The 288,358-nt window shown below is 38.5% G+C and overlaps 2 protein-coding genes across 7 annotated transcripts; both read right to left on the reverse strand.

Moving 5' to 3' along the window:
- Window positions 1-234: 234 nt before the first annotated feature.
- FAR2 (fatty acyl-CoA reductase 2) lies at window positions 235-186,830 on the reverse strand. 6 transcript variants are annotated; one of them, XM_001141623.8, is made up of 12 exons: window positions 186,480-186,830; window positions 64,960-65,186; window positions 42,106-42,281; window positions 38,684-38,863; window positions 28,002-28,179; window positions 26,633-26,677; window positions 24,717-24,835; window positions 23,917-23,984; window positions 18,869-19,040; window positions 13,965-14,094; window positions 3,121-3,248; window positions 235-2,220 (listed from the first exon to the last, which is right to left on the reverse strand). In XM_001141623.8, exons 2-12 carry the CDS (start codon window positions 65,146-65,148, stop codon window positions 2,058-2,060), a joined length of 1,548 nt encoding a protein of 515 aa, XP_001141623.1. In that variant the 5' UTR covers window positions 65,149-65,186; window positions 186,480-186,830; the 3' UTR covers window positions 235-2,057. The 6 variants fall into 6 exon arrangements, with proteins under 6 accessions (XP_001141623.1, XP_009423959.1, XP_063642897.1 ...); XM_009425684.5 differs by having other exon boundaries at window positions 27,972-28,179; window positions 186,480-186,612; XM_063786825.1 differs by lacking the exon at window positions 235-2,220 and adding an exon at window positions 2,941-3,006 and having other exon boundaries at window positions 186,480-186,612.
- Window positions 163,492-223,231, reverse strand: LOC134807533 (collagen alpha-1(II) chain-like). Its single transcript, XM_063786185.1, has 5 exons — window positions 223,150-223,231; window positions 220,889-220,998; window positions 197,241-197,643; window positions 167,350-186,716; window positions 163,492-164,569 (listed from the first exon to the last, which is right to left on the reverse strand). Exons 1-4 carry the CDS (start codon window positions 223,229-223,231, stop codon window positions 185,710-185,712), a joined length of 1,602 nt encoding a protein of 533 aa, XP_063642255.1. The 3' UTR covers window positions 163,492-164,569; window positions 167,350-185,709.
- Window positions 223,232-288,358: the final 65,127 nt, after the last annotated feature.

A 288,358-nucleotide genomic window follows, 5' to 3' on the forward strand; every position in this document is an offset into this window, starting at 1 on the left:
AGACTACTCATGTCAAAATAGCCGTATTAATGGTGTTAGAAAAAGTGAAGCATTATGTAGCTAAAGGTTAATTTATATTCATCTGATAGTTATTCCTGTGATGTGATTTGGTGGAAAGAGTTCTTTGGAAGTTATTTCCTTTTTCTGGGGGTTTGGGGGTGGGGTGCAGGGGGTGTAAAGGAGGGAGAAGTGCTGCGGTAGTCAACGGTTAAAGACAACACTAGAAGAGGGGAATAATTTTAATTCAAATTTTTATTTAATCAAAAGTCAAAATGTGAATACTTGATTAGTGGAGTTATTGAATTGGTAAAACATACAATCAAAAGTGAATTCTTAGAACTATTATTATGTCTTAATCCAATCCCACTGAGCTATATCTTGATTTCATATTTTTATCATGTCTATAGCTTGTATCTTAATTGATATAACTCAAAAGTACCATATAGACATCTCAAACTAAAGATCACCAGGTGCTTAGTTTCAGAGCTGGGTTGTCTGCTATGGAAAATATTTCCCAGAATTTAGATGAGATTGGGAAAGATACTGCCCAGAAGAGTTCCTCCAAAATGCCCTTTATATAGAGCTCAGGAGAATCTGGAATAATACTGGGCTAGATACTGCCCTAAGGCCTTGTACACTTAAACTACCACGATGTGCCTTTCTGAATATTACCCAATTACTCCAGGAAGTGAGCATAAATATAACTGCCATTCTTTATTAACATTTTATGCCTATGCCGTTTTCAACTAGTTATGCGGTGACTAATTTTAGTTGTTTAGGCCCCAAGTACTATATTTGAATAATATTCCATGTTTTTAACATGAAGAAATGCTGCAATCCAACATGTACTCATCTCTCAAATATGAGGAAAGTTGGTGTAACAGTTACATTATTATTACTATAGGAATTGGAGAATAGGTATAGTTTTCATTAGTTTGTATTATACACAAAATTTTTTAAGAAAACAAAACCTATTTTCTAAACTTAGAATCCCTTAGTGAAGTCTATTCACTTTTCTGCTGTATGTTGTACAGTTAACATTGTGCAATTGGAATGACCAAGATACTAGTAAATCCTTTGGTGATCACATAAGTATAATCTTCCCCACTTTATACCAGAAGACTAAAGCTACAGTTTAAAAGTTCATTTGAAGTTTTGTTTTGCTCAGTGGCAAAGATCAAATGGGACCATCCCTCTCCCTGTTGACCACTCTAATTGAGTCCTGAGTGGAAAAAGCTTAAATATAAAGGGTTTGGCAACTTTTAGAAGAAGGAGACTCTTGAAAGAAGGTTACCAGGAAAATGGAGGATTAAAAAGATTTAGAAATAATAGCTATCAAATTCAAATTTGAGAATATTAATTTTGACTTAAAAGCATAATACACAAGTCCCCAATGCAAATATGCTTAATCCCTCACTCTATACATACTTATTTACACTTCTTGTTCCTTTTTAAGAAGTGAATGTAGTTAAGAAAAATGTTAAATGTAAACCTACTTTTCTGATTCCCCCACCCCTCAATCAGGACTCCAGGGTATAACATGGAAAGAAAGAGAGACATTTTCAGTGGGGAATTACTTCTCTTACTGCATTTTTGAGGATATTGAGACCATTCTCCTTTTACTCATCTTGATTTTAAATTTTTCTTTTGGGTACCCAGAATGGTTCCAAGGTTAGTACTGCTTGAGCTCATTTCAGCTTCTGCCATGCATCTTTCCATATTTACTGAGTTTAAATGAATCATCTCAGAGAGAAAAGAAAAACTAAATATAGAAAAGTGGGAGTACTTTCACGTTTAATACGCAAGGGCATAAAATAGAATGTTAGGAAACAATTTGGATTTTTTTTCCCTAAAATATAGGTGACTATGGGCTAGTTTACAACTTTCCTTCTCTCACTGAAATAAAAATACATAGTTAAGGAATAGGGACGAATACATAACAGGTGACATTTGACAGTTTGGGCATATTCCTTGTTACTTTCTAATCTTGAGAATCACAGTTTGCTGTTTTAGAGGTATCTGAGAGGTTCCAGATAAAAAGCGATGGCTAAATGCTCTTAAACTTTGAGCGTGCTGGATGCTCTAAAGTAGGAGAGGAATTTATAACAGAAGCTTACAATGAAGAACCAGACATTCCGAGCCATCTGAGATCTTGCAATGAGAAGGCGCCAGGCGATAAGGAAGAGGGCAGTATTAAAGAGGTAGTGAATATTTCGGAGCCTAGGGAACAGACAGACATAACCAAAGTTAAAACTACCAGATACCCAACCACATTATCTGAAGATAAATATGTGTTTTCCTGGATATGACTGGCAAGTATTTATGAAGTGCTCAGAGTATTTGATATAACTTGGCCAATTGGTTTCTGCATCTTTCATTTCCACGGCATTCTTGCTGAATAGTCAGATTTCTACCATATTTCCCTAATTTCTCTTATACCTCTCTCCACTTGAAACTATTTACAAGCATGACTAGCATAATCTTGTAAATATACTTTGGTCATGTTACCACATCATAAATCTTCACTGGTTCTTGTTCATTAGAAGGTACATTCTAAAGTTCTTGGCTTGCTATTCAATGTTCCTCCTTCCTGTTTTGCAAGCTACTTTTTTATCCTTATCATCTCTGCACTACAGATCCTCTGCTTCTACCAGGATTATACCAGAGTGCTAGAATTCCTTGTCCCTCAGGGATTACGACTGAAAGAAATTTAAGGAAGTTAAAAAATTGAGAAGTGACTTTTTTCTAGGTTAAATAGCATAATCAGGTCTCCTGCCTGTTGGGTATTTATATCCCATTATGACAGAGTGTGGTAGAAGAAACAAATTTGGGTTCAAATCTGGCTCTTAGACTTACTGTGCAATTACCATGGGCAAGTTATTTGCTGTGTTTAAATCTAGATATCTGCCTCATAAAAATGGGGTAACAAAAGTAATACTTGCCTCATAGAGGTGTGCTGAAGTCTAAATGAAACTGTGTTACAGGGTAGAGTATGGAGTGCAGGACCTGTAATGTAAATGCTCAAGAAATGTTCGTTCTCCTCTGCACAAATGTTATGTCTGGTATAAAGCCGATGCACAGTAGGTGCTCAATAAATATTAACTGACTGATTATACTTACCTTTTTAAGCGTTGCTTTGCTTCTGGGATCCCAGCCATATCCTCTTTCAATAAGTATTTTTTAACTCCCAAAACATAATTTTCAATGTATTCCAACCAGTTCAACTGGCGCACGTCAAAGTTGAATACCTGAGAGGCAAGAGAGATTATAGATTGCCAGAATTGCAGTGCTGGACAGTCACTTTGTCCACTTGAGGTTTCTTCTACATAGATGAGTGACCTTCAATTTGGGAGACATAGGTTGGACCCTCTCCAAAGGAGAGATTATTTGAGTCATTATTTCAAAGGTACTGATAATATGGATTACTATTTACATAGGAATATTTAAACATGGATCAAACACAAACACTTCACATTTCTTGTGAGGGAGATTTAAAGGAAATAGTATTACATAGTCTGGTGAAAACTTATGGTTGGCTTGGTATATATTTCAGCTAACCGAGGAGTAATTATTTTTAAAAGTGATAGAATAATATGTTAGTGACCAAAACATAAATGATGCAACTTTCCCTTTCCTCTTAAATTTTGGTGTTATCCCTTTGTTCTACCATTCTTTCCTACAGCATTACCACTTCATTATGCAGATTAAACTTTGGGAAGCAAAGCCTTAAGGAATAAGTTACCAGAATTTATATTTAAGAAGAGAGTGATTGGTAGTGAAAGAAAAAAGGAGTGATCACAACATGGTGGAGGAGTAGGGAAGAAGGAGAAGGAAGAGATTGATCTGTTTAGGGAGAGAAATTGTGCCACATAGAAGACAGATACAGAGAGTGACAATAAAGAAAAATGATTTAAAAAATTTTAAGGTATCTTTGAGGAAGAGAAAAGAAAAACACTTGCATAACCAAAAATGTATTCTTTTTTTGGTTTGTTATGGAAAAGCTGGAGTAAAGATTTGAATTGCATTCCATAGATTTTATTTTTTGCGTACTTTGAAAATGATGCTGAGCTGACACAGGATCATGAGGTGGCCCAGATTTATATGGATTACAAATGGAGATAGGATGAGTTAGGAAGAGAAACCTGATAGGTCATTCTTGAGCCATCCAGGGATCTTTTCAAAATCTCCATATAAAGGGCCTAATTGGAGAAAGAAAGGGAGGGAAATGATCTTCAAATATATTAGAAAAAATAGTTTTGATTGAATATAAAGAACTTAGGGCACTAAAACTTGTTAGTAGAAAGAGTGTCAAGAAGATTCTGGTATCATCTCTGGAAATATTTCAAGTATTAGGTATTCTTGGAGAGTTTGGTATGACCCTGTTATCAAATAAAAGATTGCATCAGTGAGTGGATTTGGTTCAATAGAGTTTTATTTCATGTATTTGGAGAGAATGGCCTGGAAAATGGACTTGTGCTAGCATTTAAAAAGTCTAATATTTATAAATCTTAGCAAGTGGAGGGTTTGTTTAAGGTGCTTTTGTCCTTCCAATTGGGCACTCTTCTCTCTGCTTGGACATACAGCACTCTCAGATCACTTTTTGTCTATTAATCCCTGGACATTAAAAAAAAAAAAAAGCCTATCTTTAGTGGAGAGTTTCACGTACAGTGAAAGAGAGTTGCTTGTTACTCTTAACTTACTGAACTTCTGGTGAGGCCTCACTAGGAAGGACTTTAATAGCTAAAACGGCTTAATTCAAATAAATGATATTCCTAGAACAACAAGAATGATGTTCCTTTGAATGGCACAAAGTAGACATTCAATAAATACTTGCTGAATACATTAATGAATTATAGAATTTTGGTCAAATTAATTTAAATATTAATTTTGAACACCAAAAGTGTTTCTTTTTTGTTACACAACAATTTATTCTATTTAGTCTGTATATAAGCTTTACATGAATATGACCAAAGTAAACTCTTAGTTTCCTTTTTTCAGACAATTAGTCTTTGATCGAGGCTTAGATGGTACCAAATAAAAGGCATATATTATCAAAACCAAAAAGCCAATCACCACTAAAGATCAAGTTTGTTAACTTTAAAATGGCTACACGATTTTCTGAGAATCTCTTGGGTTTAATTCATAAATTGCATCTTTCCTCCAGAGTCTATATTTAGCTCTGTTTCTCTTCAGGAAATATTACACTTCTAAAGAATGTAATTGAATTTGACATCTTAAAGATTTAGTAGTTCTCTAGGGCTACTCGATTCTTTCTCCTTTATATGCAAATTAAATGTTATATCTTAATCACAGAAAACCATCTTAGAACTCGGAGGAAAGTAACTAAGTATTATTATCCCTATTTAACATTCTGGGCATTCAGTAGACATTTAATAATGAGCCCTTTGCTGATTCATTGTGCATATTGCTTTTGGTTTATCCTCTCAACTTGCATGGAGAAACATGACAAGAAATAACTTTTTAAAAATCATAAATGGGCCGGGCGTGGTGGCTCATGCCTGTAATCTCAACACTTTGGGAGGTCGAGGCAGGCAGATTACCTGAGGTCAGGAGTTCAAGACCCGCCTGACCAATATCGTGATACCCCGTCTGTACTAAAAATACAAAAATTAGCCAGGCGTCGTGGCATGCGCCTGTAGTCGCAGCTACTCGGGAGGTTGAGACAGGAGACGCGCTTGAACCCGGGAGGCGGAGGTTGCAGTGAGCCGAGATCTTGCCACTGCACTCCAGCCTGGGCAACAGAGCAAGACATGGTCTCAAAAAAAAAAAAAAAAAAAGTCATAAATGTATTTGCTTTAGATAACTTTTTCTAATTCATTCTTCCTTTTGAACAATGAGTCCTATGAAACTATATTTTCCTTTTCACTTTACTACCAGAAAGCTCAAGAACAAATTCACTGCTTAAATTAACTACAGCAACTTAGTAGGATCTTGTAGATTATGTATGGGCATTCTCTTTTTAAATTTTTAGCTGTGACTTCATATTCTGATTCATATTTTCCTTGGTTTTGCATTTTATTTTATTTCTATTTTGTTCTTTCATTATATGTATTTTTTGCAAGATACCTCAAACCTTTGTGAGATTTGGAGTATTAATAAAGAGAGCAGATGCGATTGTTCCAGAGAGTTTCAAAGACTTGTCCAAAAGCTGAATTGCTTTTTGAAAGAAATTCCATTATCACTTTGATTGGATATGGTTTTCATAGTATCATTAATACTGCTTAGTCATTCATATAAGCAGAGGCTTTTATTTTTATAGTGTTTAACATTTCTAAGTTTGATTTCAAAGTGGCCCTCTTCAGAATCCTGGTTCCATATGGCAATTCAAACTGAATTTTGAGCCACACCAGAATTTGGTAATTACATTTAGTACTATTACTTTTGCTAAGATATTTTTGAGAGCATATGTTAAATCCACTGAAGCTTTGATTCTTTTTCATAAAATTTTGAAAGGTTAAAATAGTAAAATGTCAGAAATGAAACTAAGCTCATTACCTTTTGAGTTATTTAGGCAGGAAAATTCCATGGAGAAAATACATAAGGATAAGCCTACATAGAGTTTAAAGCTAAATTTTAAAAGAACTTACAATAGCTTGAATTTGTTTATTTGTTTTTGATTTATAAACTGGCTTAATCATCATTCATTTCAAACACTAGTTTGAAGAATTTTGTCTATATGTGGTATGTAAACATTTCTGAATAACTATTTCATGTCACTTTGAGAGGGAGCAATGATTTCAGATAAAATATCCCTCTAAATCTTGCCTTTTGTGCCTAATATAATATTTATTGTATTTGACATGGATAATGCTTAGGAAATAATTCTAGGGCTTTGATTTGAATCACACTCAGTAAGTTTGGTATGTAGAAGTGAAACCCTTAGCTGGCAAGCGAGGTCAGTTAGCCATCTGATGTATTGTTTTTTTTCTTTTTTTTAATTATTATATTTTAAGTTTTAGGATACGTGTGCATAACGTGCAGGCTTGTTACATATGTATACATGTGCCATGTTGGTGTGCTGCACCCATTAACTCGTCATTTAGCATTACGTATATCTCCTAATGCTATCCCTCCCCCCTCCCCCCACCCCACAACAGGCCCCGGTGTGTGATGTTCCCCTTCCCGTGTCCATGTGTTCTCATTGTTCAGTTCCCACCTATGAGTGAGAACATGCGGTTTTTGGTTTTTTGTCCTTGCGATAGTTTGCTGAGAATGATGGTTTCCAGCTTCATCCATGTCCCTACAAAGGACATGAACTCATCATTTTTTATGGCTGCATAGTATTCCATGGTGTATATGTGCCACATTTTCTTAATCCAGTCCATCATTGTTGGACATTTGGGTTGGTTCCAAGTCTTTGCTATTGTGAATAGTGCCGCAATAAACATATGTGTGCATGTGTCTTTATAGCAGCATGATTTATAATCCTCTGGGTATATACCCAGTAATGGGATGGCTGGGTCAAATGGTATTTCTAGCTCTAGATCCCTGAGGAATCGCCACACCAACTTCCACAATGGTTGAACTAGTTTACAGTCCCACCAACAGTGTAAAAGTGTTCCTATTTCTCCACATCCTCTCCAGCACCTGTTCTTCCCTGACTTTTTAATGATTGCCATTCTAACTGGTGTGAGATGGTATCTCATTGTGGTTTTGATTTGCATTTCTCTGATGGCCAGTGATGATGAGCATTTTTTCATGTGTTTTTTGGCTGCATAAATGTCTTCTTTTGAGAAGTGTCTGTTCATATCCTTCACCCACTTTTTGATGGGGTTGTTTGTTTTTTTCTTGTAAATTAGTTTGAGTTCATTGTAGATTCTGGATATTACCCCTTTGTCAGATGAGTAGGTTGCAAAAATTTTCTCCCATTTTGTAGGTTGCCTGTTCACTCTGATGGTGGTTTATTTTGCTATGCAGAAGCTCTTTAGTTGAATTAGATCCCATTTGTCAATTTTGGCTTTTGTTGCCATTGCTTTTGGTGTTTTAGACATGAAGTCCTTGCCCATGCCTATGTCCTGAATGGTATTGCCTAGGTTTTCTTCTAGGGTTTTTATGGTTTTAGGTCTAACGTGTAAGTCTTTAATCCATCTTGAATTAATTTTTGTAGAAGGTGTAAGGAAGGATCCAGTTTCAGCTTTCTACATATGGCTAGCCAGTTTTCCCAGCACCATTTATTAAATAGGGAATCCTTTCCCCATTGCTTGTTTTTGTCAGGTTTGTCAAAGATCAGATAGTTGTAGATATGCAGCATTGTTTCTGAAGGCTCTGTTCTGTTCCATTGGTCTCTATCTCTGTTTTGGTGACAGTACCATGCTGTTTTGGTTACTGTAGCATTGTAGTATAGTTTGAAGTCAGGTAGCCTGATGCCTCCAGCTTTGTTGTTTTGGTTTAGGATTGACATGGCAATGCGGGCTCTTTTTTGGTTCCATATGAACTTTAAAGTAGTTTTTTCCAATTCTGTGAAGAAAGTCATTGGTAGCTTGATGGGGATGGCATTGAATCTATAAATTACCTTGGGCAGTATGGCCGTTTTCACGATATTGATTCTTCCTACCCATGAGCATGGAATGTTCTTCCATTTGTTTGTATCCTCTTTTATTTCATTGAGCAGTGGTTTGTAGTTCTCCTTGAAGAGGTCCTTCATATCCCTTGTAAGTTGGATTCCTAGGTATTTTATTCTCTTTGTAGCAATTATGAATGGGTGTTTACTCATGATTTGGCTCTCAGTTTGTCTGTCATTGGTGTATAGGTATACTTGTGATTTTTGCACATTGAGTTTTTATCCTGAGACTTTGCTGAAGTTGCTTATCAGCTTAAGGAGATTTTGGGCTGAGACGATGGGGTTTTCTAGATATACAATCATGTCATCTGCAAACAGGGACAATTTCACTTCCTCTTTTCCTAATTGAATGCCCTTTATTTCCTTCTCCTGCCTGATTGCCCTGGCCAGAACTTCCAACACTATGTTGAATAGGAGTGGTGAGAGAGGGCATCCCTGTCTTGTGCCAGTTTTCAAAGGGAATGCTTCCAGTTTTTGTCCATTCCGTATGATATTGGCTGTGGGTTTGTCCTAGATAGCTCTTATTATTTTGAGATATGTCCCATCAATACCTAATTTATTGAGAGTTTTTAGCATGAAGGATTGTTGAATTTTGTCAAAAGCCTTTTCTCCGTCTATTGAGCTAATCATGTGGTTTATGTCTTTGGTTCAGTTTATATGCAGGATTACGTTTATTGATTTTCGTATGTTGAACCAGCCTTGCATCCCAGGGATGAAGCCCACTTGATCATGGTGGATAAGCTTTTTGATGTGTTGCTGGATTTGGTTTGCCAGTATTTTATTGAGGATTTTTGCATCAATGTTCATCAAGGATATTGGTCTAAAATTCTCTTTTTTGGTTGTGTCTCTGCCAGGCTTTGGTATCAGGATGATGCTGGCCTCATAAAATGAGTTAGGGAGGATTCCCTCTTTTTCTATTGATTGGAATAGTTTCAGAATGAGTGGTACCAGCTCCTCCTCGTAACTCTGGTAGAATTCGGCTGTGAATCCATCTGGTCCTGGACTTTTTTTGGTTGGTAAGCTATTAATTATTGCCTCAATTTCAGAGCCTGTTATTGGTCTATTCAGAGATTCAGCTTCTTCCTGGTTTAGTCTTGGGAGGGTGTATGTGTCGAGGAATTTATCCATTTCTTCTAGATTTTCTAGTTTATTTGCACAGAGGTATTTATAGTATTCTCTGATGGTAGTTTGTATTTCTGTGGGATCGGTGGTTATATCCCCTTTGTCATTTTTTATTGCATCTATTTGATTCTTCTCTCTTTTCTTCTTTATTAGTCTTGCTAGCAGTGTATCAATTTTGTTGATCTTTTCAAAAAACCAGCTCCTGGATTCACTGATTTTTTGAAGGGTTTTTTTGGGTCTCTATTTCCTTCAGTTCTGCTCTACTCTTGGTTATTTCTTGCCTTCTGCTAGCTTTTGAATGTGTTTGCTCTTGCTTCTCTAGTTCTTTTAATTGTGATGTTAGGGTGTCAATTTTAGATCTTTCTTGCTTTCTCTTGTGGGCATTTAGTGCTATAAATTTCCCTCTACACACTGCTTTGAATGTGTCCCAGAGATTCTGGTATGTTGTGTCTTTGTTCTCGTTGGTTTCAAAGAACATCTTTATTTCTGCCTTCATTTTGTTATGTACCCAGTAGTCACTGAGGAGCAGGTTGTTCAGTTTCCATGTAGTTGAGCGGTTTTGAGTGAGTTTCCTAATCCTGAGTTCTAGTTTGATTGCACTGTGGTCTGAGAGACAGTTCATTATAATTTCTGTTCTTTTACATTTGCTGAGGAGTGTTTTACTTCCAACTATGTGGTCAATTTTGGAATAGGTGTGGTGTGGTGCTGGAAAGAATGTATATTCTGTTGATTTGGGGTGGAGAGTTCTGTAGATGTCTATTAGGTCCGCTTGGTGCAGAGCTGAGTTGAATTCCTGGATATCCTTGTTAACTTTCTGTCTCGTCGATCTGTCTAATGTTGACAGTGGGGTGTTAAAGTCCCCCATTATTATTGTATGGGAGTCTAAGTCTCTTTGTAGGTCACTAAGGGCTTGCTTTATGAATCTGGGTGCTCCCATATTGGGTGCATATATATTTAGGATAGTTAGTTCTTCTTGTTGAATTGATCCCTTTACCATTATGTAATGGCCTTCTTTGTCTCTTTTGATCTTTGTTGGTTTAAAGTCTGTTTTATCAGAGACTAGGATTGCAACCTCTGCCTTTTTTTGTTTTCCATTTGCTTGGTAGATCTTCCTCCATCCCTTTATTTTGAGCCTATGTGTGTCTCTGCACATGAGATCGGTTTCCTGAATACAGCACACTGATGGGTCTTGACTCTTTATCCAATTTTCCAGTCTGTGCCTTTTAATTGGAGCATTTAGCCCATTTACATTTAAGGTTAGTATTGTTATGTGTGAATTTGATTCTGTCATCATGATGTTAGCTGGTTATTTTGCTCGTCAGTTGATGCAGTTTCTTCCTAGCCTTGATGATCTTTACAATTTGGCATGTTTTTGCAGTGGCTGGTACCGGTTGTTCCTTTCCATGTTTAGTGCTTCCTTCAGGAGCTCTTTTAGGGCAGGCCTGGTGGTGACAAAATCTCTCAGCATTTGCTTGTCTGTAAAGTATCTTATTTCTCCTTCACTTATGAAGCTTAGTTTGGCTTGATATGAAATTCTGGGTTGAAAATTCTTTTCTTTAAGAATGTTGAATATTGGCCCCCACTCTCTTCTGGCTTGTAGAGTTTCTGCCGAGAGATCATCTGTTAGTCTGATGGGCTTCCCTTTTTGGGTAACCCGACCTTTCTCTCTGGCTGCTCTTAACATTTTTTTTCCTTCATTTCAACTTTGGTGAATCTGACAATTATGTGTCTTGGAGTTGCTCTTCTCGAGGAGTATCTTTGTGGCATTCTCTGTATTTCCTGAATTTGAATGTTGGCCTGCCTGGCTAGACTGGGGAAGTTCTCCTGGATAATATCCTGCAGAGTGTTTCCCATCTTGATTCCATTCTCCCCGTCACTTTCAGGTACACCAATCAGACCTAGATTTGGTCTTTTCACATAGTCCCATATTTCTTGGAGGCTTTGTTCATTTCTTTTTATTCTTTTTTCTCTAAACTTCTCTTCACGCTTCATTTCATTCATTTCGTCTTCCATCGCTGACACCCTTTCTTCCAGTTGATCGCATTGGTTACTGAGGCTTGTGCATTTGTCACGTAGTTCTCGAGCCTTGGCTTTCAGCTCCATCAGCTCCTTTAAGGACTTGTCTGCATTGGTTATTCTAGTTATCCATTCGTCTAATTTTTTTTTCAAAGTTTTTAACTTCTTTGCCATTGGTTCGAACTTCCTCCTTTAGCTCGGAGTAGTTTGATCTTCTGAAGCCTTCCTCTCTCAACTCGTCAAAGTCATTCTCTGTCCAGCTTTGTTCTGTTGCCGGTGAGGAGCTGCGTTCCTTTGGAGGAAGAGAGGCACTCTGATTTTTAGAGTTTCTGGTTTTTCTACTCTGTGTTTTCCCCATCTTTGTGGTTTTATCTACCTTTGGTCTTTGATGATGGTGACATACAGATGGGTTTTTGGTGTGGATGTCCTTTCTGTTTGTTAGTTTTCCTTCTAACAGTCAGGACCCTCAGCTGCAGGTCTGTTGGAGTTTACTGGAGGTCCACTCCAGACCCTGTTTGCCTGGGTATCAGCAGCGGTGGCTGCAGAACAGCGGATATTGGTGAACTGTAAATTCTGCTGCCTGATCATTCCTCTGGAAGTTTTGTCTCAGAGGAGTACCTGGCCGTGTGATGTGTCAGTCCGCCCCTACTTGGGGGTGCCTCCCAGTTAGGCTACTTGGGGGTCAGGACCCACTTGAGGAGGCAGTCTGCCCATTCTCAGATCTCAAGCTGTGTGCTGGAAGAACTACTACTCTCTTCAAAGCTGTCAGACAGGGACATTTAAGACTGCAGAGGTTATTGCTGTCTTTTGTTTGTCTGTGCCCTGCCCCCAGAGGTGGAGCCTACAGAGGCAGGCAGGCCTCCTTGATCTGTGGTGGGCTCCACCGAGTTTGAGCTTCCGGGCCGCTTTGTTTACCTATTCAGGCCTGAGCAGTGGCGGGCGCACCTCCCCCAGCCTCGCTGCTGCCTTGCAGTTTGATCTCAGACTGCTGTGCTAGCAATGAGTGAGGCTCCATGGGCATAGGACCCTCCAAGCCAGGAGCGGGATATAATCTCCTGGTGTGCCATTTGTTAAGCCCGTTGGAAGAGTGAATAGGAACAGCTCCAGTCTACAGCTACCAGCGTGAGCGACGCAGAAGACGGGTGATTTCTGCATTTCCAACTGAGGTACCGGGTTCATCTCACTGGGGAGTGCCGGACAGTGGGTGCAGGACAGTGGGTGAAGTGCACCGTGCGTGAGCCGAAGCAGGGCAAGGCGTCGCCTCACCCAGGAAATGCAAGGGGTCAGGGAATTCCCTTTCCTAGTCAAAGAAAGGGGTGACAGACGACACCTGGAAAATAGAGCCATCTGATATTTACTCCCCAGTGTGACTTGGTTTCTTCTACATGCTGTCAGGTACAAAATAAATCAAAAGACACATTTTAGAAAATTGTTTCTTAGTGGGAAATGTCAATCAATATGGAGTGAAAACCTTAAAATTTAGTTAAAAACTTTACCAATTGCATGCTCGGGATACATGACTGAGAAAAAGGCTAGGAACATGTATAGTATACAAAAGAATTTCAGAATATGCAAAGATTTTAGGACTTATCCTTTGTGACTGCCAAGAAGTTAAAGAAATAAGTGGTGCTGGTGCTAAGGAATTAAACTGAAGACCTGTCTTGAGAAATGAAAGTCTGAACTGTTGTAGAGAAATCCTATAGAGAGGGAGATCGACGATGCAGCACTGACGGAGGGAGGTCTGAGGTGAGGCAGAGTGCATAGGTGTAGGGATTAGCTTTAACAAGGTAAGGAAGGAACTGTAGCTGGGAGAGGCAGAACAATTTTGATTGGACAATAATAGTGGATGATTGAGTTTATAAGCAATAAAATCATTATTTTTCATTGAAGTCATATGCTGTGGCAGATAAGGGAAGAACACAGCCACCCAGAGGTACTGAGGGTTTGTAGAAATGATAACTATCAAGGAGTGACAAAACGATTGAAGTGCAGTAGATAAAACATGTTGGCAGATCAGCAGTTAAAGATTTAACCAAAGTCCAAGAACCTACATTTCTCACTTACATTAAACTTGTTTCCTACGGTGGTGTTGATAGCATTGACTGATTTTCTTAGAAAAACAAAGCAAAACAAAATCTGTGTCTATAACCAAACGTCTTATTCATTCATCAGCTTTCCAAATCAAATAATTCTAAATTCCAAGTGAGTAGCATTTTCCTGGTGCTTAAGTCAGTGCTATACTTACTCTCTGGTCTTCAGGACTCAGCTCAGACATCAGCATTTCTGTATTGTATGTGCTCCATTCCCAACTCCGGTTGATGAAATACTCCAACATGGAAACAGTTCTTAAAAGCCGATTCATGAGCTTTGTCATCCTGAGATAACCATCAGATAGGAGTAAATATCAGCGCACCACTTCCCTGTCACTCTACAGGGATGTATGAGAAATTATTTTTAAGAAAATACAAAAATTATCCCTGTCTACCATTCCTCATTAAAATTCTTCTTCTTTTTTCTCCTTCCACATTAACTCTCTATTCATTCAACAGAAAAAGAAAAGGGCTGGATCTAAAGGAGCTTGTTCTGTTAGGCATTTAATACCAGACTCCTTTTCTAACACCTATTTCTCAAGAATAGCAAACCTATTTTAAAAGTGAGCCAAGTATTCAGCTTGAATTACATACTGTTCATTTTTTGAATTCTGATGTAGACAATTAGAAAACTTTCTCATCTTTCTTTTTGAGACAGGGTCTTACTCTGTCACCCAGGCTGGAGCGCAGTGGGGCCCAGCTAATTTTTTGTATATTTTGTAGATAGGGTTTTGCCATGTTGCTCAGGCTGGTCTTGAACTCCTGGGCTCAAGGGAGCCAGCTGCCTTCGCCTCCCAAAGTGTTGGGATTGCAGGCATGAGCCACTGCACCTGGCCTTATTTCTCATTTTTATTGTACTTTCTTGTATTTTAAAAAGTTGATAGGATCTGAGGTCTTAGTATCTAACTTTTGGGCAGAAGTGTTGACTGTATTAGTGTTTGGTGAATCAAAAGCAGTTGTCAATCATAGTGGAGATTAAAAAAAAAAAACTTCTTGTTGATAACCTATTCTGTGTTAGGCACAGTCCTGATACTTTCACAAAGTATTCTCTCTGCTAATTTTGATATCATCTTTGTTAGGTAAGTCTGCAGTTTTACAAATGAGTAACATAAGCTTAAGATAAAAAGTGTCAAAGTCAAATTCCAACGCAGTTTTAACTGACCTCAAAAAACCTGCACTGTGTAATCTCACTACCCTGTGTCCCATTACACAAGATGAACCACACTGTCCATTCTTGTGGTCAGGACTTGGACCAGATCTTCTTTGTGCACCTCCCAACTTTATAACAATTTACAAAAAACTTTCATATACAATCTTACTTGATCCTAACAATATGGCTGTAAGATAGTCAGGATGTATATTATGTATCTCCATATTGCAGAGAGATTATGCTCAAGGTCCCATAGCTAATCCCCAACCTAGGTCTTTTAGCTACAAATCACTTTTGGCCTGTAAAGCACTTGATTTGTAGTTAACCAGTCTTGGCAGTAGTGATTACTATAGTTGGCTCAGTAATTATGATGCTATTGTGGGGATTTGGTCTTACTTCTGGTCAAAGTTAATGCCCATGTACTTAATGACTCATGAGGTATTTCTCTTACTGTATCATAGGAAATTTCTTAGGCATGAGGTAGACATCATTGTGCCTGATATAAGCACCATAATAGGGTTCCACTTTACTATTATCTAAATCTTTAGTCATTCTCCAACTCTGATGCAATTGATATGATTTCAATACATTTATTTTAATTGTTAAAAATAACGGTTGGACATGATATCATTGGATGTACAGAACTATATCAACCTAATGATATGTTTTAGAAAAAATACTTGTATTACTCCCAGATAGAGAAGGTCTTTATTGTTTGTCTGAGACAGGGTCTCGCTTTATTGCCCAGGCTGGAGTGCAGTGGCTTAATCATGACTCACTGCAGCCTTGACCTCCTGGGTTCAAGCAATCTTCTGCCTCAGACTCCTGAGTAGCTGGGACTACAGGCACATGCCACCATGCCTGGACAACGTTTTTAAGTTTTATTTTTGTAGTGATGGGGTCTCACTATGTTGCCTAGTCTGGTCTTGAAGTCCTGGGCTTAAGTGATACTCCTTCCTCAGCCTCCAAAATTGCTGGGGTTACAGGTGTGAGCCACCACACCCAGCCAAGAAGGTCTTCTTAATACCCAAAATGCAAAAGCTGAAGGAAAACAATGATTCAATTTACCACATAAAAATTTTAAACATCTTTAGTATTAATAGGGATTATTATATTCTAAGCACTCATATTAAACTATATAAAATAGGTTACGATTACTGTGCCCATTTTACAGAAGAGGAAGTTAGGATTTAGGAAGATGAAGTAATTTAGGGCTCTAATGGCTAAATTGGTGAAGCCAGGATTTAAATCCTATAAACCTGACTCCAAACTCCATGTTCCTAAGCCCTGCATTATATGTATCTTCACTCATATTACAAAAAGCTTTATAGTCAAAGCTAAAAAGAAACAGACCTGGAGAAAATATATGAAATATGTATTCACACACACATGTTCCCATACATTAATAAGGACAACCCAGTAGGAAAATAGGGAGCAGAAGCAGGCAACACACAGAGGGGAAAACTTAAATGTCCAATAAATGAATGAAAGTCCAGCCCCTCCAGCAATCATGAATGCAAATCAAAAAAACAAAAAGATGTCATTCCTTATGAGTTTGACAATTCAGAAGTTGATTTTTACAAAGTATTCTTACCCTCATTAAGAGGGTAAGACATACTGTTTTGTACCCCTTGGCCGGGCGCGGTGGCTCATGCCTGTAATCCCAGCACTTTGGGAGGCCGAGGCGGGTGAATTGCTTGAGGTCAGGAGTTCAAGACCAGCCTGGTCAAGATGGTGAAACCCCATCTCTGCTAAAAATACAAAAATTAGCCAGGCACAGTGGCGGGCGCCTGTAATCCCAGCTACTCGAGAGGCTGAGGCAGGAGAATCGCTTGAACCCAGGAGGCAGAGGTTGCAGTGAGCTGAGATCTCGCCACTGCACTCTAGCCTAGGTGACAAAGCAAGACTCCATCTCAAAAAAAAAAAGAAAAAAAGAAAAAAAAGGACTTTTGTACCCTTCATACACTGTTGTGGTAGTGCCAATTGACAGTCTCTTCCTTAGGGAGGGTCACCTGGCACTAGTCACAAACTCCACATACTCTTCAATCCAGCAGTCTCCCTCCTCAGCATCCTCTCCTGACACAGGCACATTCTACAAAAAGGCATGCACACTGATATTCATTGCCCTATTGTTTGCAGTAGAAAAAAAAGACAACACTGGGCAGAATGACTTAGATTTTCATGGAAAATTAGTGGAAAAAGTTGTAAAACATGTACAATTGATTTATATACACACATACCCCCCTACTGCAAAGCAAACTATGTACGTCCATATATGGATGTAAAAGCATAGAAGAGTATACACAAGCACACCTGGAGCAGGAAAGGGTCTAGAAGGATTTCAGCTTTTTCTGCCATAAAGATTATTGCTAAAATACATACCACACAACAAACCAACCCATTTCCCACAAATATTACTGTTTGACTTCTCACAAGATACATATAGATTTTTATTGTGTCTCTTCCTTCTGTGTTTCTCTTTTTTCCTAACTGAACTTTGTTCTTTATGCAGGCCCTCTTCCAATCCTGATATATTTTAAAACCTTTAGCATTTCTGCCTACAATATTTGGGTTTTCTTCTTTTCCTGTCTTTATTTAATAAGCCCCATACAAATATTTTCCCCATAATCACAATGTTTCCTTTTCACCTTGCTCAAGAACTGAGTTATGAGCTCCAAATGAGGTCTCTAAAAATTTAGATAAACTCTACATTGGCTAAGTTTTAGTCATTTGCACTGCTAATAAAGATGACAAACACGCTGAAGAAGACTTCTTCCCTTATAAAGGGGCTAGCAAAGAAGGCAATACTGTTCATACTTCTGATTCTTGATCACGAGAATTGCCTTAGGCAATTATAACAATGACTCCTCTGACACATAATATTATTCAAGCGAGACAGATAAAGGCGTATGTCCTGTGTCACACAGCTAGGTGGTGACAGCTGCCTTAGCATCAGCACACTGTGTTCCCTCTAATTTCTTCACTCATCTCTAGGTGGCAGTAAATCTGGTTCCGAATACTGACTTTGAGACTCGGCTTTCTCCACATCCTTCCTGTCACTTCCTTTGAGACTAATTCAGATTCTTTCCTTAGCTTCTATTTCCCCATTTGTAAAATTGGGATGATGAGGATATTTTCCTTGGGTAGCTGTGACAATGAAAATGGGATCATCATGCATCAGCCTTAGCCCCACGAGTGCCACAGTAAACTCTCAGTAAGTGAGGTTGTCATCATTATTGTATATTTAAGATTATCTACCTATTCAGAAAACCCTAGTGACAGAGTCTCAGTTGCTTTTCTTTTCGCATGAATGATTACTTGCTGAATTCATCAACCTCTTTAACATTTACCTTCCTTTATTGTGCTGGAACATTTTTAATGTCTTTTGTGGCTTCTCACTATGACTGCTTTGTTCAAAACTTATACAGGTCGAGTATCCTTTATGTGAAATGCTTGGGCCAGAAGTGTTTTGGGTTTTGATTGTTTTCAGATTTTGGAATATTTGCATATATGTAATGAGCTATCTTGGGGATGGGACCCATGTCCAAACACAAAATTCATTTCTGTTTCATACACACTTAGCCATATACACAGAGCCTGAAGGTAATCTTATATAATATTTTAAATAATTTTATGCATGAAACAGTTTTGAATGTCTTTTGACTGCGACCCATCACATGAGGTAAGGTATGTGGAATTTTCCACTTGTGGCATCATGTCAGCACTCAAAACATTTTGGATTTTGGAGAATTTCAGATTTTGGATTTTCAGATTAGGTGTGTTCAATCTGTATATATGGGTAAGATTCAGTTGTCTCCTTTAATCCTCGGCTGAAGGAAGCACTAAAGATTTTGGGGCCTTAATCTCCCATGCAGTGACACTCTCAAAGCCATTGACTCAGCTTCTCACCTGGGCTTCCTTCCAGTGAGCCGCAGATAGCAGTCATAGATAATGGCAGGGGCCCGGTGGCTGACCGCATTCCAGTACTGTGATGTGAAGCTGTTGCTGGTAAAATTAGCATTTGGCCTCCTGAAAGGTCTCTCAAATGGGATTTTTTCAAAGGTTGCCAAGACTTGGACTCCTGGGGAAAAAAGAAAGTAAGTGCTAGAGGAGAAAAGGAGAGGAAAGCATTTGTAATGGGTCAAAACAATAAAGACGAAGGATTTGCTGTGTAGAGTCAAGAATCAATTTCTGAGAACAATATAAAGATTTTTGTGCTGGGCAAATGGTTATCTGCAAACTGAAACAGTGTGAATGGGTTAATAATTGGATTCTTTAGTTGAAACATTTACTGTAAAACAAATTATTGGGGAAACACTTGTCAATACAAGGAGGTACTGTTCAGAAAAACATGAATCTGCCTTTAATTCTAAGGTCATCCAGTCTATTCTGAAAGCCCCGAGACAGAGGCGAGAGACCTTATTTCCCTGGCTGGACCATTACTTTCAGAACCATTTAGAAAGTTTCTTAACATTTTATTTGAATCTTTATTAAAGGTTTAAGTAAAAGATTCTAAAGATTCTCAAGGCAAGATTTCTTTGTGTTAGTTTACTTCAAATACTTCTCTGGGAATGTGTTAGACTCAATTGTCCACTCTGGTATCCAGAGTTTTATTCATAATAGTATTTTTCTTTTTATATTATTACTTAGATTAAGCTTAAGAACTTTTTATGTACATTTGTGAATTCAGTAGTTGTTTCCAAAAGATATTCATTTGAATTCAATTTTATTTAATGTATGTAGGTTTTTTTCAAAGCATATGCCTAAGCTCATTATTCAATTATGATGATATCACTTATTATGGTAATATGATTATTGCCCTCCTTAAAAAAATACCAGCTAAAATCTATCTGAAAATATAAATCCTATACAAAGAAGAGTCTCAAGAATCACCTGGTTCATAGGCATTTATTGAAACATTTGTGGCATTATTAAAACATTTGGTTCTGATAGCGTAAGAGATTCTGATCTCAACACTGACATTCTGATGTATATATCCATATACCTGTTCAACATTTCCATCTGGATGTGTAATAGACATTCACATTTAACAGCTCTAAAATTGGCCTCCTGATACTCCCACTACCAACCACCCCCTTCCCAATGCATACACAAACTTGCTTCTTCACTAATCTTCTACCTCTAACCAAATGGTAATTCAGTTTTTTTAGTAGCTCAGCCAAAAACTTTGGGGTCATCCTTGATTCTTCTCTTTAACAACCCACACACAATTCAACAAAATCTATCAGCCTTCTGTTTGAAAAATACCCAGAATCATAATTTCCACCTTCTGTGTCTCTGATCCAAACCACTACTGTAGCCTGGAGTGTTGCAGTACTGTCCTAAATGGTCTCTGCCACTACCCTTGTACTCCTACAGTCTGACCTCCATGTGGCAGCCGGAGTGATTCTTGTAAAATGTAACTCAGAATATATTACAGATACTTCTCCATTCAGAGCCCTTCAGTGGAATCTCATCTCATTTGGAGGCAAAGCCATGGTCTGGAAGGCTTTGCACACTCTGCATCCTCACTCTCTCTGCCCACCACTCTGACTTTATCTCCTACCATTCTCCCCCTCAGTGCTTCTGCTGCAGCCATACTGGCCTCCTTGCTGTCCTTGAATATGATTAAAGAGCTGTAGCACTTATTGTTTCTTCAACTTGGAATATCTCCTCCACATGTCCCTCTGATTTGCCCCCTCACTTCTTTCAGGTCTCTGCTAAGATGACACCTTATCAGGGAGACTTTCCTTGGCCATCACATATAAAATAGCAGCCTTCCCACATCACTATTTACTTCTTTAGTCTGTTTTATTTTTTTGCAGTCTCTCAACCATATCTGATGTATATTTCTCCTTTCTAAGATTTAAGTACCATAACAAAATTTTGTCTGTTTTGTTTCAACCTATATAGTACCTTGAAAGTGGCTGGCAGGTAATCAGTGCCCAATAAATATTTTTTGACTAAATGAGTGAATAAATAGCTCAGCAACATACAATTACTTTCCATTTCCTAAATCCATACCAATCCTTCTTTTAGTCATTACAAATACATTTATTTAGCATCTAACACTTGCTAGGCATCGTGGTAGGTGCTGAGGTAAAAAAAAAATATATATATATATATATATATGATATATTCCCTGTCTTTAAGGAATTGGCAATTTGGTGGGAGATGTGGACAGTTTATGATTGCAATATTTTGCCTGAGTATTCTGCTAGAGATCAGTACAGAGTATTCTGCTCTGGAGGAAGACAAAAGAAGCCTCTAGCTCTGTCTGGGTGCCAGGAAGGGGAGGGGTGAGGCTGGGTTAGGAAAGGCTTTCTGAGAAAGCTGTCCAAATGGTAATAGCAAGCGTTTACTGAAATGTTCACCGTTCTAATCACTGTGCTAAGCACTTTATCTCATTAAATCCTCCCAAGAGCTCCCTGGAATAGAATAATTATTATTCTCATTGACAGATCAAAAAAAAAAAGATCTACAGGGAGAAACTGAGTGACTTTTTCAAGTTGATACAACTAGTAAGTAGTGGAGTCTACTAAATGGTAGGACCCATACCAGCATATAACAACTGTGTGGGCATGGATTTCTGTTTAGTGATGTATCCATAGCCCAAGAATAATGCCTATTTAATGAATACAGGAGTGAATGAATGAGCTAAGATTTGAATCCAAGTCTATTAGATCTTAAAGCCCAAGACTTTTAACCATTAAGCTACTGTCTTTCTGATCAGAAGGACAAGTAGAAATTCATGCACATGTAGAAAGTTTAATTTGGCAATTGAAAACTGCACTTCTACATCCTCATAGGTCAAAGAAGAATTTAAATGAAAAATGCTTAATGCTTAGAGAGTAATAACATAAACATCATACAACTAAATGTGTGGGATACAGCCAAAGTGGCATTTGAGCGAAATATAAAGCCATAAATGCATGTATTAGAAAAGCCGAATATTCGTGAGCTATATTTCTAAGTTAAAGAGAAGAAAGAAATAATCAAAGAAAACAGGAGGAAGGAGAAAATAGAGATAAGGCAATATATCAATGCAGTAGAAAATGAAGCAACATAATAAAGAATCAATAAAGCCAGAAGTTGGTTTTTTGAAAAAAATAATAAACCCTTTGGAGAAGACACACAACTATTATGAATTAAAAGAGAAACATAATTATAAATACAGTTTAGGACAAAAAAATTGATGTAATGTGAAAAATTTTATGTGAATACATTTTAAAACAAATTATTAGAAAAAGAGACAAATATAATTTACTAAAACTGATTCCAGTAGAAACTGAAAGCCTGCAAAATTCTTTAACTATTGAAGCAATACAGAATCCTCTCACAACAAAATTACAAATCCAGATAATTTATAGGTAATTTTACCAAGTTTCCAAGGAATAGATTGCTCCAATATTACACAAACACTTTCAGAGAATAGAAAACAACAAGGGAAATATTAGCAAACTGAATTAAACAGAATATAAAAAAGATAATATGCTATGACCAACTTGGGTTTATCCTAAAAATGGCAGGATAGTTTAAAATTTGAAGAGTCTCAAGAATCACCGGTTCATAGGCATTTATTAAAACATATGTGGCATTATTAAAACATTTGGTTCTGTGCATAACCAAAAGTTATGCACAGGTTGATAGCATAAGAGATTCTGATATCCCATGTTCACCGACCCAGCTGTCTGTCACTCCTTGTAATGTCACCTGAGGCTATGTATGTTCAACCTCCTATGGCATGGCTACTGCTCCTAGTAGGAAGCATTTTGATCCCTCTTAACCCTGGTAGGAAACACAAACTAATTTAATTTGAATGCAACATCAGATTAATTAGTAATAGCTTCCAGAAATGCTATATTAGATGGGAATCTAGAACAGAGCCTTGGCACAGGGAGAAACAATGTTGTATCAGCCAACAATGTTTGCTATAGGTGTAAGAGGAGGAGAGAAAAATACCTGCATGCCAGGTATTTTCCATTCTTGGAAAAGCATTTTTGAATTCAAAGCCTATTATAAAATGAGCCACAGTGTCTAGCTGCCCTGCAATAGAACTCTCAGTGCGGCACCATGGCTTACCACTGGAATGTGTAGAGGTAGTGTTACCTATGTAACAGGGAAAGAAAGTGTGCATTAGTAGGTAGTAAGAAATCCTACAGAATAGCCAAACTCCCTACTTTAACTTTCTACCATCATTAGATGTTTAAGTTGTACTCAACTCTATTTCCATGGTTTTATACATTGAACAGATCCAATCCTTTACATTCAGACAGATCAATCATTTGTATAGTACAGGGTTTCTCTGTTTCACCAAGCATCAAGAATCATCTAGATGCTTATTAAAAATATAGTTTCCTCAGCACCACCCAAGACCTTGGTCCCAGGGTTCAAGGAATCTGGGTGTTGTTTTTATTTCTCCCATAGTGCTTCCTATTCACTTTTACAAATCGCTAGTGGAGTGGTTATTGCACACCTGAGAGGCAAGCTGCATAAATTAATGATCAGTATGATGGACTCAATAACAAAGGATTAATATCACCTAACTTTTCTGTCTCATTGGTCATTGATGATGTCGCATTCTCAGTGACATATCAAGAAGGGAAGGGGTGTGTGTAGGAGCCACTGCTCCAACAGGGAGGAGTATTTCAGTATTTTATCACTGACATTCTTTATAACTGCCAACTTTTGCTTTGTTTCATCATTTTAAAAATCGCTATAGCCAATGGACCCCTTACTGCTTACAATCATGTACATGTTGCCACTGACTCCTTTCTTTGGTAACCACAGTACATTCTAGTTAACTCTCACACATTTACAATTTCTCATTATTTTGTCTCTTTACTTACTTTTTGTCTTTCTCCCCATATAAGCTCTAAGCTCCATGACACACTTTGTCAACTTTTTCTCTGTGCCAGACACTAGTAATTATAGAGTTACATAGCTAAAGTACTTACCCATTTTGTGCCAATTGCAGGGATTCATGTTACCAGATGTAATGTGGTAGACTAATGTTGACTTAGGTCTGGAAAATGAAATAAAAATTAGATAAGTACAACAAAATGGAAAACTAATGAGAGAAAAATAAGGAAAAATAATATTTAGACAGAGTGGTTTCAGTAATTCATCTGATTAAGGCAACCTATGAAAGGCTTCCATCGTTCATTCTTTCTCTGGGTTAATACGCAAAATGGAAGAAGACTAGGAAAAGCGTGTGTGTGTGTGTGTGTGTGTGTGAAAGAGATGTTAAATAGGAGTGACATATTATGGAGTACATATATGTGAGTTCACATAAGAAAAATTTAATTTACTAACAGACCCAAATATATGAACAACCTATTTTTTTTCCTTTGTACCAGGAAGCTTCCCCACACATCGTGACTGAACTTTTGGCATTTACCAGAGTTCAATTAAAAAAAAATTCTGTCATTTCATCAGCTTCTATCTCCTTTGCCCTAAAAGAGAAAGCTGAATTTTAGACTACTGAATAGAAAGAAAAGCCTTTTGGTTATCAAGAATTTTATGGTTAAGTGATTTAAAGGTTTTATTACTTTATGAGTAGCCAAGTACTAAACTGTATTTATAAAACAACTCAATGCATATGTGATGGCATATTAGGAACTCTATAAAATATTGAAATACACACTTTCACACATTTGGGGTCTTGTACAATGAAATGCCTATATTTGGAAAATGGGCCTAATATATTCACTCTGCCCCTCATGAAGTCTTTGAAAGCCCACTTGAGCATCCACACCTGTGAACTGCAGTATACCATCCTACAGCTAGCATGAGATTGACGACTGTATCAACTGGAATTACGTCTGCCACAGCCATTGGAGTAGCTTTTATGGCCCGAAGAAACCCTTTCCCAGTCTGCATAGGAAAAAGAACATAAAATATTAAACCAGGTCTTAAATAATAGCTGGGGCTAAAGTATGTATCATCAAACTGGTTATACTAGTGCAATAAGTGAAAACAGCTAACATTGATCCACTGCTTACCAGGTTCTTATGCTAAGTCTGACTTCCTCAGCCTATCCTACCTTCCCAGCCAAGTGCATGCATCTCCAGCATTTTCATGAACTACTAGTGTTCCTCACGTTCCTTTAGGGAATAAAATTCCTCAAATTTGTGAGAGGTTAATAAACTCAATTAACGAACACCAAGAATAAACTTTTACATCTTAAATATTAATTCATAAGACATGTTAAGAATTAAGGTTATACAAATTTCCCATTAATTTTCCCATTAACATTTGTTTACCATTTCCTTGATGATTTTGTTTTCTGCTAGGGTTTATTAACTTACAAGCAATAGTAGGCACTAAAAGTTTAAGAAATACTTATTTGAAAAACATTAATTGGTGAAATTCCACCATTAATAAAAGAAAACTTTTTTTTTGGCTTGGAAAAATTGCCTTATTATTTACTTTTTATTCAGTATCTTAGTTCACCTCACAGATCACTGATGTTATATAGATGCAAGAATTAGGAATTATTCATGTTAATAATTGGTTGAGTTTATGAAATTGATTCTTTGTGCTTTGCATGTTTCCAACATTGATTTGCAACGATTAGCACTTTCTTATGTTACTCAGTTCTGTTTTCTTATAACTAGCTCCCCTTCTTTTGGACATAAGAAACCAATTTAGAACATTTTAGAAAATGTAAATAAATATGTAGCTTTGCATATAATGAAAGCCGTTTTGGGATCATGTTAAAATAATGATGTTCTAAGTCACTAAACGTTCACCCCAACTGAACTTTTGTAGAAGAAAGAGTTGAAGGCAGGTGGGAAACCGAAAGAAAGGGGCTGCTAGAAAAATCAGAAATCGGAAGGAAGATCTTTGTCACTGTTATAATTCACTGTCTCATATTTGTATTGCAATTCATGTTGAACCTAGTTCTGGGAGGAACAGAGTCAGAGTCTGAATCGCAGTCTAAATCCCTAATAAAATTTAAACTCATTTAGATCACTGATTTCCTATTCATTGTACAGAAGAATGAAGTGGGGTTTAGACCCTAAATGCTTCAGTGTGAGCTGTGAAGCCCCACAGCTTGGCTGGATCAATCTGGACTTCGGGCAGATGCGCACTAAGGGCTGCTTACCTAGAGGAGCCACGTTTCTCCTGGTAAGATATTATTGAAAAGATGTTGCCTATATTCATGGATTTTTGTATTTGAAAAATTTGCTCCAATTGGTAGTTCTCTTTCTTGTATTCATTAAAAATTATTGATGTATATCTCTTTTCTACACATGCACATAAACTCTTTCATGTGTTTTATAATCAAGAATTTAATAATCTTTGAAGATATTTTTACGGCATCCTCAATTCACTGCACTAATTCATGAGATTATAAACTGCAAAAAGGAGGAAATACCCCCATCTTGTGGTAACTAAAGAAAAGTCCTTGATGCTCAAAGACTTCAAAAATAAAACTCCTAAATAGTAACTGATAGCACATTACCTCTGTTTTTCTGATAAAAAATTCTCAAAGAATAATTTCATCCTGCCTGTATATTACAATCAGAACAATTAAAATAATATGCCTCAGTTATTAGTAAAGTAACATTTATGTTTTTGGATCAATGAAGCTAAGCCAGCACTAAGAATTTTGTTACTATTCCTCTACTACATTTCAGGGAGTTATTTCTTCATCATTATACATACCGCAATAATGATTCCATTAGGTCCATTTATATTATCAACCCAACCCTAAAAGAAAGAAGATTTCTATTGGTTACACATTTCAGAAAATTGTTTTATCTTTGGAACATCTGCAGTCTAATCTTAATAAATTTCAAACAAGAGCACTGAGATCCCAGCCAATTGAACTATCTAATTCAGTATTATTAAGATCTCAAAAGATAATGGCAAAGCATTGGCCATTTTCTGTACTTTATTTGACTGTGCAAAAATTAGAATTTTGCCAGCATTGTTTTTCTTAGCAGGAATCATGAATGGTTTTGTGGTGTTTTATGACCTCTTATGGACTAAATTGGACCTTGTCCTTATATCATGATCTGCTAAGCAATTCACCAACCATACTTCTCCACCTTAGTCCTGATTTCAGCCTCCTTAGGAGAACATTGAAAACATGATTTGTGTTAATGGCCCATTTCTTAACATTTTTTACCAGCTATAGAGTCCATGCCAGATATATATACATATATATATATATGTGTGTGTGTGTGTGTGTCTGTGTGTCTGTGTGTATATTGACTTACTTAAAGATGTTACAGAGATTATGTTTAAGAGCAGCTAGAGGGAAATGTGTTTTTAAGTTTGTTTCTTAAGACCTAAGCCATTCAGCTGACCTTATTATGTCTCTTTACGTTACAGTATAAAAATCAAATGTGTGAGTGTAACGGGAGAGGAGAGAGAAGAGAGGAGAAGATGAAGGGATTAATATTTGTTGAGCCTTTTAGTAGGGACCACTCCTCATACATTGTCTCATCAAATCAACTCTCCATAGTATCTGTCCTGTTTTATGGAAGAGACAACTCAAAAATGTTGCATTACCAGTAAGTAGTGGAGCTGGAATTTATCTACCCCAAAGCTTCACAGACTTGCTTTCAAGAAGATGGTATAATTCAAAGTACTTTCAAAAGGTCATGACAGTATACTGAGGTTTAAAAAAAATTAGTATTCCTAAACTGAGATCCTTCTGTGAGCTTTGAAACTCTTGTTTACCCTGGCAGTTGTAATACTACCAATTTGGCCATCAAGGACATTCTGGTATGCTTAAACTATAGTAGGAAAGCCAAGATATGAAACCATCACCCATGTGAATTTTGAGACTAGAGTAGTTAGAAGCTAATTTAAGCTCTCCGTCCAACTCTGGGACAGTCAAGATAACTGCCAGAGGAGCCACATGCTGGGTAAATCCTGAACCCAAAGTGGAATTTTGCCCTAGTATAATGGGTTCATATTCGATTGGCTGCACTTAGCTATAAATCCTGAGGAGGAGAAGAAGAAAGACATCAGAAAGTAATTGGACTAGAAGAACCTTAGTTTGGATCCAGGTGAGTGGGCTTACTGGGAAAGGCTCCTGCCAAGTTGCTCCCACAATGGAGGGCCTTATGATGGCAATGCTCAGGTTCCTGCTCTCTTGCTGCACCACCATTTCTCCCAAGGCCTTGGTGTAGGTATAAATATTGGGCCAATCTCTGATCAGCTTGGGTGTAATCTCGTCAATAATAGCATCGTCTAACCACCTAAAAGGTAGAGTAAAGAGAATTCTAGTAACATGTGTTAGACAATAAACCAAAAGGAAAATGTGAGACACAATCAAACAAAACTTCCACCTTTTAGCCTTGGTTCTGGAATTCAGAACAGTCACATGATACCAAGTTTGAGTGTGTACCTGCTCAAAGCATGCATGAGCTTTTTGCTCTTCACTGCTAAGCCCAATCTTATGCTATGCCCTCCCATCCAAACAGATAGGTAGGTAGGTAGGTAGGTAGGCAGGCAGGTAGGTAGATAGACCGATAGAATCAATAGCAATACTACTTTATTACGAATGATAGCATAGGGCTATTAGTACTACTTTATTAGTACTACTTTAGCACTACTGCTACTTTATCAGTACTGATTACTACTTTATTGTAGTAGTACTAAATTAGAACTCTAGTAGTACTATATTAGAGATTATTATTACTTTACTTCCTCTCTAGCAAGCTCATAAGTACATTCATTGAACACATATTTGAGTCCCAGTCATTCTCCCAGTAGTGTGCTGCATGCTGTGTTCAGGGAGTTAGAGGCTGTCATCCAAGGTGCTTCAGTGGCAGCCCTACTCAGTGTTGTCCGATAAAAATCCAGTGCAGTAATCCTGAAGCCTTTAGCTTTAAATTTTAAAAATTCCACTCAATGCAAATCAAATTAAAGTGACTACTTTTGGCACTTACAATCTGTTTTAGCAAACCTATGTAATGCATTTTGAAGGTCTGTTTAGAGTCTATGCTAATAACTTGAAAATTATCTCCAGAGATTTCCAGTGAATTCTGAAGTCTGTCAAGTGGGGTGATTATAGTGCTCTGAAATAGCTTCAAAATCACGATTATTGACTACTCCTACTTACAAGATAATGTATCATGAATAACCAAGTTACCATAGCATCAGCCTAATCTTTCTTAAAAATATGTCAGAACCACTTGATAACCCCAAAGTCTATCTACACCTCTCTAAGAAAGCAACAAAAGTATTGTCAATTATATATTTAACATTCTTCTAGCTGACAGATCTATGTGGTTAAATCATTGATATAACATAGCTTTTTAAAAATTAAGCTGCCGAAATATGCTAGTGTGATTTTTCTAATCAATGTGGTATGTTTATTTCTATTTTATAGAACAGAACAGAACTATACTATTTTGATTGTAGAAAATCTTCACTGTTACCACTTTGCTGACATGACAAATTTTTGAGCAGCTAAGATGTGCGTGATGTTAAGACTTATTCAGAATCACAACTTTCAATTTTAATGCCTCATTTGATCCTGAGGTAGAACATGGGCATTGACTATAATGTTTCCACTTTTCTTGCTTTGCTTCTACTAGTGCTGAGTGTGTTCTGGATACTCAAATGTCTTTTTATTTAAATTGAATAGAGAAAGATTGAGGGGTTCTAGAATTAAAAACAACTTCAACTACATAGAAATATCTAGGATATTTTTATTATATGGTCACCTGGGGGCTGGGAAAGAATATAGGATGATGCAGACACCTCTCCATCTTAACAGTCCTACCACTATCTCATTTCATTTGGTGGGTCAACAGTGGATTGACTGACCTGAGACCATTTTCTCTCACCTGCAAAAATATATAGTTTATGAAAACCAGGTCTTGAGGGAATAAAGCTTAATTTCAATAAAGCTGTAAAAAAAAAAAAAACCTAGAAAACATCAGAGCCCAATAATGTGCAGGGATTGTATGTCTCATGGCTAGTACCAGTTGCTGTCATTAATGTTGGGGTACATGGAAAGGATAATACTTGGGGGGATAGGGGCCTTATAAAGCTTGGTGAGTTTGCTTGTCTTAGAAAATTTTGGTTTTGTAGATTTCTGACAGCACGCATGCAAGAAATTATAATATTCTATAGATGACTTGCCTCTGCTACTCTCAGCTACACCTGTATTCCACTGTTTTATCTTTTCATTCCAATTGTACTTGTGAAAATGGCAATAATTATACTGATTCTAAATTCTCATAAGAGTAAACAGGAATATAAATTACCTCGTTCCAATTGTACTTGTGAAAATGGCAATAATTATACTCATTCTAAATTATAAGGGTAAACAGGAATATTCACAACTGCATTTAAGCTCTTTGATAAAACAAAATGAGCCAATAAACGTAAGGCATTGTTATTTTTTAATAAAACAACCAGTGAGCATGCATCTTTGTAGGTAATAGTTAGTTTTAAAGTGTCATTTCTGGCCAAGTGCGGTGACTCAAACCTATAATCTCAGCACTTTGGGAGGCTGAGGAAGGAGGATCGTTTGAGTCCAGGAGTTTGAGACCAGCCTGGGCAACATAATAACACCCTGCCTCTACAAAAAAAGTTTAAAAAAATTAATGGGGCATGGTGTTGTGCACCTGCAGTTCCAGCTACTCAGGAGGCTGAGGCAGGAGGATTGCTTGAGCTTGGGAGTTGGAGGCTCCAATGAGCCGTAATTGTGCCACCATACTCCAGCCTGGGTGACAGAGACCCTGTCTCAAAAAAATAAAATAAATGAAAATAAAGATAAATAAATAAAACAAATAAAAATAAAATATCATTTATAATACAGCCAAATAGACCATCTGAAGCTCATCCAGCCACTTCCTAGGTTCAGAGGAGATTAGTGTAATAAACATGCACATCCACTGGTTGGGCCAAGCCATTCTTAGGACTTAAACACTCAATTCAGGGTTGCTGCTGCTGTTTGTTCTCAATTTGTTTTTAAAACAGTAAATAAGTTAGCATAGATAAAAAACACATATAAACCAAAATACATGTCTGAAATTAATCTAAATGTCCTCCAGTATACTCAAGAAGATGTTTTGAACCCATGGGTCTCAAATTCTAAACTTGAATTGCTTCAGAAGAAGCATAAAGTCATTGAAAATTTCAGAAAGCAGTATGTATATGTCTATGTGTGTTCACATATACACGCATACACAATTTCTTCTAAAGATTATCAATTTTGGTTTCAAACTTATTGAATCAACATGATTATATCATTAATGGTTTATTTATGTATTTACTGAATGAAATACCGAGGCATATGTATTTCCCCTCCCCTGATCCCCTCAATTTTCTTATGCAACAAGTGGGCAAGCCTAATAGTTTATCAGGAAATCTGTTAGAGAGTAAGTAGTGGACACACTGTCTTATGATAATGTTTGCTCTCTCTTTCTCCAGGGTAGATTATGTCATTCTCTTGATTGTTGTAGTTATCAAGTTGTATTTGCTTATGTGTCTGTCTCCCCACTGGACAGACAGTGAGTCCAGAAGATCAGGGATTATGATTTTTATCACTGTGTCTAATCACCTTTCTGCCCCCAGGAGCCAGCTGCCTTATTCAGTAAATGCATGTTCTTCCACATGATAATCTTGATTGGCCAATTTCTGTACTATGTAAGGTTTTGGGAAGCAGAGATGGACAATGATGAGAGAAAGTGGATGAACTCAAAAGAAGACGAGGTTGTAGGGAGAATGTGGGAAAGGAAGGAAGGGGTTATCTTTTAGAGCAGGAAGCAAAATTGGAAGTCAAGTGTCCAGTGGCAGTGGTGAAAAGTGTTGACCAACCTCGTTTTGGTGAAGGTGGCTTCAAGGTCAACTTAAACTTTCCAGTGGGAAGCAGGGTATTTCTGAGCCTAATGCTTATGGAGAATTGGCCTCTGTATTTCCCTCAAGACTTTTACGGAGCACCTAGCCAGGCTCAAACATGAGCCAGATGCTGAATACCCTGCCAATGGCCTGCCATTTGAAAATTACTCAGTTTGGTTAAGAAACAATTTAATCTTATTCTGGTTTGTAATTTAAAGCCTGCTAATATCAAAGTACACAGAATTCTCATTTTTACTTAGCTACATAGATGTCATTTTGAAGCTGTGCCATCCTGAAATTAAAAGCACAAGTGCTAGAATCAGCTTTCACCGTTCCCCTAGAAGAGGTCAGCTTTTTTAGTGTTAACAATGTGTTCTATAGCACGAAGGCGAAAAAGACTACTTTCCAACATCTGACCTCCTTTCATATCTCCCAGAGGACTGTGATAAGGGCCACTGCTGCTGGCTGTGGGGGCCTCCATTCCCCTGCCTCTCACGCCTGCACCCTCAGTGCACACGCCACCTTTCCTTTTTCACATGGCAGCTTAGCTGTGTCTTCTGGTGACTGTGTAGCCTCAGAAGCATGGTTTTTAGTAGGTACAGATCTACTAGGAACTTTCCATTAAAGCTTCTAAGAACTGAAAGACAACAGGAGGAAAGGAGAGCAGGAGAAAGAGGGAGCATAGAGATAAAGAAGATAAATGATCCTCATTTCAAATGAAGACTGCTCAGTGAAAAAGCTCCTTAAGGTAGTCTTTCCCAAACTTGCCTGCTCATAAATATGAATTACACAGGGCCCCTGGGAAAAATCCAGATTCCTGGGTACCATTTTAGAATCACTAAATACATCTGCAGAGTTAAGAGTCTGATAATCTGTATTTTCAACATGCCCTGGAAATTCCAACAGTCGGGCAAATCAGGGAATCACTAATTTAAAAGAAATCCACTCCATAAACTTAAGTCATTGAGATTTGAATATATCAGGATTAGCTCTCAAAAACGCATTGCTTCATGGAGTAAAATTTCAACAGAATTGAATTTTAAAAGAATTAAATCCCAGGTACTAGAAATGCAAAACATGACAAGTATGCATGTTCTAATCTGGAGTTAATTTGATAGGTGCAACCCCATATGCAAAGCAGTAGCCATGTCCTATTGTTTTTTTCTTTCCCAAAACATGGAGGTGTTTTTTATACCTGTTGCCTCACCCTCATTCTAGTCTTCCATACTACTCCTCTCTGGTAATGGGTCTCGCTTCCTCCGTCTACTCCCTATGCTAATCCACTGCCTCCCCCGGCCCCTGGCTATATTAATATTCCTGAAGCCCACTTTCATCAGTATTTTTCCATGATGAAAACAAATGAGCAAACAACCCAAAATTACACACAAAAATGCATGCGCACACATGGCCCTCCTTCAATGGATCTCTACTGCCTAGAGAATTAAATACAATTCCACTGCATGGTATGCAAAATCTCCACAGTATGGCCCATCCTCCCCTCCAGCTTGATCTCTAACTTCTTCCCTACACGTAACACATGCGCTGCCAAGATGGACTACTGGCTGTGTCCCAAACACGCCTGGGTTTCCCAGCTCCAGCTGCCCTGCCAGGCACGTGTGCACATCTCACCTATCCACACTCTATCCACTCTTCCAAGTCTTCTCATATGCCTCCCTCCACTCCACCAGACTTAATATGACCTGTTTCCCCACCACCATACGTGTATAATTCTGCCGTGTTCTATTTGTCTTGGATACGAGCTCTTTGGAACATAGTCTATATCTTAAGAAAGCACCTTTTTTTTTTTTTTTCTTTGAGATGGAGTCTCGCTCTGTCGCCCAGGCTGGAGGGCAGTGGCACAATCTCTCAGCTCACTTCAAGCTCTGCCTCCCGGGTTCACGCCATTCTCCTGCCTCAGCCTCCCGAGTAGCTGGGAGTACAGGCGCCCACCACCACGCCCGGCTAATTTTTTGTATTTTTAGTAGAGACGGGGTTTCACCGCGTTAGCCAGGATGGTCTCGATCTGACCTCGTAATCCGCCCAACTCAGCCTCCCAAAGTGCTGGGATTACAGGCTTGAGCCACTGCACGCGGCGAGAAAGCACCTTTTAATCTCTACCACTGCCAAGTACGTGAGTAGACTGGAAAGACCATGGGCTTCAGAATCAAGTGGCCATGGATAAAAATTGTGTCTGAGAGACTTTCAAGGAGTTACTTAGCCATTCTGAGCTTTTTGCTCCATGATTAGTATAGCAGTGATAATAATATCAACCTTACAATATTACGTTATGGAATTAAATGTCTGTGGAAGTGTCTTGCTCACAGTAATTGCTCAATAATGATTCATGTCCTCCCTTCTCTTCTTAATTCAGATTTATTTACATACGCTCAATAGAGCAATAAATATTTGTGATTCCATTTTTCTAGTACCTGCTTCCAGTTATTTCAGGTTTTTATACAGGCACAAAAGCCCTTTTCTTCTACACTGCTTTCCCTAAGAGGAGTTACCTTGACCTAAAAAATAAGGAAAGCACCAACCATAAAACCCTGCCTTTCTTGGTCAGTTATGTGCATTTTAAAAAATAAACATTCTACATAAGCTGTTATTCTGGAAAACTGGAATTTCACTGGCAATCCCTGATCCATTTATGCACATAAATTTCCAAAGGTAAATATACCAACTAGGCAGAAGCTGGCAATGTGAAAGTAGAGCTGAGTCAGAATGGGAACCGGTGGCTGGGATGAGGGGCAGAAGACAACTACAGATATAAGAGCCAGGAAAATGAGTCGCTTAACACTGATTAATGGCCAGGCTTGTCATACTCATTAAAAGCATTAACTCCTGATTTAAGTTATTTTAAAAATATATTTATGCTAATATGCTAAAGTTTTTGTACTAACTTCATCTTTCTGGAATATTTCAGGGCCAAGGTAATGCTAAAAGTTTTTAGATAGGGGCTAAAGAAAGGGAGCTCAGGCCTGACAGTCTCAGCACACAGGATGGATAGAAAATGGGGGGAGCTGAATGAGCAGAGACTTTAGGCCTGCAAAGGTGGGGACCAGGATGTAAGCATGGGGTTCAAGTTCACAGTCCCATTATTAACAACACTGAGCAGTACCACTGCTGCCCAAGCAAACAGGAAAGGTCCGGGCCAAAAATGCATATCCTTCTTTATTTCCCAGAACTGGAATTCCTATTCAACTGATTTTCTGGAAAAATAAAGTTTCATTTTACATCGTCATGGTGATTTTCTTGAGAATATAATGCCAAGAGTACAGCTTCAAGATCATCTTGTTGTCTAACGCCTGGTTCCTTATAAATAAATAAATAAGAACTGCTGAACTACTAAGAGCAATGGCAGCCACTAGACCCCTTGAAGTTACTGTTAACAACAACAACAACAACAACAACTTTCCCCCAGGCGTTTCTCTGTTGCACTGAAAGAAAGAAAAACTCCCAGGGGAAATAGAAACCTAAAAACCTTGGAAAATAATTCCATTTTAACACAGACCAATTACTAAATAGAGAATTACTCAAAGAAACAAAGTATTTTCTTAAAACAAAGAAACTAAACCTGGATTTAGGTGAATTGATATTTATTCAGAATGATTTTTAATGTTGTTATTCTAAAACTTCCAAAAATTCCATCTGGTATAGGAGTTGTTGAAATAGTCGTAGATCATGGTATAGTTGGTGAGGGGTTGCTGGGTTTTATTTAAAGTGCTATTCAAAAGTTAACATATAGGTTTCATTCAAAGTTTAAGAAGTAAAAAATGAACAACCAGAAACAAGGGTAAGATGTGGGGATATGGATAGATATTTTATACATAAGACTTCTGCATCCCAAAATATCAGCTTGTTAGAGAATTCTGTCATCTATTCTTGCTTCAGTCAAAACAAACAAACAAAAACAGTCAAAACAGTATGAACAATAATCTTCTATGCCACCAAAAGCTTTTCATTCATTCAGCGAGCATTGAGTCCCTAGCTGGAGATGCAAAGACGAGCAAGAAATATTCTCTTCTGTTGAGAAGCTCATTGTCTAATGTAGAATGTAGATAAGCAACCAGACATTCAGAATGACCTGTGTTACAAGCAATAATACAGCTGAACACTGGGTACTATGGGAGCACTTGGGAAGGGTGCCTAAGCCAGAGAGCTTCGCTGGGGAGCCTTGATATCTGAGTAAGAATTAACCAGGTGAAGCAGCAGGGGAAATAAGCTCTAGGGACAAACAGAGTTTCGAGTGCAAAGGCAGGCAGAGTATGAGGAGGGAAGGCCTTACTTCTTTGTGATAAGCTCTAGGGACAAACAGAGTTTCGAGTGCAAAGGCAGGCAGAGTATGAGGAGGGAAGGCCTTACTTCTTTGTGACTGCAGCATGAAAGTAAGGGGAGGACTGAGAGAGATGAGGCTGGATAGGTGGTCCTGGATGTCCTAATTAATTTTGAATTAGCAAATAATAAGTATGACTTTTCTCTATTTTTTAAAAAAACTTAGTTCCTTAATTGCACCCAAAATTTATCTGTTGAGATAAAATAATTTCATTCCTAGTTCTAATTAGTTGCTTAAATAATTGTTATCCTTGGAGAGCAGTAAATGACAGATGGAGGTTAAAAATTCTGTACAAATGTCAGTTGCAGTTTGTTCATAAATCATGTAGCAATTACCTGCCTTGTCTGGTTGACATATACTTGAGGGAGGATGGAAAGTGCTGAATGCCTGAAGATAAATCAGCTCTTCCTCTGGGAGGTGAGTTTATTCTTCTTTGAAACCTAGGGGTATTTAGTGTCTGGATATAGTTTGGGAGGAAGTGGTATGGAATACCTAGAGAAGCCCTTCACTATGGGTGAACTCTTACTTCTTTTCTTTTCTTTTTCTTTCTTTTTTTTTTTTTTTTGAGACAAAGTTTTGCTCTTGTTGCCCAGGCTGGGGTGCAATGGTGCAATCTCAGCTCACTGCAACCTCCACCTCCTGGATTCAAGCAATTCTACTGCCTCAGCCTCCCGAGTAGCTGAGATTACAGGCATGTGCCACCACACTGAGCTAATCTTTTGTATTTAGTAGAGACAGGGTTTCACCATGTTGGTCAGGCTGGTCTCGAACTCCTGACCTCGGGTAATCCACCCACCTCGGCCTCCCAAAGTGCTGGGATTACAGGCATAAGCCAACACACCTGGCCTCTTACTTCTTTTCTCTGATGAACTCTCAGGCTCTTTTGCTACCTCAAATTGCACTATGACCTGTCAGGTGTTAGAGAGATCAGCAGTGGAGAAAGTCCCAGGAAACAGTCTGGAATCAAAAGGGGTCTGCCCCTCTCCTGGACATATCAAATATGAAAACATCACATTTACCAAGAGACACCATAAGAGGGTAACTGACAGAAACCAATTCCATCCTGAAAATGCTCTGAGGCTTTAAACATACTTTATTGTCTAGACTTTGGGCCTCAGAATACACCTGCTTTTTCTCCCACTATCCTGATGAACTCTGCACTCTAAAATTTTTCTCTGTACCAATTTAGCAAACCTCCATTTATTAGCAACTTTAACCTCCAGATCCCTTAGATGACTTTCATTCTTCTTTGTCCTGGATATTTTTACATGACAGACAAAAATATCTATTCTCAGAGCTGGAGGAGATAAAAATGTTTGCCCTGAAGGTAATGAACTCTTGATTTAGCTAAAACTTTTTAAAGAGTATATATTAAATATAAATACAGTATTATATAAAATTATAATGTGACAAATTCATTGTGAAATAGTCCATTTTTCTGCTGTAATACTTTTTATATAGAGTTTAAAAAAAAAAAAACAAGGTAAACTTAGTAAAATGGAGCAGAGGAATAAAGAAGCAGAAAACAAACTTATTCTAAGACCTGAGCTGTGTTTTAAGATGAAAGTGGTTTCTGCTCGTTGGCAAGAAGAGAAAAATCCTAGACATTATTTCTCTTGCATCCTAGGACAGTAAGGAAAGTGTGTCTCAGCCAAATAAGAGACTGTCACCTTCTGCCAGATCTTGGAGCAATTCTTATTCTTCATTAGTTTTGTTTGTTTGTTTGTTTGTTTTTTTGAGACGGAGTTTCACTCTTGTTGCCCAGGCTGGAGTGCAACGGCACAATCTCGGCTCATTGCAACCTCTGCCTCCCAGGTTCAAGCGATTCTCCCCAGGTTCAAGTGATTCTCCTGCCTCAGCCTCCCAAGTACCTGGTATTACAGGCGCCTGCCACCACATCCAGCTAATTTTTGTATTTTAGGCTGGTCTTGAACTCTTGGCCTCAGGTGATCCACCTGCCTCAGCCTCCCAAAGTGCTGGGATTACAGGCGTGAGCCACCACGCCCAGCCTCTAGTTCTTTTTTATGAATTATTTGATTAAGTGCTGTTAAACACTCCCTAGCACTGCAATAAGTGTTTTATATAACTTTTTTCAACCTCACAACTATAAAATGGGCCCATTTTACAAATGAAGGACTTGGGGCTCAGAGAGGGCAAGGAATTTGCTCAGTCACACAGGTAGTTACTGGTGGAGCTTTGCCAAACTCACGTCAGTCTGAATCAGAAATTTTTCTTCTGAACTTTTATACTATACGTTATACTTGCTTTATCCAGTGACAATGCTAAGTTCATTAAGAAGTGAGAAACAACTTCTATGTATAGTATTCCCAAGTACCTCATGCAATGCTATGCAATTCCACAAAATGTTTAAGAATTTTCTATCCCCCTTCTCTTTTAGCAGTATATTCCCCACCAGAACTAGCAGGGACAAGGTAGCTAAGGCTAGCACCGTTTCAAAACATTTTGCTTCAAAAGTGTTTGACTTCATCATCTCATTAATAGCTACAAAGAATCAAAGAGAACAAAGGAACTTATTCTACCCGCCCCTTGATCCCTTTATTAGACCAACTTACTCAAGGGAATCAATGATTTTTTTTGGCTCCACAGGGCACGGATAGATAACTTCATCGATGTGCTTCAGGTTACAATTTGAATAGGCAGTAGAGATATGTATAAAGGCTTCCAGCTTTGGCATCTGACTAGCCATAAGCAGGAGCTGCCGGGTGGCAGTGACATTAAGTTGCACAGCATGTCTAGAGAAGATTAAGCAGAAGGAAATACAATGAAGTAAGTCAGTATCATGCCTTGCTATAACTGCACCTACTCCAATAACTGGCATACCTATCAGATTTTGGTGGCCGCACCAAAACACCAGGAAGAGAAGGATGGGTCATGGCTACACAGTTATGTGATACTCAGAATGTTTTATGTAGTGATGATGTGTTTTGTGCACGTAAATCCTATTCACTGACACACTGTACATATATCTAGAGGACAATTGGTTCTAATCAACCGGAAAAAGAATTACAATACTCTGAATTTATAAAGGTGCTTCTATAGGCAGCCATTAAAAGAACACAAACATGTAAATTAAGCATCTAACTGAAGAAGTTGGAAAATATAAATAAACTGGAGGGGAGCAACAGTACATTTTTTAAAGGAGCAATGTAACTTGCTATTGTAAAGATCCAGGCAAGACATGAAAATTGATGTCAAAATCTAAAATTGCAGCTAGTAGAATGCAAAGCTATATAAACAGTATGTGATAACAATGAAATAGTTCATTCCAGGAATACATGGTTTATCAAATACCAGGAAACTTACTAATTTAATTTAACTCAAACGAGAAAAACTATATAAGAATCTATATGTATTTTGAAAAGTTTAAAATGACATTTAATTTCCATTTCCAATTTAGTTAAACAAATTCACTAGAACAGGAATAAAATGATTAAGCAATATATATTTAAATTTGCTAGCCAACATCATTCTTAATGGTGAAAAGCTAGGAGCACTGCTTGTAACGTCAGTGGTAGGAATAATGCCTACAATCACACTACTACTTAACATTGTTCTGAAGTCCTAGCCTTGGAATTAATTAGAAAAATAAAATTAAAGAACAGATATAGATACTAAAAAGACAGCCACAAAAATTACTGTCGGATTATATAATTGCATACATGGAAAACAGAAGCAGCTTTTTAAAAAACTGAAATGTACTATAATTCAGTAAGGTGTCCACTGATAAAAATTACGTAAAAAATCACTAGCTGCCTGTATATAAACAAAAATTAGAGAAGAAAAGGGAAGAAATGTCCAAAGTTGAACATTTAAAATATATCAAATTCATCATAAATGAATATGTAATAACAAAAAACAAATAAAAAATTGAATAAAATGGGAAAACATGTATTGTTCTTGGATAGGAAGAATGAATATTTTAAATATACTAAATGATTTTAAAGTATTCTACATATACAAGGTAATTCTAATCAAACTCCCAAGATTTTTAAAAACCTGGCAAAATTATCTTAAATTTAATCAGGAAGTATATGCAAAGAGAACAGTAAGGAAAATTCTATAAAAATGAAAGTGTGGCTGGGCACGGTGGCTCACGCCTGTAATCCCAGCACTTTAGGAGGCCGAGGTGGGCGGATCACCTGAGGTCAGGAGTTCAAGACCAGCCTGGCCATGATTGTGAAACCCCGTCTCTACCAAAAATACAAAAATTAGCTAGGCATGGTGATGCGTGCCTGTAGTCCCAGCTACATGGGGAGGCTGAGGCAAAAGAATCACTTGAACCCAGGAGGTGGAGGTTGCAGTGAGCCAAGATCACGCCACTGCACTCCAGCCTGGGCAACAGAGCGAAACTCCATCTCAAAAGAAAAAAATACAGTGCTGTAAGTATGCTTGCTCTAATATAATAAAAATTACAGTAATTAAAATGATACAGTACTGGAAGTGAAAGCCTGATTTAATGTAACAAAATAGTTGAAAAACTGAAATTTAGTTTAAGAGCTTTATATCAGATAAAGAGTAAAAATAAAATATTTAACAAATATTGTTCAAAAACTAACCATGTGGCAGAAAAAAAAATAAAGCTGCTTTACTTTCACATCTGCATCACTCTTCTTACAGAATTGGCCCGTACTCCTCTTTCTAGGTAAATACTTTATAAATGGATCAAATATCTAAATGTAAAAATGAAACCATAAAAATACTAGGAGAAATTATAAATAACTGCATAAATAATTGACTTGAAAGACATTTGATAAATTGTTAAAATAGTTTCAGCCTTATAAAAGATGAAGAATTTAATGGCCAGGCGCAGTGGCTCACGCCTGTAATCCCAGCACTTTGGGAGGCCAAGGCGGGTGGATCACCTGAGGTCAGGAGTTTGAGACCAGCCTGGCCAACATGATGAAACCCCGTCTCTACTAAAAATACAAAAGTATTAGCCGAGCGTGGTGGCAGGCACTCGTAATCCCAACTACTCGGGAGGCTGAGGCAGGAGAATCGCTTGAACCCAGGAGGCGGAGGTTGCAGTGAGCCAAGATCCTGCCATTGCACTCCAACTTGGGCAACAAGAACGAAACTGTCTCAAAAAAAAAAAAAAAATAAGAATTACTGTGCTGAAACTTTCAAGAAGTCTTAATAAGAAAAAAATGTTTCAATAGAAAAATAGGCAAAGAACATCAATAGGCATTTCACAAAGAACAAAATGCCAATAAGCATTTAAATATCATTAGCCTTTGTAATCATCAAAGAAATACAAATCAGAACATGTGCTACCATTTCCATGACCCTATTAGCAACATTAAAATAATTTAAAAATTATAGTATTATTTTGTGACTGTAAAAATGAGCATTCATGTGCACAGAGACAGTGTAAGTGGACACCACATTTTTGGAGAGCAATTTAGCATTATGTGTGAAAATGCAAACTGTTCATAACCTGGGTACATCTGATATGTATCTGATAATTGTACTTCTAGGAATTTATCTCAAGAAGAGCACACAAAGGGGTGAAAAATATACATGCACACAGATGTTCACTGCAGTGTTGTTAATAATAGTGAAAAATTAAAACAATCCAAATGTCCACCGACATAGAACTGGTTTAATATATTATATATATGTACAATGGAATGTCATGTAATCATTACAAATTATAATAGAATATTTATTGACAATGATAGATATCAAAAAATATAATTGAGCAGGTTGCAAAATATCCTTCTCGCTAGGATGCCATTTTCTTCCAGTAAAATTGAACATACACCTATGTAATCATAGATACATAAAGAAAAATTGGAGTGAATGTTCTCCACAATAGTAAATGGTTGTTTCTAGATGGTGGGATTTTGGAGGAGTTTTGCTTCTTTGTATTTTTTTTTTGTTTAGAGTGTATTTCTTTTTTTTTTTTACAGAAACTATGAAGAAATTTACATGCACACATATGTATACAAGCCATGAGAGGGAAATGGGAATGTACCTGAGAGTGTCGTCAAAGCGTACAGTGGCTGCACAGTGAAATATTATGTTTGTACAGGAGAGAAGCTCCTGCATGTCCTCTTTGCTGATGGCAAAGTCATTCTGATTGAGATCTGCATAAATAGCTCTGATCTTCTCATGCACATTTGGACAAACTTCTTTGACTTTCTCAAATAGCTGAAACATAAATATAGATCAATATACAAAAAATAGCACCATCATTATCACATTGTTCTTGTTTATAACAACCTGCTTAATTATACTCAAAAACTGGTTTTAGTTGTAATAACATTACTTAAACAAGACATCTGGCTGGGCATGGTGGCATATGCCTGTAATCTCAGCACTTTGGGAAGCCAAAGCAGGGAGATCACTTGAGCCCAGGAGTTCGACACCAGCCTGCGCAACATGGTAAAAACCTGTCTCTACTAAAAATACAAAAAATTAGCCAGGCATGGTGGTGTGTGCCTGTAGTCCCAACTACTTGGGAGGCTGAGATGGGAGGATCCCTTGATTGATTAATATTAGAAAAACTGTTAAACATCTTTCTGGAAGAGTCAGAATGACCTCTTTGTTGAGAATGTGCCCAGGACACTTTATCAACCTTATCAATCCCAGATGTCAAAAGCATTGAGGACTGACCTAACTTCCAAATTATCTTCAGAATTGCAGTAACACACCACTGAAAAGCCTGGCCCTACAGTGCAGAAAAATGGTAGACAGAATTGAAATATGTTAACTTGCCAGATCAATATGTGGATTTCTTCCCTTTCCTAGTCATCTTCATTAAATCCTCAGAATGGCTTCTGAACATGCTCTTGCCTGATACAAATGAGACATGATTTCTCTGACTACCTGAGATCAACTTTTTATTACCCAATAAAAACACCCTGGGGTACATCTCTTCCAGAAAGATCTTTAACAGTTTTTCTAATATTAATAAATCATAGGCATGCTAAATGTTTTCTTCTAGAGTCAGATGTTTTCCCTCTTGATAGTTAATGTTAATTGTACAACAAACATATGTTGAATATTTTTGGATAAGCTTATCTAAAATTTGTATAATTTTCTCTTTTTTGATAACTGAATTTGGAGAAGACTCTTTTTGAGTCTACATGATATATTTTATTCACTAGAAATTTACTTAGGGTTCTGTGGACTCTTTCACTTTGGCCTGTGAAGACTTCTGACTACTGGAAAGCAAGAAGTAGGAGATGGTTTCAGCATCCACCCTTCTCACAATGGGGTTCCTTACATATGATGTAAGCAGTCATATTTAGATTTTCTTTTGCCTTTGGTTTTTATGACTTTAAAAGACAGAAGTTACTGCTATTCCATATTATACTTTCAGACAACCTGTGCAACGTTGAACAGCACCAAGATCCCATATTTGCATTACTTTTCAGGAGATCATTACAATTTTAGGAAATAATGTTCCAATCTGTGTTGTATCTGTTGCATTGTATTTTCAATCAAGAATGAATATCTGAATGAACATAGTACAATTTTTTAAAAGTCTGAGTTTTCTGATTTAGATAGTAGTTGATAATGTTCCACTGAAATAAATCAATGAATTGGCTGCATCAATTCAAACCACAGTGCTAAATGAGGATTCCATTTTACTACATTAGCCTTGCTTAATAATAGGACTTGCCCTGTCAGGAATCTCACCATACCCCTATAGCTTCTAAAATAATACTCTTTAATAGTGCCATGTCCTGAATAGAGTGACAGAGATGGCAGCCAACTGGAATCCAACAGGTTAGTGGTTTTGGTCTTTTCATAACGCTGTCCACAAAGTGAACTGCATTGGAATCACTAGTAGCATAATTAAAATGTATATTCCTGGGTCCTATCCCATACCCACTAAATAAGAAATTACTAGGGCACACCCAGGAATCTGTATTTCACACCAAGTCCCCCAACTGATTTTAAGGCATGCAAATGATGAGAATTTCTCCATTTAGAGTGCAAACACGGACAATTGCAGATGAATAACTGCATACAACTCATTTCCCTTTATAACTGCCCAGAGCAATCTTCGCATCAGTAGCTTTCAAACTGTAGGCATGAAAAATCAAAGAACCTGGTTAAAAATTATTTCTTTATTCCACCCTCAGAGACCCTGGCTCAGTAGTTTTGTGTGTAACCTAGGAAATTGTATTTCTTAACCACCTCTGCAGGTGGATCTGATGGTCCAGGTACCATAATTGGGAAACACTGACTCTGAAAAATTCATGTCTGTTCTTAAATTCAGGGCTTATATTTCCCCCTCTAGTTTGTAAACTCCTTGATTCTTTTTTCTTTTGTAGGGAAACTCTTTCTATTTTTCTTTAATTTCTGTGGGTACATAGTAGGTATATATATTTATGGGGTACATGAGATGTTTTTATACAGGTATGCTATATGAAATAAGCACATCATGGAGAAGGGGGTATCTATCCCTTCAAGCATTTATCCTTTGAGTTACAAGCAATCCAATTATACTCTTTAAATTATTTTAAAATGTACCATTATTATTGACTATAGTCACCCTATTATGCTATCAAATAGTAGGTCTTATTAATTCTTCTATTGTTTGCCACCCTTTACCATTCCCATCTACCCCTTCCCACTTGCCTTCCCAGCCTCTGGTAACCATCCTTCTACTCTTTATGTCCATGAGTTCAATTGTTTTGATTTTTGTACCTGACAAATAAGTGAAAACATGCAATGTTTGTCTTTCTGTGCCTGGTTCATTTCACTTAGCATAATGACCTCCATTTCCATCCATGTTGTTGCAAATGACTGAATCCCATCCTTTTTGATGGCTGAGTAGTACTCCATTGTGTATATGTACCACATTTTCTTTATCCATTCATCTATTGATGGACACTTAGGTGGCTTCCAAATCTTAGCTAGTGTGAGCAGTACTGCAACAAATATGGGAGTGCAGATACCTCTTTGAGATACTGATTTCCTTTTTGTTGGGTATATACCTTGCAGTGGGACTGCTGGATCATATGGTATTTCTTTCTTTTTTTTTTTTTCTCAGACAGAGTCTCACTCTGTCACCCAGGCTGGAGTGCAGTGGCACAATCTTGGCTCACTACAACCTTCACCTTCCGAGTTCAAGTGATTCTCTTGCCTCAGCCTCCTGAGTAGCTGGGATTACAAGTACGCACCACCATGTCTGGCTAATTTTTGTATTTTTAGTAGAGATGGGGTTTCGCTACATTGGCCAGGCTGATCTTGAACTCCTGACCTCCAGTGATCCACCCGTCTCGGCCTCCCAAAGTGCTGGGATTACAGGCATGAGCCACCACACCTGGCCCATATGGTATTTCTATTGTTTTTTGAGGAACATGCAAACTGTTCTCCGTAGTGGTTGTACTAATTTACATTCCCACCAACAGCATATGAGGGTTCCTTTTGCTCCACATCATTGACAGCATTTTTTATTGCCTATCTTTTGGATATAAGCCATTTTAACTGGGGTGAAATAATATCTCATTGTAGTTTTGATTTGCATGTCTAATGATCAGTGATGTTGAGCACCTTTTTATATGCCTGTTTGTCTTTTGTATGTCTTCTTTTGAGAAATGGTTATTCAAATATTTTGCTCATTTTTTGATCGGATTATTATACTTTTTACTGTATAGTTGTTTGAGCTCCTTATGTATTCTGGTTATTAATCCTTTATCAGATAGGTTGTTTGCAAATATTTCCCCCCATTCTGTGGCTTGTCTCTTCACTTTGTTGATTGTATCCTTTGCTGTGTAGAAGCTTTTTAACTTGATGTGATCCCATTTGTCCATTCTTGCTTTGGTTGCCTGTGCTTGTGGGGTATTGCTCAATAAATTTTTGCCCAGACCAACGTCCTGGAGATTTTCCCAAATGTTTTCTTGTAGTAGTTTCATAGTTTGAAGTCTTAGATTTAAGTCTTTAATCCATTTTGATTTGATTTTTGTATATGGAGAGAGATAGAGGTCTAGTTTCATTCTGCTGTATCTGGATATCGTTTTCCCAACACCATTTATTGAAGAGGCTGTCTTTTCTGCAGTGTATATTCTTGGCACCTTTGTCAAAAGAGTTCATTGTAGGTGTGTGGATTTTTTTCTGAGTTCTCTATTCTGTTCTATTGGTCTGTGTGTCTGTTTTTATGCTGGTACCATGCTATTTTGGTTACCATAGCTTTGTAGTATAATTTGAAGTCAAGTAATGTGATTCCTCCAGTTTTATTCTTTTTTGCTCAGGTTAGCTTTGGCTATTCTCAGTCTTTTGCGGTTCCATATAAATTTTAGGATTTTTTTTCTATTTCTATGAATAATGTTACTGATATTTTGATAAGGATTGCACTGAATCTGTACACTGCTTTGGATGGTAGTATGGACATTTTAACAATATTGATTCTTCTCATCCATGAACATGGAATACTTTTCTAGTTTTTGGTGTCCTCTTCAATTTCATTCATCAGTGTTTTATAGTTTTCATTATAGAGATCTTTCACTTCTCTGGTCAAGTTAATTCCTAGGTATTTAATTTTATGTGTGGCTATTTTAAAGGCTTTTTAAAAAATTTCTTTGTAAACTCCTTGATTCTTATTCATCTCTTTATGCCTGACAGTATGCCATTCATTGAAAAGACTCAAATTTTGCTTATTGAATTAAAATTAATTCCTGTAAGATCAGTAATAGAACTATTACTACAATAGAATGGAAGCCTGATTCCTGAAGTTTGTATGACTGTGATGAGAGATAGCAGATAGCGACTGCTAAACGAGGACACAAGTGTTTCCTGAGTCCTCTATATTAACTGCCAGTGGGAGCTTGAAGTAATGTGATTTCTCCAGTCTTTATAGCAGACCTTCTATTTTTATAATAATGACAAGACTGAAGGGACAAGATGAAATGGTGCAAATGGAACCTGGATAAGCACCAGCTCTTCTAAAAAAATTTTTCTTTTTGGTGTGTTTGTTGCTAATGTGAGAGATTAAAGTAAGAAAAATAGATAAAATCAAAATGAGTAAAGAAAAAACATAATTTCAGAAATTTCATTGAAAGCCCACCAATAAAGAACAATATAATTATTTTAAATTCTAAGAGCTTATCCTGTTTCTTCTCATTGCATAAACTCATATTCTCTACTTGATGGCACAAGACTGAGAGGTAAATAGTTGGAAAGCTGCTCACCATCATCAAAACTCAAGCAGAGGGATTGCTGTTGATCCATTTTAGGAAACCTTGTTCTTTACAAGAGTAGGACACATTTCTGTGGTCACTGAAAGATACAGCTGAAAGGTGATCTAAGCATTTCAGATTGGAAACTTTGGGAGTGTTCCATTGATTTGCCATTACACAGGCAAGTATTTCTCTCCTTAATTTGTTTTTAAACATAAGATACTCTTCTAATTATATGAATAGTTACTTGTAGCCCAGAGGCAACAGAGAAACTGCAAACTCTTAAGTAAGAAAATTCAGCAGAAAGAGAAAACCAGAAAAAAAATTTGTCTGGTTTAAATAAACTCCTTGGGTATGACTTCTGTAGTCAGACACCAAGACTGCATTTTTATTAGAAGTAGGAATTGGGCTGGGGGCATTACATTTATATGATGCTTTTGAAACAATCCAGAGGCCTTTAACATGGTCTCTTACAATGAACTAGTTAGCCACATGACCTCATTTTGTAAGTATCCACAGGAGAGTTGCCCTCTACTTCCTGGGGCTCATTGAAGGTAATCAAATCTTTTCTAATCATGAGAATCTTTGATCTTTAATCATTTTACTACGTCTTTCTCTTCAAAAAGTCTTTCTCTTCAAAAATAACTATATTATGTAGTCCCAATAACCCACCAAAATTTGCTTAATTTTTTTTTGGAAAATAAATGAGTAAGGTTGCTTAAACTAAGGGGCAATCTCTGTGGAATATTTGGTGTCCCAAGGTGAAAGAGACACTGTAATTTTTTTTAGAGAATTTTTAGAGTGCTGAGTAAAAACAAATCAATGAATTCTGCAAATTAGCTTTAAGTTGAAAACAATTAAACACAAATAAGTTCATTAATTTAAGCAAAAACCATTATACCCAATGTACAGATTAACAAAAATTCACAAAATGTTAAAATTGTTGCTAGTTCACTAGTAACTCTCATAAGATGTAAAGAATTAATCTAGAAGTTTTTAGTGCTTTAGCGAAGACCGTTTCTATAACGCCATAAGGCAGCATGGTGTAGTAGTATGGCTGTCAAAATTCGGCATATAGCAGGGTTGCCCAGGAAGTTGCTCAAACAAACAAACCTATGTCCTGACCCTGAAGATTCTCATTCAACAGTTATTAGTCCAAGCTTGGGCATCTATCTTTTCTTTGAACATGGTCTCTAGTAATTCTGATACACCCTGAAGTTGAGAACCATTGGTGTATTGGAAAGAGCTCAGGCCCTTAGGAGTCATGAAAGACTATATTTGAATTCTGATTCTGCCATTGATTTGCTATGTGACTGGGGCAAGTTACTTACCTCTCTGGGTCATTGTGTTTTTGCATATTTATCTAAAATGCCAACCACCTGACTATCGTATTCTGTGACCTCAGAGAATTAAGCATATATTATGCTGTTCTTAAAGACAATTTTGCATTTAAAAATCGTATTCTGTGACCTCAGAGAATTAAGCATATATTTTGCTGTTCTTAAAGACAGTTTTGCACTTAAAATCGTATTCTGTGACCTCAGAGATTTAAGCATATATTATGCTATTCTTAAAGACAATTTTGTATTTAACACAATTTTAGTTCACTTTACATAATATTCTACAATAAATGCTAAAGGCAACACAGTGTTTGATTCATCATCTTGTTATGTTTTCTTTTCCCCACACCAAAGATCAATTTCACAGTCCTTTGAGAATTGTTTCTTGCAGGAAAAGAGCTAGGGTGGCTAGGAAGATGGAGACCAAACTTAAGATTATTTCTACTCTCCAACAGAACTGGTGGCATCTCTGCATTATCCATGCTAGAGGATGGAAAAAACACTGATATTAACTCAGAAATGGCAAGCAATAGTTTCACTTTCCTCATGATATTGTCATCGAGGAAGAAATTTCCTAGGGGAGGCAATGCAGTACAATAGGGAAAGTATGGACTTAGAGATTAGAGACCTGCATTCCAATTTTGCTGTATCACTTGGCACAAATTACATAACCTTGGAGAGATGACAACTGTATCTCATCTGTGATGTAGGAATAGGCATACTGCAGAGATTTCTGAGGATTCGTGTAATGAAAGTCAGATGTTTGTCATAGTGCCTACCGCTTTGTAGGTCCCTAATAATAGGAAAATTCCCTTTCTACTTCCACAGCAATACTCCATTTCCAAAAACTGCTGATCAGAAAGCTGTGTTGTGTGTGTGTGTGTGTGTGTGTGTGTGTGTGTGTTTGTGTGTCTGTGTGTGTGTTGGGTCATGCCAACGTTTCTGATTTTATCCTGTGATCCAGATACTTGAAGAACAAAATGTATGCCAAAATCATGTTGAACCTCATGGCTTGGTAACTTTTTTTAATGAAATTAGTATGGGCAATTTGAAGCTTTTTTTAAGACTGAAGCTCTGTCACCAGGCTGGAGTGCAGTGGTGTGATCTCGGCTCACTCCAACCTCCACCTCCCAGGTTCAAGTGATTCTCCTGCGTCAGCCTCCCAAGTAGCTGGGACTACAGGCACGTGCCACTACACCCAGCTAATTTTTGTATTTTTAGTAGAGACGGGGTTTCATTATGTTGGCCAGAATGGTCTCGATCTCCTCACCTTGTGGTCTGCCTCGACCTCCCAAAGTGCTGGGATTACAGGCATGAGCCACCAAGCCCGGCCAATTTGAAGCTTTTAAGAAAAAGACTTAATGTGATTGGAAGAGATTTTTTTCCTTCCTTCCTTCCCTCCTTCCCTCCCTTCCTTCTTCCCTTCCTCCCTTCCTTCCTTCCTTAAAGTAAATGGCCTGCAGGGGAGAGGTTGAACATCCTTCAGCTGATCTGACTTGAGTAACAGGAAAACTGAAAACTACTTACACTAGAGGCCTCTTGCTTTTTGTGGGATAGTTTCTTAGTCCTTTGGAGGGGCGGGGGGAAAAACAGTAATGGAACACAACTGGCTTTGGAAGTTTAAATGCAAATATTTCCAATTTTGGAAGTTTTAATGCAAATGTTTCCAATTGCCTTTGCCTTATGTAGAGATTTAACAGAATCATTAATGTCAATCAGAAATTCATTTTTGGAAGTTGAGAACAAGCAGCTTTTATACAGCGAAGCCCGGGGCAAGCATGGACACACTTTTTTTTCCCTACAAAAGAGTCTGAAAATTAACAAGAAACTTAGAAAGTAACAGTAATGCGGCCGGGCGCGGTGGCTCACGCCTGTAATCCCAGCACTTTGGGAGGCAGAGGCGGGCAGATCATGAGGTCAGGAGATCGAGACCATCGTGGCTAACACGGTGAAACCCCGCCTCTACTAAAAATACAAAAAATTAGCCGGGCGTGGTGGCGGGCGCCTGTAGTCCCAGCTACTCGGGAGGCTGAGGCAGGAGAATGGCGTGAACCCGGGAGGCGGAGCTTGCAGTGAGCCGAGATCGCGCCACTGCACTCCAGCCTGGGCGACAGAGCGAGACTCCATCTCAAAAAAAACCAAAAAACAAAAAACAGTAATGCTTCTACTGTGTGCTTCTTTCATTGGTGGGCTTTTCTTTGAAGATGTTTTCTAATTCAAAGTTTTTTGTTTTGTTTTTGTTTTCTTAGTTTGAAGTTAATTTGCTTACCTCTTAAAGATTAATTTATCTAAGCCTTCTGGGAACTGCCAAACAGTGATAGTCTCAAAAGGATTCAATAAACTAGTTCATAAAATGTCCCTGTCTTCTATTGTCTTAAATCTAATCATGTTCTGTGAACTGTGGACCCAGTGTGTAACCCTGCGTGATTTATCACCCAGAGTTCTCTACTGTATTTCAAAGTTGATTTACCTCAGGGGCAACTGAGGGTTTATTGAGTAATTCAGATTTTTCCAGAGAAACTGGTTTGAAGGATCCAGTGCAACCTGCCTAGCTCTGTCTTTGTTTATAAACCCACTTACTGGTGATATCATTCAAGATAGTCCCTCTCTAAAAACCTTGAATTTTGTCTGGTCTTCTCGGATGAGGAATTCTCAACCTGGTACAATCTCATTCTAACTCTTCTCTTATATACTAAGTACTCAAACTATATACTTTACTATAACTTAACAGGAAAAGGTTGACCATTTTTGGTATTATCTCAATGATACATTTTTCAGTGTCTGAGCTCACACTGATTCCTAAGTAGCTACATCGCTTTTAATAATTTCTACTACTTAGGGTTTTATTCCCTTGGTATAGATATTGTCCTTTCAATGTTTTCTTAAGGAATTATTGAGAGTAGATTATTAGCAATTTAAGATCCTAAACAGATAGACGTGGGACATGGTTGTTGTAAAAAGAAACATATCGGTAAGACACTAGGAAACTCGAAATGCTTTCAACATTTCTTTGAACTTTACTACTGAATGATTTATTTGCAACTCATTATCTGGTATAGTGGGGAAAAGCCATCCATGTCTTTTTAAGCCAAGACATATTTAAGACAATAATAAAGCTAAAATATCAATTGCACTATCTACATTTGCTTTTGACACAATGAAAAGCTGATTGGTTCATAATTACATGAGCATATTTTCCATAAGTAAGAGATGAAACAGCAGCTCAGAAACCCTTGGTCTGTGGTGAGCATGTTCACATTTCAACACATGAAATTTGGTGTGCGAAATTTACCTAGCAGCTCCTCAGATTTTATGAAAAACTAGATGATAATTTTTAAAAAAGCAGTGTTGAATACTTAGAATCATATTTCTAATAAAAATAAGTCAAACTATTTAATTTTGATAAACAGTTTCAAAACTAAAAATGAACTTAACTTATACTTGATGACATAATTTTGTAAATTCATGATTGATTTCTGCCTTATTCTGATTTATTTACTACTTTACAAGATAGGTGTTTCTTTTCTTCCACTGTAAAAGTGTAATGTGTTCATCGTATTTGGAAAATGTGGAAGATAGAAGATTACTGTTCTTATTTTTTCACTATTATAAAGGGTAATTTTTCCTCACCATAGAAGTAGCATAATCATAATTCTAATTTGAAAATTTGAAAATGCAAAATAATTGTAATCCAAGATCACAACAACATTTAGGGCTAATAGTTGAGATTATACTGAATATAGTTTTGCATCTGTTTTTGCACCAATATATTACAAGGCTTTTTGTGTCATTTACTATTTTATAAAACATGATTCTTATTGCCTGAATACTTGTCTAACACTTGTATATATTGTTTATTTAGTCATTCCTCTATTGTGGAACATTTAAATTGGATCCAAGTTTACTATAAGTAATACTACAATAAAAATATCTATACATTATTTGTGGTGTCTCTGGTTGTTGTCTTAGAGTGACACCTTAATTATCTTTGTGAGAAAGTCCTCAAGAATCCTGCCATTAATTCATATACTTTCCCCCCACTGATATGTCCCTTTAAGTGCTCTGAAAATACTTAAGAAACTTAGTAATAAGAAAGAAAATTAATCTTCTTTTTCGATTCTTCACTTCTAGTTCTCTGTGGCCAATGGATTTTTTAAAATCCCTTTGTCTAGAGCATCTCCCATTTAATTGTTTCTCTTTGACAGCAGGGAAACTGGAAGTCAGATGTGATATCTATGCATACCATAAAAGGAAAAGAATGAAGCAGATGTCTGAATTTTGATACATAGAACAGATGTCCTTTTGGTCACATTTCCTGGGGGATATAGTTGTAATCAAAGGCCAACTGGTAACATTTTTGGTTACTATGTTTTAAAAAAAAATTTCCAAGCCTCACATAGCTGACATGGTTTATTTACCTTCAGGAACACTGTAGTACTTGCAGTGAGTTAGAATTCATTCATTATTATGTGTGACTGGAGAGATGTATTGCTTAAAAGCTATACCAGGCCCTACTTAGGAATAAGTTACAACTGCATTAAATCACTCTGTTTGTGTCAAACTCGTTAAAGTTAAATGGCAGAATCTGGAGGGGGACTTGATTAACATGAGATAATAAATATTTGCAGAATCTGATGCCTACCAGAAGAAACTCTGACCCAGACAGGATCATTGCATAAGAGGTTGGTTTTAGAAGTAGAGTTGGCTGAAATTAAAGTCTCGAGTGACATGAAGACAGTGTTAAAGATAAATCCAAACTCTTCTTTATTGCTTGACACTTTTCCAATCAGCATTGACTTCATTCCTGGCAAGCTGATGTAACATGGCGAGTTCTACCTCATTTTATACTTTATTTGGTTAGAATTTGGGGGAGGGGGTAAAGGTGCAGGTTGGTTATTTAAAATGCACAGTCACCTCCACCAACTTTCCAATATAGGGCTATTACTTAAGGGAATACACCCATAAAACTTTGATTTTCTAGTAATTCTGCTTTTGTGCATTCCTAATTTAAGACTCAGTGAGGGTGAAAGAGTTTTAGATTTGGCAAACACTGCACTATTTTCTTGAATTTTTTGGATTTGCTAAAACCAATAACAAATTTATTACCCAATTTTTTTTTCCTTTAACTTTTCCATGTGTTGCCACTGAATCCTCCACATCTGGTTCAGTGCTTGACACTTAGTAGGCACTCAGCCAACACTTATTGAATGAACAAGTTTAATGCATTCCAGTTTTTTTTTTAGGTGATGTTGTGCCTAATGTATACGCCTTCTTTCTTTCACTTCTTCATTAATCCTTTTGTTCATGTCTTTTACTTATGCCAAGCTGTCACATTGTGTGCATGAACCAAAGGATTTATTTTTTCTCCCACAGCCCCAGAGTCCGCAAATGACAGACCTTAAACCTAAAACACCCATTAGTTTCCGTCTTTCCTCTTGCAGAATGAGTTATGAAGCCAAAGATCGCAAGAAGAGCACACTTCTTAACAGCCACTTCAGAGGTGACAGCCAGGGAATAAGAAATAAGGAAGAACTTTCCAGAGGATGGAGCCACCACAAATAATGATGGAAAAGAAGGTTCCTCCCAGAGATTAGATTTAGAGGCTATTTAAGGAATTTCCCCACTCCCAGTGTAGGAATCTTCTCAATACTCGCTAATCAGGATTTCCTTATGGTTATATTCTAGGGACTGCTGCTTGCCTGCCTGTCTTCTCTTTTTTGAATAGAAGGTGTCCTTGTTTGTTTGATTTTATTTTTTCTTCAACTTTGCTGTTCTACAATGACAAGAGGTAGAACAGAGACATTTTCTACCTCAACATGGGAGGCAGAAAATTCACCTTTTTATCCAAGAATACCAAACCAGAAGCTGAAATATCTGGATCTGATAGAGAGGATAGTCTATTCCCCCTTGGACTTTGGACTGGATGCAATAATGGTATGAGACCCTGGGGTAGGAATGAGTGTCTTCTATGTGTGGGAAAGAGAGGAAAGCAGATATTTGGCGACCTAAAAAGAAGGCCATGGCAGAACCTCATTAGTTGTTCAACAATCCTATTTTCCTTTTCTCCTGGACACACAGCTATGCATTTTCCAGCCATCCTTGTGCTTAGATGCCCAGTGACAGTTCTGAGAATGGAATATGGACAGATGTGATAGGCACTTCTGGGCCTGGGCCACAAAAACCTTCCACATGATGTCCAGTGCCTCTTTTACCCCACTGACAGTTGTTTATTGTCATCCAGAGAGACCTTGGATGGTTTAGAAGCCATGTGTAGAAGATGGCAACCTTCCCTCAGCATGGATCCTTGAATGACTGGAGTGCAATGCCTTCTACCAATTACACCTACTGTGTTTGAGAATCAAATTTCATTTGTATTAAGCTACTGATTTGGGGGGTTTATCTCCTTCAGCACCTACATTAGTACAACTCATGCAGAATGGAGAGTTAATGTGAACACATATGGCACAGACTGGTGAAACCTAGGACTTTAAGATGATAGATGAATTTCTGATTATACTTTCCTTTCCCGCAAAAAGTTTTTTTCAAATTAAATGTTGTAATATAAATGTGAATTCTTAAATATCTTTCTAATGAAATGATGACTAACTATAGAAAAGAGAATGCAGGAATATATACATCCTTGATAAGAGTGTGAAACTGTTACAGGCAATCTAGAGGGTCTTGCCTAGGGATAATGAACAAAATAACATACCGGGGTAAAAGAAATGAGAGGTTACTGATAAAAAACTAACAATTTAGCCGGGAGTGGTGGCTCATGCCTGTAATCCCAGTACTTTGGGAGGCCGAGGCAGGCAGATCGCCTGAGGTCAGGAGTTTGAGACAAGCCTGGCCAACATGGTGAAACCCCATCTCTAACAGAAATACAAAAATTAGCTAGGCATGGTGGCGGGTGCCTGTAATCCCAGCTACTTGGGAGGCTGAGGCAGGAGAATCACTTGAACCCGGGTGGTGGAGGTTGCAGTGAGCAGAGATTGTGCCACTGCACTCCAGCCTGGGTGACAGAGCTAGACTTCATCTCAAAAAAAAAAAATTATATTGCACAATATAAAACATTATTTTATACTTAGGATCACATTTGATCTTTGCAAATCCATATGAAATAGCTATTATTATCAGATACAGTTTATGAATAATAAAAACAAGACTTATATGGGTTAGGTAACTAGGCCATGGTCTCTCTACCAAGCTCTATCTCTCTGACTGAGGAGAGAGTATCTAGAGCATCAATGTTCTTTTTACTGCCTTATGCTACCTCCCAGTACAGGTATAACAACTAAACCTACAAGTAACCTGCAATTGAGGGTTTAGACTTTTAGCATCTTTAACCATCCAAAACATAGCTGTGGGACCAAAAAGCAAAAAACAGTTTACAAAAGCCCATATTTATTGCACCAAGAAAAAGCCATGTCTGTGAAATATTGCTTAGAATTTGTGTACTAAACTCAGCATAGTGAATTAACAAACTCAGTGACCTCATTTTCTCCTAGATTACAATAAATGGAAGACTTAAAATGGTGAGAAAAATAAACACAGAAAACCTCAATTAACAGGGTAGAGGATGACCTATTGAAAGATTGGGCATTCATGTGTGGGAGGTAAAGGCAAGTCCTGTGAGTGGTAGGCAGTCCGAGGCAAGTGTTCTCTCTTTTTGTTGTTTGATTCTAAATTTATGACAACTGAAGAAAGGGCCTTGGCCTGGTCTGGATCAACTTGGTATGGAGCCCATGAGAAATGAAAGATGACTCATAAACATACCTAATTCATCCCAGGCAACAGCAGAGATGACCATGAAAAATGAGCCATCTGAGAATTCTCAACGATTCTTGGAGAATGTCATTAATTACATTTTTATTACAGGGCAGGGATGCCCAAGCTGACACATGGGTTACAAAGGCAAAGTAGAATTTCCCTCTATGGGTTTTGTTAATGTAAAATATAAATTAATAAGCTTTTTGCTTTTACTAATATGAAACATACCCATCAATTAGTTGTCTTCAATTCAGAAAGAACTAAACTAGAGTTCGATAGTATCTTAAATCCAAAAAATAAAAATAAAAACCCAACCAGCAGCCATTTGCTGAATTCCTGAGTGCTTAGGAGTCTCCATTTCTAGTCTAGCAAATGTCTTCCAGTTGCAATTTTTAACATTTTTTCCCAGATCTTTCAAGAAACCTGTAATAGTATCAAGTCCAGCACACAAAGCTAGCTTTCTGTAAGCAATCAGTCTCATCTACCCACCTTTACTTTATACAGCCTCCTAAATTCAACCTTAGAATAAAAAGTACTTTTTTGTTGTTAAAAGTCTGTTCTCTAGCCAGGTGTGGTGGCTCATGCCTGTAGTCCCAGCACTTTGGGAGGCTGAGACCAGAAGATTGCTTGAAACCAGGAGTTTGAGATCAGCCTGTACAATGTAGTGAGACCACCATGTCTTAAAAAAAAAAAAATTAAAAACAATAGCTGGGCATGGTGTCACATATTTGTGGTCCCAGCTACTTGGGAGGCTGAGGTGGGTGGATCACATGAGCCCAGGAGGTTGAGGCTGCAGTGAACAATGATCATGCAGTGCCCTCCAGCCTTAGTGATAAGAGTGAGACCATGTCTCAGAAATTTAAAAAAAGTCTATCCTCTCCCTCTAAGGCACTTTGTTGTTATAAAACTACTGAAAATTTGTATAAATATATTCTATTAAATATAAACATATTTTATTAAAACTATTGAAAATATGTATAAACCAGGTGTGGTGGCTCACACTTGTAATCCTAGCACTTTGGGAGGCTGAGGCAGGAGGATTGTTTGAGGCTACAAGTTCAAGACCAGCCTAAGCAACATAGTGAGATCCCATCTGTACAAAAATTTGAAAATTAGCCAGCTTTGGCAGTGTGTGCCTGTATTCCCAGCAACTCAGGAGGTTGAGGCAAGAGAATCCTTTGAACCCAGGAGTTTAAGGTTACAGTGAGCTGACTGCGAACTGTACTCCAACCTGGGCAACAGAGTGAGACCCTATCTCAAAAAAAAAAAGAAAGAAAATATGTACAAATGAATGTTTTAAATTGAAACAATTACTATAGCACCAAAATGTTCATTCGATGAGATGGAAATTTCTTCTTAAATGTCTATTTCTCATTTTGCAGCAAAGGCATGATTATACTTCTATAAATTTTTGCCTTACATAGTCAGATAGAAGCATGCAAAGTAGGCAGAGCCTAGGCATCTACCTGAAAGAAATGCCCTCCTGCATTTTCTTGAACATATTAACTCTTCCTGAGCTCCAGTGGCACTATCTCTGGAGTCCTTTTCCGGCAGATAACTTTAAAGCAGGCGTCACTTGTTATTTTCTCTCTCAAAGTGCCGTGTTCTTTGTCTTCACAGTACTTTTGAAAATACTTAAATATACATTTGTTTCTTATTGAAACTTGTTTGCCTCACTGGACTTTAAGATCTGTGAGGCCAATCCCATGCCTGTTTTATTTTCTACTTTATTGCCCCTGTTCCCCAGGCACAAAGCAATATGTGCCTGACATACATTTGGCTCTCAATAAATACTTGTCATATTTGTGTGCTTGTTCAACTTTTCTCACTCTTTTTGTGTGTAGGTGTGTACTTTCTTGTTATTTCTGGACACTTACGGATTTCCTTATTTTGCCTCAAGTTCAGCTATGCATTAAAACTATTTTATGGCCAGGCGTGATGGCACATGCCTGTAATCCCAGCACTTTGGGAGGCTGAGGTGGGTGGATCACGAGGTCAGGAGTTCAAGACCAGCCTGGCCACGATGGTGAAACCCCGTCTCTACTAAAACTACAAAAATTAGCCAGGCACGGTGGCAGATGCCTGTAATCCCAGCTACTCGGGAGGCTGAGGCAGGAGAATCACTTGAACCCAGGTGGCAGAGGTTGCAGTGAGCTGAGATAGAGCCACTGCACTCTAGCAGCTGGGTGACAGAGTGAGACTCTGTCTCAAAATAAATATTTTATAAAAAACATATTTTATCTATTTTTTTTTTGAGACAGAGTTTCACTCTGTTGCCCAGGCTGGAGTGCAGTGGCACATACACACACATATATATATAATCTAGAGATTTTACATATATATATATATATATATATATATATATATATAAAATCTAGAGGTTTCTTTCACCTTTCAAACATAGCTCATCCCCATAACTTAAAAAATATAAAAAAATACAATTTTATCTGTCTTGTCTTTATTTTGAATTTTCAATTTCAAAGGGAATACAAGCAATAATATCTTGAATCTCATAGATGGCCAGTAACTACTTCTTGCATAATTCCTTATTTGCACAGAGCTTTATCCACAGCCAATCAGCGATAGCATTCTTATATTCTGAAGCATACACAATTTGTGTAGCAAAAACTTTTCAGTTTTGGGATACGCAGCAATAAAATCAAGCACATATTTTTTTCCATGGAAAGTCTCTTTACAGGTATCAGATTCCATATAGTGACAAGAAAGTAGATATTTGCATAGCTAATGGCTTGTGCATTAATAATCAGGTGATAGAATCTGTTCTTGTTACCCACAAAATGGCCATGTAGACATGGTTTGTGATCTACCATAGATGTGTTTTTCAACTATATTATACACATCAGATTCCCTTCCTCCCACAACTCTTTGAGGGAAAAATTTATGGGAGGAAAAAAAGAACACTTCTTTTTTTGGCATAACTTCGTATACAGCCTAACTTAGTAAAAAGTGAGGCCCTAGGAAATAGTGGTAAAAGCCATACCTTAAATCCAGAAAGGCTTGAGGGCAAGAGAGAAAGACGCAGAGACTCCCTGGGTAAGCAAGGTATTATTACAGCATTTTACAGATAAAGAAACCAAGGCTCAGCAAAGTATATATCTAGTCCACTATCACACAACTCACAATTGGTCGTATGGAGATTCACACCCAGGTCTGTCTGCCTCTGAAGCCCAGGCTGTTAAGTACCATCTGATCACAATAGATAGTTCTCAGGTGATCTTGAATGCTGCTGATATTGGGACCACACTTTGAGAACCACTGTTCTTAAAAGTCAACAGCTGACAGTAAATAGCCCAATAGTGAAAACAGGTGCTGAGATTTGCAAGGCAGTTTCACAGATAAGTTACATAGAGTATAATCACGATTTCCAGAACAAAAGCAATGTTGCCGTGTTATAAAAAACACTGCATTGAAAGAAGCAGTAGGTAAAGATTGGGTTGATCACAAGACTCTCTGCCACAATATTTATCTAGAAATCCATAGTTGGCAACAAAGCTCCCAGACTAACACGAAATGTCCGCTATGTGAGGAAAACAAAGTCCAGAGGTGCGAACAAGATGGCCTACTAGAAGCAGGGGTGATTGGAGGCTCCCATCGAAAAACAAACATAACACTTTTACACTGTCGGTGGGACTGTAAACTAGTTCAACCATTGTGGAAGTCAGTGTGGCGATTCCTCAGGGATCTAGAACTAGAAATACCATTTGACCCAGCCATCCCATTACTGGGTATATACCTGTCAGGCCTCTGAGCCCAAGCTAAGCCATCATATCCCCAGTGACCTGCACGTACACATCCAGATGGCTGGTTCCTGCCTTAACTGATGACATTCCACCACAAAAGAAGTGAAAATGGCCTGTTCCTGCCTTAACTGATGACATCGTCTTGTGAAATTCCTTCTCCTGGCTCATCCTGGCTCAAAAGCTCCCCCACTGAGTACCTTGTGACCCCCACTCCTGCCCGCCAGAGAACAACCCACCTTTTTCCTTTACCTACCCAAATCCTATAAAACGGCCCCACCCCTGTCTCCCTTCGCTGACTCTCTTTTCGGACTCAGCCCGCCTGCACCCAGATGATTAAAAGCTTTATTGCTCACACAAAGCCTGTTTGGTGGTCTCTTCACATGGACGCGCATGAAATTTGGTGCCAACCTGAGGTCATAGGTGGATCTTTCTCACGGAGCAAAGAGCAGGAGGACAGGGGATTGATCTCCCAAGGGAGGTCCCCCGATCCGAGTCACGGCACCAAATTTCATGCGCGTCCATTTGAGGAGACCACCAAACAGGGTTTGTGTGAGCAACAAGGCTGTTTATTTCACCTGGGTGCAGGTGGGCTGAGTCCGAAAAGAGAGTCAGCGAAGGGAGATAGGGGTGGGGCCGTTTTATAGGATTTGGGTAGGTAAAGGAAAAAGGGGGATTGTTCTCTGGCGGGCAGGAGTAGGGGTCACAAGGTACTCAGTGGGGGAGATTTTGAGCCAGAATGAGCCAGGAGAAGGAATTTCACAAGACAATGTCATCAGTTAAGGCAGGAACAGGCCATTTTCACATCTTTTGTGGTGGAATGTCATCGGTTAAGGCAGGAACCGGCCAGCTGGATGTGTACGTGCAGGTCACAGGGGATATGATGGCTTAGCTTGGGCTCAGAGGCCTGACAATACCCAAAGGATTATTAAGTCATGCTGCTATAAAGACACATGCACATGTATGTTTATTGTGGCACTATTCGCAATAGCAAAGACTTGGAACCAACCCAAATGTCCAATAATGATAGACTGGATTAAGAAAATGTGGCACATACACATCATGGAATACTATGCAGCCATAAAAAATGATGAGTTCATGTCCTTTGTAGGGACACGGATGAAGCTGGAAACCATCATTCTCAGCAAACTATCACAAGGACAAAAAACCAAACACCACATGTTCTCACTCAGAGGTGGGAACTGAACAATGAGAACACATGGACACAGGAAGGGGAACATCACACACCGGGGCCTGTTGTGGGGTGGGGGGAGGGGGGAGGGATAGCATTAGGAGATATACCTAATGTTAAATGACGAGTTAATGGGTGCAGCACACCAACATGGCACACGTATACATATGTAACAAAGCTGCACACACGTACCCTAAAACTTAAAGTATAATTAAAAAAAAGAAAAAGAAAAACAAACATAATAACCGTGTGAATCCTTCGCCAGCAACAGAGTTATCCAGGTTCTCTCATCAAAATTGACTAGAAGGCTGGCGTGACCCACCAAGAGAAGGAAAAGCAGTGTGGTGCGGTGGCCCACCTGAGAGCCACACGGCGAAGGGGAGTCCCCTCTCCCCAGCCAAGGGAGGTGGTGAATGAGCATGCTACCCGGCCCGGGGAACTGCTTTTTCCATGGAACAGTGCAACCTATGGGTCAGAAGAGCCCACTCCGGAACCCAGGCCACCAGGGCCTACCGTCCCAACCTGAGAAAGTGCAGATTCTTACAGCCTCTCAGCTAAAATCTGCTTAAGCCTACTGAACTCCTGGGGGCAGAGGGGCGACGAGCCCTGGCTGCCATCACCTGCTGTCTAAGCCATTTGAGCTCCTTGGGGGAGGGGCAGCAGCCAGCACTGGGACTGGCAACTGCCTAACAGGCTAAGCTCCCTGGGCAAGGGAAGGGTGGCACCCATTTCTATAGCTCCAGGCTGTGCTTTTCCCCTGCTAGTGCCAGGAAGGCTGGATGGCTTGGTCCCAAGACTTGTCCCCACAGCCCTACACACCGTGGCAGCCACACACACACTGTGGCAGTCTGCGGCCAGAGTGCCTCTTCAGGCCTAACCCCCACCCATCCTTCCTCGTTGGTCGGGGAGGGGCTTCCCTGCAGGATCTCCAATAACTCTAGCCAGAGGCTTAGGAACAGAATTCTGATCTCCCTGGTCCTGAGCCCCTAAGGGGAGAGGTGGCTGCAGTCTCTGTGGACCAGCAGACTTAGCCTCTCCTCCTGGTAGTTCTGAGGAATCAGGGCAACCCAGACAAGTGGGTTTCCCCCCAGTGAAACACACCCTCTCCACCAAGGGACAAAGTGGTTCGTTAAACGGTCCTACTCCCAATGCCACAACAGGGTGAGACCTTCCTACAGGGGTTGTCAGGCACTCTATACAGGAGCAATCCTACTGGCATCAGGCTGGTGCCCCTCAAGGTCAGAGGTCCCAGGAGAAGGAGCAGGGACCCATCTTTGCTGCTCTCCAGCCTCTTTGAGTGACATCTCCAGGCACAGCAGAAAATCAGATGAATAAGGCCTGAAGCGAATGCCCAGCAAACTGTAGCAGCCCTGCAGAAGAGGAATCTGACCATTGAAAGAAAAACAAGCAGAAAGCGACAACAACATCAAGAACAACAACAACAAAAAGGCCCACACAAAAACCCTATCCAAGGGTCAGCAGCCTCAAAGACTGAAACTAGACAAACTCACAAAGATGAGAAAGAATCAATGGAAAAAATGCCAAAAACCCAAAAGGCCAGAGTGCCTCTTCTCCTCCAAATGATCACAACATCTCTCCATCAAGGATGCAGAACTGGACGGAGGATCAGATGGACAAATTGACAGAAGTAGGCTTCAGAAGATGAGTAATATAAAACTATGATGAGCTAAAGGAGCATGTTCTAACCCAAAGCAAAGAAGCTAAGAATCTTGATAAAAAGTTAGAGGAATTGCTAACTAGAATAACCAGTTTAGAGAGGAACGTAAAGGACCAGATGGTGCTGAAAAACACAGCATGACAATGTCGTAAGGCATACACAGTTATCAGCAGCTGAATCAACTGAGTGGAAGAAAGGATATCAGAGTTTAAAGACCACCTTACTGAAATAAGATGCCGACAAGAATAGAGAAAAAGGAATGAAAAGGAATGAACAAAGCCTCCAAGAAATATGGGACTTCATAAAAAGACCGAACCTACAATTGATTGCAGTACCAGAAGGAGACGGGGAGAATGGAAACAAGCTGGAAAACACATTTTAGGATATTATCCAGGAAAACCTCCCCAACCTAGCAAGACAGGCCAACATGCAAATTCAGGAAAAACAGAGAACACCATTAAGATACTCCATGAGAAGATCAACCCCAAGAAAACAAAGTGCATTAGGGGTAGATAACTGAGAAAAACTGCCTGAAGAGGGATCTGGGAATTTATTCTAGGTTTTGATTCTATGTCCTATCAGCCTTTTAAGAACCATTAGTTATCCCGAAGGCAGCGTGGGGCAGGAGCAAGTGTGCTGGCCTTAGAGTCAGGCTGTAGGGTTGGAAATCCAATTTTTCCTCTACTAGGTAGAAGACCTTTGGTAAGTTAATGCTTCAGGCCTCAGTTTCCCCATCTATAAAATGAGAATAGTAATGGTTCTTACTTCACAGGGTTATTGCAAAGATACATGAAGTAAGGTGTGAAAAGACCTTTGGATAGTAGGTGCCATGTACTAAGTATCCAGTAAATGTTAGCTGTTAGGATTATTTTGTCCCACTGCTGAGTCAAGCCATGAGATGTGAGGCTTTTCCAATTTGCTTGATGATGGTTTGTAACAAAATCGTATTCTGTTGCAAGCAGATAAATTTGATCATCAGTGTTTCTGGGCAGTCTACAATGTGCTGTGCTATCAGATACATGTGCATCATAGATGTTAACATTCCTACACACTGGAAAGGAGATTGTAAAAAAAGAAACTCTGAATTTTCTTCTTGCCAATCTTATGTCACCCCCTATATTCCAAAGTGCATTATGAACAACATATGTACATTTTCTCATTTAGTTCCTATGAAATTAGTTGTTGTTTTTATTTAAAACATTGGAAAGTTTGAAAATCTAAAATCTGAAGGTTAAGAGGTGATATGACAACAAATTCATAAGCCAGAATTTGAACCCAGATATGTTTGAGACCCAAGGTTATACTGCCTTGAAATTTATAAATTAAAACATGAGAGAATATGCATAATGTCTTTTTTTTCCAAGAGGAGAAAGGGTTTGATATCCAAATGCTCATTCACAGATGTAATATTTTATTTCCAATGTTTTTACCTTAGAAGAACTTATTGGATAATAGAAATATCAAAAGTTCCCGTAAATAAAATATATAACAGCTAAACCTTGTAGAGTTTAGACAACTGAAAGTATCACTGCATGGCTACTTAGTAGTCACATCTGCTCCCTAAGCAATAGAATAGAACAGAATAGAAGAATATCCAAAAAATTTGGGGAGGAAATCAACCTTAAATTTAAAAGAAAATTAGTGAAGAATTCAGATGAACTTGCAGCAGATATTAAGCCTGAAGCATCCACTCAGGGAGTTTGAGTATTTTGATAATTAGTAGTTTCCAGACATAGACAATCTCACCTGCCCTGGACTGAAACTAAGCACTCTTTTCCCTCCTTTGGGAAAACACCGATTTCCACCAGCAGCTTGTTGCTGTCTTGTTTTGTCTGCCTTCCTCTACCTGTGCAGGTAGCCTGGTCCCCACTTGCAATACGAGACTATAAGAGAACATTGTAGTGAATCATCTTGCCCTAAGGCATTGCCCATCACACACGCTTTCCTATAAGGCATACCTTACTGTCTAGGATCTGGAAAACCCTCTGCTGCAGTGTCTGGCCAGCCTTGGGCCTCACAAGGATGTAAATGACTTTCAGGTCCGGGCTGGTGCGAAACAGCTTCTCCATCAGCACTTTGCCCAGAAAGCCTGTGGCCCCCGTGATGAGAATGGACTTGCCGCCATAGAAAGCTGCAATTGTGGACATGATTCCTCCCTTTCTTTTACAGCTCCTGAAAGAGGTTCCTGAAAAGGAAGAGATATAACAAAAGATTACATCTTCAGAAGTTCTCATATTCAAAGTCACTTAAAATGTTTCTGTTGCTTCCAAGAGTTTTGAATGCAGAAAAAAATAGGTCAGACAGTGAGAGCATCGTGGCTTTTAAGCAATACGACTCATTCCAATCAATATTTATTGAGTTCTCTCTACATGCTAGACTTTATGCCAGGAACTGTGAGCAAGAAATGAGAAAGACATGATTCCTGCTTTCAAGGAATTGCTTGCAGTCTAATGGAGGAGGCAGACAATAAAGAGACTGTTAAATACAATATAGTAAGTGCTAAAACAAAGGGAGACCTGAGAGGGGTACATAGCAGCATCTGGAAATTTCAAAGTGTCTGTGACATCTGAGCTGAAGCTTGGAAGGCAGAGAAGGGCTGGGGTCACGGTGTCCCAGGCCAAGGAAAGAGCAAGGGCAAAGGTGCAGTGGTGTGGCACAGCGTGCTTAGGGGAAATAAAGGGATGCAGTGTTACAGGACATAAATGAGAAGGTTAGGACTGGCCCAGCAGCTTGTGAAACCAAAGCTTAGAACAGCTATCAGGTTTTTAAAAATTATGATGTAATTAGAGTTTGAGTTTCAGATTTATTTAGAGAAAATACTGGAATAAATAATTGTTGCGGGAAGTCAAGGACCTTAAACAGAGGGACCGGCTGAAGCCATGGCAGAAGAACGTGGATTGTGAAGATTTCATAGACATTTATTAGTTTCTCAAATTAATACTTTTATAATTTCTTATGCCTGTCTTTACTGCAATCTCTAAACATAAATTGTAAAGATTTCATGGACACTTATCACTTCCCCAGTCAATACCCTGGTGATTTCCTATGCCTGTCTTTACTTGAATCTCTTAATCCTGTCAGCTGAGGAGGATGTATGTCGCCTCAGGACCCTGTAATAATTGCATTAACTGCACAAATTGTACAGCATGTGTGTTTGAGCAATATGAAATCTAGGCACCTTGAAAAAAGAACAGGATAACAGAAATTGTTCAGGGAATAAGAGAAATAACCTTAAACTCTGACTGCCGGTGAGCTGGGAGGAACAGAGCCATATTTCTCTTCTTTCAAAAGCAAATGGGAGAAATATTGCTGAATTCTTTTTCTCAGCAAAGAACATCCCTGAGAAGGAGAATACGCACCTGGAGGTAAAGGCCTATGAACGGCCCCCCCAAGGTGCACCTGTCTTTTATGGTCAAGACTCTAGGGGTGAAATAGACCCCAGTCTCCCATAGCACTCCCAGGCTTATTAGGAAGAGGAAATTCCCGCCTAATAATTTTGGTCAGACCAGTTGCTGTCAAAACCCTGTCTCCTGATAAGATGTTATCAATGACAATGGTGCCCGAAACTTCATTAGAAATTTTAATTTCACCTTTGTCCTGTGGTCCTGTGATCTTGCCCTGCCTCCACTTGCCTTGTGATATTCTATTACCTTGTAAAGGACTTGATGTCTGTGACCCACACCTATTTGCACACTCCCTCCCCTTTTGAAAATCCCTAATAAAAACTTGCTGGTTTTTGCGGCTTGTGGGGCATCATGGAACCTACCGACATGTGATGTCTCCCCCGGATGCCCAGCTTTAAAATTTCTCTCTTTTGTACTCTGTCCCTTTATTTCTCAAGCTGGCTGATGCTTAAGGAAAATAGAAAAGAACCTACGGGGCAGATTCCCCAATAAATAATATAGTTTTGTTAATCTCTTCCTTGAGTTGAAAATGTGTCTAGGTCAAGTGCCACCTTTTTTCCCCTTATATGCTGCTCAGGGGGTAGAGACACTGAAAAGCAAAGGTAGAGGAGGCTGAAAAGGGAGGCCACCGCCCACAGGCTTTGGTGTGCCCTGAAATAGCTTGGGCTGCAATGCAAGGCTTGGTTTGTCCACATAAGTCCTGTGTTTCCAGAAGTGCTGAGAAAAAATGAATCTGGTAGCAGGAAGCCAGATGCAACTCTTGCTGCAGAAACGCACCATGAAGTGTTTTGTCTTTCAGTTCTGGTTGGAGATAATTGATTGGAGACAGCAGCAGAGAGCTTTGAACTAAACAGTGCTGGAGGTGTGGGGAAGATCTTCCTTTCTGTCCACTCACTTTGTCAACTGTAGAAAGGCCTCAACTGCCTATGTGGACAGGGTTTGGATGGATCCTGCAGAACAGCTCCAGGGACTGGCCCTGACATCAGGGCTTATAAAGAAGAAAAAAACAACTAGAAGTGTCAACACCCTGCTCTCCAACTCTGGTCCAGAATGCTCTGCTAGTAACTCCTTAAGCAACAATGACTCTTCATAGTCATAATTTATATTTGAAGATCTTGAGTCCATGTTCTTAGACAGAATTCTTTGCCTTTGGGGAATTATTTACTAAAAAAATTTTTCAGCACCTACCATTCCAGACTCTATGCTAAGTTCTGAAGACACACAGATGAACAAAGCAGACTGGTCCTTGCTGTCACTCTAGCAGGGGAGGCCAGCAATGCAAAGTCAAATAAACATATAAACAAGATCATAGACTGCTGCATATGCTATGAAGTAAGTAAAACAGGGGTCAATGACAGAAATCACACCCAATCATCAATGCTATTCATTTTAGGAAATCTGGATTTCAAATCACGTTAGCTGTGTTCACTGAGTTACTGTTTGAGCTCCCTTTGTTGAGGGTGGATAAGAGAAATACTATGAAGAACACTTTTGGATCTTGTTTTTGTCATGTTACATAATGTTACATGAGTATATTACAATTCACCCAGTGACTTCCTCAAGAATTTAGCACTTGGAAACAGTATTAAACATTCTTGCCTTGCCTGCTTTGAAGCTCAGAAAAGTAGTGTCCCCAAGTTAGGAGGGCAGAATAGCACCCAAGATTAGCATTCAAGTTCTAAGCAAGACTGTTTGAAGTAAAATCCCAGTTCTACCACTTATTAGCTGTGTGACCTCAGGAAATTACTAATCTCTCTGTGCCTCAGTTACTTATCAGGAAAATGTAGAAAACAAAAGTATCCACTTAATAGTGCTGTGGTAAGGATGGAATGAGTGAATACATGCAAAACTCTTAGCAATATATATTGCCTATAGCATAGACTCAAATATTGGCTATTAGCATAGTCACTGGTTTTACATTTTTTCTTCTTAATGGTTTCTAGCTTTTCTTTTTGGCATTTATTTTAAATGTCCTGTCTCGTATATTTTGTATACCCATTTTCTTTTGTAAATAAAAGGAGACAATTTAAAACTCAATAAATCATAACAGCCAAGTATTTTCACCAAATATAACTATACTTCATGATAAATTTTGCCTATTTCTTTAAAAATGTTGAGGTACCCTACTTCTTTAATAGGATATTAGGCATAAATAAATGTGGTTGGCACAAAAACAGAAGGAAAGTTGACTTTGGAGAGGGTGACTTCCCAACCCCATTTGTTCTGAAGATGTCACATGCTTCTCTTATCATACACTCTAGTGGAGTCATATTTTCTAGAAATGCAAATATACTGTTAGGATATTTTGACCCCAGACACAGTTTTGCAAGGTATGATCTAAAATTTTAGAGATTTCTTTCTAAAGTAAGATATATCAATGAGCCTATAGTGTTTACATTTTTGCTGGTACATAGTAGGTATATATAAGGCACATGAGATATTTTGATACAGGCATGCAATGTGTAATAATCACATTAGAGTAAGTGGAGTACCCATCACCTCAAGCATTTATCCATTCTTTGTGTTACAAACAACCCAATTATATTCTTTCAGTTATTTTTAAAATTGCAATAAATTATTGTTGATTTAGTCACCCTGTTTTGATATCAAATACTAGATCCTATTCATTCTGCTTAATTGTATTTTTGTTCCCATTACCCACTCCCTTCAACACTATCCCTCTCAGACACTGATAACCATCCTTTTATTCTCTTTGTCCATGAGTTCAATTGTTTTAATTTTTAGTTCCTACAAATAAGTGAGAACATGTCAAGTTTGTCTTTCTGTACCTGGTTTACTTCACTTAATATAATGTTCTCCATCTATGTTGTTGCAAATAACAGGATCTCATTCTTTTTATGGCTGAATAGTACTCCATTGTGTATATTTACCACATTTTCTTTATCCATTCATCTATTGATGGACACTTGGATTGTTTTCAAATCTTGGCTATTGTGAATAACACTGCAATAAATATTGGAGTGCAGATATCTCTTTGATACACTGATTTCCTTTCGTTGGGGTATATACCTAGCTGTGGGATTGCTGGATAATATGTTACATCTTTTGTTTTTTGAGGAACCTCCAAACTGTTCTCCATAGTGATTGTACTAATGTACATGCCTACCAACAGTATATGAGGGTTCATTTTTATCCACATCCTCATCAGCATTTGTTATTGCCTGTCTTTGGATAAAAGCCATTTTAAATGGAGTGAGATGATATCTCACTGTAGTTTTGATTTGCATTTCTCTAATGATCAGTGATGTTGAGCACCTTTTCATAAACCTGTTGTCCATTTGTATGTCTTCTTTTGGGAAATGTCTATTCTGATCTTTTACCCATTTTTAAGTAGGATTATTAGATTTTGTTCTATAGACTTGTTTGTGTTCCTTATATATTCTGGTTCTTAATTCCTTGTCAGATGGATAGTTTACAAATATTTTCTCTCATTCTGTGGGTGGCCTCTTTACTTTGTTGTTTGTTTCCTTTGCTGTACAGAAGCATTTAAACTTGTAATCCCATTTGTCCATTTTTGCTTCTGTTTGTGGGTATTACTCAAGAAATCTTTGCCCAGACCCATGTACTGGAGACTTTCCCTGATGTTTTCTTACAGTAGTTTCATAGTTCAAGATCTTATATTTAAGTTTTTAATCCAATTTGTTTTGATTTTTGCAAATGGCAAGAGATAGGGGTCTAGTTTCATTCTTCTGCATATAGATATCCAGTTTTCCTAGCACCATTTATAGAAGAGATTGTCCTTTCCCCAATGTATGTTCTCGGCACCTTTGCCAAAAATGAATTTACTGTAGGTGTGTGGATTTGTTTCTAGATTCTCTGTTCTGTTCCATTGGTCTATGTTTCAGTTTTTATGCCAGTAGCATGTTGTGTTGCTTACAGTAGTTCTGTAGTATAATTTGAAGTCAGGCAATGTGATTCCTCCAGTTTTATTCTTTTTGCCCAGGATAGCTTTGGCAGTTCTGGGTCTTTTGTGGTTCCATATAAATTTTAGGGTTACTTTTTCTATTTCTGTGAGAAATGTCATTGGTATTTTGATAAGGATGGCACTGAATCTGTAGATTGCTTTGCATAGTATAGGCATTTTAACAATATTGACTCTTCCAACACATGAACATGGAATATCTTTCCATTTTTGTGTGTGTTCTTGTCAATTTCTTCCATCAATGTTTTACAGGTTTTATTGTAGAGATCTTTTATTTCATTGGTTAATTTGTAGGTATTTAATTTTTTATTCGTAGCTACTGTAAATGGGATTACCTTCTGGACTTCTTTTTCAGAGTGTCCACTGTGGGCATATAGAAATGCTACTGATTTTTATATGTTGATTTGGTATCCTGCAACTTTACTGAATTTGTTTATCAGTTCTAACAGTTTCTTGGTGGAGTGTTTAGCTTTTCAAGATATAAGATCATATCATATGCAAACAAGGCTGATTTAACTTCTTCCTTTCCAATTTAGCTGCCTTTTCTCTCTTTCTCCCTCTCCCTCTCCTCCTCTCTCTCTCTCCTTTATTTATTTATTTATTTATTTATTTATTTATTTATTTATTTATTTATTTTGAGACAGGATCCCACTATGTTGCCCACACTGCACACTGGTCTCAAACTGCTGAGGTCAAGCAATGCTCCCACCTTGACCTCCCAAAGTGCTAGGATTACAGGCAAGAGCCAATGCACCTTGCCTATTTCTCTTGTCTGATTACTCTAGTTAGGACTTTCTGTACTATGTCGAATAACATTGGTGACAGTGGTCATCCTTGTTGTGTTCCAGATCTTAGAGGAAAGGCTTTTCGTTTTTCCCCATTCAGTATGATACTAGCTGTGGGTCTCATATACAGCCTTTATTGTGTTGAGGTATGTTCCTTCTATACCCAGTTTTTTGAGTGTTTTTATCACAAAGGGATGTTGAATTTTATTAAATGCTTTTTTCAGCATTAATTGAAATGATCATATGGTTTTTGTCCTTCATTCTGTTGGTATGATGTATCATATTGACTGATTTGCACATGTTGAGCCATCCTTGCCTCTCTTGGATAAATTCCATGTGATCATGGTGAATGATCTTTTTCATGTGTTCTTGATTTCAGTTTGCTAGTATTTTGTTGGGGATTTTTGCCTCAGTGTTCATCAGGGATATTGGCATATAGTTTTCCTTCTTTCCTTTTATTCCTTTGATGTGTCTTTATCTGGTTTTGGTATCAGGGTAATATTGGTATTATAAAATGAGTTTGGAAGTATTCCTTCCTCCTCTATTTTTTGGAATACTTTGAGTAGGATTAGTATTTGTTCTTCTTTAGATGTCTGGTAAAATTCAGCAGTGAAGCCATCAAATAATGAGCTTTTCTTTGCTGGGAGAGTTTTTAATGTGGCTTTGGCCTCATTACTTGTTATTGGTCTATGCAGGTTTTGAATTTGTTCATGGTTCAATCTACTGGATTGAACCAGTTCTCTCAGCTGGACTGAGAGAAATTTATTCTTAGTATGTTGTACATGTTTAGGAATGTACAACCTACCAAGAATAAATTTCTCTCAGTCTAGCTTTCACTGTATCCCATAGGTTTCGGTAGGCTGTGTTTCCATTATCATTTGTTTCATGTAAATTTTCAATTTCTTCATTGACCCACTGGTCATTCAGGAGCATATTGTTTAATTTCTATGTGTTTGTATAGTTTCCAAAATTGGTCTTGTTGTTGATTTCTACTTTTACTCCATTGTGGCCAGAGAAGATGCTTGATATTATTTCCATTTTTTAAAATGTTTTAAGACCTGTTTTGTGGCCATATATGATCTATCCTTGAGAATGATCCATGTTCTGAGGAGAAGAATGTGTACTCTGTAGCTGTTGGATGAAGTGTTCTGTAAATATCTATTAGGTCCATTTGATCTATAGTGCAGATTAAGTTCAATGTTTCTTTATTGAGTTTCTGTCTGAGAGGTCTGTCCAATGCTGAAGGTGGGGTGTGGAAGCCTCTGCTATTATTGTATTGTGGGCTATATTTCTCTTTAGCTCTAATAATATTTGCTTTATATATTGGGGGGCTCCAGTGTTGGGTGCATATATACTTACAATTATTATATCTGTCGCTGGTTCAACATCTTTATCATTATATAATGACATTCTTTGTCTCTTCTCATAGTTTTTGTCTTGAAATCTATTTTGTCTGGTATAAATATAGCTATAAGTGTTATTTTTTGGTTTCCATTAGCATGAAATATCTTTTTCCATCCCTTTATTTTCAGTGTATGTGTATCTTTATAGGTGAGGTGTGTTTATTGTAGGCAACAGATCATGAGGTTTTGTTTTTTCATCCAGTCAGTCACTCTATAACTTTTGATTAGAGAGCATAGTCCATTTACATTCAATGTTATTATTGATAAGTAATGACTTCCCTCTGCCATTTTGTTATTTAATTTCTGGTTGCTTTGTGGTCTTCTCTTCCTTCCTTCCTTCCTGTCTTCCTTTTAGTGAAGGTGGTTTTCTCTGGTTGTATGATTTAATTTCTTGCTTTATTTATTTATTTATTTATTTACTTACTTATTTTTTGAAGATGGAGTTTTGCTCTTGTTGCCCAGGCTGGAGTGCAGTGGCACAATCTTGGCTCACCACAACCTCCACTTCCTGGGTTCAAGTGATTCTCTTGTCTCAGCCTCCCGAGTAGCTGGGATTACAGGCATGTGCCACCACACCTGACTAATTTTGTATTTTTAGTAGAAATGGGGTTTATCTATGTTGGTCAGGCTGGTCTCGAACTCCTGATCTCAGGTGATCTGCCTGCCTGGGTCTCCCAAAGTGCTGGGATTACAGGCATGAGCCACCAGGCCAAGCCTTAATTTCTTGCTTTTTATTTTTAAGGTATCCATTGTATGTTTTTCAATTTGCAGTTAATGTGAGGCTTGCAAATACTATCTTATAACCCATTATTTTAAACCCATGACAACTTAACACTGATTGCATAAACAAAAAAAAACACACAAAAAGAAAACTAATAAAAACTTTACACTTTAACTTCATCTCGCCACTTTTTAACTTTTTCTTTTTATGTATTATTGTATTGGCTATGTCCTGAAAAATTGTTGGAGTTATTATTTGTGATTGGTTCATCATTTAGTCTTTCTACTTAAGTGTAGTTTACACACTACAATTACAGTGTTGTAATATTCTGTGTTTGTGTACTTATTATTACCAGTGAGCTTTCAGTACCTTCAGATGATTTCTTCTTGCTCATTAACATCCTTTTCTCTCAGATTGAAGAACTGCCTTTAGCATTTTTATAGGACAGGTCTGGTGTTGATGAAATCCCTCAGCTTTTGTTTGTCTGGGAAGGTCTTTATTTCTCCTTTGTGCTTGAAGAATATTTTTGCCAGATATTCTATTCTAGGGTAAAAGATTTTTTCTTCAGCACTTGAAATATGTCATGCCACTCTTTCCTGGCCTGTAAGGTTTTCACTGAAAAGTCTGCTACCAGATGTATTGGAACTCCATTGTATGTTGTTTGTTTCTTTTCTCTTGCTGCTTTTAGGATCCTTTATCTTTGACCTTTGGGAGTTTGATTATTATATGTCTTGAGATAATCTTCTTTGGGCTAAATCTACTTGGTGTTCTATAACCTCCTTATACTTGGATATTGGTATCTTTCTTTAGGTTTGGGAATTTCTCTGTTATTATCCCTTTGAGTAAACTTTCTACCTGATCTCTCTCTACCTCCTCTTTAAGGCCAATGACTCTTACATTTGCTCTTTTGAGATCTTGCAGGCATGCTTCATTCGTTTTTTCTTCTTTTATCTTTTGTCTTCTCTGTGTATTTCCAAATAAACTGTCTTCAAGCTCGCTAGTTCTTTCTTCTGCTTGATCAACTCTCATGTTAAGAGACTCTGATGCATTCTTCAGTATGTCAACTACATTTTTCAGCTCCAGAATTTCTGCTTGATTCTTTAATTATTTCGATCTCTTTGTTAAATGTATCTGATAGTATTCTAAATTCCTTCTCTGTGTTATCTTGGATTGGTCACTGGTGCCTTATTTAGTTCGTTCAGTGAGGTTATGTTTCCCTGGGTGGTCTTCATGCTTGTGAATGTTCTTTGGTATCTGGATGTTTAAGCATCAGGTATTTATTGTAATAGTTGCAGTTTGGGCGCATTTGCATCGATCCTTCTTGGGAAGGCTTTCCAAGTATTCAGAGGGACCTAGGTGTTGTGATCTATGTCTTTTGTCACTGCAGCCTTACTGCATTAGGGAGTACCCCAAACCCAGCAACACTGTGGCTGTTGCACAGTCATGAAGGTACTGCCTTGGTGGCCTTGGGTAAGATCCAAGAGAATTCCCTGGATTACCAGGTAGAGACTCTTGTTTTCTTCTCTTACTTTGCCCCAAACAAACTGAGCCTGTCTCCCTTCAGGGTGGTGAGCTTTTCCTGGACCCAGGTAGGTCCACAGATGCCTTCCTGGAGCCAGGGCCTGGAGTCAGGAACCTTAAGAATTTAACTTGATGCTCTTTTCTACATTGGCTGAGCTGGCACTGAAGCCACAAGACAAAGTCCTTCCTACTCTTCACTCCCCTGTCCTCAAGCAGAAGGAGTCTGTCCCCACAGCCGCCACAGCCAGAAATGCAGTGGGTCACACCTGAAGCCAGCACAGCTCTGAATCTCACCTAAGGCCTAGAGTCCAAATATTTCCCAAACACAATAAATCCTGTGGCAGAGTACACTGAGTGCTTTGACAGGAAAACAAAACATAAGCCAGTATCTTCTGGCCCTCATTACCCAATTGTCATGAGGAGGTGGCAGAGGAGTTGTGTCCATGATTTTAATCAGTTTAAGTCATTCTGAAAAATGCCAAAAGGAATTCCTCCCCTCAGGACAAAGCTGCATCAGAGATGTTTCTTCTACCTCTTGCCTCCACATTCAAGATATGGCTTGATTCCTCGTTGCAGAAACGCCTATATATCAGGTTGGCACAAAAATAATTGCGGTGTTTGCCATTACTTTCAATGGCAAAAATTTGGCTCCCTGAAATCCAATTTCATATGTTACAACTTTGTTAAGTCTAGGAATTGTTAACTCATAATATAACTCAATAAAATAATTACATTAATTATTTTTTAAACTAAAATAGTTTTACAGTCAATAATAGCACATATGCAACTCTAGAAGGTCCCCCTTCTACTTTAGAACAGCTCACTGGGTCATGGCCTCCTTTCATATTTTCTCAGACTACTAATGCAGAGAGCAGAGGATAATTTCCTACCCCTCATGCTCATGATATGGTTTGTGAGAAGTCTAAGTCACTTTGACAATCTCCAGAATACTAACACTCCCAAGCATCCTATATAATGTATGGTATCGGATGGCTGAATGAAAAAAAGAAAAAAGAGAGTGAGTCTGTGTATTTTTACTGAATGCTTACATGTGTCAGGCACTGTCTAGGCACAGGGGTTAGCAATGAACAGGCTTTATGCAGGTTTGATTTTTCATTTCTCTTCTGGTGTAAAGATCACCAATTTTCCATGGTTATGAATAGAGAGAGTTTTGTCTCCTTTTGGTGATAAAATGAGTCTGTTCTAATTCCTAGAGAACAAATGTTAAAATATTAAATCATTATAGATGTGTTAGGTTATACATTTGTTGCAGGTTTCAGCATATGGGAACTTTATTCTTTAGGTGGTTCTTATGGAAAATAAAAAAATTAAGATTCAAACGCGTAAGAAAGACAAATTTATCCAAATGTCTTCGTAGTCCACTGGAGAGAAACATTTTTGAAAAGAAACAAGATGATTTTCCTCTCAGGAATGTTACTCTTGACCAAGGATTTTTTATCTTGGCACTATTGACATTTTGGGCCAGATCATTCTCTGTTGTGAAGGTTGTCCAGTGCAATGTAGGATGCTTAGCAGCATCCCTGGCCTTCCTTCATTAGATGGGAAAAATTACTACACCCACCTGACCCTATCTGCCAGGTGTGATGACCAAAAATTTCTCCAGACTTTGCCAAAGGTTCTCCAGTGGGAAAAATTCCTTCTGTCAATGAACCATTTTTCTAGAACCTTCTTTAATTTTCATTTCATACCAGCACATTCTTTAACAAGTCCAAATTCAAGACTTAAATTTCTGCCTATGAAGCTAAGCACAAACATGACCTCCTACCAATCTCTACTTTATGATAAATCATTCATAACTAATTACATAGACCCAAGCAAATTACACGTATGGAAAATCTTGATAATATTCAAAGTGGAGAGGAAGGAAGATTTTTCAAGAGAGAAACTTCCCACTTTTCATTTTCACCAAGTTTCTTTCAGTGTCTGTGCTACAAATGCATCCATAATCCCAGCTCTCACAAAACTTAAGCTTCTCAATTTCATTCAACCAAATCTATTATGGACAAATTCAAAAAAGAATGACGATTGAGCCAGCATAGGGTCAGCTGAGAAAAAAGCCATTTAGCATTAGTTGCTGTATATGGATGACTCTATACATAATCAAGTCAATTTCATTTTCAGATAATTCTGTTGGCTTTTTTGAAGGCTCAAAGAAAATACTGTGTGTTGAGAGACATCTCATACAAAAAAATGGAGTTTTGGCTGGCAATAGGCATGATAATATGAGTTGATTATATCAAACAAAGTCATTGCTATTTTGTGAAAATCAGTAAACGGAAGTTGTTCTGTTCATCACAATTAAACATTGAAATTCTTTCAATAATTATGTTAGGAGAAGCATTTACAAAATAATATTCAAAATAATGTCAATTAAAAAATTTATACATACATTTATGTAATGTCTATTACAAATCTCTGCGATTTTTTTGTTTCGTTTTTTGAGATGGAGTCTCGCTCTATCACCCAGACTGGAGTGCAGTGGTGTGATCTCGGCTCACCGCAACCTCTGCCTCCAGGGTTCAAGCAATTCTCCTGTCTCAGCCTCCCGAGTAGCTGGGACTACAGGCAACTGCCACTACGCCTGGCTAATTTTTGCATTTTTTTTTTTTTTAAGTAAAGACAAGGTTTAACCTTGTTGGTCAGGCTAGTCTCGAATTCCTGACCTCAGGTGATCCACCCGCCTCAGCCTCCCAAAGTGCTGGAATTACATGCGTGAGCCACTGTGCCCAGCCCCTGTGATTTTTATCGGTGGAAAAGATTGGAGAGGAGTGAAATAAATGAGAGTAGTTGTATAACAGTGTGGTAAGATTAAGGCTATACAGCTTTGCTTCCTGTCTCTACTATGTTTTCATGATTTTCAAAAGGCAATTTAGGTAGGGTGTGATGGCTCACGTCTGTAATCCTGTGGCCGGAATTGGTGGGTTCTTGGTCTCACTGACGTCAAGAATGAAGCCGCGGACCCTCGTGGTGAGTGTTACAGTTCTTAAAGGTGGCGTGTCCGAAGTTTGTTCTTTCTGATGTTCAGATGTGTTCAGAGTTTCTTCCTTCTGGTGGGTTCGTGGTCTTGCTGGCTCAGGAGTGAAGCTGCAGACCTTTGCGGTGAGTGTTACAGCTCATAAAGGCAGTGTGGACCCAAAGAGTGAGCAGTAGCAAGATTTAATGCAAAGAGCGAAAGAACAAAGCTTCCACAGCCTGGAAGAGGACCCCAGCGGGTTGCCACTGCTGGCTTGGGCAGCCTGCTTTTATTCTCTTATCTGGCCCCACCCACATCCTGCTGATTGGTGGAGCCCAGTGGTCTGTTTTGACAGGGTGCTGATTGGTGCATTTACAATCCCTGAGCTAGACACAAAGGTTCTCCACGTCCCCACCAGATTAGCTAGATACAGAGTGTCCACACAAAGGTTCTCCAAGGCCCCACCAGAGTAGCTAGATACAGTGTGTCAGTTGGTGCATTCACAAACCCTGAGCTAGACACAGGGTGCTGATTGGTGTGTTTACAAACCTTGAGCTAGATACAGAGTGCCGATTGGTGTATTTACAATCCCTGAGCTAGACACAAAGGTTCTCCACGTCCCCACCAGACTCAGGAGCCCAGCTGGCTTCACCCAGTGGATCCCGCACCGGGGCTGCAGATGGAGCTACCTGCCAGTCCCACGCCGTGCACCCGCACTCCTCAGTCCTTGGGTGGTCGATGGGACTGGGTGCCCTGGAGCAGGGGGTGGCGCTCGTCGAGGAGGCTGGGGCCCCACAGGAGACCACGGAGGAGGTGGGAGGCTCAGGCATGGCAGGCTGCAGGTCCCGAGCCCTGTCCCACAGGAAGGCAGCTAAGGCCCGGTGAGAAATCCAGTGCAGCGCCGTTGGGCTGGCACTGCTGGGGGACCCAGTACACCCTCCGCGGCAGCTGGCCTGGGTGCTAAGCCCTTCATTGCCGGGGCTGGCAGGCCGGCCGAGTGGTCTGAGTGCAGGGCCCGCCAAGCCCACGCCCACCCAGAACTCCAGCTGGCCCGCAAGTGCCACGCGCAGCCCCAGTTCCCGTCCGCGCCTCTCCCTCCACACCTCCCTGCAAGGTGAGGGAGTGGGCTCTGGCCTTGGCCAGCCCAGAAAGGGGCTCCCACAGTGCCGCAGTGGGCTGAAGGGCTCCTCAAGTGCCGCCAAAGTGGGAGCCCAGGCAGAGGAGGTGCTGAGAGTGAGCGAGGGCTGTGAGGACTGCCAGCAGGCTGTCACCTCTAAATCCTAGCACTTTGGGAGGCTGAGGCACAAGGATCGCTTGATGCCAGGAGTTTGAGACCAGACTAGGCATTATAGTGAGACCCCGTCTCTACTAAAAATGAAAAGCTTAGTAGGGCATGGTAGCACATGCCTGTAATCTCAGCTACTAGGAAGGCTGAGCCGGGAGGATTCCTTGGGCCCAGGAGTTCAAGGCTGCAGTGAGCTATGATGGCGCCACTGCCCTCTAGCCTGGGTGACAAAGCAGGACCCCATGTTTTAAAAAAAACAATAATAATTTTAGATATAATAAGGCCGGGTGCAGTGGCTCACGCTTGTAATCCCAGCACTCTGGGAGGCCGAGGTGGGTGGATCACCTGAGGTCAGGAGTTTATGACCAGCCTGGCTAACATGATGAAACCCTGTCTCTACTAAAAAATACAAAAAATTAGCCAGGCATGGTGGTGGGCACCTGTAATCCCAGCAACTCAGGAGGCTGAGTGGGTAGAATTGCTTGAACCCAGGAGTCAGAGGTTGAAGTGAGCTGAGACTGTGCCACCGCACTCAAGCCTGGGTGACACCGTGAGACTCCATCTCAAAAAAAGAAATAAATAAAATAAAAATAATAAGATAAACTGAAAAGGCAATTTAATAATACTTACTTTAAAAAGAATTTCTTAGAAAGTAGTAAAATTAGCCAGACATGGTGGTGCATGCCTGTAATCCGAGCTACTTGGGAGGCTGAGACAGGAGAATCACATGTACCTGGGAGGCAGAAGTTGCAGTGAGCTGAAATTGTGCTATTGCACACCAGCCTGGGCAACAAGAACGAAACTCCATCTCAAAAAAGAAAAAGAAAAAAAAAGAAAAAAGAAAGTAGTGATAGCCAGTATTTTATAGTCTCTACTTTTGCTGTGGGCACTAGGAGTATAAAAAAATTTGCAAAAACATGCTTCCTTAGTTTAAGATATATTTAAGTTATTTTTAAAAGTGTGGCCCAACTGACATTACTAAACATTGTCATGGGCTTAACTGTGTCTCCCTAAAATTCATATGTTGAAGCCCTAGCCTACAGTGTGATAGTATTTGGAAAAAGGAACTTTAGAAGGTTATTAAGGTTAAATGAGGTCACCAGGGTGGGTCCCTAATCTGATAGGACTGATGTCCTCATAAGCAGAGGGAGGGACACCAGAGAGCTCTCTAGGCAGACACAGAGAAAGGCTATGTGAGGACACAGGGAGAATAATAGGCAATAGTCTGCAAGCCAGGAAGAAAGGCCTTACCAGAAACTAATTTTATCACCACCTTGATCTTGAACTTCTAGCCTCCAGAACTGTGAGAATATAAGGGTCTGTTGATTAAGCAACCCATTCTGGTATAGTCTGGTATTCTGTTATGGAAGTCCAAGCAAACTAATACACACACAAACGCATCTGAATAGAGATGTAAATTTTTTTGACTAGTGAGTCAAATAATGCATGACAATAATTGATATCAACTATTTAATTTCTGGAGTAAACTTTTTTTTTTTTTTTGAGACAGAGTCTTGCTCTTTCACCCAGGCTGGAGTGCAGTGGTGCAATCTCTACTCACTGCAACCTCTGCCTCCTGGGTTCAAGTGATTCTCATGCCTCAGCCTCCCAAGTAGCTGGGATTAGAGGTGCCCACCACCATGCCAGGCTAATATTTTGTATTTTTAGTAGAGATGGGGTTTCACCATGTTGGCCACGCTAGTCTCGAACTCCTGACCTCAAGTGATCTGCCTGCCTCGGCCTCCCAAAGTGCTGGGATTACAGGCATGAGCTATCATGCCCAGCCTGGAGTAAACTTTTATAATGAAGCAAATGTAGCTGTTTCATGTTCCCATTTTGTAGCATAATAGTGTGATCCTAGTTCTTGGTTTTCATACACTTGTGACAATACGGCCAGGTATTTTATGATGAAATACAAAGACCTAATTGATCCAAGCCTTGAAAATGTATATATCAGGCTGGGCACAATGGCACACTCCTGTAATCCCAGCTACTCAAGAGACTGAAGCATGAGGATTGCTTGAGCTCAGGAGTTTGGGACCACCCTAAAATAGCAAGATCCCCTTGCTTAAAGCAAACAAAAACAATTGTATATCAGTCACATATCTGTTTGTCAAACAGTTAATGAAAAAATATTTTAATCTAGATTTCTTTCTTTTTATTGCTTTAATTTCCTGAGTATACCCCAAATTATTCAATTCAGCAATTAACTTAGGTACTTTTCACTGTGGGCTTGTTATATATAGTTTTTCCAGCAGAATTTTTAAGTTCCTGGTAAAGGAATATTAACTCCCAGGGGAATTGTGGACAGCTGTTGGGAACAGCCCTCACTAATTGGATTAGCAATACTCCATAGTCAAGAAAAACCAATTTGGAAATGGTCCCAGCTGGGGAGAGATAGTCAAAGCTGGTCTTAAGAACACCAAATTTAGCAATCACCTCAATACATTCTTCTTAGATTGCTTCTGCTTAGCACATTAATAAGTCTTTTTTTAAAAAATCAAGTTTAACAGAAATGAAGAAGAAAAGAATATAACCTAAGTCCACCATTTCAATATAATAGATTAAACACATGTATTGAATGTCTACTATGTGCTACACACTGTTAAGTGTAGCCAATGAATGTGTAAACATCCTTGCTAAATGTAAAGCACTATAAAAATGCAAGCTGTTGTTAATATTGTTTGTAAAAGGTAAGTCAAACAGCATTAGCCTATGAAGATGATAAAATGATATTGAGAGCCACAGTTAAATGTAACTTTGACGCTTTTTATTTGCTCTTGGTGATTTATAAATTGGATCAGCTTACAAATAAAAGATTGGTCTATCTATTAAAACTCAATGAGAACAGGAGTTCAACTGAATGGATAGTAAGCCAACACATTTTTTAATGCTTTGCTTAGAATTAAAGGCTTTTTCAAATAGATTATCATTGTATTAGTTTAGAGTTCTCCAGAGAAATGACCAATACATATACATAGATATATGTATCTATATATATAGGTGTATGTGTATATACAAACATATCTATCTATCTATCTATATAGATAGATATAGATATATAGATATCTATCTATATAGACAGATATAGATATATCGATATCTGTCTATATAGATAGATATCTGTATATAGATATCTATCTATATAGATAGATATAGGTATATCTATATCTGTCTATATAGATAGATATCTATATAGATATCTATCTATATAGACAGATATAGATATATAGATATCTATCTATATAGATAGATATAGATATATAGATATCTACCTATATAGATAGATATAGATATATAGATATCTACCTATATAGATAGATATAGATATATAGATATCTACCTATATAGATAGATATAGATATATAGATATCTACCTATATAGATATAGATATATAGATATCTATATAGATAGATATAGATATATAGATATCTATATAGATAGATATAGATATATAGATATCTATATAGATAGATATAGATATATAGATATCTATATAGATAGATATAGATATATAGATATCTATATAGATAGATATAGATATATAGATATCTATATAGATAGATATAGATATATAGATATCTATATAGATAGATATAGATATATAGATATCTATATAGATAGATATAGATATATAGATATCTATCTATATAGATAGATATAGATATATAGATATCTATATAGATAGATAGATATCTATATAGATAGATATATCGATATCTATCTATATAGATAGATATCGATATATAGATATCTATCTATATATCGATATCTATCTATATAGATAGAGAGAGAGAGAGAGAGATAGGGAGAGAAAGAATCATTTACTTTAAGAAGTTGTCTCATACAGTTGTGGAGGCTTGGCAAGTTTAAAATCTGCAGGTTAGGCTAGCAGGGTGGAGACCCAGGGAAGAGTTGCAGTTTGAATCCAGAGGCCATCTGTTGGTATAATTTCTTTTGGCTCTGGGAAGATGAGTCTTTGTTCCATACGGCTTTCAACAGATTGGATGAGGCCCACCCACATAATGAAGGGTAACCTGCTTCACTCAAAGTTCACCAATTTAAATGTTAATCTCATCCAGAAGCACCTTCACAGAAATATCCAGAATAACTTTGACCAAATACCTGGGCACTACGGCCCAGCCAAGTTGACACATAAAATTAACCATCACAAGTCCACCGCGTGTCAACTTGGCAACCATATGCCTCTCTTTAAACCATACTTAATGTCAATAACAAGGTTATTATTCCATCTAACATAAATACAACTATCCTGCATACAACCAAAAACACACTAACCCTTTCCCCAGAAGAGGATGCAAAGCTCTTGGTTGATGTTTACTTTTTTTCGTGATATCTGTAACTTAAATCCTATGATGGAAAGTTAATAATCCTCAAATACTACAAGAAACAGTCGACACATCTTATGTTGCATGATAAAGGGACAAAAGAGGAAAGAAAGAAATATTTGCTATACACACACATATTCATAACAAAGTAAGGAAGAAATATTCATGATTATGACAGTCCTCATTTCTATAACTGGTCTCATGGTCATAGCTGGTATTTATAGCTACCTTCTTCCACTATTCATTCCATGTTCCCTTTTCCTTCAGTAAGCACTCCAGGTAGTCATAATTCTTTACCTCGTGGGATGACCCAAACCTTCATTCCTGAAAGGTCTGGCCCATAATAGTCCTGCCTGGGTTGGGTCATTGCAATTTTCCATTGACCTTAATTACAGGGCATGATAATACCAAGAAACACCCTAAAGGATCTCCTGTATTTCAGACAGACTCTTCCTTACCTCCACTGTGGAGTAGCAGTTCCATTTTCCCCTAGTAGTCATGGTTGACCACCCCAACCCAGTAATAGTAACTCCCTTCTTTGCTTGTTTATCCAGAGTCATGAGGATCTCAAAGTTTCCAGTGGCAGTGCTAACTTCCAGTTCAGTGGAATTATTGTTAGGTCTCTTTGTGGCAGCATTTCTCCCTCTCGAACTAAGACCTCCAAGCTAGCAGAGCATAATGTCATAGGGACAGGAAAAAATTTTCTAGTGGGTCACTAGGGGTAATAAATAGTGAGTGATGCCACTCTGACATTCACCCCTTGATCTTGGACCCATGAATCCTGGCTCTGGGAGAAACAGCACCATATATTAGACACTGATTCAGAGCATGTGCAGCTTTCTGGAGAGCCTTGCACAATCCGTGATGGTGGTATTGGTCTCTAATCTTTCCAAGAATGTGGTATTGCTTTTGGTTTACTATTTTTCTAGATAGAGGCAGTTCTAGTTGTTTCTTCTTAGCCTTTCCCACCATAATGCCCTCACTCCACAAGTCAGGGAACTAATGTATGGATTCTGCCAGTTGCTCAGGATATCTTTTCCAGTTATGCATTCTGGAACTAGAGAAAAGACCACAGTACAGGTTAGGGGTCTCACTGGGTCTACTGTGAGACAGATCTAAACTAAAACTGCATTGATCACCTGACCTCTTATTCTGAGTGGAGGGCCACAGTGATGTTTAGGGTTTCCTAGAATTAGTGTCAGTTCAGACCAGTCTCCAGTTATCCCTCAAAAGTCTGGTTATTTCCTTTTTTCCCAACTCACAGTCTCCCTAGTAAAGGGCCAAGGGTGCCTTTGGGGAAGTCTGGGAGAAAGATTAAGTTTAATTTTTTGGCAGTGTATCAGGGTCCTTCCTCAAGGGACCTGGCCCCAACTGCATTCAAAAGGTTCTAGGTCTGTAAACTGGCTCAAGTCTGGGAATTGATCAGTGGCGCCATGATTATCTGTTTTGATGAGTCAAGCTACACTTTTTGTTCAGTTGACCTTGAGCTTTTCTGTTTATACAGATCAAGTAAGATTAATAGACTTCTCCATCCACTTCACTTCTAGGAACATCCTAATCAACTAGCCAATGCCACAGGTCTCTTCAAGTCAGACTCTTCTGATTGCTGTTTTGACTCTGCTGTTCATTACAGTAACATGCCCACCTCGTCTTTGAAAATTGAGTGCCACTACTTGGCCCCTGCCACCCTAGGATCCAATTACTCCCATTGCAGTTAGGTTTTCCAATTCAGTGACAGGAGCTTCCACTGTAAATTCTGTTTTTCAGGAAGGGTGATCACAGAGCTCCTCTAGGATGCTGGGGCTCCCCTCACAAATTTATTTCTGTGGCCCAGCCAAGTTTACACAAAATTAATCCATTATATTTTTTCCTAACACATTCACTATATGTAGGACTTCTCTCACATTTTTAATGAACAGAATTCTTGCTTGATGGCTTGGCAGCTAAATGTAAAATACTTATTGACGGAAAGGGAGTTGTATTGATTTGATTTGAAATTATTTCTTTTGTCTATTTTTCACCTAAACTGTTCATTACTGAAATAATGTCATCTTTCAAAAATTATTCTATTTCTAGACCGTCTCAGCTTAAGTAACAAAATAAATAATATGAGGTATAAGATAGGTGTAATGATAAGAATACTGTGCTAGAAAACAGAAAACTTGGACATTAAATCTGATCTATTACTAACTCTTCATGTAAATCTGAATCTTGAATCTCTAAAGATCTGAGATTCAGTTTTCTCTTCTATTAAATAAAATTCTAACTATCCCACAGAGCTGCCTTAATAATCAAATAAAGTAATAACCAGGAGAGATTGGTTAGACCAATGGATCCAACTGGTCTGACCAGAACAGAATCTGGTCAGATCCAGCTATTTTGCTCCTGGATCTAACTACCTAGTGGTTATGTATTAATACATAGTGAAGACACATCTTGTTACCCTGACCAACTAAACACTTGAAACAGAGACTGTATTTTTGTGTCATATTAGCCATCACACACTAACCAGCACAGAACAATGCAAAGTAGCTCAATAAATATTGTTGAATCAATGAATGAATGAATCAAGACTGAAAGTACAGAAAGGGGGTGGTGCACAAATGCTAGTGAGCATTCGAGTCACTTGGAAAGCTTTCTAAAGATCACTCTTTACTAGATCTCATTTTCTGAGATTTTAATTAAGGAAGGCTGAGATAAGGCCCAGGTAGATGCATTTTAATGAACATTCCCATTGATTCAGAAGTAAGAGGTAAGATAAATTGGTGTAGGGAATTTGATTGAGTCTGTTCTCATTTCAGATCATGTCTTGTACCTTAGAATATATCCTTAATATAAGCCTATGTTGTCCCTATGATTTGGAGTTTTTTACCCTTAAAACTAATAATAATAAAATAATCTGCTTACTTGATAATTTACATTTCTAATGATAGTAGCAAATGGATGATATCAGAAGCAGCAGAGCATGACTCCAGTTCAGGCCACATTCTAAGTTTCTAGTTGCACTAAAGTAATTGTGATGCAAAGAAATTTCTACCTATTTACTATGAACATCAAAGATCACAGATGTCACACATAACAATACATGTATTAGAAGAGGTGGAATGTAGAGATACCCTTTCAAATGAGTAACTCAAAGTTTTAAAAAGTATTTTTCCTTTGGGTTCTTACTTCCTGATGTTAAAAGTTGAAACAAATGGCTATTTAATGATGTTGAAAAATGTAGTGTAAATGCATGCACAGATAATAGAATAGCATACCAACGATTAATAAACTTACTGTACTACTATTGCATGAAAAACTGTTGCGGGAAGTCAGGGACCCCAAACGGAGGGACCAGCTGAAGCCATGGCAGAAGAACGTGGATTGTGAAGATTTTATGGACATTTATTAGTGGCCCAAATTAATACTTTTATAATTTCTTATGCCTGTCTTTACTGCAATCTCTAAACATAAATTGTAAAGATTTCATGGACACTTATCACTTCCCCAATCAATACCCTGGTGATTTCCTATGCCTGTCTTTACTTTAATCTCTTAATCCTGTCAGCTGAGGAGGATATATGTCATCTCAGGACCCTGTAATAATTGCACTAACTGCACAAATTGTACAGCATGTGTGTTTGAGCAATATGAAATCTGGGCACCTTGAAAAAAGAACAGGATAACAGCAATTGTTCAGGGAATATCAGAGATACCCTTAAACTCTGACTGCCGGTGAGCCAGGCGGAACAGAGCCATATTTCTCTTCTTTCAAAAGCAAATGGGAGAAATATTGCTGAATTCTTTTTCTCAGCAAGGAACATCCCTGGAAAAGAGAATACACACCTGGGGGTGGGTCTCTAAACTGGCCCCCCTGGGCGTGGCCATCTTTTATGGTCGAGACTGCAGGGGTGAAATAGACCCCAGTCTCCCATAGTGCTCCCAGACTTGTTAGGAAGAGGAAATTCCCGCCTAATAATTTTGGTCAGACCGGTTGCTGTCAAAACCCTGTCTCCTGATAAGATGTTATCAATGACAATGGTGCCCGAAACTTCATTAGCAATTTTAATTTTGCCCTGGTCCTGTGGTCCTGTGATCTCACCCTGCCTCCATTTGCCCTGTGGTATTCTATTACCTTGTAAAGTACTTGATATCTGTGACCCACACCTATTTGCACACTCCTTCCCCTTTTGAAAATCCCTAATAAAAACTTGCTGGTTTTTGTGGCTTGTGGGGCATCACGGAACCTACCGACATGTGATGTCTCCCCTGGATGCCCAGCTTTAAAATTTCTCTCTTTTGTACTCTGTCCCCTTATTTCTCAAGCTGGCCGATGCTTAAGGAAAACAGAAAAGAACTTACGTGAATATTGGGGCAGGTTCCCCGATATACCCTTAAAAGTAATAATAATAAAATAATCTGGTTACTTGATAATTTACATTTCTAATGATAGTAGCAAATGGATAATATCAGAAGCAGCAGAGCTTGACTCCAGTTCAGGCCACATTCTAAGTCTAAGTTTCTAGTTGCACTAAAGTAATTGTGATGCAAAGAAATTTCTACCTATTTACTATGAACATCAAAGATCACAGATGTCACACATAACAATACATGTATTAGAAGAGGTGGAATGTAGAGATACCCTTTCAAATGAATAACTCAAAGTTTTAAAAAGTATTTTCCCTTTGGGTTCTTACTTCCTGATGTTAAAAGTTGAAACAAATGGCTATTTAATGATGTTGAAAAATGTAGTGTAAATGCATGCACAGATAATAGAATAGCATACCAACGATTAATAAACTTATTGTACTACTATGGCATGAAAAATATCTTAATTTCTTCTCACAAGATACAGTCATTTCTTCTGCCACTCCTATGGGTTAAGAGACTTATACAGGTTCATTCATGCAGAGTTTAGAAATAAAGTTGGAAATTTCTATTTCCCTGTTCTTACAACTGTATCTCAATGTGTTATTCAACCAAGGAAATAAAGTTGGTAATTTCTATTTCCCAGTTCTTACAACCGTATCTCAATGTGTTATTCAACCAAGGAAATGAAGTGGAAACAAAATAGTTTAAATGTGTGAAGACCTTTAACAAGGCCTTGCTTAAAAGGAGATTGATTCAGCACCATAAACTAAGTCCACCAAGAAGACTATTGATTCATGGAATAACACTGAAAAACTGCTACAACATCATTGCACAAATTACTGTTTGCAACAAAAAGATGATAGTGGCCTAGATATAAAAACACATTGTTCTTTTGCAGATATGTGGATTAAGAGAATTTATTAATGTAAATGATTAGACACAGTATTTATTAACTGTATCTGTCAGAAGAAAAGGCACAGCATTAGTTGCTTCATACAGTGAGACTCCAGGAGCTTAGTCACTGCCACATATCAAGTAATTATTTCTTGAACCATGTGGAAAGTTACATTTCCTAAAAAAGTTAATATGAAGGCTAATTATGTGCAAATCAATATAATATAGTAAACTGGAAATCCTTATTTCCTAATGGAAGTTACTGATCGTAACCTGTGCCAATAAATTGACAGTCTCTTAGGAAATATGTGAGTAAATGTAAATACATGATTTGGAAATATGCAGTTAGTTCTGTATGTTAGTTATTAGTTATTATGAAATATTAGTTCTTTATGAAGAACAAATGATGAATTAAAGCTAATAATTTCCCTACCAAAATTGTCTCCATAGAAACTTGTTCCATGTTAGAAGAACAATAAACTTCAAATAGTATACTTATTTTTCTCTGGTAATATGCAATTCTATTTAAAAATCAGCAAAAGTTTTAGGCATTTGTCTTTAAGAGAAGGTACTCACAGATCTGCAAAAATTACTTCTTAATAGTGTTAAACTGTGAGTAGTAGCTACAGTACATAAGACTAAAAATACAAGAATTTAATTTTTTCATATTATTAAGTCTGCTGTTTTATGGTCTACACTCTGCGATATAGTTCATAATTTGACCCTTTATTTTAGAATTTATATGCCGATGCAATTTATTATTGACCTGTTTTGTATATAGGGCAAATATCTGTGTTTATTTTGTTTATCAATCTAAAGCTAATTTTGATTTCCTTTTGATTTCTGTGTATCTCACTCTAAGCTATTGTAAAGGTGTGGAGCTAAGGGAAAGACAGAAGAATTCCAAGTCTAAATTCCTGCCTATTTTCTGAGGGCCTGCCTCCAGTCAGAAAGAGGTGGAATTAGAAGAGGTGAAATGTTGAGATATCTTTTCAAATCAATAACTAAAAGTTTTTAAAACTTGATCTTTTTTTCTCTGAGTTCTTGCTTTCCAATGTTAAAAGTTGAAACAAATGGCTTTTTAAATGATGTTTAAAAATATAGTGCAAATGCATGCACAGATAATAGAATAACATACCAATGATTAATAAACTTATTGTATTACCCTGGCATGAAAGGGTTAGATCTCAAAGCATCCTAATTTCCATGTACCATGATAGTAAAAAGGAAAATTTGATGTATATATAAAAAAATAAAACTATAACTATATATACCTAGCTATACTTATATAATTATATATAGCATATTATGTATAACAATATCATATAATATTAAAATAGTAAGGTGACTATAGGAAGGAATTTTAGCTCCTTTTAGCGATGAATAGTAAATCATTTGTGTATTGTGAAGCTGGTTTTGAATAAGAAGTATTATTGGAGATGTGGGAATGCAAGAAGGTATTTGGGGTAGTGATGTTGGGAAAGCAAGGGGAGATGAGAAAGTCCGATGTGTATTCTAAGTGCAAAGTATGGCTGTAGAAATTAGTTCCTGGGAGGAAAGCAAAGAATCCCAGGCTGGAAGAATAGATGACAACAGAAGATGGAAATCCAATGCCAGCATAAAGAGGTAGATTTTTATAGGGACTGGATATTTCTGAGCAATAAAATTATAATGACCAGAAGAGGCTGAGAATGAGACAAGAAACACACATCTGGAGTCTATTTCAATGATCCAGGCCAGAGGTATGGAGGAGTTGAACTGGGGCAAGGCAGTAGTGGTTCTCATACTTTAACGCAAATCAGAAAGAACCATCTGGGAAGTTTACTTATTAAACTTGCAGATTTGGAGACCCCCCAAGCCCAACCCCATTCTGATTCAGGGGATGACTAATTTAATGAGTACTGACACATAAATAAAGCAGATGTGGGTTTGAATTTTAGCTCTACCACTTACTAGCTATGATCTTAGGCAAATGACAGGCCATACCAGTTGCTATTTCCTCATTTGTAAAGTAAGAACAATACTATTGGGAAGACTTACTTTAAAAGGGCAGACAGGGCCAGGCGCAGTGGCTCACGCCTGTAATCTCAGCACTTTTGGAGGCTGAGGTGGGTGGATCACGAGGTCAAGAGATTGAGACCATCCTGGCCAACGTGGTGAAACCCCGTCTCTTACTAAAAATACAAAAATCAGCTGGGACTGGTGGCGCATGCCTGTAGTCCCAGCTACTTGGGAGGCTGAGGCAGGAAAATCGCTTGAACCCGGGAGGCGGAGGTTGCAGTGAGCCAAGATCATGCCACTGCACTCCAGCATGGCCATAGAGTGAGACTCCATCTCAAAAAAAAAAAAGTGCGGACAGAAACTGGCCTGTTTTACAGTTGAGTCAATGAGGCTGGAATGGAAGGGATGGGTGGTAGAAACACTGGAAGGACAATGTGCTTTTTCTCTTAAACTCTTATCATATTTGATCTTGTATATTTGTGTCCATGATTTTCTGTTGTACAAGTTCTTTAAGGGTAGAGACTTTAGTTATTGTTGTATAGCCTAGATAGTGTAATTGAATGAATAAGTTCTGTCAGATCTTGTCTCTAGCTGCATTTGTGTTCATCATCGATTTCATATCATATGCTTGGGGTCTTTAGGGTGGGAACAATAGATTCACTTTGCATCTCTAGTGCCTGGGAAGCTCTCAGTGTCCAATCAATGCTGTTTAAGAGAATGAATAAACGAGCAAATGGATGGATAAATGGATGTTTGGAGGATGAAGTGCACACTAGTAATGGCTGAATGCTAGGCCGTGTCTCTTTTCTCTGAAATCCTGGTCTCCAGGGTCTCTGCTACACAAAATGCAAGAAGCTCTGCCTGTCACTTTGAGATATACAGTTCCTAAGAGGTTGTGTGAACCAACTGGCTTGGAACATATTTCTGTTAAATCATTGGAATAAATTTAGCATTTAGAGTTCAAAGTTGGCACCACTTCACACTGACACTAATAAGAAGCTACTTTATGTCACCATGTCACCTTTCTTTCCTGTTCACTGAACAAGGCTTTAAAATTGTGTTTAATGTGTTCATTGGCACATTCTTTCCTGAATTCAGCATTTTTGGAGCATGAAGTGACCAAAATAGTCATTTTTGATTTTGTATAAGTTCTATGATGAATCATTTGATTATTTTTAACTCAATCAGATATTGGGAGCACTGGTGAAAAAAGAACATACAGGAATATCCAAATGACATAGCAGATAATAGGAAAGGTAATGTCTACTATCACCACAATAGCTATTTGATATAAGTTGGGAAATTCATTCATTCATTCATTCATTCAACTGCTGATTAAATGTACACTATGTTCCAGGGATTGTGCTACATGCTGGGGATACTATGATGAACGAGACACCACCTGTTCAGTATGAGGTGCTTTGTCTCTCATCTTTTAAAGGTTCTTATTATTGAGTTTTTAACAACTGCAGATGCCTTTAAACTCATTGATATTCCAAGAAGAATACATCCTGAACTCAACATGATGTTAAAGACTTACTAGAGCCCTGGAGTTTCTTTTGGACTTTAACAGTTCCTAGAAGAGAAATGAATGGGATGGCAGTTTCAGACTTTCCTAAGGAATTCAGAGGTATTAGGCCTATAACTGCTACACCATTCCAACGCTGGCATAATTCCACAGAAAATGACCAGGATATATCAACATAACCTGAGCTTCTCCACATCTGCCCATTTCTAATCCAAGACTCCAACACTGAGATCAAGAAAAACATACCAGATAGCAGTGGTTTCAAACACTTGATGAGTTATATTATTTACTGAGCACCTGCTACACGACTGCTCTCTGATGAATGCTTCATTGAAACTGAATTTACAAATGAGAAATAAAAATGAAAATAATAAAATAGAACTTTGACCTACAACCGGTAGCAACTTGCCCAGGAAACCAACCCCTTATCTATAATAAACAATCCAGGAAGCCAGCCTGCTATAAGTCAGACTTGCAGGAAACCAGATTGCTATCTCCAGTGACAATCCAGGAAGATAAATGATCATTTCTGTAACAACTGGCCCCAAACCAACAAGACTTAATTACTGACAGCTTCCCTAATTTTGGCCCCACTTCCAAGTTAACACCAGCCACAGAAAATCAAAAATACATCCCCTAACCAATCACGCAGGGTGCCCCACCTCTAGCTGGCCTGCTTATAGCTTCCCCATGCAACAGCCTCCAATCAGGGCAGAGCTGAAGCCTTCCTGTTTTCCACTATAATGCTTTCCCACTCTCCTGCGTGCCTTTGAGTCTCTGCTAAAATGTAAGTGATGGTGGCTGACTCCCTTGCTGTAGCAAGCTTGGAACAACTAGCCTTTCTTTTTCTCATTTGGTAGATTTTCATTTAGTTCCACATAACTATTATACCCATTTTTACAGATAAGGGGATTTATAAAGATTAGCTTTTAAATGGGCCACACGAGAAGCAGAGCAAGAGTTGGAACCTGATCTCCCTCATTCCAAAGTTATCCTATTAACTAGTACCCAAATGTAGAAAAGAAAAGAGAGGTTTTTCCTTTACTGTCCTCTGCCATACCTACTCTGTCATTTTGAGTACTTTCCTCTTTCCTTGAAAGAAAGTGACTCTAATACCGGCCTGCAGGCCTGCTGGTTTTGCAGACAAATGCAATTCAGATACACGGGTAAGAGTTTAAGGCGATACTGAGGATGATAATGGCAATCCTACTTCTGTATTTCTTTACCATAGGTTGAATATATGAACAGTCGGGAGCCCAGCAGGTGGTGAGACTTGAGTTGCTCCTGGGGAAACAGTTCTCTGTACTGTCACTGTGTCACAGGACCACAGTGCTGCTCACTTCTGCTGCTTCCCAGTGACTCAATTAGGGAATTGCACTTAGTAAGTGTGGGCGTTTATGTAACTTGAAAGCATTTCAACATAACATGCCAGCTTGAGAACACAGGATTTCAGCATAAGCTTATTCACTGAGAGGACTGGGTAAACTCCCTAGTATAATGCTGTTCAGAGGTCAAAAAGAGAAGTGGATTAACAATAATTTTTTTAAAGAAGCTTTTTGTCTCCATTACTACACCTTATTTGTCATTTTGAGTCACCCAGTTCTAAATGGAGTGAAGCCAAGGGAAAGGCCTCAAATACATAAACTTCCTTTCTAGCTCCTCAGAAGTCTTGAAGTCGTGTGTCACACTGGTGTGACTCCTTAGGTGTAAAGTGGCGTGCTGGGCATTAACATGGATGTTCGCAAACATTTGAGGCAAGGCCTATGCTCTGCGTTCAGACTTAGCACCAGGAGAAGCCCACATTGCTCCCACATTTGCCATCCTCAGCTGTCACGGAATATATGGGCTGAGGTGATTTCTCTGTAGAGACTCTAGTGAGGAAAGAGGGAATTTGTTCACAGCTTCGATGCACGCACCCAGGGGGTGCTACACCCATCAGCAATTCTCTCTGGAATCAACCATTCCCTGGAGCATCTGAGGTGCTCCTGCCTCCTCGGAAATGAAAAGCAGGAAAAACGGCAAGCAACCCAAGTCCTGCTGCTGGAATAGGCAACAGGAAACAGGAGACTTTTCGTTTTGAAGGTGTTTGCCCTGCTTTTTATTTCAAATATTGATCTGGGAAAGGAAGGGAGATTTTACATTTCATACATCTTTTAAAAAGAACTCAGCATCAAAGGAAACATTGAGAACATTGTCAGGTTGTGATAAAGTCTGCAAAAAACACCTCAGTGTGAGAGAATAAAAAAAGAAATAAGAGAATTAGCTGGAGAGATAAGAGGAAGGAGAGGGAGAACAAACTCATTTTTTTTCCTGAAGAGAAGGGAAAAATACTGAGTAGTATAAACACACTAAAACAGAAACCATGATGTACAGAATAACTAGATCAATCTAAATAAATAAAGAAGATCAATCTAAATTTACAGAAATTCCTCTTTCACTTTCTTGAGAAAGTCTTTCCAGATTTCCATCAGATACAAAATAGAAAGCCACAGCAATATTAGAAGAAGAAAAAAAAAGATGAAGTGGAGACATGTATACATACGCATTTTGGCATATGTGTACATACATACAAAAGCATCCACACATTATATTTGTACACACACATACATTATATGTGTAGCATGTGCATAGCTTAATCTTTCTTTAGTACACATTCAGAGTGGCACTTTCAATACTAGCTTTTAAATACACAGTGAGGCCGGGTGTGTGGCTTATGCCTGTAATCTCAGCACTTTGGGAGGCTGAGGTGGGTGGATCACTTGAGGTCAGAAGTTCGAGACCAGCCTGGTCAACATGGTGAAACCCCGTCTCTACTAAAAATACAAAAACTAGATGGATGTGGTAGCGCATGTCTGTAATTCCAGCTACTCAGGAGGCTGAGGCAGGAGAATCACTTGAACCCAGGAAGCGGAGGCTGCAGTGAGCTGAGATCGTGTCACTGCACTCTAGCCTGGGTGATGGAATGAGACTCAGTCTCAAAAAATATATATAAAAAAATATATATATACACACATACACACAATGACATTCCTAGTGCTTTAGAGAAACGTACATATATTTTTAAGATGTATACCTTGTGCCTGTGATTAATTACAAAGTTCAGTTACCTTTTTCAATGACTTCATCTCTGGATATAGTTACTAAACGCTGCCTGACTACATTCCAGAGAGGAGTAAGAGAGCTTGAGTGCCTGGTGGGAGAGGGAATGCCCATGAAGCAAACTGGGCTGTGGATGATGAGACAAGGCAGTGAATTCACATTTTCAAATTAAAAAAAAAACAAACCCATTTTGTGCCATGATTTCTCTGTGTCACCTCACCCCTTCTGGGAGTGCTTGCTACACAGTTATATTGGTGGTACTTTTGGAAAGTGGAGCAGCGTCGGCCATTGGAAGTCATATGGAAGGAGGAGTCCTGACAGGTAGTGAGCCAATTAGCAGGGAGAGGAAGAATTGCATTGAAGCAGGACTTCAGAGTGGGAGTTGATGGTGAAAATACAAGTTGGCCAGGAATCCCTGGAAATGCAGGTGTAAGCTCTGACTTCCAGAATGCTTGGAATCTGGCATGAGTTATGTTTTTGCTTACTAAAGGGAAGGTTGACTCCAACCTGTCATTAAAATATCTGAAATTATACTATTTTGTATAAACAGTGGTAAGTGAATCTTATGAGCCACGTTGTCGACAGCTGGAGTCAGGAGAATATAAACATTTGTCTTTTTGATGGAGAAAGAGATTTTGGAAGCTCTTGGAACGATGGAAGATGTGAAGGCTAGAAAATTGGAGCAGCAGATACCATCTCAAATATAGGATAAAAGTAATATGGAAAGTAAGAGCCAGATGACTGGATAGTGGTTCTCTGAAAAGGACTAATATAGGGGCAAAGAATACCTAAATCATCTTTCTGTTTTAAAACATGGAAAGCTATCTGTCCTTCTTGTGTAGCAACAATAAATAAAATACAACAGTAAGATTTCTGTCATTAATAAAGTCAGAGGATATATATTAATCATCTACTTAGAAGAATTTTCAAAACCTGAGTTCATATATATAAAGGATTTGTCAGATTTTAAATTATTATTACATTGTTGAAGGATCATATTTCTCTGCCTTTGCACTTTGAAAAAATAAAAAGTCTTTGGTTATGATGACTTTGGGGGACATTTGTTTTGTGGCTTTCCAGCATTTTCCTCTACTGGTCATCACCTCACATCATCTCTTCCCATGTGGGTAGTCTTTTGGGAGCTGTTACTCAAGATGCTCTGCCCTCTTAGCCAAGGGATAAAATTTTTAACTTTGAGTAAAAGGACACAAAGTTTTATACACACACACACACACACACACACACACACACTTGATTCATTTAGCTGTGGCACATTGGCCAGATAATCTAGTCAATTAATACTTTTCTAGATACAAAAAAACAGGACTTTGATAGCTCTTAGGAAATGGAAAGGGTTTCCTGCCCTTTCTCATGCCAGTTCTCTAGCCATTCCATTGATTGCGTGGCTATCCCCTTTACTTCCAGTAAATTCCCTATTTGTTTAGTTTGCTAAGGAAGGCAGAATTCTAAGATGAACCCTAGTGACTCACTCCGTGGGTAATCCCCTCTCCTTGTGAACAGGCAGGTCCTATAACTTGCTTCTAACAACAATACAGCAAAGCTGATGGACCATACTTCCATGAGTGTTACTTATTATGTCAAAAGTGAAGAGATTTCACAGATGCAATTAAGGTCCTTAACTGCCTTTAAGTAATTTAAAGGGGAGATTGTCTTTGGCTGGCCTGACCTAATCAGGTGACCCCTTCAAAATAAGTGACAGGCTTTCTGAAGAAAGAGATTATTTTACTGGCTTTGAAGAAGCAAGCTTCCATGACTTCTACAACTCACGGAAGCATGGAAACTGTGAGATCATAATTACATGTTGTTTTAAGCCACTAAAGTTTGGGTCATTTGTTATAAAACAATAGAAAACTAATACAGTTTCCTTAGTTGGCTTATTTTGCTTTCAATCAAAGAACTCTGATAAAATGTGGGATCTCTGGAAAAGTTCCCTGGTTGAAATATATAAAGCATATTTTGATCAATAAACAACAAAATAAATTACATTTTTCTCGGGATTAAATGTCACAAATGTTGGTTTTTACTTATGTACAGTTTAGCATAAGTAAAATAGCCCTTCCCTCACTATGATCAGCTAAACTAGCTGTTTCCAAACATTTTGTCTCAGGATTTCTCTATACTCTTAAAATGTATTAAGTACCCTCAAAGAGCTTTTATGTAGTTCCAGCCACCAATATTTAGCATGTTAGAAAATAAAACTGAGATATTTTTAAAATATTTATTTATTATTTAAAACATTGATAAACTTATTGAATGTTAAAATAAATAACATATTTTCCAAGATAAAATACATATATACAGAGAGAGAGAAAATTGGCACTGTTTTATATTTTTGCAAATATCTTTAATTGGGTATCTTAGTGTTAAAATAATTTAACGTCTTCATTGAAACAATTAGATTTCCATATCTGTTTCTGTAATCAGTGTGTTGCTCTATATTGTTTGGGTTGAATGTAGGAAAAAAATCTGGCCGTACGCATATATGTAGTGGGAAAAGGGAGGAGTATTTTAAAAAGCCTTTTTTAGATAATTGTGGATATTCTCCTTTGATAGTATACCCAAAACTTGGCAAATTGTGGTTTCTTAAACTGCAGTGCAATGTAGAATCTAAAACCATATCAGTGAACTTTTCATATTCTGTTACATTAAAATCCAGTGGCCTATCTTGCTCATTAGATGAATATTTTACCCATGCATAATGTTTTAACATCGTGCATTGGTCACTTGGAAAATAATGGTTCCCTGAGTTATGCAGCTCTTCCAAATATTGACACATCTCATCATGTAATATAAAAAATGATGTTTTTAATACCATCACCAATCTCATCTTTTACATGTTGGAAAGATGTCAGATTCACAGTGACTGACTGAAGTCCTCCAAAACTCTAATTTTCATTTGAAAATTCAAAGTTTATCATTGGCAAAAATGCTGTCAGTTATTTTCCTAAGTGACAGGTTCACATACTTTATTTTGAGAAAATGTCTGCCAAATACCCAGATCTGAACAATAGTTTGTTTACCAGTCATTCTGTCAGATAAAAAATGATATTCCATGAAAAGATTCACCTAGTTCAGCTGACAGCTCAATCACACAAGTGTTTTCTTTGAGACAACCATCCTACTTAGGAATGCAGCAGCAGTTCTTAATACATACTTTCTATTTCATCACACAAAATATTAAAGACATGTGCACAAGGGCTGAAATCTAACTATTTTCAAATACTCCTTTAAGGACATCTTAAGTAAAACCAGCAATTTTGCTTTTTTAACTCTGAGTGCCTGATAAAGAATACAATTACCGCTGTCCCAATTCATGGTATTTTGACCCACCATTGCTTTTGCACCAGTAGTGAAAATATCAACACAGTAAAAAAGGCAAATAACATCTTGGTATTTTTATGAAAATGGTTTTGATCCTGTAGACCCTGGAAAGTGCCTTAGGTACCTCCAAAAGTCCGCGGACCACACTTCAAGAACTGCTGATCTAAACTATCACTTGAGGACAGTATTCCAATCACTTTGCACTTAACTCAAGGGGAATCTAACAATGCGTTTCAGTTTGGGTGTAGAACTCATTAGATATTTTCAAGCTGAAAAAAATATTTTCAAGTTGATACTGTTTATAAGCATGGAAGTCTTTATCTTTAATTGATTACACAAATTTGCCAAAATAAGGCAGGAAAAAGTTTCTTTATATTTTAGGTTGGGCTAGTGATGATCAAGAATTAGAAATATCTTCTATAATGACTAAGCCACCTTGCTTTAACTAGCTAGTTAACGATGACAACACAGCTTCACTGTAGTGGGGTTGATGCTCTGTTGCTCTGGTTTTCTTATATTTCAAAATTTTAGGCATTTTCAATTTCCTGTCCCACAAACAAGATACTAAGGCCCATAGTTACCAAAGGAAATGACATAATTTTGCTCTGTGTCCCCACCCAAATCTCATCTGGAATTGTAATCCCCAGGTGTCAAGGGAGGGACCTATAATCCCCACACCAAAGCAGGGAAGTGATTGGATTATGGAGTAGTTTCCTTCATGCTGTTCTCGTGATAGTGAGTGAATTCTCATGAGATCTGATGGTTTTATAAATAGTAGTTTTTCCTGCACTATCACTCTCTTTCTCTCCCACCTGCTGCCAGGTAAGATGTGCCTGCTTCCCCTTTCACCATGATTGTAAGTGCCCTGAGGCCTCCCCAGCCATGCGGAACCATGAGTCAATCAAACGTCTTTCCTTTATAAATTACCCAGTCTTGGGCATTTCTTTATAGCAGTGTGAAAATGGACTAATGAAGCAGGATCCTTCCTTTTCTCAGCCATGTCCTGGTTCCCCTTCTTTGGCTTAGGGTGTAATTTGCTGCTTCAAATGGTTGAGGGTAATTCTTGCCGAATATTAAAGTTTAGTAACAAAAGCACATCTGTTTCTACTAGCCATGTCTCTTAATTGGCAGACTTATTCTACAAAAGAAGATTTCCTATTATTTTGTTTTGTTTTTATTGACACATAATTGTGCATTTTTATAGGGTACAGTGTGATAGTTCTATATATGTATACAATGTATAATGATCAAATCAGTGTTTTTAGCATTTCCATCACCTCTTACATTTATCATTTCTTTGCAGTGAGAACATTCAAAGTACTCTCTTCTAGCTATTTTGGAATATGCTTTACAATATTGTTAATCATACTCACCCTACTGTGCAATAGAACACCAGAACTCATTCCTTGTACCTGTTTGTACCTGTTGACCAGTCTCTCCTTATTTCTTCCCCCCTCCTCCCCTAGGTTTTGTATTTTTTAATTCAACCTAGAGTTTACTGAAATTATTGGAAAAGCAATATGGTAGTGACCAGCAGCACCTTATTTTCTGACAAAAGTCTAACTCTTATCTCATTTGCTCCCATCACTCACTACCTTTTTTTCCCCAGAGCTGGGCACAGCCTCAAATAAAGCACAATGTCTGTGCACTGTAGGTGATCAGTAATGCTGGTGGAACTGACTACATGGGCCAGGGCACACTCTAAAAAAGATAACATGCAGTGAAAAGTTCTTGCATGGCTTATAGGTTTACCACAAGAGAAAAAAGCTCAGCCATTGGTAAATCTATATTTGCTATAGATTTATCTTCTTGCCATGGCTTGGAATTCTCAGTGTGCCTCTTTATTGTCCACTCACTTCAGGACTTATTACAGGAAGTGCTCACTAATAGCCAATTTTCAAGTGAATGAAATTGTGGAGAAATATCAAGAGATACATAAGAGGATTTTTCCACCACACACAAAGCTGCTAAAATTGCAACCCCAGCATGGACTGCAGCGAAAATATGATGGGATTTTCTAATTGGCACTTTTTAAATCCAAGCTATCGTTTGGAATGTCATTCTGCCTAGAAACAGGGTCTTTATTTTCATTCTAGTACATTAATCATACCCAGTTTTTCTATGAACAACTTTCCCACTGCTAAACACTATAGAATGACTCATTCAGGCCTTCATTCAACAAGTATTTATTAAGTACCTGTTATGTAGCCAGCAAGGGGCGATAGTGAATAAGAAGGATGTGATCTCTGCTTTGTAAAATGGAAATAACGGTTGCTATGAGGACAAAATGAGTCAATACAAGTACAACACTTAGATCAAACTTGGCACATAGTAAACATACATAAGTCTTGTTTTTATTGTTCAGTTCACATTCAAAGAGAGAAACATACACTCTCCAAGATATTGCAATAAAATGTGATATATGCGTGATGAATAATTACAATTGCTAAGGTGAGTAATTGAAATAAATAATAAATAAAATACATAAGCTATGAGGACACCTTGGATGGGCATTTAACAGATATTGAAGGCAGAATCATGAAATGGTTTTCTGAGGAGAGAGTATCTGAACTGCATTTGACAGGATGAGTAGGCATTACTGTAGTCAGGAGAAGAAGAGTGAAGGGAGGTGTTCTAGGCAGAGATAATAGCTGTAATCATGAGCTATACCATAAAGGGATGAGTTTTATCCTGAAGGTTAAGAGTACCACTGAAGAACTTTGAGGAGGGAAGTGACATGAACAGATCTGCAATTTAGAAAGTTGATCCAGTTGCAGTGTGGAGAGTGAATTAGACAAATAGCAACTCGAAGCAGGGGAACTGGATAACAGACTATGTGTAGTAATTTAACAGAGAAATATAGAGAGCCTGAATCAAAATATAGCTGTGAAAAGGGTGAAAGAAGAGACAGAAATTTAATATGAAGAAGGCAAAAACATCAGGACTTTGTGACTACTGGATGTAGAAGGTGAGGCTGAAGAGGGATGACTTCCTGGTTTCTGGTTAAGATAAGTACACAGGTGCTGATGATATTGACTAGGAAAGGGGAAAAAAGAGAACTATCGGGTCTGCTGAAAAAGATTATGAGAGAAGCTTTATGCAAAATTTCTGTTGCTTTTGCATATCTAATAAAGCAAGTAGATATTCCAACAAGCTTGGGTTGGAAATTCTAGTTTGGAGAGTCAGCACATCAGTGGTAACTCTAACCATGGGACTAGATGAGTTCATCCAGTGGTGTCATACCAATATTTAAGGGACAGATCGAAGAGGAAGAGCCTACAAGGAGCGTGAGAAAGACTGAACATAGAGGAGAAAGCAAGGACACTGAAGACAAATGAGATTTCTCATCAGTGTCAAATGGGGCAGAAGAACTAAGTGAAATAAGAATAGGGCAATGTCCATCAGTTTCAACAACTGGGACATAATTAGCAGTCGTTGAAGGAGGAGCTTCATTGAACTGGGGAGGGCAGAAATTAGACTGCAGTCAGTAAGAGTGAAAGCAAGTGAAGCTGTGGAAGCTCTATAACAGGATAACTTGTTCCAGAAGCCTAGCTCTGGAGGGAAGAAGGAGCTAGAATGGCCAGAGGAGGTTTGCTTATTTTTATGCTTTGAAATATGAGAAAGACTTAAATGTATTTTACATTGATCTAAAAACAAAATTAATAATGAAGAATAGGCTCTTGATACAGTAAAGACTTAGAAGCATTGATTAGCAAGAAGAGAAACATGCAAATGCAATCCAGAGCCAAGTTCAAGCATTAACCTCTGACACGAGGAGAGACATCTACTAATTTGGTGTAAATACAAATAAATGCATGCAGGCAAGGAAGTTGACAGATGGTACAATTTATCCCTGGGAGCTCTGGATAGATTTCTTGTATTAAGGCAACTATTTTCTCTTGAGATAGCAATGGATGTCATGTGCTGAAAATGGTATGAAAATTGTGGGTTAGAGGGCTTGAGGAGGATAGTGAAGAGTGAAGGAGTGAGGACTGTGAGAAGGAGATGACCAGGGCAGACAGAAGTATTAAGATGCAGAGTCTATCCAAAGATTGGAGATCATTATTGGCATCAATCTGCATGAGCATGTAATCTTCCACAGCTGTGCCTGGTGTGCATAATCAGGTGCAGAGAAGCTGGACATTGGAGTCCTTCCAAAGTTTGGATTCTGGAGGTAAAATAGGGACGGTAGCAAGAAAATTGAGTGTATGGTTTAAGAAAATGGTTTAGGAGAATGATTAAAAATTATGTCACCTGGGCCAGTTAGAAATGGAATTGAAGCCAAGAGGGGACCGATAGATTGAGAGAAAATGAACAGGGGCAAGAGATTGGAGCACTGAATAAGGTCAGAGAATAAGTATGGTGATCACAACACAGAAAGCTCTTTTCAGAAGCAGATCATTGCTTGAGAATGAGATATTGAAATTCAAGATTCCAGAGTTGAAGCAACTCTGGGTGACAAGGTCCATAGTGTGGCCAAGGGAATAATTTTCCCATGAAGAGTGGGAAGGGCACTCTGTGTGTGTGTGTGTGTGTGCGCGCGCGCATGCGCGCGTATGTGTGTGTGTGTGTGTTTGTTGGGTCACCTGAATCAATGTGGCAGGATTTGCAATGAAGAGGAAGATAGGGACTCAGGTGCCAAAACTATGAAAGACTATACAGAGAAATAACCATGATGTTGATGGATGACAGTGATGCTAAGTAGACTAATAATCAGATGGCCTGACCAAAAAAGATGGCTGGAGGTATGATGTTCAGGATGCAAGAAAATGCTGAACACCCTCTTGACAATGAAAAACAATGAACAACCTCTATTTGAGATAGCTACAGTGGGAAGTCGTGTCCTAACGGATAGTCAATTTTCAGTTAAGGTAAGGAGGTAAAAGATCTAAGGGACTTCCAAGAGCATGATGGAAAGATTAGGAGGAAGAGAAGCAATGGGGTGAATATAACATGAGGAAGGGAAGAAAATTAAAAAAGGACGTGAAGATGCGAGTGGGGGAAGGACAGATGACTAAAGAAGTTTGTAATTTGGATATTGGCCAAGGGTGCAAAGGATGTGAGACAGGAAAGAACCAGGATAAAGCTGTTTCAGGGTCAATGCAGACCTCAGGAGGTGTTAGATGCTGACGATATGCACAGGCTGAGGCCTTTGCTCTAGTTTTCAAGGGGAAAGTTGGTGAGAAAATGTCTCTGAAGAAATGTTAGTCTGGGATTGCTACCAAATAGTTCAATCTTGGGACCCTCATCTTATATTGGAAACTGCACTTGTTCTCTCCTAGGGATCAATTACACAATCCAAATTCTGTCCTTGAGAGACTCCCAACCCCTTTGAGATATGTTCTTTTTCAATTTCATAGGCCATAATATCATGCTTATCTATTCTCCAAGCATTTGAAAATCTACATTGCAAAAGTTTCAGGATGTGCATCTAACTGTGCCCAGTGTTCCCACAAATACTGTCCTGTTGCAACCTCTCTTATATGACAGTGAGATTCTTGATGGTGAGGATTGTTTCTTTTTTGTTTCTGTATCCCAAGAACTTCAGGATGTCCATAGTGCATGGTAGGTGTACATTATGTTTGCCAAATGAATGAAGCATACAAATAAATATACTAGTATCTGCACGCATCATTTTCAACAGAGGGAAAAGCTGTTCCTCTTCATATAGAAGGCTTATGCCCCCACTTACATTTGAATTCCATTCTCTCCAGTCTTCTCAGAGAGCTACATGATTAACTATCCTTTCCCTCTTGCAAGTATCAATCTTCCCTTCTAAAAACTATTTTTTCTTTAAGTTTCAGAATGTCTCTCACAAATTAATGCCTCCTGCCTTGACCTTACCTCTGCATTTCAGACCATGATGGGTGCACAATTGCTTATTGACATTTCTACTTGGATTTTACATAGGCATCTTAATCTTATGACCTTTCCCCTGGTCCTATTCCAGTTTTTCCTGTCTCTATGAATGAAATCACTGCCCATCTTGTTGTACAAGCTAGAAAGCTGAGTCACCTTTGACACTTCCCTCTCTTTCACCTCCATATTGACCCACTATGGAGTCCTGGCATTTGCCTCCTGAACAGCTTCTAATCTTCTGCCTGGTCACGTCTACCACCACCACATGACCTAAGCCACCACAATGTCTTGTCTGGACTGTTGTATTTCCTAACAAATATTCCTGCATCCACTCTTACTCCTATCAATCCCCAACTCCAAACTCTTTGCCAGACTGCAGCCAGTCCCAGTTTGGAACTCTTAATCTGATACCCCAAACTCATGGATTCCTGTTGCTTTTAGGATGAGGGCTGAAATCTCCAAAGTGCTCCCCAAGGCCAGTGTAGTCTGGCCCAAGCCTGTCTCTTCAGCACATTGGACAGCATGGTCTCCTATGCTTGCTTTGGTCAGATATTGACTTCTATAAGTTCATCAAATATGACAAACTCTACCCACCACAGTACTTGGGATATCTAAAAGGCATCTCTGACTTTACCTGACTCAAAACAATCTCCTGAACTACCCCTCACAGTCTCTTCCCTTAACCATTCTCCCTATCTCAGTGAGTAAGGCTCTATTCTATGAGTTCTTTAATCCAAAGATGTTGAGGCCACCCTTGACTCTCTTTTTCTCACACTCAATTTCCATTCCTTTGGCAAATCCCATCAGCTCTACCTTCAAAGTATATCCAACCACATCTCTGATCACATCTCACCATCTCTGCTTGTACCAAACTGGTCCAAACCATTATTGTAAAAGCCTCTAAGTGTTTCTTGCTGCCCTCACCTTTGCAGCACTAACAGTCTATTTTTCATATGTCAGACCCGGTGATCCACTTCTTTGCTAAAACTCTCCAAGGGTTGCCTGGCTCACATGCAAGGCACTGGACAATTTGGCCCCATGACCTCTCTGATTGCATTTCCTATCACTGCTCCTTTTCCCCCTCCCATCACAACACATACTCAGACACAGTGCTGTCTGTTCCCAGAACATGCCCAAGGATGCTCTACTGCAGCTCTCAGCCCTCACTCCTCCCCCTACCCAGAGGCCTCCCTCACTCACAGTTGCATGATCTGCTGCCTCAGCTGAAAAGCTGATCCCTGTAATACCCACCTCACCTGCACACTCTGGACTCCTGTTCAGCTCATCCTTTCCATTTCTTCACAGCACTTAACACCACCTGATGTAGTTTATGTCATCTGTTTCTAGTCATCTGTTTATAGTTTATCTGTCATCTGTTTATTCAGATGACATCTGTGTATGTCATCTGTTTATGACATCTGTTTATTCAGTCATCTGTTTATAGTCTGTTTTTCCTTCAACTAAAACATAAGCTCTCTGTGGGCAAGGAATTTGTTTTGTTCACTGCTGTATCCTCAGCACCAGCACAGTGCCTGAAGTTGTTGAAAGGCTGCAGGAAGAATGAACGCCGTTCCCTTTACCTAGAATGTTCTCCAGCTCTTCTGTGTTTTATCAGCTCCCAGTCATCCTTCAGATGTCAGTCTAAGAGTCACTTCCACAGAGCTTTCCCTGACCTTCAGTATTCTGTCTAATCTGTCATTTAAGCCCTTTCCATACACTCTTTTTTTGTGACCACTTACCACAGTTGTAATTTTATGCTTATCCGTATGATACAATTGATTATGATTATTCTCTTACTGGACTTTAAACTCCATGAGGGCAGGAGTTTTAATTTATCTGTCTGCTTTTGCTCATCATGGTTTCCTCTGAAAGTAGTGCAGAGCCCAGCATTTGGTAGACAATAAAGATTCCTTGAGTAAATGAAAAAATGGAGTGAATTAATAAATAAATGAGTTAATCAAGTAACAAATAGATTTGGTCTTTTTTTTTCTTTAGTTTCTTTTTTAAAAACAGACCTAAAGCTTACAATTCTTTGAGTTTCTGACACCTTTACTTCGCCAACCAATTTATTTTTGCTCCTCAACACCACTTAACTTATCATTTTATTTTCTTTAAATTGAGAGATGAAGTTGTCAGCAGGTAGGTCATGAATTTAAAGCAGGAGTGCTAGAATAATGATTCCCATCTCAGTCACCTGCAGAGCTTGTTTAACAATCAGACTTCCAAGCTTCAGGCCTCAGTTTTTCGTAAGGATCTATTAAGAAAGACCGGATAACTTTCAGGAGCCTCATACCTTATCTTATGTTGTTTCTTTATCCTTAGAAGAATTAAAAGGAGACCATAACTCAGAAATATATCAATTATCAAACAACAGGTGAACTGCAAATTGAAGCTCAGCTTGCCATACTCAGCGGGGAAGACAGGCTTTAGAATACACTCTTTCTTGCATTAAAATGCTTTTAAAAACAACCATTGTTGACCTAACTGCAAAGAATGTCAAAACTGAGTAACTACAGGAAGAACATTGCTGGGTTTCTGCACGTGAAGAAAATGAAAAACAAAAAGGCCCCAAAAACCTTAAGTCTCCGTGTTTTTCTTCTGCTCAACATAAAGACATTTTTGGCTGGGCACGGCGACTCATGCCTGTAATCCCAGCACTTTGGGAGGGCAAGGCCAGCGGATCACTTGAGGTCAGGAGTTCGAGACCAGCCTGGCCAACATGGCAAAACCTTTTCTCTACTGAAAACACAAAAATTAGCCAGGCATGGTGGCGGGCACCTGTGGTCCCAGCTACTCAGGAGTATGAGGTGGGAGAATGGCTTGAACCCAGGAGGCAGAGACTGCAGTGAGCCGAGACTGCACCACTGCACTGCAACCTGGCTGATAGAGCCAGACTCGACTGTAAAAACAAACAAACAAACAAAAAAGACTGAGTTTCACTAATATACAGAAGGTCAGTAAGGGACATCTGTACTTCAGAGATTATTAAGATCTGCCAGAATATGATGAAAACAAATTTGAATGAATCATTACAAAAATAATCAATCTTATGACAAGTTTTCTAAATGAAGTTTTAAAAATAATAAAATACTTTAAAATAATAACTTGTTTAAAATTTAAATCTTTAAAGTGACTTTAATTCTAAGAGAGAAAGTGCCATTTTCCAGATGAAAAAACAGAGGTATCACCCCAATATTGTAAAATAAAAGATCCTGACTTTTTGTTGTTGTTGTTCATTTGTTTCATTTGGAAACAAAGCAACCAACATCAAAGGCTGCAATGTAGGACTATTAGAACATTTTGCTGAGGAGAAGGTAAATTGATTAGTAAAGATAATGAAGTTTGAAGAACCTACTTCTTTTTTTTTTTCCTTTTTTTTTTATTATACTCTAAGTTCTAGGGTACATGTGCACAATATGCAGGTTTGTTACATATGTATACATGTGCCATGTTGGTGTGCTGCACCCATTAACTCATCATTTACATTAGGTATATCTCCTAATGCTATCTCTCCCCTCCTACCCCCACCCCACGATAGGCCCCAGTGTGTGATGTTCCCCTTCCTGTGTCCAAGTGTTCTCATTAGAACTTACTTCTTAAAAGGAGAAAAATGGAAGCCAATTTTTTTTTTTTTTACCTTAGCAAAGTATACCAATGAAATGTGCAGTTTTTGGTAAGTATTTTGGTTCTAGTGTTAAGTCTAAAACAAGGAAGGCTTTAATTACCCTAAGAAACTAAATGCAACAAAAAAATTCTTAGGAGAAAAAATTTTCCCTGCAGTCAAGAGAATGCTGCTTTTACCGACATTTTCTTATCTCTTATTTCAGTATTCTTGAAAAATTGATTGATTAATAAGGCAATTCTGTCTAGGTAAAACTGCCTGGAGACAATCAGTTGTTATATTCCTGTGTACAGGGCAAAATGACAAAAAGGATAACGCAGGAAACCTTGGGGCAAGTACTGTAAATTACAGAGTATCTGGTCGATGGAGAAGCAATTATGAAAGAAAAAGGACCTACTTCTTCCTCATAACTGAAATCACGCATTCATTGTTATTGACCCTAAGAAAGATGAAAGGGAGGAACGCCTGTTGTTAGGAGTCAAAGAGATAATAAGAAACCATTGAATCAGCAATAGGGGATGAACCATTATTTATTTATATTGACAATGTTTTGTTTCAGATATGTTGATTGTAATGTTTCTATTTTCTCTCATTTAAATTCCTTCTCACAATGTTCTAATAACTTCTTTCAAAATTGCTAATCAAAATGCCTTAAATAAAATGTTTTACCAGCTCTCAGCATCAAAGGGGTCAAATCTGGTGACAAACACCAGAATCATAAATATAACAATTATAGGCACGTAAGGTGCCCTGCGGAAAACAGAGCATCTCCACACTCTAAGAAATCTCTCATTCCTCCCAAAGATAGAAAAAATAATCCCCTTAAAAAGGGGGAAAGTGACATTTGTTTTACATTTTATTGTCTAATCCCATTATTTTTTAAAAGATCTAAGTAAAGCAAGCCTTCTAAAAGTATGCTATTCCAGCTTCTTCCTTCTCATTGTGTTTTATGTAATGCTCCACCAGGTTATGCTTACCATCTTACAAATGGCTCTAGGTTTTGCTCTAAAAGAATTCAGTGGTGAATTCTTTTTGTGTAATACCATTACACACATAAAAAATGTGTAACACATTGGTAAACATTGTGTAATACCAATTCTTTTCATGTAATATCATTACACAAAAAAAGCATGGTTAGAGGAATTTAGAGACACACAGGCTTTAAACCAGGATGGGACTAGGACTAAAGTGATTCCAAGGTGGAATGAAAAAAGTACAAAAATTAAATATCTAAACTCTCTGATAAGATGGGTAGAAGGTTATAAAATATATGACCACCCCACAAGACTCAATCAAATGTATTAGAATTTCATTTTGGAAGTGATTCACCATCATAAAAAAAGTTTGTTTCCCATAGTTTGAAAGAAACTCTTATAATTTAAACCTTTTTTTCTCCCCAGAGCAAATCTGCATATGAATTTTTGCTGTTTAACTGCTTAGAGGTACTTTATTAACAAAGATCTTGTCCCAGGGCTTTGTGAGCCTTCACTATTAAATGAAAAGTACAAGAGTTCAAATTTGAAGACAATTCTCACATCCTATGTTATTAATAAATAAAGCAAGAACACAGCCTGGGCTATAGGTGTGAAGAAGAAAGCCTTCTAATTCTCCTTGCTCACAATTTTTTTACTCTGAGTCAAATACAATCATAAACTAAACTGTATAATAGAACCGGAATGATATCTAACTTTTCAGTGCAAATATCATCCAACAAAATAGATAAGAATCACTAACATTTATTGGGCACTTACTATGTTGCAGACAATGTCCCACACATCATGCAATTATTTTATCATATAATCTTTACAATAACTCCATGAGGTAACATATAAAAATGCTCAGGGCAGAGAGCTTAAGTAATTTGTACGAGTCTGATTGACATCTGATTGCTGGGAGAAAGAGCAAGAACCGTCACCCAGGATCTCTATCTCCAGAGCCATATAGTCTCCTTTCCTGTATGAAACTAGTAAGATATTTCTGGCTAAGTATTCTCTAGGGTAAAGAGCATGCACTTTCACTTTCACATGTGTGTTATTTCCAAACCATAGTCCTTTGTTTGGAAATGAAGAAAGCTGCAATCATTTTTGAAATTGAAAAAAGGTAAGGCTTTGTGAAGGTGCACTAATGTGATAAACAAAGCTGTGGCAGCTCCAGTGGAGACAGAAAATCATTCTCTTCATTTACCTTCGCTGCTTGTTTATTTTGGAATTTCCAAGTAAGCATTTGCCCCATTGTCTTAGGGCAGCGGAAAGGCTAGGTTCTATATGAGTTCTGATCCTTCTTTGAGGTGTACTCTGACTAGAAATAGTATTACAGAGCTTATTCCAGAGCACCTTCATCCAATTTTCTCACTGGAAAAAAATATGCGAATTTTTTAGAGCATTATGTAATTGGTACTGTCTTGTAACTGTAAGCTTTGATCAACAACAACAACAATAATAATATAGTAATAGTAACAACAATAGCTAACACTTTTTGTGCCAGGCCTTCTGCTAGGGGCTTCACATGTATTATCCCACTTAACCTTTACAATAATCTTAAAAGGCAGACCTCATTATTACAGATAAGACAACTGAGGCTCAAAGAAGTTAAACAAATTGTCTAAACGTTCTTTATTTACAAAGTTAACTAACTGCTTTTCATATTATTTATTTATTTATTGAGACAGGGTCTCACTCTGCCACCCAGATTGGAGCACAGTGGCACCATTACAGGTCACTGGAGCCTCGACCTCCCAGGCTCAAGTGATCTTCTCACCTCAGTCTCCCAAGTAGCTAGGACTACGGGAGTGCACCACCACACCTGGCTAATTCTTTTACTTTTTGCAGAGATGGCATCTTGCTATGTTGCCAAGGCTGGTCTCAAACTTGTGGCCTCAAGTTTGGAGGCCTCAAGTGGGAGGCACCTGTCTTGGTCTCCCAAGGTGTTAGGATTACAGGTCTGAGTCACTACACTCGGCTCTAACTACTTGTGAATTCATGTTATTTTTATATCCCTTTGCCTCAAGGAAGGATACAAGGCAATTAATATTCACTTGGGAACTCTTCAACTGTTCTATATAATCATACATATTTCATATTATTGCAGTAATTCCATTTGCAATTTAAATACACTGTTATCTTTTTAAAACATTACATACGTCTAATAAGTCACTGCTTTGGTATGTATAGAATTTGAACATGTCATAGAGAAGCCAGATGAAGAAAAAGAAACAAGTAAAATGTTTGTGGAATGAAGGCCCTCTTCCAATTCGCCCATACCCAGCAGAATAGAACCATCGGCCTTCTGAGTACTTTGAAGTTGATTATTTAATGAAAAGCAAAAGGCAAAAATCTATAGTCAGGGACAAGATGGAATGTATAATCTCTGCTGAAAGTACAAAAATTTTTTTGTGTTTTAATTGATTTTCCTAGGCAAATTCAATAAAATGATCAAATGCAATTAAAGTATCATATTCTTCCCTGGAGCTCTCAAGTTCCCTGCTACTTTAATCTATGCTTGAATCCTATATGAAAACCCTTAGACTATAAATATGCAAGAGGTGTGCCAAAGTGACACTTGGTGATACAGAAACTTACTGCAGAATTGAATTTCAGAGACTGGAAACAACTGTCTTCCTCCATCCATCCTTCCAACCCCCTCAACCCCAAAAAGTTCAGCATTTCATTTCATGCAGTCGTAGTGAACTTGGTCAGTTTTTCTTCACTCAAATGCTTCAATAACTTGCAACAATTATTTGGCTTGAACTTCACAGCACAAGGTGAACCAAGTACTTATTTTTAACCAATGTAGACCAGATTTCTTGATTCTGCTTCACAGAAAATTAGTCATCGATTTCTTAGGATAAATGAGTTCTGCTGAGCTATAGTGCAGACCAAGGAAAAGTGTAAATGAGGTAAAAAGACCAGTCTCTCACTCTAAGATTCATTCAGTTTGTCACTCCTGTGAATAACGTTATCAACAGCTGAGACTGTATTTGTTGCTTGGTTTTCTCTTACCTTTTTGTCTAGTTTCTCCGGCTTCAGGTTTCTCTATGACCAGAATATGAGCTGAGCAGACAATGTCGCAGAAAAATTTAAATTACTTCTAAAGAGCAATGAGAGGGGCTCTCACAGTATCCCAAGACCAGCAGCTTTTCAGAAGAACCTTCAGAAGAATGGTTCATCACACTATTATATCCCCATGCCTGAAGTCCAGCTCACCCCAAGCTGAATTGAAAGGCTCTGTGGGCTGAGCTTACCAGGGACAACTGCAATCATCTTTGTATTGTGAAATGCAAGTAATGTGTTCTAGTCCTAAAATGTTGTCACTGCAGCCCTCAGCATGACAGAGTTTGAGAAACGTAATTTGGTTATCTCTATGGTGATCAGAAATGGAGTATCCAGTCATTTTGTTAATTCATTCGATCAGCCATTTACCCAACAACAAAAATTATTGATGACCTGCTAAATACTGCACTATGTTTTAGAGATTAAAAGTGCTGAAGATGAAGAACATGACACAGTATATGGACTTCCACAAATGAATGTCATCCCAATTCTCCTACCTACCTCCCAGTTCTATGTGTTTGCTCAGAGAAAGGAAGGAGAAGAGATTTACAGAAGTAGGAATGCACTGTAGTAAACACATCATCTCAAAAGTTATAGTGCTAGGTTCCAATCACAAACCTGACATATTATAATTGAGTAACTTCAGACAAGCTTTGAAACTGCTATGTGTCTCAGTTTCTCTGTCTGTAATCCTGGGATGGGGCTAGTAATAGTACTTCCCTACAGACTGTTAGTAATACCTCCCAATAGACTGTTGGGAGGACTAAGAGATTAAACCATGCAAATGATTCAGGACAGTACCTGGCAAATACTAAGCACAATATAAATACTACAAATATTTTCATTACCCTCTGAGTTTAATCAGATTTCCTAGAATTCATTTGGACCAAATTGTCAGTGTGTGTGCAATTCTGCTAGATAATTTTGTTCTTATGAAGACAGCTGGCGTCAGTTACCTATAATGTCATTATGAGTAATGATGGAGCTTATTTTCCAGGTCTAGAAAAGAACTTGTAAAGTACCTATAGCATTCTAAATTGGTCCTTATTAGTGGGTGAATTCAAATTTGAAAGATTAACAAAGACAAAGACTTCCTCTTTGACCCAACTTTAGTCAGGCTCCTCTTCTGAACTAAGCCTTGACATTGACCTCCTGAACCCTGCTTTAGCAAAGAATCCTATTAAGCCAGTTTATTGAGAATTCTCCTCACTCTTGATATCTAGAGTGATATCAAGGTGTCCCATGAAGAATCCAGATGAAGAAAAAGAAACAGGTAAAATATCACTCTAGATATCAAGAGTGAGGAGAATTCCTCTCCTCCTACCCCCTTGATACCTTAAGCAAGTTCCTCGTAGTAACTGTCCATTTTCTCTCCTACTCTAAATCCCCACTTGTCCCTATTTGTATTTGGAGTTGAATTCACTCTTTCTCCCCTAGTGCAATAGTCTTGACCCCTATTGCAATAGTCTTGAATAAAATCTTTCTTGACACTTAAAAAATGTGTTTGAATAATTTCTCTTTAACAATCAAAACAATGAAATATCACTATGATTGAAACATTAGTAAGTCTCTACATAAGGCAATGGGGACAAGTTCAAATAGATTGGAAGAGTACGTAATGCTCAGAGACAGATTTTCTTATAACAGTGAGTGATGAATGTGAAGAGTGGTCGATCATAAAAGAAAATTTGGGCCAGGCACAGTGGCTCATGCCTGTAATCCTAGCACTTTGGGAGGCCGAGGCGGGCAGATCACTCGAGGTCAGGAGTTTGAAACCAGCCTGCCCAACATGGTGAAACCCGTCTCTACTAAAAATACAAAAAAATTAGCTGGGTGTGGTAGTGGGCACCTGTAATCCCAGCTACTTGGGAGGCTGAGACAGGAGAATTGCTTGAACCCTGGAGGCGGAGGTTGTAGTGAGCCAAGATCATGCCACTGTATTCCAGTCTGGGTGACAGAGCGAGACTCCGTCTCAAAAAAAAAAAGCAAGTTTGGAAAATTTGAAGCAATTCTCTGAGCAGCATCTGTAATTGTATTTCCCATTAAAAATAAAAGGTTTAAAGTCAACTCAGGATGACCCTAAAGCGAGCTCATTTTCTAAAATTGGTGGTAATAATAATGATATATCATTCTTACGTATATAGCATCATGCCTGGCTGCAGGATTAAATTGGGAGAGAAAACTGGCTTTGAGATAGACCATTTAGCAGGAAATAAACTGTCTAAAATAATTCGACAAACTTGAAAGACAAAAGAGAAATCGAATAGATGGGGTAGTTAAAGTAGTTAAATTTCATTCAGTCTGAATATGTGTGTACTAGAAGGAATTAATAGTTATGATATTTGCATTTTCCAATTGAAAACAATCCTTTAGTTTTCCAAATATATCAGTCAGATTCCAGAAACCCTAACTGGGAGACAGGGAAGAGGTTATGTTACAGTAGGTAGCTGGTCAGGCAAGAGCAGGGTGGGAAAAGGCTCCCCGCCCCCACCAGGAATGTCAGGCAACCATCAGATGATGGTCAGGTGGTTATTACACTTTCTCTAAAATAATAATTGGTCGTAGTCGGCATCAGGGAAAGGCAGTTCTCCCCATAGGTAGAAAAACCTGAAACTGGTGATTAGCTTCCAGATAAGATCTCTGGAGTTGGGCAAGTGGGCTCGAGCATGCGCACTAAGAGGTAAAGCGGCCGATTTTACGGGTATATGACCTTACAGGAATACGCCACTGGTAAGGGAGTGTTGTTACCAGTTACTGGAGTTGTACGCACGCTCACTTCATGCCTCAAGTGAGCATGCGCACAACTCCACTAAACACACTGCGCCTGTAGCCCCTCCCAAGCGCTGGCAGCCCAATGTGGATAAGGACAGCCTGCCCCAAGGGAAGAATCGGGGAGAAGGGACACAAGACCCCAGAAGTATGCCAACATATAAAACCCTAAGTCGAAGGTCAAACCATGCACTTGATCTCTCACGTCGCCTGCTTGGCCCTCTTCCAAGTGTACTTTATTTCCTTTGGTTCCTGTTCTAAAGCTTTTTAAATAAACGTTCACTCTTGCCTCGGACTCTCACTGTGCCTTTTGTCCCTTGGTCAAATTCTTTCTTCTGAGGAGGCAAGAACTGAGGTTGCTACAGAATCGTATGGATATCCCACTGGTAACATACTTTGGTGCCGTGTGACTGGGATGTTACACTGCTAACAATGAGAGAAAATGTTGATGAATGGAGAAAAAAATGGGCATTTACACTAAATATCATAAACAATTTTTTGTCAGTTACTTTTTAAATAGGTAACCACCATATTTTCTTGAAGTAAAAATAGTAAAAAGGCCTTGATTTTAAAGCTCAAATTGCAGATTTCTGCATACTCATCCATTAAATTAATAGAGAAACGTAGCAAGTCATTTAAGAGCACAAATTCCACCTCTCTTAAGGATTACTGCAAATTAAAATCTTTCCTATATGCTCAAAGACATTAACTCATAGGATTCCCTATACCTTTTGATTTATGGAAAGAAACTAGACTAAGTCTTGCACTGTACTCCGAGAAAGAGCTTTGAGTGGGTGATGCTCTAAATCTATATCTGACATTCATCATCAGGGAAAATGTAACCAAGAAAGGGTCTGCATGGAGGAAGTGAAAGAGGTCTTAATGAAAAATTGACGCAGCCAGAGTCCATTAAAAATTCACCTTGAACGTCAAAGCAAAGCCCTGGGTTCTAGTGCCAGCTCTGTTTCTAATTAGTACTGTGACTACTGCAAGGACTCAACTGGATCATTTGTAATGTGCAGGGATCATAATATCTAAGTACCCCACTAGCTCTAAAATTCCTTCATTTGTAATGGGTAATCAAATACAAAATAAAATAATTGATTTTAAGCACCATAATAAAAGATTGGCTCCAAAACACTTCAGATTCTGGGTTTCTAAATCTGGCTTGAATGTTTCTCTTTTTCATTCAATTTTTCATCCTCAAAAAGGAAAAGAAAAGTTTTCTTTATTTGAGTTCTAAAAAAAACATAGCTTTTAGGATGAAGGAAAACGATGATATCACTTTCCTCCTTTGGGGGTCTTCTGGAAATGAAAGAGCTGCTGTCAGCATCACAGATATGGGCATTGGCAGAATGACTTATATGTATGTAACCAAGCCAGTTTCAGTTTTTAAGCATTTAAATATATCTAAATTTCAATGGTTCCTTCTCTTTTTTTTTTCTTGTCTACTCAGAGTTAAAACACATTTACTATAAATTATTATCAGAAGGTTTTCTCATATCCATGATGCAGATTCCCTAGGTACTCGTCTAGGTGCTGATGTACAGCAGTGAACTAAACAAAGTCCCTGTTCTCATGGAGTGTGTCCTCTGTCAGACCTGTCCTGCTTTAACAATATTGAAAGTTCCTGTTTATGTAAAAGTATGAGGAAAATAAATACCACCTATGTTATGTTATGATATTGTTCCATTTGCTTCAGGTATTCTTTTCCCCAAGAGAGATTATAGCAATTTACAATCCCAGCAGCACAGTAATTTTTATTTTACGTATTGAACATTACTTTAGTGTTTACTATGGGCCAGGCTGTTTGATCCTCATATAAATAAACCCTGTGAGGTAGGTAATAATAGTACCTATCTGGGGTATAGAATTCTAACGTGGGCTGGGCACAGTGGCTTATGCTTGTAATCCCAGCACTTTGGGAGGCAAAGGTGGGTGGATCACTTAACCCCAGGAGTTCAAGACCAGCCTGGGCAACATGGTGAAACCCTGTCTGTACCAAAAATGCAAAAATTAACCAGGCATGGTCTCATGTGCTTGTAGTCCCAGCTACTCAAGACGCTGAGGAAAGAGGATTGCTTGACCCCAGGCAGAGGTTCCAGTGAGCTGAGATGGCACCACCGCACTCCATCCTGGGTGACAGAGCAAGACCCTGTCTCTAAATAAATAAATAAATAAATAAAATTCTAACACGGAAGGTTTCTATTTTCAGCATTTAAAATATATCATTCCATTATCTTCTGATTTTCATGGTTTCTGAGAAGTTTGCCATTATGCTCACTGTGCTTTTCCTAAATATAACTTTTTCCCCTTCTAGCTGCTTTTAAGATTTTTCTCTGTATTTTTGTTTTACAGTCATTTTCTAGGTGTTATTTTCTTTGTGTTCATCCTGACTGGCATAACCTAAGATTTTTTACCGTGTGAGTTAACATTTTAAAAACCAATTTTGTAAAACTCTTAGTGATTCTTTTCAAATATTTCTTCTGCCCTATTCTTTTTCCTGTCTTTCTGGAACTTCAGTTACACATATATTTGACTGTTTGAGATTGTCCATGTGCTTTTTCATTCCCTGTTCAGTTTTAGCTTTCATTCCTTTCTTTTCTCCTTGCTTCAGTTGGGATCATTTCTATTAATATACCTTCAAGTTCACAGATTCTTTCTCTCTTCTGTGAATGTTATATAATCAAGCCCATCTTTTGTTTTTTTTTTTTTTTTTGAGACGGAGTCTTGCTCTGTCGCCCAGACTGGAGTGCAGTGGCATGATCTCGGCTCACTGCAAGCTCCGCCTCCCAGGTTCACGCCATTCTTCTGCCTCAGCCTCCTCAGTAGGCTCAGTAGGGACTACAGGTGCCCGCCACCATACCTGGCTAATTTTTTTAAATATTTTTTAGTAGAGACAAGGTTTTACCGTGTTAGCCAGGATGGTCTGGATCTCCTGACCTTGTGATCCTCCTGCCTTGGCCTCCCAAACTGCTGGGATTACAGGCGTGAGCCACCACACCTAGCCAATCAAGCCCATCTTAATTTTAGATATTTATCATTCAGTTCTACAGTATCATTTTATTATTTATTCTTGCTCCTCCTCCTGCTCCTCCTCTTTGTCTTCTTCTTCAGAATTCCATTTCTTTTTTGGAATTCTACATTTCTTAGTTCATTTTATGTTTCTTTTCCATTAATTTCTTTAACACGTTTGCAATAGTTATTTTAAAGAGCTTTCCTGTGAATTCCAACATTTGTGTCCTCTATGTGCTATTTCTACTGACTAGCTTTTTTCTCTTGACTATGGGTCACAGTTTCCTGTCATAATTATTTATTTTATGCTGGAACATTGTATTTTAAAAAACCATATAAAGGGGAGTAAATATAGTTTTCTCCAGAGAGGCATACTGTTTTCTCTGTTAGACAGCTAGGGAGAGTTTAATTACTTCAATCCAATCAGGAACTGAGTTGGGTTGAAGCTGAATTTAAATTTTGGTAAGTTCCAGCTCACATCCGATTTTGAATATCTTTAGGATGAGATGTGTCCTGTGTGTATTATAGGCTTTTTCTTCTAGCTTGACTTTGGATTTTAAGCACCAGGAGTTAATGGAAATCTCTCTCTGCCTTTCTAACCCCACCTCCAGCTTCCTGTACTGCTTCTTCTGGGAACTCAGCAAAAGTCCCATGGGGACAATCAGCAGCTAGGAAGAATCAGCTCTATGTTTTGGGTTCAGTTTTTACTGTTGCAATCTGTCATGCCAGCTAAGATTCTTAGTGTAATACTTGTTTCTCCTTTCTTCAGAAAGGTCTCAAGCCAGATTCTCCACCTTCCCATGCCCGGACTGAGCAGATGCCTCCAGGAAAGTGACCTCTAGCATTCACCCATCTAGAAAGGACTTCTCTAAATTTTCATTTCTTTAGACCATTTTTATTTGTAGTTTTTTGAAGTTTTTTAAAAAGTGTATGATAACTTATCTATTTTTCCTACATTCTAGTCAGAATATCCTAATCTCCTACATTTTAACCATGTGCCTGGTAGGGGTAAGTTATACTAAAGAGCCAAAATATTTTTTAAATGTGTCATTTTCTTTTAGTCTTTAAATGCCAGCGATTAGAGAGCCTTGCCTTATGACGGATAGCTCTGGTGTTGCATTATTGTTATTCGTTTAGTTTCTTTGGCAAAGTACTGTGAATATCTGAGCACACATCTACCATTATACACCAAAGTGCTTTGTAGCTCTTTTGATAAAATCTAATTTCTCCTACGTGATATGAAAAGTTTAATTATTTGACATTATGGAAGCAAAATGCTGGACTTATATTTTGGTATATTTTTGGAAGTCTAAAATATTGAAATGCCTGAAATTAACTCAAAATGCTATATGTTCTGGGCTGTCAGAAAGAAAAATAAAACCCCTGAAAAGGCTAACAGCAGCCTTTTTTTTTCAGCTGTTTCTTATTAGCTGCAGGTTGTTATGATGTGAAGGCATAAAGTGCAGTTGATGGGGTTAGGAGATTTGAAAGGTTTTATAATCGGTGGGAGCTCACATATAAAATTTTGTAAAAGTTTCCCTTTCTGAATCAGGCTTAAAATGACGTAGATCCTTATCTCATTGCAGCATCTGCTGCACACATGAGAGCAATAAGAGATTCCCAGAGTCAGTGAACCCAAGATCCCCAATCCCCATCAACTCCATGAACTGTGTGTGACCAAAGCCCTAAAGGGCAACAACCAAAGGGGAGGAAATTCCTGGTAACATAAAAACATAACAGTATTGGGCAGTATCATTGAAGATACCAGTGAAATAGAGCAGTCATTGGGTGGAACGTTGTAAATAAGACTGCTGAAGGACAGGGCTTTCTAAAAAGGCTTCCCTGAAGAAAATTACCATGGAGGAGCCTGGAGGTAGATAGTGTCAGATGAGAACTGTTTCTAGATTCATTAATTTAAGGTAGTTCCTAACACTCTGGAAATTGTCACAGTCCCGTGAGGTTTCAGAGACCAGCTGAAGATCTGGGTAATATCTTGCTTAATCAGAAGGGCAAGGGATTCAGTTAGGGATATAAGTTTACTTCAGCCTGTGGCACAATTTGGGGTGCCGTAACTCAGCCCAGAGAGCTGAGGTAGAGTTATATTGACCATGAGGATGCAGAAGGGTGAATCCTAGGAGGCGGAGAAGGATTCATAGGGCCATGGTTATATATTTAAAGCTCTCCTTGGAGCTCAAACTCAATGAGAGTAAGGAAAATCGTTCTTATACTCTTTTAAAAATAATTTGTGCATATCACATATTCATTCCATTTAATGACTATTTTTGTTTATATATTGATATATTAATTTTATTTATAAACTATAACCACAGTGTGTCTAAGATAGGCCTTGGCGACAGTGGAACCAACATAGAATCTGTGGTTTGGATTCTAAAATATTTAATGATAATTACCTCAAAGTTCAGATTTTGTTAATATGAAGCTATTACAGACATCCTCAAAGTTAAGACACTGAATTTACCTAAAAGTGCATATTGATAACAGATTTGATTTTTTCCTAACATCTAAATTACTGTTTCCAAGAAAGTGGGATTTTTCTTTATTTAACAGATACGTTTCTTAATTATTTGATCAGTTTCCATGTCAAAAATAATGTACAAATGAAAGATGCCTGTGACTACGGGAGCTTAACCAAAACAACAGACCAAACATAACATCAATATACAGCTTAAGCTCATTCACTCATCTTCTTACAAACATTTCTACATCTTTTATTTTTCTTTCCCTTTCTTTGTTTCTACCTCTTTGTTGGACATACAAGACAAAAGCATGAGGTTTCTTGTTTTTTAAATTTAATAAAGCTTTATGTACTATGGTCTTCATATTTAGCTCAGAAGTATGTATCTATTTTTGTTAATCAAATAAAATGTAAACTCTTCATTATACATCAAGATCCTACATGAGCTGTCTCTCATTGCATATCCATTTCTCTCTCATGACTACACTGTAGGTCCTTTAATAATTTTTCTGATTCTTGAACATGCCACAGTCATTTCTGCCTCAGAGATTTTGCCTTCGCTCTTCTTTGAATATTATACGCTTGCACTAGATCTTAGCATGACTGCTTCTTTTATTACATTCAGGTCTCAGCTCACAATTTCAATTTCTCAAGAGTGCCTTTCTCGCCTTTCTCTAGCCACCCACAAATCTAATTCTCTCTTTCCCTGTCGTCAGTCATATCACCTATGTTCACGTTCTTTATTTTTTTAATTATTATTATTATAATTATCATTTTATTTTCAGATGGAGTTTCGCTCTGTTGCCCAGGCTGGAATGCAATGGTGCAATCTTGGCTCACTGCAACTTCCACCTCCCTGGTTCAAGCCATTCTCCTGCCTCAGCCTCCTGAGTAGCTGGGATTACAGGCACCCACCCCCACGCCTAGCTAATTTTTTTATTTTTAGTAGAGACGGATTTTACCATGTTGGTCAGGCTGGTCTCGAACTCCTGACCTCAGATGATCCACCCGCCTCAGTCTCCCAAAGTGCTGGGATTACAGGCATGAGCCACTGTGCCCAGTCCCATGTTCCTGTTCTTATTCATGTTCATGTTCTTGTGTTCTAGGTTCATGTTCTCATTTATTTATTTGCTAAACCAGCTTTCCCTAAATAATGTAAGTTCCACGAGGACAGAAACATCGTCTGTCTCATTACTTCTGTTTCACCAGCAATTAGAACACTTTCTGGCACATGATAGGCAACAAACATGAAGAAATGAGTGAATAATTTTTTTCTCTTCATTTAGAGTGTGTAATGTGCTCCTAGTAAGGCCTACTTTATATGCCTGAAGTCTGGTTAGGAAAAATATTGCATCAACATTTAATCAGCAAGTGGTATTCTCAAATACCATGCATAAAATCACTAAGCAAATCAGAAGAGCAATATTCTTTCAGTATTATTGGAATAACGCATCCAAGCTAAAAGCTTCTTGAAAGACAGGTTGACAAATTAAATGAAAATTGATGACTTGGATGACGAAATGTGCTTAAATTTGCAAGTGTGCTCAAATGTGATGGCATTTCTGAAGGCAAAATAAGAAACTTTGAGGTGTGGATTTGGGGTAACTCTGGAGTGGAACTTCAGATTATATTTATTATTAATCCAAAGCTCTCTGGTGTTTTCTTATACAAATTATTGGTTCTAATCAGACTCCTTCCATTAACTGTAACAAAGTTTGCCATCTTGGGGTTGAGTGGAGCTGAGTAAATTCATGTAAAGGGAAGTTTACTTAAAGGAGGTCAAAGCATGAAGGATGGAGATGGTTTAGGTTGACTGCGGCACACATTTTGTAGAAGGCAACAAAGGGGATAGGGCAAGAAGAATAAGTTGGAAACCAATTACAGATAGACTTAATCTTTTTTTTTTTTTTTTTTTTTGAGACAGAGTCTCCTTCTGTCACCCAGGCTGGAGTGCAGTGGCACGATCTCAGCTCACTGAAACCTCCGCCTCCCGGATTCAAGCGATTCCCCTGCCTCAGCCGCCTGAGTAGCTGGGATTACAGGCGTACACCACTACACCCGGTTAATTTTTGTATTTTTAGTAGAGACAGGGTTTCACCATGTTGACCAGCCTGGTCTCAAATTCCTGGCCTCAGGTGATCTACCCGCCTTGGCCTCCCAAAGTGCTGGAATGACAGGCGTGCGCCACCGTGTCCGGCTGATAGACTTAATTTTATTGTACTCATATATGGCAGGGGCCTTTATGATTCAGTGCTCATATGTGCCCTCATTTTGTATTTCTATTAATGTTCTATGGCCTCTGCAGTGAATTTGTGTAGGTTTTACCCATAGTAATTTTATTCCAGTAAGGACTATTATTAGAGTCCTACTCATCTTCTGCTTGTTGCTACAATAAAACACATGCTAAGGGAGCTGAACTTTGTCACTTTGAAGGAGGAAATGGTGAGACACCAAATGCTTCTGAATAGGAGACTTACAAGGCAGAGATATTCTGTAGGGATAAATTTGATGGACTACACACTATATATGGGAAGGAAGTTTGAAGAAGGAAAGACCAATTATTATGCTATTGTAATTTTTAGATAAAAGACAACAAAACCTATCCTGTGACTGTTAGTGGAATGAAGAAGGGATGAATGACACTACAAAGGAAAAATGATAATAATTATTTAGCCCTTATTTTGTGCAAGTTACTCAGCTAAGTATTTTACACGTTATCTTGTTTGATATAAGCCCATGATGTTAAGAAACATGCCCAAGGGCATTCAGCTATTAATAGCAGGATAATTCAAACCCAAGTTTGGCTCCTGCAAAAACGATTCTGCTAACCATGAGACTATAGCAACTGGTTATAATTATGGAGAAAGAAGAAGTAGTTAAAAAGAAGTTTAGGTAATAAAACTTGGTAATGCCGTTTTATGGGGGAAAAGGATGAATATCATTTGGATATCCCAAGTTTGCAGTATTGGCTGGGAATGTAGGAGGGCAATTTCAGGAGATGGTGGAAACTCAGGTTTGGAGACCTGGCAAGAATTCAAAGCTGGACACAAATTTGGGGGTCATCTATATATGGAATAGAATATAAATTATGAGTAATTACGCCAAATGACAGGAAAAGAAGACATAAGAAAAGGAGATAAAAGATAGCATTCTGAGTTATTGTAAGTATAGAAGATTTAAAACAGGACAGAGAAGAGCAGTTAGAGCAGTAAAAGTGAAACCAAGGATGGAGGTCACAATCATGGAGTGGAACTACCAAGGACAGTTAGTGGTTAGGGGTAAATGGAATAGAATGGTCAGCAAGAATAAAGACCTAAAATGGGTCACTAGATTCAGCAATTATTTTTTTCTAAAAGAACATATTCATTTTAATTTTAAGGCAGAGGTAGAAGTGGAAGCCAGATTTTTAAGTATTTGCTTTAAGTTGTCTCAGGATTAGATTCATATAATTTTATTGGTAGTAGCTTGATGAATAGGTATTTGTTCTCAAAAAATAGGATAAAATATTTCTGAACGTACTTTGAGAATTTGTCTTTTATTTATTTATTTTGAGACAGAGTCTTGCTCTGTCGCCCAGGCTGATCCCTCTGAAGGCACTAGGGAAGGATCTGTTCCAGGCCTCTCTCTCCTAGCTTCTGGTATTTTGTTGGCTCATGACAGCAAAACTTCGTTATTCACATGGTTTTCTCCCTGTGTGTGTGTGTGTCTCTGTGTCCAAATTTTCCCTTTTCATAAGAATACCAGTCATACTAGATTAGGAGTCCACTCTGCTTTGGGATGACCTCGGCTTAAGTAATTATATCTGTGACAACAGTTATTTCCAAATAAAGTCACATTCTGAGCTACTGGGATTAAGACTTCACCATATGAATTTTGGTAGAACATGATGCCACTCACTTAGCACCATCTTTTTCAATCTATTTTTTCTGCAGCTATGATTTTTCTACAGCTATGAAGTTACAGGGAGTTGATTCTCTCGTAAGTCACCATTGCAGCTCAGTAACTTAACGGGTCAGTTGCTCGCTTTTGATGGCACAACTACTGCAATAGGAGCAGAAAAACCTGCATTCTGACCCTGAGCCAACCAGTTACTAGACATGCACTTAATTTTTCTGAATATAGTTTTCTAAACTTGTTGATATACTTAACTTGCTAGGATAGACTTATGTGACAACATTATGATCAGTCAAATATAACAATGTATATGCATTTCATAAATGTAAAGCACTCTTTAAAGTCTTAGAAAGAGGCTAGGAGGAGCTTATCTGTCTTTTGACTGGGTTATGTAAGAACACCCACAAGATATTCAAGATATTCTTTTTTTCTTTTTGAGACGGAGTATTGCTCCATTGCCCAGGCTGGAGTGCAGTGGCGTGATCTCCGGTCACTACAACCTCCGCTTCCCAGGTTCAAGCAATTCTCCTGTCTCAGCCTCCCAAGTAGTTGGGATTACAGGTGTGAGCCACTGCACCTGGTCCACAAGATATTCTTAAGAAGAAGAATGCAACTCAGCAGAAGCCAGACTAAAAATCAACCCTACAGAGATCAGTTTCATGAAAACCTACATATGGCTAACATATATATATGCACACACACACACATACACACACACACTATAGGCATGAAAGTAGTAAATGACTCTCCCACTTATAAGAATGATATAGTTTTTTGTTGTTGTTTTTAAGACGGAGTCTCACTCTGTCACACCCAGTACAGTGGCACAATCTTGGCTCACTGCAGCCTCCGCATCCCGGGTTCAAGTGATTCTTCTGCCTCCAGAGTAGCTGGGACTACAGGCCCGCGCCACCGCACCCGATTAACTTTTCTATTTTTAGTAGAGACGGGGTTCCAGCATATTGGCCAGGCTGGTCTCAAACTTCTGACCTCATGATCTGCCCACCTTGGCCTCCCAAAGTGCTGGGATTACAGGCATGAGCCCAGCCAATACAGTTTTACAAGAGTTAAAAAAGAAATCATATTTGGAATGGCCAGCTTAGTCCTCTGCCAACTGGCATCACAATGAATATGTAACAGAAAGCCTAAGTCACTGCGGAACATTCATCTATTCTTATTGCCAGAATCTCTACTGTTTTTATATACATAAATATATTTTTACATACAATAAGGCCAAACCACTAGCAACTGAAGACATGGCTGGCCACTTATGGCATAGCTCTTCCTGACGACATGCACCTCTGGTGTGAGGTGGCACAAAGAACCTGGGCTTGGAAATCAGTCTTGAAATAGACACTTGCAAGGTCCCGACTTTGGATAGTATTTTTGAGTTTCTGTTACCTTGATTAGAGTATCTTAGAGTAAACACTGATAAACTGTCTAGCTTGTGATAATAATTGCTTTTTTACTAAAACAGAATTAATTTAACTAATTAACTAATAAATATTTAATTAATTTATTTTGAGAGAGGGTCTCACTCTGTCACCCAGGCTGGAGTGCAGTGGCATGATCCTAGCTCTGTAGCATTGACCTCCGGGGCTCAATTGATCTTCCCACTTCAGCCTCCAAGTAGCTGGGACTACAGGTGCACGCCACCACACCCGGTTGATTATTTTTATTTTTATAGAGACAGAGGTCTCCTTATATTGCCCAGGCTGGTCTTGAACTCCTGGGCTCAAGCAATCTTCCTGCCTCAGCTTCCCAAAGTGCTAGAATTACAGGTCTGGGTCACTGTACCCAGCCTAATAACAATTGTTATGATGCTGATGAGATGAAGTAAGAAAAGCATAAGAAACCATAAGAAATTAAATGAATTGCCAAAGTCACAAAATTAGTGTATGTAAATGAGTATTGTGAGGCAGGGCTGAAATTAAAATCAGCTCATCTGCTTTTTAGTTCACTATTCTTTCTTTTACGCATTCTTTTATTCTTTCTTTTACACACACACACACACACACACACACACACAGAGCAGACATCCTTCTTTGTAGCAGAAAAGAGTTGACATATTCTTACAAACTAGTGGCAAGGAAGCAAGCCCACAATATTCATTTCTACACAGCCAGCCTAGCAAACCCATCTTCCAGTTTTCCTCCAGCAGAACTGGAATTTCAAGGGCCAGCAGTAACTTCTTCCCAGGGTCAGAGGCAGTGAAATCACCACTCCTACTACTGACCCAACCTGACCTTTGTAAACTATTAAATGCTGCCTGTCCTAAAGGAAGACACCGCTTTATGAGCTGAACAGGTTCAGTTCTAGAAGACTTGGAGCCCAAGATAGTCCAACCTCAAAATCAATACATTGATGATTGACCCGATGCATCCTATCTAAGGGAAGAAAGAAGATAGTGAGAGAAGACTTTAAGCATAGGAATACACTTGTAAAATCAAAAGCATTTCTAAAGGCAATAACTGCTGAAAACACTGATGCCAGGGGACAGCATTTTGTTACTCATTAAAGTATACGATCTCTCACCTTCCTCTTTAGCTGGAAACATTATATGACCCTTGGACTCTTCCAATGAAATTCCCCGTGGGTCTTCTTATTGCTTTTCCTGTGTAGTACTTTTTTTTTTTTTTTAAGATTAGTTCAGGTCTGAATTACTTCCTGCCTGAATTTCTGCAATAGCCTCTGAGCCTGTCTTCTGACTTGCCTCATTCTCCCTTCTGAGTAGTCTGTGTGTCTTCATCAGACTAAACCACCTAAAGCAGATTGGTTTCCTCACATTAGCTTCTATTTTGCCACACCGAGGTTGCATTTTGCCATTGGAACATTCTCCCATGATTTTGCTCATTTTCCCGGCACTACTAAGAAATAAAATCCTACTCATTAGTCCAATTCTAGGTTTCAGATAAACACTCCAGTGCACACAATGATTTCCTTTTCAGAATGTGTCCTGCAGCTGTTGTAAACATCTCTCACTTTAGCATTCATTTACTCTCTAATTAGCTCATATTTTATAATTTTGTCTCCAGAGCTAGACTGGCCAACAGGTGGGCATTTTTTTTTCTCTGTGGCACTCAGCTCAAGACCAGAGTTTTAATAAACACTTCCTGATACCTGAATAACGCAGAATTACACTTCTTATGAAGCCAACCACAGTAAACCTTTTAGTAAAATCTGATGATAGAAATATAAATGATGTATAAACAATATAACAATTGTGATCATTACATAGCTGCATGCCACACCTTGTTAAGAAAGGTTACACGGTAAAATTAAGAGGGAACATTTTCTGCCTCTTGGCCTCCTCTTTCAATGGACCAAGTAGTAGGACTGCAGTTCCCACCTCACCACAGTCTGGGCTGCAGACTGCCCTGTCTAGCCTGTGCCTGTTCAGTGATGCTGAGTGGGAGTAGAGGGTAGGAACTGAAACATTCTGTGGAGGTCACCAGCAGTGCCCATGGTCTTTAAACTTCAGTTCAGAGGAAGAAGGGCAGCAGGAGGATTTCCGTTGCTTTTAGAATGTAGTTTTTCTGCAGAGATGCTGCAATCATGCTCAAAGCTCTTGCCCAGCTAGGAAATGCTAAGCTTCTAGTCAGCTGCGAAGCAACACACTTCTTTTAATACTAAAACACAAACTGACTTGAAATACTATTTTATATAAGTTTTTAAAACATATTTCGTAGGGATGGGGATCTCGGTCTGTTGACTAGGCTGGGCTTGAGCTTCTGGACCCAAGTAATCCTCCTGTCCTGGCCTCCCAAAGTGCTGGGACCACAGGTGTGAGCCACCATGCCTGGCCTAAATAAGTCTCACTATATGAATAAGCAAAGACTTACAGTTAATGTGCTGTGTTCAAGTTCCTGCATTAGGACAGTAGTGTGAAATTTATTTTCTTTAAAGGTCTAACAGAATTTTATCTGCAAAGAGTCTTATAAAGTGCCAGCTGTAAGCTGAAATCTTTCCTTTTAGTTAGGCAGTCCTCTTCACAAATAATCTATCCCTATGTATCATCTGTCTGTCTATCCATCCATCCATCCAGTCTGTTTCAGCCCAATATTAGCCATAATATGATCATAACTTTACCCAGGTCCATTCTTCAAAAAAGGGAAAAAGAGAAAAAAAATCAGAGAAACGAGAACAAACCATAGTAGCAAGTGAACGGAAACTGTAGTGAAAGCATCCGTAATTCTGGAGGTGATAGTGCCAACTCCCTTTGTCCTTGTAAATGGGATGAGAACCCAGGGTGGCCTGCTTTACCTTGTTGGAGAGACTAAATTTGCTGCCTCTTGGTGACCCCTCCTGGCTACTACTCAGGGGAATTCTACATAGTACTTGTACTTTCTGAATCACATTCCCATAGTATCAGCCAGGATCCTGTATTTGAGAGAATGAGGAACTGGTGAAGTATTAGCATGTGTCTACACTTATTTCCTGTTAAACCGAAGTTTCTAAGCAGGGGGCCAGAGTGGGAAGTGAGGAAATACATGATACGGAGGAAAGCAAATATTTCTCCAGCTGAAAAAGTCAGGCGTTGTGGCTAAATTTACTCCATTATCCTCAACAGAAGAAAGATTGTCAAATACGTTTCCAAATTCCTTGGCCTGGTATGCAAGACCATTTAAGAGTCAGATGCAACCTGACTTTTCTGCCTTCTCTCTTTTTTTCTCTCACACCAACTTTCTCCTACAACCAAACAAGCTTTGGTTGGCAGACCAAAGCTTGTTTGCTGAAACCTTTATGTCCTTCTTCAGACATTCCCACTCCTCTTCTGTGCCCGGCTGGTGGCATCCTATTTGGCATTTTTTGAAATCTTTCCAGATGGCCCTTCTGTCCAGGGTGGGTTGAGAATCACTGACCTATCTGATGCTCACACCAAATCTGACTTCATCCCTGATGCCTGCCCAGGCTACTCTGGGATGCCAGGTGTGTCTCTCTCCACCAAGCCCACTGTAGTTACATCAGTCCTTTGGCACGTAATCATGAACTGCCTTATGTCATTTCATATTATCATCTTCTTTTATTCCTATTTAACACTTAGCCTATTCTTTCCCTTCCTTAAATGTCTGTGTGTCTTAATTCCCCAATTAGAGGCAGAAATTGTGAGAATTGAGTCCCACTGTGCCTTCCATTTAGTTAGGGGTCAATAAATATTTTTGATTGCCTGAAAGGGGCCAGAGGCACCAAAGCAAAGCCAAACCATTATTTTATCCAGGACAGCCACAGATGAACTTTGTGGGAAAGTTGTGTGCCCTGTGGTACCATGGGGCAGGGCTCTCAGGGTCTGAGGCCTTGTGCCAGGTTAAATACATGCCAGCATCTGGAACATTTCAGTACATTTTCTCAATCAGTCTTAGCACAGATGAGCCAAGTATTTGTATCAGGTAAACTCTGGCGTCACCTTTGGAATATACTGGCTTAATTGCTCCTGGTACCAAATCTCGAAGGAATGTTGCAACAATGTGAAAAAGTTCAATAGGCAATAGAAGTCACTGTGATCCAATATGCAAAACCTGATGAAAGACAAGCTGCTTGGTTCAATTCTGCACAAGGGTGAGGACTGCTGGATCTTTGGGTGGTCCTCATCCATTCCCTTGGGAAACAAGTCAGACAAATAAGTGGTATAGAACCATTCTCACTGGCTGAATATGCTTCCCAGCAATGACTAGTGAGTATCTGAGAGTAAATGAAAGGGAAACACTATTTAATAAATTGCATCTTTATTATGCTTCTACTCCTGGGAGATAGCTACCATTAAGACATAATTCCTAGCCTCTAGTCAAAGTAGAGGGATTGGTTTTTTTAAAAATCAGCTTTTCATAATGAGCATCTAATCCCCACAATCCAGAAAAATAAAATACAGCTAATTAAAAAAAAAAAAAAAGCAAAAACAAGAATAAGTTCCGGGCCTCTTTAATATTAAACATCTGCAGCCTCCTTTAACATTCAGCTGTGTGACATAGTTGCTATTTCCTAGAAATGGAGATTTCTGAATCACTGAGACCCTTTCAGACATCAAGGATGCTTCTTGTTTTCCCTCTATGTGAGAACCTTTGAGTTTGGGTAGTACTATTATTTCATCCAGATTTAAAGGACCATGAGGCTTTTTTTCCATTTCATTGGCCTCCTTGTCTTCAGAACCTGTTCTGTAGCCTCTGGTAGCATTTGGCTGCACTATCACCACATACCTACCAAAACAGCAAGAGCTTAAAGTGTGGAATAGATTTTAGTATCCACATGTCATTCATTTTTTTCTTCTCTTTTAACCATTCAACAAACACTATGATGTGGAAATTTTGTGCTTCAGATCAGCAGAACACGTAGGGTAAGAGAACAAATTTTGGTATAACACATCAAGAACATTGGAAATTATCAGACATGTTCTTTGCTGAGACTAGATAAAATAATGCTTTATCCCTGTTTGACAGACCTCTATCCATACCTCTGAAAATCTCTGTAATAATTCAGATCTGGTAAGCGACAAACAAGTACTATTTCCTGGACACAGTAAAATGCATAAACTTATAGTACCATACCCAGTCACAGCAACAAGGGTGATTTGCATATGGTGGGTTCCACTGTATAAGTCAATGGAGAACCTCAAATTTCTCCATGAAAGCAACAATGTAAAAAGTTTTGTAATTATTTTGATATCATAAATGGACCATCACTAAGATTCCATCAAGAAAAAGATCTTGTAAGAGCACATGGCAGCTGAGCAGGTACAGAGCTTGATATGGTTTGGATCTGTGTCTCCACCAAATCTCATGTTGAATTATAATCTCCATTGTTGGAGGTGGGGCCTGGTGGGAGGTGATAGGATCATGGGGGTGAAGTTCTCATGAATGGGTTAGCACCATCTCCTTGGTGCTGTTCCCGTGATAGTGAATGAGTGAGTTATTCTGAGATCCGGTTGTTTAAAAGTGTGTAGCACCTCCCCGCTTCCACCCATTTCCTCCTGCTCTGGCCATGTAAGATGTGCCTGCTTCCTCTTCCCCTTCCGCCATGATTGTTTCCTAAGGCCTTTCTAGAAGCAGAAGCCAATATGCTTCCTGCACATCCTGCAGAACCGTGAGCCAATCAAACCTCTTTCCTGTGTAAATTACCCAGTCTCTCGTATTTCTTTATAGCAGTGCAAGATTGGACTAAGATGGAGCCCAATCTCACCCCAGGGCCTTTGCACAGGCCTTCTGCAGAGACCACACCTTACAAAGATAGTTTCTGCTTTACACTTAAAGTCTAAGCTTTAAATGCCTCATCCCCATAGAGGCCTTCCTAAACACCCTATGTAGAGTAAATGAGTCCTCATGTCACTATCTGTCAGATTCATGTTAATTATCTTCCCTATGGCAATTTGGCATTGTTTCATTTTATATGTACCTCTTGATATCACCCCATTAGAATATCATCCCTGTGAAGACAGGGGCCGTGTCTTCACTGTCTCTTCAGGGCCAATATAGTCCTGGTTTAGAGGAGGTACTTGAAAAAAAAAATGTGAAAAAATCTGCATCTGTCTGGAGAACAAATTTATTTCCATTTTGTACACAGACATCTTTCCCACTTGCTGCTATACTCAAATAGCAGAAAAAAGTTGCTGCAAGTTGACTGTGCTACTTGCCAAGTTATTGATTACACAATCATGCTGGGTTTTACCACTTTGGATTCTACTGAAAGGCTACACTTTACCTCTGACATAATTTTCTTTTTTTCTTTTTTTTTTGAGATGGAATCTCGCTCTGTCTCCCAGGCTGGAGTGCGGTGGCGCAATCTCGGCTCACTGCAAGCTCCGCCTCCCGGGTTCACGCCATTCTCCTGCCTCAGCCTCCCGAGTAGCTGGGACTACAGGCACCTGCCACCACGCCTGGCTAATTTTTTTGTATTTTTAGTAGAGACGGGGTTTCACTGTGTTAGCCAGGATGGTCTCGATCTCCTGACCTCGTGATCCACCCTCCTCGGTCTCCCAAAGTGCTGGGATTACAGGCGTGAGCCACCGCCCCCAGCTGACATAATTTTCATCTACCTGAGAATCTTCTACCATTTATGAGCTTCTGGTGGTTCTCACACACCATGCCCAATTGTATCCATCACTCCTACACCGAAGTATAGTTTTTCATTCAGGTAAAACAATATTGTGGGGAATTAAATGGATTCAGTGACCTCAGAGGTGTATGACCATACAGGCCTAATACAGTTGTGACTTAGAGATTTTCTTGGGCCCAAGTATAAGTATGTAGACCATTCCCACTAATTACAGTTCACACCAGGAACTCATCTTGGATGATTCTATCATGTGTACCAAAAACCAAGAATTATTACCTCTCAACTAGGTAATACCTCTTTGCAAAGGAGGGTAGGTGTGCAGCATGAATTGCTTTCCTGCAAAAACGATAAAGGCAAAGCAGTTACACTGTGGTAGGAGAATTACTTTATTTTAATTTTCATGTGTGTGGCTTAAGGAAGAGAGTCCTGGCTTGTTAGAATGTCACATAAACTAAAGATCACAACTTTAAGATAAAAATTTAACAAAATGAAATTTTATAAAGTGCTCCTCTTCTCTGTAAAATACAAAATATCAGTTCTTTCTTTGAAGTCATCTTTAAGATGAACTATAAAACCACTTCTAATGTCTTGTTTCCATAAATTCTCAGGGTCTTATGTATAAGTTGACCAAAATAGCATCCATCTTCTAGAAAAAGATTACTGAGACTAATTTCTTTTATGAGTCTCAGATTTTCTATGAAGATATTTCTAGAATGAATTTGGGATCACTGTTTCACTGGAATGTCCTGTGTGTTAGTTTGCATTGCTATAAAGTGATACCTGAGACTGGGTAATTTACAAAGAAAAGAGGTTTATTTGGCTCATGGTTTTGCAGGCTGAACAGGAAGCATAGTGCCAGCATCTGCTTCTGAGGAAGCCTCAGGAAATTTACAAGCATGGTGGAAGGTGAAGGAGAGCCAGTGTCTCACATGGAGAGAGAGGGAGCAAAAGAGAGGGAAGGAGGTTCCAGGCTTCTTTAAACAACCAGCTTTGGTGTGAACTAAAAACAAGAACTCCTCTCATTACTGCAAGGATGGCATCAAGCCATTTATGAGGGATCCGCCCCCATGACCCAAACACCTCTTACCAGGCCCGACCTCCGACACTGGGGATTACATTTTACCATGAGATTTGGAAGGGACAAATATGCAAACTAGATCTTACTGCTAGTGCCTGTCAGACTTGTTTTTTAATAGCAAGGAAATAAATGACTCTATCAGTACGTTCTTAAAAGAGTTTGACTTCTACCAAAAAGTTGGTAGTGATGACTGCCACCATGTTGATCTGTTAAATAAATGTCCATTTGAGAATACAAACAGCTTTTTGAGGAGTCTAGAAGTTTCTGCCATTATCTTCTGGGTATACCCCAATGATCATGTACTATATTTTACTTGCAAAAAAGAAAATATAACCATGTGGTGATTTTTGGAAAGCAGCTTTGAACAGGTAGATTTTGGACCAGATAGATGTGAGTTTGTGTCACTTGTCCTCTCCTAACCCTATTTTCCTGCTTTGTAAAATGATGATGACAACATAAGATAATTAATAGAAAATAATAATAATAAATATCAATTAGCAATAAGTATAACTAATATAAAGCACTTAGAGCACTGAAGATGCTGACTGAAAGTTAATTACCTCTTTTTAAAAATTATATCAAATACACAAAAAAATCCTCTATGTGGTATAATATAAATTGTGCACTATTGCAGAGGAACTCACTTATTTCCTGAGAGTCATCATCCAAAGCCGAGAACTAACAGAAACAATCAACAGTCTTCTGGTGCAGCGCTGTCCAATAAAACTTTCTGTAGTGGTGGAAATCTGCACTGTCCAATACAGTAACCACTAGCCAAACGACTTAGCACTTAAAAGGTGGCTAGTGTGACTGGAAAATTGAGTTTTTATTTTTATTTAATTTTAATTAATTACATTTCAATTTTATATAGTGACATATGGCTAATGGCTATTATACTAAACAGTGCAGTTCTAGTGAAATAATGGGCTCAGGTTTGACCCAGGTATAGCAAAGTCATCAGTCACAATTAAAAACATGAATAATGCCATTATATACGTTATGGTGAATTCATCTTATAAGTTTCACTGTAATACACAATAGGAAGTAAAGTTCTTCCCTTGATGAGTCTATTACTTGACCTCCATTTATGCCCCGGACTCAAGTCTACATATAGAGGAAGAAAGCACTTGAGTTAAGGGGCCAGATGGTTTGGTATAACTGTCTGAAATCAGGCTGGTAACATTTTCCTTGTCCAAAATGATGACAGCGTATATGAAGGAGACCTCAAACTCCCTTTCATATCTTGTTCAGAAGGTGTCTGTATTCAAATACAAATATATGCTCACACGTATGTAAAGGGCAGTAGATATCTATGAGAATTGTGTTTAAAACAAACATGTCTTGTGAAGACCTAAAGAAAAGACTGTAATTCTAAGAGGGCAGGCTCAGGTGCAAATAAAGGCAGCATCTGTGAAACAGTAAGAGGAATGAGAAACAAACCAAAATGTATCCAGATTCAAAACAGGAGGAGAGAGAGGAAACCTTCAAGCAAAAGGAAGATGATGAATAGGGCATCCAAATGCTAGACAGGGTGGAAGGGATAGTTGCGGCAGCACTCCTCTCAAGGGGGCACCAGCTGCAGGGAGTCTGTCCCTTGCAGACCCCTGACCTGGTGACGGATGAATAAAGTACACTGACACACGGATATTCTCCTCTGCCAGATCAGCTGTGTTCGAGCCGCTTATAGACTCCCTGCTGAGTCCTGTAAACAGTTGCGACTGGCCCTGATCAGCTAGTCAGACTCACATTTATTCAGTAAGATTAATTAACAAAAGCTTGAGTCAACAATCATTAGAGGGTAATTGACATTGTGGGCTTCCTGAGTAAAACGCACTTAAGCACCCATGGTACATCAAAGGTTAGTCTTAAGATTATATGAGTAAACAAGTTAGCTAGGTAAACTACTCTTCCTTTATTGCTATTTTAATTTGTTTAACTAAAGGTAAAGGGATCAGGCTGCCTCCAGCCAGATCTATTACCAAAGTTATGCAAACTTCTCAGCCTTCCAAGAAGATTTGTGTCTATTTCTATAACTATCTCTAATATTTTTCCCACCAGCCTGATTGAACCCCAACAGACAGTGGCTGGGGTCAAGCATCTTCAAGAGGTAGGAGAGAGAGACCATCCCAAATTTAGAAGAAGACTGATTGTCGAATACTTTCAGATCCCATGTACCTTACTTCTGAGTCATAGTTGACAGCCGTGCCACTCTTTCGGCTTTGAAACTCTATTCTCTTCGTTTCTACGCCACTTGATATCTTCTTATCTGCCTGGTGGCTCCTTCTTAGTCTCCTTGCCAGCTGATTTTTCACTGCTGGCCTCATGGCATGGTTTGGGGAGGCTGTGTACTGCCCAGCACCAGGGAGTACCATTCACACTGTAGTCTTCATAAATTCATTATAATGACTTTCTGGCCGATAGCAGTAAAGGTGCTTTCTAATTCACATAAAGGCACCATATGGCCTAGAAGTCCCCCAGTTTGGTCCTTAAGAAGGCCTTCCCTTAAGTGCCACCCTTAACCCTTGTTTGTTTTCATTTTTAATGAAGCTACTGATGATGTCACTCATAGAGCTTCAACTATGATGACTCTTAAATCGATATATTATCATAGCCCATATTTCTCTCCTGAGCCTTAAACTCACATCTAATTGGGTTTTCTACTACTCTATTCAGATGTCTCAGTGGCACTACCAATACAACATATTTTAAAAAATGAATCAATCTCTAATCCTGATTAATGCCACCATCTTCCTCCTGGTCACTCTAACCAGAAACATGAGACTTATCTCCATCTCACTTAATCCTCACATAAGATCAATCTATAAAGTCTGGAGAACCTGCCTCAGTCAACCTCTTTCATGTGTGTCGCTTCCACATTCTTACCGCAAGTGCTTGAGACCTCTGCCTGCCATCTTTTATGTGAATATGTGAATCTTGTCCATTCTGCCTCCACACTGCTGCCAGTGAGATCTTTTGTTTGTTTGTTTCTTTTTTTTTTTTTTTTTTTTTTGATTCGGAGTCTCACTCTGTCCCCCAGGCTGGAGCGCAGTGGAGCGATCTCGGCTCACTGCAAGCTCCGCCTCCCGAGTTCATGCCATTCTCCTGCCTCAGCCTCCAGAGTAGCTGGGACTACAGGCGCCCGCCACCACGCCCGGCTAATTTTTTTGTATTTTTAGTAGAGACGGGGCTTCACCATGTTGGCCAGGATGGTCTCAAACTCCTGACCTCGTGATCCACCAGCCTCGGCCTCCCAAAGTGCTGGGATTACAGGCGTGAGCCACCGCGCCCGGCTGAGATCTTTTCAAAATGCATATATGTTCATTTCATTCTCTTGCTGACAGTTCTTTAATTTTTATGCCTTGTTAATATGATTCAGGATAAAATTTGAATTCCTGATTGTGTCATACACTATGGCATATGTGAGCTGGCCTGCATGCATTTCCATTTTCAGCTTCTACCCTTTCTCCTAACATATGCCCACACTTGAGTCATACCTATTACCTTTGGCTTCCTTAACAGGCCCAGCTCAACCACTAAGACTCAGCTGATGTCCTTTACCTTTACGGTGGTTACTGCAATTGTTTCCACATCTGTCTTCTTTAGACTTTAAGTACACTGAGAACAGGAATATGATTTTTATCTTTGTATCTCTGCCACTTGCCTAGCACCTGGCACACAGAATAAATGATTGACAAGAAGATAGATAAATGCAGAGGTCAAACAGAAGAGAAAAGGAGGAAATTAATGAACTTCAAATGTCTCTGGATGATCATGAGAGGCAGGGAGTGCGATGAGGGGGCATAGGAAAGAAAATAGCGGTTATGACGCAGAAAGTATCTTTAAATCTAAAAATAATTGTGGTCTTTTCCTACCTTTCTAGGTAGAAATATAGAGTTGATTGTAGCATTGTTTCACAGAGATCTAAAATTTTTATGCTTCAGTTTTTAAAAAAATGTTCAAAAGGAAAAAAAATCAAAACATGAATACTCTAAAGCCTTTGTCTTCTAACAAAGCTATGAACATTACTTGTAAACATAAAGGGAAGATGGTATGATTTAAATGTAAAAGAATAATGGGAGAGGCCAGGCGCGGTGGCTCACACCTGTTATCCCAGCACTTTGGGAGGCCGAGGCAGGCGGATCAAGAGGTCAAGAGATTGAGACCATCCTGGCCAACATGGTGAAACCCTGTCTCTACTAAAAATACAAAAATTAGCTGGGCGTGGTGGCAGGTGCCTGTAGTCCCAGCTACTCCGGAGGCTGAGGCAGGAGAATGGCATGAACCTGGGAGGTGGGGCTTGCAGTGAGCAGAGATCATGCCACTGCACTCCAGCCCGGCGACAAAGTGAGACTCAGTCTCAAAATAAAATAAAATTAAGTTAAAATTAAAATAAAAAACAGAATAATGGAGAGAATATAAATATATCACCTATGCGCAAAACTGTGTCAAAACAGTAAGCATAAAAAGAAACTCTCCAAGCATATTTTTTGCTTTTCTATTCTTTTTTCTCATTAAAAATTTGTTATTTTGAAAGTACACAGCTGTTCGCAGCTATAAATAAAGAGGCAGCAATGTCACATCTACTTGAAATACATTTAATGTCACCATTACACTTAATATAATCATTACATTTAATATCACCATTAAGCTATGTTGATCATTTGCTCTATGTTCAATCCATAGAGATGAGTTTTGGTTCATACAAATGGTCTTATATTAAGTCTGAGGTTTTGCTTTTTCTTGAGTTCAAATATCTGAGGTATGTCTACTTGCTTGATTGCCATGATCAACAGAGCCTCTGATACAATACTTCATTTCTTAAATGAATACTCAGAGAGTTTTGAAAGAAGTCAATGCTCCATATCATTAGTTTAAGATATAATGAAACCATAGGCTAGAAACTGCCTTTCATAATTTCAATTATAGATATTTAAAAAATATATTAATTAAACTTTTTGTTAAGTTTAAAAAGTTTTACTGGATCCATATTTTGCTTCATTTGTATCCTCCTCTATAGTATCAAACATTCAGGAAGTGCTCAACAAATACTTGGGCAAATTATCTAATCTTTCTGAGCCTCAGTTTACTCATCAACGAAATGGGATTAATACCCCTATCATAAGTTGTTGGAAGATTAAATGAGATAGTGCTTTGTACTGTTCCTGGAGCATGGCAAACAACCCAATCAAAGGTTGCTATTATTATTTGCATACCTGATCCTTGTAAGCCTTGCCTAAGTAGCCTTTTAATTCTCAACATATTCCTGTAAGACTGTACATCTCTTTAACAATGTGGTATTAGCTGAGTTACAAAATACAACGACAGATTCTCTTGGAAACTCTAAATGAACATAGCCAGTCAATAATGAGAAACTGCTCTGGTAAGGACTAAGTAGCTTATGAAACAAACTTTCCCTTTTGAAATAATGTTTACCTGCCAAACAGGCTAAAGTTAGTATTGAATAGCATAATACCGTTATGCTGTTCATACATTATAGGTCAAATGCAAATGTTGCTTCATGCCTATTTTCTCTCCACCAAGGATTTTCGTCAATTCTCACACAAATGTATGACTTCAAATAGACTAAGAAGCACTAGACTGCTGGAGGCAAGAATCTACTTTGTTCTTTTACTTATAAGCATATTTAAAAATATACAGTTTACTTTTTAATGAGGTGGTTTCTCTGGTTGTTGTTCTTGAGCTGTTTGTGTTCCTTGTAGATTCTAGATATTAGTCCCCTGTTACGTGCATAGTTTAAATACTTTTTCCCATTCTGCAGGTTGTATGTTCACTCTGTTATTTCTTTTGCTGTGCAGAAGCTTTTTAGTTTAATCAAATCCAATTTGTCTATTTTTGTTTTCATTGATTGTGCTTTTGAGATCTTACTCATGATTTTTTTTTGCCTAGGCCAATGTCCAGAGGTTTTTCCTAAGTTTTCTTCTAGTATTTTTGTAGTTTCATGTCTTACATGTAGGTCTTTAATCCACCTTGAGTTGCTTTTTTTATATGGTGAGAAATAGGAGTCCAGTTTCATTCTTCTGCATAAGGAAATTCAATTTTCCTGGAACCAACCCCATTAAAAAGTAGGCAAAGGACATGAACAGATATTTTTCAAAAGAAGACATACACATGGCCAAGAAGCATATGAAAAAATACTCACATCACTAATTATCAGAGAAATGCAAATTAAAAGCACAATGAGATATCACCAGGTGCCAGTCAGAATGGCTACTATTTAAAAAGTCAAAAAATAACAGATGCTGGTGAGGATGCAGAGAAAATAGAATGCTTATATACTGTTGATGGAAATGTAAATTAGTACAACCTCTATGGAAAACAGTAGGCAGATTTCTCAAATAACTAAACATAGAAATCCAGCAATCCACTACCGAGTATCTACCCAAAAGAAAAGAAGTCATTCTATAAAAAAAAAGGCACCTGCACTTGTATGTTTATCACAAAACTATTCACAATAGCAAAGATATGCAATCAACCTAAGTGATCATCAATGGATAATTAGATAAAGAAAATATGTCATGTACACAATGGAATACTATTTGGCCATAAAAAAATGAAATCATGTCTTTTGCAGCAACATGAATGAAACTGTAGGCCATTATCTTAAGTGAAACAGCAGAAACAGAAAGTCAAATACAGCACGTTCTCACTTATAAGTGGGAAGTAAATAATGTGTACACATGGACATACAGAGTGGAATGATAGACAATGGGGACTCAGAAGGACGAGGGGAAGGTAAGGGATGAGAAATTACTTAACGGATAAAATGTACATTATTTGAGTGATAGTTACACTAAAAGCCCAGACCTCACCGCTATGCAATATATCCATGTAATAATTGAAAGGAGTGCACTGGCACTCCTTAAATGTATGAGAATAAAAAACAATAAAAAATAAACAGTTTTAAATAAATCCTTTAAGAAGAGGTTTTTCTCTGAATCTCCACTATTTTTGCAGATGTTTTTCAAATGTATTCTGAATATTTTCTATTTCTCTTTGAGTATATTCTTTTGTTCTCAGCATAGATATAGGACCATCAGCCACAGTCCTTCAGAATTGATCTCATCTTTACTACTTTACTCTTTATGCATCACATAATTATTACTAGGAATTTTCTCTGCTGTTACCAATATTCCACAATATATACATTTTTATCCTTTTAAATGGTGACATGGAAGAGTAGGGTCAGTGTTTTGTAATAACATTCAGGATAAGACTTCATAAGCAACAGAAAGAAGACACTGTCATCCAGTTTGTTAAAATACTGAAAGTAATTGTAGATGGTAGATAGTAGTTTCCTTGGAACACTATGAGTTAAAATAGTCTTATTCTACCCATAACAGATGAGATTTACTAACCTGAAGAAATTACCAAAAAAGATGTATTGACACCCAGTTTAAAGTGCAAGAAGGACTGCGTCAGAAAATGTATTGAAATCTCCAACATCAAATAATGTTTTGAAGAAAAATGTATAAACAGAAGTAAATAGCAAGAATTTATAGGGCTTCTCTTTCCTAACAGTGATCAAAAGGTAGAGACACAAAAGCCTCATATGCTGGAATCCAAAAAGGCTTACATTGTTGTGAGACAGAGATGCCACTTAGACTTAGCCATTCATAGTATGGACCATTTCAAGAGGGGTCACCATACTTTGCTTCAATTCCATGTTAACTAAACAATCTTTTTCTTGCTAATCTGAACACCCTGTGCAATAGAGTCTGACTCCATTTTTTGATGTTTGACTTCAGACATCTTTTCAGCCTAACCCTTCCATTTTCTCTTTCTGTCCAACACTGGGGCAAGCTGACAAAAATCCTCAGGCGCTCTTCTTCTGTAACCAGCAGTAAGTTCGAATCATACACTGCCACCCTCACCCCAACCACATTAAAACCCAAAGCCAGTCTCCTTTAATTTTATCCCAGCTCTCTCAAGACATTTTCAGCTTGAGATGCCTATCCTGCTTTCTCCAGAAAGCATCATTATGGGAGTAATAAACCTCTTCATACCCTCCTGTGGGGGGTGTGTGTGTGTGTGTGTGTGTGTGTGTGTGTGTGTCATCACTAGCCTGGAAACCTAAATCAAATTTTGGATGGAGGTCTGTTCCAACTTTATGGACTAGCCACAATACCCAGTCAACATGATCTTAGAAAGTGGGTCTCATGGAATGCAGGCACAATCATATCAGTACCTAGGAAGAAATGTGCATTTAGCTTAAACTTCAATTTTTCACGAGTTCACATACTGGGAATCCATTCCATTGAATCTAGTCAATGCTAACATGATGCTGAAACTGAATTTCAGAACCTGAGAAGTTGAAGATTCGTTCTGAAATTTGGTAACCTGTCCAATCTTGACTTTTTGTTTCTATTAACTATAAAGGAAACACAGTTTTATTCCTCTAGGAAATAATACATACTCCATTTGAAGGAACAGTTCTACATTAGGATGAGCAAGCTTAAATGTCTGCAGGGGTCAATGGTTAACCTACGGAGAGAGCAAGAGAAAATTGACATGCCAAGACTTTGTATTATAACTTAGAATAACATGTCTCTAGTACATTGTCTATTGAAATACTATATTGTGCTTAAAAAGGCAATGTAACAACTCCACATCAATTAGAACCCCAAATCCCAAACACATACAACACCAAATGATGGTGAGAATGTGGAGCGATAGGAACTCTCATTCATTAATGGTGGGAATACAAAATGGTACAGCTACTTTGGAATACAGTTTGGCAGTTTCTTACAAAAGTAAACATGCTCATACCATATGATTCAGCAATTATGCTCCTTGGTATTTACCCAAAAGAGGTGAAAATTTATGTCCACACAGAAACCTGCACACAAATGTTGATAGCAGCTTGATTCATAATTGCCAAAATTTGAAAGCAACTAATATGTCCTTCAGTAGGTGAGTGAATAAACAAACTGTAGTATCTTTAGAAAATGGAATATAATTCAGGGCTAAATGGAAATGAGCTATCAAGCCATGAAAAGACATGGAGGAAACTTAAAAGCATATTACTGAGTGAAAGAAGCCATTCTGAAAAGGCTACATACTGTCTGATTCCACTTACATGACACTCTGTAAAAGGCAGAACTATCGAGGCAGTAAAAATGATCAGTGGTTGCTAGGGGTTAGGGAGAGGGAGGAATGGATAGATGGAGCACAGAGGATTTTTAGGGCAGTGAAACAGCTCTGTAAGATACTATAATGGTGGAAACATGTTATTAAACATATGTCCAAACCTATAGAAAGAACACCACCAAAAGTGAACCCTAATGTAAACTATGGATTTTGGGTGATAATGATGTGTCCATACAGGTTCACCAGTATAACAAATATACCACTCTTGTGTAGGATATTGATAATGGGGAGGCTGTGCATGTGTAGGGGCACAGGGGATATGGGAACTCACTGAACTTTCCATTTAATTTTGCTGTGAACCAAAAACTGCTAAAAAAAAAATAAAAGCTTTAAAAAAATGGTATTTCAAGGTCAGCTTTTGACCCTCTGCTATAAATGCTAGGGTAGAAAAGTTGCTAGCTAAAAATTTAAGAATCTTAATCACGTTGTTAACAAATGAAAAAGAAATCTCTTAATATGTACGGTGTGGATGATAATTACACATTTGTATATAAATACAAAAATTGTCACTAAAGAAACCGAAGCATTTGTTTTGAGTCTCTTGCTTTCCATTTCCCTTTCATTTTTATTTATGCCAACCAGACTCTTGTGCTTCATGAACTGTTATAAAAGCTGATGCTCAATTAATCGACCTCATCCCTTACACAGACAAATTAGTTGATGTTGGTATTTCATGCACAAATGCAATGTTTTATGGAATGTTGAGCTACTTTGTAAACATATAACAAATATCACTTGTTATATGTTTATATATAATATAACAAACTTTATTTGCTGTATAGAAATCTGCAAATATACAGATACTGTTTAAAGAACTCAGGGGTTTAGAGTTACCCAAAACTAGGTTCAAATACTGATTTCACCAGTAGTTAACCACGTAAATTGGGAAAGTTGGTTCACAACATCTGCCATATGGAGAATCCTAAAGATTAAAAGAAGATTGCATATATAAAGCATCCATCATAGTGCCCAGGACACAGGAGGTGCTTAATAAATATAACCTCTTTCCTTTCCAAGGTAGTCTTCTTGGCTTCTTTGGGTTTTAGTACTCTGAAACCTTGTAGGGGCTTCATGCGTCCAATTGTTCATATTTATTCAGAATATTCACATTTGCAAAATCATAAAATGTGCATAAATCAAATTTGCATCCGTTTAATTTATTTAATTTGTGGAAATGCAATAACAAAACAATGGAGAGAATTATTCACTGTAGTGTGCAATTCACTTATTTTTGAATTTCATGTGATTTGAATTCGGTGAGATAATTAATGATGGTTATTTCTCACACATGGCTACTCACTGGGCCATAGCTATTTTTCTCCTACTACTTTCTGAAAGTCACTGGAAAGCTAACTGTTTAGAGGCCCTAGCCAAAAGTCCTAATCAACCAATACAAATAGTCAGGCAACTGACTTTCTGATAAGTAAGAGTCCACTATTTATTTTAAAGGAGTAGTAGTCTCTATACAAGAATTCGTTACCTTGCCTTGAAAAGCATTGTTACAAGACAATTTTGAAGAAGTGAGCTCTGATGCTAGGAGTGGATGAGATTTTGAAAGGAATCAAGCTTTCTTCATTCTCCTTCTTAAACAATTTTTAGTTCAAGTTACTCTCCCTGAAAGCCTGAAGCAAAGCCGCATACACCAGGTAAATGCAAGAGCCTGTTAATGCAATGTTATGGCTGAACATGTAAGTGTATCAAAGGTCAAGTTTCACTTACAGTTCCCACAGCAATTATAATTTAGCCACTTAACACTTCAGTGGTAACCATCCTCAGAGTATACACAAACAGAGAAAGCATTCCTGCAGTAGCTCTAGGTGTTTCTGTCAAGTACAAGTTTTGGCTATTATGTTGCATTTGTTTTTAGTGTCTTTACACACATCGGTGTTTCAAAAGCATCATATTTAACTTCTGTCACTGAAAGCTCGTCTAACCGGCCTTACTCTCTCAATGGTGATGTCTTCAGCCACACATAATCTTGCGATTGTCCATTTCAGTTCATATATGGCATTACAAGTTTTCTCCTTACACTTTTATGGAGAATCACCTGTGACAAATCCTCCTAAGCATATTGAAAGGCTGTTTTACTCCCTTTTCCCTTGCGGGGCTGGTAGGAGCCTGGCTCAGGGTAGAGATGGGGGAAATGCAGACAGAACTGGAGAAATGCGCAAGACTTGGAGATCTGGCCTGTTTATCTGAGACTTGGTTTTCTATTTTGGTTAGGAAGGGAAAGAAGTCCCTGATCATAAATGTGTCTGCAAATTTTCTACAGGTCCTTTTCAGCTAGGTATGGAAAGCACTGTAGTGGTCTTCCACTGCCTACTCCCAGAGCTAGCTCACTTCTCTCTGTCTCTTCAGAAAGCTGTTCACAGACCCAGGGAGGGAAATGAGGACAGGGGCAGGAATGAGTTTTCAATTGGAGCCTCATGAAAACAGAACAGAACATTGTATTTCAGAAGAAGAGAACACCCATTAATCCCAAAGAGTTGATTTAATAAATGTTGAGTCATCTCCAGTTGCCTCCCCAAAGCAGTAACAAAACAAAATTAATGTAAAAATTGAAATTCTTCTGATTGTCAGTGGAACCTCAAGAGCAGTGAGGAAATGTGTGATGCGGACATCTCAGATAAAAACCACCGTGAATTTTGGCCGGGCGCGGTGGCTCATGCCTGTAATTCCAGCACTTTGGGAGGCCGAGGTGGGTGGATCACCAGGTCAGGAGATGGAGACCATCCTGGCTAACACGGTGAAAACCCGTCTCTACTAAACTACAAAAAATTAGCCGGGTGTGGTCGTGTGCGCCTATAGTCCCAGCTACTCAGGAGGCTGAGGCAGGAGAATCCCTCTAACCCGGGAGTTGGAGATTTCAGTGAGCTGAGATTGCACCACTGCACTCCAGCATGGGCAACAAGAGGGAAACTCCGTCTCAATAAATAAATAAATTAATTAATTAATTAAAAATAAAACTACTATGAATCTTGAACTCTAGCAGAGAAGTGAAATCACCTCTGCTGGCTCCTCCTCTGCTCAACCTCTAAATGCTGAAGTGTCTTGTCTTGGGACTCAGTGCTGATCTTTTTTTTTTTTTTCTGTCATCATTCTTGCCTTCTCCCTGGGTTATCCCATCTAGCCCCCTGGCTTCAATTACCATCTGTATGCTGATAATACTATAATTTATATCTCTAGTCCAGACTCCTCGCAGGAGCTCCACACTCCTAGGCGTACCTGCTCATTTGACATGTCACCTTGTCTAAAGAGCTTCTCAAACTTAGCAAGATAAAAACAGAACTTTTGATGTCTGTATCCTCCCCTCCAAAGCTGCGCCTTCCCTAGTCTTCCCCACCTCAGCAAATGGCATCACAGTGCACACATTTCCTTCAGACCTCCAATCCATGAGTTGTCCTTCATCCTTCTATTTCCCCTCATTCTCCTACCCCTACTTCATATCTAAACTACCATCAAATCCTACCAGCTGTATCTTCAAAGTCTGTCTGGAATCAGCTCCATCTCCTCCTTGTTGTTTGTTACCATCCTAATTCAAACCTATATCATCTCTTGCCTAGATGACAACAGCCTAAACTGGTCTCACTGCCTCCACTCTTGGAATAGTTAGTTATCCCTTTTTGTCGCTGTTGTTTTATAAAATATTTTTGGAGTGATCTTTTAAAAATGTAACTCAGTGAGCCCTGTGGCAGTGTATTAGTACAAACTCATGTTTAGTTTAATGTAGATACAGATGGATAGATATATAAATATTTATAGATATGTGTATATATATGGGTTAGTTTACACAAATCATGCATTTCTTAGCTATGTTAACTGAGAGGGCCTAGAGTCAATGACACCTTGCTAGCAATTAGAACACTCAGGGCACAAATCTTGGTTTCTAATATCATTCTCCAACAAGAGGAGCCAGAGTCCTTGGAGAAATGGCTGATTCTAGCACTGGGGAAGGAAAAATACAAGGTGAGCGTACAGCATCTTGTAGTGGCAGAGAGTAAGATAGTGCTCAAAAAAAGGATACGGGTATATCAAAGGAATATAGGAGCCAACCTGAAAGAGCTCCCACCAGCCAAAGCTGGAACAAATTGAACAATAAAATAAATAACGTAGTATTTGGATTATTACACAAAGTATGATATCATTATCCATGAGTTTGTACTGATATAAATAAATAAATGTTTGAATAAAGAGATAAGTGAGGAATAATGGGCAAATCTTCCATACAGGAGAATTCCAAATAATAAATGTGGCTGTTCCCCTTTCCGGGAGATGCGGCTGAGTTCCCTTTCCCCCTTCTCCTTGAAGGTTGGGTAGACTTAGTGCTCTGCTTCTAAAGCATAAAATATGAAGAAGGAAAAATAGTAACTTTATAGGGGAGAAATTAAGCAAGCACTACCTGAACTAAGTGATGAAGGTTAACATCTCCAGTAATGGCATGTGGCTACCTATCAAAAAGCCCTGATATGATATGATAAGAAGAACACATCACCTCTAGGGCAGTCTTTCAAAACACCCCTAATTTGAGCCTAATTATGAGGGGAAAACATCAGATAAACCTCAGACTGGGAAAATTTTTATAGGGTACCTGACCAGACTCTTCAAAACTGTCAGGGTCATGAAAACAAACAAACAAACAAAAAAACAAAAAAACAAGAAAAGACTGAGGAAATATCAGAGACCAGAGAAAACTAGGGTGATTTGATGACTAAATGCAGTGTGGTAGCTGGGATTTGATCCTGGAACAGAAAAAGGAGATTAATGGAAAAACTGGTGAAATTCAAATAAAGCCTTGAGTTCAGTTAGTATTCATGTACCGTGGTATATTAAGATGCTAACAATGGTGGGAACTGGGTGAAAGTGTGCAGAAACCCTCTGTACTATCTTTAAACTTTTCTGTAAATCTAAAATTATCCCCAAATTATCAAATTATCCCCAAATTATCAAATTATCCCGAAGTTCATCTTAAAAACTTAAAAAAAAGGCTGCTTTTACACTGTAGGGTAAAAGTTGGAAAATTTAGCAGAGTGTTCACTATACAGCAAATGAACATAAAATGAGAAATAAATGAAAATTAAGGGCAGAAAAGCTGGGTGGTGATAGACCCGAAGCTAAAGGTGAGGTTTTATGGACCTCACTAAAATACTAGAAGAAAACAACAATGGAAAAATTGGGAAATTGGGTTTTAAAAGCAGAAGCATAAATATTTTTTATAATATACTTAGTGGGTGAACTGGAAGAAAAATATAGTTTCATAGTGATACAATAATTAGTAATCCCTAAATCTGTCTTTTTTGAATTTAAAGTCATTATAACAACTCAACATCATGAGGCCAGCATGAGGATGGGAGATGGGATGAGCAGTCTATACAGTCATAGTGAAGGTAGTGATTCTGAAATAGCCAGAATAAGGGCCAGCAAATTATGGTCCATGTGCCAAGTCCAGCCCACAGCCTGTTTTCGTAAATGTAGTTTTACGAAATGAAACTGGCTGATTGGAACACAGTCCCAGTAGTTTACATATTGGCTACTGCTGCTTTCATGCTACAATGGGAAGCAGAGTTGAGTAGTTCTGACAGAAACCATTAAGTTGGTAAAGCATAAAATATTTATAATCTGGACTTTACAGAAAATTCAGCCAGAAAGTATAGACAAAAGCAGACATACAGATCCATTGTCCAGATTACACAACTCTCTATTTTGGTGGAGGAAAATAGACCCACAAAAATATATGTAGACTAGAAAAGACCATTTATTTTATTCTCTTTTTAGGGCACAAAGGTATCAAATCCCAGCTAAATTATGAATAAATCATTCCCTTAAATCTTTTCAGACAAGATGACATGATTGCCTCTTTCTCATGATCTAAACCTGGATGTACAGGCTCAATATACTTTAAAATCTATGGTTTGCTGGGTTTAAAGACTTAAAAATTAAAAGGTTTGTATCTGAAATCCAAATAAAAAATTATATATATATATACGCTTCTTACTTCAGGGTTATTTCAATTGAAAGTCAAGCAGAAATAAAAAGATTTATGAAAAATAATTATATAATACTCCAAGCAAAACGTTATTTAATAACTGAGCTCTAGAGAAATGAAGAAAAATTGACAAAATAGTTACATTCAATACAGCAAGAAAGAATGCCAGAAGGAGCTTAGTAACACATAAAATTGATATTGTAAAAAAAAGGGTTAAGACATAAATACTTTATTAGCTGGAGGAAATACAGGAATGTTTATGGAAGTTTCAGCAAGAAAAATTACGCAAATACTACTACCAAGAACAGTTATAAGAACTAAGCGGGGCCGGGCGCGGTGGCTCACACCTGTAATCCCAGCACTTTGGGAGGCCGAGGTGGGCGGATCACGAGGCCAGGAGATCGAGACCATCCTGGCTAACACGGTGAAACCCCGTCTCTACTAAAAATACAAAAAATTAGCCGGTTGTGGTGGCGGGCGCCTGTAGTCCCAGCTACTTGGAAGGCTGAGGCAGGAGAATGGCGTGAACCCGGGAGGCGGAGCTTACAGCGAGCCGAGATTGCGCCACTGCACTCCAGCCTGTGCGACAGAGCGAGACTCAGTCTCAAAATAAATAAATAAACAAATAAATAAATAAATAATAAATAAATAAATAAAGAACTAAGCTGTATAATTCTAACAAGAAGGGCTAGAAACTTGTGCTCAGGTACTATCCTACATAAATAATGAAAGCAATTAGGGCAAATGGTAAAGATATTGCATATTTTTCAGAAAAAGAATATGTCCAGCCTGGAATTATCAAATGGGCCATTTAGCTCCAGACCTAAAAAAAATACTCAAGTGACTCATCCAGAAATCAATTCGCAACTCCTTAAAGATCAGAGAACACAAAATAATCTCAAGCGATTATTTGCAATTTGCAACTCCTTAAAAGATCAGAGGAGACAAAATAATGATGAACATGGATTTGGCTTTCTGTAAAACAGTCTATCAGACCAATCTCCTGTCTCTATGACACAGTGACAGGAACAGTAGACGGAGTCAGCTGAAGTCCTGCACTCGGGTGCTTATGACACTAATTTGTGAGAAAGACACACAGGATCTCCTAGACCTGCAATATGGGGGCCACACCTAGGCACATGTGGCTACTGGGCACCTGCACTGTGGCTAGTCTGAATTGAGATGTACTGTTAAGTATAAATATATAACAGATTTTGAAAACTTAGCACAAAAAATATCTCATTAATAATTTTATATTGATTACATATTGAAATGATAAAGGTTTATGTAGACAGGGTTAAAGAAAATATACTATCAAAATTAATTTCACTAGTTTTTAAATATTTTAATGTGACAGCAAATTTAATATTACAGGTGACTTGCATTTATGCCTCACATGATGTTGCTGTTTAATAGCACTGTCTGAAATATAGACTAATGCTAAGCCCAGAACATCATGGAAAAATCTCGTATCATATGTGAACATTAGTTTTTCCTTCTGTCTATGGAGCAGGGGGAGGTTGAGAGGTTGGCGTGTAGGATGGGGGCAGGATAATTATTTGTTGAGTGGGCGTGTCCCTTGTATTGCAGTATGTTTGGTATTTCTAGGTCCCACCCACTCATGCTCTGCCACCTCTAGTCATGACAACCAAAAAACACTCTTCTCGTGTTACCAAATGCTCCTGGGGTACAGTGGGGCAATATTATCCCATGTCAAAGGCAGATGAGCTAGGAGATAGCAAAGATTCTTTCCACTGCTGAATTTTTATGATTCTACAGTGTGATTTTTATAAAACTCCCTTTTTTGTCTTGATTTTATAAAAATTGCTTTTTTATTAATATATTTACCTAATGTCTAATGATGGCTTATTGAGGGCTGAACTACAAAATCATTCTTGGTGTTTACCCTGTATAATGTTCTAAGTTTGTATGAAGTTTATTTTTCTGGTGCTTGTTTCCTCCTGCTTTTTATTTTATTCATTTGTATACATGTTTTGTGCTGTAAGCAGGATCATAAGCTCTGATGGAAGAAACAATAAACTTTCTCTCTCATAACAAATGAACAATAGATACCAATGAAGTAAAGGGATCCAGAGGACAGGATAGTTTTCTAGATTGACTTAGAATCTGGTGTTATTTAATATTTTCAGTGGGACTAGGGTAGTGGAATATATCATTAATTTGAAATTTAACCATATGCTGCCTTTTGTAGTAAAAAACTGACATAGATTTAAAATTATCTATGAATTATCCACATGAAATAAAATTAGAATAGGGCAGAGAATTATGTCTTACTGAGGTAATAAATTACATTTAAAAATAACTATATGATATCATATACATTTTCTAATTTAGGAATTGAAAGAACCCTATGAAACAGACATTATCACTTCCATTTTATTAAGAGGAAACTGAGGTTTAAGGTTAGCAACCTGATGATAAAAATGTCAGAATTTGAACCGAGAACTTGAACTTAGGTCATCTGATGCCTAGGCTGATGGTATTTTTACCTATTCCTACTGAGAATTCAACACAGAAGAAATAGATTCTTAAAAATGAAGGAGAGATTTAACTAAGCCTCACAAATTTTGAGGGTTGGGGTGAGACACCAGAATATGCTACTAAAGATTTTTAAAACTCCCTCTTTAGGGACCTTTAAGAATGAAGGGGCCGGGCTCGGTTGCTCACGCCTGTAATCCCAGTACCTTAGGGGGCTAAGGTGGGTGGATCGCTTGATGTCAGGAGTTTGAGACCAGCCTGGTCAACATGGTGAAACCCTGTCTCTACTAAAAATAGAAAAAAATTAGCTGGGCATGGTGGTGGGCACCAGTAATCCCAGCTACTCGGGAGGTTGAGGCAGGAGAATCATTTGAACCTGGGAAGCGGAGGTTGCAGTGAGCTGAGATCGCGCCATTGCACTCCAGCCTGGGCGACAGGGCGAGACTCCATCTCAAAAAAAAAAAAAAAAAAAGATGCTAGATTAGCCTTTACAATGGTTCTTAGGAACCAGCCCATATAATTTTTCACAGTGAAAGAGTGGAAGTAATTCAAAAGAAGTACAGTCTTGAACTCTGAGTGGTATTTAAGAATTCAGTGACAATTTACCTTGCCTACACCTCTTTATTTAAAGCCTGACCTAATCTTTCCCAGAACTGCAGATTCAAATTGATTTCTGTGGCTTGGATAGACAATTATCCCAGTGGAGTTATGTAAGGTCCTTTATAGAGGAGAAAAATCAGCCTCTCAGAAATTTTCTGCCTTTGTGCTGATACTTGTTTTTATTGAGGTAAAATTCACATAACACAAAATAAATAATTTTAAAGGGTACCACTCTTTAACATAATTTTTTGTTATGTGTTGCCACTTAGTAATTCACAATGGTACACAGCCATAACCCTTATCAAGTTCCAAATCTGTGTTGACATTTGCAGTTAAGAAAATTTTAGCATTTTTAAAGGTTTCCTAATAAAATAATGAGGTGGTATAGATTCTGAAAATCTGAAGGCATCTAGTAAATGTTCATTTGGAATTAAACTAGCCATTTAATACATGAATGATACATGATTGTGCTTGATAAATGAATGATAATAAAAGTTAAAGTGCTGTTAAAAACCAAGGTAAAATGCTAGCTAGAGACTGTCTTACGGAAAAGTCCTATTTCTCCATTTTATCTTCAGTATGAACATAAAAGCTGCACTACAAAACACTATAGCCATATTTCAAATGAAATTTGATTGCTGTTAACTGTAGAAAATTCCATATTTATTGGAAAAAGATGCATTCCAGATGCATTTAGAAAGTATAATTAACAGAACAGATGGTGAGATGAATATGGCAGTGAAGGAGAGAATGTTGTCAAAAATCTCCCTTAAGATTCAGACTTCATTCATATGGGCCAGGAACACTTAGAAGAAACCTAGTTTGGAAGGAAGATCTTGAGTTCGAATTGGGCTAGGATCAATTTCTAGTCTCTTTGAGACAATCATATGAGTTAGGAATAGAGAGGAGTTGTTTGGATTGGAGATTATGTTTGTGAGTCATTGATATGTAGGTGATAATAATTGAAAGGGGAGGAATGAATGAAACTGCTAAGGGAATTGGAAAAGGAGGCCAAGGAAAGAATGTTGAGGAATCTTAAAAGAGTGAATTGTCAGGATGGGACAACTGAAGACCTTGAGAATGAGCAACTGCAGAGGTAGGAGGAAAACCAGGAGAGTGTATTGTCATAAAGGCCAAAAAGAAGGGGTATTTCTGAAACGATGTACTGACAGGAGTTGAATACCACTGAGACTTCCGCTTTAATGAGGACTGGAATGCAATTGGCCTTAGGGATGTGATGGTTACTGAGATTTTACTGTAGCAAGAGTTGTTTAGTGGAGTGATGGAGGAACAGGATTATAGGTCAGATTGGAATGGACTATGGAGTCAATGGAAAGTAAAAAAAAAAAAAAGACAATGAGTAAAGATAATTCCCTCTGAAGATTCCTCCTGAAGGGGCAGAGATGAGCAATAGCTCTGGAAGGAATAGGTGTGAATGGGAAAATGAAGAGATACATAGATAACCCTTATGCTGCTCAGGGTCTCATCCCCTAAACTGCCCTCTCCCAGTAAAACCCTCCATCTACATCCTTGATGTTGAGGGAATTCACTTCATTTATCCATCCACTCTTGGCCCAACTAAACCAATCTCTTAAACTAGTAGAAAGATATGACCCCTTCCAGGCACATACTTACATTTTAACCAGAAACTCATTGTCTTCTGATAGTGAGAGGTGAAGCCAGCTGGACTTCTGGGTTGGGTGGGGACTTGGAGAACTTTTCTGTCTTACAAGAGGATTGTAAATGCACCAATCAGCACTCTGTAAAAATGCACCAATCAGCGCTCTGTGTCTAGCTAAAGGATTGTAAATGCACCAATCAGCACTCTGTGTCTAGCTAAAAGACTGTAAATGCACCAACCAGCACTGTGTAAAAATGCTCCAATCAGCACTCTGTGTCTAGCTAAAGGATTGTAAATGCACCAATCAGCACTCTATAAAATGGACCAATCAGCAGGATGTGGAAGGGGACAAATAAAGGAATAAAAGCTGGCCACTGCAGCCAGCAGCTGCAACCCGCTCGGGTCCCCTTCCATACGTGGAAGCTGTGTTCTTTTGCTCTTCACAGTAAATCTTGCTGCTGCTCACTCTTTGGGTCCACACCACCTTTAAGGGCTGTAACACCCGCTGTGAAGGTCTGCGGCTTCATTCTTGAAGTCAGCGAGACCAAGAACCCACCGGAAGGAACCAACTCCGCACACAATAGTAGTGTTAGCACCCAAGGATGGCTTCTATGGGAGAGACACTTGGTCTGGGAATCTTTCCTCTCTTCAAATCACATACATTTTCCTAAGATTACATGTATTGTTCAATGAGCTATCTATCTATAATCTGTCTATCTATCTGTCTATCCTCTATCTGTAAAATCATCTTTAACCTCCATTTATACTCAAAAAAATATAAAGGCCTGAAAATCTCCAGATTGCCTTTTATTTTCTTTTGTGTTTGCTTTTAAGATGGGATATTCTTGAATATTCTTAAATGCCAATAGGTAGAATCAAGTATTGGGGGAAATGTTGAGATTAAAGCACAGAAAAAATAATTAGGGTGTGAATTGCCTGAAAGGCAGAAGGGTATCCAACTTAGAGCCCAGATGGGCAGATTTACCCTAGATTGGAAGAGGAACAGCTCCTCTGTACAGCAGTAGGGAAAGAGGAGCTGATGGGTGTCACTGAATTTAGGTCTGTTATTCTGGTGGGAGGCAGGTTCTTTCTACTCTCTTGCATCTTCTCTGTGAAGTGAGTCATGTGGTGAGAGTGGAGTGGAGGAGAGGCACTGAAAGTTTCCGGAAGCAGTGAAAACACAAGCTGACAAGAGACGCCATTGTTGTCATTGCTGTTGTTTTGATAATTTTATAAGTTAGAAATTTGAGCTAGGAGTCTATTTTCCAAAGAACATGTTCTCCTAAAAAAATTGGCTAGTTTTTCATGAAACTCACAAAAATCTTCTTAATTCTTAATGAAGTAGTAGTAATATAATATTAATGATACTATTTTAGCTTTAGTGACTCAAAGGAGGTGTTTAATAAGTGCTTTTATTAAAACAGAAAAAACATTCAACCTTTAGTGTGTAATTTTACGGGTGAACGTCAGGAAAACTAATCTAAAAATTTATCTCTCTGTTTCTCAATTGTTACAAGATGTATTTGAAAGATTCTAAGCATAATAACAAGATAAACACTGGTTATTGAGTCAAGCAGAAAAACATGCAATTCTATATTTTGTAGATAAGTACATAGGAATTAATGAATATTTAAGGGTAATAAAACTAGATACAACATATTTTGATTATGTAAAAATATATGTGCTTGGAAAAGATAAAAAAAGAAGCTGTCTTCCTCCTCCCACACCAAAAATGTAAGAAGATATATCACAAACTGATATTCTTTCTGTACATAGAAGGATTATGAGAAGAAAATGAGAAAACCAAATGATTTCTCAGGCAATCGGAGGTTTTCAGGCTTTTATATTTTGTGAGTATGAATGGAAGTCAAAGGAGATTTTACAGATAGAGAATAGATAGATAGATAGATAGATAGATAGATAGATAGATAGATAGATAGATAAACATGAATAATACATGTGATCTTAGGAAAATACATACAATTTGAAAAGAGAAAAGATTCCCCAGACCAAGTATCTCTCCCATAAAAGTCATCCTTGGGGCCTAAAAATACTATCAGAAGACAATGAAATTTCTGGTTAAAATGTAAATATGTGTCTGGAAGGGATCATATCCTTCTAACTAGTTTAAGAGGTTGGTTTAGTTGAGCCACAAGTGAATGGACAAGTTAAGTGAACTCCCTAAACATGAAGGATGTGGATGGAGGGTTTTATTGGGAGAGGGCAGTTCGGGACCCTGAGCAGCATAAGGGAACTGGAAACTCATGTTGGAAGAAGCAAAGAACTCAGAGGCATTTTGTGCACCCTTGAGTATCTTTATGATACTGGGCTTCTCAATATAATCATTGAGTCATTACTGCTCTGCAAGAACAGGGCACAATGAGAAGTGATATCTTGCTTTGTTTTGTTTTTTTGATCAAGAAAAGCAATATCTTTTGCTTCATATAAGCATTCTTTTATTATTTTACCCACCGTGAATTTGCTTTTAGATTAGCTCCACACATCACACCTTCTGCTGGTAAGAGTGAGTGAGCCTTTGAGGGAAGTTTTTGTTGAATTTGGCTTTCCTGGGGATGGTTGATTTTAGCTTTCCTTGACTGATTTTGTGAACTACTGAATTGTCTCAAGGTTGCTCTTAAAGAGGATTTTCCATTGCAAATATGAGATAAACACCCAAGTCTGTAATATCCATACTCCTCAGCCCAGCTACTTTGAAAGGCAAGGTTTTTTTGTTTGTTTTTTTCATCAGCCACTTTTCTCCTCTTGGAAGTAGTCATAGAAGAGTTTTAAATTTTATAGAGAAAATGGCCCATATTATTCCCATCAACGGTGGTCCCTTCTATAATACCTGACTAGTAGAATCACAGCTTACAACTGATTACTTGATTCAGACACTGGATCACTAAAGTAGAGGAGACAGATGGGGCCAGGCAGAGTTTGATTCTCTCCATGCCTCAGTTTTTCCACTCATCATAGGAAAAGTATTCCTGAAATTAGATCATACAAGATAGAATGGCCATGGACTGCCTGACAAGGTCAGAGTAGGTAGGTGTCGCTCTGATGTTGTGGAAAGTGAACAAAGGAGTCTTAGTATGATAGGTCTGGGTGTGAATGCCAGCTTTGAAAAGAATTTTCACCTTTGCATTTCAGTTCTGTCTTCTGTTGAATGGGGCTCATGCCTGGCTTGTTGCTTTGTTGTGAGGCTTAACGGGAATGTATGTAAAGAACCTGGCATAGGATAAGTACACAGCAAATGGCTATGAATGGAAAAAAATCTCTGAACTACCTAGCCCAATGTTCCAGGCATGGGAGAAGCCTGCTACATATAAGTGTCCTTGGTCTTTCCTCCTTCCATGATGTATATCAGCAACTTTCTGAATATTGACATCAGGAGTCACACACAATGCAATTAAGAGATTGTTATGGGCTGAATTTTGTCCCCCTCAAATTAATATGTTGAAGTTCTAACCTTGATAACCTCAGAATGTGACCATATTTGGAGATAAGGACCTTATAGAGGTAATTCAGTTAAAATGAGGTCTTTAGAGTGGGCCCTAAACTGACCTGACTGGTGTCCTTATAAGTAGAGGAAACCTGCACACAAACACATACAGAGAGAAAATGTTCTGAAGACACAGGAAAAAGATGGCCATCTACCAGCCAAAGAGAGAGAGAGGCCAGGAACAGCTCCTTCCCGATGGCCCTCGGAAGGAACCAACCCTGCCAGCATCTTGATCTCAGATATCTAGCCTCCAGAACTGTGAGAAAATGCATGTCTGCTGTTTCAGCCATCCAGTCAGTGGTATCTTGCTGTAGCAGCCCTAGCAAATTCATCCAGTGAAATTAAGACAGAACATTCAATAAACACATAAATTAAGCCACATATTGTCAGCAAAGGAAGATATTTTTTGAATAAGTTCTCTAATGTAGTTTCTCTAGTTTCCATATCCTATACTACAAGAAGCAATATCAAAGAACATGGGCCTTACCATATTAGAAAAACAAGGCTGTCCCCCGTCCTGGGCCCCTTTTTGAAAAAAAAATTGAGACAAGATCTTGCTGTTTCACCCAGGTGGAGTACAGTGGCACTATTGTGGCTCACTGCAGACTCGACCTCCCAGACTCAAGCAATACTCCCACCGCAGCCTCCCAGGTAGCTGGGACTACAGACACGCACCATTATGCCTGAACTAATTTTTGTATTTTCTTGTAGAGATGGGGCTTGGCCATGTTACCCAGGCTAGTCTCCAACTCCTGGGCTCAAGCAATCTGCCCACCTCAGCCTCCCAAAGTGCTGGAATTACAGGCATGAGCCACCACACCCTCCTTTTTCTTAAAACAAAATTATTTATGGGCATATGCTTTTTAAAACATTATCACTTAATGTAAATTTTAAGAACATAAAATAGTGGTGGTACTGGGAATGAATTTTACTCCAATTTCTTTTTTTTGTTGTTGTTATAATGGTTACAACTAATCTCATCCATTTAGGCCACTATTTCTGAGGACTATTAATTTTACAGTGACCACCAGATGAAAATCATTAGTTTATTCTTCATGTAGCAGACCAGGAGTGTGTGTCTCACATGAGATGCCATGAATTGCATTTGAAATTTTAGAGGCACAGCATAGACTATCCACCATCTTGTCACTGAGCTCCTTCCCATTAGCAGAACAGATAATGGAAATTTTCCTTACTTCTTTTTGCATGATTCTTCCCATAATGGCAATTTGCCTTCTGGACAGAATATACAGTGGCTGAGGTTTTTTGTTGTTGTTGTTTGTTTTTTGTTTGTTTTTTCATGCTTATACTACAATAGCTATTTAATTATAAAGTTAATAATTACATGTAATCTCAGGAAAATCTTGGAACGCATCTGTGAAATGGGGATAAAAATACCATCTAGAGCCCAGAGTAAATGCCCCGCTCTAGGATTTTGTCCAGTTCTGAGATCTATGAATGTGTGAATTTGACTACAGTTCAGGTATTGTGTCAGAGTAATGTAATTTCAATGCTTTTTTTCAACCCACTACCCATTTTTATCATTTGCAAGTACCTTATTACTTCTCCATCTGTCGGAGAAAACCCTAGGATAGCCCTTGTTAGTTAGCCACAGGAAATCTGGTTATACCCCAATTTTTAGTTGAAATCTCTGCCACTGGCAGAGTTCTCAGTGACATCATTCTACTATCCACACTTTTTTCACAGAAGTATTTTTATAATAATACTTTCTAGTAAAAACAAAAATAGAAGCAGAAAAGAGCACCTCTTAAAAATCTCTAATCAAACCTGGAGCCAGCTCTGTTTTTTGCACTGTACATTATTTGGAAACTAAAGATCCCCCCCGCCATTGCTATCCTGGATCCACTGCAGCTGGAATAGACTGGAATAAGACTGATGAGATTCGGGTCAAGTGTCTGAAAATCTGGGTGTTTGTTTGAAGGCACTCAAATATCATCTCTAAAAGATTTGGCTCCATTTCCTGTTGCATCATTCATAAACTTCCTCAGGCTCTTAATCGGGTTATTTATTTAAATCGAATGCATTTCAGAAAGTTCCTTGGCTTGAGACAATATTGACTATTGCTTCATTTTGTGACAGAAGCACTCGGTGTTGATCAGTCTTGTTTAACCCAGTTGATGATGGACAGGAGGTCAGCATGGCTAAATGAAATTTATTGGTAGTTTGTTAAAGAATACTAATTTAACCTATAATTTCTGCCTTCTCCACAACCAAGCCATCACTTCTTCTTTGAAAAAGTATTCAGTTAATCTATCTCAAGTTTCCTTTTTTTTCCCTTTTCTCCATTACATTGACGTGTGTCCACATTGCCCATATGAACACAGAGTAGCTAAGGCAGAATCAAAATGGTCAGGGGCACAGCCTAAATGTTTACACACTGAATTCAAGATCTTAGGCAAGTTTAACACATTCACATTTTCTTTATACTATATTTATAGCATCATTTCCTCAGCCTGTGTTATAAGCCACTGAGTAATTTTGACTTTTTGTTCAAATATCATAACAATTGTTAATATAAGCATGACAGTTTTAGCTATCATTCTTATTTCCTTTTTTCTAGATCATCTTTCAACTAGTTAATACAAACAATTTTCTCAAATAAAAATGAGCTTTCTTTTTCTGAAAGAGCTGTCTCTTTTCCCAGTTGAAAAAAAAATGCAAACTAAAGATGTTCAAAACGTTGTCTTTGAGACTGACAGATGACCTGCTTGCTTTCACTGTTCTCATTCAAACTCAGCTGGAATTCTGATGACCAGACATCACAGAGCTTCATGGCAGGCCAGTGGCCCTGATGATGGCAAAGCACACCACAGGCAGTAAATTGACTCAGAAAAGCAAATGAACAATTATTTCAATTACTGAAAAATAAATATCTTATATCCATTAGAAATTAAATCTTTTCTTTAAATAAAGCTGCTAAGCATTTCCCCAAAACTTTCATATGAGGAATCTGGGGAGCGTAAAATTAAATGATGATAATGATGATCTTAAAATACTTCCTGATATGTTTAGTGCTTTTGAAAATTTAATTACTATGTATGTATCTTATAAAACTATGGAGGTGCAAATTTAAAATTTCCAACCTTTTAAATTTCATAAACTGAGGTCACCTAGCTTTTACTTTTGATATTAAATTTTGGTATTTTGCTTTATTTTTCAATTTTTACTCTAGCATTTTATAAGATTGAGAGATGAAGCCAGCTGGACTTCCTGGGTCGAGTGGGGACTTGAAGAACTTTTCTGTCTAGCTAGAAGATTGTAAACACACCAGTCAGTGCTCTGTGTCTAGCTAAAGGATTGTAAATGCACCAATCAACACTCTGTAAAAATGCACCAATCAGCGCTCTGGGTCTCGCTAAAGGATTGTAAACGCACCAATCAGCACTCTGTAAAAACGCACCAAATAAGCACTCTGTGTCTAGCTAAAGGATTGTAAATACACCAATCAGCATTCTGCAAAATGGACCAAACAGCACTCTGTAAAATGGACCAATCAACGCTCTGTAAAATGGATCAATCAGCAGGATGGGGGCAGGGACAAATAAGGGAATAAAAGCTGGCCACCCCAGCCAGCAGCTGCAACATGCTCGGGTCCCCTTTCACATTGAGGAAGCTTTGTTCTTAAGCTCTTCACAATAAATCTTGCTGCTGCTCACTCTTTGGGTCCACACCACCTTTAAGAACTGTAACACTTGCCTTGAAGGTCTGCAGCTTCATTCTTGAAGTCAGCAAGACCATGAACCCAGCAGAAGGAAGAAACTCAGGACACATCTGAAGGAACAGACTCCAGACCCACCACCTTTAAGAGCTGTAACACTCACCACGAAGGTCTGCGGCTTCATTCTTGCAGTCAGCGAGACCAAGAACCCACTGGAAGGAACCAATTCTGGACACACTTTGGTGACCCAGATGGGGCAATCAGCTATCGCCAAGAGGGAAGTACCATTGGATCCCTTTCACTTGCTATTCTGTCCTACTTTTCCTTAGAATTTGGGGGCTAAATACTGGGCACCTTTTGGCCAGTTGAAAGTGACTAGTGCAGCTGCCAGACTAAAGACATGAGTGTCAGGCTTTCTGGGAAAGGGCTCTCTAACAACCCCCAACTCTTTGGAGTTGGGAGCGTTGGTTTGCCTGGAACCAGGTTCCACTTCTCCTGTACTTCTGGGCTGAGCCGAGGGTCACCAGAGAGGAAAGCCATTCAGCTTCGGGGTCCCGACAACAAGTTGGTTGACCTTGTGGCCATGAGTGGAACTCTCAAAGTCACATCGCCCAAGTGAGACTCGCCCCTCTATCCTATCTATCCTGACCCTTGCCTCCTGGGTCCTAACGCCTGTCAGACAAACTTCTTCTCACCTTTCTTCTCTGAGGCGAGTCCCACTTCTAAAAGCCACTCCTGGCCGGGTGCATTGGCTCATGCCTGTAATCCCAGCACTTTGGGAGGCCAAGGTGGGTGGATCATGAGGTCAGGAGATCGAGACCATCCTGGCTAACACAGTGAAACCCTGTCTCTACTAAAAATACAAAAAATTAGCCAGGCATGGTGGTGGGCCCCTGTAGTGCCAGCTACTTGGGAGGCTGAGACAGGAGAATGGCATGAACCGGGGAGGCGGAGCTTGCAGTGAGCCGAGATTGCACCACTGCACTCTAGCCTGGGTGACACAGCGAGACTCCATCTCAAAAAAAAAAAAAAAAAAAAAAAGAATAAAAACCACTCCCTGTCTCTGGTGCTTTTCCAGTTTCTCCTATAAGAATAATTTCTAGTATAAACTCCAGCACTCCATTCCCTTCTTTAGGCACCCGGGCTCATCAATCAGAAAGACATATTTTTTGCCCAAAGCCCCATCGTGGTGGGGGAGGGGCAGACTATCTTCTCTGGAATGTTAGGATCCCTCCTCAGACTAGCAGGCCTAACAAAAGCTATTCCTGAAGCTAGGATATGGGGAGCTTCAGAAATGATATCCTTCCTATTCAGGTGAGGACAAAAGGCATCACTCCTCCAACCCTGGAGATCACTTCCCTCCCTTGGGGTATGGCCCTCCACTTCATTTTTGGGGCATAACATCTTTACAGGACAGGGGTAAAGTCCCAATACTAACAGGAGAATGCTTAGGACTCCAACAGGTTTTCGAGAATGTGTCAGTAAGGGCCACTAAATCTGACCTTCCTCAGTCCTCTTTGTGGTCTAAGAGGACAGGCAAAGGTGCAGGTTTTTGAGAATGTGTTGGTAAGGGCCACTAAATCCAACCTTCCCCAGTCCTCCTTGTGGTCTAGGAGGAAAACTAGTGTTTCTGCTGCTGCATAGGTGAGTGCAACTATTCTGATCAGCAAGGTCTAGGGACTGTTGTGGGTTCTTGGGTAGGGGGGGTGTGGGGAAACAAACAAACCAAAACTGCGGAGAGTTTTGTCTTTCAGGTGGGAAACACTCAGGCATCAACCGGCTCACCCTTGAAATGCATCCTAAGCTATTGGGACCAATTTGACCCGCAAACCCTGAAAAAGAGGCAACACATTTTTTTCTGCACTATGGCCTGGCCCCAGTATTCTCTCTCTGATGGGGAAAAATGGTCACCTGAGGGAAGTATAAATTACAATACTATCCTGCAGCTTGATCTTTTCTGTAAGAGAGAAGGTAAATGGAGTGAAATACCTTATGTCCAAGCTTTCCTTTCATTGAAGGAGAATCCACAACTATGCAAAGCTTGCAATTTACATCCCACAAGATAACCTCTCAGCTTATCCCCATATCCTAGCCTCCCTATTGCTCCCCTTCCTATTAATGATAAGCCTCCTCTAATCTCCCCTGCCCAGAAGGAAACAAGCAAGGAAATCTCCAAAGGACCACAAAAACCCCCAGGCTATCGGTTATGTTCCCTTCAAGCTGTAGGGGAAGGGGAATTTGGCCCAACCCGGGTACACATCCCCTTCTCCCTCAAAGCAGACCCATGGAAGTTTTCAGATGATCCTGATAGGTACACAGATGTCCTACAGGCTCTAGGGCAAACCTTTGACCTCACTTGGAGAGAAGTCATGCTACTGTTACATCAAAACCTGGCCTTTAGTTAAAAGAATGCAGCTTTAGCTGCAGCCTGAGAGTTTGGAGATACCTGGTATCTTAGTCAAGTAAATGATAGAATGACAGCCGAAGAAAGGGACAAATTCCCTACCAGTCAGCAAGCCATCCCCAGTATGGAGCCCCACTGGGACCTCAACTCAGATCATGGGGACTGGAGTCAAAAACATCTGTTGACCTGTGTTCTAGAAGGACTAAGAATTAGGAAAAAGTCCATGAATTATTAAATGATGTCCACCATAACTCAGGGAAAGGAAGAAAATCCTTCTGCCTTCCTCGAGCGGCTATGGGAGGCCTTAAGAAAATATACTCCCCTGTCACCTGACTCACTCAAGGGTCAATTGGTCCTAAAAGATAAGTTTATTACCCAATCAGCTGCATATATCAGGAGAAAGCTCCAAAAGTGAGCCCTGGGTCCTGAACAAAATCTGGAGGCATTATTAAACCTGGCAACCTCGGCGTTCTATAATAGGGACCAGGGGAACAGGCTGAAAAGGAAAAGCGAGATCAGAGAAAGGCTGCAGCCTTAGTCATGGCCCTCAGACAAACAAACCTCAGTGGTTCAGAGAGGACAGAAAATGGAGCAGGCCAATCACCAGGTAGGGCTTGTTATCAGTGTGGTTTGCAAGGACACTTTATTTTTTTTTTAACTTTTAATTAAAAAGTAAACTTTAATGTCGAAAATGCAAACTTGGGGAAGACAGAAAAGATCACACACAAGGCTGTCACTTCACACTTGGAAGGTTGCACAGTGGCTGGGCAGAGGTGCTCCTCACTTCCCAGATGGGGCAGCAGCCAGGCAGAGGCGCTTCTCACTTCCCAGATGGGGCAGCGACCAGGCAGAGACACTTCTCACTTCCCAGACGGTGGGGCAGCCGGGCAGAGGCACTCCTCCCTTCTCAGACAGTTGGTGGCCGGGCAGAGGGCACTCCTCACATCCCAGATGGTTGGTGGCCAGGCAGAGGCGCTCCTCACTTCCCAGACATTTGGTGGCTGGGCAGAGGCGCTCCTCACTTCCCAGACAGTTGGTGGCCAGGCAGAGGTGCTCCTCACTTCCCAGATGAGGCAGCGGCCAGACAGAGGCGCTCCTCACTTCCCAGACTGGGCGGCAGGCAGGCAGAGGTGCTCCTTACTTCCCAGATGGTTGGCGGCCGGGCAGAGGCACTCCTCACTTCCCAGTCAGTTGGGCGGCAGGGCAGAGATGCTCCTCACTTCCCAGATGGGGTGGCGGCCAGGCAGAGACACTCTTCACTTACTAGACAGGGCAGCGGCCGGGCAGAGGTGCTCCTCAGTTCCCAGACAGTGGGCAGCTGGGCAGAGGCACTTCTCACTTCCTGGATGGTGGGCAGTCAGTCCGAGGTGCTCCTCACATCCCAGATGGGGCGGCAGCTGGGCAGAGGCCCTCATCACTTCCCAGATGGTTGGCGGCCAGGCAGAGGTGCTCCTCACTTCACAGGTGGTTGGTGGGCCGGCAAAGGCACTCCTCACTTGCCAGATGGGGCGGCAGCTGGGCAGAGGCACTCCTCACATCCCAGACAGTGGGCAGCTGGGCAGAGGCACTCCACACTTCCCAGATGGTTGGGCAGCCGGGCAGAGGCGCTCCTCACATCCCAGATGGGGTGGCAGCTGGGCAGAGGTGCTCCTCACTTCCCAGATGGGGCAGCAGCCGGGCAGAGGCACTCCTCACGCAAGGACACTTTAAAAAAGATTGTCCTATGAGAAACAAGCTGCCCCCTCACCCATGTCCACTATGCCGAGGCAATCACTGGACGGCACACTGCCCCAGAGGACAAAGGTTCTCTGGGCCAGAAGCCCCCAACCAGATGATCCAACTACAGGACTGAGAGTGCCTGGGGCAAGCACCAGTTCATTGATGGCCAGGAAATTGACTTCCTCCTGGACACTGGCATGGCTTTCTCATTGTTAATCTCCTGTCCTGGACAGCTGTCCTCAAGGTCTGTTACCATCTGAGGAATCCTGGGACAGCCTGTAATCAGGTATTTCTTCCACCTCCTCAGTTGTCACTGGGAGACTTCGCTACAGATAGTAAGTATGCTTATCTAATCCCACATGCCCATACTGCAATATGGAAAGAAAGGGAGTTCCTAACCTCTGGGGGAACCCCCATTAAATACCACAAGTAAATCATGGAGTTGTTGCACGCAGTGCAAAAACCCAAGGAGGTGGCAGTCTTACACTGTCGAAGCCATCGAAAAGGGGAAGGTGAGGGGAGAACAGCAGCATAAGTGGCTAGCAGAGGCAGGGAAAGACCAGCAGAAAGGAAAGAGAGAAAGAGAAAGTCAGAGAGAGAGAGAGAGAGAGGAAGAGACAGAGACAAAGAGGAGTCAGAGAGACAGAGAAAGAGACAGAAAGTCAAAGAGAGAGAGGAAGAGACAGAGAAAAAGAGGGAGTCAGAGAGAGAGAGAAAGAGAGAGACAGAAAGTCAAAGAGAGAAAGGAAGAAACAGACAAAGAGGGAGTCAGAAAGAGAGAGACAAAGAAGAAAAAGAAAAAGAAAGAGAGATGAAAATACTAAAGAAAAAACAGTGTATCCTATTCCTTTAAAAGCCAGGGTACATTTAAAACCTATAATTGATAATTGAAGGTCTTCTCCGTGGTACTCCAGTACCACCTTGTTGTCAGTGTAAACAAGGGCATAGCCGAAAAGCACTGAGGCCACTGACAACCCATAGCCTTCCTAACAAAAATCCTTAACCCAGCAGGTTTCCTAACAGGGGATCTAAATCTTAATTACCACACAAAGGTCTGACCAGACCAAGGAGGAACTCCCTTCAGGACAGGAGATAGATGTTTCCTCCCAGGCGATTAAGGGAAAAAGACACAATGGGTATTCAGTAAATGATAAGGAAACTCTTGCAGAAGCAGAGTTAGGAAAATTGCCTAATAACTGGTCTGCTCAAATGTGCCAGCTGTTTGCACTCAGCCAAACCTTAAAGTACTTACAGAATCAGGAAGGAGCCATCTATACCAATTCTAAGTTAATATGGGCTGAATGAGGTCTTATTAATAGCAAAGAATAATTGAAATCCCAAACTTACAAGGTTTTCAACAAAAGTAAAGTTTGCTAAAAAAGTTAACGGTGTAACTTGTATTATCCTAACTTCTAATCTTACGGAAATCATACCCTATCTGTGCCCCTCAAAGCTCAAGTCCGAGAGTGCAGGGCCATACAACTAATACCCCTACTTATAGGGTTAGGAATGGCTGCTGCTACAGAAACTAGAATAGCAGGTATATCTACTACATTATCCTACTACTACAAACTCTCAAAGGATTTCTCAGACAGTTTGCAAGAAATAACAAAATCTATCCTTACTCTACAATCCCAAATAGACTCTTTGGCAGCAGTGACTCTCCAAAACCGCCAAGGCCTAGACCTCCTCAATGCTGAGAAAGGAGGACTCTGCACCTTCTTAGGGGAAGAGTGTTGTTTTTACACTAACCAGTCAGGGATAGTAGGAAACGCTGCCCAGCATTTACAGGAAAAGGCTTCTGAAATCAGACAATGCCTTTCAAATTCTTATACCAACCTCTGGAGTTGCACAACATGGCTTCTCCCCTTTCTAGGTCCCGTGACTGCCATCTTGCTATTACTCGCCTTCGGGCCCTGTATTTTTAACCTCCTTGTCAAATTTGTTTCCTCTAGGATGAAGGCCATCGAGCTACAGGTGGTCTTACAAATGGAACCCCAAATGAGCTCAACTAACAACTTCTACCAAGGACCTCTGGACTGACCCACTGGCCCTTTCACTGGCCTAAAGAGTTCACCTCTGGAGGACACTACAACTGCAGGGCTGCTACTTTGCCCCTATCCAGCAGGAAGTAGCTACAGTGGTCATTGCCCAATTCCCAACAGCAGTTGGGGTGTCCTGTTTAGAGGGGGGATTAAGAGGTGAAGCCAGCTGGACTTCCTGGGTCGAGTGTGGACTTGGAGAACTGTTCTGTCTAGCTAGAGGATTGGAAATGCACCAATCAGTGCTCTGTGTCTAGCTAAAGGATTGTAAATGCACCAATCAGCACTCTGTAAAAACACACCAAATCAGTGCTCTGTGTCTAGCTAAAGGATTGTAAACACATCAATCAGCACTCTGTAAAATGGACCAATCAGCACTCCGTAAAATGGACCAATCAACGCTCTGTAAAATGGATCAATCAGCAGGACATGGGAGGGGACAAATAAGGGAATAAAAGCTTGCCACCCCAGCCAGCAGTAGCAACCCACTTGGGTCCCCTTCCATGCTGTGAAAGTTTTGTTCTTTTGCTCTTCACAATAAATCTTGCTGTTGCTCACTCTTTGGGTCCACACCACCTTTAAGAGCTGTGACACTCATCACGAACGTCCACGGCTTCATTCTTGAAGTCAGCGAGACCATGAACCCACCAAAAGGAAGAAACTCTGGACACATCTGAAGGAACAAACTGCAGACATACCATCCTTAAGAGCTGTAACACTCACCGCGAAGGTCCGCGGCTTCATTCTTGAAGTCAGCAAAACCAAGAACCCACTGGAAGGAACCAATTCTGGACACAAGATGAATACTAAATTATGATTATTGGTAGTTTGAATTACTTTCTGTTAATTTCTTTCTGAGCCTGTTCTTTAGAAATGAGCTTTTGAAACATCTGAACATGCACCAAATGAGGATGCCTCACAGGGCCTAGTCTGTCAGTAAGCACACTGCTCTCCATCCCCAGAAATGAGCTGACCAGAAATATCATCAGGGTAATTTGACATTTGCTAAGAATATAAGGTCCCCCACGTACCCTCACAGTATCATAAATCTCAGTAATTTCTGTCAGCAAAGGCAAGGGTTCATCTAATTGCAGGCTTCCCTTTTATGGAGCGAGAACCAAAGTTCAGCAACTCCCAGCTGGCCTCTGGTTTCAAGCGGGATAAACTAACTGTGCAAGAAAGACTTCCCTGGCATCTGTGTTTACTCTTGACTGACACATTATCAAGATCCCACCCTCTGCTACTTTCTGGAATCCTGCGTAAAAAAACTATTTGTATTTCATCTATGAGGGTATGCACATTTATTTTGACGACACTGTTTATTTGGGAAGCACCATCTCTCCAAGAATGTCACATTAGTAACTGGTAATGAGGAATTTTTTTCCACAATTCCCATCACTATCCTTAAAGTTCTTGTTTCTTACACGAGGTGTAATAGTTAATGCTTTCATACTCTCTCTAGTCATTGGTCAAAGCTGCAATTTACCGTCATATATTTATCTAAAGCAAACTTCCTTACTGAATAAGGCAAAATGTCAACATAGAAGTGACTAAATAAAGCACCAAAGTGTCAGGATAATTCGTGAACTGTTGTTGGATTGTAGTATTTATATGACAACTCCGTGGAGGCATTACTTAATCAGAAGAGCTAATGTAAAGTACCTCTGGGTGACATTCAACCACAAGAGGAAAAGTGATATAGGATAATGACGTAACAATTGAAGAATAGAAGGATGTAAAAATAAGGGTGTGTGTGGAATGCTCATTTATTTGTTAGTGAAATGAAATGTTTGAGCATCTACGTGCTCTGAGAGACTGAAAAGGAGAGAACGAAAATAAGTGGAAGTAAGCCTCTGGAGAAGTTCAGAGGGAATAAAATTTGTACAAAAAAGTAGGTCAGACTTGAATAGGGGAATGTCATGTCATTCTCTAAAAAGAAGGAAAAGAGGGAGGTTGGAGCAGAACCAGAGACAGATCTTTGGTTATTTTTCTTTTCTCTGTGGAGTGTGAGGCAAGATCATATAATGTTAATTTAAAAGTTGCAAGTAAAGGAAAAAGCTCCTGGAAAGGGGTAAATATTTATAACAACTCCTTCAGATAGAATAGAAAACACACCAGAAACCAGCAAAGAAGCTGAAAGCAGCAGAGTATCCAATGGGGATAGCGATGGATTTGTACCATCTCCATTTCATACACATACTTACCTGGTTTTTCTCCAGCAACACCTGACTGCTGGTGGTTGGAGCAGGAAAAATCGATTATTGGCAAGATCCAAATTGGGAGTAACAAATAAAAAGGGTAGGAATAGAAGCAGTTGGCAAGGGTACTCTTAAAGTAATTGACCTAGGCTACACAGAGAAGGAAGTAAGATCCAGAGGAAGCTCATTGACTATGAGAAAGTGCATATGTGTATCTGTATCAGGGGCAGGGATCATGGGGAGTTTGAAGAATGAAAGTCCTGCTGAACTGGAACCATAGCTATAGGGGGAGAAAGAAACTAAGAGAGCTGGAAGTAAAGAAGGTCACTGTCCAAGAGTGAACTGTCAGATTTAGAGATTTCAGATATAGCTGTCTGGAGCAATGTCAAAGCCTGAGGACTTGCCTTGGAAGTAGGTTTCTAAAAATTGGGTGCTTTAGTGCTTAAAATGAAAACTGATGAAAGTGTGAGGTCAAAGCATCAGAGTGCTGAATGTTCATCCACATGGACTTCGAAGTTAAGAATACTCTCAGAAGTAGGAAAGGAGAGGACATATGTGAGCCACATATTTGATAAATATCAGGGAATAATCTGGAGGTGACGGGCAACAGCAACAAGGACTGACAGAAGCTATGGAAATTGCCAAAGAGGAGAGGTTTTCCTTTTGGTCAGAAAGCAGAGATCTGCATTATCAACATGGAAAGATAAGACAACACTTGGTCCACCTCACAAGGTTACTCAGGGACTCACATAAAATAATGGACATAATAAGTCCTCCAAGGAGTGTTAAATGTAATGTAAATGAAAATTACTATTATCATGTATAAAATTATGTATAGATATAGATATTAAAGTCTGTACACACACACACAAAAGACCTTATCAGTCTTAGATACTGTCAATACCATTTACTATTAATATATCAGCAACTCTTATAATTTACATCCTAGACTTTATATTAACAATTCTCAAAGCATTTCATGCACACATTTCAGTATCTTCTCACAAAAACCTTGGGAGATAAATAGTGTAGATGTTGTTATTCACAGATGAGGAAACTGAGGATCAGAGACAAGTAGTGATTTGGCTAAGGCCATTGTTAGAGACAGAGCCAAGACTGAAATTCTGATGAAAGAAATTTACATCTTCTAACTGCTATAGGACAGGAGAAAGCTTTTTACCAGGTGTTTATTTGCTTCCTGTTTTTCCTATACAACAACATCTAGGACATTTGGACACCTGATAACTCTGTTCTATATATTTTTTTCTTAATTACCATGTATTAGAATATTAGAACTCTGTGAACTTAAATGTATTGAATTTGCAAGGAAACTCTAACCTCAACAGCTAATTTCCTCTTCAAGGCTCCAAATGTTTACCTATTTGGTACAACTGCTTTCCAAACTGTCCTTGATAACAAAGACACTCTGTTCTTGAAAAATTTGATCATCGAAAAAGAAGGAAATCATTTTTCATTGATTTTCAGGCAAATATGATGCTACTTTTAACAGAAATGTGTCTACTACATTCAAACAAAATGGGAATATTTCAACACCCAAAGCATTCTTTAGGTTAGTTCTCAAAGGAGATTTTTGAGTTGGAACTCTCTCCTAACCAAAATTATGCTTTCAATAATAACTATATTTTTATGTTAATTGCTTGCTTAATGATTATATTTTAAACTTTGTGGGCCTAATTTTCCTCGTCTGTGATCCCTGGGATTGATGCGACAAACTTTTTGTAAAGTGTCTTGCACTTGTGAAACATTCAGTAATTAGTAAGGGTGATTTTAATCAGCCATAATTTGTAATTCTGAATTTCATCCTTAGAGTATTTCCTTCTTTTGTGTAAAATGTATCACCAGGGTGACACCAACAAGAGAAAATAAACTATTGCAAACTTGAATGGTTGCAAACTTGAAACCACAGCCTAACGTAGGAGAGGTTTACATACTAATTACTTAAAATGTGAAGCAGATAGGGAATCATCTCCTTAAGCAAGATACAAATACCTGAAAACAAAGAGAAAATATTCAGTAACTTCACCTACATTAATAGTAAGAACTTCTGTGCTTCAAAAACACACAAAAAAGGAAGTGAAAAGACAATTCACAAACTGGAACATATATTATAAACCAACAGTATGAGTCATCGTTAATCTGTTTATGACACCAGGCAACAGCAAGTAAATAGTTCTGTAAGGAACTCCACTCATACTGCTTTTACTGCTAGGGTGTCCAGATTGCTACTGTGTCCCTGTGATTTAAAAGACACAGGAAAGATACATCTTTAGTTTAGTTTTGTTTTTCCTGCTTCTTTAACATCTCTCTGCATCTTGGTTCATGCACAGTTGGAGACTCATCACACAAACAGTCTAAGACTCGTCAAAGTCATGCAACTAGAACAGGGTTCTTCAGTAGCCTCTGTGTCTGTCCTACTCCTCAGTTCATGGCTCAGAGCTGGAGCTCCCTTCACTCTCCCCTCCGTTCTTCCCTCTTCTTAGCCTTAGATATGCCCTTCTCCTTTTCCCGTCTCTGCAGGGCCAGCCGGGGTGTCCAGAATACCAAGGGCCTTCAGACGTTGGATGACCAGTATGTCACCAATATCACACACTGTGAGGGAGATGGAAACTAGGCCTGCTGGTACCAAGAGTTGGGCTAGGGAGGGAGTGAGGGTGGAGGACAAAAGAACAGGGAGAGGAAGCTAGCTCATCCGAGAACTTTGATGCTAAATTTCCTTTTGGAGCAGAAGCCAATTCCTGTCTAGATGCAGGCATGAGAAACAAGCAAAATGGCAGCAGCCGTGTCGGCAAAAGTAAACCCAGCTGTATTCCTAGGGACTAACTGCCTCATCAAGGCCTCGTGCCTGCATAAGTGAAGAATGGGAAAGAGACCTAAATAGGTGTACTATGCAATTCCTGATTGTTCTTCCTAAATGAAGCTTGGTGCAATCGATTTTGAAAAAGCTAAATGGCCTTAATAATAAGGGAAACACTTCCATAGTACTGTATTACATGTTGAGCTCTGTCCTAAGCAGGTAACACACACGAACTCATTTACTTCTCAGTACAGCCCCTTAGAGGGTATCTATTATTAGGTCAAACCATATGAAATTGCCAACACTCAACCATTTTGACCTACAAAGGGCAATTGTGCATGGTTCAATCTGCATTTCACCTGCATTTTACAGATGAAGAAAGCCAGATGCAGAACATTCAAGTAACTTGCTAGTAAGTGACAAACCCTGATCTAGGCAATAGGGCTCCTGTTTCTGTGGTCGTGATTAACTATGGAAATATCTGCCTCTCTACCACACTGAAATAAAATGATGGAAATGGTTTCTTCCAACCTAAAAATTCTATCCACGAATCTGTCTCCCAGTCTCCACACACCTATCTCTTCTTGACTTGCCTGTTTCTTTTGAAATGATATCACTGCTCACTCAGTCACTCAGCTGGAAATCTAAGAATGGATTTTGATTTCTTTATTTCTCTACCACCAGAATTCAAATCATATTTATTAAGTCTATCTCAGCAGAAGCTGCAGAATCATAGGACATGAGAGTGGAAAGGAACTTTAGAGATAATATAGTCGTTTATCTGATGTAGACATAGAGCACAATCAGGACAATAGTCTGAACTCCTGGGTTCTGGTCACTGCTCTTCTGCGTCTACTACAGTTGTCACAATGGACAAATGCTGTGGATAATACCTCTTTGCTTCTCCAGAACTTCGGGACCAACTGTAATGCTGTAACTCTCACATATGACAATAGCTTGACTCACTAAACACATACTCAGTGTCAATCACTCTTCTAACGGAAGAATGAATTAGCAGATCAACTATGGTGGTTACTATTATAAACCCCATTTAACAAATAGAAAACTAAGGCACAGAGAAATAAAGTGATTTGTCCACGATCACACATCTTGTAGACTAGCTCTAGAGGCTATGTCCTCCATTCATCCTTCATCCTGTCCTATCCTTCAGTGGGCAAACCTCAGACTTTGAGAAGGGGTTCCCAGGTCTCCCCTCACTCTGGGCTGAGTTGAATGTCCTATCTGCCAAACTCTCACAGCCTCTATTCATTATCACATTTATGTAAGTGACTACTTAGTTGTCTATTTTCTCCACTGGATTGCAAATGCCTTCAGGGCAATGACTGTGTTTTACTCTTCTTAATATTCACAGAACTTAATACAATACTTGGTACAATAATCATTGAATAAATACTCGTTGAATGAATGCATGAAAGAATGAATGGCCACCTAGCTAATCTTTCTGCCTTCAATCTCTCCTTATTCCATGTCTTCCATCTTGATGAGAGTTGGGGGAACTAGTGAGACATTAAATGTGTGAGTATAATGAAGACAAGTGGGCCCTTCATTTGCCTTCCTTAATAATAAAAGATAAGCCTTTTGGTTATTTCTCCCCAAATGTTTGGTCAAGACCTTTTCACCTATTAATTTTTTTCACCAATAACCCTTATGTCTAGGATCCAAATTAATTTTAAATTGTATACTTTGATTTTTTCCTATTTCCAAGGGGATGCATTTATTTGTTTTATTTTACTTAATCTATTAGACCAGAAATTAGGTTCCTGCAAGCAGATTAAATGAGCATTTGACCTTAACACTGAACAGCCTAGGCTATTCACAGTCAAAATGGGCTGCAGAAGTCATTATAGTGAGATATGTTTCAAATGACTTGATCCTTAAATGTGTTCGTTCTGAGGTATCCAGACTGCTACTGTGTGCCCATGATTTAAAATGAAATGCAGAATTCTAATGATTAATGTTGAGTCAATTGAATATCCACATGGAAAAACATGTATTTTATTTCTCACATCACACAAAAATTTAATTTCAGATGGATAGTATAACTTTTAGTGTAAAAGGCAAAACAACACAATTTTTAGAAAAGAACATCTTGCTTCATGAGTAGGCAAAAAATACTATGAAGAACACCACTAATAAATTGAACTCTATTAAGATTAAGAATTTGTGTTCATTAAAAGATAAAAAAGAGCAAAAAGGCCAGGCATAGATTGGGAGAAGACATTGACAAAGCACATATCTAACAAAGGAATTGTATCCAGAATATATAACGTATACCCACAAATAACTATGAAAAAGATAGATAACCCAATAGACCAATGAGCAAAGACTTGGGGACATCACAAGAGAAGATATCCAAGTGGCCAATAAATATATAGAAAGGTGCTCAATCTTTTCACTCACCAGAGAAATACAAATAAAACTACCATGCCTCACAACTACTCTCTCACCCAAATGGTGAAAATGAAAATGACAGAAAATAAGAAGTGTTTACAAGAATGTGGAACAAGGGAAATTCTTGACTACCACTGCTGGGAGTATTACTTGAACGATCACTTTGGAAAACGCTTTGGCAGATTTATTAAAGCTCTTTGCATAAAGCAATTTCACACCTAAGTATACCCCAAAGAAATGTGTACGTATGTTTAACAAAAGACATTCTCAAGAATGCTCATAGCAGCTCTAGTCCTAAGAAACTCACAATGGAAACTACTAAAGTCTTCATCAACAGAATGCATAAAGTATGGCATATTCACAGTATGGAGTACTACACAGCAATGTGAATGAATAATCTACAAATACACACAATAATTTGAAAGATCTCACAAACATAATATTGAGTAAATAAGCCAGATGTAAAAAAAAGTATTACTATATAATTTCATTTATACAAACTCCAAAAACTGGTAAAGCTAATCTATGTTTGAACTTAGCTAATCTGTGACTTAGAAGTCAAGACAGTGGATAATCTGGGAGGCACTAGGTACTGACTGCCCAGGAGTATGAGGGGAGCTTATAGGATGCTGATAAATGTTTTTCTACTTTTCTTTTTTAACTTGGAAGATAGAATCTGGGAGGTGTCTGTGTGTGTTAAATGCATTTGTGATACATTCACTTTTCCACATGGATGTTATACCTAAAAAATAATAAAGATCATGTGGAGAAGAAACTCTTGGTGAAGTCAGTAGTCATTACTTATGTTCACTATTAATCCATACCAAAAATATATGTACTTTTTTTTAGTACACAGAAAGTGGTTTGCAGATAGTTTAATCTCATTTTCCATTGTGATAATAAGGAGTCGAGTAATAATTTCCTGGGTGTTATGGGTTGAATTCTTTTATATGTTGAAGTCCTAAACCTCAGTACCTTAGAATGTGACCTTATTTGGAAATATGATCACTGCAAATACAATTAATTAAGATGAGGTCATACTGGAGTGGGGAGGGGTCCCTAATCCCACATGATGGATGTCTTTATAAAAAGACAGATACACGCATAGAAAGAAGAGGATGTGAGACACAAAGAGAAGACAGCCATCTATTAGCAAAGAGAGGTCTGGAACAGATCCTTCCCTCACAGCTCTCAGAAGCCAACCCCGCTGACACCTTGATCTCAGACATTTAGCCTCCAAAACTGTGAGACAATACACTTCTTTTGGTTAAGCCGCCCAGTCTGTGGTACTTTGTTACAGCAGCCCTAGCAAATGAATACATTGGGAAGACTGAAAGGTTAAGTAACTTGCCTTTGAATACAGCCATATAGCAGGAAGTTAAGTAACTTGCCTTTCGATACGCAGCCATATAGCAGGAAGTGAAGGTGATATCAAGGGTTCTTCTGCACCGGAAACACCCACCTCCCACAGTCTACCTCAATTAGCATCTCATACACTTGGCAAGGCTACTGTAGGGAATGGAGAGCCATGGAAGGTGTTATGCAGGGGAATGACATAATCCTTTCTCTGTTTTGGAACAATGTAATGCTCATGAATCACTGAAGATGAAATATAAAATCCTATGTATCCCAAACAGCTGTACAGTCTCTGTGAGGAATCTTCAGAAGGCATCTTTCCTGACCTGACAGTGGCCAGAGTATAGAGAACTTCAAGGAACTAAAATGGCCCACTTAATGGCTCCTAAAGCAGTCATTACCCCATGTTGTTCTGGTCATGAATTCTGTGAGAATCTGTTGAAAGCTAGAAATCCTCTCATCAGACAATGCCTGTACTCATCTAGTTCAGGAGAATAAGTAAGGACTTATAGGGCAGATGGTTGGTTTTTGATCTTGCCTCCAGAAATAAAGACAGATAGCTGAAGATAATGGGGTTTTTCCACTTATCTTAGAGGAAGTAAGCAACTAACTACTGATCCTATGCCAAGATTCAACGGTATCATTCTGGAAACTTCATAACTTCTTCACATTGGTTATTTTTGCTCTTCCCCTCTCACTTTCCCTACAAGGATTAGCACTTAAGTACTTAAAACACCAAGAGTTTGTGTCTATCTTTAGATAGGGAAGGAAAGGAAAGCTAGAGGATGCAAGCTACGTCTCAGCCAGTTTGAGGAAAGAGAGGACCTGGTGACACAGTGAGTAAACGAGAGGAGAGACACACAAGCTAATAACCCCCAAGCCTTGCGGTGGTGAATCAAGAACATTGTTTTCTGGGGAAGAATTTTCATGATCTTCCCTATGGAATTTTTCATAATTCATTTCAACTCTATTTCCCATCATACCCTCTTTTTTTTTTTTTTTTGAGACAGAGTCTCACACACAGTGGCGCAATCTTGGCTCACTGTAAGCTCTGCCTCCTGGATTCACACCATTCTCCTGCCTCAGCCTCCCGAGTAGCTGGGACTACAGGCACCTGCCAACAAGCCCAGCTAATTTTTTGTATTTTTCGTAGACATGGGGTTTCACCATGTTAGCCTGGATGGTCTTGATCTCCTGACCTCTTGATCCGCCCGCCTTGGCCTCCCAAAGTGCTAGGATTACAGGCGTGAGCCACCGTGCCCGGCCTCCCATCTTACTCTTATTGGTGTTAAGTGCTTGGTGCTATGGGAAGTCAAGTCATTGACTGGGGCTAGTTAGAAGAGGGAAGAAGGGAAAATAAAGATATATGAGCATTGTATATTTACACATTGGGTATAATTACTGAAAATTTGCACAAACTCCAAGTTGCAATCGGCCAAATATTGCTCAAAGAGTAGGGAGTACTAAAATTTGAGGGCTGGTACTATAACTTGTTTTGCATTCTATTTGCAAAGCTAAACACCCTGCCTGGCACACAGTAGGTACTCAGTAAATAGTACGAATGAATAAATGAATGAATGGAATGGAATTGTCATGGGATTTGCAGTCATAAGATGTGGATACTAGCCTTGATGCACCCACTAACTGGATGTGTGACAAGCCACTTTACGTCTTCAGGACTGGCTTTTATTTTCTTTAAGAGAATTGAACCAAATATAGGTACGGTACTTGAACATTCTACAATTTCCAGTGTGAATATACTTAGTTAAGACAAAGCTATTTGCACTCACTACTATGTACCGTAGACAAGATGGTGTGATATGTGCCAACATATAGTATGTCTAGGAGTTCAAGGAAGTCTAATTTGGGAAAAGTTTGCTCTGTCCTAAAAGAAACTGAGACCTAAATTTACCTAAGTGTCATCCTGTGATCAGCAATGCATTCAGTGGCACTTGCATAACCATTGCCTCCGGCAGGACTGCACCAAAATAGCAGAAGGAAAAGAAGGAAGAGGCAATGTCACACTTCTGCTAAGAAGAGAGTTATGGCAAGTACAAGTTGCTGAGAAAGAAGCAAACTGCTCATTTGGATGAAGGAAATTAATTCTTTCAAGCCATCAAAGATTCCTGCAGCTTTGAGAATAGTTTGGTAAGTGGATCTCAATCCCCAGAAAACTCTTTGGTAAAAGAACAAGTGCCCATCTTTTAGATCATGTGCTTAGCTTCAGGGCAGATATGTCCTGAAGGTCTTGTGTAAACAAAACACAAGTGAAATAATATTCAATTCAAAATGAGACAATAGTTACAGTGAAATAGAGAAATACAAAGTTGGTTTTTTTACTTATTATTATTTACTGACATCAAGTTGGTTTCATTAATATTTACTTAATATCTATCAGGAACAAATATTATTTTAAGTAAACAGTTTCTCTTAAGTTTTAGGCAAATTGCTCTATGATTTCACTAACTGAATACCATCCATCTTTAAGATGCTAAAACTATGTTACTTCTATCCATACAACTTTCAGTATTAAATATCCTTTATTGAAAATAATAAGCAAAAATCTTTAATACATGCACAAACACTGACTTGTTACAGTTTCTTTTACTCAGTTTATCCATTTCTTCTGGGCAGATTCTTTTGGTTTCTTGACAATACTGTGCACTGGTGAATCTAACTCTGCTGGAAGTGCTTAAGTGGTTTCAAATATGTTGGGACCAGGACCAGACACATAACTTAATTGCCATCCTAATTTCCAAGGATCTTGCTTTCAAGGATACCTGGGATTTTTGCTCACTTCTGTGGAATGTGCCCTCTCAATGACCTGTGATAAATAGTGCACGATTTTTAAAAAATGATCTAAAATGTGGGGTGTTTTTATAACTATTTCTCATTTCTTGGCTCAGGAAATATTATTCTTGCCTCCTATGGTCATCCTGTTATTCATCAGCAGATGCTACTGATCCAACAGCTTCCCAGCTAAGATGGAAGGATGAGTAAGTGGTTGGAGAAGCCATATTTTTGTCTTTTCTACACAAATTCACAGGGAGGAGTGTTTGCTTTCTCTTCCTCCCTTCAGGTGTGGGCTTCAATGTTTTGGGGCTGTCTCTGGAGAAGCCTGGGAAGTTAAAATGCCTTAAAAGCAAGATGTCCAAAAGCCATAGGGGATACATATTATCAACTGCAGGTTGAAAAATACTTTTGCAAACCTGCAGCAGTTAAGGATACAAAATGATCTAGGACTTTGAAATAATACAGCTAAATCAACAAGCAAATGTTATTCTTAGTGTCTGGCAATTATAGTAAGGTTTTTTTTTCATTGTTTAACCACATTGTTTAATCAATTTTCATTGTTTAATTGCATTGTTTAATCACATTGATATTTTAATACTGGTGTTGATTAAAGTGGGAAAATGTCTATTGAATGAAGGTGTCACCTGAAACCAGTCCTCTTTATAAAGTTAGATATCTCACAGAAATCTTCCAATCAATATGGCTGGCAATGAGACCCATAATCCAAACTCTGTGATCACACAGCACACCCTTGTCTGAAAATATTTTATGACAGCAGTAACAGAGCCAAGCACCAGGTCTCAAAGGTCTTATTTTCTGACTCTACGTTCCATGGAAATACCTGGACTAGCTATTCCAAAATCTCCCCCTATGCTGTGGCAGCTACTTATGAAACCCCTGGGGATCCTCACGCCAAAGATTCTGATTCAGTAGGTTTAAGGTGGGGACAGAGAAATTTGTATTTCTGTCACCCAAAATTGAGGCTGTCACCCCTAAACTACCACTCTTCATATAAAAGTGTGCATTAATAATAAAAAAAGATTGGCTTCATTATTGAAATAAAAATCAGAGGTGACTACTCATAGGAAATCCAATCTGCTCAGAGGTAATAAAATAAAACAGTTAAGTTATATTAGATTTAATTTCCCCCTTACCTCTGGACGCCGTAGTTTTATTTATCTGAGTGCCTATCCTGTATACATGAGTTCAAATGTTTGAATAAAATTTACAAGTGATCACCTTTGCGACTGTCTTCTGCTCTTTACATGGGCATGTAGCGTTAGCAACACTAGCCATCAACAAAAACTGGCATTGTCATGACTCCAATGCCAAAAATAGTTTGTTTCATTTTTAAAATTAATATTATTTTAAATTTACAAGTTATAATTTCATACATTCAGAGGATACAGTAGCCATCACTTATCTTTTTTTTGGTGAGACATTCGAAATTTACTTAGTTATTTTTAAATGTACATTATCATTGACTATAGTCATTCCGCTGTGCAGTAGATCTCAAAACGTATGCCTCCTGCCTAACTGAAAATTTGAACCCTTTGACCAGTAACTTCCCCCCACCTCCCCACACCCTGCACCCCTACCACCTTTTGCCTTCAACCTCTAGTAACCACCATTCTTCTCTCTACTTTTATTTATGAGTTCAACATGTTTAGATTCCACCTAAAAATGAGATGATGCAGTATTTCTCTTTCTGTGCCTGAATGCCAATAATGTTTGAGGACCTACTAGGAAGTCAATTTAACTATTTTATTTCTATCCCCTCATAAATTAAACAAATGAAAAACAAAACAATTAAGATTACCTATGGCAGGTGAGTTTCATAGCCTTAGAGCAGGGGTCAACAAACATTTTCTGTAAAGGACCACAAGGTAAATATATTAGGATTTAAAGGTCATAATAATTGATTGGTTAGGGCACTAAAGCAGTCATAGCCAATAGGGATGACTAGACGAATGATACAAGCTGTTTTCTGATAAAACTTTATTTATAGACACTGAAGGTTAAATTTCATATAGGTTAAATTTCCTATAATTTTTCCCATGTCACAGAATATTATTCTTTTGATTTTTTCAAAGTTTTAAAAATATAAGAACCATTCTTAGTTCAAATAATAAACAAAAAGGCAGGGGCCAGATTTCAGCCTTGGGCCAAAGCTGCTGACCCCTGGGCTGGAACACAGAGCTGATGAAGCCAAGGAAGAATTCTACAGCTGTGTGAACCTGTTTCTTCCATTATGCTCTGCTGCACTGTTCTTTGGCCATAAGTTGCATTTCTGCTTCCAGCCTACCACCATGCAAATGCATGGGGATCCAGGAAGTGGATATATGAGACTCAAAAACCAATGTTCCTACAGATACCCTATGTAGTCACACTGTATTGCCCTGCAGGGGATGGCTTACAAAGATCAGATAAGGCCCAGGCCTACCACGGGACCTAAGAGGCCCTGGGGAGTCTTCCCCATTGTTTATGCCTCAGGTCACATGTATTAAACATAGACTTCACAAAATGCATCTTGATGAGGTCCTGCAGAACCTTGCCAAAGAAGTAGAAATGAAAAACAAACAACAATTTTGCTTTTAATCAGACTGCAGATCCTGTTTCTGAATATCATCCACAGAGCAGGGTTGTTTTCATCATCAACTTAATGCCTATTAACAGAGTCAATTCCAGTCTCCCGCTTTCCACCAACTAAGTAGGATTAAAGAGACGAGAGAAGCTTATGGTTAATAGAGAACTGTAGATGTTAAAAGGTTTAATCTATTAATATAGGACAGCATTTCCCAAAGCGTGTTATGCTGAATGCTGGCTCTCTTAGATGTTCTGCTGGAAAAGCATTTCAACGTCAAGTTTAGGAAATGTAGCATAAAAGATCTCTCTTTTCTTGATGATTATTAACATGCATTAGGACATTAAAGGCTCTGAGGATTCCTGCAATAAAACTGGTTAAGTAGGGGCCCGGTGCGGTGGCTCACGCCTGTAATCCCAGCACTTTGAGGCAGGCGGATCACAAGGTCAGGAGATCGAGACCATCCTGGCTAACACGGTGAAACCCCGTCTCTACTAAAAATACAAAAATTAGCCAGGCTTGGTGGTGGGCGCCTGTAGTCCCAGCTACTCAGGAGGCTGAGGCAGGAGGATGGCATGAACCTGGGAGGCGGAGCTTGCAGTGAGCTGAGATCACACCACTGCACTCCAGCCTGGGCAAGAGAGAGAGACTCTGTCTCAAAAACAAAACAAAACAAAACAAAAAAACAAAAACAAAACCACAACTGGTTAAGTAGGTTAAATCAAGTGTTTCTCAAAGTCATATCATCAGGGAAGCTTTTCTTCCTTTACTTAACTGTTAATATCCCAAGAAAATAATAATTCATAGACTGCAGTTTAGGAAAAACTGCTATAGACAAGGAAGAGGAATGACAGGGTTTTAAGCAGGGGAGTAAATTATGTTTTGGAATAATTATTTTGGAGAGGATCAGATCTTTCTTCCCTAATTTTTCTCATTTTAGGAAATTACACCATATTCCATCTATGTGCTCAGGTCAGAAAGACAGGAGCTATATCTGTCATGCTAATAACTTTTTAAAAAAGTATAAAATGCAAGCATGATTTTAAAAATCATTCAAACAGTAGAGAGGATAGTATGAAAAGCAAAAATCTCCTCCCTCCTTTCTCTCACCCCTATCCCAGCAGCCAGTATACTTTTCCAGAGGTAATAACCAGGGCGATCAGTTTTTGTTTTATTTTTCAGTTCTTCTTACGGCATCTCTAAATCATATGCATCTGAGCCTACTGTTTTGGATTATAAGCATTTAGCAGTATCTATTAAATGAATTCATTCCCACTCTTCTTTCTGCCTCTCCCACCTACCATATCCAATCTATCACCAAGACATGTCAATCCAACTCTCAAAACACACCTCAAGTCTGTGCACTTCTCTCCCTCCTCCCTGACTGTACTCTCACCTGCACTCTGTCCTCCCTGGTCTTCCTACCTCCAATCCTTTATCCCTCCAGTTCACTCTCCTTATTGTCTACATAAAGAGTTCCTCAAAATAGAAATTAGAACAGTCTCTGGCTTAAAAGTCTTCAATGGCAACCCACTCAAATTAAATTCAAGATCTTTATCAACACCTGTGAATTTGGGCATGACCAGCCACCTGCTCCCCTCTCCAACTGGTGTCCTGCCTCTCAGCAGCGCCCTCACCTAAGTGCAGTCACAAGGCCTGCCTTCTCTCTGTCCCTTGAATGCTGCAAGCGTTTTCTCTTAAGACCTTCCCATTTGCAATTTCCTGTGCCCAGATTGCTTTTTCTCTTTGTTGATTTTTTTTTTTTAGTCAAGTTAACCCCTATGATTCTTTCCAATAGCAATTGAAATCTTTCTTTGTCAAAGAGCAAGCCTTCTCAGAACACCAAAACGGAGTCAGTGCCCCTGATTTTTTTCTTACAGCATTCTGTTCTTCTCCACGCTACTTCCCACAATGTATTCCTACATGTTTATTTTGTAAATGTCTGTAGGTTCCAAAAAAATAGGGAACACGTCTGCTTTGTTCAACACCAAATGTGGAAAAGCTGGCACAGTGTCTGGTCACAGAATGGGCTTAATTATTTATTACATGAATGAAGCTAGCTAGAGGGAATTTCTGTTACAGACTTATCTCCAGCCTTTTCCTTACATAAAACTTCAGCTGCATCCAGATATTCCTTTTCTGCACATTTCCCACCCCAAAGTGCCACTGTGGTCCCTGGGCACCCAAAAGTCTTGTTTGTTCATCTCTGTTGCAGAACTTTAAGGGCTATCTCTAAGGGCCTTTCCTCTTATGCTTCCCTCAGCATTTCAGCTTATTTTATTCTCTTCTTGGGAATTAATTATACTTATTTTCTGCACCACTCATTTGGTGCCAAATCTTCTATTGCCTTGTAACTACTTATTTGCTATTTTAAATTAATACCTTATATTGACATATTTGTCTTACTAATGATGTCATAAGTTTATTGAATACAGGAACTGTTACTTTGTATCCTAAAGTACACTGCATGCCCCTGCACAGAGTAATTGCATGAAGAACGAATCTCCATTCATCCCTTCTAGTGCCATTAGAAGACCTTAATAAAGGAGTTTGATCAATTCCCTTTCACACTATTTTATTCCTCAGTGGTTCTGAGTGTATTGCCATCATGCTAACAAGGACAGCTGGAATAAAGATAAGTTTTGAGGTCAGAGAGTAGTTAAGGGAGGAGTCTGGGGACAGAGGACTTGCCTGTTTTTTCAGTTCCTCTTTAAGAGGCACCAGAGTTACAAAAGGTCACTAGGTGTATTTGGCAAGAGACTAGGTGTACTTTAAATTGATTTGGCATTTCCTAGGATATTTTAAAGGATGACTTGATCAAACTTTTGAACTTACAGATTTTTTAAATTAAATGAAACAAAAAGGATTACCCCCTCAAAAAATTTCAGTCATTGGCTCATTTTCTCACGGTTCGATGTTTGGATTAATTAGACCCAAACATTAATTTAATTCAATAACTACCTTTGGGATCCAAGAACTTATTCTGCACCTTTAGTTGAAAATTCTAATTTTGTCCAAATAATGATATTTCAGGAGTATTTAACACACTGAATACTTGCCTACTTTTTGTTTTATTTTCCACCAAACTATAAGGGTCAGAAAGGTTCTACAGTCTTTTTAGTGTGCTCAATCAACCTTCCTCAAGCTACTTCTGAAAAATGGAGGGCAAAGTTTAACCCTTCAACAACAGCATATTTTTTAGAAAAGAATTATTCAAAGCAAGTAGACATTTTTTACAATTATAACCTCTTTTTACTTAGAGATAATACAACCTTGAAAATAAAGAAAGTAGAAGGTGTCATCTGTTGTCTTTATTTTGTCAATGAGGAAACTGAAATGTAGGAAGACTGAATGACATGTCCAAGAGCACCTAAGTGAGCAGCAGATAAATTTCAGGTTTGTACTGGAGAACTCACCATAAATGTGGGATTGCTGTTAAAACACTGTTATTTGGTTAGTTTTAGACCAAGTTTGTCAGCCTGGGGTCAGGATATAATTTGTAGGACCCAGTTCAAAATGAAGATCCAGAGCCTCTTTGAAAATTATTAAGCCAGCAGACGGTGATAGCAGAACATTACCAAATGCAGGGCCCTTCCAAGTGCAAGGCCCTGTGCGGTTGCAGTTTTGCATTTCCATGAAGCTGGCCCTGCCTGGAGCCTCTAGACATCTAGAATGTAGGAGGCTGGGCATCAAGGAGGCCATGAACTCCTGAAATTGTAGGTGGAATTTTGTGTTAATATGTATGTATTTGTCTTTCATATTCCACAGCTTTCATCAGATTCTCAAATTGGTCTGTTACCCTCTTCAAAGGTAATACATGTTCCAACAGAGCCTACAATGTCAGAATATATTGGTAGGGACAAGCATGCTGGTGGTCACTGTGCATGATCCTTCCCAAGGCTATATTTGTGAATAAGTAAGTTTTCATGAGTGCATGGGAATTAATGCAAAATCAAGGAATTCTTAACACTGATGAGATGTTGCCAGAAACAAATGCACTCAAGAATGCTTCTTCCTCAGGAGATAGGAAAGCAGATGGTGAGATGGTCAAGATGATCATATGCTTTATAAACCCCAAAGTGATACCCTAATATAAGCCATTTTATTTATTTTCAACCTCTCCCTCTTCCTCTGTAATTGGATGTCACATTTTAGCTTCCTTTAAGGAAAGCATATTTTCATTTACTTTAATTTCTCTAATAGCTGTATGATTTACCAACTCATGGTGATTTACATCTCTTTTATAGATAATTATAGCCCAATGTTAGAAATAGGAGTAAGTGAGGAATTTGTTAATACAGCAGGGGCAGAAGCAGCCCTCAGAATTAGGAAAAGAGTACTGTAAAGACGTGGATCCTGAGAAATACTACCGATGAAATATTGACACACGCGTCGGCCTGGTAAAAACCTCATGCCCATCTCCTAGAAGTCTCACACACAAATATCCCTTCTGCGGAAATGCCTGCTCTTGCAGTTTAGGTGGCTGCCTTAAGTTTTTATTTAGTCCCTTGCCCCCCTTTCTAAATTTTGGACTAACTACACCTGTCAGTCAAATCTCCAGCTCTTATAAATGGGAATATACAGAGATGGGTAATTGAAACCACGGGGTAATTCTCAAATTTCCATTTGCCCAGTGTCAAATTTCTCTCGACCTAGCAAACAGAAAAGCACGATCTACCTGAATTCCCTGGTCACTTTTCTGACCCTACTCTGTCCTTGCTCATCACATAATGGGGGCACTTTACGTGCTTCAACGAGTGGCCAAACTCTTGCAGATCCAGCGATAACCTTGGTTGCTCACACCACATAACTCAACCGTGGAAGAAATGGTGCCACCGCTGGCAGGTGAGACGCCTTCCTCTGGTTTGTAGGATAAGATTGGGCATGAATTGTTTTAATAGACTGAGACTGCCCCGCGGGTAATTCTACTTGCTAGGAGTGTTGAGCAGCCTTCCTGCAAGCCATCTACTCCAGTTGGAGTCTTCTGGCACCTGCTCCCCTGCACACCCCCAGGATGCCCAGGCCGCAGGAAGATGTCTAAAACTTCCTACAGGGGCAAAGCCCGCCCTGGCCTCACCAGTCGCCCCAGCGCGCGTCAGCCACGACCCCGGCGAGGCCCAGGTGGGAGGGTAGGGACGTGCGCAGCCTGGGGTGGGGCTGGGGGCTGGCGAGGACCTGCTCCGGGGACCAGGACTGGGCGCCCTGGCGGTCCCAGGCACCGGGAGGGGACCTAGGACGGCTGCCGTTTCACACGTGGCGCCAGCACTTTCGCGCTCTCTCCAGGAATAGCCCCAAGGGCCCAGGAGGCCTGGGTGGGACTCGGCCCCGCGCCTCTCTTCCTGGGTCCCCAGTCCCCAAGGCGCGGCCCCCCACATTAACCTTGCTGGGTCCTTCCCGGCTTTCTGCCCTTTGCAACCCCCGCGCGCCCCACCTTGGCGGGCTCCGCCGACGCCAACCGCGCGTAAACGGCCGGTGACGATTGGGGTGCAGCCGGGGGCAGCTTCAGGGGGCAGAGCCTCCGCAAATGCTTCTCTCCTCCCACCCGGCCTCACACCCACCCTCCTCGAGGTCCCGCCGGGAACCGCCCCGCCCTGCGAACCCAGCCGAGCCCTCCCTCCTGGGCCACCCCCAGTCCGGTCTCTGCCTTTGGAGCGCGTGGGCTCTGCGAGCGCCAGGGCTGGGGACCCTGGAATACCTGTTCCTCCAGCACGAGGATGGGGTCCAACTAGTGGTCCTCGAAATCCTGCTCCTTCCCCGAGGCTACGGGAAGCGCTCCAGCCACAAGGAAAAGGCTCCAGTCTTTCGGCTCCCAAACGTGACACTCTATATATCCGGCTCGGAGACTGGGTGTGGGGCGGGAGGAAACCACCCTCCCTCCGACCTTCCCCGGCTCCGCCGCTGCCTCGGCACTGGGCGCGAAACCGGCGGCAGCCTCAGCCCGGGGCGGGAGGAGGGTGAGGGGCCAGCGAAGGCCCTACAGGTCGCGGGGGCGACAGCATCGTGGGCAGGGCGGCCGCGCGCGCAGGCCCGCCCCGCGCTTCCATTCGTTCAGCACCAGCGGATCCACTGGCTATGACTCCCGCATTTGTGTGGTTTGGGGGAGGGGAGTTGGTTTTGGTTTCGGTGGGTTTGGTTTGTTTGTTTGTTTGGGGCTTTTGTTTTGTTTTGGGTTTTGGGGTTGGTTTTTTCCTCCATTTTTTAATCAGTGGGCGAGGGGACAAGGAAGCTAGAAAGGCGCCCCTCTCTGGTGTGGGAAAGGAGAACTCCCACACCGTGAAAGGTGGCGGGGTAGGGGGTGGAGGGAGAGACCGAGACAGGAGAGAGATTCAAAGGTTCTAGTCTGAACTGAACGCTTGGGGGACATACCTTTCCCCACCCACCCTAGCAGAAAAGGCAGCCAAAAATCCCAGTTTACTCAGCTTGACTACACTGCACATCCCGTGGGAGGGATGCTCTTGTATCTGCTAAAGACTGCGGAGGCGCCCTGCAGTGACCCACGAACGCAGTGGCTTTTTAAAACACAAGGGCGTGAGGGTGGAGGGTGATGCGAGGACTTCAGGTGAGGCTTCCTCACACTCGGGGTTTGAAGGGCAGAAATCCGGCTCTGCCTGCCTATGGTGGGGTGGGGGGGGGGGGTAGGAGACTAGAAAGGATCAGAGATGGGGGCCGCAGAAACAGCAGCGAGCCAGCTGTGCTCAGCAGCACTTCTCCGGACTTAAAAGAAAAAAAGATGTTTCATTTCTTAGCCTGGTAGCTTTTTTGGGATTTGGTCATTGTTAAATTTTAAACGGAAAAACAAGCTGCCAGGGAAGCCTTGTAGAGGGATGGACAGGCACGTGAGTGGAGCCCTTGGCCTCAACCAGGAAGTGCTGAAAAACGGCCAACGCCCATCCTAATTCCCTGGACAATGTAGGAGGTAAATTTCCTAATAAATATGGTGTGTTAAGAAAAATAGAAAAGAAATATTGTCCTATAAGCTGTTCTGATTCTCCTCATTATAACAATCCACATGCAATTAAAGAAATAAAATTTGACTTTTGAAAGTTAGAATTAAGGAGTGATTTCATGAAATTAAAATAATAACACCCGTCTTGAATTCTCTACTACTGGGCTCTTTAATGAAATGTGTTAAGCTAAGTGTAGCCTAAAGGCACTGACTAATTTCCTCTGGTGACCGCCTGAATGCAAGAGACAGAAAAAAAGTTACAACCAAATTTATAGTATTTTTCGTTACCCCTCCCCTCCTCAAGAATAAATTTGAATGTATCTTCAAAATGTGTGTGACAGCACTTCAAATGATAATGTCAAATGCTGGTGAAAACGTATAGAAATCACTTAACAGATAGCAGATGGAAGGTAAATTGTAATCACGCTTTTGTTGGAAAGCAATTTAGCAACACATTCCCAAGGTGTTCAGTAACGAAATTTTTTCTTGTTCTGGACCTAGATTCCCATGTCTTACAATGTATTCAAAGGAGATAATCCATAAAAGAGAAATGCCGCATGTACATAGTTGCATATTTATTACCGAGTTGTTTATAAAGTAGGAAATTAAAAGCATACTTTCAGTGGAATGTTCATAGATAAAATACAACATTAATTATAGATTACAAAACCACAATTTGATTATCACCATTTAAAATGCTATTCATATATGTAGAATGTATTAGTTTGCTAAGGCTGTCATAAGGATGCACATAAACTGGGTGGATTAAACTATAGAAATGTATTATTTCACAATTCTGGAGGCTAGAAGACCAAGATCAAGATGTCTGCAGGGTTGGTTCCTTATGAGGGCTTTGAGAGAGAATTTTCCATGATGCTTACCTACTTCCAGTGGTTTCTTGTTGGCTTGTAGACACATGACCCCTGTCTCCTATAATCTTCATATGGCATTTTCCCTATGTTCATGTCTGTGTCAAAATTTCCCCTTTATAAAGATACCAGTCATATATGATTTAGAGCTCACCTTAATGGCCTCATTTTAACTTTACTAATTAAATTTGCAACAACCCTATTTCCCAATAAGGTCACATTCTAGAGTACTGGGAGTTAGGACTTCAATATGTGAAACTGGCAGGGGCGGAGAAGAACGCAGTTCCACCCATAACAGATAATAACAAAAAGAAGCAATGTAGTGGGTTGAATAGTGGCCCCAAAAGATATGTCCTGAGGCAAATCCCCAGAATCTGTGAATGTGACCTTATTTGAAAAAAAGACTCTATATTTAACTAAGTTAAATATGTTGAGATGAGATCATCCTGGGTTATCCAGATGAGTCCTAAACCCAATGGCAAATATACTTACATGATAAAAACAGAGGGAGATTTGAGATACACACACACTGGAGAAGGTGATGTGAATATAAGGCGGAGACAAACTGGAGCCACGTGGAAGCCAGAGAAGCCAAGAAATGCCAACAGCCACTAGCAGCTGGAAGGGGCAAAGAAGGATTCTCCCCTGGAACCCCTACAGGGAGCATGGCCTCAATCTTAATTTCAGTTTGCTAACCTCCAAAATCATGAGAGAATAAATTTCTGTGTTTTAAGCCACCCAATTGATGTTAACTTTGAAAGGAGTTAGCCAGCTTGCTTTAGGCAGACAGTAAGGAAGGGTCCCCAGAGAACCTCCAACCCATGTTTTGTGCAGATAAGGGAACTTGCATAGAGGACTTACCTAAACATGCCTTCAGAGGACTAAGGACCCACATGCACACTGGAAGAATGGGGTGGAGCTGCCAGGAATTTGTGCCTTATACAAATAGGGAACTCAGCCTTATCAGCTTGTATGTAAAACCCCTTGTATTCAACTGTAAAGGGGGCAACTAGGAACCTGATTTCAGGACCCCCTCTTTGCTTAGAGCTTTCCTTTTACTTAATAAATTCTACACCACTCACTCTTTGAGTGTCTGCATGCCTAATTTTTCCTGGTTATGAGACAAGAACACAGATCTAGCTGAGCTAAGGACAAAAAAATCCTGCATCAGTTTGGGTGCTCGCCTGGGATACCTGGAGGAAGAGTAAACAAAGACTGTCCCAAACCTTTCTCTTTCCTTTCTGTGCCTTCTTGTCCTCAGACTTTTTCTGAAGGCAGATGCAGCACGGAAACTCTGGTGAGCCAATTAAGAATGAATGGCACAGCTACAGAGGACAGGATGCTGGAGAGGAACCCAACACCGCCCCTCCATCATTCTTGGGGGTTGGGAATGTCGGCCTCGTTCCAATCCAATCTTTTCTATGGCATTTTCCTTCTTTTTGGGGGGATTGTCACGGTGCCTATCTCTTCTTTTATAATGTTAAGGGTATTATTACACGCTGCACAGATATTACTAGGTAGAGTGAGCCTTTGGCCCAGTCATCAGATATGCAATTCAGAACAATGTGATTTCTGTTCATTCTTACAGGCATTCCACACCCCACCTCAATGGTTAGGGGTGTACACATGGGACACACAGGCAAGCAATGACTCCCTGACCACCCCCCCATGCCCCCTGCTGGGGCACATGGCCAAGTTGGCCACATGCGCATGCTCTGTCCAATGGCCAGGCAGGGCAGGAATGAGCCTTGGGTCCCAAGGCAGTCTCGGAGGCCAAAGTCCCCACGCAGCTGGCTGGACAGCTGGCCAGCGTTTCCCATTCACTGCCCCCTCCCGCCACATGAAGTCTTACTCCCCTGGCTGAGCCAAGAAGAGGGTTCAACAATTAAGAGTTTTTCTCCCTATTAGAAGAACCCATTTGCATAAAGCAAGAGGTTTTTTTCTTCCTTTTTTTTCCCCTGCCCCAAACCATCCTCCCCACCCTACACTTAAGCTATTTTATTTTCCCCCTTTTCTCCACCATGTCAGGAGTTAGGTTTCTTTTCCTTTCGGACGACATCTTATTAGGCCCAGACCCCTAAACACAAGACACTCTTTTCTCTCCCTTGTTTGAGGAGGACCCAGCTCCACAGCTTTTCCTTAGCATGATGAATTCCTGCCAATTAGGCCCCCTTTCATTTCATGGATGGAGGTCATGCTAGTATCCATGGCATAAATGAGGTCTAGGGAACTCAAAGCTTACTAAAAACAGGGAGGAGGCAGCACATGGCTAAATGCAGGTAATTATCACCACCTAGGCCTCCCTGTTAATATGGGGGGAAAAGCAGCATTGGCACCCTTGGGCAGCACCCTGTTGAGGTTACTGGGACTTGGGGATATGAAGATGGAAGAAGGAAGGGGGGCCTCTTCTCTCTCTCCCTCACATACCCTGGATATTTCGCAGAAAGAAAAAAGAACTAGGGATGCCTTGTTCCCCTCTTCCTAGATGGGTAACCAATAGTTTTCAATCTATCAGGAGTCTTGAATACCTCTCGAATCACTGGGACTCCTCTGGAAAAAAAAAAAAAAGAGATAACTTCTTCTTTTTTCTTTTTCCTCCTCTGTCCTCTCTTCACAGATGGGTAATTGTGTCCCTGTAACACAGGACACTCTCCTCGGATGCTTCCCCCAAACTGGGAAAAATTAGTTTCCTCAAACCTTAAACTGCTTGGCTTAAAATTGATCTTGGAAGAGGGGAACCCAGAAGGCTGACATGCTGGCAAAAAGTAAAAGTTCTTACCAGTCAGACTTTTGGCCTGTCTCTCCCTGTGCAAACTGGTAACATAAATGGTAAAGGTCACTGTTTACATCCTCTGTAACATTTTGATTAATGGAAAAAAGGATTTATGAGGCCAGTCTCGGGCTATAGCCAATCTGGTGAGCGTTGTGTGTGTCTTTCTTTATGGTTTTGTCACATGGAGGAATGCCTTAGGATAGAATGCAGGCCTAGGACCCCAAAAAGCCCGCTGTTCAAGCCAGCCCAGCAAACTGGTCAGTAACGAGCTTTGGTGCAGGTCTCCATCTTGTTTTACATCCTTGGGAGCTTGATCTTGTAACCACATGGTAGTACTTTCTTTTGGCCTTTGCCATTTTACAATGGCAGCGTGGGTTCAATCCTGGCTTAGGGGATGGATACTTTCTGGTTAATATCTGTGTTACTTTGGCCATTTGCTGATTCTTTTTCTCTCTGTGAACAACTTCTGGCTTCCTTTGTTGAATCATTCTTTCTCTCAGCTACCTTTAAAGATTCTAGATTTTGTAGAAACTGCTTACCACCTCTTTGAAAATACTTTGTACACTCACGGTCAAGTCATAACCTTAATTGAGGCTTGTTATTTTCACCTGTTTCACTTTTGGTAAAGTTCAAAAGCTAGAAATATTGGCTACTTGGCATGGCTAAAGTTGGGTACTAAGGAATTTAAGAGGATTTTCTTAAAGGATGCTCAGCTTAATTGAAAGTGGATATCAAAGTTATAGGTATATTTTAAAGGCCTTTTTGTTTTTCTCTTCCTGGATCTTGTTTTTCTGGAAAAAGGTGTTTTTCTGTCAACTGAATTATTTTTCCCCATTTTGTCTTGCCACTCTTTATGCATGCAGGAGAGGCCCTAAGGTAACTTCTGAGGGCATGGGACTTGGCGGTAAAAACAGAGAAGGTGCTGTGGACCCCATTTTCGGAAGAAAACTGTTTTCCTCACAGAATCCCAGGAATTGAAAGCTGATGGATACCTCTCAAAATCTGTTTTTGTCTTCTGGCTATGCCTGTTTATTAGGCTGTAGAAACTGTATGCTCTCCTAGCCGTGCTTTTGAAAGCCTCCACCCTGAGGCCAATAATCCAATTACGAGATTGGCAAATGAAAAATCTTACAATTACTGTATCTTCTTCTATCTGTCTGTATAGTTATATATGTGTTATGCATGTGATATTTATAAAAAAGAGCTCTAATTGATTAGCCTAAAGAAAAACAAGTGCTTAGACCAAATATTTTGAAGGAAAAATAAAAGCTGTAATGCCTTTTAGTTCACGTGACTTTAATCTTTGAGAAATAAAAACAATTTTAAAGATAATTGGTAAAATACAAATGTCTTCAGAATGTAAACAAGTGGTCTAAATTATGTGGGTTAGATACTAGGTTTGTGAAATGTTTTAAGGTTATAAACTACTTCTTTGTTATTTGAGAACTTTTTGACCTGCCTGCTTTACAATTTGGTAAGGCTGAGGACATATGGAATTAACCACACCCTTAACTATACTGGAAAGAGTCAGATCTTATCTGTGCCTACTACATAATTTAAATAACCAAGTTTTACACTAAAATTAAAAATTGCTAAGAGTTGCTGTTATAACATGTAATTGAGACTACTGAGAATAGACTTACATGCAATGTGTGTAAAGAAAGTAAAATATGTTTTTAGTAAAAGACAAGGGAATGTAAATTTTTGCCTAGGGTTAAAGGATTGTTTTGAATTAGACAAGATAAAACTGAAGGTTTAAACAAGTGGAGAAAGGTTTATAAAAATAATCTTATAAAAGAAGCTCTATGTGTAACATATTGACTAACTTCAAAAGGGTATTATTTGGTTTTTCTGTAAATTAAGCATTGAAATAAAAGCACAACAAGGTTTTCTTGAGGCACTGACCTGCTCTTTCACAAAAATTTGTAGAGTTATAAAAGGATTACAAGAATTTCATCTCATGGTCAAACTGGTTAAGATTGAATAGAACTATCTATAAGGTTTCATTTAAAAATGGAGTTGATGTTAATAGTAGACTAATGCAAGAGTAAAATTTGGCTTTCTCTCTTGAACAAGATTTTCATGTAATAGTAAAAGATAATGAAAAGTTTTTGCCTTTTTAAAAATTTCTGAGTCATGATTTTGGCTAAATAAATAACTTATGGTAATCTGCTATTCTATTTCATAATATCAGGTGTTTTGAATCTTCAACACATTTAACAGACTTCCTAAAGTCAAACTTCAGCTTCAAAAATTGTCTTTCCTAACCTCTAGCTTTTGGATGCTACAGAGGGCTCTTGGAGTATTCAAAAGAAAGGTAAACAGGATTATTTCACATGTTTAGTTACATGGGATTGCCAAAATAATGTTTAATCTTCTTCAGGTTATATTTCAGTGAATAATATTAATATATGTTCCAAAGTTGTATGGGATTTTAAAAATTCTAATGTCTGAATATATGCTATCAATCATAATTAAGTTTATTATGTCAAGTTATTGTAAACCACAGAAATAACTACATTTCTTTGTCAATTGTGTTTTTGACTGTAACTACCCTGGATATTTTGTCATTCACAGATAAGTGTTGCCTTGCTTTAATCCTTTTCAAAAGATGGTTTATAATCAGCTATAGGACTTTGACAGGTGCTGTTAAATGTAGGTTTCTGATATCTCTGAAGATTGTAATATTGGAACAAAGGAAAAATGTACAGGACACCTGAAGAGTTGAAATGTTCATGGATATCAAACAGAATAAAAGTTAACAGAATGGACTGAACTAACAGAAAACTGAAGTAATCTTTTTAACCTTTGTGCTTAAATCCTTGCTGATACTTGTTTTGTTTCTCAGAATCAAGGAAACTTATTTTGAGCTATTTACAGTGTTTAATAATTGAGTAAAATATATACCTGTGAACAAAATTTCAAACATATTTGTTGCTCTCTGCCTGGCTTCTCCAGAATTTGAAAACTATTTGTGAGTATTCTTAGCTTATGGCAATATACTTATTTGCATTCGTGCAATAAGAATCCATTTTCTTTTGCAACAGGACACAATTGGAGAAACTGGTTGTTTTACCAAGGCTTTGGCTGGTAAAACTTGATTCCCTTTAAGGAATCAAGTTTGACTTGCAGAGGCAATAAAAGCCCCTTGGGAAAACTGGCCTCATACTTTGTTTACACAGCCCCCATACAGGGTTTCTAAACTGTGGTGAGTAAAGAATGTCACTTTCTTTTTTTTTTTTTTTTTTTGAGATGGAGTCTCGCTCTGTTGCCCAGGCTGGAGTGCGGTGGCATGATCTCGGCTCACTGCAAACTCCACCTCCTGGGTTCACACCATTCTCCTGACTCAGCCTCCCAAGTAGCTGGGACTACAGGCACCCACCACCACACCCGGCTAAGTTTTTGTATTTTTAGTAGAGACGGAGTTTCACCATGTTAGCCAGGATGGTCTCGGTCTCCTGACCTTGTGATCTGCCCTCTGCAGCCTCCCAAAGTGCTGGGATTACAGGTGTGAGCCATTGCGCCTGGCCAAGTATGTCACTTTCTATCAGGCCCAGGAGCCCCATGCTTTTGCCACCTTAAGAAGAGAGGAATTTACCTAACTCATAGGTATTTGAGGGTACAAACCCATTGTTAAGCTCAGCTTTAAAAGGTCTTATCCGAAATTCCTTGTGGAAGACAGTTCCATCAAAGCCAATTTAAAAGTGTCAGGCCTCTGAGCCCAAGCTAAGCCATCATATCCCCTGTGACCTGCACGTATACATCCAGATGGCCTGAAGTAACTGCAGAATCAGAAAAGAAGTAATATTTAAATGGCCTGTTCCTGCCTTAACTGATGACATTCCACCACAAAAGAAGTGAAAATGGCTGGTCCTTGCCTTAACTGATGACATTACCTTGTGAAATTCCTTCTCCTGGCTCATCCTGGCCTAAAAAGCTCCCTGACTGAGCACTTTGTGACCCCCACTCCTGCCTGCCAGAGAACAACCCCTCTTTTTCCTTTACCTACCCAAATCTTATAAAACAGCCCCACCCCTATCTCCCTTTGCTGACTCTCTTTTTGGACTCAGCCTGCCTGCACCCAGGTGAAATAAACAGCCTTGTTGCTCACACAAAGCCTGTTTGGTGGTCTCTTCACATGGATGCAAGTTAAATTTTGGTGCCGTGACTCAGATCAGGGGACCTCCCTTGGCAGATCAATCCCCTGTCCTCCTGCTCTTTGCTCCGTGAGAAAGATCCACCTACAACCTCAGATCCTCAGACTGACCTGCCCAAGGAACACCACACCCATTTTAAATCAGGTAAGCGGCCTCTTTTTACTCTCTTCTCCAACCTCTCTCACTATCCCTCAACCTCTTTCTCCTTTCAATCTTGGCGCCACACTTCAGTCTCTCCCTTCTCTTAATTTCAGTTCCTTTCCTTTTCTCATAGAGACAGGAGACGCATTTTATCCGGACCCAAAACTCCAGCGCCAGTCACGGACTCAGGAAGACAGTCTTCCCTTGGTGTTTAATCACATGGGGATGCCTGCCTGATTATTCATCCATGTTTCAGAGGTGTCTGACCATGCGAGGAAGCCTGCCTTGGTCCTTCACCCTTAGCGGCAAGTACCACTTTTCTGGGGGGCAAGAACCCCCCGACCCCTTCTCTCCATGTCTCTATCCCTTCTCTGCTTTTCTAGGGGGCAAGAACCCCCTGACTCCTTCTCTCCATGTCTCTACCCCTTCTCTGCTTTTCTGGAAGGCAAGAACCCCCCAGCCCCTTCTCCTTCACCCTTAGCAGCAAGTACCACTTTTCTAGGGGGCAAGAACCCCCCCAACCCCTTCTCTCCGTGTCTCTACCGCTTCTCCACTTTTGTGGGTGGCAAGAACCCCCCAACCCCTCCTCTCCGTGTCTCTACCCCTTTTCCACTTTCCTGGGGGCAAGCACCCCCCACCCCTTCTCTCCGTGTCTCTACTCTCTCTTTTCTCTGGGCTTGCCTCCTTCACTATGGGCAGCCTTCCACCCTCCATTCCTCCTTCTTCTCCCTTAGCCTGTGTTCTCAAGAACTTAAAACCTCTTCAACTCACACCTGACCTAAACCTAAATGCCTTATTTTTCTTCTACAATGCTGCTTGACCCCAATATAAACTCGATAGTTGTTCCAAATAGCCAGAAAACAGCACTTTCAATTTTTCCATCCTATAAGATCTAGATAATTCTTATTGTAAAATAGGCAAATAGTCTGAGGTGCCTGACGTCCAGGCATTCTTTTACACATTGTTCCCTCCCTAGTCTCTGTTCCCAATGTGACTCGTCCCAAATCCTCCTTCTTTCCCTCCCGCCTGTCTTCCCAGTCCCAACCCCAAGCGTCGCTGAGTCTTTCTAATCTTCCTTTTCTACAGACCCATCTGACTTCTCCCCTTCTCCCCAGGCTGCTCCTAGCCAGGCTGAGCCAGGTCCCAATTCTTCCTCAGCCTCTGATCCCCCACCCTATAATCCTTTTATCACCTCCCTTCCTCACACCAGGTCCAGCTTACAGTTTCCTTCCACAACTAGCCCTCCCCCACCTGCCCAGCAATTTCCTCTTAAAAAGGTGGCTGGAGCTAAAGGCATAGTCAAGGTTAATGCTCCTTTTTCTTTATCAGACCTCTCCCAAAATCAGTTAGCATTTAGGCTCTTTTTCTTCAAATATGAAAAACCCAGCCCAGTTCATGGCTCGTTCGGCAGCAACCCTGAGACGCTTTACAGCCCTAGACCCTAAAAGGTCAAAAGGCCATCTTATTCTCAATATACATTGTATTACCCAATCTGCTCCTGACATTAAATAAAACTCCAAAAATTAAGTTCCAGACCTCAAACCCCACAACAGGACTTAATTAACCTCACCTTCAAGGTGTACAATAATAGAGTAGAGGTAGCCAAGTAGCAATGTATTTCTGAGTTGCAATTCCTTGCCTCCACTGTGAGACAAACCCCAGCCATATCTCCAGCCCACAACTCTAAATGCCTGAACTGCAGCTGCCAGGGGTTCCTCCAGAACCTCCTCCCCCAGGAGCTGGCTACACATGCCAGAAATCTGGCCACTGGGCCAAGGAATGCCCACAGCCCGGGATTCCTCGTAAGCCGTGACCCATCTATATGGGACCCCACTGAAAATTGGACTGTTCAACTCACCTGGCAGCCATTTCCAGAGACCCTGGAACTCTGGCCCAAGGCTCTCTGACTCCTTCCCCAATCTTCTCAGCTTAGTGGCTGAAGACTGACACTGCCCGATCACCTCAGAAGCCCCCTAAACCATCACGGATGCTGAGCTTCAGGTAACTCTCACAGTGGAAGGTAAGTCCGTCCCATTCTTAATCAATACGGATGCTACCCACTCCACATTACCTTCTTTTCTAGGGCCTGTTTCCCTTGCCTCCATAACTGTTGTAGGTATTGACGGCCAGGCTTCTAAACCTCTTAAAACTCCCCAGCTCTGGTGCTAACTTAGACAATACTCTTTTAAGCACTCCTTTTTAGTTAACCCCACCTGTTCAGTTCCCTTATTAGGCTGAGACACTTTAACTAAATTATCTGCTTCCCTGACTATTCCTGGGCTACAGCCACACCTCATTGCCATCTTTTCCCCCAGTTCAAAGCCTCCTTCACATCCTCCCCTTGTATCTCCCCACCTTAACCCACAAGTATAAGACACCTCTACTCCCTCCTTAGCAACTGATCATGCACCCCTTACCATCCCATTAAAACCTAATCACCCTTACCCTGCTCAATGCCAATATCCCATCCCACAGCATGCTTTAAAAGGATTAAAGTCTGTTATCACTCACCTGCTACAGCATGGCCTTTTAAAGCCTATAACCTCCCCTTACAATTCCCCCATTTTACCTGTCCTAAAACCAGACAAGGCTTACAGGTTAGTTCAGGATCTGCGCCTTATCAACCAAATTGTTTTGCCTATCCACACTGTGGTGCCAAACCCATATACTCTCCTATCCTCAATACCCATTATTAATACCCTCAATACCCTCCACAACCCATTATTCTGTTCCAGATCTCAAACATGCTTTCTTTACTATTCCTTTGCACCCTTCATCCCAGCCTCTCTTCCCTTTCACTTGGACTGACCCTGACACCCATCAGGCTCAGCAAATTACCTGGGCTATACTGCTGCAAGGCTTCACAGACAGCTCCCATTACTTCAGTCAAGCCCAAATTTCTTCCTTATCTGTTACCTATGATGGCATAATTCTCATAAAAACACACATGCTCTCCCTGCTGGTCATGTCTGACTGATCTCTCAAACCCCAGCACCTTCTACAAAACAACTCCTTTCCTTCCCAGGCATGGTTAGATACTTTCAACTTTAGATACCTGGTTTTCCCATTATAACAAAACCATTATATAAACTCACAAAAGGAAACCTAGCTGACTCCATAGATCCTAAATCCTTTCCCCACTCCTCTTTCCATTCCTTGAAGACAACTTTAGAGACTGCCCCCACTCTAGCTCTCCCTGACTCATCCCAACCCTTTTCATTACCCACAGCCGAAGTGCAGGGCTGTGCAGTCAGAATTCTTACACAAGGACCAGGATCTCATCCTGTAGCCTTTTTATCCAAACAACTTGACCTTACTGTTTTGTCTAGCCCTCAAGTCTGCGTGCAGCAGCTACCACCACCCTAATACTTTTAGAGGCCCTTAAAATCACAAACTATGCTCAATTCACTCTCTACAGTTCTTATAACTTCCAAAACCTATTTTCTTCCTCACACCTGACACGTATACTTTCTGCTCCCTGGCTCCTTCAGCTGTACTCACTCTTTGTTGAGTCTCCCACAATTACCATTGTTCCTGGCCCGGACTTCAATCCGGTCTCCCACGTTATTCCTGATACCACACCTGACCCCCATGACTGTATCTCTCTGATCCACCTGACATTCACCCCATTTCCCCATATTTCCTTCTTTCCTGTTCCTCACCCTGATCACAGTTGGTTTATTGATGGCAGTTCCACACACCAGCAAAGGCAGGCTATGCGATAGCACAAGCCACTAGCCAACCTCTAAGAACCTCTCATTTCTTTTTCATCGTGGAAATCTATCCTCAAAGAAATAACTTCTCAGTGTTCCATCTGCTATTCTACTACTCCTCAGGGATTGCTCAGGCCTCCCTTCCTTTCCCTACACATCAAGCTCAGGGATTTGCCCCTGCCCAGGACTGGCAAATTAGCTTTACTCAACATGCCCCAAGTCAGGAAACTAAAATACCTCTTGGTCAGGGTAGACAGTTTCACTGGATAGGTAGAGGCCTTTCCCACAGGGTCTAAGAAGGCCACCACGGTCATTTCTTCCCTTCTGTCAGACATAATTCCTCAGTTTGGCCTTCCCACCTCTATACAGTCCTATAACAGACCAGCCTTTATTAGTCAAATCACCCAAGCAGTTTTTCAGGCTCTTAGTATTCAGTGAAACCTTTATGTCCTTTACAGTCCTCAATCTTCAGGAAAGGTAGAACGGACTAATGGTCTTTTAAAAACACACCTCACCAAGCTCAGCCACCAACTTAAAAAGGACTGGACTGGCCGGGCACCGTGGCTCATGCCTGTAATCCCAGCACTTTGGGAGGCTGAGGCAGGCAGATCACGAGGTCAGGAGATCGAGACCATTCTGGCTAACACAGTGAAACCCTGTCTCTACTAAAAATACAAAAAATTAGCCAGGTGTGGTGGCAGGTGCCTGTAGTCCCAGCTACTCCGGAGGCTGAGGCAGGAGAATGGCATGAACCCAGGAGGCGGAGCTTGCAGTGAGCCAAGATCGTGCCACTGCACTCCAGACAGAGTGCAGTGCAAGACTCCATCTCAACAACAAAAAAAGGACTGGACAATACTTTTACCACTTTCCCTTCGCAGAATTCAGGCCTGTCCTCAGAATGCTATAGGTTACAGCCCATTTGAGCTCCTATATAGACACTCCTTTTTGTTAGGTCCCAGTCTCATTCCAGACACCAGCCCAACTTGAACTGCACCCCAAAAACTTGGATAGAGCCTAAAAATTCACCAACCAAGCAAGTAATTACGCTGAACCCCCTTGGGCACTCTCTAATTAGATGTCCTGGGTCCTCCCAATTCTTAGTCTAATATCTGTTTTTCTCCTTCTCTTATTCCATTTAGTTTTTCAATTCACACAAAACAGTATCCAGGCCATCACCAATAATTCTATACAACAAATGTTTCTTCTAACAACCCCACAATATTGCCCCTTACCATAAAATCTTCCTTCAGCTTAATCTCTCCCACTCTAGGTTCCCATGCTGCCCCTAATCCCGCTCGAAGCAGCCCTGAGAAACATTGCCCATTATCAATCCATGCCACCCCCCAAAAAAATTTTCTCCCCACCCCAACACTTCAACACTATTATGTTTTATTTTTCTTATTAATACAAGAAGAGAGGAATGTCAGGCCTCTGAGCCCAAGCTAAGCCATCACATCCCCTGTGACCTGCACATCTACATCCAGATGGCCTGAAGTAACTGAAGAATCACAAAAGAAGTGATATTTAAATGGCCTGTTCCTGCCTTAACTGATGACATTCCACCACAAAAGAAGTGAAAATGGCCGGTCCTTGCCTAAACTGATGATGTTACCTTGTGAAATTCCTTCTCCTGGCTCATCCTGGCCTAAAAAGCTCCCTGACTGAGCACCTTGTGACCCCCCACTCCTGCCTGCCAGAGAACAACCCCCTTTTTTCCTTTACCTACCCAAATCTTATAAAATGGCGCCACCCCTATCTCCCTTTGCTGACTCTCTTTTTGGACTCAGCCCGCCTGCACCCAGGTGATTAAAAGCTTTATTGCTCACACAAAGCCTGTTTGGTGGTCTCTTCACACAGACGCCAGTGAAAAAAGGCCTATGTGGAAAATGATTATTCTTGCTACACTTTATGCAAATAACCAGGCCAACCATGAGACTAAAGTTTATTTTGCAAACAACTCAGTCCTATCATGATTTGTTTTTGACAAAAATGAGGACTGGAGAGAGAAAACTTATGTTTCAAAACTTACACACTTGTCATTAAATTCTAATCTCATCTTTTTTTTTTTAAGTTTCTGCCTACATTTTAGACTAACTCTGCTTATTCCTGTGAACCAACCAGTGGTCTCTGGCTGCAGCTCAGAAAAAACAAAAGGGATGGGTAATGTAAAAATCTGGATCAGTATTCTAGTTCTGGGCAATTATCCTGCAAATCCTGCCAGGTGGTATGAGTAAATAGGATGCCTATAACCAGGAGGTTTCTTTGTTAGGAAAATAAGATCAAGGGAGCTAACCAAAGCCGAGGCCCATGTACCGAAATCTTAGCAGGCATAACTATAGTCACCGGTTATCAGGTTGTGTTGACAGCCTAGGGATTTTTGAGCTGCCCTTACCCACCTTTGTTTCGTTTTGATACATGTCTTCTAATAAGCTAAATTGTTTCTTCTTACTTAGAGGCCATTAAACTTCAAATGGTGATGCAAATGGAACCACGCATGGATGTGCCATTCTTCTGGGGACCCTTAAACAGACTCAGGAGGAGCCTGAGATTAACAATTTGTTTAAAACCCTGTCAGCAGGAAGCAGTTAAGAGCAGTCATCGCCCACTTTCCCCAACAGCAGCCTGAGTCTCCACTCCTGATGGGGGGAATGAAAGGAGTTAGCCAGCCTGCTTTAGGCAGACAGTAAGGGAAGAGTCCCCAGAGAACCTCCAACCCATGTTTTGAGCAGATAAAGGAAATTGTACAGGGGGCTTGCCTAAACATGCCCACATGCGCACTGGGGGAATGGGGTGGAGCCAACAGGAATTTGTGTCTTATGCAAATAAGGAATCCAGTTCCATCAGCTTGTATGTAAAAGCTCTTATATTCAACTGTGAAGGGGGAAACTGGGAACCTGTTTTCAGGATCCCTCTTTTTGCTGAGAGCTTTCCTTTCGCTTAATAAATTGTATTCCACTCACTCTTCAAGTGTCCACATGCCTAATTTTTCCTGGTCATGAGAAAAGAACCCAGACCTAGCTGAGCTAAGGAGAAAAAACTCCTGCACCAGTTTGTTATGGCAGTCCTACAGGAAATTTGTCTTAGGTGGAATTTCATGTATTTACTTTTTTTTTTTTTGTAGGAGAGTGATGTATGATTTCATACCATTTCAAGTAGGTATTTTGATAGCATTCTCTTAACATTCTTAGCCACTTTTGAAGGGATGAGCAACGGACATGCTAAAGATTTTATCATCTTCAAAACCAAACTCTCCAATAGGCCCAAATGCAGCTAAAACTGCAACAAGTTCTGATCTTTCTCAATGAGATCCATTGTTCTGGACCCTCATACATGGTGTGCATGCAACTCCTGTTAATATGAATTCAGTTTCACATTGGTTTGATTAAAGTCCGAAGATTTGTTATCTCAAAAACAATGTTGCTGGCCGGGCGAGGTGGCTCATGCCTGTAATCCCAGCACTTTGGGAGGCCGAGGCAGGTGGATTACCTGAGTTCAGGAGTTTGAGACCAGCCTGGGCAACACGGTGAAACCCTGTCTCTACTAAAATACAAAAAATTATCCGTGTGTGGTGGCATGCGCCTGTAATCCCAGCTACTCAGGAGGCTGAGGCAGGAGAATTGCTTGAACCTGGGAGGCAGAGGTTGCAGTGAGCCAAGATCATGCCACTGCACTCCAGCCTGGGCGACAGAATGAGACTGTCTCGAAACAAACAAACAACAACAACAAAAACACAATGTTGCTTGTGGTCAATGTTGAGAAGCAGATTATGATAACTGTCTTCTACTTTCAGTGTTCTCTCTCCCTCACTATTGCTCATTCAACCCCGTTAAACAAATGTTTCTTCGTAAATCTGCCTAGAGGTTCTCATTTAAGATGCAACATGCCTACAAAACATGCCATACCTCAAATAATATGTCAGATCATTCTAATGACACCCTAAAAAAATGTGAATCTAGTGATACAAAGGAATGCTATCCTTCCCCAGTGCTATTTTTGGTTTTGTTTTGTTTTTTAAGTTGGAGTCTTGCTGTGTCACTCAGGCTGGAATGCTGTGTTGCGATCTCAGCTCACTGCAACCTCCACCTCCTAGGTTCAAGTGATTCTCTTGCCTCAGTCTCCTGAGTAGCTGGGATTACAGGCGCCCACCATCACGCCAGGCTAATTTTTGTATTTTTAGTAGAGATGGGGTTTCACCATGTTGGCCAGGTTGGTTTCATCAAAATCCTGACCTCGTGATCTGCCCACCTTGGCCTCCCAAAGTGCTGGGATTAGAGGTGTGAGCCACCACACCTGGCCCCCAGTGCTATTTATTTTAAAATAAGTACTGGTTCTGTTAATTGAAACAAAGCTTTGACTTTGATCTACAGTAGAATTCTAAAAATATGCTATTCTAGAACCAGAAAGCTCATGCTTTGGACTACTATTTTTCTTTATAGTGTTGGAGATTGTACATTATATCTCTCATGTAAGGTCACCACGTTAGTTTTCTGTTGCTCTCTAATCACTTACTGCAAACCTAGTGTTTTATAACAATTTCCTTTAATTATCTCAAAGTTCTGTTGGTCAGCTGTCTGGACATGGCACAACTGGTTTCTTTGCTTACAATGTGGAAATCACAATGTCAGCCCAAGGTTGTGTGATCTCTTTTGTGACTCTGGCTCTTCTTCCAGGCTCTTCATTGGTTGTTGGCAGCATTTAGTTCCTTGCAACTTTAAGGCTGATATCCTCATTTCCTTGCTGGCTGTTGGCCAGAGGTTTCTTCCAGCTCTCAGAGACCATCTTCAGATGCTAACCATGTGCCATCTCACAATGTGGTTTCTTGCTTCTTTAAAGCTAGCAGAAGAAATTCTCACTTTTTCTCTTTAAATCTCTGACCCTCCCTGTTTAAGGGCTGACATCCAATTAAATGAGGCCTGCCTAGGATGATCTCCCTTTTAATTAACTCAAAATTAGCTGATTTGGAGCCTTTACTGTCATCATATAACATATGATCACAGCAGTGCAATCCATCATATTCACAGTGTCACCCCCTTTCAAGAAGGGACTAGACAGGACATATAAATTAGAGTGTGGTAATCTTAGAATTCTGCCTGCCATAGTCAGTTAGATGGGGGGATAGTAGCATCAGGAATACAGCAGAGTCTTACTTTGTGCTTTACTGAGGAGTTTTTTGCATAAGGAAAATTATTTTTCATTGGCCATTTTGTGAAGCAGGTAGTTATGGATTTTTACAGATTTTTTTCTTGTCTTTTATTCCCGTCTAGAGATATACATATCTTTGAAAGTAACACAATTTGTTTTCTGACAATTATAAAAGCATAACAGGTGAAGACTAAACCCAGGTTTCCTGATCCTGTGTGTGGTGCACTCTTAAGTTGGTGGTTTTTTAAACCTTGGGTTATAAACACCAAAGGTCTTTTGAGAATGCTCTTGAGAACATTAGGAGAATCCATACTGAGAATACAACATGGTTACCACTGAATTGACTAAAGGCATATTCTCTCTATTGCCTATTATGCAGACCTTAAAATGAATTAATTATAACTTTGTCAGTTGGATTGCACTAATTTCCATGAGGTTTAGCTTGTGAAGAAAGTAACAATATGAAAGACATTTATAATATGACTTTGTTGCCTTTAAACCATTGTCAAAAAACTTTCAATATGTTTATATAGAGAGAGAAATATAGGTCTATCCCAGCACTTTGGGAGGCCGAGAAGGGTGGATCATGAGGTCAGGAGATCGAGACCATCCTGGCTAACACGGTGAAACCCCATCTCTACTAAAAATACAAAAAAATTAACCGGGCTTGGTGGTGGGCGCCTGTAGTCCCAGCTACTTGGGAGGCTGAGGCAGGAGAATGGCGTGAACTTGGGAGGTGGAGCTTGCAGTGAGCCGAGATCATGCCACTGCACTCCAGCCTGGGCGACAGAGCGAGACTCCGTCTGAAAAAAAAAAAAAAAAAAAAAAAGAAATACAGGTCTATAAAAGCATACAGAAAATCAGAAGGATACATACTTGATTATTAACATTATTTTGGTTGTTGGAAAAGAGGCACTAATGCATGGGGGTGGGGGAGTGAGAGAGGACTACCAGGCAAGGAAGAACAAAGAAAAAGACTGAAACACAATTCGAGGTATCATCTAGTTGTATTTATGCACATACGCAAAATTATATTTAAAAATTTTAATTAAAAAGTATGTTGGGAGGCACCACTTCATCCTAACCAGTATATAGCTGAACAAACTGAAAAATCAATCACTTTTCTTAGATATGTCAGAGAAGTGAGGTCACAGGGCAAACTGCTGCCCTCAAAATTGGAGAGACAGATGGGCAGATACAGAGAATCACAACTTACCAGAGCAGAAACCTGTGTGGGAACCAGTGTCAGGGTAGGAAAACCTAAACCATAAATGATGAATTGCTGGAGGCTTGGTATTGACAAGTGTAAGAGCTAAAAGCTCCAGGGAGAAGACACCCCCAGAAACACAATTTTGTGCGTTCTACCTTAAGGACCTCTTTTCATATCCTCCTAGTAAATATTAAGGAAAAAATCCTCTCTTACTTAAAGCGCTGAAAGAAAAGACACACCAACTTCAAATCCTGTGCCCTGTGATATAATCCTTCTAAAAAAGAAGGAAAAACGAAGACTTTCTCAGACAAATAAAAAAATGAGGGATTTGTTGCCAGTAGAACTGCCTTGAGGGGAATGTTAAAAGAAGTTCTTCAGAGAGAAGGAAAATGATATGGATCAGAAACTCACATCCACATGAAGAAAGGAAGAGCATCGGTGAATGAATAAGTGAAAATAAAACAAAACCTTTCATTTTCCTAGTCTTAACTGATCTAACAGATAACAATTTGTTTAAAATAATAGCAATCATGTATTCAATTTATATGCATATATATGCTTGCGTGTGCTTCTGTATACATGAAACAAATGACAGCAAAGATATAAGGGATGGGAGAGAGGAATTGAGAATATTTGGTTATTATAAGGTACTTACACTACCTGTGAAATAGTATAGTGATATTTGAAAGTGGATTTGGATTAGTTGTAAGCATATGTTGTAAACTCTAGGGCAACCACCAAAAAAAGTTAAAAAGGGAATATAAAGATAGGAAAAAACCTAGTGCATTTTCTGTGTTCACACACTGAGCACAAACCTTCTAATACCAGATGTGAGGGGGATATTCCCCATACACCAAGCAACTCTCCAGCAGACACCAACTGGGTGTCCTATAATTCAATTAAATTCTGACATGATCTCCCTGGAGTTAGAGTCATAGCCCATAAAGTTTCTGTGCCGCATACTGCCCCCCAGTCCTAGATGCTAACAGTAGGTTGTCACCTATACTTCTCACTGACTGGCTATAAATTGGGAGTTCCCAGGACACCCTCCTCTGGTTCAATTAATTTGTTAGGGAAGCTCATAGAACTAGGGGAAACACTTTCACTTTATTTATGTTTACTGGTTTTACTAATAAAGGATTTAATCAAGGACACAGATGAACAGCCAGATGAAGGGATGCATAGCGAGAGATCTGGAAGGGCCCCAATGCAGGAGGGAGCTCCTGTCTCCATGCAGTTGGGATGCATCACCCTCCAGCTCATAGATGTGTTTGACAACCCAGAAGCTCTCTGAACCTCATAGTTCAGGGATTTTTATAGGGGTTTTATCATGTAGGCATGATTGATTTTTAATTCCATGTCTGGCCTCTCTCTCCTTTCTGGGGTATGGAGAATGAAGCTGAAAGCTCTAAGCTAATCATGGTTTGGTCTTCCTAGTGACCAGCACCCATCCAGGAGCCCACCAAGAGTTACCTCATTAAAACAAAAGATGCTCCTGTCACCCAAGAACTTCAAAAGAATTTAGGAGCTCTGTGTCCTATGCTTCGATTACTCAGGATATTATAGAGGTTTTAGGAGCTTTATGTCAGGAAACAAGATCAAATACCAAATATTAGAACAAAAAATTCTCCTAGCACCCCTACGTACATATTAGAAACTCTATCTCAGGAATTGGGCAGAGACCAAACATTAGAAAAAAAAATTATCCTAGCATCTCTATTGCTCAGGAAATTACAAGGGTTTTTGGAGCTCTGTGCCAGGGACAGTAAACAGACCAATATATACATTTATTATTTCACAGGAGGTATAATTGATATACTAATAAGGGAGAGAAAATAGAATCATATAAAATGCTCGATTAAAACCAAAAAAGGCAGAAAAAGTATAGAAGACAAAAATAGGAACAAAGCACAAGGGTAACAAGTATAAAACAGTAACAAATATGCTATATCAATATGCAGCTATATTAATAATAATCTTAAACATCAATGGTCTAAAAGTATCAATTAAAAGAGATTACCAGAGCAGATCAAACAAAAACCCAAATATATGTTGTATAGACAATCAATTTTAAATATAAAGACATATATAAGTCAAAGGGATGGAGAAATATATACCATGCAAACACTAATCAAAAGAAAGGGTATTAGCTTTATTAATTTCAGATAAAGCAGACTTCAGATCAAGGAAAGTTAATCAGGAACAGAGAGGGATATTAGATAATAATAATAATGTCACTACTACAAAAAGACATGACAATCCTTAACATGTTTGTGCCTAACAACATAGTGTAAAAATACATGAGGCAAAAACTGATAGAACTGCAAAGAGAAATGGAGGACTCTCCTATTGTAGTTAAGAGATTTTGACACTCCTCTATCAGAAATAGACAGATTTGGCAGGCAGAAAATAAATAAGAACATATCTGAACTCAGTAGCACCATCGATGAAATAAATATAATTGATATCTATGGACAACTTTATCCAATAACAGTACAATACATGTTCTTCTTAAGGTCATATGGAACATTCACCAAGATAGAACACATTCTGGGCCATAAAATACACTCAACAAATATCAAGGTACAGAAATCATACAATGTCTGCTCTCTGACCATAGTAGAATTAAACTAGAAATGAATAATAGAAAGATAGCTGGAAAATGCCAAGATACCCAGAGATTAAACAACACACTTCTAAATAACACATGGCTCAAAGAAGAAACCTGAAGAGAAATTTAAAATTATTTCGAACTAAATGAATAAAAATACAACTGGGTAAAATTTGTGGCATGCAGCAAAAGCAGTGCTTACAGGCAAATTTATGGCATTGAATGCATATTTTAGAAAAGAAGAAAGATCTAAAATCCCCAATATAAGCTTCTAGATTAGGAAAATAGAAAAAGAAGAGCAAATTAAATTCAAAATAAGCAGAAGAAAAAAAGGAATAAAAATTAGAGCAGAAATTAATAAAATTGAAACAGGAAATTAATAGATAAAAATCAACAAAACCAAAAGTTGTTTTTTGAAAATTGATATACCACTAGCCAGGCTAAGAAAAGAAGAGTGCAGTTACATATTATTTATATTGAAAAAGAAAAAGGTGTTATAATTACAGATCTTGTGGACATTAAAAGGATAATAAAGGAATATTATAAACAACTCTATGCCTATAAATTTCATAATCTTGGATCAATTCCTTGAAAGACAAACTTTGCCAAAATTCAAATAGAAAAATACAATCTGATAAGTCCTATCTATTAATGAAAATGAATTGATAATTAATAACCTTCCCAAACAAGAAGAACCAGGCCGAAATTGGTTCACCAGGGAATTCTACCAAACAGTTAATGAAGACATTATATCCATTCTCAAAAGTATCTTTCAGATGATAGAAGCAACAGGAATACTTCCTAACTTATTCTATGAGGCCAGTATTACATAATGCCAAAACCAGACAAAGGCATTACAAGAAAAGAGAACTACAGACCAATACTTCTCATGAACATGGATGCACAAGCTGTCAACAAAATATTAGCAAGTCAAATTCCACAATATATAAAAATAATTGTATATCATGACCAAGTAGGATTTATCCCAGGCACACAAGACTGATTCAACATTTGAAAATCAATTAATGTAATTCATCATATCAAAAGGCTAAAGAAGAAAAATCACATGATTATATCAATAGATGCAGAAAAAGCATCTGATGAAACCCAACACCCATTTATGATAAAAATTCTCATAAAACTAGGAATAAAGGAGATCTTCCTCAAACTGTTAAAGAACAGCTATCAAAAATCCTGTAGCTAACATCATACTTAATGGTGAGATACTTGGAACGTTCCCTCTAAGATCAGGAACAAGGCAAAGATATCCCCTCTCACCACTTCTTTTGAACATCATACTGGAAATCCTATCTAATACAATAAAATAAGAAAATAAAAGGTACACAGATAGGGAAGGAAGAAATAAAACTGTTCAATCAGATGGCATGATTGTGTAAAAAATTCAAAAGAATCTATTAAAAAATCTTTTGGAACTAATAAGCAATTATAACAAAGTTGCACCATACGTAGTTAATAGTCAAAAGTCTATCACTTTTCTATATACCACCAATGAACAAGTGCAATTTAAAAACACAGTAACAGTTACAATAGCAATCCTCCCCCTCACCAAAAAAGAAATACTTAGGTAGATGTCTAACAGATTATATACAAGATCTATATGAGGAAAATTACAAAACTCTATAAAAGAAATCAAAGAAGAACTAAATCAACAGAGAGATATTCTATGTTCATGGATAGGAAACTTAATTTGTCAAGAAGTCATTTTTTTCCAATTCAATGTATAGATTCAGTGCAATCCGAATAAAAATTCCAGGAAGTTACCTTGTGGATTTTGACAAACTGAAGTTTATATGAAAAGGCAAATGACCCAGAATAGCCAACTCAATTCTAAAGAAAAACAAAATTGGAAGAGTGACACTACTGAACTTCAAGACTTACTATAAACCTATAGTAATCAAGATAGTGTGGTACTGACAAAAGAAAAGACAACTAGATCAATGGAACAGAATTGAAAGCCCAGAAATAGACCATTATAAATGTATCCAACTAATCTTTGACAAAGCAGCAAGGGCAATACAATGAAGCAGAGACAGTTTTTTTCAACAAATGGTGCTGGAACAGCTGGACATACACATGCAAAAACAAAACAAAACAAAACAACAAACAAACCTAGACACACACCCTACACCTTCACAAAAATTAACTCAAAATGAATTATAGACCTAAATGTGAAGTGCAAGACTATAAATCTCCTAAAAGATAATGTAGGAGAAAACCTAGATGATCTTGAGTATGGTGATAACTTTTTAGAAACCACACTGAAAATGTGATTGCTGAAAGAAATAATGATAAGCTGGACTTTATTAAAATTAAAAATTTCTGCTTTGCAAAATTTAATGTCAAGAGAGTGAGAAAACAAGCTTTGGGCCAACAGAAAATATTTAGAAAAGACAGGACTGTTATCCAAAATATAAAAAGAATTCTTAGAACTCAATAATAAGAAAATGAACAACCCAACTAAAACGTCCAAAGACCTTAACAGACACTTCATCAAATAATATATACAAATATCATGTAAGCATATGAAAACATGTTTGATATGATATGCTATTAAAGAATTTCAAATTAAAATGACAATCAGAAAATTACTATGCACCTATTAGAATGGTCTAAATCCAAAATCAGAAACCCTGACAACACTAAATGCTGGTGAAGATGTGTGGCAACAGGAAATCTTATTCACTGTAGATGGGAATGTAAAATGATACAGCCACTATGGAAGACTGTTTGGCATTTTCTTATAAGACTAAACACACTCTTACCGTATGACCTAGCAATCACACTCTGCTACTTCCCTAAACAAATTTAAAACATGTTTACTCAAAAACCTGCAGCCTATTCATAATGGCCTAAACTTGGAAGAAACCAACATGTCCTTCAGTAGGTGAGGGTATAAATAAGCTGTGGTACTCAAACTACATCAGACAATAGAACATTATTCAGTGCTGATAAGAAGAAATGAGCTATGAGAAGATATGAAGGAAACTTAAATGCATATTGCTAAGTAAAATAAGCCAATCTGAAAAGATTATGAACTGTATGATTCCAACTATATGACATTCTGGGAAAGGTAAAAAAGTTGGAAATAGTAAAAAGATTAGTGGTTGCCAGGATCTGGGCTGCAGGGGGTTTGGGGGGCAATGAATAGACAGAGCAAAGAAGATTTTTACGGCAGTGAAACTATTCTGTAAAATACTACCATAGTGGCTACATGCCATTATACATTTATCAAAACCCACAGAAGGTACAACACCAAGAGTGATCTCTGATGCGAACTATGGACTTTGGGTAATAACAATGAATCAACGTAGGCTCATTGATTATAAGACATGCAGCACTTTGGTACAGGATGTTGATAGCTGGAAAGGTTGTGGGTGGGAACAGTGAGTATATGGGGAACTCTCTGCTCAATTTCTCTGGTGCATGATGGTGATAAACTGTGTGCTTTGGGGACAATGAGTATACAGGAACTCTGTACTTTCTGCTCAATTTGCTGTGAACCTAAAATTACTCTAAAAATGAAGTTTATTAATTAAAAAATAGAATGCTGCTGGAGAGGTATCAGATATGAAGAAGATATAAATGAAATCGAAGATGGTTAAAAAATGCATGAGTTCTAGAAATGAACATCAAGAAAAGAGACTATAGAATTCTCTAGAAAGAAGATTGGTGGCTCTTATTTCATTCTCCCCAAATAAAAAAAAATCCTTTCATTTCTAGGAGAAGGATCTTGTAATAGTAACTAGAATTAGGTTATGGAGCTACAGGAGAAATCTCCTTTATATGTCACTGGGTAAAAGAGTATGAGAGTGCCTATACTCCAAAGAACAAATAAATATGTACATGTTTTGCATCTCTGTGAAGCCTTAAATCAGCAATGTTCCCTGTGTCCACACTGTAAACAAGAATATCATCTACCAGTAGAGAGAGTTTCTCAAAGTGTTGGAATCATAACCCAGTACATTTTGACTTTATTCTGATGCTTTGTCTATATCTGCTAGCAAGGTTTATGACTAGTCTAGATGTTTTAAAAGCCACAACACAAGCTAACAAACTACTATATAAAATATGTTCTACCCTTCTACCTTGACAAATGTATATTTAAATGACAAAATAAAAATATATGTGTAAAGCCATGATGTTTATATGGCTAAAGTTGCCAAGGTTTCAGGATGACTGAATTTAATTATTATTCTGTGTATGTGAATGTTAATTTGATGGGCTGGCAGTGTTTGGGTGAAGAACAAAATAAAGATACACATAATTCACAAATTATTTCTTATTTATTCTAAGAAATCAATTTTTCTTGGCTACATTTAAACAAATCACTAATTTTATTATTAAAGCCAAGATAACATCATTATTTGTATTCTATTTGAAGTAAATGACCTAAAGGATTAAAGAATAAAGTAATATTTAAGAGGGGATAAAGTTTGAAATTATTTTCCCAAAAATGTGGATTAAATTAAATGCAAAATTTGGAAAAATACAGATTTTAAATGTTTTAAATAATACATTTAAATTACATATTTGAATCAAAGGCCCAACTGCAAATTAAATTATTGAATATTGAAGTTTTAAATAAAACTTATTTATGTATGTGTTTATTTTTAAAGACACTGCTTCATTCTGTTGCCCAGGCTGGAGTACAGTGCTGTGATCACAGCTCACTGCAGCCTTGAAATCCTGGGCTCAAGGGGTCCTCCCACCTCAGCCTCCCCAGTAGCTGAGGCTGCAGGTGCACACCACCATTCCAGGGTGAATCATTTTATAAAAATTTTTTTGTAGAGACAAGGTCTTGCTATGTTTCCCAGGCTGGTCTCAAACTACTGGCCTCAAGGGATCCTCCTGCCTTGGCCTCCCAAAGTGTTGGGATTACAGACAAGAGTCACTGTGCTGGGCCAAAATTATTTAAATAAAGCTAATTATATTTTATTGTTTTGAAATGTCTAATAAATCTCATTAAGAAGTTTTATACAAATAAAAGTATTCTCAATTCTAGTGTTTAACTTTCTCTAGTTGCCAAGGCAAGAAAAAAAATCAAACCAGTAACATGCTTCAGTGTTACACTGAGATGTACATATATACAAATTTAAGAGTAATGTGGATTTCATAATATGAGCAATTTTCCTCAGCCATGAAAAGCAACTGTTGCAAATACTACACTGATAGGGAACCAGAAATTAGAGCATAAAGGGAAAGGAGACATTTACCTTTCAGCACTTCAAAGAAAAGACACTTCATGCGTAGTTTACTGCGTTCATGGTCTGTGAGAGTCAGGATTTGATAATTATTTTATCTTTTCTGTTATCTAAGTGCTTCTGTGACTTAAATCCTCATCACACTTCAAAGCAGTGTCCCTCTCTGATGCAATGGCACAACCCAGAACCTTCACGTCATTCAGATGCAGTCGTATTGTGTTTTGAAGATGAATGGTAAGAGATATGTGGACAGTATTTTCTGGGACCTGAGTGGTATTTACCACGAGAGTGGATGTTTGGGATTATACATCAGCAAAGTGCCAGCAATGAATGCTGGATTCTCAGTGACCTTGCATCCTTTAATAATTGTTTTTTGTGTGTGCAATTGTGATATGTAGAACCCTCTGGAAGGCAAATCCTAAGGAAGAAAGCCCTTGCTTGGGTTCAAGATCACTCTTAGATTGTATAAGCAAAAGACCAATGAAGAGAAGTGCTAAGCATCAATACAAGATTTTCAACCATTACCCTGAACCTGAGAATTGGTAGAAGGGGCAGAGGACCAGGTAAGGAGGTGGGATGCTCAGCAGGTGTCTGACCTGGCTCAAGGAAGAGCATGAGTCCAATAGAATTTGGCCATAAGTATTGGGCCCAGATCATTACACAAGGACTGATAGGCACAACAGAATGGATATAAGAATTTTTTTTCTTTTAGAGGCAGGGTCTTGTTCTGTTGCCCAGGCTGGAATGCAGTGGCATGGTCATAGCTTACTGCATCATTGAACTCATGTGCTTGTCATCCTTCCACATCAACCTCCGAAGTAGCTGGGACTAGTGGCATGCACCACCACACCCAGCTAAGTTTTATTATTTTTTTTTTTGTACAGATGGGGTCTCACTATATTGTCCAGGCTGGTCTCAAACTCCTGGCCTCAAGGGATCCTCCTGTCTTTGTCTCCTAATGCACAGGGATTACAGGTGTGAGCCACTGCAGCCGCTGCACGTGGCCAAGAATGGGTATAGTATTAACTCAGGTTTTACTCTTCTTTTTGCTGTGGTCACAAGCAATGTGGCTTCCCCCCATGACCCACGATGGTGCAATGTGTTAAACTGGTGCAAAAGTAATTGCAGCTTTTGCCATTAAATGTAAACGGCAAAAACCGCAATTACTTTTGCACTACCACCTAATAGGTTTTGGTGAAAGAAGACCATTGGGTCATTCTTGTGAATGTATGATGGCTTGGATGACTGTAGTCATTCCACAGCACAAATTCTACTTAACAAATGACCCACTACACAATCTCATTCCCTTGGAACGGGCTACAGCTGGGATTCAGAAATCCCTCTCCTAATCACCTTCTATAATTATTTGGAATGTGAAAATAGGCGTTAAGGAGAAAGGGTGAAAGGGCTGGTTTCCCATCAACACGTGCTTTTCAAGATGTCTACATGTTACAGTTAATATATTCTGGCTTGGGCCTGCATTTTCGAGGCCTAGAATTCCATTAGACAACTGGGTGCCAATACAAATTGTCTTTTTTTTTGTTCTCCATTACTTAGGTCAGGACCAAATCTGCTATTAAATACATAATCACACAATTTACTACAGTCTTCCCTTCATACATTTTCCAAGCAGAAAAAGTGAAGTTTTCAGCTTTGTGCTTAGTAATTACTGTTTCATACTCTTCTGAATTTCATGTCTCAAAGGCATGTTATACCTCAGTAATCTTCTTTATCTCCATACATCATTATTACAAAAGCTATCTAACTCTAGTGTTTCGCATATGTAAGTCAAAAGAAATCCTCTCCCTACCTACATCTCTCCAAATAAATACTATCAAGTTTGACTAAAAAATAGCTGTATTTAGCTGTATTTGTAAAATATTGAATATTAATCATCTTTGGGTAAAGATTCTGCCAATTCCCTCTTCAAACTTTCTATTTGTGAGTTAGATGTCTTCCTGTTCATGTGCTAGATATCATGAAATGTGATGCTCAATTTCCCTCTTTGAGAACTGCCCTGATACATACGGATGATCCTCTGTCATTACTCATTTATTTATTCAGAGCAAATATTCATGGACCATTTGCCACGTGCCAGGCAGGGTACCAGTTTTGAAACCAAGACAAAATAATTGAAATCCCTACCCTCTTACAGATTGTAGAGAGAGATGACAGACATTAAAGAAGTAACCTCTCCTCCTCCCCACTGGCAAATAAACATCTGATAACCAATTGTGATAAGTCTTATGAAGGAAAACAACAGGCTTCTATGAGAGAGAATAAAAGGGAAACTCAGTTTAGATCTGGGGCTTCCAATAACACCTCTGTGGAATGACATTTTGGTTGGTATTTAAAGGATGAGAAAAAGATTGAGTAAGCTCTAGGCAAGGAGAACAAGTGCAAAGGGGTACCTGGGTCTGTGGTTTGAGATGAGTTTGGAGAGCAGACTGGCACCAGATGATCTAAGTCTTCATAGGTTTGGGTAGGATATGTGGACTTGATAAGAAGTAGGGCAGTACAAGGAAGGATTTTAAGCAGGATGTTAAGACCCTACCCTTGTGATCAGAGCTGACTGATCCAAGAGTGATCACCTGATTTTAGCTAGACCAATTAGATTTTTCCCTTCCAGAAATTTGGATTTCTGAACCAAAAGACACAGGCTCTGAAAGTTTCTGGAAGCTCAGTGTATTAGTCTGTTCTCACACTGCAGTGAAGAAATACCCGAGACTGGGTAATTTATAAAGAAAAGAGGTTTAATTGGTTCACAGTTCTGCATGGCTGGGAAACCTTATGAAACTTACAATTGTAGCAGAAGGCACCTCTTCACAGGGTGGCAGGCGAGAAAACGAGTTTAGAGCAAAGGGCGAAGCCCCTTATAAAAACATCAGATCCCGTGAGAACTCACTCACTATCATGAGAACAGCATGGGGGGGAATCGCCCCCATGATTGAATTACCTCCCACCAGTTACCTCTCATGACATGTGGGGATTATGGGATATAATTCAAGATGACATTTAGGCGGGGGCACAAAGCCAAACCATATCACTCAGCAACTCTAGAGAATATTCTAGAAAATCCATTAATTTCTGTTAGTAGTTGTCCGGAGCTTCCTAGGTTCTTATTCTTTCCTTAGGTTTTTTATTCTTTCCTGAATTCTAATAAATACATCAGTATTCCCATATAAGTATTTCTTATTATTGTTTTTATTTTGCATAAATTAGGTAGATTTCATTTTTTAAATTTCAACAAAAACAATATAATTATCAGTTGAAAATTGTATGTAGTAGCTTTTATATTTTGTTAGTGCTTTTAAATGGCTAAACCAAAGAACAAATATATAAGAAAGAGGAGCTAAGATATAATAATTTTGACATTTCTGATCACCAGTTTTGCTTTGTTGAACTAAGAAGTTTTGGAGTTTTTTTTTTTCACTGAGTGCACTGGGTAAAAGAGCAGCTCCTCTCAATTCATACACTTAGATCCTTAAAAACAAGGATACAACTCAACTAAATCTGGAAAGTTAAAAAAAGGTCAAAAATGGATAACTTTTCCTTTTCCCCTTCTTGTTTGCTTCAGTAAAATTTCTGATTGTATCAGAACAGTGGCATTATCAAAAGCCCCGAGTGTTTTTAAACAAGAAGGCACATGTCCTACAAGGACCTTCTGTTAACCCTAAATTGATAGGCTCTAAATTGGTTAGAATTAACTTATCTTCCAATACAGCACTAAATCTTTGTTCTAGAGCAATTCTGTGCCCTCATTCTTGGAGAAATTTGAGCTTAGTGGGAGGAAAAGATGTCAAAAATCAAGCTTTTACCACTGTTAGGCTGAGTGAATTCTCCCTGGGAGATTATAGAAGACAAGTGTCTAGAATCAAAAAATAAATGTGAAGTGCAAAACAAAACACCGCATTATCTCAGTTATTTCACCTTTAATTTAAACTTCATAATTTATGAAAATGTGTAAAAAAAGTTTTCAAATTTAATATGATCTTGATGCAATATTATAAGAGAAGTAAAAAAATTCTAATTTATCTTTTTCTCTTTCCCTCTTGCTTGCTTGCTTTTAACCCTTGCTCTCATTATCTCTCTTTTCTCATCTCTAAAAATGGGAATGATAATGCTAACTTTGTAAACTTGCAATGAATATGAAATGACAAAAATGTAAGTAACAGTGAATAGCATAGTGGATAAAGTATAGTCATGTCTCAATGGACTTTTTCCTTTCTCTTTCTGATCAAACAAAAATTGTATCAAGTAAATGTGTATACATTAATTAGAAGAAATAATTTAGAATCAGAAACCACATGGCTTATAAAAAGAATCAAAGAAGATGTATTATCAAACACAAAACTAGTCTATAGTAATAAAAGATAATAAACACACTGCAATTAATTTTGCTAATACAGTCATGTGTCACTTAATGATGGGAATATATTCTGAGAAATGTGTTTTTATGCATTTTTTTGTGTGTGTATGTGAACATCACGGAGTGTACTTACACAAACCTAGATGGAATAGCCTACTATACACCTAGGCTATATGGTATAGCCTACTATACACCTAGGCTATATGGTATAGCCTATTGCTCTTATGTTATAAACCTATAAAGCAGGTTACTGTACTGAATACTGTAGGCAATTATATCACAATGGTAAGTATTTGAATGTCTAAACATAGAAAAAGTGTGGTAAAAATGTGATATTTTAATCTTATGGGACCACCATCATATGTGCAGTATGTTGTTGACTGAAATGTCATGTGGTACATAACTGTAGTTGTTTCTTCACTTTGAGATACGTTCTGTAACTGATGATTGCTGTCTTTATTAGAAACTATACCAGCCCAGAATGATATTTATCTTCCTACAGGTTATCTTAAGAAGCAAAGATTCAGTGGAGGCACAACTTGTTTTTTGTCCAGGTTCACCAAATCCAGAATGTATGTGTTGGCAGTCCCGAGTATCACTGTTAAATAAACCAAATTGAGAAAGCTTAACTATAGGGTCAATTGAACAATTTTCTAGTCTAGGTGTATAGTTGGCAATCAGCTAACTTTAGCTGTGATGTGTGTCTGAAACAACACAGTACCTCAGACTCCTCTAAAGGGGGAAATGGGCCAATACAAGTCAATAAAAAAGCCAACTGCTGTTTTATTTTTAATAGAGTCTTACATAATGTTTACTTTGTCCCTGCCTCTAAAGACATTATATATATTAATTTATTTAATCCTCATAACAATGCTATACAGAAGGTACTGTTGTGGCATGCCAGGTCTCACTAACGCAGGCCTCCATAACAACTGTTTCAGTACTGACTGAGTGGTTAAGTCAAATATTAAAAGCCAGTGCCCTTATACAAAGGCTGAGGTGTAACAAAAGCCCACCAAGAATTTTGCCTAGGCCGTTTCCTGGGAAGGAATTATTAACAGGACCCATGTAGGATTAAACAAGTTTTATTGTGGGTCTGTAGAAAGTCCGTAGGCCTCTACAAACAAGTTTATTGGGGGTCTGAAGGAACTCCCCAAACCTTCGTGATTTGGAGACAATCATACAAGGAGACAAGATAAGGGTAATCACACCCCAGCATCTGAACTCATTTTAATTAAGTAAATTTACTGAGGCTCCAGAGGAAGCTCTTTAGGACTGAGACCTTAGTTATAGATTAAAAGAAGTTAATCACCTATGTCTTTTGATGAATGCACACTTACACATAGACTTAGAAAGTATATAAGCTCTGAAAAACTTTGTAATTTTGAGTTGGTCTGATGATAATTTCCAGGCCTTCTCCCTGTAACTGGTTGGAGAAATAAAAACTCTCTTCCTCCGCAGTTCATCTGCATCTCATTATTGGGCCACAAGAAATAGCAGCCTGACTCTCATTTTGGTCTGGGAAAACTATGATTATCCCGATTTTGTAGATTACAAAAATGAGGCACAGAGAAGTGACTTATGTTATTGTTGGATGAATTTTGTCTGTTCTGGCTTCCGACGCTAACCTGCCCCTCCGACTTTGGCCTTCTGACTTCTCCTGTAAAATGGTGCTTACATAACCTGTAGTCTTTCAGGTTGAAAGGAAGAGACCTGCCCAAGCTATATGAAATGGTGGGGATTTATGAGAATTACCAAGAAGTGAGAAACCACCAAAATCTATTTTAGCACTATGGAGTTAGGCTGGGTCCTGAGGCTTCCGAGGCCGGTGGGTACCTACAGCAGGCATCAGGGAGAACTGAATCAATAGCTCATTGCTAATCAAAATACAATAGCTCCCTAAGTGCCCTAGTTATTTTATTGTTTCATAAGAATGGTTAATATCATTAATCCCTGTTGCCTTTTTTGTGTGCAATTTAATTCCAGGACATCTGACTAGGGGCATTTTGTCACTGTCTCACATTAAAAAGAACTTTCAGGGAGGAGTTTGGTACTAAAGTACCTCTCTGATAATTGACCTCTCTCACCAGTATCCACAGTTGTTTCAGCTTTGGGCACCAAAACCGGGTTCCTTCAGTCATGATGGAAGTGGCAGTATCACATTATCTAAGGCTTTGCAACTTTACAAAGACTCACCTAGGACAACTGTTATCCAAAGGGAGCCCTGGCGCTAGTAGACACTCGGAGGTTTACAGTCTCTTGTACCATGCAGGTTTCCAAAGCTTCACATTGATCTCATTGCCCAACCTGACTCCTTCAAGATGAAAGACTAAGTTTGCTGCCTGGCCATATTGAGAGGAGAAGCAGACGGGCTTCTCCCTCCGGTGGGGACTTGGAGAACTTGTCTGTCTAGCTAAAGGTTTGTAAACGCACCAATCAGCACTCTGTAAAAACGGACCAATCAGCACTCTGTAAAATGGACCAATCAGCAAGATGTGGGTGGGGCCAAATAAGGGAATAAAAGCTGGCCACTGGAGCCAGCAGCTGCAACCCACTGGGGTCCCTTTCCACAAACTGTGGGAGCTTTGTTCTTTCACTCTTCGCAATAAATCTTGCTGCTCACTCTTTGGGTCCGCACCACCTTTAGGAGCTGTGACACTTGCTGAGAAGGTCCATGGCTTCACTCCTGAAGTCAGTGAGACCACGAACCCACTGGAAGGAATAAACTCTGGACACACCTGAACATGGGAAGGAAGAAACTCTGGACACACCATCTGTAAGAACTGTTCACTCATAGTGAAGGTCCACAGCTTCATTCTTGAAGTCAGCAAGACCAAGAACCCACCAGAAGGAACAAATTACGGACACGGTATCATCTCTATCATTCCAACAGATTTTTGGACTTTCTCTCCATGATTGTAGTAATCCTTTGATGATATCCCTATGTATACCTCTTGTCTGAACTTTACATTTCCCATGTCCACCCTGAACTCATCATCATCTTCCCCAGACCTGTTCTTCTTCCTGTGTAACGTGTTGGTGAATGTAGTTACTATCTTTCCTATAGAGAAGGAAAAGAAAACTATAGATTAGTTATCAATATTCATTCAGCTTTCCTCCATCTTCTAAATGCCCATCAAATAAGCCCTTTTCTTTCTTTTTCTTTTTTTTTTTTGTGAGACAGAGTTTCGCTCTGTCACCCAGGCTGGAGTGCAGTGGCAGGATCTCGGCTCACTGCAAGCTCTGCCTCCCGGGTTCACACCATTCTCCTCCTGCCTCAGCCTCCTGAGTAGCTGGGACTACAGGCGCCTGCCACCGTGCCCGACTAATTTTTGTATTTTTAGTAGAGACGGGGTTTGCCTGTGGTCTCGATGTCCTGACCTCGTGATCCACCTGCCTTAGCCTCCCAAAGTGCTGGGATTACAGGCGTGAGCCACTGTGCCTGGCCCAAATAAGCCCTTTTCTTTCTATTCCCACTATCTTCTTCTCTTTAGTTCACATCACCACATAAATAATTTCTAGACTGTGATTGCAATAGTTTCTTAAATACCTCAATATCGACTCTTTCCAGAGTTATTTTTTTTCTCAACAAAAATATTATCCCATCAACCTTCTAATGAAAAATTTTAATGCATTTCCAGAATTTTAGTGATTTTAGGCTTGGACATGTAGTTCAAGATCTGACTCCAAGTTGCTTCTCTGTGTCTCCTGCCATTTTCCCTCCTGTTCCCTTTGATGCCTTGGAGTCATCTTTGCATTTCCTTTGAACAAAGCATTCCATGACATGCAGTGATCTTTCAAATATGCTGCTCTGTCTTTCTAGAATATCTGCCTTAACTTCTGGGTCCTTTTCTCCACCTTGTTAACCAAGGTAAGGCACTCATCTCAGGTGCAAAATTTAAGAGGGTACTAAAATTTAGAAATCAAGATAACTGGCACATTTAATGCAATATTTTAAGAGGTTAACTTAAAAATTCATGATGAACAAATACTGTAATACAGATGGAATCTGATCCCACATTTCCATGATCCTGCCTCACCCTAATCATGGCCCTTGTTCCAATAAAACGTTACTAAAACAAGTGGTCAACCTGAAGACTATAGTTTGCCATGCAACTTTTAAAAAATATGGCATTGAAATATCATTTATATTGATTACTGAGTATTTTGGCACTCCTTAAGTTATGTGCCTGAGGCAAGTGCCTAACTCACTCCTACTTTCCCTTCAGATTCAGCTCAGGGAAGGCTTCAAAGTGGGTGACTAACTGCATCTGGTATCTGCCTTCTCCACAAAGAAGAACCAAAATAGCAAGTAGATACTCACATATTGAATAGATCACCTAAGGAAGAATGCTGGAATTCAAGAGAGAAGTGATAGGAAACACCTAAAGCAAGGGAGGAGAGGGAAATGAAGCAGCCTGCATGGCCAGGATTGGCTGGGAGCCTGGAGAGACTCCCCAGTGTGGGGAAAGAGTAAGTGAGTGATCTCTAGCAGTTCACATCCTCACCATAGACTTCTGCAATCCTGGCCATGGGAGAGCCCCTCAACCCAAATGGACCCTAAGACTAGCATAGAGAGCTGCCTGGACACTGTGTGATGGCATTGCTCTAGAGGAAGCTCATGTCGGGTCCTATATACCTTCCAGGTCCTAAGCAACTCCACAAAGTCACTATTTTGAGAGCTTATCAACCACCAGACTGCATTCTGTCTTGGGGATCAATGACTCCTTTATCTTTATATCCCAGAAGCCCCATGTTCATTTCCTGCATGCAGCTGGGCACTGCTGCTGGCTGCTGCCACCAGGGAAAAAATGTGAGCCATTGGCAGCAAACCCACTGCTCCCAGTCACAGGGCTGCCATATATTTAAAGGTGCCCCAAGGAAAGGCTACCCTACTTATAGCCACCACCTGGGGCTGAAGCATGTGCTCCCCAGCCTCCTGTTTATAGCTGCTGCCACCAAAAGCAACCCTATCATCCCCAGGAGCAAGACTGCAGCACAGCTGCTGCTGCTCCTGTCTCCCAAGCATTCCATCAGGGCTTGGGGATCACACTGCCTCTGCCTGCCACAGCCAGAACCTGCATGCACTATTGGGGGACTTGAGGACTGGCCTTCTTAGTCTAGCTCCACCCCCTCCCCAAGTACCCAAGCATGATACTAGAAAACTAACAAAGAAACATTAGATGTTCCTACCACTGATGCCAGCAAATACCGCCCTGGGGCCCAAGGACAGGTAGGCTCAGTCTGCTGCTGCCACCACTGGGCTCAAGGACTGGCCTACCTAATGTCCTCATCCCCGGCAAAACTTCATCACAGCCTCTGCTAACAACTGCATCCTAAGCAACCAAAGAAATCATAAATGCTACTGACACTGCATATAGCCAAAGAAATCATATGGAGACTACAATACTGCATACACCCAGAATCAAAGCCAAAGTTCCTTGTCCAATCAACACCATAGAAACACCTTCAAGAAAAATTCCTTCTCTATGAAAGCAAATGTTAAAAATTGGAAGAGGTGACGGTTACACCAGATGTGCAGGTGTCAGTGTAAGGATATAAAAAATTTGAAAAAGCAAGGAAAAATGACACCTCCAAAGGAATACAGTCATTATCAAGCAACAGATGCCAATGAACAAAAAATTTATGAAAATTTAGATAAAGAATTCAATATAATGTCATTAAAGAAGCTCAGAATAACAGAAGATACAAGAAAGGTAACTCAGAAAAACAGTTTAAATAAATAAATAAAAAACAAGATATGAAGGAGAAATTTCCCAAAAAGATCCATGTCATAAAAAAGAACCAAACAGAAATTCTGGAACTGAAGAATTCATTAACTGAAATGCAAAATATATTTCAAAGTTTAAACAATCTAGAGTAGCAGAAGAAAGAATTTTAGAACTTGAAGACAGGCCTTTTGAAATAACCCAGTCAAACAAAAATTTAAACAAAGAATAAAAAAGAATGAACAAAGCCTTCTTTGTCAAATGGAACACCATAAAGTAACCAAATATTCACATTGTTGGTGTCCCAGAAGCCAAAGGAAAAAACAAAAAGGGAGAGAAGACCTATCTAACAAAATAATTGCTGAATTATTGCTCCTAAGTCTAGCAAGAGATTTAGACATCCAGATACAGGAAGCTCATAGATCCCAAGACACATAAAGTACAAAAAGTTCTTATCACTATATTGGACAATATACCCAAACTGTTAAATGAAAAGACAAAGAGAGAATTATAAAAACGGCAAGAGAAAAGCAGCTAGTCATTTGTTAAGAAAACCCATATAAGACTAACAGCAGGTTTTTCAGCAGAAACCTTACAGGACAGAAGATCATGGAATGATATATTCAAAGTGCTGAAAGAAAAAAAAACTGTCAGTCAAGAATACCATACACATCAAAGCTATCCTTGTTGGGTACAGGGAGAAATACAGTCTTTTCCAGATAAGCAAAAGCTAAGGGAATTCATCACCACTTGAGTGACCTGGCAAGAAATGCTTAAAGGAGTCCTAAACATGGAAGTGAAAGGACACTATCTACCATCATGAAAACCCATAAAAATATAAAACACTCTGGTAAAGCAAACACAAAAATGAGGAAGAGAAAGGACTTAATGTTACCACTACAGCAAACCACTAAACCACAATGATAAACAAGCAGAACCAAAGGAACAAAGAATAAACAAAACAACTAGAAATCAATATTCATTCTTAATAAAATAAAGAAATAAGCCCTCAGATATAAATAATAACCTTGAATGTAAATGAAGTAAACTTTCCACTCAAAAGATATACACTGACTGAATGGATAAAGAACCATGACCCCAACTATATGCTGCATAAAAGAAACTAATCTCACCTGTAAAGAAACATAGAGACTGAAAGTAAAGGGTTGGAAAAAAAAGATACCCCATGCATACAGAAACCAAAAATAAGCAGGAGTAGCTAAGTCTATGTCAAATAAAACAGACTTTAAGTAAAAATAGTAAGAGATAAAGAAGGCCATTGTATAATGATAAAGAAATCAGTTCAGCAAGAGAATATAACAATTTTAAACACGTGTACTCACCATTGGAGCACTGATATAAATGAAGCAAATATTATTAAATCTAAAGAGAAGGATAGACTCTAAAACAATCATAATTGGAGACTTCAACATTCCACTCTTAACATTAGGCAAATCATCTAGAATGATAATTAACAAAGAAACATTGGATTTAAACTGCATGTTAGACCAAATGGATCTAACACATATTCACGGAACATTTCATCCTACAGCTGGAGAACACACATTGTTCTCATCAGCACATGGGACATTCTCCAGGATACACTATGTATTAGACACCAAACAAGTCTCAACATATTTTTTTTTAAATTGACACTATGTCAAGTATCTTCTGAGACTTTAATGGAATACAACTAGAAATCAATAAAAGAGAAACTTTGGAACTGTACAAATACATGGAAATTAACAAGATGCTCCACAGTGACCATCTGGTAAAGAAAGATGTTAATGAAGAAATAAAATAATGTATTGAAACAAATAACAACTGAAACTTAACATACCAAAATATATGGGATACAGCAAAAGAAGTGACAAGAGGAAAGTTTACAGCAATAAACACACACATCAAAAAAGTAGAAATAGTTAAAAAAAACTAACAAGTCACCTCAAGGAACTAGAAAAACAAGAACAAACTAAATCCCAAATCAATAGACACAAAGAAGTAGTAAAGACCAAAGCAGAACTAAAAAATAATACAAACTAAAAAAATTCAAAAAATCAATGCAATGAAATGTTGGTTTTTGAAAAGACGATAAACTATTAGCTAGACTAACAAAGATGAAAAGAGACAAGACTCAAATAAATAACATGAGAAATAAAAAGGAGACATCACAACTAATACTACAGAAACAAAAAAGTTCATCAGAAAGAAGTAGAAACCTGAACAGACTGATAACTAATAATGAAATTGAATCAGTAATGAAAAGTCTCCAAACAAAGAGAAGTCCAGGACTGGATGGCTTCATTGCAGAATTCTACCAAATTTACAAGAAAAACTAACACTAATTATCCTCAAACTATACAAAAAATTAAAGAAGAGAGAATTTTCCTTAGCTCATTCTATGAGGCCAGAATTACCCTGATACCAAAACCCAAATAAGCAAGAAAAAAAGAAAATTACAAGCCAATATCCCTGATGAACATAGATGCCAAAATCTCTAATGAAATACTAGTAAACTAAATCCAATAGCACTTCAAAAAGATAATGCATCATGATTAAGTGGAATTTATCCCAGAGATGCAGGGATGGTTCGGTATACACAAATCAATATACCTGACACATTATATGAACAGCATGAAAGACAAAAACCATATGATCATTTCAAAAAAAACAGAAAAGGCATTTGATAAAATTCAACATCCATACATCATAAAAATTCTCAACAAGCTAGGCATAGAAGGAACAGATGTTAACACAATAAAGTTTATATGCAAAAAATCTGTAGATAAGAACATATTGAATGGAAAAGCAAAAGCCTTTCCTCTAAGAACAGCAACAAGAAAAGGATGCCCACTTTCCCCACTCCTATTCAACAAAGCCTTAGAGCATTCAGGCAAGATCAAGAAAGAAAGGGCATGAAAATTGGAAAGGAAAAATCAAGTTAGCCTTGTTTGCATATGAGATGATCCTGTATTTAGAAAAACCTAAAGAATCTACCAAAACACCCTTAGATCTCATAAATAAGTTTCAGGAAACAAATTTAACATACAAAAAACCAGTAGTGTTTCTACATATCAACAGTGAGCTGGCTGAAAGAGAAATCAGAAGGTAATCCCACTTAAAATAGCTACAAAACATGTAAAATACCTAGGAATAAAGCCAAAATAGACAAATGGGATCTAATGAAACTAAAGAGCTTCTGCCCAGCAAAAGAAATGACCATGAGAGTGAACAGGCAACCTACAGAATGGGAGAAAATTTTTGCAATCTACCCATCTGACAAAGGGCTAATATCCAGAATCTACAAAGAACTTAAACAAATTTACAAGAAAAAAAGCAAACAGCCCCATCAAAAAGTGGGTAAAGGATATGAACAGACACTTCTCAAAAGAAGATGTTTATGCATCCAACAGACACATGAAAAAATGCTCCTCATCACTGGTTATCAGAGAAATGTAAATCAAAACCACAATGAGATACCATCTCACTCCAGTTAGAATGGTGATCATTAAAAAGTCAGGAATCAACAGATGCTGGAGAGGATGTGGAGAAATAGGAACACTTTTACACTGCTGGTGGGAATGTAAACTAGTTCAACCATTGAGGAAGATGGTGTGGTGATTCCTCAAGGATCTAGAACTAGAAATATCATTTAATCCAGCAATCCCATTACTGGGAATATACCCAAAGGTTTATAAATCATGCCACTATAAAGACACATGCACACGTATGTTTATTGCAGCACTATTCACAATAGCAAAGACTTGGAACCAACCCAAATGTCCATCAATGAGAGAGTGAATTAAGGAAATGTGGCACATATATACCATGGAATACTATGCAGCCATAAAAAAAGGTTGAGTTCACGTCCTTTGCAGAGACATGGATGAAGCTGGAAACCATCATTCAAGCAAACTATCACAAGGACAGAAAACCACACACCACATGTTCTCACTCATAGGTGGGAATTGAACAATGAGAACACTTGGACACAGGGCAGGGAACATCACACATGGGGGCCTGTCGTGGGGTGGGGGACAGGGGGAGGGATTTCATGGAGAAGTACCTAATGTAAATGATGAGTTAATGGGTGCAGCAAACCAACATGGCACATGTATACCCATGTAACAAACCTGCATGTTGTGCACATATACCCTAGAACTTAAAGTGTATATATATATCTCTCTATCTAAATAAATATGCTTTATATATTATACATATTTAATATATAATATATATTAAATATTAAATATATATAAGGTGTATATATATATTTTTTTTAAAAAGACAATGGTCAAATGATGGGCAGCACTTTTACAGTGTGTGGGGGCAGGAGCTACAGTGTGTGAGCAGAGCAGTACAAGTGTATCCCAGGGAGCAGCATTCTCAGCTGCTTTCAAGTGGCCTCTGAGTTTGGTTATTTTAGTTTATTTGGTTTCATTGTTTTTGGAAAACCCTTTTTTTAAATTATAAAAATCTAACATGCTCACCAAAAACCTTAGAAAATACAATGCATTTTAGCAAAATAAAAATAAAGGTTGATCCTACCACCCTGACATAAATTCTATGAATACTTGCTATACATCCATCTCAACATCTGTTTGTTTCTTAGTTTAGCATTGCTTTCAGGGTACAGGCTGTGCCCTCGCTCCTTCACCATAACAGCTTGCTCCTGATTCTTCTCTGCCTTTCTCTGGCTTGAGACATCACCTTGCATTACAGCCGCCTTCTGTCCTAGGTGCACTGCTGGACTCTGTTTCGGCCAGCTTCCATTAAATAAGGTGCAAAGATGATTTTGATGTACAATTATATTTTGTTGTTATGTGTGAGTGTTATGGCATAAAATAGATACTATTGGAAGAGTTTTATATGTTCAAGTTTTATATAGTTCAGGCAATTTCATCATGCTGAAAATCTTGCAATGACTCCATTGGGGGTACCAGGACTGCTCAGATATGATTTAAATAATCCCTTCTGTTCTCCTCTTTATTCTGCCTCCAAGGTAAAGCCTGTTCTTAGCCTGTGTGAATTTAGATCCTGCTCTTACACTTTCCATGTCTCCATCCTTCCTTCTACTTGTCATCCGCAGGTTCTGTTCTTCCTCTATCCTTCAGTTTTTAGTCTATTTCCTTTTTCTCCTTTTTGATAATTTGCTATTCCCCTTCCACGACATCACCGCCACACATCTCTGCTCAGCTAACTATTTTCAGTTCTTCTCCCTTTGGCTTGCTTTATGCTTTATCAGCTCTGTGTCCATTCCTCATCCTCCAGTCCCTTTACAGGCCTGCAACTGGCCTAATTGAATCCATGTCACTATGGCTTCAGAATACCATCTTCCTAATACACATCTTCATTTGCAAAGCAACACAAAATAGATTTTTGCTACTACCAAAACTAAGATTACTCCTCACACACGTGAAAAATTCAACACAGACAACTCTAACCTTCTTACATAATCATCATTTTATGGAGATGAACTTCTTTTCTATACTACTTGTACTAACTTGTACTTCTGTTTGTTATCGTTGCTTGTAAGGTTGTTTTGGTTTCCTACAGCCTAGGCTTTCATGTCATCTGAATTGTGGATGTAAATTGGAGGAAATGTTTCATTTCCAAAAATATCATAGCTTTTGGATACATAATAATTGCTAACTCTCTCTCTCTGTCTTTTTTTTTTTTTTTTAATGGAATCTCACTCTGTTGCCCAGGCTGGAGTGCAATGGCATGATCTCAGCTCACTGCAACCTCCACCATCAGGGTTCAGGCAATTCTCCTGCCTCAGCCCCCCGAGTAGTTGGGATTACAGGTGTGCAACACCACGCCCAGCTAATTTTTTATTTTTAGTAGAGACAGGGTTTCACCATGTTGATCAGGCTGGTCTTGAACTCCTGACCTCAGGTGATCTGCCTACCTTGGCCTCCCGAAGTGCTGGGATTACAGGCATGAGCCACCCCACCAGGCCATAATAGCTAACTCTTAAATGATACTTGCTACGTGCTGCAATATTATAAATGCTTTTCATATATTTGCTCATTTAATACTCATAACAGTCCTATGAAGGAGGCAATACTACTATCCCCACTCTACAGCTGAAATGATTTTAAAAATTAGCTGGAGAACATTGTATTTAGGAAAAAATAATTCAAAATTGATGGCGGTGGAGAATGGTTGTAGTATCTTAACTTGAAATTATGTTTGTGTATGTGTGTGTGTGTGTGTGAATTTGTGTGTAAATGTGAGCAAAACTGCATTTATACACCCATGGTTTTGAAATACTTGATCTCTTGGAAAATGATGTAACAATTTTTCTTATTCCATGAATGAGATATATAGAGGCATATAATCTAAAAGAGCAATTCATTTTAAAATCAATGTACTCAAAATATACTTAAATACCGGGCTATTAAATTCTTTTTTCCATGGATGTTTCACATCTGGAACTTCCTGTAACAAAATAGAAATGCTTACTAAACAATCTAGCCCTCTTTTGCTTATACATTAGATCTTTGGCATGAGACCAAGGAAGATCTGGGTGTGAGGCTTCAGACTTCAGATCTTGAGGATGGCTGAGATTGTGTGGTCCTATTGCCCTTTCTACTATTTTACACTTTGTGATTTTTCCCCCTCTTGAAGGTTGATTTTTTTTATTTCTTGACAGATAAAGAAGAAGATAAGTAAACACTTCAGTTCTAAGAATTACTTTTATTTAACATAAATCAGGAGTTACTCATGTTAACAAGCTTAGAAGGTTATTTAGCAGGTTGGCAACAAGCCTTTCAATGCATTTTAAAGTAATATCATAAATTCCGTACTTGCTTGTTGAATGAATGAATTGAAATTGAAGTCAGGTAGGTTAATGTCAGTAGGCATAATTTGGCCTCAACATCTACAAAGAACTTAAAACAGCAGGGTTTTATTTTAAAAATTGCTTTCCTGTCTTTTAAGTAACCACAACAGTTCTATTATGGGCAGCCTTCTACCTGAGAAAACTGACACACTGAAGCAAGTGACTTAGTGAGACCAAAAAATAAATGAACAGTGTGAGGTCTGCAAAAGGGGAGACAGTGGCATTAGATCACACTTCACTGTAAAAATAATTGGAGGGAGAAATAATTCTGTATCTTACAAGACATGACTGTTTTGTTCTTTACCAGACTACTTTTAATTGAAACAGGAAGCCTGTTGTATTGAGATTTATGTCTTGGCAACTATGAGCAAAGCCATGGGTGTGAAATAAAACATGGGCATTTTCAATTCAAATTTTTCTTTAAAAGTCATGATGCAATTGAAGGTTTTTAGTAACACTGATTCAGTGCCTCGATCAACATGTTTCCTAACTCCTGGTTCTATTTTGAGACTAGATGGAACATTAATACACTTAACACTATTCTTTTAGGATCTGTCCCACCTACAGCAAACTGTTCAGGAGCTGAAAACACAAAAGAACCTTGGTAATGTCTCAGGAATTGCAGACCTCAAACTAGGCTCAGGTGAGAAGTGGAGCCACTGGGCTTCCCTCTTTCTACTCCTTGGTTTTCTTGGTAGCAAACCAAAAGCACCTAAAGTGATACATGGTAATGGAGAACCATCCAAAGGCAGGGCTAATAACTCGATCATTCTCCTAGCTCTCAGCACTGGCCTTTCTTCATCATCCAAGATCTATACATAATTAAAAGTGAGTGAGGTCTATCCTGCCTTTGAAGAACCCATAGTCTAGTGGGAGATGCTGACATTAGTATTATTACTATAATATAGTGTCATAAATAAAATTCTAGGGGATATTCTGCTAGTGCAGAGGGGAAAGCATCAACCAATGAAGTGTAGAGTACAAGGGAATGTTTGGTAAGAGAAGGATTCTTGGAGACAAATAGGAAGTGTTTCCCTGATGGAAACAGGCTTTGGTGTAGTGTGGGGAAGAACCATGCAGGCAGAAAACAATAGCTTGTGTGCTTCAGAAACAAGGTAAAAGACTGTGGAGTGTGTGTGAGGAGGCACAAGATGTTCCCTGTGGTGACAATGTAAATGTGGGAAGGGGGAACTGAGGGATATGAAGCAGGGGCCTGCACAGAGAGGCTCTTGGATGCCGTGCTAAGGATCTTAGATCTTATTCTGTAGAACATGGAGAAGCCTCGAAATGTGTGAGGCAGGAAATGACATGAGTAGGTTTCATTTTCGATAAACCGCAGTGGTAGCTGTGCATGGGATAAACTTGAGAGGAACAACCCTGAAAGCAAGAAACCGGTTAGAAATTTGGAGATATTGGTGATAATCACTGAGTTTCAGTTTCATAACACTCATAAGAAAATATTGCAATGAGACAGCGTAAGGCTGGGGTCTGAAGCCAGAGGGCCTGGGTTTGAATTTGCCTGTGTTACTTCAGGCAAATCATTAAAGTCCAAGACTCATGTGTAGAGTCTTCCTTCATGTGTAGAATGGGAATAAAAATAAAGCTGTCTTATCAGTTAGTATGAAAATTAACAAGATGATCAATGCAAATTGCATAACACAGTGCTTGGTATTATATAGCACTTGATAAATATTAACCACTATCATCACATAATAAACAGCAAAATAAAGAAATGTAGTAAGAAATATCAATGAAATTTCTGAAAAATATAACCACTTATTCCAATCTAATACTGTAAAAAAATGATCGTTTTTATTCCAGCAAGGACTCAGGAAAAAAACCTATCAAAGTGAAAACAGCAAAGGGAACTTAGTTGTTTTCTGCAAAAGAAATCCTGCCCTTGTTGACATGTACCCTAGTTTCCAAAATGCAAAGTTGTATAGTTTTCATGACCTTGTGTTAAGTTACACATAGGGAAAATGCAAAGTAGGTATCATTATTTCTGCAGTGTGTTAACTGATGATAAAAAATATTTGATGTAGTCAGTAGCTACAGATCCTATCAGTACTTGAAAGGCTTCACTGCCCAGAGTTGATGAATAAAACCTCAGTTCTTTTTGGCTGGCTTCATAAGATCTCACAGTATCTTTCCTTGACTGGCTGATGACAATGGAGTGAAGTACAGGTGTGAGTTTCATTGTATTCAACCTATTTTTAACGTATTTAGTAGTTTTCTTTTTCTATCATTTTGATGTATTTAAAATTTGTAATTTTATTTGTTTGTTTTATATTTAAAAATTGATTTATTTGCAAATGTTTCAAAATATGGGAGTTTAAAACAACATTTAAAAACCCCCTCCACTTTGCTACTCTATATTCTTCTACCCAACCTAGTGGTCTGTCCTAACCTTGAAGATGAGACCTGAGCAATTATAGGCTTCTTGATAGAATCAATCCCTTAGTCATTCTAAAGATGACTACGATTACAGGGCAAATTTTACCAGGAAGCACTTCTATTATTATTATGAAGATAACAGTTCTCTTTAACTTTAGTTCATCTGCAGTCTATTTTTAAACTATGCATTTAGCCAAAAGCACATAAAAATTGTTTCAAGGGAAAATACTCATTTTTATAAGCTAGTAGACTAAAATGATTTAAATCCATAGAAGAAGTAGAAAATAACTAGTCAGAAAAGACTTTTTATTTTTTATGGGGAATTTTTGGATATCACGACAAATATAGTAGAAAACACTATTTTTTTTTAATGAAGTGCCAAACACCAAACTATAAAACTCCCAGCAGACAGCAGAAAAACATGTAGATTAACTATGGTTTGGCCATGAATTCTTAGATACTGCATGAAAAACACAATCCATTAAAGAAGAAATTAATAGACTAGATTTTTTAAATTAAAAACTGCTTTACATAGATAATGTTAAGAGAATAAAACAAGCCACAGACTGGGGGAAAACCTTTGAAAAATACACATCTAGAAGAACTGGTATTCAAAATATGCAAAGAATTCTTAAAACTCAACAGTAACAAAGCAAACAACCCAATTAAAAATAAGCAAAATATCTCAACAGACACTTAATCAAAGAAGATATCAAATGGCAAATGAGAAAATGCTCAGTATCATATGTCAGTAGGGATTTAAATTAAAACAACAACGAGATGCCACTATATAACTATTAGAATGGCAGATATCCAAAATACTGACAACACTAAATTCTGCTAAGGATGTGGAGTAATAGGCACTTTCATTCATTGCTGGTAGAAGTGCAAAATGGTACAGCCACTTTGGAAGACTATTTAGCAGTTTCTTGTAGAACTAAACACACTCTTACCATATGATCCAGCAATATGCTCCTTGGTATTTACCCAAAGGAGTTAAAATCTTATGTCCACACAAAAACCTGCACATGAATGTTTATAGCAGCTTTGTTCATAGTTACTAAAACCTGGAAGCAACCAAGATGTCCTTTAACAGGTGAATGAATAAATAAATGGTGGTACATGCAGACTATCAAATATTATTCAGTGATAAAAAAGAATAAGCTTTCAAATCATGACATACATAGAGAAAACTTAAATGCATTTTACTAAGTGAAAGAAGCCAATCTGAAAAAGCAATGTGTTGTATGATTTCAACTATATGATGTTCTGAAAAAGGCAAAACTATGGAGACACTAAAAAGATAAGTGGTTGCCAGGAGCTCAAGCGTAAGGAAGGAGGGATGAATAGGTGTAGCACAGGGGATATTTAGGTCAGTGAAACTAGTAGTCTGTAGTATTCTGTAATGGTGAATATATATCATTATACGTTTGTCAAAATCCATAGAATATACAGCACAAAGAGTAAACTCTAATGTTAACTATGTACATTAGTTGATGATAACACATCAATATCGGCTCATTATTTATAACAGGAACACAGCTAGTTGTAACCACATCTTTAGTGATTTTCAGGCAAAGTGTGACACTTGGTTAGAGAGACAGAGAATTTCATAGTTTAGTTCACTGAACTCCTGGAGTTTTATGGCAAAGAATCAGAACCACCAGCTTTTTCTGTTCATTTATTTCTGTCTCTGGGTTCATAAATATACATATATCCCTCTTCCCCCCAACAAAGGAGGGCAAATTAGGGTGATCCAGGCAGGATACAAAAAAAGTATGCATTGGACACCCTAATTTCAGGCAAGAAAAGGATCATGTAAGGCTTAAAATTTGAGAAAATCATTTTTTTGTTCATTACCATGTATATTAAGTTTAAAACTAAAATACACATACACGAAGTTATAATATGGTGTGATATGAACCACAATGAAGATATTTAAAAATCCAGTAATTCTGAATATGACTTTCGCATTAGACCCTGGTTCTAATCTTCACTCTGCCACTAGCTACTGATGTCAGGCAAATTGCTTAACGTTCTTTAGCTTCAGTTTATTTGTCTGGAGAAAACTCATAGCAATATTTACCTAATAGAATCATTGTCAAGATTAAATGTGATGTTTATGAAATGTTTAGCACAGTGCCTGTCATACAATAAAAACATAAGAAATAGTGGTAAATAATGTGTGCTCTCTATTCTCAGTGTATCATGTATATATCATGCTTATATGTACTACAATTTTTCCTATACATGCATACATATGATAATGTTTAACTTATAAATTAGGCACAGTAAGAGATGAAAAACAACTGATAATAAAATAGGAACATTACAACAATATGCAGGCATCATTTCTCTTGCACTTGGGGCTCTTATTAATTAAAATATGAATTCCTTGAACACAAGCACCCTGATATCATACCAGTCAATCTGATAACTGAGATAGCTACTAAGTGCCTAATGAGCAGGTAGTATATACAACATGAATATGCTGGGCAAAGGGATGATTCACATCCCAGGCAGAGCAGATGGGACTGTGTGAGGCTTCATCATGGTACTCAGAACAGTGCACAATTTAAAACTTAGGAATAGTTTATTTTTGCAGATTTCCATTTAATATTTTCAGACCATGGTTGTCATTCCATTTTCTGTAGCTATGACAGAACAATTGAGATAGGGTAATTTATAAAGAAATGTGATTTGTTTAGCTCATGATTCTGGAGACTGGGAGGTTAACGATCACGTGACCACATCTGGTGAGGACTTTGTGTTGCAACATAGCATGGTGGGTGGCATCGCATGGTGGGAGAGCATGCAAGAGCAGCTAGAGGGTGTGTGCAAAAGGGACAAAGTAAGAGCGGCCACCATGTTGTATAAGAACCCACTCTTGAGGTACCTAATCCAGTTCCACGAAAACAATAATTCACTCCTACTGATATCAAGCCTTTTATGAGGGAAGAGTCCTCGATTTAAATGCTTCTTATGGATCCCACCACCTTTCAACATTATTACATTGGAGACCAAGCCTCCATGTGAGTTTTGGTGAGGACAAGCCATATTCAAACTATAGCAGTTGTTGACCAAGAGTAATTGAAACTTCAGAAGGAGAAACTGCGGGTAAGTGGGAACTCCTCTATAACCTTATCCTAAGTCTTATAAATACTACTGTGGACTCAATCCTTTCAGGACCTAATTGAATTGTGTCGCACAGTATGATCTGTATTGAATTTTCTACCTTTAAACTATGAAGCATGAGAAAAGAGCTGTCCAGTGATGGAAGACATTTTTTTTTGAGATTTTTAAATTTCAATTATTAATTTCTTTGTAAAAGGAAAGCTCTTGGTATTTATTTATTTATTTTATTTATTTTTGAGGCAGAGTCTCGCTCTGTCACCCAGGCTGGAGTGCCGTGGCGCCATCTCGGCTCACTGCAAGCTCCACCTCTGGGGTTCACGCCATTCTCCTGCCTCAGCCTCCCGAGTAGCTGGGACTACCGGTGCCCACCACCACGACCGGCTAATTGTTTTTGTATTTTTAGTAGAGACGAGGTTTCACTGTGTTAGCCAGGATGGTCTCGATCTCCTGACCTCGTGATCCACCCACCTCGGCCTCCCAAAGTGCTGGGAGCTGTTGATATTTATGTAGTTATCTTGTATCTGCCATCTTATTGTATTGTCTTGTTAGTGCTGATAGATTTTTAATAATGTTTCCTGGATTTTTTAAAAAATGTAGATTCTATTTTTATTCAGGTATGATGAGGCCACAGACTGGTGGACAATTGCTATTTAAAAGATAGTTTATTTCTCCTTGTGCCCAAGAGGAGGGGTCACACTGCACAGCTGCGGGAGAGAACACCGAGGTTGGTCACAGGCAGAGGACAGGGGAACTGTGGTTTTTGAGGGAAGGAATGGATGAGGCAGGGTAAGGCGGCTAAGCAGGTGGAGCACTAGCTAGTTGGAATAGCGTCAGCTGATTCCTGATTGTAGACTGCCCTGAGTTTTCTGATACATGACCTCAGGGTGGTTATTTTCCAACTTTTCCTGATCACAAATTACATAGTAATAAAAATCCTTTTATATATTTTTGCATGGGTATATAATTCTGTAAGATACTTAGAAGTATAATTTCTGGATTAAAGAGTTTACATATTTTAAATATGTAATTTAATAAATTACAATTAAAATTTTATTTAATTCCCAAAAAGTGAAATATTTTAATGATCTCACCCATAGTATATGGAGAGGGTCCTTTTTCTCATACTCTCAATAATACAGGATTTTGTTGTTGTTGTTGTTGTTGTTTCAAGGTATTATTTTATTAAATTTTTTAAAATTATACTTTAAGTTCTAAGGTACATGTGCACAATGTGCAGGTTTGTTACATAGGTATACATGTGCCATGTTGCTTTGCTGCACCCATTAACTCATCATTTACATTAGGTACTTCTCCTAATGCAATCCCTCCCTCCTGTCCCCAACTCCATGACAGGCCCCCAGGTGTGATGTTCCCCACCCTGTGTCCAGGTGTTCAAATTGTTCAGTTCCCACCTATGAGTGAGAACATGTGGTGTTTGGTTTTCTGTCCTTGTGATAGTTTGCTCGGAGTGATGGTTTCCAGCTTCATCCATGTCCCTGCAAAGGACATGAACTTATCCTTTTTTATGGCTGACTAGTATTCCATGGTGTATATATGCCACATTTTCTTAATCCAGTCTATCATTGATGGACATATACGTTGGTTCCAAGTTTTTGCTATTGTGAATAGTGCTGCAATAAACATACCTGTGCATGTGTCTTTATAGTAGCATAATTTATAATCCTTTGGGTATATATATACCTAGTAATGGGATCGCTGGGTCAAATGGTATTTCTAGTTCTAGATCCTTGAAGAATCACCACACTGTCTTCCACAATGGTTGAACTAGTTTACATTCCCACCAGCAGTGTAAAAGTGTTCCTATTTCTCCACATCCTCTCCAGCATCTGTTGATTCCTGATTTTTTAATGATGGCCATTCTAACTGGAGTGAGATGGTATCTCATTGTGGTTTTGATTTGTATTTCTCTGATGACCAGTGATGATGAGCACTTTTTCATGTGTCTGTTGGATGCATAAATGTCTTCTTTTGAGAAGTGTCTGTTCATATCCTTTGCCCACTTTTTGATGGGGTTGTTTGTTTTTTTTTTTCTTGTAAATTAGTTTAAGTTCTTTGTAGATTCTGGATATTAGCCCTTTGTCAGATGGGTAGATTGCAAAAATTTTCTCCCATTCTATAGGTTGCCTGTTCACTATCATGGTCGTTTCTTTTGCTGTGCAGAAGCTCTTTAGTTTTATTAGATCCCATTTGTCTATTTTGGCTTTTGTTGCCATTGCTTTTGGTGTTTTAGTCATGAAGTCCTTGCCCATGCCTATGTCCTGAATGGTATTTCCTAGGCTTTCTTCTAGGGTTTTTATGGTTTTAGGTCAAACATTTAAGTCTTTAATCCATCTTGAATTAATTTTTGTATAAGGTGTAAGGAAGGGATCCAGTTTCAGCTTTGTACATATAGCTAGCCAGTTTTCCCAGCACCATTTATTAAATAGGGAATCCTTTCCACATTTCTTGTTTTTGTCAGGTTTGTCAAAGATCAGATGGTTGTAGACGTGTGGTGTTATTTCTGAGGCCTGTGTTCTGTTCCACTGGTTTATCTCTCTGTTTTGGTACCAGTACCATGCTGTTTTGTTTACTGTAGCCTTGCGGTATACTTTGAAGTCAGGTAGCATGATGTCTCCAGCTTTGTTCTTTTGGCTTAGGATTGCCTTGGCAATGCGGGCTCTTTTTTGGTTCCATATGAACTTTAAAGTAGTTTTTTCCAATTCTGTGAAGAAAGTCATTGGCAGCTTGATGGGGATGGCATTGAATCTATAAATTACCTTGGGCAGTGTGGCCATTTTCACAATATTGATTCTTCCTAACCGTGAGCATGGAATGTCCTTCCATTTGTTTGCATCCTCTTTGAGCAGTGGTTTGTAGTTCTCTTTGAAGAGATCTTTCACATCCCTTGTAAGTTGGATTCCTAGGTATTTTATTCTCTTTGTAGCAATTATGAATGGGTGTTTATTCATGATTTGGCTCTCCATTTGTCTGTCATTGGTATATAGGTATACTTGTGATTTTTGCACATTGATTTTTTATCCTGAGACTTCGCTGAAGTTGCTTATCAGCTCAAGGAGATTTGGGGCTGAGATGATGGGGTTTTCTAAATATACAGTCATGTCATCTGCAAACAGGGACAGTTTGACTTCCTCTTTTCCTGATTGAATACCCTTTGTTTCTTTCTCTTGCCTGATTGCCCTGGCGAGAACTTCCACACTATGTTGAATAGGAGTGGTGAGAGAGGGCATCCCAGTCTTGTGCCAGTTTTCAAAGGGAATGCTTGCAGTTTTTGCCCATTCAGTATGATATTGGCTGTGAGTTTGTCGTAAATAACTCTTATTATTTTGAGATACATTCCACCAATACCTAGTTTATTGAGAGTTTTTAGAATGAAGGGCTGTAGAATTTTGTCAAAGGCCTTTTCTGCATCTATTGAGATAATCATGTGGTTTTTGTCATTGGTTCTGTTTATGTGATGGATTATGTTTATTGATTTGCATAAGTTAAACCAGCCTTGCATCCCAGGGATGAAGCTGACTTGATCGTGGTGGATAAGCTTTTTGATGTGCTGCTGGATTCGGTTTGCCAGTATTTTATTGAGGATTTTTGCATGGATGTTCATCAGGGATATTGGTCTAAAATTCTCTTTTTTTTGTTGTGTCTCTGCCAGGCTTTGGTATCAGGATGATGCTGGCCTGATAAAATGAGTTAGGGAGGATTTCCTCTTTTTCTATTGATTGGAAGAGTTTCAGAAGGAATGGTACCAGCTCCTCTTTGTAACTCTGGTAGAATTAGGCTGTGAATATTTCTGGTTCTGGACTTTTTTTAGTTGGTAGGCTATTAACTATTGCCTCAATTTCAGAGCCTGTTATTGGTCTATTCAGAGATTCAACTTCTTCCTGGTTTAGTCTTGGGAGGGGTAGGTGTCCAGGAATCACTCCATTTCTTCTAGATTTTCTATTTTATTTCCATAGAGGTGTTTATAGTATTCTCTGATGGTAGTTTGTATTTCTGTGGGATCAGTGGTGATATCCCCTTTACCATTTTTTATTGCATCTATTTGATTCTTCTCTCTTCTCTTCTTTATTAGTCTTGCTAGTTGTCTATCAATTTTGTTGACCTTTTCAAAACACCAGCTCCTGGATTCACTGATTTTTTGAAGATTTTTTTTGTCTCTATCTCCTTCAGTTCTACTCTGATCTTGGTTATTTCTTGCCTTCTGCTAGCTTTTGAATTTGTTTGCTCTTGCTTCTCTAGTTCTTTTCATTGTGACGTTAGGGTGTCTATTTTAGATCTTTCCTCCTTTCTCTTGTGGGCATTTAGTGCTATCAATTTCCCTCTACATACTGCTTTAAATGTGTCCCAGAGATTCTGGTACATTGTGTCTTTGTTCTCATTCGTTTCAAAGAACATCTTTATTTCTGCCTTCATTTCCTTATTTACCCAGTAGTCATTCAGGAGCAGGTTTTTCAGTTTCCATGTACTTGTGTGGTTTTGAGCAAGCTTCTTAATCCTGAGTACTAAGTTGATTGCACTGTGGTCTGAGAGACTGTTAGTTGTGATTTGTGTTCTTTTACATTTGCTGAGGAGTACTTTACTTCCAACTATGTGGTCAGTTTTGGAATAAGTGCGATGTGGTGCTGAGAAGAATGTATATTCTGTTGATTTGGGGTGGAGAGTTCTGTAGATGTCTATTAGATTTGCTTGGTGCAGAGGTGAGTTCAAGTCCTGGATATCCTTGTTAAACTTCTGTCTCGTTGATCTGTCTAATATTCACAGTGGGGTGTTAAAGTCTCCCATTATTATTGTGTGGGAGTCTAGGTCTCTTTGTAGGTCTCTAAGGACTTGCTTTATGAATCTGGGTCCTCCTATATTGGGTGCATATATATTTAGGATAGTTAGCTCTTCTTGTTGAATTGATCCCTTTACCATTATGTAATGGCCTTCTTTGTCTCTTTTGATCTTTGTTGGTTTAAAGTCTGTTTTATCAGAGTGTAGGATTTCAACCCCTGCTTTTTTTTTGCTTTCCATTTGCTTGGTAGATCTTCCTCTATTTTGCCCATTAGTTGATGCAGTTTCTTCCTAGCATCAATGGTACAATTTGGCATGTTTTTGCAGTGGGTGGTACTGGTTGTTCCTTTCCATGTTTAGTGCTTCCTTCAGGAGCTCTTGTAAGGCAGGCCTGGTGGTGACAAAATCTCTCAGCATTTGCTTGTCAGTAAAGGATTTTATTTCTCCTTCACTTATGAATCTTAGTTTGGCTGGATATGAAATTCTGGGTTGAAAATTCTTTTCTTTAAGAGTGTTGAATATTGGCCCCCACTCTCTTCTGATTGTAAGGTTTCTGCTGAGAGATCCGCTGTTAGTCTGATGGACTTCCCTTTGTGGGTAACCCGACCTTTCTCTCTGGCTGCCCTTAACATTTTTTCCTTCATTTCAACCTTGGTGAATCTGACAATTACGTGTCTTGGGGTTGCTCTTCTCGAGGAGTATCTTTGTGGTATTCTCTGTATTTCCTGAATTTGAATGTTGGCCTGCCTTGCTAGGTTGGGGAAGTTCTCCTGGATAGTATCCTGAAGAGTGTTTTCCAACTTGGTTCCATTCTCCCCGTCACTTTCAGGTACACCAATCAAATGTAGATTTGATCTTTTCACATAGCCCCATATTTCTTGGAGGCTTTGTTCATTTCTTTTTACTCTTTTTTCTCTAAACTTCTCCTCTCGCTTTATTTCATTAATTTGATCTTCAATCACTGATACCCTTTCTTCCTCTTGATCCAATTGGCTATTGCAGCTTTTGCCTGCATCACATAGTTCTCACGCCACAGTTTTCAGCTCCATCAGGTCATTTAAGGTCTTCTCTACACTGTTTATTCTAGTTAGCCATTCGTCTAATCTTTTTTCAAGGTTTTTAGTTTCTTTGCAATGGGTTTGAACATCCTCCTTTAGCTCAGAGAAGTTTGTTATTATTGACCTTCTGAAGCCTACTTCTGTCAGCTCGTCAAAATCATTCTCCGTTCAGCTTTGTTCTGTTGCTGGTGAGGAGCTGCGATCCTTTGGAGAAGAAGAGGTGCTCTGGTTTTTAGAATTTTCAGCTTTCTGCTTTGGTTTCTCCCCATCTTGTGTTTTTTTTTCTACCTTTGGTCTTTGATGCTGGTGACCTACAGTTGGGGTTTTGGTGTGGATGTCCTTTTTGTTGATGTTGATGCTATTCCTTTCTGTTTGTTAGTTTGCCTTCTATCAGTCAGGTCCCTCAGCTGCAGATCTGTTGGAGGTTGCTGGAGGTCCACTCCAGACCCTATTTGCCTGGGTATCACCAACAGAGGCTGCAGAACAACACATGTTGCTGCTTGATCCTTCCCCTGGAAGCTTCATCCCTGAGGGGCACCTGCCTGTATGAGCTGTCAGTCAGCCCCTACTGAGAGGTGTCTCGGAGTTAGGCTACACGGGGGTCAGGGACCCACTTGAGGAGGCAGTCTGTCCATTCTCAGAGCTCAAACACCATGCTGGGAGAACCACTGCTCTCTTCAGAGCTGTCAGACAGAGACGTTTAAGACTGCAGAAGTTTCTGCTGCCTTTTGTTCAGCTATGCCCTGCCCCCAGAGGTGGAGTCTACAAAGGCAGGTGGGCCTAGTTGAGCTGCGGTGGGCTCTGCCCAATTCGAGCTTTCCCAGCCACTTTGTTTACCTACTCAAGCCTCAGCAATGGTGGACACCCCTCCCCCTGCCAGGCTGCTGCCCCGCAGGTCGATCTGAGCCTGCTGCGCTAGCAGTGAGCAAGGTTCCGTGGGCATGGGACGTGCCGAGCCAGGTGCGGGATATAATCTCCTGGTGTGCAGTTCGCTAAGACTATTGGAAAAGCACAGTATTTAGGGGGGAGTGTCCAGATTTTCCAGGTACAGTCTGTAACGGCTTCTTTTGGCTAGGAAAGGGAAATCCCCTGACCCCTTGTGCTTCCCGGTGAGGCGATGCCCCACCCTGCTTCAGCTTACTCTCCATGGGGTGCACCCACTGTCCAACCAGTCCCAATGAGATGAACCAGGTACCTCAGTTGGAAATGCAGAAATCACCATCTTCTGCATCAATCACGCTGGGAGCTGCAGACTGAAGCTGTTCCTATTTGGCCATTTTGGAATGGAAAACCTGGAAGACATTTTATGTAGAATTTTACATCTTTGAATAAGGAGAGTCTAAGAAAAAGAGAAAGTCCAGTTATTTTCCAAATCTTAAGTCAGATACAATGATAATACTGGTGTATCAGGACCATTTGCATTGTTCAACTTAGTTATGAAGTGATTTCACTGGAAACAGATAAATCTAAAAATATGAAAACAAAGATTTTCTCATACTTGCTTGTTTAAAAAATTGTGGTAAATATATATAACATAAACTTTACCATTTTAACCTATTTAAATTACAACTCAGTTATAATAAGTGCTTTCACATTATTGTACAACTGTCACCAACATTCATCACTGGAACTTCCCCCCCATTTAGTTGACACATGATTGACAAAAAAATTGTATATATTTAGGGCTTAAAACATGATTTTTTTCATTTATCTATACATCTGCAAAATGATTACTATGATTAAGCTAATTAAGATATCCATTATCTCACATAGTTACCATTTGTGTGTGTGTGTGTGTGTGTAGTGAGAACACTTGAGATCTGTCTTGGAAAATTTCAAGAATCCAACACATTATTATTAACTATAATCACCATGCTGTACATTAGGTCTCTAGTTCTTATTTATTTTATAAATGAAGGTTTGTACACTTTGACTAATATCTTTGCTTTTTTTCTCACCTCCAGGCCCTGGTAACCATCATTTTACTCTGTTATTATGAGTTAGACTTTTTTTTTTTTTTAAGATTGCACATATAGGTGAGATAATACAGTATTTGTTATCTTATGTCTGGTTTGTTTCACTTAGCTTAATGTTCTCCAGGTTAATCCATATTGTCACAAGTGGCAGGATTTTCTTCTTTTTAAAGGCTGAATTTAATTTCCATATCTTAGCTCTTGTGAATAATGCTGCAATGAATATAGGACTGAAAATGTTTTTGTTTTTTGCTAATAAGTTGTATGAGTTTCTTATATATTTGGGTATCACCCAAACCACATATATGGTTTACAAATATTTCTCTTATTCATAGGATGTCTTTTCATTTTGTTGTTTCCTTTGCTGGACAGAAGGCTTTTATTTTCATATAGTCCTACTTGTTTATTTTTGCTTTTTTTTTGCTCGTGCTTTTGGTGTCAAATTTAAAAGACCATTGCCAAGGCCAAATACAAGGAGTTTCCCTCTATGCTTCGTCAAGGAGTTTTATAGTTTAAGCTGTTGCATTTAAGTTATTAATCCATTTTGAACCCCTTTTTGTGTGTGCTGTAGGTCTTTCTTTCCTTTCTTTCTTTCTTTTCTTTCTTTCTTTCTTTTCTTTCTTTCTTTCTTTCAAGTCTCACTCCTGTTGCCCAGGTTGGAGTGCAATGGGGTGATCTCAGCTCACCACAACCTCTGCCTCCTGGGTTCAAGCAATTCTCCTGCCTCAGCCTCCCAAGTAGCTAGGGTTACAGGCATGCACCACCTCACCCAGCTAATTTTGTATTTTTAGTAGAGATGGGGTTTCTCCATGTTGGTCAGGCTGGTCTCAAACTCCTGACCTCAGGGGATCTGGCCACCTCAGCCTCCCAAAGTGCTGGGGTTACAGGCATGAGCCACCATGCCTGGCCCAGATTCTTTCTTTTCTTTTGTTTTAAACTGTGGCTTTTCAAGTTTCCTCACATTATTTATTCAAGAAACTGTTCTTTCCCCCATAGTGTATTTTTGGTGTCTTTGTCAAAAATTAGTTGACTGTCTATGCTTGGGTTTATTTAAGGGTTTTCTATTCTGTTTTATTGGTCTACGTGTCTGTTTTTAATCCAAGTACCACACTTTTTTTGATTATTATAGCTTTATAATATGGTTTAAAATCAAGAAGTGTGATGTTTACAGCTTTGTTCTTCTTGCTCAAGATTGCTTTTGCTATTTGGGGTCTTTCGTGGTTCTATACAAATTTTAGAATTTTTTTCCAATACTATAAAAAAAGTCATTGGAATTTTGATAAGGACAGCATTGAATCTATAGATTACTTTGGGTAGTAGGAGCATTTTAACAATATTGATTCTTTCAATATATGAATGTAGTACATCTTTTTATTTATTTGTGTTTTCTTCAATTTCTTTGATCAATGTTTTGTAGTTTTCAGTGTAGAAATCCTTCACCTCTTTGGTTAAGTTTGCTCCTAAGTAATCCAGTCTTTTTGCTGCTATTGTAAATGGGATTGCTTTCTTGATTTCATGGTTGGATAGTTGGGTGTTAGTATATAAAAGTACAACTGCTTTTTATATGTTGATTTTTGTGTCCTGCAACTTTACTTAATTTGCCTACTAGTTCTAACAGTTTTCTGATGGAGTCCTTAAGATTTTTTTTATGTAACATTAAGTTATTTGCAAATAGAGACCATTTAACTGCTTCCTTTCTGATGTGGATATTTTTATTACTTTCTCTTGCCCAATTCCTCTTGCTAGGGCTTCCACACTATGTAAAGTAGGAATGGTGACTATGGACAACCTTGTTTTGTTCTTAAACTTAAAGGAAAAACTTTTAGCTTTTCACCATCAAATATAATGTTAGCTGTGGGCTTGTCATATATGGCTGTTATTATATTGAGGTACATTTGCTCTTTACATAATTTGTTGAGATCTTTCTTCTAATCCAGGAACAAATCCCACTTGATCATGGTGTATGATCTTTTTAATATGCTGTTGAATCTGGTTTGCTAGTGTTTTGTTGAGGATTTTTGCATTTATGTTAATCAGGGATACTAGCTTGAAAAGTAATTTTCTTTTCTTGTAGTGTTCTTGTCTGGCTTGGTATCAGGGAAATGCTGGCTTTGTAAAATGAGTTACAGAGTGTTCTCTCATCTTCAGTTTTTGGAAGAGTTTAACAAGGGTTGGTACCAATTCTTTTTTATGTACTTGGTAGAATTCACCAGTGAAGCCATCTGTTCCTGGACTTTTCTTTGTTAAGGAATTTTTATTAATAATTCAATCTCTTTATTCATTATTGGTATATTCAAGTTTTCTATTTTTTCCTGATACTTTTTTGTAGGTTGAATGTTTTTAGGAATTTATTTCTTTTCTTCTAGATTATTCAATTGGTTGGTATATAATTGTTCATGGTAGGCTCTTATCATCTTTTGTATTTCTGTAGTATCAGTTGCAATGTCTCCTTCATTTCTGATTTTGAGTCTTCCTTTTTTTGTCTAGCTAAAGGTTTCTCAATTTTATCTTTTTTTAAAAAAAAAGTCTTAGTTTTACCAATTTTTCCCAGTGGTTTTCTAATTTCTATTACATTTGTTTCTGCTCTGATCTTTTTTATTTTCTCACTTTTGTTAAATTTGGGCTCAATTTGTTTTTCATCTAGTTCCTTGAAGTGTAAAGTTAGAAATTTTACTAAGTTTTACCAGTGAGTTTTACACTTTCATATATTTTTGTGTTGCTAATTAGTATTTTTTTCTTTCTGCTTAAGCACTCCCTCTAGTGTTTTTTATAAGGAAAGTCTAGTGGTGATGAACTCCCTCCCCTTTTGTTGGTTTGGGAGTCGTTATATCTCTCCCATTTCTGAAGGACAGCTTTGCCAAGGAAAGTATTCTTGGTTGGTAGTTTTTTTCTTTCAGCACTTTGAATATATCATCTTGCTCCCTCTTGGTCTTCAAGGTTTCTGATAGTCTTATTGAGGTTCCCTTGTGTGTAATACGCTTCATTTCTTTTCAAGGCTGTTTTCAAAACTCTATTTGTCTTTGATTTTGCTTGATTATAATGATTCTTAAGGAAATCTTTGTGTTGAATCCATTTGAAATCTTTGAGTTTCATATACCTGGACATTCATAGATCTCCTCAGATTTGAAAATTATTCTGCCTGCATTTATTTAAACAAGCATTGTGCTTTTCTCTATTCTTCTGAAACTCTAATAATGGAAATATTAGGTCTCTTCATGGTGTCCTATAAATCATATAGGACTTTTTTCTAATTTTTTTATTCCTCTTTCTCCTCTGACTGGATAATTTTAAATAACGCATCTGCGAATTTGCTTATTCTTTCTTCCGTTCAGTTAAGTCTGCCGTTAAACTTCTTAATTGCATGTTTTAGTTGTCATTGTATTCTTCAGCTCAAAAATTTGTTTTTTTTAAAAAATATTTTCTGTCTTGTTGAACTTTTAATTTTGTTTTTGCATTTTTCCTGATTTCATTAAATTGTTTATCTGCTTTATCATGTAGCTTATTCAGGCTTTTTAGAATAATTATTTTAAATTCTTTGATAGGCAGTTTGTGTATCTCCATTTCTTTGGGCTCAGTTAGTTGAAGTTTACTGTGTACTTTTGTTGTGCCATGTTTACCTGATTCTTTGTGATCCTTATAGCCTTGAGTAGGTGTCTGCACATTTGAAGAAGCAGTCAACTTTTTCAGATTTTATGGACTGGCTTCCCTAAGAAAAGACTTTCATTTGAAGGAGTGGGGTGGGGCATGTTGGAGTCTGTTCTGGCACTGGATCTAGTAGTGTGCTGTGCCAAGTGTGGAGCTTGTGGTGGCTCCAGGTTTGGAGGGGATGTTTTGTGTCTCATCAGCTCAGACAGCTAGGGTTCATGACATTAGCAACTGTGTGATCCTAGGCAGCAATAGCTGTAGGAGGTTCATGGTGGCAGCTAGGATTGTTGGGGACCTCAGTAGCTTCTCCAGGTTCAGCAATAAGGGATGGGAGCAGGCAGCAGGAATGGGGGCTTGGGCCGGCAGTATGCATGTGCTTGGCTTTAGAAGTTGGGTGCAGACTTGTGCGTAGTGACAGAAGCTAGCTGTGGACACACATGTGTCACATGTGTGTCAGGGCTAGGGGAGGGGCTGGGGCAAACTGTGGACACATTCATTACTGGGGGTTGACAGTGTATGTCATACAGTTATAGGAGTTAGAGTTGGTGGTGTCTATGTGTGTGGCTGCAGGGCTAATTGCAGATTTGCTTACAGCAGTGAAGGCTGGTGACAGGTGTCAGGCTGCAGGGATCAACCATGGGTGCAAGCACAGTGCTGAGTACAGGCAATGGGGGGCAGGATCAGCTGTAAGTGCACATGCAGTGGCAACCAGTGAGACTGGCAGTAAGCAAGTATGTGGCTACATGGGCCAGCTATGGGCACATGCAAGGATGTGTGAGGCCTGGCAAGGGGGGTTGGGGCTGGCTGCACACGTGCACACGGCTGCACATGTGGCAATGGGAACTGGGGCCTGTGGTAGGGGCCCAGGCTATTTGTGGGCACGTACACTGCAGCTGTGCTATGTACCCAGGCCAGGGATTCCCCAGTAGTAGTGGCTGGGGGTGGCTCCAGGGAGAAGGGAGGAGAGGAATAGCAGCTCAGGCAGCTAGATAATGCAAAGGTGATAAACTTCAAGGCCCTTGGTGTTGAAAGCTAAAGGGTCCCCTGTGGCTTTTCTGGCTGTTGCTTTCCTAGGCAGCAAAAGCTGCTGGAGTCCTCTGCAGAACAGGCCACCGGGGTTTGGGATGGTGAACAGTGCAGCGTTCTCAGGAGTGAAATCTGTGGGGGATGCATGGTGGCCACCAGGGCTCTGGAGGTCCTCAGTGGAAAAGGCTGCTGCTGTCCTGTGCAGAAAAAGTCCCTGGGACCCTGGCGGTTCCTGCAGCTTAACTGATAATGGTAACTCCCACCTTTTTGTGTCCCTAGTCATCACCAGATGTCTCAGCAATGTTGGTCTCACCAGCAATCTGGGTGAGGTGAAACTGAGGTGGGTCACTTAGGCAGGGTCCTGAAAGGCTGGGGTAGCTGGTTGTTCACCTCACTGTGCTTTTTCCTGTGAGGGGAACTCCAGAGCTGGGGAGTTTCCATGTTGAGCAGTTCTGACCTAGTGAATGGGATGCTGTAGGCAAAATAAAACCATTTTTTTTGTGCAGTTATTCTCAAGGTTTTGTGTGTTTTTTTTCTTTTTTTGCTTTACTGTGTTTCTATAGCTTTTTAAGTAGGCTCCTGGCTTTTCTATAGTGAATTTTATTCATGGATAGCTGTCCAATTGTTGTTCTTTATGGGGGAGAGGAGCGGTCGAGACAAAGACTGGGACCTCCCCTTCTGCTATCATGCTGACTTCTAGAACTTTTTCATCATCCCAAATCAAAACTTTGTATCCATTAAACAATTTCCTATTACCCCCTCCTCCCAACCACTAGTAACCACTATTCTACTTTCTGTTCCGATAAATGTGCTTATTTTAGCTATTTCATATGAGTAGAATCATATAATATTTGTCATTTTGTCTCTGGTTTATTTCATTTAGCATAATGTTTTAAAGTTTATCTATGTCATAGCATGTATCAATTTTTTTTAAATAGATTTTTAAAAAAGAAGTTTCAGACCTCTATTTGAAACCAGGATTTATCCTTTGAATTGCGAATTACGGGACATCTTTTTTGTGTTTAAAGGTATTTTATAAATTGCCAATTGCTTCTATTCACTTCACTTTCCCTTCAGGCCAAGCAAAGTAATCTCTGTACTTTCCATTCAGTTTCAGAAAATTCAGTGTCAGAAAACTGAATGGAAAGTATAGATACTTCCCATATTCCCTCTGCTTGCCCCTTCCAGAGCCTTCCCAACTATGAACATTCCACACCAGAGCAGTCCATTTGTTACAACTGATATATCTACAATGACACAACATTATCACCCAAAGTTCATAGTTTACCTTAGGGTTCACTCTTGGTGGTGTGCATCCTATGGCTTTTGACAAATGTATAGTGACATGTAGCCACCATTGTAGTATTGTACAGAATAGTTTCACTGTCCTAAAATTCTCTGCGCTGCACTTGTTCACTCCTCTTTCTCCACTAATCTTTGGCAACCACCAATATTTTACTGTCTCCGTAGTACTGACTATTCAAAAATGCCATATAGTTGGAATCCTATAGTATGTAGCCTTTTCAGATTGGCTTATTTCACATAGTAATATGCTTTTAAGTTTCTTCCATGTCTTTGTGGCTTCGTAGCTCATATATTTTTATCACTGAGGAATATTCCATTGTCTGAATTTACCACAATTTATTTATTCATTCACCTCTTGAAGGACATCTTAATTGCTTTCAACTCTTGGCAATTATGAGTAAAGCTGCTATAATCATTTAGGCAGATTTTTTGTATGGATGTCAGTTTTTAACTTTGTGGGTAAATACCAGTGAGTGTGATTGTTAGATCGTGGTAAGAGTGTGTTTAGTTTTGTAAGAAACTGTCAAATTTTTTTCCAAAGTGGCTGTACCATTTTGCATTTGTGCCAGCAGTAAATGACAGTGCCTATTGCTCCATGTCTTTGGAAGTATTTGATGTTGTCAGTGTTTTGAATGTCTGCCATTCTAGTAGGTATACTGTGGTATCTCATTGCAGTTTTAATTTGCAAGTCCCTAGTGACACAGGATGTTGTACATCTTCTCATATGCTTATTTGCCATCTAGATATCGTCTTTGGTGAGGTGTATGTTCAGATATTTTGCTTGTTTTCTAATTTAATTGTTTGCTTTCCTATTGTTGAGTATAAAGAATTCTTTGTATATTTTATATACCAGTTATTTCAGATGTGTGTTTTGCAATTTTTTCTAGTCTGTGGCTTATCTTTTTATTCTCTTGATGCATCAGAATTTTATTTCTTTTTAGGGGTGAATAATTTTCTAATGCATGTTTATACCACACTTTGTTTATCCATTGATAGACATTTAGAATATTTTCACCTTTTTCTGCGAATAATACTGCTATAAATCTTGTTGTAAAAATGTCTGTTAAAGTCCCTGCTTTCAATTCTTTTGGGTATATAACCAGAAGTGGAATTGCTGGACATCTTTTTGCTTTTAAAAATTCTTCAGTAGTGTAACTAAGCAATTATTCTCCGTTTTTATTTCTGTGAGCAAAGTAGTCAGGTAGCATTCACAAAAAGACACTATTATAACAATCTTTGTTCTTCATGTAGCTTTATCATTTCTTGTTAGTAAGTGAAGAATTAATCAGCAGTCTGCCAGATTCAGGCAAGTAATTATGATTCTTGACTGCAAATGGCTTTGCCTGCATGGAAAATGAAGTGAATTGAAGCAAATGACAATTTATAGAATACCTTTAAAAATAAAAGAGATGGCCCATAATTCCCATTTGAAAGGATAAATCCTGGTTTCAAATAGAGAGCTGATAAAATAGATTAGAATAAAAAGACCTGCAAAAGCACCACAGAGAATCCAGATGGAATCTCATCCCTTGCTTCTTTATAATCTACAAATACCTAACAGCAGTAGGACAGTATCATTGTATTTTCTATGCAAAAAGTATAATTTTCTATTTTATTCTCAAAATGTCAGGAAACAGGCAGAGGAACTCATGGAGATTTGCAATCTCAATATATGAAAAAAGACAATTATTATAGATATGCAGCCTTCAACCAGGGTAACATTTCATCAGGTGTGCATGGATACTGGATTAAGTGAGTTTATGATCTGAATGTAAAGCATGTATTTTGCATATGGGGTCTAGAAAAGAGTTATGACATTCCCACTTAATATCTTCTAAAAATGAAATATGCTTAAGCATATTTAGTTAAGCAATATAACTAAAGTTTATATTGAAAATATCATTCTTGTCAGATTCTTGACTATTATCTTAGTTTAACTATGGTTAAATGCTTACCTTCAACAAATACTTAGAGGTCTTTTGGCTTTATTGCTAAATTCCTTTAAACTCTTAAAGAGTATATATTCTCTATAATATAAAATATGTTTCATGTTATAGAAAAAGATAAGAAAAATGAACTAATTAAATTAAACTGAGCATTCACTTGATATTGAAACCTGACAAAGGTGTTCTGCAATGGGATATCATGCTTGTGAGCATAAAGTCTGGAGTTTACTCAGCAAATGAAAGTAGTGTGAAAGAATAGTCCAATACAATGAGGTGGATTTTATCCCAGAAATGGTTTAACTTATGAAAAGTTATTGGCTAAGCATGGTGGCTCACGCCTATAATCCCAACAATTTGGGAGGCCAAGGTGGGAGAATTGCTTGAGGCCAGGAGTTTGAGACCAGCCTGGGCAACATAGTGAGACTGTCTCTACAACAACAACAAAAAATTAGCCAAGTGTGGTGGCTCACTCTTATAATTTCAGCCACCTGGGAGGCTGAGGGAGGAAGATCTTCTGAGCCCAGGAGTTTGAGGCTTCAGTGAACTGTGATTATACCACTGCACTCCAGTCTGGGAATGGAGCAAGACCTTGTCTCAGGAAAAAAAAAATTCCTTTTGATGACTGAAAATAAAAAAGAAAAAGTTATTAATATTTTATGTTGCTGTAATAGGTCAACCCACAAAACAATAAATAAATAATATTTTCAGCATCTGCTAGAAAAAGCATATGATAAAATTCAATATCCATTCCTTGTTTAGAAACATTTTTGAGTAACTCAGATTTTCTGTCCCCATTCTTAATACATATTAAGAAATTTAAAACCGCAGCGAAGTGTTCATTGCTTTCCTATGACTTCCATAGTTTTTCTCATTCAGAAAGCTAGAACGTGTCTGGGGCAGATCAGTAAATCTCATTTTGAAATTAGCTCACAAAGTTCTTCTCTCATCTCTCCTCTGTTAGTCAGGTTCTCAGACTGAGCAGAAGGTTCAGAAAGAATGGATTGAAAACATTATTCACTTCTGATCTACAGTTCTTCTGACTGGTTTTCAAGATTTGAAACTTGTTGTTATCCTTTCTTACTCTCAAGCCCAAGCAGCAGTGAAAACATTTAAGAATTTAATTTTGTAACATGATTTTTCTAAAGATTGAGTTTCCTTTTAAGTCCAAGAATCATGTCATGTAAGGTCAAAACATTTTCTTTAGACTTTGCAGGGACTTGTTTAATTGGTTTATGTGATAAAAATGCCTGCCAGGGAGGCTGGTTTCTGCAGCCATTTTTCATCTTTAAGGCATGCAAAAAAAATCTGGGCTACTATCTTCTTAAAACTGCCTTTGTAATTTAACTTTCAACTCAAACAACTTGTTTAAAAACACTCTTTAAGCTAAGCCAACAGATTTCTCTATGTAGCAGATTTATGTGTTTTTAGTTTAAGTGTTCACACTGTTTTTCTTTTCTTTAACCAAACTGGTCTTTGTTTAATAAAGTTACAATCATCCAGATCATTTTTCATTTCATTTCTGAGAATCTTTTTTAGAGTCAGGGATATATGTGAAGAGGGTACATTGCTACATGAGTATATTATTTGATACTGAGGTCTGGGATACAAATGGTCCCATCACCCAGGCAGTGAGCATAGTACCTAATAGGTAGTTTTCAACCTTGCCCTGCTCTTTCCCCAACTCTGACAGTCCCCTGTGTCTATTGTTCCCAACTTTATGTCCATGTGTACCCAATATTTAGCTCCCACTTATAAATGAAAACATGCAGTATTTGGTTTGCTGTTCCTGCATTAATTTGTTTAGGATAATGGCCTTCAGCTGCATCCATGTTGCTGCAAAGGACATGATTTTGGTTTTCCTTATGACTGCATAGTATTCCATAGTACACACACACACACACACACACACACACACACACACACACACACCTATCATCACATTTTCTTTATCCAGTCAACTGTTGACAGGTACCTAGGTTGAATCCATGTCTTTGCTATTGTGAATAGTGCTGTGATGAATATATGAGTGCAAGTGTGTTTTCAGTAGAATGATTTATATTCCTTTGGGTATATACCCAGTAATGAAATTGCTGGGTCAAATGGTAGTTCTATTTTTAGTTCTTTGAGAAATCTCCAAACTGCTTTCCATGGTGGCTGAACTAATTTACATTCCCACCAACAATGTATAAGCCTTCCCTTTTCTCCACAGCTTCACCAACATCTGTTATTTTTTGATTTTTTAATAACAGCCATTCTGTCTCATGTGAGATAGTATCTCATTGTGATTTTAATTTGCATTTCTTTGGTGATTAGTCATGTGGGACATTTTTTTCATGTTTGTTGGCTGCTTGTATGTCTTTTTTTTTGGAGAAATATCTGTTTATGTCCTTTGCCTACTTTTTTTTTCATCAACTTTTATTTTAAGTTCTGGGGTACATGTGCAGATGTGCAGGTTTGTAATATAGGTAAACATGTGCCATGGTGATTTGCTGCACAGATCAACCCATCACCTAAGTATTATCACCTAAGTATTAAGCGCAGCGTTCATTAGATATTCTTCCTGATGCTCTCCCTCTCCCCTCGCCCCCTGAACAGGCCCCAGTGTATGTTGTTCCCCACCATGTGTCCATGTATTCTCATCGTTCAGCTCCCACTTATAAGTGACAACCTGCAGTGTTTGGTTTTCTGCTCCTGTGTTAGTTTGCTGAAGATAAAAACTTTCAGTTCCATCCATGTCCTTGCAAAGGACATGAACTAATTCCTTTTTATGGCTTCATAGTATTCCATGATGTATATGTACCACATTTTCTTTATCCAGTCTATCATTGATGTCTTTGTTCATTTTTTTTTAATGGGGCTATTTATTTTTAGCTTGTTGAACTCTGTACGTTCATTATAGAGTCTGGATATTTGACCTCTTTTGGATGCATAGTTTACAAATATTTCTCCCATTCTGTAGTCTGTCTGTTTACTCTATTGACAGTTTCTTTTGCTTTGCAGAAGCTTTTTAGTTTAAGTAGATCCCACTTGTCAATTTTTGTTTTTGTTGCAATTGCTTTTGAGGAATTAGTCACAAATTCTTTGCCAAGGCTGATGTTCAGGGAGTTATTTCCTAGGTTTTCTTCTAGAATTTTTATAGTTTTTAGGTGTTACATTTAAGTCTTCAATCTATCTTGAGTTAACTTGTGTATATGATGATAGGGAGATGTCCAGTTTTATTCTTCCGCAAATGGCTAGTCAGTTATCTCAGGACTATTTCCAAGACTACTTAACACCAGAATACCTCTGTGAAGAAAGAAGTATGTTGTGACAAATAATTTTCATGTTTTTTACAAGAGAGACAAAACAGCGAATGGATATGGATATATAATTAATTGAAGAAACAACATCAGTACAGATGTCAATACAAATGATTTATTTCTAGATATAAAGACAAAACATTAAATATCTCTTGGGCATTGCTTGTTTCAGACAGCTCTTGCAGCAGAAATAATTTCTTGGGTTTCATGAGTGTACACAATATTTTACAAATGCTGTACACCATGGCATTTACTAGTTAAATCTGTTGATTTACCAAATTAGCTGACAAAGCCATACCTTTTTGGTTTATTACACAAAATCTCTTGAAGGTTGTGTAACATGTGATCAATATGTTGACTTATTTGAGATTGGAGCTTTTTCAATTTCTCCAAATGTTTCACCAAACATTGCCATCACCCCAAAAAGTTTTCTCATGCCCCTTTGCAATTAATCCCTTTCCCTCATCTCAGGCTCCTCGCAATCTGTTTTCTTTCACTCTAGATTTCACTCAAAATTCCATATAAATGGACTTACAGAGTATGCAGTCTTCTATGTCTGTTTCTTTCACTTGGTATATATAATAATTTTTAGATTCATCTATGTTTTTGTGTGTACAGAAGTACATTCTTTTTTATTGTGGAGTAGCATTTCATTTTATAAATATGCCACACTTTGCTTATCTATTTGCTAATTGATTGACATTTCGATCATTTCTAGTTTTTGTCCTTCCAATTTCCATATACATTTTGTAGACGTAATGCATTTTTTCCTCTGGATAAATATTTAGGTAGGGATTTCTATGTTTTATTGGAAGTGCGTGTATATGTTAAGAAACTTGTAAACTATTTTCTAAAGTGTCTTTATCATTTTGCATTCCCATCAACAATCTATGAGTGGGTTTAGTTTCTTCATATGTTTGCCAACACTTAGTGTTGTCAATGTGTTCAATTTTTAGCATTTTAATGGTTATATAGTGATACTTCATTTTGGTTTTAAATTTTTATTTCCCTAAAGATAACATTAATCATTGTCTCATGTGCTTATATGTTAGTTATATATGTATTTGACCACGTGTTTGTTCAAATATTTTTCCTATTAAAAACACTAGGTTGTTTTTCTTTTCATTATTGAATGGTATGGATTTTTTATATTTTCTGTATACCTGTCAATTTTCAAATATATGCATTGCAATAGTTTCCTCCAATTTGAGTTGTCTCTTTATTTCTTAATATTATTTTTTAGAGGGCTAAAATTTTAGCTTTAATGAAGTCTATTGTATCATTTTTTCTTATAGTTTATTATTTTTGTGTGCTTTAATGTAAGAAAATTTGCCTAATTCAAGATCGCAAGGATTTTCTCCTGCATTTTCTTCTAGAAGTTTTATAGTTTTAGCTCTTACATTTGGTAGTATGATCTAATTCATATGAATTTCTGTATGTAGTCCAAGGTTAGAGTTGAGATTCATTTGATTGCATATATATATGAAATTATTCTTAACAGCTTGCTGAAAAGATCATTCTTTCCCCAGTTGAATTCCTTGGCACTTTTGCTGAAAATAAACTTATTTTGTATGTGTAGTTTTCTTCCTGGACCTACGTTTTTGTTACATTGGTTTATATTTACCTATATGTCAGGATTTCACTTATGTTCATTATAGCTTTATAGTAAATCTTGAAGCTAGTTAGTATAAGTCTTCCAATTTTGCTTTTTGTTTTGAAGCTGTTTGGATACTTTAAGTCCTTTGCATTTCCATAAAAACTTACAACATGCTAGTCAGTTTCTAAAAAAAAGTCTTCTGGAATTTTGATTGGAATTGTGCAAATCTGTATTTCCGTTTAAGAGGAATCAATACCCTAACACTATTGAATATTATAACCCATGAATACAGAATATATCTATATTTTGGAGTTCTTTAATTTCTCTCAGCAATGCTTTGTAGTGTTCAGTGAATAGGTATTACACATATTTTGTTTAGTTTATTTGTAATTATTTCATACTTTTGATGATGTAGATGGCATTGACTTTCAAATTTCAACTTCCAAATGTTCACTGTTAGTATATAAAAATACAATTGATTGATGTCGATCAACCATGTATCTAGGATAACTCAAAGTCAGGATCTAAACAGGTTACTAAACTCACTAATTGATTCTAGTAGCTTTTTCATAGATTCCTCAGCATTTTGTACAAAGGTGATCATATCATCTGCAAATAAAGACAAGGGAGATGAAAAGCCAGAAAATGTAAAAATAAACAGAAAATATTACAGAACAATCAAAATGGGAATAAACCTAATAAATGTCACTGAAATACACTGAAAACATTGAATAAATCTCATGAAATTAATTGGAAAAGAATATGAATAGAAACATGATTATAAAAAAAGTGATAAATATGGAAAGTGATAAGAAGATCCAACTTCCATATAAGCAGTATTCAAAGAGAACCAAGCCAATGGAATAGAAAAAGATTTATATAGTTTACTATGTTCCACTTTATGTGCATCTACTTAATTCATCTTCTTATGTTGTTTAAATGACCTTTTATTGAAGAAACTCTAGCTTCTGTTTAAGTATAGCTTTGGAGTTAGGATCACTTGGTTCAAATTGTTGCTCATTTTTGTTACCAGCTCTGTGTCTTTGGGAACATTATCTCATCTGGGTCACTTAGTTGTCTTATTTGTCAAGAGAAGAAAATAAAATACCTATCTATAGGCTTGCTCTGATTATTATTATTATTATTATTATACTTTAAGTTCTGGGATACATGTGCAGAATGTGCAGGTTTGTTACAGAGGTACATTGAAAACATTGTACTAAACAAGCCAACTTAGTCAATTCACTTGAGGAATGTCCATCAAAACATATGCTTGACACTGATTTTAGTGATTTCACTTTTGTTTTTTTTTTTTAAAGTATATTTTAAGTTCTAGGATGCATGTGAGGAATGTCGAGGTTTGTTACATAGGTATACATGTGTCATCGTGGTTTGTTGCACCCATCAACCCATCATCCACATTAGGTATTTCTCCTAATGTTATCCCTTCCCTCCCCTAGCTCCCCCACCCCCTGACAGGCCCCAGTGTGTGACGTTCCCCTCCCTGTGTCCATGTGTTCTCATTGATCAACTCCCACTTATGAGTGAGAACATGTGGTATTTGGTTTTCTGTTCTTGTGTTAGTTTGCTGAGAATGATGGTTTCCAGCTTCATCCATGTCCCTTCAAAGGACATGAACTCATCCTTTTTATGGCTGCGTAGTATTTCATTGTGTATATATGCTGCGTTTTCTTTTTCCAGTCTATCACTGATGGTCATTGGGGTTGGTTCCAAGTCTTTGTTATTGTGAACAGTGCTGCAATAAACATATGTGTGCATGTTTAAATAAAATACTTCACATGAAGTGCTTAGTATTGTGCTTGACACAAAAGAAGAATCCAATCAATACTATACTATGAAGTATCTTTTCTTGGTCTCTTGTATTTTAGTTAGGAACATTTCTGAAAATGGCAGCAAATAACCTTACTCAAGTGGCTTAAATAATAATGGAAAATTGATTGGATCTTGAAGAGAATAGGGAATGAGTTTAGCCAGGGTGAAAACTATGAGTTCAGGACTTTTTTTTTTTCTCTCTCTCTCTCTCCTTTTTGAATGAGCTTCTTTGGTGTTGGTTCTGTTTTGGGCAGAAGTTCCCCTGATGGTAGTAAAATAGTTATCAGCAGCTTCCCAAATTTCTCATTCACATGGAAATAAAAGAGTAAATTTTTTTTTTCTAATCTAAATGTTGCACAGAAATAACAGCTTCCTTATGCATTGATCAATTCGGATCACAAGTCCATCCCTGAACTAATCACTATGGATGAAACATGACCCATAGATATTAAGGCAGAATAATTTTCTTTGAAAGGATTTGGTTGTGTGAGGGCAGACAATAAATTCTGTTACTATTACTAAGAGAAGCAGCAGCCCAGAACAGCAATTATCTATGACAAATTTTATCCCATTCATGTTGTCTCTTCTAAATTGAGATCATAAGGTTTCCTTATCATGCAGAGAACTACTCTTTATCTATATTCTGGGTAATTCCTCTCTTTCCTTTGGGTGAAGTATGTTTTTTATCTGCCTTTTGCATATGTGTTTTGTTTTCCTTTTTTTTCGGCACAGCTTTTATGTATTAGTCCCATACTGGTTTCTCTTTCTTTCTTTCTTTCTTTTTTCTTTCTTTCCTTCTTTCTTTTTCTTTTTTTTTTGAGACGGAGTCTCATTCTATCACCTAGGCTGGAGTGCAGTGGCACAATCTCGGCTCACTGCAACCTCTGCCTCCCAGGTTCAAGTGATTCTCCTGCCTCAGCTACCCATGTAGCTGGGATTACAGGCACGCGCTGCCACACTCAGCTATTTTTTTTGTATTTTTAGTAGAGACGGGGCTTCACCATGTTAGCCAGGCTGGTCTTGAACTCCTGATCTCAAGTGATCCGCCTGCCTTGGCCTCCCAAAATGCTGGGATTACAGGCGTGAGCCACAGTGCCTGGCTGGTTTTTTTTTTTTTTTTTGTAATTATTACTCATCCTCAAATGGATGCCAGAAACATGCTAATACATACATACACATGTACATACATACATACATACATACACACATACATATAGTAGTTAGGAATGGTTAAGGATGACAGCAAAGTATTTTAAGTCACCAGCTCTGTGTTGCAGTTTGACTATAACCGTTTCCCCTCCCTCTTTCACCCCACTTCACCTCCAGAGGTCTCCCTTAGCTAGAACACCACATTGTGAATCTCTTCTTTCTCTCTCTCTCTCTCACACACACACACACACACACACACTCCTCACCTACTCTTCCCCTACTTCTCACAGCATGATTTGTCTTTCTACTGCATTTTTCCTGCATTCCGAGTCATTATCCTGGGTCTCCCTAAGGACACCCCCCTCTCACCATTCTCAAAGCCTCTTTATACCCAAAGAGCTCAACACTCTAATCAAAGGAATTTTTAGGCTACTGGTGACATAAACTTCTTGGGAAACTAGTTGTCTTGGTCTAGCTCCTAGGAGTCTCTCTTCTCTCATCTTCGTCTAGACTTCCCAGTGCTTGGCAGATATGCCTCCTAGTTTGTGGCTTGTGGTTGTGTCCTGTTCCAGGTCTCACTGAAGATAGATTATTTTCCCTCTATTTTTTTGTTTGCTTTTGGTGGAGTTTGAGGGAGTGGAGAAGAGTAAAACATCTTCTACTTCCCTTTATTTAACCAAAAATCTTCAGAATTCTTTCAGTCAATTTGAGATGTTCACTTGGATGTCCCCCAGACACATCAAAACTAACATGTTAAAAAATGTAAACATATTCCTTTCTGCCTTGTACCACAAGCCTTTTCCTTCTTCAGTTTTTCTTATCTCAGTCAGAAGAACCACCATGCCCAGTTGCCTTGATCTGGGAATGCTGGAGATTTTCCGGACTTCTTTCTCTTTCATACTTACAACACCTAATGGTTGTCACGTCTTGTATATTTTATCTCTTCTATACCTTTCAAGCTCATCCCTCTCTCTCAGTGCCCACTGCCATTTCTGTTTTTTTGTTTGTTTGTTTTGTTTTGCTTTGTTTTTTGTTGAGACAGAGTTTCGCTCTCGTCACCCAGGCTGGAGTGCAATGGCCTGATCTCGGCTCACCACAACCTCCTCCTCCCGGGTTCAAGCGATTCTCCTCCCTCAGCCTCCCGAGTAGCTGGGATTACAGGCATGCGCCACTACAGCCGGCTAATTTTGTATTTTTAGTAGAGATGGGGTTTCACCATGTTGGTCGGGCTGGTCTTGAACTCTCGACCTCAGGTGATCCGCCCTCCTTGGCCTCCCAAAGTGCTGGGATTACAGGCATGAGCCACCATGCCCGGCCTGCCCACTGCCTTTTCTAAGATGCCACCTCTTTGTATTAGGTTGGTGCCATTACTTTTAATGGCAGAAACCGCGATTACTTTTGCACCAACATAATAATTATCGCAATTACTGCTCTCCTCCAGGACTGGCTGGCCTTGATGTTGTTTGAACCATTTTTCTGCTGTGTTAGAATGTTAAAGAATAGATAGGAGAGAAATGGGAGAGGTATACAGTATAAATTGTCTCTTCCAAATCTGTTCTTGAGCAACTTTCAGAAAAATCACAAATGTGTCTCTGATAGTGGGTTCTTTATACCATGATAAAGTCTACACTTTTGTTCTTAAGAAGAATGATATACTTAACTACGTTCTTAAAAACAACAAAAGATTCTCATTTTTCTGGTATGTTAGCAGTGATGGCAGGAGGGTGGAGTCCTGGGGACCAATTCAGCAGCACAGCCAAGGGAAAAAATAAAGCTTCAGTCAGTCTTTCAGCAGGCCAGTGAAAATTATTGCTAGAGGACACCTAGTGGCGCTTTGTAGAAATTCACTTACACTAACAAATTGTACATTTGAATATTAAGAGCACTCACTATACCAGGAACTTGTCAACAAATATAATACAAGCATGATAAAACAGCAAAGTACAAACCAAGCCTGGTGTTAAATCTAGTTGTATTGGTTGGTATGAGCTAACTGCTGTAACAAACAACCTCCAAACTTAAGGTGGCTTAACTTAATAGAGTTTATTTTGTGTCCTCACACAGTACGGATGCTCAGCTGGTGACCTTCCATACAATAACACAGAAAAAACACTTGATCGCATGGAAAACAATGTACCTTATACTTGTATAGGAATATTTAACATCATAAATACATCACTTCTCAAAACAGAACAAATAAAACAAAATACAACATTGTATGTAGAAATGGGCGTGGAAGATTGGCAAGACTCATTGAACTACATTTAAGAGCTATATAATTCACTATACATAAATTTTACCTCAATTTAAAAATCAATTTTTTTTTCCAAAAAGAACATCCAGTAGAAAGCTGACAAAAAATAGCAATAAAGGTTAAGGGTAGGGGACATACCATATGTTAAAACTCATGAAATCCCAATAATTAAAAGAGAGTGGTACTATAATTTTAAAAAATTACTAAAAAGGAGAGAGATTGGTATGGGCATGAGAGTAGGCAGGTTAATGAGCTAGAACAGAAAACCCAGATATGCCCAAGTGCATACAGAAATGTAATAAAAAATAAAGTAGTCATCAGAAATCCAGTCACCTATTCAATGAATGTATTTGGGATAACTGTAAATATCTGTATTCTGCTTGGAGAAAGGAAGAAAAGAAGGAAGGAGAAACAAAAGTTATTCATGCTTGAGAAAAATCCCCTCAAGCATTGTATTAGTCAGGGTTCTTCAGAGAACAGAACCAATAGGATGTGTGTGCATATATGTAAGGAATTTATTATGAGGAGCAGCTCATGAAATTATGGAGGCTAAGTCCCAAGGTCTGCAGGGTGACTCAGGAAGCTGGAGACCTAGGAGAGCTAATGATACAATTTCAGTGTTAAGGCTGGCAGGCTAGACACCCAGGAAGAGCTGATTTTTCAGTTCAACTCTGAAAGCAGGAAAAAGCTTACATCCCAGTTTAAGGCAGTCAGGCAGAAAGAATGCTCTCTTATTGGGGGTGGGTCAGCCTTTTCTTCTATGCAGGCCTTCAGTTGATGGGATGAGGTCTTCCCTCATTAGGGAGTATACTCTGCTATACTCAGTCTACCGATTAATCTCATGCAAACACCTTCACAGATACACCCAGAATAGTGTTTAACTAAATATCCAGGCATCCTATGGCCCACTGAAGTTGACACATAAAATTAACCATCACAGTCATCATAAAAGATTTACATTCTCTGACATTTTATTCTCTTTCCTGAAATCTTGCTGTCACAAAGGATCATAATATTTGACCTGAAAAGGATGATAGAAGAGATATTTATTGCAGAATTTTGCAGCTATATTTTTAACATACACATGGAATTTCTCCTCTACTTCTTGCTGAATACAGGTAAGCCTCAAATCTATGACATAATATTTTTTAAATGAAAAAACTTAGAGAAACTCTTGCTCTTTTCATCTGACAGAAAGGCATCAAATCATGTCACCTCTGGTTGCCCACTAAATTAAAAAGACCACTTGCCATTGATTGTTGCATTTTAGGATCCTATCTATTCCTGTGTTAGCACACTCCTGACCAAAAGGACACACACTGTTCCTCATTCTCTTTTTTCTATAATGGGTTTGCATTTGATCTATGCTTTGGGTGATTAGTGGTGGTTAGTTAACTTTGATATTTAGCTTGATATTGATATTATGTATTGATATTATATCAATATCTGATATTGAGCTTACTCTGATATTTCAGTGAGTGCAACAGAAATCACTCCAAGGTAGGTGAAAGTGTGGAATCATAAATATATTCTTGAGCTTAATATGACATTCATGTTTGAATCCTGCATGGTCCAAAATTGTCCAAATGATCTCACAATTGGAAAGGCTCTTCAAGAGGTAGAATTTGAACAGAAGGCTTTCTGAGTATGTCAACCAGTGTCACTTTTAAACCTAAGGGCACCTTTCTGCAGAGCATTGTAGTCCTGGGGAAAGGAAGAACTTAACTGCTAACAGGGATCACCTCGGCATGGTTTAGCTAATTGATATCAATGGCTCACATGATTCACTGATTTTACATCTGCTTTTTTCCTTTGAAGCAATTCAAAACCATATTATTTGGTGTCTTAATTGAATCAAGCTAAAAGAAAGTCTTTCTGATTTTTACAGAAAAAAATCAATAACCAAAGATAACTGCTGGGTCAAGGCAGCATTCCATCCTCCATGTCTCATAATGAGAATACATTAGCAAATAAAATGATCAAGAATGAGCCTTTTAAATGACAAATGGCTTTGTAATACTAAGTCTTAATTACCATGACTAGGACACATGCCCATTACACCAGAAACATTCTTTGTTCTTCCAGTTTTCTCACAGTGCAAATTGTGTGTATTTATATGTGAACTGGAGAAATTAATCACTGCCTTTCTTCACTGGCAACTGTTTTCTCTGCCTATCCAGCAACCATCATTGGAAGATTGGAGATAAAATAATGAGTCCTTATAAGAACAGTGAAACTGGAGTCTCTCTTGTGCTTACCCAGGAAGCAGCTGTTGAAAGGTAATGTAGTTCCTCTGTTTTTCTGGGAGGTCCCAGGTGGAGAATAGAACTAACCCCTGCTCTGCAGGGCAATGGCTCTTGATGTTTCCAGGAAGGAAAACTAAGTAGTTATTAGGCAATAAAGAAAAATATTTCCTTCCTGAGTATAGGTTTACATTGCTCTGTCCCTGAAAATTGATATCACCACAAGATAGGACTGTATATATTTGATTTAAAAGGTTCAATAGTTAAGGAAGTAGGAATGTCTGCATTTCACATTTCTCTATATTGTTTACTATTATAATTCAAGTCTCCAGAACAGAATAATGTCCAGTAGGTGTAAAATATTTTTTGTTATGTAAATGAACACTTTATTTTGTAGATGAAGATTCATACCTGATACAAACTACAATTCATATATATATTAAATAAAACATTCATATTGAATGCACCCATGTAAATGTTTTGGTAAATTAATCAAAGTTAATTTCGCGCTGTGAATTATTATTGTTTTTTTCTGGAGTTTTGGTTTGCCTCCAGCAGAGTGACTTAGAGTCTCCCCTTCACCAACCCTGCCCTCCCCACCATGAAATTCATTTCACAGGCAGGAGGTGATGCTGTGATTGAAGAGAATTTCCCATCTGCATATGTTGGGGTTAGCATAAGAATGCTGCAGTTAGAGGATGCTTATAGATGCTCTAAAAGCCTCTGTCATAGCAGTGGCCAAGAGGTAGGTTGTGGTCTGTTTTGGTGGTCAAAAGTATTATATTATTGACCTGGTTTAGAACTGCCAGCACATGGTGATGATAAAAATCAGGCCAACTTTTAATCAGTTTTATTATGGTTTTAAAATTATCTGTAGACTGCCCCTCCTTACTGTCAGCTCCCAGGCTGGATGGCCACTGTTTTATAAGTTCCTATTTCTAAGCCTTTTGATGTGTTCCTATGAGTCAAGTGCACTGTAAACTCTCAGAAGAGCTCAGGGGAGCATCAATCTATCTCAGTCTCACTCCACTCCCTAGATGGGGTTCTGATATGAAATACAACATGGGACCACTGAAATAGAGGCAGAAATTACAGTGTGAGGAATAAAGGTTAAAGTGGAACTGGATACAGGCAATAGTTTCAACCATCTTTCTCTGACCACTCTGCTTTTATATCTCTTAGGATCTTTTCATAAAAAGATACTTTGGATCTCTGTATTTGCTGCCTGGGCATTGAAAAGCCAGTGGACCTTGGGTGCTACCTGTATCTAACTCTACTAAAGCAGGAAGGCCCAGGGCAGCTTGCCAAGAGTGATGGTTAATTTTAGTTGTCAAATTGGCTGGACCACAGTGCCCATATGTTTGGTCAAACATTATTCTGGATGTTTCTGTGAGGATGTTTTTAGATGAGATTAACATTTATATCATTAAAGTTAATGTTAATTGTTGGATTAACATTTAAATCAGAGCAAAGCAGATTGTCTATTAGAATGTGGATCTATTCCACATGTGCCTCATCTATTCAGTTGAAGGACTGAATAGAACACAAGACTGATCTCTCCCCAGCTAGAAGAATTTCTGCCAGCAGAAAACCTTTGGAGTTGAATGGTAGCATTGACTTTTCCCTGGGTCTCTAGCCTGATGGCCTGCCTGGCATATTTTGGATTTTCCAGCCTCCATTACTATGAGAACCAATTCCTTAAACTCTGTCTCTTTCTCTCGGTATATAGATACATATATACATATGGTTCTGTTTCTTTGAAGGACCCAGACTAATATACCAGGTATGAGACTACATAGGGGTTGGGGAGAAAGTATCAGCTGGTAATAAAGGGTATGCTTCTTTCTGGAGGATCTTCTATGCACATATTCTTCAGGAATTTAGCTGGGTTCTGGGGACAATGGGAAGTGGATGGTCAATGATTCAGAATCCCCAATTCCGAATATCTCTTTTACCAGGAGATGTTATTAGCCATTGCGTACCCTATAACTGTCTTTGGAAAAAATCTTGCACTTTAAAACAATGGTTGTTTTGGTTTAAATAACACAGTCTTAAACTACTAGTCCAACAGTATGCTTTCTGTGGATATTAATTAGTAGATTATTTTCTTCTTCAATCAATTATAACAGACAAGGAAATAATACATATAAATTGCAGTTGCTTAGAATGGATGCAGAGCTACCAAAAGCTAGATAAATAAGAGTTCTGTACAATGTGGCTGTTTTGAAACAGATTTGCAGAAGGCGTAGAACATTTAGAGGGCAGATATGGATTTTTTTAGTGAGAAATATAAGGAAAGGCAGATAATATTTTACATAAGACCTCATGAACATTATGTTATTCATCAATCAAAATAATGATTCTTGGAGATAACTTTCTTTGATAACCAAGAAAGAAAAGGTACCATTATGGTCTCAGTTTCAGTTAAAGTTCTTAGATGTAAACAATAGAAGCTGTGTATGGGAAATGCATGTGGAACAATAAGTTATTTTATTAGTAAATGGATGTCGGATTTGGAGAAGATAATTACAATGTCTAAAGTTGGTATAGAATTAATGTCTGGAAAGAACCCTTATAAATTCACAAGTAAAAGGTAGCGAAACAAAAAGAAAAATGGACACAGGATATGTCACGAAAGGAGAAACTCAAATAGCTAACAAATACATATATAACAAGTAAATAAACAACTGGTAATCAGGGAAACAACAGCACTTCGCATCAGTCAGAGTATGAAAAATAAGAAAGTAGGATGATGCCAAGTGCTGGCAAGAGTGCGGGGAAGTAGGAAACCACGCATACCTGATGAGAGTAGAGATGGATATACACATTTTGCATATGTCCTATCTAGTAATCCTCCTCATAACATAGACTCCAGAGAAATGAATATATATGTCCATGAAAGGGTATGCTTGAAGATGTTTATTGCGGCATTGTTACAGCAGGGAGCTGGAGGCAACAACCAAATTTGCCATCATTAGGAGAAGAGATAAACTAAATACGATGACGATTATTATGTATTACTGTGTGGCAGAGGCAATGAATTACAGTTACCTACAAAAACACAGATAGATCTTATTATCAGAGTGTTCAGTGAAAAAAAATAGAATGATATGCAGCTTAGCACCACTTATGTAAATTTAAAAATCACATGATACCCAAAACAATGACATAGGTTTTCAAAGAAATACACACACACACACACACGCACACACACACACACGCACCCACATATCCCTGTACATATACCAACACATTAGAGTAGGTATCCTTGCTGGTGGTAGAATGAAAGAATCAAAAGGTGAAACAATGGAAGAAATAATGAGATAAAGCAGGAAAATAGTCTTCTAGCAAGACAGCATAGGAGTACAATTAAATCAATTTCTGTTTGGATTTGAGTTCCAAAAGAAAAAAAAGGAAATTAAAAAGAGGATGCTGGGTAAATTTATCAATTTCTAGGAGAAATAGAGAACCATGTGCTTGGTGGCTGTGTGACCTGGAAAAATACTCAGTCTTGTCACAGACTGGTTCAGTGAGGAAGCTGCAGTAACTTCCTCTGAGCACTGGACACTTTAGCTTGCAGTGCCAATCCCGCTGGCACTGACTGTTGGATGCTGCCACCCAGACCTCTGCACTGTTGGCCCAAGAACTTTGTCTTCCTGCTTCAGAGAGAATCCTTTTCAGTTACTTACTACCTCCCAGTTCAGAGTCAGGGATGAGAGTTACCAGTTTAATGGTGCCCATGTCATGTGTCCATAAAAGAAATGGCAGATATCCACCATGGACCCCAAAACATTGAAGTCAAGTTTTCAAAAACAAGTAGACATTCAAACATGAAATGGATGCTGATTGAGTATTAGAACTAGAACAAGAAAAGGAGATGTCTTTTACTACCCTCTTTGCAGATGAAGTTAATGTGAATGATGATGAACAGACTTTCCTCAGAAGACTGTTTCTTCTTGTGATTTCCAGAGGGATATATTGATGTGGGGGATAAATATGAAATGAAGAGTGGGCTTGTGAACCTGTGCCATCACCAAACTTTGTTAAACACCATAATCGTTTGTGATTTAGTCTTAGGGATAAACAAAGTCATATTAAGGCATGCTTAGCTCCCTTCATAATATATCATGAAATAAGCATTTAAAATTAAGTATAAACTGGCATTTCAAATTTGTCATACCAGCTACTGTGCCCATGTGTCCTGAAATGTATATAAATTATGTAATTTAGGAGTATGGGACCCCAATATAAAGAGATAAAGGAAAGGGTACACTAGGAACATGGACAGGCAGGAAAGATGGTGAAAGAAACAAGTGTCGTGCAAGGATTTACATAGCGAAAAGAAGGTGAAGGAGAAGAATAGTATTGGAAAAGGATAGTTTTAAAGTCTAATTAGAATTATCCAGTAGCTTATTGGGCTTACATCTCACATTTTCTACCTTCTATTATTTTATAGCCACTATATAATTTTTATTCTCTCTGCAAAGGAGGCCTAGAAAAGAGAAAGATGTGACTCTCAAAATAATAAAATGTTTGCTATCACTATAAAACTTTTTAATGGAATAGGAGATTTGATTTAAACATGATTTAAAATGGCTAGCAGCTTTTATTAAAATAAATGGTAAATTGTCCTAGTGCCTCATTGTCTTTTCGTCTTTTGTTCCTATGACATATTTAACTACTATTATTCTTCATAGAATGAGTCATAGATGAGTCATCTTCATTGAAATGAGAGCGTTCTGTGTCTTGGCATCTGTGTGTGTCTGTGTGTGTGCACATGCGCGTGTGTGAAAACAAGCGTGTGTGTAAATCAGCCAGGGTCTTGGCAAAAACCAGAGTTCATTCATAGAACTCAAATGAAGAGACTTCAATAGTATAAGGGGAAGCAGGCTTAAGAGGACAAACAAGGCACGATTTGTCACTTAGACTAGTAACAATGAGAAGCAATTGTTTCTTTGGGAACAGAGGAGGACATAGAGTGACCAGATCCCAGTGGGAGTTGTGATTGGAAGGGACACAGCTGCCACCAGAGATAATAGTGCCAAGCAGAGAGAGGTCAGGAAAGAAATGTCCCAACATTTTTCTTCTTCTGCCTTCCAATCCCCTGCTGGCCCATCTGCTTGTCAAATCCAACTGGAAGTCAGCCATTAGGGAGTTCTCAAAGTGCAATTCATTAAGAGCAGCCTACTTAACACAGAGAAGGGAAGAAAAGAGTGGAGAATGGATCTAAGTGAGGAAATAGATAGAGACTGGCACATTCCATTGCTTTGTCCACAAAGCATCTATTCTTGCCCATTATTTAAAAGATGAAGATGTTGTCATTCCTAACACCAAGGAGACACAAAATCCCTACCAGATAGTGATGGAATGATGTCAGTCACACATAACTTCAATTGGAACTTAAATTGTAGCATTCTCCCCCATCACACAAACCTTTCACACAAAGTATCGGGGAGAGGGGAGAAAAATAATCAATCAACACAAAATATGCATAATGACTACAGTTTCCAGAACTGTATCCTGTTATTAGACCAAGGCTTATCATCATATTTTTTTCTTCCGTCATCCATTCAACATTTCCCTTATACTCTGCTTATATATTCCACTTAGGCAGAGGTCTTTATCAGGTAGGCAACAGATTTCATTTCTGAAAAATCTGTTATCATAGTCCTGTCTCTATTGAGTTGCTGCAATCTCCTATTGAGAAAATGGCTTACATGCAGGTGGTTTAATTGGGAAGTGATCAAAAGAAGCAGTAATGAGAAACAAGGGAAGAAATACAGGGAAGAGATGAAGCCATTACAGGGTAGGGGGTGCATTGTCAAGTTGGCTATGCTATGGGTGACTGGTACTCAGTTCTGCAGGTCCATCTGAGGAGCCTTTAGAATTGCATCTTAGAACTGGCTTTTCAGGGTATGAAAAGCTAAGAATGTATTATTTGACTCTTTTGCCAGTCTGTCAAAGCATTTTCTCATATGTGTTAATTTCCATAGGTTAGATGTGAAAAAGTACTGAGTAGATTCCCATAGGTGACCCATGCTGTGTGTCAAAGACACACAGGAGAAGAAGCAAAAGATACACAGCAAAGGAATGAGCTGAGGTGCTGGCAAATTTGCAGTTGCATAAAGCTAGTCTGTGACTTGTGGAAATAGCCACAGTAGCAGTGGCTGGAGTAAGGGTGGAGCTGTGTGGAAAAGAGGTAGGATACAAGATATATCTGATGTGTTACATAATATAATGCAAACACCAAGTGTGGAAGTAATAATGACTAACAAGGTTGAGAGTGGAGTCCAGAAAACCATGGAAGAGACATTTAACTTGAATATAATTTTGAAAGATGATTATCAGTCTTGGAGGGGGCGGGCATTTTAGAGGGGCCAGTATGTGCAAAGGCCCATGTAGTATGCAAAAACTAAATCAAAGTGCTGGTTTTCTCAGCATCCCAGATCTAGCTGTTCTTTTTTATTTCATGATCTTTTAATTGTATGTTAAGATATTTGAAAAGTGAGCATATCCTCAGATGATGTGATTTTATCATCCATTTCCTGATCTATACAAAAAGCACATTAGACCATGTAACCTCTCAGGCCTTTTCTGGCTCCTCAGTCTTATGCTTTCTGCACATTATCTTGAACATATTGACAGCATGATATATACGCAGGTAAAATGAGTAGCTGCTGTAAATCAGTCTATATGGATGTGTAAGCAGTTTGTTTATACAATGATAATTACCTGTAGAATAGCCTAAAAATAGGTTCTGGAAGAATAAATGTGGAAAAATGTGCAGGCTACATTATTCCTTGTGCTTACACACTCATAATAACTGACAGTAGAAAACTCACCACTTGTAGTGCGTAAGCAGTCTTGGTCAAGCAGCAACATAAATATAACCTGGATAAAAATATTTTGTTTTAAAATATCTTCATCTTAAAATGTTGTTTGCTTCATCAGGTAAAGGGTGGATTAGCAAGAATAATATGAACTGGGAAGGTTTGATACTATTTTTAAGATTATGGTACTCTCTGCTGACTAGTTCTCTTGTCATGGGGAGAACAGTAAGATAAATAAGCTGCTTATAAAAACTAAATATTCTTCACACTGAATAATAAAAATTGTATGTTTGTTAGCTTTTTCAGCTAGCAATTAATAGAAATTGTTTTGGATAAAGCTAAAGAGTATAAACAAAAGCATTTATATACATAAATGAACATTTATACAATACACCAAATATGATAGGTGCAAGGTACTACTTGCTCTGAATTCTATAAAACTGTGATCCACTTCAGTTTTTCTCAGATCCATTAAATTTATAGTAGAAAACAATTATACTGTAATTAGAAACACTTCTGAATAATTTCCAAATCTGTCAGCTAGTAATAGACACAGCTCTTTTATTCAAGGTGATCTAAACATTGACACACTATCATAATTCATGTTAGCATATCTCATAAATTCATCTTCAGAGCTTTTCAAACTCATAGTCTCTGTAAAGAAATATACGGAGTAAGACTAAACTCTCTAGGTACATCTAAAGCAAAGGCCGTCTCTCCTGCTTTTCTGGATGCTCCAGGCCAAATATCAGTGGTTTTGTTAAGCAGCATTAACAAAATCTTTAAAAATGTTATTGTACCAACAATGAATAAGTAGAATTTGAAATACAAAGAATTATCATTTAAATTAGCGCTCCTAAAAATGAAATCTTTATGTAATAACAAAATATGTACAAGATCTATTTATGAGGAAAAGTACAAAGCTCTAATGAAAAATATCAAAGAACAAAAGACATGGAAAGATATTCCACGACCTTGAATAGGAAGACTCAATATTGCCATGATGTCAGGTCTTCTCATTTTGATGTATAGATTCAATGCAATCCTGATAAAAATTCCAGCAAGTCATTTTGCAGATATTGATAAACTGATTCTAGAGTTTATAAGGAGGGGCAAAAGACCCAGAATAGCCAAACCAATGCTGAAGGAGAAGAACAAAGTTGGAGGACTAACACTGCTTGGCTTCAAGATTTACTATAAAGCTACATGCTATGAACTGAATGCATTCCCTTCAAATGTATATGTAGAAATCTTAATCCCCAATGTATGGTATTTAAAGGTGGGGCCTTTGGAAGGTAACTTGATTGTGTGTAGAGCCCTCCCAATGAGATTAGTGCCCTTATTAGAAGATACACAAGAAAGATGATCTTTCTCTCTAGCATGTGAGGATATAGCAAAAAGGTGGCCGCTTGCAAACCAGAAAGAGGGCCTCACTAGATATTACATCTGCAGATGTCGAATTTTGGACTTCTAAGCCTCCAAAAGTGTGAGAAACAAATGTTTTTTGTTTAAGCCACTCAGTCTATGGTAATTTGTTATACCAGCCCCAGCTGACTAAGGCACTGCAGTAATGAAGGCAGTGTAGTATTGACAAATAGATAAATAGAACAGGATAGAAAGCCCAGAAATAGACCCACATAGATATAGTCAATTGACCTTTAATAAAGAAGCAAAGACAATACAATGGAGAAAATATAGTCTTTTCAACAAATCGTGCTAGAACAACTGAACATTCACATGCAAAAAATGAATGTAGACACAGACTTACATCTTTCCCAAAAATTATCCCAAAAGGGATCATAGACCTAAATGCAAAGTACATAACTATAAAATTTCTAATAGGTAACATAGGAGAAAACCTAGGTGACCCTAGATATGGTGATGACTTTTTAGATACAGCACCAAAGGTATGATCCATGAAATAAATAATTAATAAGCTAGACTTTATTAAAATGACAAACTTTTGGTCTGTGAAGAACAATGTCAAGAGAATAAGAAGACAAGCCACAGACAGGGAGAAAATATTTGTGAAAGACACATCTGATCAAGAATTGTTATCCAAAATATACAAATAACTCATAAAACTGAACAATAAAGAAAGAAACAACCTGATTTAAAAAACGAACAGGCCGGGCACGGTGGCTCACACCTGTAATCTCAGCACTTTGGGAGGCCGAGGCAGGCAGGTCACAAGGTCAGGAGATATAGACCCAACATGGTGAAACCCAATCTCTACTAAAAATACAAAAATTAGCTGGACCTGGTGACGCACGCCTGTAGTCCTAGCTACTCAGGAGGCTGAGGCAGGAAAATCACTTGAACCCGGGAGTCGGAGGTTGCAGTGAACCGAGATTGCGCCACTCTAGCCTGGCAACAGAGAGAGACTCCATCTCAAAAAAAAAAAAAAAAAAAAAAGAAAGAAACAAAAGCTCTGCACAGCCACCTCACTAAAGAAGATATACAAATAGCAAATAAGCATATGTAAAGATGTTCAGTATGATTCAACATTAGGGAATTGCAAAGCAAAACACACCTATTAGAATGGCCAAAATTCAGAACACTGACACCACAAAATGCTAGTGAGGATGTGGAGCAACAGGAACTCATTCATTGCTTGTGGGAATGCAAACTGGTACAGCCACATTGAAAGGCAGTTTGGCAATTTCTTACAAAAGGTAAACATATTATTTCCATATGATCCAGCAATTGTACTCCTTGATATTTATCCAAATGAGTTGAAAACACACAAAACCCTGCACACAAACATTTTTAGCATCTTTATTCATAGTTGCCTAAACTTGGAAACAATCAAGATCTCCTTCAGTAGGTAAGTGGATAAACTGTGGTTTATCCAGACCATGGGATATTCTTCATCACTACAAAAATAAATGAACTATCAAGTCATGAAAAGATGGGAGGAACCTTAAATACATATTACTAAGTGGAAAAAGCCAAACTGGAAAGGCTACCTACTGTATAATTCCAACTATATAGCAGCCTGGAAAAGGCAAAACTATGGAGACAGTACAAAGATCAATGCTTGCCAGGGTAAGGGGGAGGAAGAGATTAATAGATGGAACACAGAGGATTTTTAGGGCATCGAACTATTCTGAAGGATAATGTCATGGTGGATACATGTCATTTTACATTTGGCAAAACCTGCAGAATCTACAACACCAAGAGTGAATCCTAATGTGAACTAAGGACTTTGGGTGATAATGATGTGTCAATATAAGTTCATCGATTATAATAATGTACCACTGTGATGTGGGATGGTGATAGTATGAAAGGTTGTACATTTGAGGGGACAGGTAATATATGAAAACTCTCTGTACTTTCTAGTCAATTTTAAAAAATGAAGCTTACTGCTTAATACAAATTTTTGTTGTGATGATACTGAGGTCGAATTAATACCTCCTCTAAACAGTAATTACTAGATACTTATTTCTCATATTTTCCATATTTCTGGGTTTCACATACTTTCTTATTACCATCATAGTCTCTAGATGAATTTTAATAGGAAAGAGTATGGTACATTTAAGGAGAAGAGAAAAAATGTATTTAAGTTTGTGCATATTTAGCTAAAAGCTTTTAATTTTCTCATTATTTTGATTGTAAACTCCTTTAGAAGAGACTCCATGTCTTATACATGTTTCATTTCTTTCTGATGTTGCTTAAGTTTTATCTACTCATATCTTAAGCATTTAGAGGGAGTATTAAATAGAACACAAACCATACCTAAGACAACAAAGTATTGGTAGCTCCAAACTAATTGTCACTAGACAGTTCAACTATACCAACTGTAGTTTAGAGAAATGAATCTATAAGTGACTCAATGTCTCAAAACTATTGAAAATCAAAGTCAAGATGCAAATTTGGGGCTTCAGTAAAAGAAATACATAATATTTGTGAACTTATTTTCTCACTACATTAATGGTGAGTTATTTCATTCATGGGCAAATATTTGTGGTGTTTAGGGGTAAAGTGAAGGTTAAGAGAAGATTGTACAAGTTGCTGTCATTTATCTGCATGCATCAAAATCACTTCATGCTGTTTCTTTTTATTAACAGAGTCTAAAGTGATTCTCTTGCCAGAGATATCTTTATCACTGGCTTTCAACATACTGGGGATTTTCATTATACATTGTGATTTTACCCTATTTTAAAAGCATATTTATGTTATCTTAGACTGTGATCTTCTATTAGCACATTCGCGTATATTTAGATTGATTAGCGATTTTAGTCACTGAGTTACTTTCAGAGTCTGAAGAGAAATATTACAAATGCCAATGATGTTTTTCTCTGCTCATGCCCCCTTGTTAGAGAATCTGTATCATATAGTTCCACCTGCCCTGGACCATGTGGCCTTTCTCTCATAACCCACAACCTTTACAGTTTATTGAATCAGTCATTGGTGTAATACGAAAAAGCTAACCTAAGTGTTGGGCTTATTGGATCAATTTTTTCTCTCGAGAATGTCAAGTACAGCCATGGCAAATGAAGTTGTTTCTTTTAAGCACTTGAACTGGTAGGTGACAAAAAGTCAGGTAGTTGATGTAAACCCAAGTTTGAGTTAAGTGAGAGTAAAGGAGAAAGAGCTGGTCCGTAGGGAAAAGGAGGATGAAACAGACATCCAGAAAGAGGATAAGATGAGGGACCACACAGTCAGAAATAGAGACAGAGAGATGCATATTGCCTTGGCTTTTTAGGATCTTTTGGTTAATGGCCCTGGTTGGCAATGAGGACTCTGACATCAGAGTTCTGTGATATATTTATATTTTCTTCTAACTAAGTCACTCTTTTTGTAAATCTTTAATAAGATCTTGCAGGAGGTTATCTCTAAGTCAGGAATACATGTCTGAAGAGTGATTTTTTTTCTCAAGGTCAAGTGCACAAAGAGAAGAAAAGAAAGAGAAGATGAGAAAGTAAAAAATTCAGAGAGCAGGGTAGTATGAGGTCTTATACAAATATGGAGTCCATATACTGTATCTTTCAAACTAGGACAACAATGGAAATGAAATGGAGGACTTTCAATAGTTATGTCGATCCAATGGACTTAAACCAGACTGTCCTCTGTAGCCATGGTGTGTATGTGGTCATCCAAGGCGTAAAAGAATCTTGTATAGCTAAAGGCAACGAAGGCAATGGTGGCAGGAAGGAGACTAATATCCAGAAGGAGAAGAGGCACCTGGAGACTTCCTACTCATGGGAAATCACTAAAGATAGCCATTAAAACATCATTGCTAATTAAGTGTTAACTTTTTTTTTTTTTTTTGAGATAATCTTGTTCTGTCATTCATGCTGGAGTGCAGTGGCATGGTCTCGGCTCACTGCACTGCAGCCTCTGCCTCCCGAGGTTCAAGCGATTCTCCTGCCTCAGCCTTTCCAGTAGCTGGGATTACAGGCACCTGCCACCACGTCTGACTAATTTTTTTTTTTTTGGTATTTTTAGAAGGGATGGAGTTTTGCCATATTGGCCAGACTGGTCTCAAACTCCTGCCCTCAAGTAATACCCGCGCCTCAGCTTCCCAAAATGCTGGGATTACAGGTGTGAGCCACCACACCTGGCCTGTTAAAGTCTTAATTTCTGTTTAATTCATTTTGAATTTAAGGTTTCATGTTTTTGTTCCCTGCTAAAAGAATACAACAAATAAGATTGATTTGTCATTGTACAAAAATACGTTGAAGAATACAGACGTATTCTAAAGTAACAGAAGTTTTAGAAATTAGATATGTTAGAATTGCAATGGATTAATTAGTTCATACAGGAGGGGAAATTGGGAAATTGGGAAAATCCACAACCAACCTAGACATTTTATATTAACTTAAAACATATAAATGGATCTTCATGCACAGTTTTTTTTTCCTTTGGTAGATTAAGTATAGGTACACTGTTGGAAGCTCAATGTTATTTTTCTTCCATTAAGCATTGATGCATCACCTTCAATGCCCAAGTTCAATTTCTTCACTGTGAAAGAAGAAATTTAAAGAGGAAAAATGGTCAAAGGGCAGAATCCTAGATTTTTATTGCTGTTTCCCTTAATTTGTTTATGTTTGTCTGCCTCTACCTAATTGGTTGTGGTTTTTATATGTCATTTACATTCACTGAGACTTTCCAAAGTTTTCCACTCAATTTTCATAGAAAAATTTTCTCACTCGTAGTTGATAGGTTTTTGTAATATTTAATTAAATTGTGAAATCATCATAATAAATTTAAGCAGCATAAACAGGTTTGGGAGAAATGCAACTGAGTCTTGGTATATGTGCAGCATGTGAGCGTAGGGGTGGGCAGGCTTCCGAAGCATTTGGTGAGACTTCATTGCCAGTCAACACGTGTTGTAGTGGGAATGAAGAGCTTGAGTAATCTCGTGAATTGGTTAAGGGCAAGTCTGAGGTTAAGTTTCTACCACATTATGTTAGAAAAATTACTTCATGTGAAGAAGATGGAAACATTTGGACATTCAGCATCCTGTGTTTTTGATTTTAAATGTTTATTAGAGTTTTAAAAATATATCCGTGAAAATAAGGAAGAAATAAAACAAACCATGTTTGGTGGAACAATGCATATCACTATGCAGAGCAAACAACACTGGGGCATTTGTGAATCCTCTGGAAAAGATCGCTTCAAATTCGATTATGAGGAAGATTCCTTTCACCAGCACCGTTTTCAATATTTTTTGTTGTTGTTCCTGAAGGTGAAAAATGTCTCTAAGTTTGTATCTAAAGCGCATTACCAGCCATCAGGCAATGCAATTGTGATTCCCAGTCCAGTGGGAGTTAACACTTCAAGTAGTGAAAGGAGGTACAACGGCCTCAGCCATGTTTGCACCGGCTCAGAGCTGGAGAAACTGTATATAAATCAACCTAGAACACACATGCAACCCTGGAAATAGGTTGTTAGAGTGAGTTACCATTTTAGAGACGTGAACATTGATTACTATCAATTTCAGAAAAAAGTGTCTCCCAGAATGCTTGCTTGTGTGGGTTCTCTGCAGCAACTTTATAGACTTCATGTCACCCAATCCTCTTATCGCAACTATGTGATAGGCACTTTGATCTCTACTTCACATTCAAGAAAACTGAGGCTCAGAAAATTTAGGTTAATTGCTAGGGGTCAAACAGCTAGTGAGTGACTGATACAAGGTCAAGCTTTTTTCTTTCCACACAACTTGTTCCCTTCCTGGCATTAAGTGTCCATATGTGCAGGCCTGGAAGATGTAAATATGCTGAAACTAACTGGGCATTGCCCTTTAAATTTTGAATGAACCTTTTCTTTATAAAGGTTCTACATGCTATGATTTGTGTAAATCTTCAGTGTTAGTAATAATACCAATAATGATAATCATCCTTTCAAAACTGATTTCTCATATTCATGTATTAGCTTAAAGGTAAAGGCTTCCTAATCCTTGTCATGTAAATAGAAAATCTCTGCCTAAATTATTATAACTTAATGAGCTCAGTTAACTTCAAGTTATTATGTTAAGACCAGATTATTCAAAGTTGTTATTCATTTATAAGACTACTAATTATCACTAGTATTATGTTGTTTATGAAATATTAATACAATAAGTGCACTAATGCCTGGAAACAAGTGCGTTGCTTAGATAATCCCTGGAGATTGTTTTGGGACTGTGGTTGTGAATAGTGTTTTTCTCTTTATTAAAGAAACAAAACAAAGAGGTTACTAACATCAGAGGAAAGGTATAGATTTTAATTTAATTTCAGTGAGGAGAAGACAAACAAAACAAAACTAGGGCCTGTTTGCCTCAAGTGTATTTGCTATTTCTAAAATGTAACTCAAACATGACATATGAATTAGTAGACCAAGGCTCCCAAGAGTTTTCAAGTCTTACATGAAAAATAATAGAATGAAGAATAATACAGGGACTTCTAGCTTGTGACAGAGTTGCTGATTCAGAAAACAGAAAATAATAAAAAGCAGTTTTCTTGACTGTTTTGCAGAAGCCCAAGGTAAGTTGACACACCCTGAGGTGATCACTCACGTAAGAATTGGTGATGCCCATTCTTCACACTTGCATTTCCTCCACACGTTTGCTTGTGCCATTTTCCCCTCCGAGACTGTCTTCCTTATCCCCAGTTTCATGAGTTCAATCTTTCATGAACAGCTCATTATCAAACCTCTTCCCTGAAGCATTCTATGAACATCTTAGAAGTTTTCTCTTCATTCTCTAAATTTCTAGGGAATATAGGATTTTAAAAAATGATATATCTATATCAGGCACTGACTTAATATACAGTTATTTATCTATATATCTTAACTCCCCTGTTTGTAAATAAAATCTGGAGCAAAAGAAATTTAACTTATATTTTATTGTATTTTCATTGTAAGTTACAAAAGGAAGATGTTCAAAAAGGTGATATTAATGGCTATCATATGAATAAATGACTATGGAGTGAATATATGTTTTCCCTCTGATATCTTTCCAACTAGTGACAGATACCTGAAATCCAACTATTAGTGATACATTTCACTGACGTAAACACCAGATTTTTCCATAAAGAAAAATAATTCAACATTAGTCAGTGATCACTAATTGGTGGGAATGAATTTATAGATATAATCTACGTCTGAGCCATTATGGGAGGATGATGCTTTTGGGTAGTGGGAAGGGAAGGGCTACTAAGAGAGAGAAAGATGTACAGAAAAAGAGACACAAAGCCTTCTAGGCAAGGCAGAGGTAGATTTATGTCTATGCTTTCTCTAAACCCTGCCAGGTATAGATACTCTTATGGGTGAGCTCATCTAAGAAAACATTTTTTAAAAAAGGTTTTTGTTCTTAAACTTAATTCCAACATGAATTACTCAAATCTAAGGCCTTCCTGGAACTTGGTACATATTGGCAAGTTTGATTCCTTCAAACTTTTTCAAACTGACCAGATCATTTGTTTGGAAGCAGCTAGATTTGTCTTCACCACATTAAAACATTTGTCTTCCTTCCGTCAATCTGTGGCAGGACACAGTTGTTATGGCTGTCTTGTCGATTAAGCCCATTTGGGGCTTTCTAATTGAAGCTTCAAATAGTGGCATCTGTTCTTCATCATCTTAATCTGTGGTCATTTTCCTGAAAGGCCAAAGATGGCCATTTCATCCTGAGACTGAAAATCAATATGCCTCTAACCTTATGTGGCCCAGATTTTATGAATAACATCCATGGTTTCATTCTGAAATGTTCCACCTTGCTTTGATTCTTGGAAAAATAGAGATCATTCTAATACCCTGCTTTCCAGATGGCTCTGTCTTTAGCCAACATTTAAGCAATGAGCCAGAGCCTGTTTATTAGAACAGTCCTGGGGAAATGCTCTCACGAGTATGCTACTGGGGATGCTGACTTTCCCATCAGATGCCACTGCAAATGACCCTGTGGTCAAATGGAGATTCTGACAGGATGAGCACTGACAGGCATTTCCTGGCTTGCACAGCCTCAGATAATTTTTCACTGAAGACAGTTTGAATGATGAGCTAATTAATGCTTTCTGATGCTGGTTTATCTTCAGGTTAGACACATGAGATGCTGCAACAAGTCTGTAAATTCAAAGGAATAAAATCATACAACTTCTTATCCCTTTTTCCATGCTTGAATTGTACAATTTGTGAGATTTTTTTCAGGTAGAAGGAGTATATTATGATCACAGATAATCATCATAAGGTACCTTAACTATGCATGAATGACCCTTTTTTAACCTATATAAAGCATTTCATATTTATAGTATTATTTAATCTTCTCAACAAATGTATGAGAAGAACAACTAAATTTAGAACAACTAAAATTAATCAAATGATTAAGAAATACAATTTATTCTCTCATATAAATAGGAAGATGGAGATAGGACAAATTTTAACTTGGATAATCCCATGGCTTAGCCAAATCAGGTTATATATTTTTACCTTCTTTTTTTCTACTCATCTTCTTGCCTTTGGACTCAGGGTTCCAAGATGGTAGTAGCAGTTCCAAGTGACACAAACAATCATTCTCCAGATATTTATTGAAAATATGATTTGTGTTGGGCACTGTTCTGGATATTCAGGATATGATGATGGATAAAGTGAATAAAATATCATGTATTTATCTAATTTCTATTTAATGAGGAAAATTCAAACTTGTCCAACAGAAGAAGAGGAATCTCCTGTACTTAATATTTTTAAAAAACATCAGTAAGGAAAGTTGAAGTATAATTTAAATACAATGAAATGTAAAAATCATAAGGTTTGACCAGAACTGAAAAATGCATACACATGTAACTACACTGCTATCAAGAGATAGACCATTTCCATCGCTCAAGAAAGTTTCCTTGTTCTCTCAAAACAGTTAATTCTCCACCCTCTCCCTGAAACAGTTATGTTCTTATTTTTATCACCATAGAATAGTTTTGCCTCTTCCAGAATTTTATATAAATGGAGTCTTTCTGAGATTCATTATGTTGTTCAGTACTTCATTTTTCATTGCTGAATAGTATTCCATTTCATAAATATTCATCCTGATGCTGGACAGTTGGACTGTTTCCAGGTTAGGGCTATTATGATTGAAGCTGCTGTAAACACTCAGGTACAAGTCTCTGGATTTTAGCCATTTTGTAATTATTTCCCTGGTGATTGATGACGTAGAACATTTTCCATGTGCCTATTGGCCATTTGTACATCTCTTTAAATTGAAGTGTCTACTCAAGGTACTTGCTCACTTAAAAATTGAATGGTTTGTCTTTTTACTATTATGTTACAGAAACACTTTATATTTTAATTATTAATCTTTTGCTTGGCAAACATATTATGGATGTTTTCTTTCAGTTTGAGGCTCACGTAATCATGGTCTTAATGATATCTTTAAATAAGAAGAAATATAAATTTTAATGAAGTCCAGTATATTATACTTTAAAGGTTATTGCTATCTAGGCCTAAAGAAATCTTTGCCTACCCCAAAGTTTCAGAGGTATTCTCCTATCTTTCTTCCAGGAGCTTCATAGCTTTAGCTTAGTTTTAGTTTTATAACATATAATTTACCTACAGTAAAATTCACTTTTTTTTTAAGTACACAGCTCTGTCAGCTGTAATGGGTACACTAATTGTGTAACCAGCACCAAAATCACAATATAGAACAGTTTCATTACCCCAAAAAAATTCCCAATGCCCCTTTGAGATCAGCTCCTCCCTCCATTCATGGTCCCTGATAACTGCTGATCGGTTTTCAAATATTTGTGACCCTAAAGTTTTGCATTTCTCCAGAATTTCATATAAATGGAACCACACAGGATCCAGCCTTTGGAGCCTAGCTTATTTCACAGAGCATAATATATTTGGACATCACCCATCTTCTATCTTTATCAATAATCAGTTGTCTTTTATTCCTGTGTAATATTCCATTGTATGGATAAAGAGCTTCTCGGTCTTAAGTTGAAGGACAGCTGGATTGTTTCTGGCTTTTGATGATTATGAATGCAGTTGCTATAAATATATGCATGCAGGTTTTTGTGTGAACCTAAGTTTTTGTTTCTCTTAGCAGTCAGATTGCTGGGTTATATATGGCAAGTGTAAATTTACCTTTATAGGAAACAAACTAGAATACATCAGCAACATGGCAGAACAGGAGAGTCTTGACTCTTCCTCCACCCACAGATGCACTGAATAAACATTAACATGCTGATAAATTCCCTCTGAGAGAAAGTCAGAAATGAGTTCAGAGATTCTATGCACTGGGCAACTGAGAAAATACCCGCTTTGAACAGATAGAAACAGCTGAGGCACACATGGGCACAAATACCTCCTTGGATACTGTGCCATATGATCAGGAAGGCATTTCCAACATCTAACTTCTCCCTGAGATTTACAGTCAATTGATTTTTGAGGAAGGTTCCAAGTACCCACAATGAAGAAAGGATGGTCTCTTCAATAGATGCCATTGGGAAAACTGAATATCCACATGGAAAAGAATAAATTTGGAAACTTATCTAAGCCTATACACAAGAATCAACTCAAAATGAATTACATACTTAAACATAAGGCTTGAAATAATAAAACTATTAGAAGAAAAGATAGGGGAAAAGAATTATTATGTTGGCTTGGCCAATGATTTCTTAGATATGACCCAAAACCACATGTATCAAAGAAAAATAGACAAATGGGATTACATCAAACTAAAAAGCTTCTGCACAGCAAAGGAAACAATGAGCAGAGTGAAGAGAAACCCACAGATTGGAAGAAAGTATTTGCAAATCATAGATCTGAAAAGGGGCTAATGTCCAAATTATACAAATAAACAACTCAATAACAAGAAAACAAATAACCTTACTGAAAATGGGCAGGCCGGGCGCAGCGGCTCACCCCTGTAATCCCAGCCCTTTGGGAGGCCAAGGCGGGCGGATCATGAGGTCAGGAGATCGAGACCATCCTGGTCAACATGGTGAAACCCCGTCTCCATTAAAATACAAAAAATTAGCCCTGCGCGCTGGGGTGCACCTGTAGTCCCAGCTACTCGGGAGGATGAGGCAGGAGAATTGCTTGAACCCAGGAGGCAGAGGTTGCAGTGAGCCGAGATTGTGCCACTGCACTCCAGCCTGGAGACAAGCAAGGCTCTGTCAAAAAAAAAAAAAAAAAAAAAAAAGGCAAGGGATATGAGTAGACACTTCTCAAAAGAAGACATAAAAATGACCAACAGATATATAAAAATGCTCAATAGCATTAATTATCAAGGAAATGTGAATTAAAAACACAGTGAGTTATCACCTCACACATGTTAGAATGGCTATTAACAAAAAAATGAATGATAAGTGTTGGTGAGATGTGGAGAAAAGGGAACCCTTGTACACTATTGGAGAGAATGTAAATTAGCACAGCCATTTTAGAAAACAGTATAAAAGTTTCTCAAAAAAAAAAAAAAAGAGAGAGAATTCTTAAATGATTCACCAATCCCACTTCTGGGCATATATCCAAACAAATTGAAATCACTATGTTGACGAGATATCTGCATTCCCGTACTCATTGAAGCATTGAATAATGCTTCAATAGTCAAGATATGGAAACAGTCTAAGTGCCTATCAGCAGATGAACAGGTAAAGAAAATGTGGTAAATATACACAATAGAACACTATTCATCCTTTAAAAAAAAGAAAATTCTGTCATTTGTGACAACATTGATCAATCTAGAAGACAATGTGCTAAGTGAAATAAGCCACGCATAGAAAGACAAATATTATATAATCTTACCTATATGTTAAATCTAAAAGTGTCCGACTCATAGAAGTAGAGAGTAGAATAGTCACTACCAGAGGCTGGGGGCAGGGAGTGGGAAGGTAGAAAAGGAAAAGGGAAAGGTCAGTCAAGGGATACAAAGCTCAGTTAGACAGAATAAGTTCTAGTTATCCATTGCACTGCATGGTGACTATAGTTAAAAATAATATATTGTACATTACAAAATTGCTAAAAGATTAGATTTTAAGTGTTCTCACCACAAAGATATGATAAGTATGTGAGGTGACAGATATGTTAATTGGCCTAATTTAATAATTCACATTATTCGTAGTATCACATTGCACTCCACAAATGTAAACTTTTTTGTAAGTAAAAAATAAAATAAAACTTAAAAGGAGTCTGTCAATTGGTTTTCAAAGGAAACTGTACTAAGATACAGTCCCATGTGCAAAGTATGAGAGTTTCAGTTCCTCTATCTCTTCACCATGACTTGGCATTTTCAATTGTTTTTAAAAGCATTTTTGAAATGTTGATTATATAGATTACGTTTTAAGTGGATTTATTTACCATCTGTACACCCGATTTGATAGTTTTTATTTGGATCTTTTGCTCATGTCTTTACTGATTTCATTTTTATTATTGAGTTTTTACAGTTCTTTTTATATTCTGGATACAGTCTTAAAAAATTAGTAGGTAATAGTTGTACATATTTTTGGGGTACATGTGTTATCCCGATGCCTCTATAAAATGTGTAATGATCAAATCAGGGTAATTGGGATATCTGTCACCTCAAACATTTATCTTTTGTGTTGGGAACATTACAGTTCTCTCCTACTTATTTTGAAATATACAATAAGTTATTAACCATAATTTCCCTACTGCATCAAATACTAGAACTCATTCCTTCTATCTCTCTGTATTTTTGTACCGTTTAACCAACTTCTCTTCACCCTGCCCCCCACTCTCTTCCCAGGCTCTAGTAACCACCATTCTACTCTCTATCTCCTTGAGATCCATTATTTTAGCTCCCACATATGAGTGACAAGATGTAATATTTGTCTTTTTGAGCTTGGCTTATTTCTCTTAACATAATCACATAATGACCTGCAGTTCTATCCATGTTGCTGCAAATAACAGGATTTTATTTTTAAAATGGCTGAATACTATTTCGTTGTTTATATATACCACATTTTCTTTATCCATTCGTCTGTTGTTGGATGCTTAGGCCGATTTCATATACGGCTATTATGAATAGTGCTGTAATAAACATGAAAGTGCAGAGATATCTTTGATATACTTACTGATTTCCTTTGCTCTGGATATGTACCCGACAGTGGAATTGCTGGATCTTATGGTAGTTCTGTTTTTTGAGGAATCTCCACACTGTATTCCATAACGGCTATAATTTACATTCCCACCAATAGTGTACAAGTGGTACATCCTCACCAGCATTTGTCATTTTTTTTTTGTCTTTTTGGTAACAGTCATTCTAGCTAGTTGTGGTGACAGGGAATCTCATTGCGGTTTTAATTTACATTTCTCTGATAATTAGTGGTGTCTAGCACTTTTTCATATCCTTGTTGACCATTTGTATGTCTTCTTTTGAAAAATGTGTATCCAGATTGTTTCCCCCATTTAAAAGTCAGATTATTATTTTTTTGCTACTGAGTTCTTTATATATTCTGATTATTGATTTCTTGTTGGATGGTTGGTTTGTAAATATTTCCTCTCATTCTGTAGGTTGTCTCTTATTTTTTTGGCTATTTCATTTGCTTTCAGAAACTTTTTAGCTTGATGTAATACCATTTGTCTATTGTTGCTTTTTTTGCCTGTGCTTTTAAGGTCTTACTCAAAAACATCTTTGCCCAGACCAATGTCTGTAGTTTTCTTCTAGTAGTTTTACAGTTTTAGACCTTACATTTAAGTCTTTAAGCCATTTTGAGTTGATTTTGTTTTAATTTGGTGAAACAGAGGGATCTACTTTCATTCTTCTGCACATAGATAATCAAGTTTCTCCAGTACCATTTATTTAAGATACTGTCTTTTACCCAATATATGTTCTTGGTACCTGATATGGTTTGGCTGTGTCTCCACCCAAATATCATCTTGAATTGTAGTTCCCATAAGCTTCACATGTCATGGGAGGGACCCGGTGGGAGGTGATTGAATCATGGGGGTGGTTACTCTCATGCTGTTCTCATGATAGTGAGTGAGTTCTTATGAGATCTGATACTTTTATAAGGGACTTTTCCCTCTTTTCTCAGCATTTCTCTCACCTGCCACCATGTAAGATATGCCTATTTTTCCTTCTGCCATGATTGTAAGTTTCCTGGGGCGTCCCCAGCCTTGTGGAACTGTGAGTCAATTAAACCTCTTTTCTTTCTAAATTACCCAGTCTCAGATATGTCTTCATAGCAGTGTGAGAACAGATTAATATAGCACCTTTGTTGAAAATAAGTTGGCTGTAGGCGTGTGGATTTGTTTTTGGTTTCTCTGTTCTTTTCATTGGCCTGTGTGTTTGCTTCTTGCCAGTATCATGTACTTTTGGTTACTATAGCTTTGCAACATAATTTGAAATCAGATAGTGTGATGCCTCCAGTCTTGTTCTTCTTGCTTAGGATTGCTTTAGCTATTTGGGGTATTTTTTGTTTCCATACGAATTTTATAATTGTTTCTTCTATTTCTGTGAAGAATATTATTGGTATTTTGATAGGGATTGCTCTTAATATGTAGGCTGCTTTGAGTACTATATACATTTTAACAATATTAATTCTTCCAATCCATGACCATGGAATATTTTTCCATTCTATTGTGTCCTCTTCAATTTTTTTTCAACAGTGATTTATAGTTTTTCCTGTAGAGATCTGTTACCTCCTTGGTTAAATGTATTCCAAAGTATTTTGTTTTTGTAGCTATTATAAAGGGGATTGCTTTCCTGTTTATTTTCAGATTGATTGCTGTTAGCATATATAAATGTTACTGGTTTCTGTTTGTTGATTTTGTATCTTATAACTTTGATAAATTCATTTATTAGTTCTAAGAATTTTTTGTGTGGAGTTCTTAGGTTTTCATAAAGATAAGATCATATTATCTGCAAATAAGGCCAGTTTGACTTCTTCCTTTCCAATTTGGATGCCTTTTGTTTTTTTCTCTTGCCTAATTTTTCTGTCTAAAACTTCCAGTACTATGTTGAATAAAAGTGGTGAAAGTCCAGATCTTAGTGGAAAGGTTTTTAATTTTTCCTTGTTCATTATATTAGCTGTGGATTTGTTATAATGGCCTTTATTGTGTTGAGGTATTCTCCTTTGATACCCAATTTTTTGAGTTTTTATCATGAAGAGAGGTTGAACTTTACTGAATGCCTTTTCAGAATCCACTGAGATTATTATATGGTTTTTGTCTTCATTTCTGTTGAAGTAACATATCACATTGATTGATTTGTGTTGTTGAACCATCCTTGCATCCCTGGAATGAATCCCACTTGATCGTGGAATGAACTTTTAAATGTGTTGTTGAAGTTGGTTTGCTATTATTTTATGGATGATTTTGCATTTATTTTCATCAGATGTATACAAAATCTTTAGCAGATATATTATTTACAAATTTTTTTCCAGTCTATAACTTACTCTTAACAGAAGAGTAAAAGCTCTTAATTTGATGGAGTTCAGTTACTGAATTTTTATGGATCATACTTTTGGCATCATATCTAAGAAAACTTTTGCTAATTCTAACATAGATTTTCCTTTATATTCCCTTCAAATAGCCCAACTTACTCAATTGTGTTTGGATCCTTGTCAAAAATCAGCTGACCAAATAGATGTGGGCCTGTTTCTGGATGTTACAATCTGTTCCATTGATCTACATGTCTACCTTTATGCTGAGATTATACTTTCTTGATAACTTTGGCTTGATAGCAAATCCAAAATTAGATATTGTGAGTCATCCAATTAAAAAATGTTTTGGAAATTCAACTGTCTTTTTCTTTCATACAAATTTAGAATCAGCATGTTCATCACTGCACAAAAATTTGCTGGGATTTTACTTTTAAATATTATTGAATCTATACATCAGTTTAGGGAAAATTAAAATCTTTATAACTTTGAGTTCTCCGATCAGTAAACATGGTATTTATTTCCACTTGCCTGTGTCTTTTTAATTTGTTTTTTA

The sequence above is a fragment of the Pan troglodytes genome, chromosome 10, assembly GCF_028858775.2.
Source record: "Pan troglodytes isolate AG18354 chromosome 10, NHGRI_mPanTro3-v2.0_pri, whole genome shotgun sequence".
NCBI classification, from domain to species: Eukaryota; Metazoa; Chordata; class Mammalia; order Primates; family Hominidae; genus Pan; species Pan troglodytes.

Excerpts from the sequence above, each read along its gene's own strand:
- FAR2 (XM_009425684.5), bottom strand. The coding sequence starts at position 65,148 with ATGTCCACAATTGCAGCTTTCTATGGCGGCAAGTCCATTCTCATCACG. Across the intron at positions 26,678-27,971 it reads TCACCTGGATCCAAACTAAG|GGTTGGGTTGATAATATAAA; the intron begins GTTCTTCTAGTC and ends TCTTTCTTTTAG. Across the intron at positions 23,985-24,716 it reads TGGTATACTGCAGTTCACAG|ACCTAAGTCAACATTAGTCT; the intron begins GTGTGGATGCTC and ends TTCATTTTCCAG.
- LOC134807533 (XM_063786185.1), bottom strand. The coding sequence starts at position 223,231 with ATGAGGACATTAGGTAGGCCAGTCCTTGAGCCCAGTGGTGGCAGCAGC. Across the intron at positions 220,999-223,149 it reads TGTCCTTGGGCCCCAGGGCG|GAAAGATAGTAACTACATTC; the intron begins GTATTTGCTGGC and ends CCTTCTCTATAG. Across the intron at positions 186,717-197,240 it reads TATTATTGTACACCTTGAAG|GCTGCCGCCGGTTTCGCGCC; the intron begins GTGAGGTTAATT and ends CCCCGGGCTGAG.